We start from the raw sequence: 288,358 nt of genomic DNA on the forward strand, positions 1-288,358 counted from the left end.
CCCCCTCCCTCCAACCTTTCCTAGGCCGACTCCTACCCCGCCTTCCTTCCACTACAGACTGATACACTCTTGAAGTCATTCTGTTTCTCTCCATTCTCTCTACATGGCCGAACCACCTCAACAACCCCTCCTCAGCCCTCTGGACAACAGTTTTGGTAATTCCGTACCTCCTCCTAACTTCCAAACTACGAATCCTCTGCATTATATTCACACCACACATTGCCCTCAGACATGACGTCTCCACTGCCTCCAGCCTTCTCCTCGCTGCAACATTCATCACCCATGCTTCACACCCATATCAGAGCATTGGTAAAACTATACTCTCATACATTACCCTCTTTGTCTCCTAGGACAAAGTTCTTTGTCTCCTAGGACAAAGTTCTTTGTCTCCACAGACTCCTAAGTGCACCGCTCACCCTTTTCCCCTCATCAGTTCTATGATTCACCTCATCTTTCATAGATCCATCCGCTGACACGTCCACTCCCAAATATCTGAATACATTCACCTCCTCCATACTCTCTCCCTCCAATCTGATATCCAATATTTCATCACCTAATCTTTTTGTTATCCTCATAACCTTACTCTTTCCTATATTCACTTTTAATTTTCTTCTTTTGCATACCCTACCAAATTCATCCACCAACCTCTGCAACTTCTCTTCAGAATCTCCCAAGAGCACAGTGTCATCAGCAAAGAGCAACTGTGACAACTCCCACTTTGTGTGATTCTTTATCTTTTAACTCCACGCCTCTTGCCAAGACCCTCGCATTTACTTCTCTTACAACCCCATCTATAAACATATTAAACAACCACGGTGACATCACACATCCTTGTCTAAGGCCTACTTTTACTGGGAAATAATTTCCCTCTTTCCTACATACTCTAACTTGAGCCTCACTATCCTAGTAAAACTCTTCACTGCTTTCAGTAACCTACCTCCTACACCATACACTTGCAACATCTGCCACATTGCCCCCCTATCCACCCTGTCATACGCCTTTTCCATATCCATAAATGCCACAAAAACCTCTAGCCTTATCTAAATACTGTTCACTTATATGTTTCAGTGTAAACACCTGGTCCACACGCCCCCTACCTTTCCTAAAGCCTCCTTGTTCTTCTGCTATCCTATTCTCCGTCTTACTCTTAATTCTTTCAATAATAACTCTACCATACACTTTACCAGGTATACTCAACAGACTTATCCCCCTATAATTTTTGCACTCTCTTTTGTCCCCTTTGCCTTTATACAAAGGAACTATGCATGTTCTCTGCCAATCCCTAGGTACCTTACCCTCTTCCATACATTTATTAAATAATTGCACCAACCACTCCAAAACTATATCCCCACCTGCTTTTAACATTTCTATCTTTATCCCATTAATCCCGGCTGCCTTACCCCCTTTCATTTTACCTACTGCCTCACGAACTTCCCCCACACTCACAACTGGCTCTTCCTCACTCCTACAAGATGTTATTCCTCCTTGCCCTATACACGAAATCACAGCTTCCCTACACCACAAAATTGCTGTTTTACACCAAAATCACCATTGCAGTTTTTTTTCTCAAGCACTGCAAGCTGCAGGATATTTTTATACTGCACACACTGACCACTCAGACCCATTCTCTCATACTTAGGCCTACCAGCTTTTTCCTGCAAGATTGGAAGCTGCTAGAATTTTGGTGTAGTATTGTGGGACCAACACTAAGTTCAAAACCATAATATTACAGGACTGACTCCGATAGGGTTAACACATACACCACATGTAATACCTATTTTTTATTATCACACTGGCTGATTCCCACCAAGGCAGGGTGGCCCAAAAAAGAAAAACTTTCACCATCATTCACTCCATCACTGTCTTGCCAGAAGGGTGCTTTACACTACAGTTTTTAAACTGCAACATTAACACCCCTCCTTCAGAGTGCAGGCACTGTACTTCCCATCTCCAGGACTCAAGTCCGGCCTGCCGGTTTCCCTGAATCCCTTCATAAATGTTACTTTGCTCACACTCCAACAGCACGTCAAGTATTAAAAACCATTTGTCTCCATTCACTCCTATCAAACACGCTCACGCATGCCTGCTGGAAGTCCAAGCCCCTCGCACACAAAACCTCCTTTACCCCCTCCCTCCAACCTTTCCTAGGCCAACCCCTACCCCGCCTTCCTTCCACTACAGACTGATACACTGTTGAAGTCATTCTGTTTCGCTCCATTCTCTCTACATGTCCGAACCACCTCAACAACCCTTCCTCAGCCCTGTGGACTACAGTTTTGGTAATCCCGCACCTCCTCCTAACTTCCAAACTACGAATTCTCTGCATTATATTCACACCACACATTGCCCTCAGACATGACATCTCCACTGCCTCCAGCCTTCTCCTCGCTGCAACATTCATCACCCACGCTTCACACCCATAGATGACCTATAGATCACCTATAGATGACTTTAATAGGTCATTTTTTATAGAACAAGAGTGGAATTTTAACAATAGTTTTTTTTTCTGTTGGTTTACTTATCAGTCTAGCTTCTTCGATTTCATGACTGTCTTTGTTAATATGAAGGTTTTTCTTGGGTCAAATGAAGAGTGGTCAGAAAAAATGTCTTGATCTGTGGTGCCTAGGAAAAGTGGCTGTTAACTACAACATCTGATAGCTGCTGTTGATCAATTTGATCTTGACAGTGTTGAATGAAGTCAATAAATTGCACGTCCATGCGTGACTTTTCTTCCTTAATACTGTCATCGACCTTGGTATTAAGTAATGTTACTTTTTCTTTGAGGCTGATGACAGTTGCTTGTGCTTCTATGTGGATATTGTTGGCATGTTCTTGATTCCATACTTTGAGCTCTGGGTCAGTAATCTTGCTTAAGTGGAAGGCTTGCATGGTCTTAATCTCTGATGTTTGAAGCTATTACAAAACACTAATTTAACATAAAAACACTATTACCTCTACACAGGTAAAGTGTTATTTTTTCATTAGCCTGTTACTAGTGTTGTAACATGGTAGAGTTCGGGATTACAAAAATAAACGCTAAAATTTATAATCTTTACTTACAGAAATATTTTCCATTCAAATATAACAAGAAGTCTAACTCCTACTCTTATCTTTGGTATAGCTACTTTATACAAAGTCATATACAATATACAAAGTCATATAAACAATCAGTGTAAAAGTAAATTATCATAGCCCTAAGTGCCCCAGTGTCATATGTCACTGCCATCTTCAGGTGTCTTATGACACTACCAATCCCAGTGTTAAGACACTCCTCCATCGTGTCCTATGAAACCACCTTGTCTTCGTGTTATAACACCCTTCTCTTATGTGTCACATGACACCCTTCTCTCTGTGTCACATGACACCCTTTGCTCAGTGTTATAACACTCCTTCACTGTGGTACACCCACGACACTGCCTTGTCCCCATGTTTTAACACTCAGTCTCTTTACGTCCTTTTCACCGCGTCATTTGACACTAACTCACCGGATTACAACACTAACTTTTCTTCTAAGAATACTTGTGTGTCACCTGTCACCTGACACACTCACCAGGTTACCCAACCCTGACTTTTTGTGTCCGTGTCACCTCTCCAAGATACAATACTATGTGCCGCAAAATGCCCTTCTCACACTATACCATTCACTCATTTATCCATACCTCACCTATGCTATTTGTGCTTGGGGATCAACTGCAGCAACACACCTAAAGCCAATAATAACCCAACAAAAAGCCGCAGTAAGAATAATCACTAAATCCCATCCCTGCCCCCCCCCCACTCTTCATAGATCTAAACTTACTCCCTGTTCAGAACATCCACACTTACTACTGTGCAATCTACATCTACAGGACCTTCAAATTCCAATATTAACCTTGACCTAAAATGCTTTCTTGATAGTTGTGACAGGACCCACAGGCATAACACCAGACACAAACATCTCTATGACATTCCCTGTGTCCGACTAAATCTTTACAAAAATTCAATGTATGTCAAAGGCCCTAAAATCTGGAACACCCTACCTGAAAACTCTAGAACTGCAGACACATTCATCACCTTCAAAACTACCATTAGAAAACCTCTTATCTCCCTGATACACCCCATCAACTAACTACATAAAAACCACCTAGTGGTTCACACTTACTCACTCACTCACTCACCCATTTGACTATAAGCACAGAAATATGAATCTTAATCTTAAAATAATGATTCCTAACTAGCCATAAGTTTTCCTCTGATACTCCAATATAGAAACTGTATTGTGCCAAAACAAGAGCATTCACATTGCTAAACTCACAAACTAGTATTTAGTCAACTTACTCCATAATTTGTAATAATTTAGGGTTAAGAATTAATCTAAGTTTGCCTGAAATGCCTAGCCATGCTAGGTGTCCTAGTGGCCCCCTCTGTAATTAGTATTTTATTATATGTAAACCACACAATAACCAAAATCTGTAAACCCCGCATTGTAATCCTCATAGAGAATAAACTTTGATTGATTGATTGATTGACACGCAACACTCACTGGGTTACACACAGCCTGGCTTCCCACTTGTCCATGTCATGACACACAATGCTCACCGGGTTACAACGCCCTGGCTTCCCACATGTCCGTCCTCTGACACAGAGACCCACAGGTCCCTGAGGACTGCTATGGAAGCCTAAGTCAGCAGGTGTCCACTCCGTGAGGCAGTCTGGTGAACACTCTCAAAGGCCAGTCACCAGCAGGTGTATGCCGTGAGAGTCTGGTGAACACTGTCAAGGCCAATAGGTCACCATCAGGTGTACTTCGTGAGGCAGTCGAGTGAACACTGTCAATCAGGCTGGCTCAGCAGTCCCCACATTGGGTTTGATGACGTACCCAGTGGTACTGCAGGCTGGCAGGTTAACTACTTAACCACCAATTTGGTAGGAGGCCGCAACAGAAGCAATTGAAGGTCTTGGGCTTTGAAGAGTTTGGCGAGCTTTGGGTATTCTGTAAAGATTGCATCAAATCCAAGGAAGGGGGTGTTGTCATCATATGGGATAGCATCCATGTTTGTTGTTGTTTGGCAAGGTGTATGGAGGCAGCAGAAGGTGAGGGTTCTGTCCTCTTGGCTAGTAGTAAGATGTTGCAGTAATACTTCCCTCACCTGCATTATTCTAAGTCTTGAGTTAGTTTTTAAATCTTCTTTTATTGTCCTTATCCTTGGCCATTGACTGCTGCTTCAGGTGTTTTAGTTGAATATGAGTAATAAGAGGAAATTGGGAAGTATCTCTTCATCTAGCAGAGGGGCCATTGGTGGGATTGTAACAGGCAGTCCTTTTGCTTGGTAATAAAATGTATGTGTAGTTGATTTCTGCAGTTTATTTTTGTCATTATGGGTCTCCACATATGTTAGTGTCATTTGTGATTTTGCTAGGCCAGAACAGAGTGCCAGGATACCTCAGTTGACTGTAAAACAGAACAAAGGCTCTTGCTGCTGTGCTGTCTCATACCTGTATCAGTTGGTACCACTATACTTTGGTACACTTTTTTTTATACCTCTGTGAATAAAATTGGAATCTCAAGTTGTACACTTACTCATTACTACATTGTGGTAGATATCTACCTACATAGTGATGTATGTGTTGCTGTAGATATTTTTATATGAAAAATCCATTTTGAGAAATTTGTATTACCAAATTTGTACTGAAAAAAATGTCATGTATGGAGTACAGTAAAATATTAAGTACAGGGGCTTTTGGCATGTACACCCAACTACTATAATTCCCTGTACAACTGTGTATCATGTCCAAATAAAAATTATTATTATTATTATTAAATAACAAATACAAAAAGAGTCTTTATTAGGATCTCTCTCTCAGATGCTCATCCTTTTGCTCAATTTTCCTCATGCAAATTCAATGACCATCTCCCACCAAGGAAGGGTGGCCCAAAGAAGAAAAAACATTCACTGTCATTCATTTAGTTCCACTGCCCTTCCCACTTCCAGGACTTGAGTCCTGCTATACGATTTCCCTGAATCCCTTCATAGAAATACATTGCTCACATTCCAACAGCACTTCCATTAAAAGCCACTTGCCTACATTCACTCTTATCTAACAAAATCAAACAAGGCTGCTGGATGCTCAAACCCCTAAAACTCTACCCTAGATTTATACATTCTCTTCATCAACTTATCTCTCTCCATCTTTTCTTCATGCTCAAACCACTCAACAACCCTTCCTCATCCCTTTGAATTATACCCTTAGTGACTCGACAACACCTATTAATTTCTGTACTTCGAAATCTTTTCACAATATTCACACTACACATCACTCTCAAACGTAACATCTCTCCTGCCTCTAGCCTCTTACTAGCTACAACATTCACAACCCATGCCTCAAGCCTCCTTATTTATTTTTAACCTCTAAGGATAAGCTTCTTTCCATATTTATTTAACACATCACCCACCTTTTTTCATTGCATCTGTTTTGTGGTTTACCTTATTTTTTTATAGACCTATTTGCTATGTCTATTCCCAAATACATCCTAATCATCCATATTCCATCTCTTCAGTCTGATATTCAGTCTAACACTTCCTAGGCTTTTTGTTACCTTCACTTTGCTCTTTTCTATGTAAACTTTTAATTTTCCCCTTTTGCATTTACTCTTAAATTTGTCCCCAACCTTTTAACTTTTCTTCAGAATTCTCTAAGAGAACTGTCATCAGCAAAAAGATACGTACTAGGATAACTCAAACTGTATCAGATCCAACATCTTTTAATCCAACACCTCTTGCCAATACCTAGCATTTACTTCTTTTAAAATCCCATCCTTGTCAAAGTCATACTTCTGCTGGGATATGGTACACCTCCCTCCTACATACCCTTATCTGAGCCTCACTCAGCATAAAACTCTTACTGCTTCTAGTAACTAAACACCTATTACATACACTGGCAGCATCTGCACATGGCTTCACTATCCATCCTATCATATGTCATTTTTAATTCTATAAATGCAGCAAATAGCTCTTTACCCTTGTTTAAGTGCTGCAGACTATTATTATTATTATTATTTTTTTTTTCAACAAGTCGGCCGTCTCCCACCGAGGCAGGGTGACCCAAAAAAGAAAGAAAATCCCCAAAAAGAAAATACTTTCATCATCATTCAACACTTTCACCACACTCACACATTATCACTGTTTTTGCAGAGGTGCTCAGAATACAACAGTTTAGAAGCATACACATACGTATAAAGATACACAACATATCCCTCCAAACTGCCAATATCCCAAACCCCTCCTTTAAAGTGCAGGCACTGTACTTCCCATTTCCAGGACTCAAGTCCGACTATATGAAAATAACCAGTTTCCCTGAATCCCTTCACTAAATATTACCCTGCTCACACTCCAACAGATCGTCAGGTCCCAAGTACCATTCGTCTCCATTCACTAACATGCTCACGCACGCTTGCTGGAAGTCCAAGCCCCTTGCCCACAAAACCTCCTTCACCCCCTCTCTCCAACCCTTTCGAGGACGACCCCTACCCCGCCTTCCTTCCTCTATAGATTTATATACTTTCCATGTCATTCTACTTTGATCCATTCTCTCTAAATGACCAAACCACCTCAACAACCCCTCTTCTGCCCTCTGACTAATACTTTTATTAACTCCACACTTTTTCCTAATTTCCACACTCCGAATTTTCTGCATAATATTTACACCACACATTGCCCTTAAACAGGACATCTCCACTGCCTCCAACCGTCTCCTCGCTGCTGCATTTACCACCCAAGCTTCACACCCATATAAGAGTGTTGGTACTACTATACTTTCATACATTCCCTTCTTTGCCTCCATAGATAACGTTTTTTGACTCCACATATACCTCAACGCACCACTCACCTTTTTTCCCTCATCAATTCTATGATTAACCTCATCCTTCATAAATCCATCCACCGACACGTCAACTCCCAAGTATCTGAAAACATTCACTTCTTCCATACTCCTCCTCCCATTTTGAATTTGATTCCCCAAAATTTAATCCCACCCCTCTCCTGAACACCCTAGCATTTACTTCCTTTACAACCCCATGTATAAATATATTAAACAACCATGGTGACATTACACATCCCTGTCTAAGACCTACTTTTACCGGGAAGTAGTCTCCCTCTATTCTACACACCCTAACCTGAGCCTCACTATCCTCATAAAAACTCTTTACAGCATTTAATAACTTACCACCTATTCCATATACTTGCAACATCTGCCACATTGCTCCTCTATCCACTCTATCATATGCCTTTTCTAAATCCATAAATGCAATAAAAACTTCCCTACCTTTATCTAAATACTGTTCACATATATGCTTCAATGTAAACACTTGATCTACACATCCCCTACCCACTCTGAAACCTTGCTCATCCGCAATCCTACATTCTGTCTTACCTCTAATTCTTTCAATTATAACCCTACCATACACTTTTCCTGGTATACTCAGTAAACTATTTCCTCTATAATTTTTACAGTCTTTTGTCTCCTTTCCCTTTATATAAAGGGACTATACATGCTCTCTGCCAATCCCTAGGTACCTTCCCCTCTTTCATACATTTATTAAACAAAAATACCAACCACTCCAACACTATATCCCCCCCTGCTTTTAACATTTCTGTCATGATCCCATCAGTTCCAGCTGCTTTACCCCATTCTACGTAATGCCTCACGTACCTCCCTACACTTACATTCTGCTCTTCTTCAATCCTAAAAGATGGTATACCTCCCTGACCAGTGCATGAAATTACTGCCTCTCTTTCTTCCTAAACATTTAAAAGTTCCTCAAAATATTCTCGCCATCTACCTAATACCTCCATCTCCCCATCTACTAACTCCCCTACTCTGTTTTTAACTGACAAATCTATACTTTCCCTAGGCTTTCTTAACTTGTTTAACTCACTCCAAAATTTTTTCTTATTTTCATTAAAATTTCTTGACAGTGCCTCTCCCACTCTATCATCTGCTCTCCTTTTGCACTCTCTCACCACTGGAAAATCCTAGAGGGACTAGTACCGAACTTGCACACAAAAATCACTCGCTACGAAAGCAAAAGACTTGGCAGACGATGCAACATTCCCCCAATGAAAAGCAGGGGTGTCACTAGCACGTTAAGAGACCATACAATAAGTGTCAGGGGCCTGAGACTGTTCAACTGCCTCCCAGCATACATAAGGGGGATTACCAACAGACCCCTGGCAGTCTTGAAACTGGCACTGGACAAGCACCTAAAGTCGGTTCCTGACCAGCCGGGCTGTGGCTCGTACGTTGGTTTGCGTGCAGCCAGCAGTAACAGCCTGGTTGATCAGGCTCTGATCCACCAGGAGGCCTGGTCACAGACCGGGCCGCGGGGGCGTTGACCCCCGAAACTCTCTCCAGGTAAACTCCAGGTAATACTCTGCTCTTCTTATAACATTTCTGCTTTGTAAAAACCTCTCATAAGCTACCTTTTTCTCTTTTATCACACCCTTTACTTCATCATTCCACCCATCACTCCTCTTTCCTCCTGCCCCCACCCTCCTATAACCACAAACTTCTGCCCCACATTCTAATACTATTATTAATTATTATTAATTATTCAAATTACTTTTATGATTATTCTCAGAGCAGGTTTAAGATTTTTGTAGGTCACTGGGGTACAGGTACTGTGAGGCCCCCAGAAGAAAAAAAGTTCATGAAATATTAAATTTATTTTTACAAGGCTAACCACAATTAAAATTCAAACATTTTCTTCGTGTAAATTCTTGGAAACAAATTTCTCCAAAACATCAGTAAATTGTAAGTTGAGAAAATCTCTGGAGGCCCTCCAGCTGATGAATGCCCCTGGGCTACAGCCCATGCCCTGGCCCTGATTCTTATTACAAAATGCAGCAGTACTACAAGAATCAGTTGAAATATCATCATTTACTATATTATTATAATTATTATTAATTACAGTATAATTATAATAATCATTATTATTATAATACTCACAAAAAAGTGCTAAATCTATGTGAGCCTTACAGTAAATACTAGTGATGTCACCAACTGATCAGAGATCTCCAATATTTTCCAGTTTATGAGCAAGAACTAGCTTAATATAACCAAACCTAATAAGAACATAAGAATGTAGGAACACTGCAAAAGGCCTTCTGGCCCATACAAGGCAGGTCATTATCAAAACCCCTACCCAAAGCTACCCATGAATTTACTCCCATACCCAATGACACCAATCAAACCCAGCCCCTCCCACTCATATACAGCATAGGCTTCTCAGGGTTAGCTCCAAACCCTTCAAAATCTTTCTTAATTTCCATACTAATTCTCACCCTTTTTACCACAGGGTTGTTACTAGAAGCTTTCTTGGGGACCATGGTGACTTATTTTGCAGAAACAAGCACCAAAAACAGTGATAATATGGAATGTACCGAATGTATCCTTAGATGCGCGCACACTGGCTGGCTTGTAAACACTGGCACACACGGGGGCAGTTCAGGCCACATGTGGACACGTCTCGTTCAAATCGTATCACATACCGGGTTTTGTAACGGGAACCGAGGCAAATTTTTTGCGATATAATGCTTAGGATACCGGATTTATCGGATACCGATGACTTCGCGAACCGGGGGTCCACTGTATTTGTCCAATCTCCTTTTAAAGCTACCCAAGGTTCAAGCCTCTATCACCCTACTCGGAAGATTGTTCCACGCATCCACAACTCTGTTCGAAAACCAGTACAGTGGACCCTCGGGTAACGATGCCATCAGATAGTGATAAAATCGGATACCGATGCGTTTTTGCATAAAAATATTGGCTCGGCCAACGACGAAAAACTCAGTTAAGGACATTCATTCTGAACGTGTCCACATGGCCTGAGCCCATGTATAAGTTAGTGTGCCACTGTTTAGAAGCCAGGGAGGATGATTCCACGCATACATGCGATATATTTTGTATTCCATTTTTTTAGTGCTTGTAACTGCTAAATAAGCCACCATGGGCCCAAAGAAAGTTTCTAGTACCAGCCCTGTGATAAAGAAGGAAGGAAACACGATAAAATTAAAGAAAAAACTTGTAGCAAAGTACCAAAGTGGAGGAGGAAGAGAGGGGTGAATGCGCCTTCTTCAGTGATTCTACGATATGTACGATACTAAAGCAACAGGTATTGATCAAGGCTATAGTGCCAGTCAGTGATAAAGTGTAGAATTAACAGTGTAGCAAGTAAGTTAAGCAAGTAAGCGATACAAAAAAACATGAAAGTAACTCTCCAATGTCATTGTATGTGTATCGGGCCACTGAACATACTTTGGCCTGCTATGTATCTTCCACCACTCTAAACCTCTGCCAGCATCTCCTCCATCAAACTAATTAAACTAACATCTCCAAAGTAAGTGTAAATAAAAAAGTGTAAATATAAGTGTAAATATAAAAGAACCCCAATGGAAATATGTAAGTCACTCTGACTTTTTTTGGGTTATTCTAGGTACTTTACACATATGTTGCTATGTATGATAACCTATGTATGTAACTGTATTTGTGTATACCTGAATGAACTTATGTACTTATAAATTAAAATGTAAATTTTTTTTTTTCAACAAACTGGTCGTATCCCACCAAGGCAGGGTGGCCCAAAAAGAAAAACGAAAGTTTCTCTTTTTAAATTTAGTAATTTATACAGGAGAAGGGGTTACTAGGCCCTTGCTCACGGCATTTTAGTCGCCTCTTACAACACGCATGGCTTACGGAGGAAGAATTCTGTTCAACTTCCTCATGGAGATCAGAGGAAATAAGCAAGAACAAGAACTAGAAAGAAAATAGAAGAAAACACAGAGGGGTGTGTGTATATATATGCTTGTACATGTATGTGTAGTGTGACTTAAGTGTAAGAAGAAGTAACAAGATGTACCTGAAATCTTGCATGTTTAAGAGACAGAAAAAAGACACCAGCAATCCTACCATCATGTAAAACAATTACAGGATTCCGTTTTACACTCACTTGGCAAGACGGTAGTACCTCCCTGGGTGGTTGCTGTCTACCAACCTACTACCTACAAAATGTAAATATTTCTTATTTATAAATTACATTCATATATTGTTTGTGGATAATGGTGGTGGCAGAAGCCTGTATGGCTTCTCTCAGTGGCCATTGTAAAACCAACAACACTTCCATCACTTATCCTCACATGTATTATGACATATTTTATACATTCTAGAGTATATATCATGTTTCTATGTTATTAATATTGTTTATTATGTCATATTAGTTGAATTGTGATAGATAAATAAGCCGTAGAGATGATATTAGCGTCATAAGGCGTAATAAACTCACCTTCCTCTTGCCTCCTACGTGCCTGCTACACTCCCCGCATGTCTGCTACACTCCCTGCATGTCTGCTACACTCCCCGCATGTCTGCTACACTCCCTGCATGTCTGCTACACTCCCTGCATGTCTGCTACACTCCCTGCATGTCTGCTACACTCCCTGCATGTCTGCTACACTCCCTGCATGTCTGCTACACTCCCTGCATGTCTGCTACACTCCCTGCATGTCTGCTACACTCCCAGCATGTCTGCTACACTCCCTGCATGTCTGCTACACTCCCTGCATGTCTGCTACACTCCTTGCATGTCTGCTACACTCCCAGCATGTCTGCTACACTCCCTGCATGTCTGCTACACTCCCTGCATGTCTGCTACACTCCTTGCATGTTTGCTACACTCCCAGCATGTCTGCTACACTCCCTGCATGTCTGCTACACTCCCTGCATGCCTGCTACACTTCCTGCATGCCTGCTACACTCCCTGCATGTCTGCTACACTCCCTGCATGTCTGCTACACTCCCAGCATATCTGCTACACTCCATCAAACTAACTATGTAATTAAACTAACATCTCCTAGGTAAGTGCAAATATTTCTTATTTATAAATTAAAATGTAAATATTTCTTATTATAAATTATGTTCATATATTGTTTGTGGATAGTGGTGGTGGCAGAAGCCTGTACGACTTCTCTCAGTGGCCATTGTAAACCCAACAATAACACTTCCGTCACTTATCCTCACATACATTATGACATATTTTATTCATTCTAGAGTATATATCATGTTTCTATGTTATTAATATTGTTTATTATGTCATATTAGATGAATTGTGATAGATAAATAAGCCATAGAGTTGATAATAGCTTCATATTGAAGTACATACTGTTCTGTCAAGCCTCCTGACAGCAGGAACGGATTAATTGGATTTCCATTATTTCTTATGGGGAAAATTAATTCGGCTAACAATAAAATCGGTTAAGGACAAGCTCTCTGGAACGGATTAAAATCGTTACCGAGGGTCCACTGTACTTCCTTATGTTTTTTCTGAATCTGAATTTATCCAACTTAAATCCATTATTTCTGGTTCTGACCTGGTTCGACACTTTCAGTACTTTATTAATATCACCTTTGTTTATGCCCATCATCGACTTATACACTTCGATGATATCTTCCCTCATTCTACATCCTACATCATTCATACATTCTCCAGAGAGTGGAGATTCAAGGCTCTAAGTCTTATCTTCATACAGGAGATTCCTTACACAGTAAATCATTTTAGTCATTCTTCTCTGTATATTCTTTAATGAGTCTATATCCATCCTGTAGTAAGGAGACCAAAACTGAGCAGCATAATCTAAATGAGGCCTCACTAGTGATGTATAGAGTTGTAAAATAACTTTTGGACTTCTGTTACTTATACTTCTTGAAATAAATCCTAGTAATCTGTTAGCCATATTGCACACACATAGGCACTGCTGTCTTGGCTTTAGATTTCTGCTTACCATGACTCCCAAGTCTTTTTCACATTCTGTTTGATCAAGCTGTACTTCACGTAGTTTATAACTTCAAGGGTTATTTTCATTACCAAGGACTAGTACTTTACACTTGTCCGCATTGAACTTCATCTGCCACTTTTCAGACCAAGACATTAATTTGTCCAAATCCTCCTGGAGTTCATTGGTATCCTCCTCAGAATGAATCATGTGCCCTATTTTTGTATCATCAGCAAATTTGCTCATGTCACTTGTAATTCCTTCATCAAGGTCATTTATGTAAATTATGAACAAAAGAGGGCCTAAAACTGATCCTTGTGGAATGCCACTAGTGACTAATCCCCATTCAGATTCGACCCCATTAATGGAAACTCTGCTTTCTGTTGGTAAGCCATGCCTCTATCCATGATAGAACTTTATCTCCTATGCCATGAGCTGCCACTTTTCTTAAAAGTCTCTTGTGAGGTACTCTGTCGAAGGTTTTACTAAAATCCAAATAAACAGTATCATATTCTTTATCACTGTCTACTGCCTCAATTGTTCTATTGAAGAACGTCAGTAAATTTGTCAGGCTGGAACAACCTCTTGTGAACTCATGCTGAGATTCATTAATCAAATTATGCTCTTCAAGGTGACTTCTAATAATATCAGCTATAATTGATTCTAATAATTTGCCTGCTGTAGACCAACCGGGCTGTGGTTCGTACATCAGCTTGCGTGCGGCCAGCAGTAACAGCCTGGTTGATCAGACCCTGATCCACCATGAGGCCTGGTCTCAGACCGGGCCGCAGGGGCGTTGATCCCCGAAACCCTCTCCAGGCAAACAGGTAAACCCGTGACTTAACCTGATTCCTCCTTTTTCTTCTCCCTCTTCCCCTTTCCTCTTTCCTTTTTCTCCTTTGGGTTGTCTTTCTTCTGCCTTGTGTATTTGTTCCCTCTTTATTTTTTATTTATTTTTTTCCCCCCTCTATGTTCTTGCTCCTACCCTCTGTGGGCACCTAGCTCCCTTGAAGTGCTCCTCTTTCTTAGTATTTGACTGGCTCCTCCTCCTTAGTACCTCCCCCACTACTACTACGACCTTCTACCTCCACTACTACTACCACTACCACCTCCTGGCTAGTCTGGATGCAACGTCCCAACAATTCCAGAAACAGCTTTTGAAAATTGACCACTGTCTGGAAAATCTTCCAGCTCCTGCCCCCAACATCTTGCTCCTGGAGGATTTCAACCTAAGGCACCTAAATGGAGGAATATAGAAAATAATGTTGTAGAGATAACACCAAAGGCAGCTCAGATGAAAACTCACACACTCACGAGCTTTTAAATCTCTGCACCAAATTCACCTTAAACCAGCAAATAATAGAGCCTACAAGATTACTGAATACGTTGGACCTCATCTTCACTAACAATGATGATCTAATACGAAATGTCATCATATCAAAAATATACTCAGATCACAACATAATAGATGTCCAGACATGTATGCGGGGAGCCCCAGACCGACAAAATATGATCAGTCACGAAGGAGCCTTCACCAAATTCAACTACAATAACAAAAATATAAGGTGAGACAAAGTAAACCATTTCTTAAATGATATGAACTGGGAAAATAGACTAAGCAACACGGATCCTACCGTATGTTTCGAAGAAATTAACTCTGTGGCACCTGAGGTATGCTCAAGGCATATTCCCTTAAGGAAAAGGAGGAGAAGATGTAAACTAGGAGAAAGGCTCTCCCTATACAGGCGAAGGCAAAGAATAACAGAGCGGCTACAAGAGGCCAATATATCTGCAATACATAGGGAGACACTGGTCAGAGAAATAGCAAACATCGAACTAAGGCTAAAGGAATCTTACAGAAGTCAAGAAACGCGAGAAGAACTAAAAGCCATAAATGAAATTGAAAGAAACCCAAAGTATTTTTCTTATGCCAAATTAAAGTCGAGAACAACATCCAGTATTGGGCCCCTACTTAAACGAAATGAGTCCTACACAGATGACAGCAAGAAAATGAGTGAGCTACTCAAGTCCCAGTATGACTCGGTTTTTAGCGAGCCACTAACCAGACTGAGAGTCAAAGACCTAAATGAATTTTTTATGAGAAAGAGACAGAATTTGGTAGGCACACACCAATCTGATATTATCCTGATGCCAAATGACTTCGAAAAGGTGATAAATGACATGCCCATGTACTTTGCCCCAGGCCCAGACTCATGGAACTCCGTGTTCATCAAGAACTGCAAGAAGCCCCTATCACGTGCTTTTAACATCCTGTGGAGAGGGAGCATGGACACTGTAGTCGTGCCACAGTTACTAAAAACAACAGACATAGCCCCACTCCACAAAGGGGGCAGTAAAGCAATAGCAAAGAACTACAGACCGATAGCACTAATGTCCCGTATCATAAAAATCTTTGAAAGGGTTCTAAGAAGCAAGATCACCACCCATCTAGATACCCATCAGTTACACAACCCAGGGCAGAATGGGTTTAGAGCAAATCGCTCCTGTCTGTCCCAACTACTGGATCACTAGGACAAGTTCCTGGATGCTCTAGAAGACAAACAGAATGCAGATGTAATATGCACAGACTGTGTAAAAGCCTTTAACAAGAGTGACCACGGTGCAATAGCACACAAAATGCGTGATAAAGGAATAACATGAAAAGTTGGTAGATGGATCTATTATTTCCTAAGAAATAGAACATAAAGAGTAGTAGTCAATAGAGTAAAGTCTGAGGCGGCTTCGGTGAAAAGCTCTGTTTCACAAGGCACAGTACTCGCCCCCATCTTGTCCCTCATCCTCATATCAGACATAGACAGGGATATAAGCCACAGCACCGTGTCTTCCTTTGTAGATGACATCTGAATTTGCATGACAGTGTCCTCCATTGAAGACACTGCAAGACTCTAGGTGGACATCAACCAAATCTTTAAATGGCCTGCAGAAAACAATATAAATTGAATGATGAGAAATTCAATTACTCTGATATGGAAAACGTGAGAAAATTAAAATTTCATCTAAGTATAAAACAAATTCCAACCACACAGTTTAACATCTTTATTATGCGCCCCATACCCATCCTGTGGGCGGTAGTCAAAAGATTACAGAGGTACAAAATGGGTCCTGAGACTGGACCCCAAAGTTATGATAGCTGAACTAGTTACAAAGATAATGAACTCCAGGTAGGTCTGGTCACAATCATGGCAAGTTACAAAGATGATGAATCATCCTCACTCTTATACATGGTTACAATCATGAACAAATTACACAATAGAGCGAAAAACTAATGTCAGAAACCTGAGGGTGATCATGTCAGAGGATCTCACCTTCAAGGACCATAACATTGTATCAATCGCTTCTGCTAGAAAAATGACAGGATGGATAATAAGAACATTCAAAACCAGGGATGCCAAGCCCATAATGACACTCTTCAGGTCGCTTGTTCTATCCAGGCTGGAATATTGCTGCACACTAACAACACCTTTCAAGGCAGGTGAAATTGCTGACCTAGAAAATGTACAGAGAACCTTCACAGCACACATAACTGTGATAAACCACCTCACTTACTGGGAATGCTTCAAGTTCCTAAAACTGTACTCCCTAGAACACAGGAGGGAGAGATACATGATTATATACACCTGGAAAATCCTAGAGGGACTAGTACCAAATTTGCACATGAAAATCACTCCCTACGAAAGCAAGACTCGGCAGACGGTGCAACATCCCCCTAGTGAAAAGCAGGGGTGTCACTAGCACGTTAAGAGACAACACAATAAGTGTCAGGGGTCCAAGACTGTTCAACTGCCTCCCTGCATACATCTATGGGATTACCAATAGACCCCTGGCTGTCTTCAAGCAGGCACTGGACAAGCACCTAAAGTCAGTGCCTGACCAGCCGGGCTGTGGCTCGTACACCTCTTCAAAGGGGGCTTCTTCTTGTGGTGAAGAGGCTCTTGGTCTGAGGAATCAGACCTGTCGGTCTCCTTCCTCAGACCGAACCTAATTACCCCCCAATCCCCCCCTCCCTATCCCATCCTTCCCTTTTTCCTTTCCTCCTCCTCCTCTCCACCCCTCCCTTTTGCCCTTCCTCTTTTTGGCCTTTGGGATTTCTCCCACAGGCGCGCTAGTTCCTAGGTAGAGGAAAGGATACTGGGGTCCATCCCATTCCGTTGAGGTTCTTGGCAGTGGCGTAGTTTGCCGTGGAATCTGGATCGCCTGGGGATGTCCCGATCCCTCTCCGGTATCCCGGAATAGCTTTAGGTGTCTTTTGGGCGACGGGTGTATCTCTGGAAGCCACCTTTCGGATTCTGGGGGTGGTGGCCGAAGGAGGTATGCTTTGTGGCGGATATCCGGCCGCCCTCTCTTTTGTCCACCGAGGTAGCTCGGCAGATGTGAGGTTGCTATCCCGGATTACTGGTTTACTGGCATGAAGGGTAGGGTATGGCACGGGTTCCATGCTGCATCTGCGCTACTAGTGGTGCTGAGGTCCTCTTGGGCGCGGAGGGAGATTTCCGGCCCCTTCATTCCTCCTGGGAACTATTCCTCCCCGCTCCCCCCTTTTTTTATTCTTTTTTATTTTTATTTTCTTTTCTTCTTTCTTTTTTTTTCTTAAAAACAAAAAGCAAAGGAGTAACCTAACCATGGAGAACCCAATCCATGAACCCACTACCCCTGGGCCCCTTCTTGATACCGCACCCCATTCTGACCCTGCCTTGTTTTTAGACCACTCTTCGGATACTCCTGATGCCCCTGTACCTCTTGCTGGTGCTGTTTCCTCACCCACTTAAGGTACCGGGGCTTCGACTGACTCCTTCGATTTGTCTGACCTCCGCTGTCCTTTGACTATGCTTCCGGCCTCTCCCTCTACGGTACGACAATTTTCAAATCGCCAGCCCATTTCACGCCGGACCAACTCCGGTCCTACTCCTAAACGCCAACGTCAATCTCCTGTTGATGCTCCTTCGTTACCTTCCCATTCTACTCGGAAAAGACCAACACGTCATGCACTCCCTCTCCACGCTCAGTTTCGGACCACACAATGGACTAAATTCTTTACTTTAAGACCGACTTCTTCTGCCTATCTTTCTGACCATAGTATTGGCAAAGCGCTCCTGCGTCATGTTGGTAGAGATATTTCATTTCATGCTCTCAAGAGCGGTACGCTCGTCGTCACTGTCCAGAATCCTACCCAACCTCATGATCTTTCTCTCCTTTCGAATATCGATACTACTCCTATCACTATTGAAAAACATCATATCTCTCAATTCATGTAGTGGTACTGTCATTCTGCCCCATACCATAGTCCAACAGAATTTCCAGTCATGTGGCAATGACATTTTTGAACAGCTGGAACTCCAGGATCTCCCAATCCTCAAAGTAGACACTTATGTCCTTCCTGCCCGTGGGCGGAGACGTTACCCTTGCAATGTGGCTCATTTAACTTTTGACAGCTGAGAACTCCCGTCCTCTGTATATGTCGCGGGACATCGGTTACAAGTTCGAAAGGTGATACCTACACTGCAACAGTGTAGAAATTGCTGGCGTTTTGGTCACCCAGCGAAATATTGCAGATCTATAGCCGAATGCCCAGTCTGTAGTGCCGACGACCATTCTAATACATCTTGCAGTCAACCTCCATCTTGTCTTAATTGTAATGAAGCTCACCCTTCGTACTCCCGCCGTTGCCAGGTCTACTTAAATGAACGTGAAATCTGTTGCCTCAAAGAGGCAGAAGGTCTCCCTTATGCTATGGCAGTTACTCATCTCCGCCTCCAAGGGAGACTACCCCGTGTTTCTTATTCTCGTGTTTCAAAACATCCCTCCACTTCTGGGGTCCCATCTTCTGCAGCCTCCTCTGTTGTTACCCCTCCCATAGCCACTCTGGCATCTAATCCTTTTGCTGTCCTTGGCTCTGACGTTCCGACTACAACTCAGTCTGTTCTCACATCTTTGCATCCTTCCTCACAAGCCCCAGTATCAACAAGACCTCGTACGACACCTAATGCCAATCGCCCCTCTACTTCTCAGAAGTCCAAAAAATCCACATTGTTCAAATCTTCTTTGCCTCTTCCTTCCCTTCTTCCACCTCCACACTTTACCTTTCCAGTCTCTGTGCCTAGTTCTTCCCCTCTCTCTGGCTCTATTACAAGTGTGGAGATTCACCCTCCTCCTCGTACTATGCCTTCCACCCCCATCCCCTCCCAAGTTTCTCCCTCTTCTGCCACCTCCCAGGTTTCTGCCTCTTCTGTCCGCCCCCACACTTCATCTCCAGTCCCTTGCACTCTTCTGTCCCCCTCTACTTTGGTACAGTCCATTACTGTCCCAGTCTTTACTCACCCTCCCCCTTCTAACTCCATTATGGTCTCCTATACATCTTTGAATTCAGAAACACTTGAAGCCATTTCAGAATATATTGCAGAGACTAAAACTTCAATGGACACTGATTCACTTCCTGTTCCTTTTCTTCCCTCTCCTCCATCTTCACAACCCCATTCTTCGCAACGCTCCATTCCTTCGCTGCTTGAACGTCTTCCAATGCCACCACATGTTGACTTTTCTAACCCTTCTAGTCTGTAGGTGCCTTTCCCTACAGATTCCTGGTATTTTCTTCATCGCCAATCATGGCCTATTTACAGTGGAATATCCGCGGCCTCAGGGGTAATCGGGGTGAGTTTCAGATGTTGCTTTCTAGGTTTTCCCCTGTTGGTGCTTGCTTACAAGAACCAAAATTACACTCAGCTGTTTTCCAATCTATCTCAGGCTATAATTTATTGTATTCTTCGGATCCTTTCTCAGATGGGACCTTTAATGAAAGTGCCCTTCTTCTACCAATGATATTCCGTACTGTCAACTATTTGTCCATACCTCGCTGCATTACACTGCAGCCCGTATCCACTTGAATAAGTGGTTTACAATATGTTCTTTATATCTCTCTCCTTCTCGAGCATTTTCTATCCCAGACTTTGCCTTTCTTGTTTCATCCTTACCACCACCACTTCTGTTACTTGATGATTTTAACGCCCACCATTTCCTCTGGGGGGGTCTCACTGTGACTCACGTGGCATCCAGTTGGAGGCTTTTCTTGCCTCTCACCCCCTACATGTTTTAAATACGGGTACTCCCACCCATTTTGATCCTCGTACTCATACTCTCTCTTGCATCGATCTATCAGTCTGCTCTTCCTTCACTGCACTAGACTTCACCTGGTCTGTTCTACCGGACTTACATGACAGCGATCATTTTCCAATCATTCTTACTTCTTCATATTCACCACCTTTCCGTAGCCCTCGCTGGCAATTTGATCGGGCAAATTGGGACCTTTACTCGCAGCTCACTGCTTTTAGTGAGGTTCCTTCTTCATCTTCCATTGATGAGCTCCTACACCTCTTCTCGACGTCAGTTTATACCGCAGCTTCTCATTCTATACCCCAAACCTCAGGCAAGCATTCTCAGAAGTGCGTGCCTTGGTGGTCTCCTGCTTGTGCTCGTGCAGTACATTTGAAATGCACTGCATGGGGCAGGTACCGATACAATAGAACCAATGATAGACTTCTTGATTTTTAAGCAGAAGCGTGCGATTGCTCGCCGTGTCATCCGTGATGCTAAACGCACTTGCTGGCGAGACTATGTTTCCACCATCACCTCTGCTTCCTCTATGAGTGCAGTCTGGAAAAAAGTGAGGAAATTGAGTGGTAAATACTCTCCTGACCCGGCTCCTGTTCTACGGGTCGCCGGTATTGATGTAGCAAACCCTCTTGATGTTGCCATTGAAATTGGCACTCATCTGGTCCGTATTTCCCGGAGGCTCCATCTATGCCCCTCGTTTCTTTCCTCAAAGTCTGCCAGAGAGTTAGTACCCTTGGACTTTTCTTCTCTCAGAGAAGAACAGTATAATGTGCCTTTTAAACTTCAGGAACTGGAGGCAACGCTCTCAGCTTGCCGATCATCGGCAGCTGGACCTGACGACATTCATATTCGTATGTTACAACATTTACATCAGTCAGCCCTTGTCGTCCTCTCACACCTTTTCAATCTTATTTGGGCACAAGGAGTTCTTCCCCAGCTGTGGAAATCTGCCATTGTTCTCCCTTTCCGCAAGCCGGGTACTACAGGACATGATGCCTCCCACTATCGTCCCATCGCTCTTACTAGTGCAGTTTGCAAAGTGATGGAACGTCTGGTAAATCGCCGTTTAATGTGGTATTTAGAGACACACAACAGTCTCTCCGCTAGTCAATATGGCTTTCATAAGGGCCGTTCTACCATAGACCCCTTACTACGCTTGGATACGTATGTTCGTAATGCCTTTGCAAATAATCACTCAGTTATTGCCATATTTTTTGACCTTGAGAAGGCATATGACACAACTTGGAGGTATAATATTTTGGCCCAAGCCCACTCCTTAGGCCTCCGAGGCAATCTACCATCCTTCCTTAAGAAACCATACCCCCGGCCGGGATTGAACTCGCGGTCATAGTCTCAAAACTCCAGCCCGTCGCGTTAGCCACTACACCAGCTAACCACAATAAGATTCATCCAACTAGGTATATTTCTACACCTATGGTGTAGAAAACAATATGAAGTTCAACGATGAGAAATTTCAATTACTCAGATATGGTAAACACGAGGAAATTAAATCTTCATCAGAGTACAAAACAAATTCTGGCCACGAAATAGAGCGAAACACCAACGTCAAAGACCTGGGAGTGATTATGTCGGAGGATCTCACCTTCAAGGACCATAACATTGTATCAATCGCATCTGCTAGAAAAATGACAGGATGGATAATGAGAACCTTCAAAACTAGGGAGGCCAAGCCCATGATGACACTCTTCAGGTCACTTGTTCTATCTAGGCTGGAATATTGCTGCACACTAACAGCACCTTTCAAGGCAGGTGAAATTGCTGACCTAGAAAATGTACAGAGAACCTTCATGGCACGCATAATGGAGATAAAACACCTCAATTACTGGGATCGCTTGAGGTTCCTAAACCTGTATTCCCTGGAACACAGGCGGGAGAGATACATGATTATATACACCTGGAAAATCCTAGAGGGACTAGTACCGAACTTGCACACGAAAATCACTCACTACGAAAGCAAAAGACTTGGCAGACGATGCACCATCCCCCCAATAAAAAGCAGGGGTGTCACTAGCACGTTAAGAGACCATACAATAAGTGTCAGGGGCCCGAGACTGTTCAACTGCCTCCCAGCATACATAAGGGGGATTACCAACAGACCCCTGGCAGTCTTCAAGCTGGCACTGGACAAGCACCTAAAGTCGGTTCCTGACCAGCCGGGCTGTGGCTCGTACGTTGGTTTGCATGCAGCCAGCAGCAACAGCCTGGTTGATCAGGCTCTGATCCACCAGGAGGCCTGGTCACAGACCGGGCCGCGGGGGTGTTGACCCCCGGAACTCTCTCCAGGTAAATTCCAGGTAGTGGCTAATGCGACGGGCTGGAGTTTTGAGACTATGACCGCGGGTTCAGTCCCGGCCGGGGGTATGGTTTGTTTGCAATCGTGTCACTTCTTTAAGAACTTTTTAACTGACAGACACTTCCGTGTTCGAGTCAATAATGTGCTTTCCCCGGACTTTGTCCAAGCTGAAGGTGTCCCTCAGGGATGTGTTCTGAGCACAACACTTTTTCTCCTTGCTATAAATGATTTGGCCTCTGTTCTTCCACCCAATATTTGGTCATCACTCTATGTTGATGACTTCGCTATTGCTTGTGCAGGCGCTGACTGTCATCTCATTGCAGTTTCTCTCCAGCATGCGGTCGACCGTGTTTCCACTTGGGCCACCACGCATGGGTTTAAATTTTCCAGTACCAAAACTCACCAAATTACTTTCACTAGACGCTCTGTCATCTCCGATCATCCTTTGTATCTCTATGGCTCTCGTATCCCCGAACGTGATACAGTCAGGTTTCTAGGCCTTCTCTTTGACCGTAGGTTATCCTGGAAACCTCACATTACCTCTCTGAAGGCAACTTGTCACAGCCGGCTAAACCTTCTTAAAACCCTTGCTCATCTTTCCTGGGGAGCTGATCGTCAAACTCTGCTTCGCCTACATTCAGCCCTCATTTTATCGAAACTCGATTATGGTAACCAGATTTATTCAGCAGCCTCTCCTGCTACCCTCTCTAGCCTTAACCCCATCCATCACCAAGGATTACGTTTATGCCTTGGTGCTTTTCGCTCTTCCCCTGTTGAGAGCCTCTATGCAGGAGCGAATGTTCCATCCTTGTCTGATCGCCGTGATGCCCATTGCCTTCGCTACTATGTACGCTCTCACGATCTCCACAATCCTTCCATTTATAGAATGGTCACCGATATTAGTAGACATTCTTTATTTGTTCGCCGCCCCTGTTTGCTCCATCCCTTTTCTCTTCGCCTACATTTGCTCTTGTCTTCCCTTCAGTTACTACCTTTATATGCTCATGTAGCATCTCACTTTTCTCTACCCCCCTGGGAAGTTCCAGCTGTTCTGGTCTGTTCTTTCTCACTCCCTTGCTCGAAAGCCCAACTGCCTATGGTGGCTTCCCGCTCTCTTTTTGTTGATCACTTTCACTCTCATTCTCATGCCATCGCTGTGTACACAGATGGCTCTAAGTCTTCAGACGGTGTCGGATTCGCAGCAGTGTTTCCGGACAGCGTCGTGCGAGGGCATTTACTATCTTCGGCTAGCATTTTTACTGCCGAATTGTATGCCATTCTTGCAGCACTTACTCGTATCGCATCTATGCCTGTGTCATCATTTGTGGTAGTCTCAGACTCCCTTAGTGCTCTACAAGCTGTACGAAATTTGATACATCTCACCCCCTAGTTCTCCGTATCCAACTTTGGCTACGCCGTATCTCTACCAAGCATAAAGATATTGTTTTTTGTTGGGTCCCTGGTCATGTCGACGTACAGGGCAATGAACAGGCAGATACTGCTGCGCGGTCAGCAGTACATGACCTACCAATTTCCTATAGAGGTGTTCCATTTCTGGACTATTTTGCTGCAATAGCTACCCACCTTCACACCCGTTGACAACAACGTTGGTCAACTCTGCTCGGTAACAAACTTCATTCTATTAAACCGAGCATAGGTTACTGGCCGCCTTCTTGTCATCAGTGCCGAGGTTGGGAGACCACTCTCTCCTGCCTTCGCATTGGCCACACTCATCTTACTCTCGGGTATCTCATGGAGAGGCACCCTGTTCCTCTCTGTGAGCAGTGTCAAGTTCCAGTATCGATTCGCCACATTCTGTTAGACTGCCCTCTCTATCAACGAGCATGCAGAATTTACCTCCAACGTCGTCTTCGTTCTACTACTCTCTCTTTACCTTCCCTTCTTGCTGATGGACCCTCCTTTAATCCTGACTCTCTCATTGACTTCTTGACAACGACTGATTTACTCCACAAACTCTGATGATGATACCTTTCGCACTCCCCTCAGCCCGTTCTAGTTCAGTCTCTTGCTGCCCTTTACCTTTTCACCATCCACTGCCCCGCTGTTATCCGTAACCTATTACTCATCCATCTTCCTTTTGCCACCTGATGCCCTCGCTTCCTTCCTGCCCTGCAGCACTGTACAGCCCTTGTGGCTTAGCGCTTCTTTTTTATAATAATAATAATAATAATAATGTGGCTCGTACATTGGATTAAGTGCTGCCTGGAGTTTACCTGGAGAGAGTTTCGGGGGTCAACGCCCCTGCGGCCCGGTCTGTGACCAGGCCTCCTGGTGGATCAGCGCCTGATCAACCAGGCTGTTGCTGCTGGCTGCACACAAACCAACGTACGAGCCACAGCCCGGCTGATCAGGAACTGACTTTAGGTGCTTGTCCAGTGCCAGCTTGAAGACTGCCAGGGGTCTGTTGGTAATCCCCCTTATGTGTGCTGGGAGGCAGTTGAACAGTCTCGGGCCCCTGACACTTATTGTATGGTCTCTTAACGTGCTAGTGACACCCCTGCTTTTTATTGGGGGGATGGTGCATCGTCTGCCAAGTCTTTTGCTTTCGTAGTGAGTGATTTTCGTGTGCAAGTTCGGTACTAGTCCCTCTAGGATTTTCCAGGTGTATATAATCATGTATCTCTCCCTCCTGCGTTCCAGGGAATACAGGTTTAGAAACCTCAAGCGCTCCCAGTAATTGAGGTGTTTTATCTCCGTTATGCGCGCCGTGAAAGTTCTCTGTACATTTTCTAGGTCGGCAATTTCACCTGCCTTGAAAGGTGCTGTTAGAGTGCAGCAATATTCCAGCCTAGATAGAACAAGTGACCTGAAGAGTGTCATCATGGGCTTGGCCTCCCTAGTTTTGAAGGTTCTCATTATCCATCCTGTCATTTTTCTAGCAGATGCGATTGATACAATGTTATGGTCCTTGAAGTTGAGATCCTCCGACATAATCACTCCCAGGTCTTTGACGTTGGTGTTTCGCTCTATTTTGTGGCCAGAATTTGTTTTGTACTCTGATGAAGATTTAATTTCCTCATGTTTACCATATCTGAGTAATTGAAATTTCTCATCGTTGAACTTCATATTGTTTTCTGCAGCCCACTGAAAGATTTGGTTGATGTCCGCCTGGAGCCTTGCAGTGTCTGCAATGGAAGACACTGTCATGCAGATTCGGGTGTCATCTGCAAAGGAAGACACGGTGCTGTGGCTGACATCCTTGTCTATGTCGGATATGAGGATGAGGAACAAGATGGGAGCTAGTACTGTGCCTTGTGGAACAGAGCTTTTCACCGTAGCTGCCTCGGACTTTACTCTGTTGACGACTACTCTCTGTGTTCTGTTAGTGAGGAAATTATAGATCCATCGACCGACTTTTCCTGTTATTCCTTTAGCGCGCATTTTGTGCGCTATTACGCCATGGTCACACTTGTCGAAGGCTTTTGCAAAGTCTGTATATATTACATCTGCATTCTTTTTGTCTTCTAGTGCATTTAGGACCTTGTCGTAATGATCCAGTAGTTGAGACAGACAGGAGCGACCTGTTCTAAACCCATGTTGCCCTGGGTTGTGTAACTGATGGGTTTCTAGATGGGTGGTGATCTTGCTTCTTAGGACCCTTTCAAAGATTTTTATGATATGGGATGTAAGTGCTATTGGTCTGTAGTTCTTTGCTGTTGCTTTACTGCCCCCTTTGTGGAGTGGGGCTATGTCTGTTGTTTTTAGTAACTGAGGGACGACCCCCGTGTCCATGCTCCCTCTCCATAGGATGGAAAAGGCTCGTGATAGGGGCTTCTTGCAGTTCTTGATGAACACAGAGTTCCATGAGTCTGGCCCTGGGGCAGAGTGCATGGGCATGTCATTTATCGCCTGTTCGAAGTCATTTGGCGTCAGGATAACATCGGATAGGCTTGTGTTAATCAAATTTTGTGGCTCTCTCATAAAAAATTCATTTTGATCTTCGACTCTCAGTCTGGTTAGCGGCTTGCTAAAAACTGAGTCATATTGGGACTTGAGTAGCTCACTCATTTCCTTGCTGTCATCTGTGTAGGACCCATCTTGTTTAAGTAGGGGCCCAATACTGGACGTTGTTCTCGATTTTGATTTGGCATAGGAGAAGAAATACTTAGGGTTTCTTTCGATTTCATTTATGGCTTTTAGTTCTTCCCGCGATTCCTGACTCCTAAAGGATTCTTTTAGCTTAAGTTCGATGCTTGCTATTTCTCTGACCAGTGTCTCCCTGCGCATTTCAGATATATTGACCTCTTTTAGCCGCTCTGTTATTCTTTTCCGTCGCCTGTAAAGGGAGCGCCTGTCTCTTTCTATTTTACATCTACTCCTCCTTTTTCTTAGAGGAATAAGCCTTGTGCATACATCGAGTGCCACCGAGTTAATCTGTTCTAGGCATAAGTTTGGGTCTGTGTTGCTTAGTATATCTTCCCAGCTTATATCGGTTAGGACTTGGTTTACTTGGTCCCACTTTATGTTTTTGTTATTGAAGTTGAATTTGGTGAATGCTCCCTCGTGACTAGTCTCATTTTGTCGGTCTGGGGCTCCACGCATACATGTCTGAACCTCAATTATGTTGTGATCTGAGTATATTGTTTTTGATATGGTGACATTTCTTATCAGATCATCATTGTTAGTGAAGATGAGGTCTAGTGTATTCTCCAGTCTAGTAGGCTCTATTATTTGCTGGTTTAAATTGAATTTTGTGCAGAGATTTAAAAGCTCGTGTGAGTGTGAGTTTTCATCAGAGCTGCCTCCTGGTGTTATTACTGCAACAATATTATTTGCTATATTCCTCCATTTTAGGTGCCTTAAGTTGAAATCCCCCAGGAGCAAGATGTTGGGTGCAGGAGCTGGAAGACTTTCCAGACAGTGGTCAATTTTTAACAGCTGTTCCTGGAATTGCTGGGATGTTGCATCCGGAGGCTTGTAGACTACCACAATGACTAGGTTTTGGTTCTCGACCTTTACTGCTAAAACTTCCACTACGTCATTTGAGGCATTAAGCAGTTCTGTGCAAACAAGTGACTCTGCAATGTACAGGCCAACCCCCCCCCTTTTGCCTGTTCACTCTGTCACATCTGTATAGGTTGTAACCTGGGATCCATATTTCGTTGTCCAAGTGATCCTTTATGTGGGTCTCAGTGAAAGCCGCGAACATTGCCTTTGCCTCTGCAAGCAGTCCACGGATGAAAGGTATTTTGTTGTTTGTTGCTGGCTTTAGACCCTGTATATTTGCAAAGAAGAATGTTATCGGACTGGTGGTATTGTTGGTACTGGGGGGGATTTTTTTTCCGGCATTAGTATCTGTATCTGTTGGTTTGGAGTGGAGGCCATCGACTGTGGTTCCACTCCAGGAATGACTGGATTTGGTGTACGATTTCTGCCATTTCCTGCCAGTTTTTTTTCCTTCCTGGCACTAAAAAACCTCTCCCTATTGAGTGGCTGTGGCTACCCAGGTATTCCCATGGCCTGGATGTTTTGTATCTTTTTGTCCCGTTTAGATGGTATGCCTGGCAATTTAAGTTATAGCACAGTCTTTCCTGTACTGAAGAGGTACACAGTTCAGGGTGAAAAAGCTTACAGGAAGGGAGTTTGCATTTTCCTATTGTCATATGGGCATGGCATTTTCTAGGGTGGTCATAGCTGCACGTCCCATCTGTTTTTCCAGATTTCCCATGCCAGCAGATACCGAGTGCATAGTATGTGCACAGGCTTGGTTTCCGTTTGCCTTGGGTTTCTGTGACTGTATTCCCTGTTGGTGCATGTTTCCCTGTCTTACTTCTTTTTTTTTTTAGATTTTGCCACCGAAGTGGCTAGTTTATTGTGCACCCCATATCCATCCTGTGGACGGTAGCGCGAGAGCATATGGATACACAAAAGGCCTAGGAACTAGGCCCCAAAGGGTTAACAGGAATACATATGGATTTATATCTACATATCTATAGTTCACTTATCTGTTACAAGCAAATTTAGGAAATTTGCTTAGTATATCTGGTATCTTATTTTCATTAATAAGATATCTTGACATGTCACATAGGTTATTATACTGTCTGTCTCTGTATTCCTCAATAAGTGGACAATTAAGCACATAGTGTTCAAGAGAGTGACCATATGCCTGATCACATAATTTACATTTAGTTTGATCATCATCTTTGTGTCTCCCAAACTGCCAGAAGTACTTGTAACCAAGCCTAAGCCTGGCCACTACAACATCAGTCAGTCTGTTCACATTGCAAGTTGCTCCATAAACATACTTATCTACGTTCATGTTATCATAGTGGGTTATAGATCTACTCAGGCTTCTAACTGCATTCCTATAACAATCATTTTCATTATTTACTTCTCTCCTAATATTATTCCTAATGCTAGACACAGTTATACCAAAGTTATATTCTACATTCTCCTTCTCGATACTCTTCTTGGCTAACATATCAACTTTATCATGAAGGAGTAATCCAATGTGTGATGGGATCCAAAGCAATTGTACATTAATTCCTTTGTCCCTAATTTTTGAGTATCTATACCTGGCTTCCCCAATGAGCATGTTGTTGGAGTCATTATATGAGCCAAGAGCCTTCAATGATGACATAGAATCAGTAATGATGATAGAGTCAAGCTCAGTGTCATAGGTTAGCTTTAGCGCCATTAGGATTGCAAACAATTCAGTTTGCAGTGTAGACGCCCAGTTGTTAATTCTTATGCCTAACTCAACAAATTTATTATCGTTCTTAACTAGGGAGGTGGCAACAAGAGCAGATGCAGCCCTGCCAGAAGACTCCTGTTTAGATCCATCAGTGTATATAACTTGTGATAACTTGTTACTACCAGCTAGGTGAGAAATTTCTTCTTGAGCAGTTGCTCTAACAAGAGATTTAAGGAAGGGATTACTAGCAATGAGCTTCTTGGGAGGGACTTGTAGGTATGTGATATTAAATGAACACATCTTCCATGGAGGGGTGAAATGCTCTTGTTGCCTACAGTGATACAGTTCATGCAGGTTATAAAACTTAATGCAACTGCACGTTTTTACAATCCATTTAGATCTGTGTGTATTTACCTCTAGACACTTGGTAAGATTCACTGTGACAGTGTCTGGTTCGTTTCTCAATATTCTAATACCGAATACAGTGTTAATTTCAACAATCCTATCACTGATACTAGAAATACCAAGCTCCTTCCTCATGTTAAGAACTTTTGTAGATCTGGGACAGCCAAGAATAATCCTGAGAGCTTCATTTTGCATTAACTCCAAGGGTCGGAGAGAACTTTCTCTAGCTAATATCAACATGGGAGCAGGATAATCAATTAAGGACCTAACATAGGCTATGTACATCATTCTCACGATTCTCACATTTGCACCATAGTTGGGATTGTAGCCAGCAACAGCTTTGAGAGCATTTAGCCTAGCTTTACATTTCTTGTTTAGTTGTGGTATAGTGGATTTGTTAAAGGGTACATCTACACCAAGATATCTGTAAGTTTTAACGTAGCTAATGATTTCACCCTGCAAATAGATGGGTGGGGGATGTCGTTTGCTTGTTAATATCTTAGTTTTAGAGGAAGATATTATGAGGCCTAGTCGATTACAAATTGCTTGAACTTCATTAAGAATGGTATTCATCTTCTTATGCCCTGTTGTATGGATCATGATATCATCAGCATAGCTTATAGCTATATGTTTAGGTGAGGCAGGTAGAGCATTTAGGAGAGCATTAATCAGAATATTAAATAGCATGGGACTAAGAACTCCTCCCTGCGGTGTACCTAAAGACATTTCTTTAGAATCACTTCTGAAGCCTTGGTAAAGGACAGAGGATACTCTATTTGACAGGTATCCTATTATCCAGCAGAGTAAGCTACCACCAATATTCATTTTGGCTAGTTCATGTAGTATAACGGTTCTGTTCGCAATATCAAATGCAGATTTTAGATCAAGAAAAGTGGTAAAACTAGTAGAGGTGTGTGCAGTGAGAAAGGTGGAAATACAGTTCTGCACACTTTTACCTTTCATGAACCCATAGAGGTAGGGGGAAAGTTGATCTCTGATTCTGTAGTACAGTCTGTTAAGCATCATTCTTTCAAAAGTTTTACAAAGACAACTAGTTAAGGAGATCGGCCTAAATGTATCAGGCTGTTGGGGCTTAGGGATAGGCACAATGAGACTATTGGTCCAGGAAGTAGGAAGAACGCCCTCAATGTAACTGAGATTATACAGTGCCAACAAAGGGTTATCAGGCACGTGCCTTAGAGTTCTGAGAATATCATAGGTTATACCATCCTCTCCAGGAGCAGTTGATCGACCTTTGGTTAATGCATTATCTAATTCATACTCGGTAAAGAGGCAATCACTCTCATCAATATTTTGGCTCATAAAATTAATCAGTTTCAACATTTCTTCAGAAGTACTCTCTAAATTTTTTCTAATATGAGATGGAAGGCTTTCATGCCTGGATGTTTTGGACCAGTCATTTATGAGGTCATTTGCTTTTTCAAGAGGAAAGGGATGAGCAACATTGCCAGTCTTTTTCCTGGTTATTTTATTTATACCTTTCCAAGCCAAACTCAAAGGGGTGGACCTATTTAATCCACTAACAAACTGTTCCCATTCCTGTTGCCTAAGTTCTTCCTTTCTATTCCTTGCATTTGTTAGTGCAGCTTGGAACGTTCTGAGCAGGTCTGGGGTTCTGCATTCACGGTATGCTTTACCAATCCTCCTAGCTGCATGTGTTAGATTGCGCAGCTGTGGATCATTATAGTATTTACATTGGTTTTTATTGTTATTTATAGTGGAGGGTTTTTGTTTCCTATTCCTGCCCACTTGATCTGTGAGAACACTCTCAATAGTGGTAATTAAATCATCATTAAATTTTTGTGTGCCAATGGGCTCGTAATTCTTATACCATTGATCCAAGTGGTTAATAAAGTTGTCTCTGTGTTCTGGTTTGAGAATAAGTTTCCTCCTTCTGTATTTAGCTCCTTGATTGCTGGAGATGTGATCAAGATTGACAGTTGTTAGTCTTGGGAAGTGATCAGATAGAAGATCATCAACTATGACAGAGTCATGCATCGTATATGATGTATTAAATCCAAGACACAGATCTAGTATGCCACCATATATGTGAGTAGGCTCAGTAGTGCCCACAATTCGAACATTATCATGCTCATTTAGCAATCTCACTAGTTTAGTCTTACTTCTATCCTCCCTAGCACCAACAATGGAGCTCCCACCAGTTGTTTTTGGTAATATATCCTCACTATTGCTAGTGGAGTCCTCTTGTTTGCTATTTCCTGCGGTATTTCTAGTTTGCAATATTGGTTTTATCTTATCTTTGACTACACTTGTTTCCCTACTATGGCTCCTGTCCCCTATGAGGTCATTTATATGTATTCCTTCCTGCGTATAATTCCCGACTACCTGGACAAAATCTCCAGCTTCACCATTACTGTCTCCCAGGACAGCATCTCCAGCTTCCCCATTACTGTCTCCCAGGACAGCATCTCCAGCTTAACCATTACTGTCTCCCAGGACAGCACCTCCAGCTTCACCATTACTGTCTCCCAGGACAGCACCTCCAGCTTCACCATTACTGTCTCCCAGGACAGCACTATCAGCCCCCCATTTACTACCTGACAAGCCAAGATTGTAATCTACTCCCTCTTTGAAAGCATACAGCTTAGCCAATTTATCAGTTCTATCATGCATCTGAAGACCAATGTGAGATGGAATCCACAGCATGGGCACTCTGACTCCACTGTCCACAATCCTACCATACCTGTGTCTGGCTTCTGACACAAGCATGCCACAATTTATGCTTAATGAGTTGAGAGCATTTATGGATGACAGAGAATCAGTTACAATTAAACTGTCAATCTTTGATACATAGATGCATTTCAGTGCAAGGAGTATGGCAAACAGTTCTGTCTGAAGGGTAGAGGCCCAATTATTGATGCGTGTTCCAATTTCTTTAAGAGAGGCATTAACAAGCAAACGACATCCCCCACCCATCTATTTGCAGGGTGAAATCATTAGCTACGTTAAAACTTACAGATATCTTGGTGTAGATGTACCCTTTAACAAATCCACTATACCACAACTAAACAAGAAATGTAAAGCTAGGCTAAATGCTCTCAAAGCTGTTAGGTAAGACACATATGCAACAGTTAGGTATCTTTATTTTGAAACGTTTCGCCTACACAGTAGGCTTCTTCAGTCAAGTACAGAAAAGTTGATAGAAGCAGAAGATACTTGAAGACGATGTAATCAGTCCATCACCCTTAAAGTTTTGAGGTGGTCAGTCCCTCAGTCTGGAGAAGAGCATTGTTCCATAGTATGAAACAATATGGAGAAGTGACAGGATGGAGCTTTTATAGCGCCAAGAGGTGAGACGTAGGAGAGGTAAGAACTCAGATGTTGAGAGGTCCCTCTTAAATCCAGCCCCTCTCACTAGTGGAAGTTGTCGAAGTTGATTGCAGGTCTGTACCAAGATACCCTTGTGTTGCAGTGTCTGACAGATTGAACATTAAAATGGTATAAAATACCGACAGGTTGTTAGGTAAGACACATATGCAACAGTTAGGTATCTTTATTTTGAAACGTTTCGCCTACACAGTAGGCTTCTTCAGTCAAGTACAGAAAAGTTGATAGAAGCAGAAGATACTTGAAGACGATGTAATCAGTCCATCACCCTTAAAGTTTTGAGGTGGTCAGTCCCTCAGTCTGGAGAAGAGCATTGTTCCATAGTATGAAACAATATGGAGAAGAAGTGACAGGATGGAGCTTTTATAGCGCCAAGAGGTGAGACGTAGGAGAGGTAAGAACTCAGATGTTGAGAGGTCCCTCTCAAATCCAGCCCCTCTCACTAGTGGAAGTTGTCGAAGTTGATTGCAGGTCTGTACCAAGATACCCTTGTGTTGCAGTGTCTGACAGATTGAACATTAAAATGGTATAAAATACTGACAGGTTGTTAGGTAAGACACATATGCAACAGTTAGGTATCTTTATTATGAAACGTTTCGCCTACACAGTAGGCTTCTTCAGTCAAGTACAGAAAAGTTGATAGAAGCAGAAGATACTTGAAGATGATGTAATCAGTCCATCACCCTTAAAGTTTTGAGGTGGTCAGTCCCTCAGTCTGGAGAAGAGCATTGTTCCATAGTATGAAACAATATGGAGAAGTGACAGGATGGAGCTTTTATAGCGCCAAGAGGTGAGACGTAGGAGAGGTAAGAACTCAGATGTTGAGAGGTCCCTCTTAAACCCAGCCCCTCTCACTAGTGGAAGTTGTCGAAGTTGATTGCAGGTCTGTACCAAGATACCCTTGTGTTGCAGTGTCTGACAGATTGAACATTAAAATGGTATAAAATACCGACAGGTTGTTAGGTAAGACACATATGCAACAGTTAGGTATCTTTATTTTGAAACGTTTCGCCTACACAGTAGGCTTCTTCAGTCAAGTACAGAAAAGTTGATAGAAGCAGAAGATACTTGAAGACGATGTAATCAGTCCACCACCCTTAAAGTTTTGAGGTGGTCAGTCCCTCAGTCTGGAGAAGAGCATTGTTCCATAGTATGAAACAATATGGAGAAGAAGTGACAGGATGGAGCTTTTATAGCGCCAAGAGGTGAGACGTAGGAGAGGTAAGAACTCAGATGTTGAGAGGTCCCTCTCAAATACAGCCCCTCTCACTAGTGGAGAGGGACCTCTCAACATCTGAGTTCTTACCTCTCCTACGTCTCACCTCTTGGCGCTATAAAAGCTCCATCCTGTCACTTCTTCTCCATATTGTTTCATACTATGGAACAATGCTCTTCTCCAGACTGAGGGACTGACCACCTCAAAACTTTAAGGGTGATGGACTGATTACATCGTCTTCAAGTATCTTCTGCTTCTATCAACTTTTCTGTACTTGACTGAAGAAGCCTACTGTGTAGGCGAAACGTTTCAAAATAAAGATACCTAACTGTTGCATATGTGTCTTACCTAACAACCTGTCGGTATTTTATACCATTTTAATGTTCAATCTGTCAGACACTGCAACACAAGGGTATCTTGGTACAGACCTGCAATCAACTTCGACAACTTCCACTAGTGAGAGGGGCTGGATTTAAGAGGGACCTCTCAACATCTGAGTTCTTACCTCTCCTACGTCTCACCTCTTGGCGCTATAAAAGCTCCATCCTGTCACTTCTTCTCCATATTGTTTCATACTATGGAACAATGCTCTTCTCCAGACTGAGGGACTGACCACCTCAAAACTTTAAGGGTGATGGACTGATTACATCGTCTTCAAGTATCTTCTGCTTCTATCAACTTTTCTGTACTTGACTGAAGAAGCCTACTGTGTAGGCGAAACGTTTCAAAATAAAGATACCTAACTGTTGCATATGTGTCTTACCTAACAACCTGTCGGTATTTTATACCATTTTAATGTTCAATCTGTCAGACACTGCAACACAAGGGTATCTTGGTACAGACCTGCAATCAACTTCGACAACTTCCACTAGTGAGAGGGGCTGGATTTGAGAGGGACCTCTCAACATCTGAGTTCTTACCTCTCCTACGTCTCACCTCTTGGCGCTATAAAAGCTCCATCCTGTCACTTCTTCTCCATATTGTTTCATACTATGGAACAATGCTCTTCTCCAGACTGAGGGACTGACCACCTCAAAACTTTAAGGGTGATGGACTGATTACATCGTCTTCAAGTATCTTCTGCTTCTATCAACTTTTCTGTACTTGACTGAAGAAGCCTACTGTGTAGGCGAAACGTTTCAAAATAAAGATACCTAACTGTTGCATATGTGTCTTACCTAACAACCTGTCGGTATTTTATACCATTTTAATGTTCAATCTGTCAGACACTGCAACACAAGGGTATCTTGGTACAGACCTGCAATCAACTTCGACAACTTCCACTAGTGAGAGGGGCTGGATTTAAGAGGGACCTCTCAACATCTGAGTTCTTACCTCTCCTACGTCTCACCTCTTGGCGCTATAAAAGCTCCATCCTGTCACTTCTCCATATTGTTTCATACTATGGAACAATGCTCTTCTCCAGACTGAGGGACTGACCACCTCAAAACTTTAAGGGTGATGGACTGATTACATCGTCTTCAAGTATCTTCTGCTTCTATCAACTTTTCTGTACTTGACTGAAGAAGCCTACTGTGTAGGCGAAACGTTTCAAAATAAAGATACCTAACTGTTGCATATGTGTCTTACCTAACAACCTGTCGGTATTTTATACCATTTTAATGTTCAAGCTCTCAAAGCTGTTGCTGGCTACAATTCCAACTATGGTGCTAATGTGAGAATCGTGAGAATGATGTACATAGCCTATGTTAGGTCCTTAATTGATTATGCTGCTCCCATGTTGATATTAGCTAGAGAAAGTTCTCTCCGACCCTTGGAGTTAATGCAAAATGAAGCTCTCAGTATTATTCTTGGCTGTCCCAGATCTACAAAAGTTCTTAACATGAGGAAGGAGCTTGGTATTTCTAGTATCAGTGATAGGATTGTTGAAACTAACACTGTACTCGGTATTAGAATGTTGAGAAACGAACCAGACACTGTCACAGTGAATCTTACCAAGTGTCTAGAGGTAAATACACACAGATCTAAATGGATTGTGAAAACGTGCAATTGCATTAAGTTTTATAACCTGCATGAACTGTATCACTGTAGGCAACAAGAGCATTTCACCCCTCCTTGGAAGATGTGTTCATTTAATATCACATACCTACAAGTCCCTCCCAAGAAGCTCATTGCTAGTAATCCCTTCCTTAAATCTCTTGTTGGAGCAACTGCTCAAGAAGAAATTTCTCACCTAGCTGGTAGTAATAAGTTATCACAAGTTATATACACTGATGGATCTAAACAGGAGTCTTCTGGCAGGGCTGCATCTGCTCTTGTTGCCACCTCCCTAGTTAAGAACGATAATAAATTTGTTGAGTTAAGCATAAGAATTAACAACTGGGCGTCTACACTGCAAACTGAATTGTTTGCAATCCTAATGGCGCTAAAGCTAACCTATGACACTGAGCTTGACTCTGTCATCATTACTGATTCTATGTCATCATTGAAGGCTCTTGGCTCATATAATGACTCCAACAACATGCTCATTGGAGAAGCCAGGTATAGATACTCAAAAATTAGGGACAAAGGAATTAATGTACAATTGTTATGGATCCCATCACACATTGGATTACTCCTTCATGATAAAGTTGATATGTTAGCCAAGAAGAGTACCCAGAAGGAGAATGTAGAATATAACTTTGGTATAACTGTGTCTAGCATTAGGAATAATATTAGGAGAGAAGTAAATAATGAAAATGATTGTTATAGGAATGCAGTTAGAAGCCTGAGTAGATCTATAACCCACTATGATAACATGAACGTAGATAAGTATGTTTATGGAGCAACTTGCAATGTGAACAGACTGACTGATGTTGTAGTGGCCAGGCTTAGGCTTGGTTACAAGTACTTCTGGCAGTTTGGGAGACACAAAGATGATGATCAAACTAAATGTAAATTATGTGATCAGGCATATGGTCACTCTCTTGAACACTATGTGCTTAATTGTCCACTCATTGAGGAATACAGAGACAGACAGTATAATAACCTATGTGACATGTCAAGATATCTTATTAATGAAAATAAGATACCAGATATACTAAGCAAATTTCCTAAATTTGCTTGTAACAGATAAGTGAACTATAGATATGTAAATATAAATCCATATGTATTCCTGTTAACCCTTTGGGGCCTAGTTCCTAGGCCTTTTGTGTATCCATATGCTCTCGCGCTACCGTCCACAGGATGGATATGGGGTGCACAATAAACAAGCCACTTCGGTGGCAAAATCTAATCTAAATCTTTAAGAGAGCCATCACTCTGTACGACAACAGCAGCACTACCAGCTGCACCAGTGGATTGGTGAACAGAACCATCAGCGTAAATAATTTGCGAGAGTGTGTGCTGTGTGACTAAGTTATCAATACAGCTTAAGGCCTCATGTTTGGCTTCAAGGCGAAGTTTTGGTTGTGATTTAAGAAGTAGTTTGGGGGGAAATGGAGGAATGGTAGTTTGGAATGGGGTAATATTCCATGGAGCGGAGAAGTGCCGCTGTTGCCTTACTTGACATAGATCATGTATCTGATTCATGCGGAGGTCGGTTCCAGTTTTTTCGATCCATCTGGAGGAGTGTTCACCAGTGCTGAGGAAAGTTTGGAGGGCTTCTGTGCAGGGGTTTGAATGAGCTTGCCTGAGCATATTAACCCCAATTAGGATATTTCTTTCAGTAACACGATCTCTGATGCTTGGTATATCAAGTTCTTTTTGCATATTTAAAATTTTGGCAGTACGGGGGCATCCTAAAATGATCCTCATTGCTTCGTTCTGCAGTTTTTCCAGCCCTCCAAGCTTCCAGTCAGACACAAGAGCAAGTAGTGGCGCAGCATAATCAACCAATGATCTAATATAAGCAAGATACATCATTTTCACAATTTTAACATTAGCACCATACCTGGGGTGAAGCCCTGCCACAACTCTAAGTGCTCTTAGTCGTTCTTTGGATTGGCGACAAAGTCTTGTTACAACAGGTCCAAGTAGTGGAACCTCAAAACCTAGATACCTGTATCTGCTTACATATTCTAGAAGAGACCCATCATGCAATTGGATCTGACGAACTGTGCCTCTCTGTCGAGGAGGACGCCTATTGAGTATCTTTGTTTTATCAGTAGAGATTATCAACCCCAGGTCCTGACACGAGGCTAGTACATGATTAAGAATGTTTTGGGTGTTGGAGAATCCGGTGGTGTGAATCATTATATCATCAGCAAAACTAATCACATAATGATGGGGCTGACTAGGCATAGCATTAAGTAATGCATTGATTATTGTTAACCAAATTTTGTGGCTCTCTCATAAAAAATTCATTTTGATCTTCGACTCTCAGTCTGGTTAGCGGCTTGCTAAAAACTGAGTCATATTGGGACTTGAGTAGCTCACTCATTTCCTTGCTGTCATCTGTGTAGGACCCATCTTGTTTAAGTAGGGGCCCAATACTGGACGTTGTTCTCGACTTTGATTTGGCATAGGAGAAGAAATACTTTGGGTTTCTTTCGATTTCATTTATGGCTCTTAGTTCTTCCCGCGATTCCTGACTCCTATAAGATTCCTTTAGCTTGAGTTCGATGCTTGCTATTTCTCTGACCAGTGTCTCCCTACGCATTTCAGATATATTGACATCTTTTAGCCGCTCTGTTATTCTTTTCCGTCACCTGTAAAGGGAGCGCCTGTCTCTTTCTATTTTACATCTACTCCTCCTTTTTCTTAGAGGAATAAGCCTTGTGCATACATCGAGTGCCACCAAGTTAATCTGTTCTAGGCATAAGTTGGGGTCTGTGTTGCTTAGTATATCTTCCCAGCTTATATCGGTTAGGACTTGGTTTACTTGGTCCCACTTTATGTTTTTGTTATTGAAGTTGAATTTGGTGAATGCTCCCTCGTGACTAATCTCATTATGTCGGTCTGGGGCTCCGCGCATACATGACTGAACCTCAATTATGTTGTGATCTGAGTATATTGTTTTTGATGTGGTGACATTTCTTATCAGATCATCATTGTTAGTGAAGATGAGGTCTAGTGTATTCTCCAGTCTAGTAGGCTCTATTATTTGCTGGTTTAAATTGAATTTTGTGCAGAGATTTAAAAGCTCGTGTGAGTGTGAGTTTTCATCAGAGCTGCCTCCTGGTGTTATTACTGCAACAATATTATTTGCTATATTCCTCCATTTTAGGTGCCTTAAGTTGAAATCCCCAGGAGCAAGATGTTGGGTGCAGGAGCTGGAAGATTTTCCAGACAGTGGTCAATTTTTAACAGCTGTTCCTGGAATTGCTGGGATGTTGCATCCGGAGGCTTGTAGACTACCACAATGACTAGGTTTTGGTTCTCGACCTTTACTGCTAAAACTTCCACTACATCATTTGAGGCATTTAGCAGTTCTGTGCAAACAAGTGACTCTGCAATGTACAGGCCAACCCCCCCCCCTTTTGCCTGTTCACTCTGTCACATCTGTATAGGTTGTAACCTGGGATCCATATTTCGTTGTCCAAGTGATCCTTTATGTGGGTCTCAGTGAAAGCCGCGAACATTGCTTTTGCCTCTGCAAGCAGTCCACGGATGAAAGGTATTTTGTTGTTTGTTGCTGGCTTTAGACCCTGTATATTTGCAAAGAAGAATGTCATCGGACTGGTGGTATTGTTGGTACTAGGGGGGGGGATTTTTTTTCCGGCATTAGTATCTGTATCTGTTGGTTTGGAGTGGAGGCCATCGACTGTGGTTCCACTCCAGGAATGACTGGATTTGGTGTACGATTTCTGCCATTTCCTGCCAGTTTTTTTTTCCTTCCTGGCACTAAAAAACCTCTCCCTCTTGAGTGGCTGTGGCTACCCAGGTTTTCCCATGGCCTGGATGTTTTGAATTTTTTTGTCCCCTTTAGATGGTGTGCCTGGCAATTTAAGTTATAGCACAGTCTTTCCTGTACTGAAGAGGTACACATTTCAGGGTGAAAAAGCTTACAGGAAGGGAGTTTGTATTTCCCTGTTGTCATATGGGCATGGCATTTTCTAGGGTGGTCATAGTTGCACGTCCCGTCTGTTTTTCCAGATTTCCCATGTCTGCAGATACCAAGTGCATAGTATGTGCACAGGCTTGGTTTCCGTTTGCCTTGGGTTTCTGTGACTGTATTCCCTGTTGGTGCATGTTTCCCTGTCTTATTCCTATCCTCCCTAGCACCAACAATGGAGCTCCCACCAGTTGTTTTTGGTAATATATCCTCACTATTGCTAGTGGAGTCCTCTTGTTTGCTATTTCCTGTGGTATTTCTAGTTTGCAATATTGGTTTTATCTTATCTTTGACTACACTTGTTTCCCCACTACGGCTCCTGTCCCCTATGAGGTCATTTATATGTATTCCTTCCTGCGTATAATTCCCGACTACCTGGACAAAATCTCCAGCTTCACCATTACTGTCTCCCAGGACAGCACCTCCAGCTTCACCATTACTGTCCCCCAGGACAGCACCTCCAGCTTCACCATTACTGTCTCCCAGGACAGCACCTCCAGCTTCACCATTACTGTCTCCCAGGACAGCACCTCCAGCTTCACCATTACTGTCTCCCAGGACAGCACCTCCAGCTTCACCATTACTGTCTCCCAGGACAGCACCTCCAGCTTCACCATTACTGTCTCCCAGGACAGCACTATCAGCCCCACATTTACTGACTATCAGTATTGACTACCTGTATATTTGCAGAGAAGAATGTCATCGAATTGGTGGTACTTGTAGTACTGGGGGAGGACTTTTTTTTCCGGCACTAATATCTATATCTGTTGGTTTGGAGTGGAGACCATCGACTGTGATTCCACTCCTGAAATGACTGGACTTGGTGTACGATTTCTGCCATTTCCTGCCAGTTTTTTTTTTTCCTGGCACTAAAAACCTCTCCCTCTCGAGTGGCTGTGGCTACCCAGGTTTTCCCATGGTCTGGATGTTTTGTATCCTTTTGTCCCCTTCAGATGTTGTGCCTGGCAATTTAAGTTATAACACTGCCTTTCCTGTACCGAAGAGGGACACATTTCAGGGTGAAAAAGCTTACAGGAAGGGAGTTCGCATTTTCCTGTTGTCATATGGGCACGGCATTTCCTAGGGTGGTCAAAGTTGCACGTCCCATCTGTGTTTCCAGATATCTGAGTGCACTGAGAGACAACACAATAAGTGTCCAGGGCCCAAGACTGTTCAACTGCCTCTCAGCATACATAAAGGGGATTACCAATAGACCCCTGGCTGTCTTCAAGAAGGCACTGGACAGGGACATAAAGTCAGTGCCTGACCAACCGGGCTGTGGTTCGTATGTCACCTTGCGTGCGGCCAGCAGTAACAGCCTGGTTGATCAGACCCTGATCCACCATGAGGCCTGGTCTCAGACCAATCTGCAGGGGCACTGACCCCTGAAACCCTCTCTAGGTAACTCCTGGTAAACTACGTCACTTGCTAGGCTATTCCACTGCCTGACAACTTTATGACTGAAGAAATACTTCCTAACATCCCTTTGACTCATCTGACCTTCATTTCCCAATTATGACCCCTTGTTTCTATGTCCCATCTCTGGAACATCCTGTCTTTGTCCACCTTGTCAATTCCGTGCAGTATTTTATATGTCGTTATCATGTCTCCCCTGACCCTCCTGTCTTTCAGTGTCGTCAGGCCAGTTTCCCTTAACCTTTCTTCGTAGGACAATCCCCTTAGCTCTGGGACTAGTCTGTTGCATTATTATATTATTATTATAATCAAGGGGGAAGCGCTAAACCCGGAAGATTATACAGCGCCTGGGGGGGGGGATGTGGAAGGCATTCAGGCTTAATTCGGGGAACTGGAGCACAGATCCAATTCCCTAAATCAAGAGCCCCTCACCAACATCAAGGAACCTTCCTTGAGGGGGGGTAGTCTGTTGCAAACCTTTGCACTTTCTCTAATTTCTTGACGTGCTTTAACAGGTGTGGATTCCAAACTGGTGCTGCATACTCCAGTATGGACCTGACATAAATGGTGTACAGAGTCTTGAACGATTCCTTACTGAGGTATTGGAATGTTATCCTTAGGTTTGCCAGACGCCCATATGCTGCAGCAATTATCTGATTGATGTACTCCTCAGGAAAGGTGCTCGGCATTATACTCACCCCAAGATCTTTTTCCTTTCGTGAGGTTTGCAGTCTTTGGCCACCTAGACTATACAGTGTCTGCGGTCTTCTTTGCCCTTCCCAATCTTCATGACTTTGCATTTGGCAGGGTTAAATTCAAGGTCTCTTTGTAGTCCTGCCTGATCTTCGACCGATTTGATTCTCCTCATTAACTTCAAATCATCTGCAAACAAAGAAACTTCTGAGTCTATTCCTTCCAGTTTTGTCATTCACGTATACCAAAAACAGCACAGGTCCTAGGACTGACCCCTGTGGAACCCCGCTTGTCACAGGAGCCCACTCTGACGCCTCGTCATATACCATGACTTGTCTTAGGACTGACCCCTGTGGAACCCCGCTTGTCACAGGAGCCCACTCTGACGCCTCGTCATATACCATGACTTGTTGTTGCCTCCCTGTCAGGTGTTTTCTGATCCATTGCTGTGCCTTTCCTGTTATGTGTGCCTGATCCTCTAGCTTTTGCATTGACTGCTTGTGAGGAACTGTGTCGAAGGCATTCTGGCAGTCCAAGAAAATGCAGTCTATCCACACCTCTCTCTCTTGTCTTACTTCTGTCACCATGTAATAAAGCTCCAGTAGGTTTGTGACACAGGATTTTCCTTCCCTGAAACCATGCTAGTAAGTTTATTCAGGTGAACACAGATACAGTTACATAGATTATCATACATAGCAGCATATGTGTAAAGAACCTAGGATAACCCAAAAAAGTCGATTATACGCTTGTTTCTTTCCAGGTGCTCCACCACTCTCCTCCTGATAATCTCCATGACTTTGCATACTACTCACGTTAGTAACACAGGTCTGTAATTTAATGCCTCGTGTCTGTCTCCTTTTTTAAAATTTTGGACTACATTTGCCATCTTCTATACCTCAGGTAGTTGCCCAGTTTCAATGGATGTGTTGAAGATCTTTGTTAGTGGCACACACAGCATCTCTACTCACTCTCTAAGGACCCTCGGAGAGATGTGTTTGTGTTTGTGACCCAACAATTAATTGCACCAGTAACTCATAATTGTGACCGGGTGTGGACGTGTGAATTGCTCATTACTCTATAATTTGTTCATGACTGTACCCATGTATAAACGCAAATAAGTAAATTTACTTACATGAATCATTACCTTTGTAACTTGTGAGTTCATTACCTTTGTACCTTGTTCAGCTATCAGAACTTTGGGGCCTAGTCCCTGGACCCATTATATACCTCTGTAATCTTTTGACTACCTCCCACAGGAAGGGTATGGGGTGCATAATAAACCAATTAAACCAATTAAACTAAGAGGTGTACGCCATCCCTCTCCTACTGTGTGGCCGCAAAGCAGTGTTAATAATTACCATTTATCATCAGACTTGGTTGAACTGAGTAATTATAAAAATAGCTTAAAATACTTTACCTAATGAGAACATTTTTATAATGTGGATTGAATGACCAAAAAAATATTGTTAAGCCAGCAGCCGCTGAGACAAGTGACTACCACACTGCCGCTTTATATTTACTTTTTCAACTCCCCTGATTATTTTTCGATGTTCTGAATATCTAAGTAGAGTATTATGGATTTATTATGAGGTAAATACTCTATAGGGACTGTAATTGGAGACAGTGTGGGCAAGATAAGCTGTCGTTGTGTCTGTTAGGAGAAATGTTTTTTGTTAAGTTATGGAGCGGCGTCGAGGTCAGCAAAAAGTACCTCAGTGTTATTGTAGGAGAGTGAGAGTATTATCTGCTGGAGGCCAGCCAGCCTCCCAGCCTCACCTCGTACACTCATCTACTGTCATGGAGCCATAGTTAGTTTTAGCTGTAATATCCTGGGATAAGAGGAGTGAGGCAGTGCATCATCCTGGAGTGAGACCAACACACTAACATTAATACCATATCTATTATGTTATTTTATTTTGTTGGGTTATCTTAGGTTATATCTTCATATTATATTATTCTGCTTAGCTTTCTTGATGTTATTGTAGGTTAAATCTTCATAATTTACCGTATTAGTTTGCTTATAATTATGTGGTTTATGCAGCCTTTGTACATTATATATTTAACTCCTCATGCCAGTGAGGAGCTCTTGATCCAATGGATTTGATCTATTCTCCCTTACCTTGGATTAAACCTGGCAGCCTTCCACTCGCCAGGTGCTGTATGATCCCTTCAAGTTCAGCAGTTCCCTCATGAAAGTAATATTTATAAGGATAATTAAAACAGCCATCTGTAAAACGTCAGCTCATTGATTCTAAATAAAGATTATCTTAACGTTTGTGATTTAATTTTTGTTTTACAAAAATAAAATTTAAATCTCAACCCTTTGACCTCAGACAAGACTGAAGAGTCTAGCAGCCTGGCTGTACGACTCTTAATGATGGCGATAACTTTATTGACGATAACTTTATTTCAAGAGAAGATACTTTGAGAATTACAATAGTAGGTTAACTGTACAATGTATATCTTACAACGAAAAGCCCATAACTATGGTATGCCCTATGAGAATAAACCGCATAACAGTTACTCAAAATATGATGATTAGATTTATCATGTACACAAGTGTAAAGGAATATATAAATCAGGATGAAATGCAAAATTTGTGAATGCTATGAGTTGCAAATAGAGTAAAGCACAAAAAACATGGAATGAGGGAACTTGGCCATCTACTTAAACAAATTATTAATTTCCAAGGTTTGTGAAGATAAAGTACAATCTGTTTTATTGATATATATTTAACTGTGTTGCAGAGTTTTGTGAAAATAATTTAAATACAAAACTATTTTGATATTTGAGCTAGTTTTGGAGATATTTCTTTTTTCTAAATGCAGTCAGCTCTCTTATAAAGTTCCTCACTGTATTACAATTTTTCATAAATGTGATTGAAAAAGTACATCCAAAAATTGAATAGTGCATGGAAAGGCCTTCATAGTATAAGCTGTAAGTAAGTAAGCTTCAACAGAACGCAGGCATAACACGAGGCACAAAACACTTTTTGACATCTCTCGTGTCTGTCTTGCACTATGCAAAAATGCAGTGCACATAAAGGGCCTGAAGATCTGGAACTCTTTGCCTGAAACAGCATGAGGTCCCCTGCCCACAAAAGAAATTAGGACTATACTCAAAAATCATCTCATCTCTCAATAACAACCATATCCACATTTTGCTAAACTCTAACCAAATTTAAAGTAACTCTTCCAAATATTTTATTATCCCTTATATAGAGCAAAATATTGAATATTTGTATTTTACCACTCTTCACCTGTCTAGACTTAATTAGTCTTTAAGTATTAGGTTAAGTGACCCGAAATGCCTCGGCATGATAGTGGCTTTCTCTGTGCCAAACAAATTATGAAATGTAAACACACATTGTAACCTTAACAGAGAAATAAAATTTTTGATATTTTATTTAATTGAAATAGGTAAATTGGTGGTTTCTTGTACCCAGTTGGCAGAATAGAAGGAATACTAGAAAAATAGCTATGAGTTTGGTCAACTGGAGCATTGGCATTGGCCAAAGATAGGGTGTAAAGTGGGCAAAATCGCTGATGTGTAAATATCACGGGGATGGCGAACTTGACGAGAGCACAATTCCATAAGTTTTCCATCAAATTTCGTTCTTTTGGTTTCATTACCTTTGGAAAAAGATTCTCTATACCTGGAGTTTACCTGGAGAGAGTTCCGGGGGTCAACACCCCCGCGGCCCGGTCTGTGACCAGGCCTCCTGGTGGATCAGAGCCTGATCAACCAGGCTGTTACTGCTGGCTGCACGCAATCCAACTTACGAGCCACAGTCCGGCTGGTCAGGTACCGACTTTAGGTGGTTGTCCAGTGCCAGCTTGAAGACTGCCAGGGGTCTATTGGTAATCCCCCTTATGTATGCTGGGAGGCAGTTGAACAGTCTCGGGCCCCTGACACTTATTGCATTGTCTCTTAACGTGCTAGTGACACCCCTGCTTTTCATTGGGAGGATGTTGCATCATCTGCCAAGTCTTTTGCTTTCGTTGTGAGTGATTTTCGTGTGCAAATTCGGTACTAGTCCCTCTAGGATTTTCCAGGTGTATATAATCATGTATCTCTCCCGCCTGCATTCCAGGGAATACAGGTTCAGGAACTTCAAACGCTCCCAGTAATTGAGGTGTTTTATCTCCGTTATGCGCGCTGTCAAGGTTCTCTGTACATTTTGTAGGTCAGCAATTTCACCTGCCTTGAAAGGTGCTGTTAGTGTGCAGCAATATTCCAGCCTAGATAGAACAATCGACCTGAAGAGTGTCATCATGGGCTTGGCATCCCTAGTTTTGAAGGTTCTCATTATCCATCCTGTCATTTTTCTAGCAGCTGCAATTGATATAATGTTATGGTCCTTGAAGGTGAGATCCTCTGACATGATCACTCCCAGGTCTTTGATGTTTGTTTTTTGCTTTATTTTGTGGCTGGAATTTGTTTTGTACTCTGATGAAGTTTTGATTTCCTCGTGTCTACCATATTAGAGTAATTGAAATCTCTCATCATTGAACTTCATATTGTTTTCTGCAGCCCATTGAAAGATTTGGTTGATGTCCGCCTGGAGCCTTGCAGTGTCTGCAATGGAAGACACTGTCATGCAGATTTGGGTGTCATCTGCTAAGGAAGACACGGTGCTGTGGCTGACATCCTTGTCTATGTCGGATATGAGGATGAGGAACAAGATGGGAGCGAGTACTGTGCCTTGTGGAACAGAGCTTTTCACCGTAGCCGCCTCGGACTTTACTCTGTTGACTACTATTCTTTGTGTTCTGTTTGTGAGGAAATTATAGATCCATCTACCAACTTTTGCTGTTATTCCTTTAGCATGCATTTTGTGCGCTATTACGCCATGGTCACACTTGTCAAAGGCTTTTGCAAAGTCTGTATATATTACATCTGCATTCTTTTTGTCTTCTAGTGCTTCTAGGACCTTGTCATAGTGATCTAATAGTTGAGACAGACAGGAGCGACCTGCTCTAAACCCCTGTTGCCCTGGGTTGTGTAATTGATGGGTTTCTAGATGGGTGGCGATCTTGCTTCTTAGGACCCTTTCAAAGATTTTTATGATATGGGATGTTAGTGCTATCGGTCTGTAGTTCTTTGCTATTGCTTTACTGCCCATTTTGTGGAGTGGGGCTATGTCTGTTGTTTATAGTAGCTGTGGGACGACCCCCGTGTCCATGCTCCCTATGCATAGGATGGTAAAAGCTCGTGATAGGGGCTTCTTGCAGTTCTTGATGAGCACGTAGTTCCATGAGTCTGGCCCTGGGGCAGAGTGCATGGGCATGTCATTTATCGCCTGTTCGAAGTCATTTGGTGTCAGGATAACATCAGATGGGTTTGTGTTAACCAAATTCTGTGGCTCTCATAAAAAATTCATTTTGATCCTCGACTCCAGTCTGGTTAGCGGCTTGCTAAAAACTGAGTCATATTGGGACTTGAGTAGCTCACTCATTTCCTTGCTGTCATCTGTGTAGAACCCATCTTGTTTAACCCTTTGACTGTCGCGGCCATATATATACGTCTTACGAGGTACAGTGTTTGACGTATATATACTCATAAATTCTAGCGGCTTCAAATCAAGAAGGAGAAAGCTGGTAGGCCCACATGTGAGAGAATGGGTTTGTGTGGTCAGTGTGCACCACATAAAAAAATCCTGGAGCATGCAGTGCATAATGAGAAAAAAAACTCCGACCGTTTTTTTTAATTAAAATGCCGAATTTGTGGTCTATTTTCATATGGTATTTATGGTTGTATTCTCATTTTCTTGGTCTCGTTTGATAGAATGGAAAACATATTATAGAAAAAGAGATGATTTTGATTGATTTTACAATAAAAAGAACCTGGAAATGGAGCTCAAAGTAGGGGAAATGTTTAATTTTTGCCGATGTTCAAAAGTAAACAAATGACATCATTGTCCAATAAATGTCCAACTAGCCATTCTAATATGCAGTCATGAATGGGTTGATGTTATTTATACAATTATTACAGCATTGGAGTAGTCTGCATAATAGTAAATCTTCTATTTTTTGTTTGAATAAAAATTCAAAATAGACAGCAAGAGTAATATCAGAGGGGCCTGGAGACATGACTGATGAACAAAGAAAATGTTATTTTAGAGCCAGGAATGTCTGCATTGTTCATTCTGGACCTTATTTTGAAATTGTCATATTTGGTAATTTTCCTGAAATTGGCCAAAATGCAAATTTCTGACCACATTATTGGGTAGTTGAAATTTGTAAATGAGCAGTTTCTTGTACTCAGTCGATAGAAACAACGGAGTTCTAAAGAAATAGCTATGAGTTTGGTCGACTGGAACAATGGAATTAGCCGAAAATAGGGCTCAAAGTGAGAGAAATCGCCGATTTGTAAATATCGCCAAGGTCACTAAATTTGCGAGAGTGTAATTCCGTCAGTTTTCCATCAAATTTCGTTTTTTTTGGTGTCATTACAATCAGGAAAAGATTCTCTATCATCTCATAAGAAAAAATATATTTTCTTTTTTTTTTTGAAATTTTGCGACGCCAGGAGGGGGTTGGGGGTTGCGACAGTCAAGGGGTTAAGTAGGGGCCCAATACTGGATGTTGTTCTCGACTTTGATTTGGCATAAGAAAAGAAATACTTTGGGTTTCTTTCGATTTCATTTATGGCTTTTAGTTCTTCCCGCGATTCCTGACTCCTATAAGATTCCTTTAGCTTAAGTTCGATGTTTGCTATTTCTCTGACCAGTGACTCCCTACGCATTTCAGATATATTGGCCTCTTTTAGCCTCTCTGTTATTCTTTTTCATCGCCTGTAAAGGGAACGCCTGTCTCTTTCTATTCTACATCTACTCCTCCTTTTTCTTAAAGGAATAAGCCTTGAGCATACATCGAGTGCCACCAAGTTAATCTGTTCTAGGCATAAGTTGGGGTCTGTGTTGCTTAGTCTATCTTCTCAGCTTATACCGGTTAGGACTTGGTTTACTTGGTCCCATTTTATGTTCTTATTATTGAAGTTGAATTTGGTGAAGGCTCCCTCGTGACTAATCTCATTATTTCGGTCTGGAGCTCCATGCATACATGTCTGAACCTCGATTATGTTGTGATCTGAGTATATTGTTTTTGATATGGTGACATTTCGTATCAGATCATCATTGTTAGTGAAGATGAGGTCTAGTGTATTCTCCAGTCTAGTAGGCTGTATTATTTACTGGTTTAAGTTGAATTTTGTGCAGAGATTTAAAAGCTTGTGTGTGTGTGAATTCTCGTAAGAGCTGTCTCCTGGATTTATCACTGCAACAACATTATTCGCTACATTCCTCCATTTTAGGTGCCTTAAGTTGAAATCCCCCAGGAGCAAGATGTTGGGGGCAGGAGCTGGCAGATTTTCCAGACAGTGGTCAATTTTTAACAGCTGTTCCTGGAATTGCTGGGACATTGCATCCGGAGGCTTGTAGACTACCACAATGACTAGGTTTTGGTTCTCGATCTTTACTGCTAAAATTTCCACTACATCATTTGAGGCATTGAGCAGTTCTATGCAAACAAGTGACTCTGCGATATACAGGTCAACTCCCCCCTTTTGCCTGTTCACTCTGTCGCATCTGTATAGGTTGTAACCTGGGATCCATATTTCGCTGTCCAAGTGATCCTTCATGTGGGTCTCTGTGAAAGCCACGAACATTGTATTTGCTTCTGCAAGCAGTCCACGGATGAAAGGTATTTTGTTGTTCGTTGCTGGCTTTAGACCCTGTATATTTGCAAAGAAGAATGTCATCGGACTGGTGGTATTGGTGGTACTGGGGGGGACTTTTTTTTTCCGGCATTAGTATCTGTATCTGTTGGTTTGGAGCGGAGGCCATCGACTGTGGTTCCAATCCAGGAGTGACTGGATTTGGTGTATGATTTCTGCCATTTCCTGCCAGTTTTTTTTTCTTCCTGGCACTAAAAAACCTCTCCCTCTTGAGTGGCTGTGGTTACCCAGGTTTTCCCATGGTCTGGATGTTTTGTATCTTTTTGTCACCTTTAGATGGTGTGCCTGGCAATTTAAGTTATAGCACTGTCTTTCCTGTACGGAAGAGGGACACATTTTAGGGTGAAAAAGCTTACAGGAAGGGAGTCTGCATTTTCCTCTTGTCATATGGGCACGGCATTTTCTAGGGTGGTCAAAGTTGCAAGTCCCATCTGTTTGTCCAGATTTCCCATGCCTACAGATACCAAGTGCATAGTATGTGCACAGGCTTGGTTTCCGTTTGCCTTGGGTTTCTGTGACTGTATTCCCTGTTGGTGCATGTTTACCTGTGTCTTTCCTATCCTCACTAGCACTAACAATGGGGCTCTCACCAGTTGTTTTTGGTAATGTATCTTCACTGATGCTAGTGGAGTCCCCTTGTTCGCTATCTCCTGTGGTATTACTAGTTTGTAATATTGGTTTTATCTTGTCTTTGACTACACTTGTTTCCTCACTACAGCTCCTGTCTCCCTCGGGGTCATTTATATGCATTCCTTCCTGCGTACATTTACTGACTACCTGGACAGCCCCTCCATCCTCACCATTACTGTCTCCCAGGACAGCACCTCCAGCTTCACCATTACTGTCTACCAGGACATCATTATCAGCCCTACATTTACTGACTACCGGGGCAGCACCTCCAGCCTTACAGTTTCTGACTACATGGCCAGCACGAAGGGCGATACCATCCAGCCCAGACTTTTTATTTTCCCATCTGTTATAGAATGCTTCCAGGTTTTCTATGAAGGCTGCTTTGATGTTATCCTCTTTTAAAACCAGTGTGATTTTAGTCCACAGATTGATCTCATTTGGGCATACCCAAAAACACTTCCCTGATTTAGTGCTGCTTGTAGCTAGTTCTTGGATATCTGCAGAAGAGGCGTGACACCAATATCATAAGATAAAATAATTTTTTTTTTTAAATTTCTTTGACACTGGGAGCAAGTTTGTGAGTAGGGGTTGTGACAATGAAAGGGTTTACCAACTTGTACTGAGTTACACGGTACTTTAACCCTTTCAGGGTCTGTGCCATAGATCTACGGCTTTACGTTCAGGGTCCAAGCCGTAGATCTACGCCATGAGCTCAGCTCACTCTGATAAGCTGTGAGTGGTAAATTCGGGCCTAGATATGAGAGAATACATCTATGTGGTATGTGTTCACCACATAAAATAAATCCTGCAGCACACAGTGTTTAATGAGAGAAAAAAACTGAGACCATGATTTTCGATTAAAACAGCGACTTTACAGTGTTTTTTCGTATGTTTTTTATAGTTGTATTTGCGATTTCTTGGTCTCATTTGATAGAATGGAAGACATATACCGGAAATAGAGATGATTTTGATTGGTTTTAGCACTGGAAATGGCTTGAAACTGAGCTCAAAGTAGAGGAAATGTTAAATTTTTGCCAATGTTCAAGATTAAACAAACGACCTCACACGTCTAATACATGCCAGCTGGTGGGTCTAATATACATTCACAAATGTGCTGATGATATTTATACAATTATTACAATATTGCATAACAGTAAATCTTCTATTTCTTGGTTTGAATAAAAATTCATTATGTGAATAAAAAATCAAAATGGAATTCATTTGTAAAGCCTCAAAACATAACTAATGAACAGAGGAAATGTTAGTTTAGTGCCAAGAATACCTACATTGTTTATTCTGGACCCTATTTTGTAATTGGAATATTTTGAACTTTGTGTTAAATTGGCCAAATTATCAATTTCCGATCACTTTATTTTGTAGTTGAAACAGTTGACTTGGCAATTTCTTGTGCTCAATCGATAGAATAGAAGTAATACTAGTGAAATAGCTAAGAATTTCGTCGACTGGAATAATGTAATTGGCCTAAAATGGGAGTCAAAGTCAGCAAGATCGCCGATTTGTAAATATCGCTGACACATCAAAATTCACGACAGCATAATTTCGTTAATTTTCCATCAAATTTTGTACTTTTTGTTTTATTACCTTCAGAAAAAGATTCTCTACCATTTCATAAGAAAAAATAATTTTTTTTTTTTTAAATTCTTGGACCCTGGTGCACACTTTGAAATTTGGCCTCTGGATCCTGAAAGGGTTAAAGGTAGCATGAGGTGGTTAGCTGTTGGATTAAATATATTCTAACCTAACTACTCTGTAAACCAGCAAGATCACTAATCCGGCACCCTACAGGTCCCGATGATGCCTGATTAGTGATGGTCAACCTGTATACTATTGCATATTTTATTATTTATTATCACACTTGCCGATTCCCACCAAGGCAGGGTGGCCCGAAAAAGAAAAACTTTCACCATCATTCACTCCATCACTGTCTTGCCAGAGGGTTGCTTTACACTATAGTTTTTAAACTGCAACATTAACACCCCTCCTTCAGAGTGCAGGCACTGTACTTCCCATCTCCAGGACTCAAGTCCGGCCTGCCGGTTTCCCTGAACCCCTTCATAAATGTTACTTTGCTCACACTCCAACAGCACGTCAAGTATTAAAAACCATTTGTCTCCATTCACTCCTATCAAACACGCTCACGTATGCCTGCTGGAAGTCCAAGCCCCTCACACACAAAACCTCCTTTACCCCTTCCCTCCAACCTTTCCTAGGCCGACCCCTACCCCGCCTTCCTTCCACTACAGACTGATACACTCTTGAAGTCATTCTGTTTCGCTCCATTCTCTCTACATGTCTGAACCACCTCAACAACCCTTCCTCAGCCCTCTGGACAACAGTTTTGGTAATCCCGCACCTCCTCCTAATTTCCAAACTATGAATTCTCTGCATTATATTCACACCACACATTGCCCTCACACATGACATCTCCACTGCCTCCAGCCTTCTCCTCGCTGCAACATTCATCACCCATGCTTCACACCCATATAAGAGCATTGGTAAAACTATACTCTCATACATTCCCCTCTTTGCCTCCAAGGACAAAGTTCTTTGTCTCCACAAACTCCTAAGTGCACCACTCACCCTTTTCCCCTCATCAATTCTATGATTCACCTCATCTTTCATAGGCCCATCCGCTGACACGTCCACTCCCAAATATCTGAATACATTCACCTCCTCCATACTCTCTCCCTCCAATCTGATATCCAATCTTTCATCACCTAATCTTTTTGTTATCCTCATAACCTTACTCTTTCCTGTATTCACTTTTAATTTTCTTCTTTTGCATACCCTACCAAATTCATCCACCAATCTCTGCAACTTCTCTTCAAAATCTCCCAAGAGCACAGTGTCATCAGCAAAGAGCAACTGTGACAACTCCCACTTTGCCAAGACCCTCGCATTTACTTCTCTTACAACCCCATCTATAAATATATTAAACAACCACGATGACATCACACATCCTTGTCTAAGGCCTACTTTTACTGCAAAATAATTTCCCTCTTTCCTACATACTCTAACTTGAGCCTCACTATCCTCGTAAAAACTCTTCACTGCTTTCAGTAACCTACCTCCTACACCATACACCTGCAACATCTGCCACATTGCCCCCCTATCCACCCTGTGATATGCCTTTTCCAAATTCATAAATGCCACAAAGACCTCTTTAGCCTTATCTAAATACTGTTTTATGTTTCACTGTAAACACCTGGTCCACACACCCCCTACCTTTCCTAAAGCCTCCTTGTTCATCTGCTATCCTATTCTCCGTCTTACTCTTAATTCTTTCAATAATAACTCTACCATACACTTTACCAGGTATACTCAACAGACTTATCCCCCTATAATTTTTGCACTCTCTTTTGTCCCCTTTGCCTTTATACAAAGGAACTATGCATGCTCTCTGCCAATCCCTAGGTACCTTACCCTCTTCCATACATTTATTAAATAATTGCACCAACCACTCCAAAACTATATCCCCACCTGCTTTTAGCATTTCTATCTTTATCCCATCAATCCCGGCTGCCTTATCCCCTTTCATTTTACCTACTGCCTCACGAACTTCCCCCACACTCACAACTGGCTCTTCCTCACTCCTACAAGATGTTATTCCTCCTTGCCCTATACACGAAATCACAGGTTCCCTATCTTCATCAACATTTAACAATTCCTCAAAATATTCTCTCCATCTTCCCAATGCCTCTAACTCTCCATTTAATAACTCTCCTCTCCTATTTTTAACTGACAAATCCATTTGTTCTCTAGGCTTCCTTAACTTGTTAATCTCACTCCAAAACTTTTTCTTATTTTCAACAAAATTTGTTGATAACGTCTCACCCACTCTGATTTGCTCTCTTTTTACATTGCTTCACCACTCTCTTAACCTCTCTCTTTTTCTCCATATACTCTTCCCTCCTTGCATCACTTCTACTTTGTAAAAACTTCTCATATGCTAACTTTTTCTCCCTTACTACTCTCTTTACATCATCATTCCACCAATCGCTCCCCTTCCCTCCTGCACCCACTTTCCTGTAACCACAAACTTCTGCTGAACATTCTAACACGACATTTTTAAACCTACCCCATACCTCTTCGACCCCATTGCCTATGCTCTCATTAGCCCATCTATCCTCCAATAGCTGTTTATATCTTTCCCTAACTGCCTCCTCTTTTAGTTTATAAACCTTCACCTCTCTCTTCCCTGATGCTTCTATTCTCCTTGTATCCCATCTACCTTTTACTCTCAGTGTAGCTACAACTAGAAAGTAATCTGATATATCTGTGGCCCCTCTATAAACATGTACATCCTGAAGTCTACTCAACAGTCTTTTATCTACCAATACATAATCTAACAAATTACTGTCATTTTGCCCTACATCATATCTTGTATACTTATTTATCCTCTTTTTCTTAAAATATGTATTACCTATAACTAAACCCCTTTCTATACAAAGTTCAATCAAAGGGCTCCCATTATCATTTACACCTGGCACCCCAAATTACCTACCACACCCTCTCTAAAAGTTTCTCCTACTTTAGCATTCAGGTTCCCTACGACAATTACTCTCTCACTTGGTTCAAAGGTTCCTATACATTCACTTAACATCTCCCAAAATCTCTCTCTCTCTCCTCTACATTCCTCTCTTCTCCAGGTGCATACACGCTTATTATGACCCGCTTTTCGCATCCAACCTTTACTTTAATCCACATAATTCTTGAATTTACACATTCATATTCTCTTTTCTCCTTCCATAACTGATCCTTCAACATTACTGCTACCCCTTCCTTTGCTCTAACTCTCTCAGATACTCCAGATTTAATCCCATTTATTTCCCCCCACCGAAACTCCCCTACCCCCTTCAGCTTTGTTTCGCTTAGGGCCAGGACATCCAACTTCTTTTCATTCATAACATCAGCAATCATCTGTTTCTTGTCATCCGCACTACATCCACGCACATTCAAGCATCCCAGTTTTATAAAGTTTTTCTTCTTCTCTGTTTTATTAAATGTCTAATGAACAGAGAAAATGTTATTTTAGTGTCAGGAATGTCTGTCTTGTTTATTCTGGACCCTTCTTGGAAATTGGCATCTTTTGAAATTTGTGAAATTGGCAAAATTGCTAATTTCTGACCGCTTTATTGGATAGTTGAAATCGGTGAATGGGTGGTTTCTTGTAATCATTCTATCGAATGAGTACAAGAAACCACTCATTCTAATGAAATAGTTATGATTTTTGTCGACTAGTACACTGGAATTGGCCGAAAATAGGGCTCAAAGTGGATGAAACCGCTGATGCGTAAACATTGTCGAGACCGTTAACTTTGAGAGAGCATAATTCTGTAAGTTTTCCATCAAATTTCATACTTTTGGTGTCATTATGATTGGGAAAAGATTCTCTGTCTTTTCAAAAGAAAAAATAATATTTTTTGTCTGAAAAATTTTCGACCCTGAGAACAAGTTTAGGAGAGGGCCTCTCGACCCTGAAAGGGTTAATAAGTATGAAAGTAGAGTGCGTGCTTCTGAGCTGGCTAGGTTGTACAACAAACCCCAGTCATCTGTCACTACTATCCTGGCCAACAAAAAGGCAATCAAGGAAGCTGTTATTGCGAAAGGTGCAAGTATCTTTACGAAACGCAGATCGCAAGTGCTCGAAGATGTTGAGAGACTGTTATTGGTGTGGATAAACGAAAAACAGAAATCAGGAGATGGCATGATGATTTAATTAAAAAAATGCTTGCAACTAATGGTGATGTGAGTGAATTTAAGGCCAGCAAGGGTTGGTTTGAGAGATTTAAGAATTGTAGTGGCATACATAGTTTGATAAGGCATGGTGAGGCTGCCAGTTTGGACTAAAAAGTGGCTGAAAAATATGTACAGGAATTCATGGGGTACATAGAGGCTGAAGGATTGAAACCCCAACAAGTGTTTAATTGTGACGAAACAGGTCTGTTTTGGAAGAAAATGCCAAACAGGACCTACATTACACAGGAGGAAAAAGCACTCCCAGGACACAAGCCTATGAAAGACAGGCTAACCTTAATGTTGTGTAGTAATGCTAGTGGGGATTGCAGAGTGAAGCCTTTACTTGTGTATCACTCTGAAACTCCCAGTGTGTTCAGAAAAAACAATGTCATCAAGGCTAATTTGTGTGTGATGTGGAGGGCAAACAGTAAGGCATGGGTCACTAGGGACTTTTTCTACGTCTGGTTTTACCATGTGTTTGGCCCCACTGTGAAAAATTATCTGGAAAATAAATTGGAACTTAAGTGCCTCCTGGTATTAGACAATGCTCCTGGTCATCCTTCAGACTTGGCAGAGCAAATTTTGGGGGAGTGGAGCTTCATGAAAGTGAAGTTTTTGCCTTCTAATACCACTCCTTTCCTTCAGCCCATGGACCAGCAGGCCATTTCAAATTTCAAGAAACTGTACACCAAAGGAATGTTTCAAAAGTGCTTTGAATCAATCAGTCAATCAATCAGTCAATCAAGTTTATTCTCTATAAGGATTACAATGCAGGATTTACAGATTTTGGTTATTGTGTGGTTTACATGTAATAAAATACTAATTACAGAGGGGGCCACTAGGACACCTAGCATGGCTAGGCATTTCGGGCAAACTTAGATTAATTCTTAACCCTAAATTATTACAAATTATGGAGTAAGTTGACTAAATACTAGTTTGTGAGTTTAACATTGTGAATGCTTTTGTTTTGGCACAATACATAGTTTCTATATTGGAGTATCAGAGGCAAACTTATGACTAGTTAGGAATCATTATTTTAAGATTAAGATTCGTATTTCTGTGCCTGTAGTCAAATGGGTGAGTGAGTGAGTGTAAGTGTGAACCACCAGGTGGTTTTTATGTAGTTAGTTGACGGGGTGTATCAGGGAGATAAGATGTTTTCTAACAGTAGTTTTGAAGGTGATGAATGTGTCTGCAGTTCTAGAGTTTTTAGGTAGGGTGTTCCAGATTTTAGGGCCTTTGACATACATTGAATTTTTGTAAAGGTTTAGTCGGACACGGGGGATGTCATAGAGATGTTTGTGTCTGGTGTTATGCCTGTGGGTCCTGTCACAACTATCAAGAAAGCGTTTTAGGTCAAGGTTAATATTGGAATTTAACCCTTTCAGGGTCGACAGACCCTCTCAGAGACTTGTTCTCAGGGTTGGCCAAATTTCAAAAAAAAAAAAAAAAAAAAAAAAATTTTCTTATGAAAAAACTATGAAATTTGATGGAAAACTTACGGAATTATGCTCTCGCAAAGTTAGCGGTCTCTACGATATTTACGCATTGGTGATTTTCCCCAATTTGAGCCATATTTTTGGTCAGTTCAGTGTACTTGTCTACAAAAATCATAACTATTTCGCTAGAACTCCATTTTGTCTATCGAATGAGTACAAGAAACCACCCATTTACCAATACGGTGGTCAGAATTTAGCAATTTTGCCAATTTCACACACATTTCAAAAGATGCCAATTTCCGAATAGGGTCCAGAATAAACAAGAAAGATATTCCTGGCACTAAAATAACATTTCCTCTGTTCATTAGTCACGTCCCCATGCCCCTCTTACATTCTTTTGCTTTCCACTTTGAATTTTTATTCTCACAAAAAAATAAGATTTACTGTTATGTAGACTACTGCATTGGTGTAGAAATGGTATAAATAGTATCAGCGCACTTGATGTGTATTGGATGCATAGCATGATTTGTTTACTTTTGAACTTCGGTAAAAATCGAATATTTCTGCTATTTTGAGCTCAATTTCAAGGTACTTTTCTTTGTAAAACCAATCAAAATCATCCCAATTTCTGTAATATGTCTTCCATTCTATAAAATGAGACCAGGAAAACTAGAATACAACAATAAATACCACACAAAAATGCAGTGCAAAGTCGCTGTTTTAATCCAAAAACATGGTCAACTTTTTTTTTCCTCATTACGCACTGTGTGCTGCAGAATTTTTTTTATACCACGCACACTGACCACATGGACCCATTCTTTCATATGTAGGCCTACCATCTTTCTCTCACTAGATTTGAGGGCGCTAGAATTTAGGTGTACTAGTACGTCAAAAACCCTGGCTCGTAAGCTGTACTAGTACGGCCGAAACCCTGAAAGGGTTAAGGTCCTGTAGATGTAGATTGCACAGTAGTAAGTGTGGATGTTCTGAACAGGGAGTAAGTTTAGATCTATGAAGAGTGGGGGGATGTGTTGCCAGGGATGGGATTTAGTGATTATTCATACTACGACTTTTTGTTGGGTTATTTTTGGCTTTAGGTGTGTTGTTGCAGTTGATCCCCAAGCACAAATAGCATAGGTGAGGTATGGATAAATGAGTGAATGGTATAGTGTGAGAAGGGCATTTTGCGGCACGTAGTATCGTATCTTGGAGAGGATCCCAACTGTTTTGGATACTTTTTTTGTTATGTGTTGGATATGGGTGCCGAAATTCAGGTTGTTGTCGAGGTATAGGCCTAGGAATTTGCCCTCATTATGTCTGGCAATTAGAGTGTTGTCGATCTTAATGTTAAGTTGCGCAACACCTGCTCTGCTACCAAACATAATATAGTAGGTTTTGTCAGTGTTAAGCGTAAGTTTATTGGCTGTCATCCAAGTCGATATTTTGAGCAGCTCCTCTTTAACAATGGTGTTGAGGGTGGCAAGCTTAGGGTGAGAGATGACATAAGTCATGTCGTCAGCAAAGAGAATGGGTTTCAGGTGTTGGGATACGTTTGGAAGATCATTGATGTAAATGAGGAAGAGCAGGGGTCCAAGGACACTTCCCTGCGGAACTTCAGTATCAAGTGGCCGTGTTGATGATGCTGTGTCTTTAGTTGAGACATACTGATACCTATTAGTAAGGTAGGATTTGAAATATGCAAGTGCATGGCCTCTTATACCATAATGGTGAAGTTTGTGGAGTAGGATGCCGTGGTCTGCTGTGTCAAAAGCTTTTCTTAGGTCAATAAAAATTCCTAGTGGATATTCCTTATTTTCCAATGCTGTGTAAAGCAGATGTAGCATTTTTACAATTTCCTCATGAGTGCTTTTATTTTTCCTGAATCCAAATTGGCAGGGGTTGAGTATGTTTTGTGCCGTTATAAGTGAATATAGTCTCCTGTGTTTCTTGAAGATTTTGGATAGCAATGGTAAGTTTGATATTGGCCTATAGTTGTTTACATCTCTAGGGTCACCACCTTTATGTATTGGTGTAACCCTTGCTGTCTTGAGTAGTTTCGGGAAGGTGCTAGTTGTTCTTCTTCTGTTCGGGTTTCAGGGCCACTGACTGCATACGCCGTATCGAGCCCGGCCGTCCAGTGCTAGGAGAGGGAATATCGACCAAAGTGGAAGAATGCCTTGACTAATATCATATGTCTCTGAAATGTCCTGAAGCCAGCAGGAAGGAGCAGGTACAAGCTAATATCTCCTGACGGTCCAGAGGGCGAAACCCCTCCCCATTGAGGAGGACAGGTAGAGTGAAAGTGTGCACCCCAAGTGTGCGCAAGGTCGCACGGAGAGTAGTCTGTGCAGAGTGATAACGTGGGCACCACAGCAGGAAGTGTTCCACCGTCTCAGGCTGTGAAGGACACCACTGGCAGTATGGAGAGTCCGTCATCTGAAGGCGATATAGATGAGCCACTAGTCGCGAGTGCCCAACTCGATGGCGAGTCAGTACAACTTCCACCGAGCGGTTGGGATGGTGAGCCCAAGGGCAGGGGCCATTAAAAGTTCGGACAGAGCCCAACGCTGAAGAAGAGAGGGAGTGTGCAAGGCCCTCTTGCCACTGATGACGGATTCCCTTCCAGACAGCCCTTGTGAAATCACTGTGGCCCAGGGCAAGAGGGGTAACAGTAAGAAGTATGTGCACGAGGGAGGCCGCCCGATCTGCCACTTCATTGCCCCAGATTCCAACATGGGCGGGAACCCACTGAAGGGAGATGCTCCAACCTGGGCTCTGCAAGAAGCGCAGGAGGAGAGATTGTGTCTGACGAACGAGGACGCGCAGTGATCGTGGACGGGCAGAGCACAAAAGTGCCAGGGAAGATTGGGAATCAGAGAAGAGGACCAGTGGTTGTGGGGGAATGTGATCTAGGACAAAAGCCAGAGCCTGGTGAATGGTGAAGAGCTCCCCTGTCAGAACAGAATGAGCAGGGTCCAACTGCCACGTTTGACACAGGGAGAGATTAGCAAAGAAGGCCGCAGATGATGTAGAAGGGGGGGGGGAGGACCGTGCCGAGCCATCCATGTAGACAGAGAATGAAGAGCCATATGTAACAGAGCGAAACTCTTCAAACAGAAATGCAACTAACTGAGGGGGTTCCCTGTTCCTGTAGTGCCAATCCAGGTGGATGTATCGTGTCAGGTCCAGCCAGGGGGGTGCTGGAGAGTGGAGAGGGGAGGGAGTCACAAGTGCAGGAAGAGTAAGGCAGGTCAGGGAACGCTGGGCCCTGGCTACAAAGGAAGGCTGAACCAAATGGGGGGGGGGGGGACAGAGGCTGTCTCCCACATCTGTAGAGAGAGGCGACAAAGGTGAGTACAAGGCAGAGAGGCCATATGGTGGAGTTGTAAACAGTTCCTCGCTGTCCTCACCGACGAGAGAGGGACTATCCCCTACTCTGCTTCCAAGGCTGCAATAGGGGTGGAGGGTAATGCCCCCAGCATATTACGGATGGCTGAATTCTGGAGAATGTCTAAGTGATAAGAGAGGAGGAAGAAGCCGAGCCATACACCTCACTCGCATAAGTGAGCTTGTGTTTCTTCCATGTCAAGAATGGTGCATCTAAGGTGACTCCCAACCAACGATGAGAAGAGACCAAAGGGATTGGCATCTGATTCAATGAGACTGATGGAAGAGTGGGGAGTCGGCGTCTAGTAAAGCATAAGAGCTTGGACTTAGTGTCACTAACCTCCAAACCACAGGTGGTGGCCCATGATGTTATGCATTGCAGGGCACCCTGAAGTGTTTCCTGTGCTGTCAGTAAAGCTGGGGCATTGCACATAAGGGCCACATTATCCGCATGTACCAGGGTATGCACTCGCTGGATGGAAGGGAGATCCGACAATAAGACGGAGAAAAGGAGTGGGCTAAGAACAGATCCCTGGGGCACTCCCTGGTATACAGGACTGGGTGAGGACAAAGCACCACCCACTGCTACATGAAAGGTCCTCCCTTGCAAAAAGTTGCGCATCCAGCAGAGGGGAGCTCCTGTCAGCCCCATGAGGGCCAACATGAAAACAATCGCTGTGTGTGATGCAGAGTCAAATGCTCTGCGTTGGTCCAAAAATGCAGCTAAAAGGAACTCCCGACATTCAAATGAAATGTGCACAAGCTGTGTAAATTGAAGCAAAGGGTCGAGGGTGGATCGACCTTCTCGGAAGCCACTCTGGTTTTCAGGAAGGAGGCCATGTTCCTCAATCCACCAAGAGAGACGAGTAGCCACCAGTCGTTCCAGCACTACCCAAGCAGGGCAGTAGAGCAATGGGCCGGTAAGAGCTCGGTTGGGTATCATCCTTGCCCGGCTTTAGAATCGGAACCAGAAGAGAGTGTTTCCACATATCAGGGAAGACACCTGTACAGGGCCGGATTACCGCATAGGCAAACTAGGCATTTGCCTAGGGCCCCGCGCATTTGGGGGCCCCGCGGTCCAAGGGGTTCAGGGGCTCATCCAAGACTGCGCACATGGTGCAAGTGCAAAGGGGTCCCTACCTAAAAAGTTCAAGTGTTTGGAGAGTAAAATTGATTTTTAAAAATTAATCAAAACAAAAATAAATAATGAAATAAAATAAAATAAAAATAAATAAACCTAATCATAGATGGCAACACTTTACACGCCTTTGTTTACATCAGAACAGCTGTGTTTTCCCGCTAATGGGTGAGTATGGGAGATTCCTCTCCAATTTTCTGTGGTTTATATGATTTGATAGTCTTATGCATGATGCAATGATAACAATAATGGTCAGTGATTTATGAAGGGAATAATAGTGCTGTAGTGGTTATGCTGAATATAATAGGTACATGATGTCACTACTTTAATAGCCTAATCTAGTAATACTATGCTGTCTTGAGTTTATTCTCTTTAAAATGCATGATTTAACAAGATAGTTATAGGATAGTTATAGATAGGAGTGAATGGAGACAAATGGTTTTTAATACTTGACGTGCTGTTGGAGTGTGAGCAAAGTAACATTTATGAAGGGATTCAGGGAAACCGGCAGGCCGGACTTGAGTCCTGGAGATGGGAAGTACAGTGCCTGCACTCTGAAGGAGGGGTGTTAATGTTGCAGTTTAAAAACTGTAGTGTAAAGCACCCTTCTGGCAAGACAGTGATGGAGTGAATGATGGTGAAAGTTTTTCTTTTTCGGGCCACCCTGCCTTGGTGGGAATCGGCCAGTGTGATAATAAAAAAAAAAAAAAAATAGTTATAATGGCTGTTGGTAAATGGTTTTGGTTGTCTTGATGTACTTTCCCTATTAAATTTAATCTAAATAGCCAGAATGTATTTAATTAGACCTTAAACAGGCTCACACCGACCCCCCCCCCACCCCCAAGCTGGAAGGGGTCGCTTCGCTTACCCATAGCTCAAATAGCCTAGGGCCCGGAGACTTCTTAATCCCGCCCTGCACCTGTATACCAGCTGGTATTGAAAACCTCCAGCATAGCTTCTGTACAGGAGGGAGGTAGATGTAGTATAAATGAATAGGGTAAGTTGTCCTTCCCCGGAGAAGAGTGGGAAGAAAGTTGGGAAAGTGCCCGCTGCAGTTCATGGGAGCTAAAGGGAGATGCCAGCACCTGGCAGTGAACCTCGGGTATGGCAGGTGGCAAAGGGCCCCATTTGATCATCTTAGAGGGTAGAGGAGGAGGAGGAGGAGGAGGAGAAAACAAAGGACCAAAGAAATTTGCAAATGTCTCAGCCTTGTCCTGGGGTAAGAGTGGAGTCACTCCTTCCCCCAGCAGGGAACAAGTATTTACAGAACGTGATCCCAACATGGAGTGGAAGAAACCCCATGCCTGACTGGCAGAGGTACGAAAAGAAAGAGAAGAACAGAATAAAGCCCAGGTTGCACGTTTCGCCTGGAGGAGGGTTCGCCGACAAAGAGCGTCTGCCCTTCGGTAAGCCAACTGCTGAGTCCGAGAGGGTTGGCGCCGCCACTGTGCCCACACTGTCTGACCCGCCTTCACTGCTCGGAGGCACTCATCATTCCACCATGGAACCTGGGGCCGTGAACGGGAGAAGCTCCCAGAGAGACAGAATGAATGCGAGCCTGCCTCAAGCATGGCCCCTTGCAGAGACGCGACAGCCTCATTCAGCAAGGAGTCCTGAGGCAGGCTGTAATCAGCAAGTTCTCGATTATAGGTTGCCCAACCAGCCTGGGTGATTTTCCATCGTGAACGAACTGCCGTCACCGGCACTGCTAAGGCTTCATTTGTAGAAGTAAGTACCGGAAGATGGTCACTCCCCATGAAGGGGCCTACAGTAACAGTAGCTGTAGTAAAATATCCACATCCAAGAACGAGGTCTAGGGTAGAAACTCGCCTGGTATAAGGATCCACTCTAGTCTCCAAACCTGGTGGTGTGAGCAACGAAAGGTGAGATGGGTGGAGGGTTTGGAACAGGGCCCTACCTGTGGGATTCACCGATCCCAAAGAAATGGATGGCTCCCAGAACTGATGCCTTGCATTAAAGTCTCCCATCACAAGCGTAGAACCACGGAATTGTCCAAAGTAATAGGTAAATTCACTTTGTGTAACAGACCTGCCCGGATTATAGATCAGGAGTATGTTGCACCACTGAGTGCCCAAGGCAACTCTCACAGCCAGAGTATCCAACACTCCACTCTCATAGGCTTGGAGAGAGAGGGTTGTACTCTGGAGCCGGTTGCATACAAGAAGAACTAGGCCACCTCCGCTCCCTTCAAGGCGATCCCTACGGTAAACAGTGAAACCAGGCATCCGAAAAGAATGTCGAGGGCGTAACCATGTCTTAGAGAGACCCACCACCAGTGGCTGTACCTCAGCCAGATACCTCTGAAGGTGTGGAAGCTTTCCCAGTACAGAATGTGCATTCCAAAGAAGAAAAACAGAGGGGTGAGAAAGGTTCACGTGTGTGAACTAAGCAGCCCAATAAGGCGAGGGAGAACCGAGAGACATGCAGTCACAAAAGAGGTGCCCTGGAGGTAAGAATGTAGCACCTCTTCCACCAGGAGGAGGATAGGATGAAGGAATAAAGCCCAGGCAGGTGAGAGTGAGAAAGCGGGACCTTCAGACATGAAGGGTCCTGGAGTGGAAACAGGCCGAGGCTGGGGTTGAGGAGAATTGGGGAGGGGAGTCGGCTGCGAGACGGGAGGCTCCGGGTCAGGTAGGATGTCCATCTGAACTGGGTGGGGTTCTGAACAACGAGTTGATTTGGGAACTGTACCACCTCGACGGGAGGACGTGCGTTGTGGATGAGGGGGGGGGCATGTGCAATAATTTCCGCAATGGAAGCCGGGTCCAAGGACACCCTAAGTTGATGTTGCCCTGGGGGTGGGGAATCCTCTAAAGGTAAAGAGAGGTCTGCAAGAGCCCCAAACCAATTTGTAACAGGGATATTAGCCCTCACAGCTGCGGAGTACAGATGCCCTGGCCGTGTTGGTGTTGGGGAGACTCCCTTAGTGGGGGCACTGGAGGCGAAGGAGGCAGGGGCTGACGGACTATGACTGGCTTTATGGACCACAAGCAGGAGTTACATTCATCGAGCGTACAAGACCGGGCCCTGGCTGAGTTTGCCAGATCAAGAGCCTGGTGATATGCCGGGCAAGACTTGGAGGTAACCTTGTGGTTCCCCTTACAGAAGTAGCATGAAGCCAGGCGGGTACAGGTAATGCCGTCTTTAACTACTGGGTGAAACCCGCTGCAGCTCGCACATCTTACCTTACCACGGCAAGACAACTCCATGCCTGAAAAGGAAACATTTCCAACACCAGAGTAAAGGAAAAGTATAAGGAAGAACAGGAAATCTTAGAACATGAATGGCATTTAGTGGCAAATTTCTAGCCAGAAAAGACTTACAATGGAGCCGGAGCCTTAGGGCTGCACCCCTACCGAGTTGTTGGACGCCCCCATCTATGCAAGCCTTGCCGAAAGGAGATCCACTGATGGCGTTGGTGATGTCCCGTGGGTTGGTGAAGGGCATACCGCCATCCTTAGGATGCACAAGAACCACCATCACGTCTGGAGTAATATGAGGAGAAGGAGCATAGTCTGGACAAGTGGTGGGTTGGCGTTTTGGGCTAGACAGGGGTCTGGCACCGTCGTCAACCTCAAGGGCCCGTTTGTTTATCCCAGTAGGGGGCACACTAGCCATATCTTGGTCCGACGGTAGTGAGACAGTTGTCAACTGAGTAGAGACAGGAGGGGGGTCCCTCCCTATGAGGGCGAACGACATCTCAGTCGAACCCCCCATAAATGGGCCACACAACACCGCCTGAAGGAGAAGACAATGACAACACAAGCACACAAGAAAAGGAAGACGGTGAAGCAGAGCCTAAATAGGGCCTACACCACCAAGTAACAACTGAGGAACCTTCAGAAGACACGTCCACACTCCACCAATGCCGGCCGAGCTCTCAAGGTGCTAGTTTCTAGTGACTTGTTAAAAAGTAATGAAATAGCCTGCGAAAGGACATGGACCACTCGCTTGTACAATAATGGTGGGACATGAGACAGATTCCCTGAGTTATTTTTAACCCTTTGACTGTCGTGGTCATATATATACGTCTTACGAGGTACCGTGTTTGACGTATTACCTGGAGTTTACCTGGAGAGAGTTCCGGGGGTCAACGCCCCCACGGCCCGGTCTGTGACCAGGCCTCCTGGTGGATCAGAGCCTGATCAACCAGGCTGTTGCTGCTGGCTGCACGCAAACCAACGTATGAGCTACAGCCCGGCTGATCAGGAACTGACTTTAGGTGCTTGTCCAGTGCCAGCTTGAAGACTGCCAGGGGTCTGTTGGTAATCCCCCTTATGTGTGCTGGGAGGCAGTTGAACAGTCTCGGGCCCCTGACACTTATTGTATGGTCTCTTAACGTGCTAGTGACACCCCTGCTTTTCATTGGGGGGATGGTGCATCGTCTGCCAAGTCTTTTGCTTTCGTAGTGAGTGATTTTCGTGTGCAAGTTCGGTACTAGTCCCTCTAGGATTTTTCAGGTGTATATAATCATGTATCTCTCCCTCCTGCGTTCCAGGGAATACAGGTTTAGGAACCTCAAGCGCTCCCAGTAATTGAGGTGTTTTATCTCCGTTATGCGCGCCGTGAAAGTTCTCTGTACATTTTCTAGGTCGGCAATTTCACCTGCCTTGAAAGGTGCTGTTAGTGTGCAGCAATATTCCAGCCTAGATAGAACAAGTGACCTGAAGAGTGTCATATATACTCATGTATATATACTCATAAATTCTAGCGGCTTCAAATCAAGCAGGAGAAAGCTGGTAGGCCCACATGTGAGAGAATGGGTCTGTGTGGTCAGTGTGCACCATATAAAAAAAAATCCTGGAGCACGCAGTGCATAATGAGAAAAAAAAAAAACTGACCTTTTTTTAATTAAAATGCCGACTTTGTGGTCTATTTTCGTATAGTATTTATGATTGTATTCTCGTTTTCTTGGTCTCATTTGATAGAATGGAAAACATGTTATAGAAATAGAGGTGATTTTGATTGATTTTACTATAAAAAAAACCTGGAAATGGAGCTCAAAGTAGGGGAAATGTTTGATTTTTGCCGATTTTCAAAAGAAAACAGATGGTGTCATTGTCCAATAAATGTCCAACTAGCCATTCTAATATGCAGTCATGAATGGGTTGATGTTATTTATACAATTATTACAGTATTGCAGTAGTCTGCATAATAGTAAATCTTCTATTTTTTGTTTGAATAAAAATTCAAAATAGAAAGCAAGAGTAGTATCAGAGGGGCCTTGAGACATGACTGATGAACAAAGAAAATGTTATTTTAGAGCCAGGAATGTCTGCATTGTTCATTCTGGACCTTATTTTGAAATTGTCATATTTTGTAATTTTCGTGAAATTGGCCAAATTGCAAATTTCTGACCACATTATTGGGTAGTTGAAATCAGTAAATGGGCAGTTTCTTGTACTCAGTCGATAGAAAAAACAGAGTTCTAAAGAAATAACTATGAGTTTGGTCGACTGGAACAATGGAATTAGCCGAAAATAGGGCTCAAAGTGGGCGAAATCGCCGATTTGTAAATACCGCTGAGGTCACTAACTTCACGAGAGCGTAATTCCGTCAGTTTTCCATCAAATTTAGTTTTTTTTTGTGTCATTACAATCGGGAAAAGATTCTCTATCGTTTCATAAGAAAAAATAATTTTTTTTTCTTTGAAATTTTGCGACGCCAGGAGACACCTCAGGATTGGGGGTTGCGACAGTCAGTGGGTTAAGTGACCTTATAATCTCGGTGACTTTGGTGGGCTCAGTTGGTACAAGATAGAAGGAATTTGGGAAATTCCCATCTAGGTAGTCCCTGGCATGGGCGTTGGTACATGGGATTTTACTGGCAAGATTAGATCCTATAGTTGAGAAGAAGTCATTTATCTTGTTAGCTGTATCAGTGGGATGCAGTGGTGTTTCATTAGGTTTAGTTAAGACAATATTCTTGTTTTTTTCAGTTTGTGGGTGCCCAGAATCTGGAAGTGCTTTCCAGGTCTTTTTTATATCTCCTCTTGTGTCAGTGAATCTGCTGGAGTAGTCCAGTTGTTTGGCTTTATTTATTACTTTGGTGAGAACTGATGAATAGTGTTTAAGAATATTTTTGTGTATTAAGGCCTGTCTATATTGCTTTTCATATTGGTGTTTCTTAGCAATGGATTTCAGAATGCTGCTGGTTAGCCATGGGCAACTGAGCCGTTTATTCATGATCTGTTTCTTTTTTATAGGGCAATGTTTGCTGTATAGTCTAAGTAATTTGTTAAGAAAAATGTCTGCCCAATCGTCAGTACCATTGGCCTTGGAGAATTCTGTAGGCCAGTCAACAGTCTCTAGGTCTGCTGTGAACTTCCTTATTGAGGCCTCGTCATGGAGTCTAAATGAAACTTTTTTGTATTCCAGTGGTGGTTTACTAATGTTTGTTAAGAGGAAGGTAGGGTAGTGGTCTGTAGTGCTGTCTGTGATTATCTCTGATTTAAGGGGGGCTAGTATATTGGTCCATATGTGGTCTATTATGTTTGCACTTGTCTCAGTGAGCCTGGTTGGTTTAGTTATTGTTGGTATGAGAAGTGTGTTGTTCATATTGTTGATGAAATCAGTTACAGTGACCTCAGACACTCGATTGACCCTAAGAGAGTTTTGGAAAGATCGCTTTAGTATCCTCAGTTGCATAAACTTTATAGGTAAGACTTGGGAGGGAGTAACTAAGAGGACCTTGAACTCTGCTTGGAGGAAATTGTGGTCACAATGTGTAGAAGAGAGGGATTTTGAAGGGTTTGGGGCTAACCTTCAGGAACCTATGCCAGTTGTGGAATCTGTTGTGGCATTGGGGAAGTCCTTGGGGTTGGAGGTTAGTGGGGAGGATGGAGGATGACAGTGAAGAACTAACCACTGATGAGCTGCAAGAGCATCTGCGACAGCAAGAGGCCACAACTAAGGAAATTGCTTCAGAGGAGGGGAGAGAGAAATGGAGGAAGTTGCCTTCTTCAACGATTAAGGAAATGTGTTCAATGTGGTCAAAGGTGCAAACCTTTATGGAGGAAAATCACCCAGACTCGGCTATTGCAAGCCGTGCTGGTGACTTTTACAATGACAATATTGTGAACCACTTTAGGAAAATCTTAAAGGAACACGAGGTACAGAGCTCTATGGACAGATTTTTGGTGCGACAGAGGTCCAGTGACTCTCGAGTTGTTCCCAGTGGCATTAAAAGAAGGGGGGAAGTAACCCCAGAAAAGGACTTGCTACCTAAAGTCCTTACGGAAGGGGAGTCCCCTTCCAGAAATTAATACACTTCCATCTCCCCTCCTCCCATCTCATCATGTCAGCATAGTTGCTGACATCACTACAGCTTCAATAAAGGTAAGTGTCATTTATTCTTCATTTAGTACTTAGTATTCTTCATTTAGTATGTATCCTTTTTGTGTGTAGGAAAATGTATATTTCATGTGTTAAAATTTTTTTTTTCATACTTTTGGGTGTCGGGAACGGATTAATTGGATTTCCATTATTTCTTATGGGGAAAATTAATTCGACTTATGATAATCTCGTCTTATGATGAGCTCTCTGGAATGGATTAATATTGTAAGTTGGGGGTTCACTGTACTGTGCTTGTAGATATAATGCATAATAAGCATGACTGGCAAGTAATACTCATTTTCACTTGTTCAGGAATCAGACGTGACTACTCTGTCTCTCTGGATCATGTGTAATGCCTGTTGGTTCACAAGTCGCTCTCTCTGAGACAGAAAGAGAGACAAGCAGAGGGACAGAAAGACAGATAAGCAGAGACAGAGATAAACAGAAAGCTAGACAGACAGACAGATGGACAGACAGACATGTTTATGTGTAACAGACATGTTTATGTGTAACAGTAAAAACAAATAAAGCCAAGGCAGTGCACGATCATCAACTGTCATTCCACAGCTGCACTGTCAGCAGTGGAGTGGCACTCGTCTTACACTCGCGTGTCGAAAACATTACTGGGACCTATAAATTCTATGTATATATTTCTAGACAATAGTATGTGACTAAGGTAGGTGAAAATGTTCACCTGTCTCTGTGACTATTTGAGTACTATTTCAGTACCTAATATTAGTGTCAGAACAAAGATTGGCTATGAAATCACAAGAACTACTACAAATTGTAATTATCAGAACATAAAAATTATATAAATTAAAAAAAAAAATGAGAAGAAGAGTATATCGGCAACGCTTCTGCAAGCGGCAGCGCTTCATGTTGCCGTCAAGTGAGGAACAAGCGCCGACTTTGTGGCATTATATCTCCATAAGTACTGACTCTAAATTTTTTTTTTTACATTATGTAAAATTTTTTTTTTTTCCAAAATATTGGGAGGGCTGGGCGAGAGAATGTATATCTACATTTGGACAGTTAAGGGGTTAATTGAGTACGTACATGCTAAATATATTTTTTTTATAATTTTAGGTGTTCCTAGAGAAAATACCTTGTGAAGTGTGAAAATGGCAACTAAGGAAGTGACAGTTGAAAGTGAGGACACTGGTGTTGAGGTCCGGATAATTGGAGATCCAGTTGTGAGTACATTGTTAATTATTCCCCAACATGATTATTCAGGTTTTCCCATATAATTCATGCTTTGCTTCTTGCAGAATGCATTATCTTACATGCAGAATGCTGTTCTTGTTTGAATTTGTAAATGTGTACACTATTGCACTGCTATTAGAATCTGTAAAAAAATCTTATTTGCAAATAAACTTGTTTTTCATTTATTGTACTGTATACTGTACAAAATATCTCATAAATTCAGTATTACATGATCAGTCTTTTTAAATTATCCTGTAATATTAATACAGTGGTATCTTGACTTATGAGTTTAATCCATTCTGTGACCTAGCTCATAGCTCAATTTCCTCCTATATCAAATCAGTTTTCCTCATTGAAATTAATTGAAATGCCAATAATCTGTTACAACGGAATTCCTGGCTCTGGGGAGGCAAGAGAAAATACTTCAATATAATGCTAATATGAACTCTATGGCTTATTTATCTATCACAATTGATCTAATATGACATAATAAACAGTATAAATAACATAGAAACGTGATATATACTCTAGAATGAATAAAATATGTCATTATGTGACAAGTGGTGGCGGCCACTTCCGAGATAAAAATTATTATCGCTCTGACCATATCTTCCCATGCTTTCCCTTCTGAGGTTTTATTATAAGAGAAAACAGAGTGTTTGTGAGGCTAACTGCACTAAATCAATAGTTTCATAAGGAAAACACTGAAATAATCTTTTTATAAATAAGAAATATTGTATAAAAACATAAAACATATTAGAGAATGTAATAAATGAACTGGTTTTACAAAGTGTACGTATTTACCTTAGAGAACAGATGCTGGTGGAGGGTGGAAAAGATAGGTAGAGGAGATTGAAAGAGTTCGTATTGTTTTGTGCTTTTTCTAACACTTAATTGCTTAACTTACTTGCTACACTCTTAATGCTACACTTTATCACTGAACTTAATTGCTACAATTTTTTTTTTTCATTTCACTTTTCACTGTTTTTTTTTTTCATTTTTCTCCATGCTTTCCTCACTTTCATCTGCGGGGTGTTTCAATAAAAACCAGTCCAAGGAGGTTTGTTTCATCCTCCCTTTCAGAATGTTTTGGAAATGAGTTAGACAAGTGTCATTAAATAGTGCTGACGCATGGCCAGTTGCAACTTTCTCTGGGTGTTTCCTTTCAATAAACTCGGAAAGTCTCTCCCAGATTCCCAACATTTCCTTTATCTCACTGCCCGCACACCTCCCTCGTGTTTTTCCATGATTTCATGCTTTAATTCAATGAACATCATCCTCCTCTTCTCAGCACTGTCCTTTGCACTTACTTTCTGAGGACCCATGGTTAGAAAAAAGAAATTTGGCATAATAACTGTACAAAAAGCACAAAATACAGTACAAGCACAACACAAGAGAGATGCTTCCACGGCGAGGTAAACATGTGCTCTGCTGAGAGGATGTTGTGGCATTCGCTGCGCCAACTAGAGGCGGTGTATCTGAAGCTCGCTTGTAAATCAGATTTTGGCTTATAACTCAGAGCAAAAAATTGACTGAGTGACGGCTCGTAACTTGGAAAACTTGTACTTTGGGGCACTCGTAGGTCAAGGTACCACTGCAGGTGTAAAATGTACATGGTATAGATTATGAACTTTAGACAGTTGTATATGTATTATTTTGTCAAATAGTGAGTGAGGATGATTTTTATATTGATAAGATATGAATAAATTGATACTTACAGGGTAAAGGGCTGTTTGCTACTCGTGATTTTAAGTCTGGAGAAGTTATCTTTGAAGAGAGACCGCTGGTGTCCTGTCAATTTTTATGGAATGCAGCCTATGGATACCTTGCATGTGACTTTTGTATGAGGTAAGTTAAACTAAAGGCTTTCTCCTATGATATATCTGGAATATTGATTACAGCTAGCCTTCCACTTTCACAAGTTCCACTTTTGTGAGCTTTGAACATTGTCGAATGTCCAGCTGCCCGATCATATTTACCAAACAAATGTGGGAAAAAGTACAGGAAAACCACTTCCCGCCGCATCCTGGCTACCCTCCCTCTTACCCCCTCAACCAACAGCCTGCCAGTCCGCCACTCAGTCATTGTCCAGTTACTGTTCACGTCGGTCGTGTCCAGTTACTGTTGTCCTACCATGCATGTGTGTTTGTGTGGTGGTGCAAGTGTGGCCCCCAAGCAAGCAGCAACTGCTATTGATGAGCCAACCCTTAAGCGCTCAAAGAAAGTCATGAATCTGGAGAAGGTGAAATTGCTAGACAAGTGTAGGGCAGGTTATTTGAGCAATTCTGCCATTGGAAAATTGTTTAATGCAAACGAAAGCACAGTGTGCTCTATCAAGAAATATGAGGCAAAGATTAGGGTGGCACTAGCATCTGCTGCTCCTCCCTCAGCCAAGCAAGTGTTACAAGTAAGAAAGTGTGATGTCTAAGATGGAATCAGCAAAATTTGTGTGGATTTCAGATCAAAATAGAAAAGGAATTCCCATAGACAGCAGTGCTATTTGTGCAAAGGGAAAGATTTTGTATGATACGTTGGCTAGTCATGAGGCTAACACCAGTGCAGAACCAGGATGTCCTACCATCACCCATCCTGACTTCCTAACATGTAAAGGATGGTTTGATAAACTAGGGCAAGCGATGAGAAAGACAGCACAGCTCAAACAATTTTTTTACAACCCATCGATGTTGAGGGCTTTGAAGGTGATGAGCGACATTGATAGGAGCATAATTCCCTACAAAACTCTGTAGATATGAAGAGGAAACGGTCTCAGTTACCCATCACAATGTTCTTCACAAGGAAGCTTGCCACTACCCCTGCCGTTACCCCTACTGCCTCGCCTGAACCTCAACCCATGGCAGAATCTGACTCCATTGCTAACTCTGACTCTAGCGATGTCAGCGGTGACGCTGGCAGTGAAGAGTTGAAATCCACACACTAGACTCATCATGCTGTACAGTTACACTCCATATAATGACCTCTATTCAACTGTCATCAGTAACTGCATGGCTAACTATCATCACCACAAGTCGTCAGAGTTCATCTGCCTAACCATATGAGTGGTGATTGTTTTGTTTGTTCATTATTTGTTATTAAATCATAACATGTATATACAATATTTTATGATGTTTTCATGTGTTTTGTGATTGTTTGTGGTTCAATAAATTAAGGAAACAGTATTGTTAGGCTAAGCAAATGCTGTTATTATATTTCCCTACATCATATTTGTGCACCAAACATTCACGAATTTTCAAGATTCGCGAGGTTCATGATCCCCTTACCCTCGTAAATGTGGAGGGCCTCCTGTATTTTGTTTCTTTTCATGATACAGTGAACTCCTGGATATCTGCCTGTGCAAATATCGGTCAAATCGGATTTTGGCCGCTTTTTTTGGCTGAAATTCTATCCTGGATTTCAGCCGGCATCTTGGAAGTCGGCCATATTGGACACGTCCGCCTGCCATTCCGCCATGTTCATGAGTCAGTCTGGCTGTGTCTCTGGGTGAGTGAGCAACACTCTGTGCATTCATCTAAACATTTTGTTATAATCCATTGTTTTTTGTGGTTGTTTATTGAGTGTGACTGCAAAACAAGCCACCATAGGCCCAAAGAAAGTTCCTAGTGCCAGCCCTTTGGTAAAGAAAGTGAGAAATATGATAGAATTCAAGAAAGAAATTGTAGCAAAGTACGAAAGTGGTGTATGTGTGCTCCAGCTTGCCGGGATGTATGGGAAGTTGAAATCAACAATCACCTCCATCCTGGCAAAGAAAGTAGAAATCAAGGAAGCTAATGTTGCAAAAGGGGTAAATATGCTAATGAAACAAAGATTACCAATAATCGAAGATGTGGAGAGGTTATTGTTGGTATGGATCAACGATAAACAGTTAGCGGGAGATAGTGTTGTTTACTTGGAGTTTACCTGGAGAGAGTTCCAAGGGTCAACTCCCCCGTGGCCCGGTCAGTGACCAGGCCTCATGGTGGATCAAAGCCTGATCAACCAGGTTGTTACTGCTGGCTGCACACAATCCAACGTACGAGCCACAGCCCGGCTGGTCAGGTACCGACTTTAGGTGCTTGTCCAGTGCCTGCTTGAAGACAGCCAGGGGTCTGTTGGTAATTGTGTTGTCTCTTAACGTGCTAGTGACACCCCTGCTTTTCATTGGGGGGATGTTGCATCATCTGCCGAGTCTTTTGCTTTCGTAGTGAGTGATTTTCGTGTGCAAGTTCGGTACTAGCCCCTCTAGGATTTTCCAGGCGTATATATTCATGCATCTCTCCCACCTGCATTCCAGGGAGTACAGGTTCAGGAACTTCAAGCGCTACCAGTAATTGAGGTGTTTTATCTCCGTTATGCGCGCTGTGAAGGTTCTCTGTACATTTTGTAGGTCAGCAATTTCACCTGCCTTGAAAGGTGCTGTTAGTGTGCAGCAATATTCCAGCCTAGATAGAACAAGCGACCTGAAGAGTGTCATCATGGGCTTGGCATCCCTAGTTTTGAAGGTTCTCATTATCCATCCTGTCATTTTTCTAGCAGATGCGATTGATACAATGTTATGGTCCTTGAAGGTGTGATCCTCTGACATGATCACTCCCAGGTCTTTGATGTTGGTTTTTCACTCTGTTTTGTGGCTGGAATTTGTTTTGTACTCTGATGAAGTTTTAATTTCCTCATGTTTACCATATCAGAGTAATTGAAATTTCTCATCGTTGAACTTCATATTGTTTTCTGCTGCCCATTGAAAGATTTGGTTGATGTCCACCTGGAGCCTTGCAGTGTCTGCAATGGAAGACACTGTCATGCAGATTCGGGTGTCATCTGCAAAGGAAGACACGGTGCTGTGGCTGACATCCTTGTCTATGTCAGATATGAGGATGAGAAACAAGATGGGAGCGAGTACTGTGCCTTGCGGAACAGAGCTTTTCACCGTAGCCGCCTCAGACTTTACTCTGTTGACTGCTACTCTTTGTGTTCTGTTTGTGAGGAAATTATAGATCCATCTACCAACTTTTCCTGTTATTCCTTTAGCATGCATTTTGTGCTCTATTACGCCATGGTCACACTTGTCGAAGGCTTTTGCAAAGTCTGTATATATTACATCTGCATTCTTTTTGTCTTCTAGTGCATCTAGGACCTTGTCATAGTGATCCAGTAGTTGGGACAGACAGGAGCGACCTGCTCTAAACCCATGTTGCCCTGGGTTGTGTAATTAATGGGTATCTAGATGGGTGGTGATCTTGCTTCTTAGGATCCTTTCAAAGATTTTTATGATATGTGATGTTAGTGCTATCGGTCTGTAGTTCTTTGCTATTACTTTACTGCCCCCTTTGTGGAGTGGGGCTATGTCTGTTGTTTTTAGTAACTGTGGGACGACCCCCGTGTCCATGCTCCCTCCCCATAGGATGGTAAAAGCATGTGATAGGGGCTTCTTGCAGTTCTTGATGAACACGGAGTTCCATGAGTCTGGCCCTGGGGCAGAGTGCATGGACATGTCATTTATCGCCTGTTCGAAGTCATATGGTGTCAGGATAACATCAGATAGGCTTGTGTTTACCAAATTCTGTGGCTCTCTCATAAAAAATTCATTTAGATATTTGACTCTCAGTCTGGTTAGCAGCTTGCTAAAAACTGAGTCATATTGGGACTTGAGTAGCTCACTCATTTCCTTGCTGTCATTTGTGTAGGACCCATCTTGTTTAAGTAGGGGCCCAATACTAGATGTTGTTCTTGACTTTGATTTGGCAGGTGCCAGAAGTCGCCAGAAACTTACCACAGTGGTCAGCTGTTTTAATAATCTTCCTGGCTTGCTAGTGTACTCGCATATAATCTAGTGATACCAGTGAATAGCAGAATACAGTGTTGTAGTAGCAACTAACCAGTATTATAATGGTACTTAGTGGAGTGGAGTGACTTTCATTAGTTTCTTTTTCTTGAAATACCAGACGTATACTGTGAATTTCATATAACCTGTAGTTACCAGCGGTCGCAATATACACAATGAGAAGTAATTATTACTACAGAAAAGCGTCCTTCCTCCAAAATTTCCACCAGTCAACTATAGTGATAATATAGCATTTATTGTGGTGGAGACGAAAAAAAAAAACTAGAAAAGCTAGATACAGCGATTGATAAACAAGGGTTGAGGCTCGACCGTTCGTCATTGTAGGAGCTGCCAGAAATCACCGGCTCTTCAACACGCAAGTTATACTTTTGTATCAATCAAATCACATATTACTCGGGTAGATAATTTCAAGTAGATCCTTCATGTGTTAGCCCAAATCACCGACTAGTATGTTTTAAATAAGTGACCCACTGATCAGATCAGATTGACTGGTCCGAACCCTCAACTGGTCCGAACCCTTGATGGTCCGAACCCTCGACTGGTTTCAAACGGATTCGTTGGACAATAAAGCAGACTGTAAACGGATGGGGTTGTAGGCGCCCTTATCAAACACAAACAATAAATATAAATCAGGAACGTACACGGTAAGCTGTCCAATATACAAGTACAGTTAGAAATAGAAATACAAATAGCTAGAGCTTCACTTAAGGAGGTTATTAATAGAGTATTCAAGAGGTTGCTAGTAGAATTACAGTAAATCAAACATTCAAATCATTATGAAGCTCTGTATAGTCTGCAGTCAATCAAACAAACGGGCTTCCACATGGATAAATTGTCATTTTTGTGGAAATTGGTGTCGCGCCCCTTGTGCAGATATCCAAGAACTAGCTACAAGCAGTATTAAAACAGGGAAGTGTTTTTGGGTATGCCCAAATGAGGAAAATCTGTGGACTAAAATCACAAGGGTATTAAAAGAGGATAACATCAAAGCTGCTTTCATAGACAACCTGGAAGCTTTCTACAACAGGTGGGAACATAAAAAGTCTGGGCTGAATGGTGTTGCCCTTGATACTGGCCATGTAGTCAGAAACTGTAAGGCTGGAGGTGATGTCCTGGTAGTCAGTAAATGTGGGGCTGATAGTGCTGTCCTGGGAGATAGTAATGGTGAAGCTGGAGGTGCTGTCCTGGGAGACAGTAATGGTGAAGCTGGAGGTGCTGTCCTGGGAGACAGTAATGGTGAAGCTGGAGGTGCTGTCCTGGGAGACAGTAATGGTGAAGCTGGAGGTGCTGTCCTGGGAGACAGTAATGGTGAAGCTGGAGGTGCTGTCCTGGGAGACAGTAATGGTGAAGCTGGAGGTGCTGTCCTGGGAGACAGTAATGGTGAAGCTGGAGATTTTGTCCAGGTAGTCGGGAATTATATGGAGGAAGGAATACATATAAATGACCTCGTAGGGGACAGGAGCCGTAGTGGGGAAACAAGTGTAGTCAAAGATAAGATAAAACCAATATTGCAAACTAGAAATACCACAGGTAATAGCAAACAAGAGGACTCCACTAGCAATAGTGAGGATATATTACCAAAAACAACTGGTGGGAGCTCCATTGTTGGTGCTAGGGAGGATAGGAATAAGACAGGGAAACATGCACCAACAGGGAATACAGTCACAGAAACCCAAGGCAAACGGAAACCAAGCCTGTGCACATGCTATGCACTTGGTATCTGCAGACATGGGAAATCTGGAAAAACAGACGGGACGTGCAACTATGACCACCCTAGAAAATGCCATGCACATATGACAATAGGAAAATGCAAACTCCCTTCCTGTAAGCTTTTTCACCCTGAAATGTGTACCTCTTCAGTACAGGAAAGACTGTGCTATAACTTAAATTGCCAGGCACACCATCTAAAGGGTAAAAAAAGATACAAAACATCCAGGCCATGGGAAAACCTGGGTAGCCACAGCCACTCAAGAGGGAGAGATTTTTTAGTGCCAGGAAGGAAAAAAACTGGCAGGAAATGGCAGAAATCATACACCAAATCCAGTCATTCCTGGAGTGGAACCACAGTCGATGGCCTCCACTCCAAACCAGCAGATACAGATACTAATGCCGGAAAAAAAATCTCCCCCCAGTACCAACAATACCACCAGTCCGATGACATTCTTCTTTGCAAATATACAGGGTCTAAAGCCAGCAACAAACAACAAAATACCTTTCATCCGTGGACTGCTTGCAGAGGCAAAGGCAATGTTCGCGGCTTTCACTGAGACCCACATAAAGGATCACTTGGACAACGAAATATGGATCCCAGGTTACAACCTATGCAGATGTGACAGAGTGAACAGGCAAAAGGGGGGGGGGTTGGCTTGTACATTGCAGAGTCACTTGTTTGCACAGAACTGCTAAATGCCTCAAATGATGCTGTGGAAGTTTTAGCAGTAAAGGTCGAGAACCAAAACCTAGTCATTGTGGTAGTCTACAAGCCTCCGGATGCAACATCCCAGCAATTCCAGGAACAGCTGCTAAAAATTGACCACTGTCTGGAAAATCTTCCAGCTCCTGCACCCAACATCTTGCTCCTGGGGGATTTCAACTTAAGGCACCTAAAATGGAGGAATATAGCAAATAATATTGTTGCAGTAATAACACCAGGAGGCAGCTCTGATGAAAACTCACACTCACATGAGCTTTTAAATCTCTGCACAAAATTCAATGTAAACCAGCAAATAATAGAGCCTACTAGACTGGAGCATACACTAGACCTCATCTTCACTAACAATGATGATCTGATAAGAAATGTCACCATATTAAAAACAATATACTCAGATCACAACATAATTGAGGTTCAGACATGTATGCGTGGAGCCCCAGACCAACATAATGAGACTAGTCACGAGGGAGCATTCACCAAATTCAACTTCAATAACAAAAACATAAAGTGGGACCAAGTAAACCAAGTCCTAACTGATATAAGCTGGGAAGATATACTAAGCAACACAGACCCCAACTTATGCCTAGAACAGATTAACTTGGTGGCACTCAATGTATGCACAAGGCTTATTCCTCTAAGAAAAAGGAGGAGTAGATGTAAAATAGAAAGAGACAGGCGCTCCCTTTACAGGCGACGGAAAAGAATAACAGAGCGGCTAAAAGAGGTCAATATATCTGAAATGCGTAGGGAGACACTGGTCAGAGAAATAACAAGCATCGAACTTAAGCTAAAGGAATCTTATAGGAGTCAGGAATCGCGGAAAGAACTAAAAGCTATAAATGAAATCGAAAGAAACCCAAAGTATTTCTTCTCCTATGCCAAATCAAAGTCGAGAACAACGTCCAGTATTGGGCCCCTACTAAACAAGATGGGTCCTACACAGTTGACAGCAAGGAAATGAGTGAGCTACTCAAGTCCCAATATGACTCAGTTTTTAGCAAGCCGCTAACCAGACTGAGAGTCGAAGATCAAAATGAATTTTTCATGAGAGAGCCATAAAATTTGGTTAATAAAAGCCTATCCGATGTTATCCTGACGCCAAATGACTTCGAACAGGCGATGAATGACATGCCCATGCACTCTGCCCCAGGGCCAGACTCATGGAACTCCGTGTTCATCAAGAACTGCAAGAAGCCCCTATCACGAGCCTCTTCCATCCTATGGAGAGGGAGCATGGACATGGGGGTCGTCCCACAGTTACTAAAAACAACAGACATTGCCCCACTCCACAAAGGGGGCAGTAAAGCAACAGCAAAGAACTACAGACCGATAGCACTAACATCTCATATCATAAAAATCTTTGAAAGTGTCCTAAGAAGCAAGATCACCACCCATCTAGAAACCCATCAGTTACACAACCCAGGGCAACATGGGTTTAGAACAGGTCGCTCCTGCCTGTCTCAACTATTGGATCACTACGACAAGGTCCTAAATGCAATAGAAGATAAAAAGAATGCAGATGTAATATATACAGACTTTGCAAAAGCCTTCGACAAGTGTGACCATGGCGTAATAGCGCACAAAATGCGTGCTAAAGGAATAACAGGAAAAGTCGGTCGATGGATCTATAATTTCCTCACTAACAGAACACAGAGAGTAGTCGTCAACAGAGTAAAGTCCGAGGCAGCTATGGTGAAAAGCTCTGTTCCACACGGCACAGTACTCGCTCCCATCTTGTTCCTCATCCTCATATCCGATATAGACAAGGATGTCAGCCACAGCACCGTGTCTTCCATTGCAGATGACACCCAAATCTGCATGACAGTGTCTTCCATTGCAGACACTGCAAGGCTCCAGGCGGACATCAACCGAATCTTTCAGTGGGCTGCAGAAAGCAATATGAAGTTCAACGATGAGAAATTTCAATTACTCAGATATGGTAAACACGAGAAAATTAAATCTTCATCAGAGTACAAAACAAATTCTGGCCACAAAATAGAGCGAAACACCGTCAAAGACCTGGGAGTTTTCATGTCGGAGGATCTCACCTTCAAGGACCATAACATTGTATCAATCGCATCTGCTAGAAAAATGACTGGATGGATAATGAGAACCTTCAAAACTAGGGAGGCCAAGCCCATGATGACACTCTTCAGGTCACTTGTTCTATCTAGGCTGGAATGTTGCTGCACACTAACAGCACCTTTCAAGGCAGGTGAAATTGCTGACCTAGAAAATGTACAGAGAACCTTCACGGCGCGCATAACGGAGATAAAACACCTCAATTACTGGGAGCGCTTGTGGTTCCTAAAACTGTATTCCCTGGAACGCAGGCGGGAGAGATACATGATTATATACGCCTGGAAAATCCTAGAGGGACTAGTACCGAACTTGCACACGAAAATCACTCACTATGAAAGCAAAAGACTTGGCAGACGATGTAACATCCCCCAATGAAAAGCAGGGGTGTCACTAGCACGTTAAGAGACCATTCAATAAGTGTCAGGGGCCCGAGACTGTTCAACTGCCTCCCAGCATACATAAGGGGGATTACCAACAGACCCCTGGCAGTCTTCAAGCTGGCACTGGACAAGCACCTAAAGTTGGTTCCTGACCAGCCGGACTGTGGCTCGTACGTTGGTTTGCGTGCAGCCAGCAGCAACAGCCTGGTTGATCAGGTTCTGATCCACCTGGAGGCCTGGTCACAGACCGGGCCGCGGGGGCGTTGACCCCCGGAACTCTCTCCAGGTAAACTCCAGGCATAAGAAAAGAAATACAGTGGACCCCCGCATACCGATTTTAATCCGTGCAAGAGGGGTCATTGTTATGCGAAATAATCGGTATGCGAATGAATTTTCCCCATAAGAAATAATGGAAATCAAATTAATCCGTGCAAGAGACCCAAAAGTATGAAAAAAAAATTTTTTTACCACATGAAATGTTAATTTTAATACACACAAACTGAAAAAGGCATGCACACTTACATGACACTTACTTTTATTGAAGATCTGGTGATGATTGATGGGATGGGAGGAGGGGAGAGAGTGTGTTAGTGTTTAGAAGGAGAATCCCCTTCCATTAAGACTTGAGGTGTCAAGTCCTTTTCTGGGGTTACTTCCCTTCTTCTTTTAATGCCACTAGGACCAGCTTCAGAGTCACTGGACTTCTTTCGCACAACATATCTGTCCATAGTGGCCTGTACCTCTCGTTCCTTTATGACTTCCCTAAAGTGTTTCACAACATTGTCAGTGTAATAATCACCAGCACGGCTTGCAATAGCTGTGTGAGGATGATACTCATCCATAAAGGTTTGCACTTTCAGCCACATTCCACAGATTTCCTTAATCTTTGTAGTAGGCAACTTCTTCAATTTCTCTCTCCCCTCCTCTGAACCAGTTTTCTCAGGTCTGGCCTCTTGCTCTTGAAGTTGATCTATCAGCTCATCAGTGGTTAGTTCTTCATTGTCCTCCTCCACCTACTCTTCCACATCCTCCCCACTAACCTCCAACCCCAAGGACTTTCCCAATGCCACAATGGATTCCTCAACTGGCATAATCCTCTCAGGGTTAGCCTCAAACCCTTCAAAATCCCTTTTGTCTACACATTCTGGCCACAGTTTCTTCCAAGCAGAGTTCAAGGTCCTCTTAGTCACTCCCTCCCAAGCCTTACCTATAAGGTTTACACAATTGAGGATATTAAAGTGCTCTCTCCAAAACTCTCTTAGAGTCAATTGAGTTTCTGAGGTCACTACAAAGCACCTTTCAAACAGAGCTTTTGTGTACAGTTTCTTGAAGTTTGCAATAACCTGCTGGTCCATGGGCTGCAGGAGAGGAGTGGTATTAGGAGGCAAAAACTTCACCTTAATGAATTTCATGTCCCCATAAAGTCGCTCTGCCACGTCTGTAGGATGACCAGGGGCATTGTCTAACACCAGGAGGCACTTAAGTTCTAATTTCTTTTCAGTTAGGTAATCTTTCACATTGGGGGCAAATGCTTGGTGTAACCAGTCATAGAAAAAGTCCCTAGTGACCCATGCCTTACTGTTTGCCCTCCACAGCACACACAAATTCTCCTTGAGGACATTCTTTTGCCTGAACGGTCTGGGAGTTTCAGAGTGATACACTAATAAAGGCTTAACTTTGCAATCACCAGTAGCATTGGAACACATCAACAAAGTAAGCCTGTCTTTCATAGGCTTATGTCCTGGGAGTGCCTTTTCCTCCTGAGTAATGTAGGTCCTGCTTGGCATTTTCTTCCAAAACAGGCCTGTTTCATCACAATTAAACACTTGTTCAGGTTTCAGTCCTTCAGTCTCTATGTACTTCTTGAATTCCTGCACATATTTTTCAGCCGCTTTGTGGTCCGAACTGGCAGCCTCACCATGCCTTATCACACTATGTATGCCACTACGCTTCTTAAATCTCTCAAACCAACCTTTGCTGGCCTTAAATTCACTCACAACAGCACTAGTTGCAGGCATTTTTTTAATTAAATCCTGATGCAACTTCCTAGCCTTTTTGCTTATGATCGCTTGAGAGATGCTATCTCCTGCTAGCTGTTTTTCATTTATCCACACCAATAAGAGTCTCTCAACATCTTCCATCACTTGCGATCTTTGTTTCGAAAACACAGTTAAACCTTTGGCAAGAACAGCTTCCTTGATTTCCTTTCTGGTGCCCACAATAGTAGCGATGGTTGATTGGGGTTTCTTGTACAACCTGACCAGGTCGGCGATACGCACTCCACTTTCATACTTATCAATGATCTCTTTCTTCATTTCTATTGGAATTCTCACCCTTATTGGTGTAGGGTTGGCACTAGAAGCTTTCTTGGGGCCCATGGTCACTTATTTTCCAGAAACAGCACTGAAAACACTGTAATAATACGAAATATTCCGATTGTATGCTTGGATGTTACCGCGGAGGCTGGCTGGTAAAGAATGGCACGGGCGGCACATGTGAGGCTGGCTGAGGGCGCACATTGGACGCGTCTTGGACGAAAATCGGTGAGCGGGTTTTTAAGCGGTATGCGAGGCAAAATTTTTGCGATTAAAGCAAGCGGTATGCGGATTAATCGTTATGTGGTGCCATCGGTATGCGGGGGTCCACTGTACTTTGGGTTTCTTTCGATTTCATTTATGGCTTTTAGTTCTTCTCGTGATTCCTGACTCCTGTAAGATTCCTTTAGCTTTAGTTTGATGTTTGCTATTTCTCTGACCAGTGTCTCTCTATGCATTTCAGATATATTGGCCTCTTTTAGCCGCTCTGTTATTCTTTTCCGTCGCCTGCAAAGGGAGCGCCTGTCTCTTTCTATTTTACATCTACTCCTCCTTTTTCTTAGAGGAATAAGCCTTGAGCATACATCGAGTGCCACAGAGTTAATCTGTTCTGTTGTGGAGTTGATCTTTTGTGAAAAGGCAATGCAGTTGGATGCGGATCTCATGAATAAATGCCTGGATCGAGTGCTGCTGTTAGTGAATATAAGGCCAGCAAAGGCTGGTTTGACAGATTTAAGAAGCATAGTGGAATACACAGTGTTGCAAGGCATGGCGAGGCTGCAAGTTCAGACAAACGTGCGGCTGAAGAATTTGTGCACGAATTCAAGGAGTACATAGAGGCTGAAGGATTCGTCTCCCAACAAGTGTTCAGTTGTGACGAAACAAGCCTCTTTTGGAAGAAAATGCCAAAGGGGACCTACATCATGCAGGAGGAAAAGGCACTGCCAGGACACAAGCCTATGAAGGATAGGCTTTCTCTTTTGTTCTGTGGTAATGCTAGTGGGGATTTCCAAGTGAAGCCTTTACTGGTGTATCACTGAAAATCCCAGAGTGTTCAAGAAAAACAATGTCATCAAGAGTAAATTGTGTGTGTTGTAGAAAGCTAATAATAAGCCATGGGTCACAAGGCAAATTTTCATTGAGTGGGTCTATGAAGTGTTTGGCCTGAGTGTGAAAAATTTCTCCTGGAAAATAAATTGCCACTCAAGTGCCTCCTGGTACTGGACAATGCTCCTGCTCATCCTCCAAACTTAATAGACCAATTGCCTATGGAATTAAATTTTATAACAGTGAAGTTCTTGCCTCCTAACACCACTCCTGTCATCCAGCCCATGAACCAGAAGGTCATTTCTAACTTAAAAAAAAAAAAAAAAAAAAAAAAACTACACGTAAGCAATGTTTCAAGTGCTTGGAAGTGACCTCAGACACTGACTTGACCCTAAGAGAGTTCTGGTGGTGGTGGCGGAAGCCTCCACTGCCACCAACACAGCTTCTCTCAGTGGCAGCCCTTAAACCCAACAACACTTACACCATTTACTCCTCTCATACATTATGACATATTTTATTTATTCTAGAGTATGTATCATGTTTCTGTGTTATTAATATTGTTAATAATGTCATATTAGATAAATAAGCCGTAGAGATATTAGCGTCATATTGAAGCATAATAAATTGCCTTCCTCTTGCCTCCTACGTGCCCCATACACCATCAAGAGTCAATAAAGATAAGTGTGATGTTAAATGTTCATTTACCCATTTTATTAGTGCTTTATATTTATTTGTCATTGTTTTCTATATGTATATTTATATTTAATCTTTACAAAAATATTTTTTGTTAATACTTTTGGCTGTCTGACCCGGATTAATTGGATTTCCATTATTTCTTATGGGGAAAATTAATTCGACCAATGGCTAATTCGCCTAAAGGCTAGCTCTCTGGAACGGATTAAAGCCGTTGGTTGAGAGTCCACTGTACTTTATTTTTTCAGGTAACTTATGTGGCCTGTGAGACCAAAGTAAGGTGTAATGTACATATACATGTATACACTCGTTGTATACAACACAATAAGCGTACAAACATAATTATCAATATATTGTTTACAAAACTTGTTTACACAAACTAACAATACAAAAAATTGTTTATTACTATTGTTCTATAATATATATACATATATATATATATATATATATATACAGTGGACCCCCGCATAACGATGGCATCACATAGCGATTTTTCCGCATACCGATTACTTTTATCGCAAAATTTTTGCCGCGCATACCGATTAAAAACCCGCTTACCGATTTTCGTCCGAGACGCGTCCAATGTGCCCTCAGCCAGCCTCACATGTGCCGGCCGTCCCATTGTTTACCAGCCAGCCTCCGCGGTAACATCCAAGCATACACTCGGAATATTTCGTATTATTACAGTGTTTTCGGTGCTGTTTCTGGAAAATAAGTGACCATGGGCCCCAAGAAAGCTTCTAGTGCCAACCCTGTGGTAAAAAGGGTGAGAATTAGTATGGAAATTAAGAAAGATTTTGAAGGGTTTGGGGCTAACCCTGAGAAGCCTATGCCAGTTGTGGAATCCATTGTGCCTACTTCAAAGATTAAGGAAATGTGTGCACAGTGGGTTGAACTGCAAACCTTTATAGATGAAAATCACCCTGACACAGCTGTTGCAAGCCGTGCTGGTGACTATTTCAATGACAATGTTGTGGCCCATTTTAGACAAATCGTAAAGGAACGGGAGGTACAGAGCTCTATGGACAGATTTGTTGTGCGACAGAGGTCCAGTGACTCTCAAGCTGGTCCTAGTGGCATTAAAAGAAGAAGGGAAGTAACCCCGGAAAAGGACTTGCTACCTCAAGTCGTAATGGAAGGGGATTCCCCTTCTAAACAGTAAGAAGATAATGCTCTCCCCTCCTCCCATCCCATCAATCATCACCAGATCTTCAATAAAAGTAAGTGTCATTTAATTGTGCATGCCTTTTTCAGTTTGTGTGTATTAAAATTAACATTTCATGTGGTAAAAAAATTTTTTTTTCATACTTTTGGGCGTCTTGCACGGATTAATTTGATTTCCATTATTTCTTATGGGGAAAATTCATTCGCATAACGATTATTTCGCATAACGATGAGCCCTCTTGCACGGATTAAAATTGTTAACCGGGGGTCCACTGTACAGTGGACCCCCGGTTAACGATTTTAATCCGTGCAAGAGGGGTAATTGTTATGCGAAATAATCGTTATGTGAATGAATTTTCCCCATAAGAAATAATGGAAATAAAATTAATCCGTGCAAGACACCCAAAAGTATGAAAAAAATTTTTTTTTACCACATGAAATATTAATTTTAATACACACAAACTGAAAAAGGCATGCACACTTACATGACACTTACTTTTATTGAAGATCTGGTGATGATTGATGGGATGGGAGGAGGGGAGAGCATTATCTTCTTACTGTTTAGAAGGGGAATCCCCTTCCATTAGGACTTGAGGTAGCAAGTCCTTTTCTGGGGTTACTTCCCTTCTTCTTTTAATGCCACTAGGGCCAGCTTCAGAGTCACTGGACTTCTTTCTCACAAGATATCTGTCCATAGTGGCCTGTACCTCTCGTTCCTTTATCACTTCCCTAAAGTGTTTCACAGCATTGTCAGTGTACAGGTTGCCAACACGGCTTGCAATAGCTGTGTGAGGGTGATTTTCATCCATGAAGGTTTGCACTTCAAGCCACTTTGCACAGATTTCCTTTATCTTTGTAGTAGGCAACTTCTTTAATTTCTCTCTCCCCTCCTCTGAACCAGTTTCCCCAGGTCTGGCCTCTTGCTCTTGAAGTTGATCTATCAGCTCATCAGTGGTTAGTTCTTCATTGTCCTCCTCCACCAACTCTTCCACATCCTCCCCACTAACCTCCAACCCCAAGGACTTTCCCAGTGCCACAATGGATTCCTCAACTGGCATAATCCTCTCAGGGTTAGCCTCAAACCCTTCAAAATCCCTTTTGTCTACACATTCTGGCCACAGTTTCTTCCAAGCAGAGTTCAAGGTCCTCTTAGTCACTTCCTCCCAAGCCTTACCTATAAGGTTTACACAATTGAGGATATTAAAGTGATCTCTCCAAAACTCTCTTAGAGTCAGTTGAGTTTCTGAGGTCATTACAAAGCACCTTTCAAACAGAGCTTTTGTGTACAGTTTCTTGAAGTTGGAAATAACCTGCTGGTCCATGGGCTGCAGGAGAGGAGTGGTATTAGGAGGCAAAAACTTCACCTTAATGAAGCTCATGTCCCCATAAAGTCGCTCTGCCACGTCTGTAGGATGACCAGGGGCATTGTCTAGCACCAGGAGGCACTTAAGTTCTAATTTCTTTTCAGTTAGGTAATCTTTCACATTGGGGGCAAATGCATGGTGTAACCAGTTATAGAAAAATTCCCTAGTGACCCATGCCTTACTGTTTGCCCTCCACAGCACACACAAATTATCCTTGAGGACATTCTTTTGCCTGAATGCTCTGGGAGTTTCAGAGTGATACACTAATAAAGGCTTCACTTTGCAATCACCAGTAGCATTGGCACACATGAGAAGAGTAAGCCTGTCTTTCATAGGCTTATGTCCTGGGAGTGCCTTTTCCTCCTGAGTAATGTAGGTCCTGCTTGGCATTTTCTTCCAGAACAGGCCTGTTTCATCACAATTAAACACTTGTTCAGGTTTCAGTCCTTCAGTTTCTATGTACTCCTTGAATTCCTGCACATATTTTTCAGCCGCTTTGTGGTCCGAACTGGCAGCCTCACCATGCCTTATCACACTATGGATGCCACTACGCTTCTTAAATCTCTCAAACCAACCTTTGCTGGCCTTAAATTCACTCACATCATCACTAGTTGCAGGCATTTTTTTAATTAAATCCTCATGCAACTTCCTAGCCTTTTCACATATGATCGCTTGAGAGACGATATCTCCTGCTAGCTGTTTTTCATTTATCCACACCAATAAGAGTCTCTCAACATCTTCCATCACTTGCGATCTTTGTTTCGAAAACACAGTTAAACCTTTGGCAAGAACAGCTTCCTTGATTGTCTTTTTGGTGCCCACAATAGTAGCGATGGTTGATTGGGGTTTCTTGTACAACTTGACTAGGTCGGCGATACGCACTCCACTTTCATACTTATCAATGATCTCTTTCTTCATTTCAATGGGAATTCTTACCCTTATTGGTGTACGGTTGGCACTAGAAGCTTTCTTGGGGCCCATGGTCACTTATTTTCCAGAAACAGCACCGAAAACACTGTAATAATACGAAATATTCCGAGTGTATGCTTGGATGTTACCGCGGAGGCTGGCTGGTAAACAATGGCACGGGCGGCACATGTGAGGCTGGCTGAGGGCGCACATTGGACGCGTCTCGGACGAAAATCGGTGAGCGGGTTTTTAATCGGTATGCGCGGCAAAAATTTTGCGATTAAAGTAAGCGGTATGCGAAATAATCGCTATGTGATGCCATCGTTATGCGGGGGTCCACTGTATATAGTGAAAGTGTATAAACTAAGGGAGGAGGAAGTTCGGGCGAGATATAAGCGACTATTAGCAGAAAGGTGGGCTAGTGCAAAGATGAGCAGTGGGGGGGTTGAGGAGGGTTGGAATAGTTTTAAAAATGCAGTATTAGAATGTGGGGCAGAAGTTTGTGGTTATAGGAGGGTGGGTGCAGGAGGAAAGAGGAGTGATTGGTGGAATGATGAAGTAAAGGGTGTGATAAAAAAGAAAAAGGTAGCTTATGAGAGGTTTTTACAAAGCAGAAGTGTTATAAGAAGAGCAGAGTATATGGAGAGTAAAAGAAAGGTGAAGTGAGTGGTGAGAGAGTGCAAAAGGAGAGCAGATGATAGAGTGGGAGAGGCACAGTCAAGAAATTTTAATGAAAATAAGAAAAATTTTTGGAGTGAGTTAAACAAGTTAAGAAAGCCTAGGGAAAGTATGGATTTGTCAGTTAAAAACAGAGTAGGGGAGTTAGTAGATGGGGAGAGGGAGGTATTAGGTAGGTGGCGAGAATATTTTGAGGAACTTTTAAATGTTGAGGAAGAAAGGGAGGCGGTAATTTCATGCACTGGCCAGGGAGGTATACCATCTTTTAGGAGTGAAGAAGAGCAGAACGTAAGTGTGGTGGAGGTACGTGAGGCATTACGTAGAATGAAAGGGGGTAAAGCAGCTGGAACTGATGGGATCATGACAGAAATGTTAAAAGCAGGGGGGGATATAGTGTTGGAGTGGTTGGTACTTTTGTTTAATAAATGTATGAAAGAGGGGAAGGTACCTAGGGATTGGCGGAGAGCATGTATAGTCCCTTTATATAAAGGGAAAGGGGACAAAAGAGATTGTAAAAATTATAGAGGAATAAGTTTACTGAGTATACCAGGAAAAGTATACGGTAGGGTTATAATTGAAAGAATTAGAGGTAAGACAGAATGTAGGATTGCGGATGAGCAGGGAGGCTTCAGAGTGGGTAGGGGATGTGTAGATCAAGTGTTTACATTGAAGCATATATGTGAACAGTATTTAGATAAAGGTAGGGAAGTTTTTATTGCATTTATGGATTTAGAAAAGGCATATGATAGAGTGGATAGAGGAGCAATGTGGCAGATGTTGCAAGTATATGGAATAGGTGGTAAGTTACTAAATGCTGTAAAGAGCTTTTATGAGGATAATGAGGCTCAGGTTAGGGTGTGTAGAAGAGAGGGAGAATACTTCCCAGTTAAAGTAGGTCTTAGACAGGGATGTGCAATGTCACCATGGTTGTTTAATATATTTATAGATGGGGTTGTAAAAGAAGTAAATGCTAGGGTGTTTGGGAGAGGGGTGGGATTAAATTATGGGGAATCAAATTCAAAATGGGAATTGACACAGTTACTTTTTGCTGATGATACTGTGCTTATGGGAGATTCTAAAGAAAAATTGCAAAGGTTAGTGGACGAGTTTGGGAGTGTGTGTAAAGGTAGAAAGTTGAAAGTGAACATAGAAAAGAGTAAGGTGATGAGAGTATCAAATGATTTAGATAAAGAAAAATTGGATATCAAATTGGGGAGGAGGAGTATGGAAGAAGTGAATGTTTTCAGATATTTGGGAGTTGACGTGTCAGCGGATGGATTTTTGAAGGATGAGGTTAATCATAGAAATGTTGAGGGAAAAAAGGTGAGTGGTGCATTGAGGTATATGTGGAGTCAAAAAACGTTATCTATGGAGGCAAAGAAGGGAATGTATGAAAGTATAGTAGTATCAACACTCTTATATGGATGTGAAGCTTGGGTGGTAAATGCAGCAGCGAGGAGATGGTTGGAGGCAGTGGAGATGTCCTGTCTAAGGGCAATGTTTGGTGTAAATATTATGCAGAAAATTCGGAGTGTGGAAATTAGGAGAAGGTGTGGAGTTAATAAAAGCATTAGTCAGAGGGCAGAAGAGGGGTTGTTGAGGTGGTTTGGTCATTTAGAGAGAATGGATAAGTAAGTAAGTAAGTAAGTAAGTTTATTCAGGTATACACAAATACAGTTACATAGAATTATCATACATAGCAGCATGTGTGTAGAGAACCTAGGATAACCCAAAAAAGTCAGACAGAGTGACTTATTTCCATTGGGGTCCTTAGAATGACATGGAAAGCATATAAATCTATAGGGGAAGGAAGGAGGGGTAGGGGTCGTCCTCGAAAGGGTTGGAAAGAGGGGGTAAAGTAGGTTTTGTGGGCGAGGGGCTTGGACTTCCAGCAAGCGTGCATGAGCGTGTTAGATAGGAGTGAATGGAGACGAATGATACTTGGGACCTGACGATCTGTTGGAGTGTGAGCAGGGTAATATTTAGTGAAGGGATTCAGGGAAACCGGCTATTTTCATATAGTCGGACTTGAGTCCTGGAAATGGGAAGTACAATGCCTGCACTTTAAAGGAGGGGTTTGGGATATTGGCAGTTTGGAGGGATATGTTGTGTATCTTTATATGTATATGCTTCTAAACTGTTGTATTCTGAGCACCTCTGCAAAAGCAGTGATAATGTATGAGTGTGGTGAAAGTGTTGAGTGATGATGAAATTATTTTCTTTTTGGGGATTTTCTTTTTTGGGTCACCCTGCCTCGGTGGGAGACGGCCGACTTGTTGAAAAAAAAAAAAAAATATAGTCACTGGACACTTTCATATAACTGTTATTATCTTCAGCAAGCTCGTGTTGTGTTTGAGTGTGTGTCTCTCTGGCATCTGTCAAAATGACATTGTATCATTACTCACTCCCCCTACCACCTGTGAAAACAATGGAGTCGGATACTCGCTTCCCTCCATCCTCCTACCTAATTACTGTATCTTTCTCCTTCATTCTCCCTCATTCTCTCCCTCATTCTCTCCCTCATTCTCTCTCATTCTCTCATTCATTCTCTCTCTCATTCTCTCTCTCATTCTCTCTCTCATTCTCCTTCATTTTCATTCTCCTTCATTTTTCTCGTATCCTGGACAATGCTTTTGGTCACAAACTCCTCAAAATCATGAAATTGATCTTCACCGACACTTCCATCTGTGTTAGAGCATTACTTGGGAAGAAAAGAGTCCCAGATTTGCCGGGGAGTCAGATATTTCTTACCGCTAGGCATGATGAACAAGGACTACTGAAATGGCATTCCCACAATGCACCACTGGTTCTCCAATTTTTTTATATGGTGCACACTGACCACGGAGACCCATTCTCTTACATGTGGGCCTACCAGCTTTCTCCTGCTTGATTTGAAGATGCTAGAATTTTGGTTATGGCAAGCCCAAGCCAAGTACTGGAAATTAGTCACTTTGACTTTTTTGGGTTATCCTCAGTTCTCGATACATACACTTCTGTATATGATAATCGATGTAACTGTATTTGTGTATACCTGAATAAACTTACTTCTATTCTGTTGACTGAATACAAGAAACCGCCCATTCACCTATTTCAACTACCCAATAAAGTGGTCAGAAATTGGCAATTTGGCCAATTTCACACAAATTTCAACAGATGCCAGTTTCAAAATAGGTTCCAGAATAAACAATGCAGACATTCCTGGCACTAAAATAACATCTTCTCTGTTCATTAGTCATGGCTCCAGGCCCCTCTTATATTACTCTTGCTTACCATTTGGAATTTTTATTCACACAAAAAGTAGAAGATTTACTGTTAGGCAGACTACTGCATTATTGTAATAATTGTATAAATAATATCAACCCATTCATGACTGCGTATTGGAATTTGGACTGGCAGGCGAACGTTGCCAAAGAATCGAACATTTCCACTACTTTGAGCTCAATTTCAAGGTACTTTTTGTCTTGAAAGCAATCAAAATCATATCTATTTCTGTAATATATCTTCCATTCTATCAAATGAGACCAAAAAAACGAGAATACAACCACAAAAACCATATGAAAATATACCGCAAAGAGGCGTTTATGGCTGAGAAGTGAACTCCAGTATTTATGGTCCGATTTCTTTCATTTTTGGTGTATGGTAAGAAGCATCTTTCCATACATTGCCCAAGTTTCAGTAAGATAGCCCAAGAAACAACTGAGAGAAGAAAATAATAATAATAATAATAATAATAATAATAATAATAGTAATAATAATAATAATAATAATAATAATAATAATACGTAATTATAATAATAATAATTTTATTTACTGCAAGTACATGTACTTGGTATACAGTCCTAGCTGATATCAGTGACATACTGCTGTATAGAAATCCCCTTGTTATGCTAAGCATTTCAAGCAAATTTGGTCAATGTCCCAGGATAAGACCCACACCAGTCCACTAACACCTGGGTACCCATTTAGTGATGGGTGAACATAGACAAGAGGTGTAAAGAAACATGCCCAGTGTTTCTACCCTGGCTAGGAATTGAATATTTACCAAAAATCTTATATGGCAAGCCCAAGCCAGGTACTAGAAATAAGCCACTTTGACATTTTTGGGTTATCCTAGGTTCTCTGCACATATGCTGCTAAGTATGATACTCTGTGTAGAGAAAATAGCTTTTTTGTTTCAGTTTTATGGTGCATTATGAGTGTATATCACAGTTAGCCATGTGCTATACCCTGTTTTCTCTAATATAAGCCCCCAAGACAAGGATAGGAGAATGGTACTTGTATCCCATATCCTCTTCATACCCCTGTCAAACCGCTTGGTATTATGCTAAATATTATTAATTCTGGAGTATTTAGCATGTTTTTATGTTATTTATATTGTTTATTATGTCATATTAGATCAGTTGTGATAGGTAAATAAGCCATAGTGTTGATATTAGCATAATAATAAAGCATATTCCCCTGCATCATGAGACTGAGCTTATGGCAACCGACAGTGGCTTCAAAGCCACCTTATCTTTTATGGACAATGTACTGTATATGTGCTTTACACAACGAGAAGCATATTTATTAGTTGGAACCATGGCTAGGGCTAAAAGTAAGCTGGTTATAACAATGAATGGAGAAAAAGAAATTGGAATGACTTACACAACAAGTAGCGCCACCAAACAGTACCAGCAGGTTGGTGTGGTGACCTTGAAAATTTGAAATTATGCTAGCCAAAATTAGTGCCGAATAACTGATGGAACCGGGTAACTGATTGCCGGATTTGTGATGGCGGACCTGTACTGCAGAGGACGTACCATAAACTGAAGGTTGATAGAGTTCATAGCATCTTAGGCAACACAGCCTATACAGTAGTCCCTTGAGTTACAATATTAATCCATTCCAGAAGATGTATCCTATCTCAGAACTAGTGTAACTCAAACCCCCAATTACGTACAAGGTTTTATGGTAATTTGCTCCACGATGCCAAAACACACCCAACCTGCCCTTGGGTACTTTTTGTTGTTTAAACACTGGAGTTTTCTGAGTGATAAGCAAGCATAAGCTTCAGCTTAAAATATCCAGAGGCATTTTCACCCAACAGCAGAATAAGCCTATCTGTCTTAGGATTATATCCAGGCAAAGTGGCAGGATAGAGCAGGCAGGCTTGCAGGCAGGCAGAGATTGGTAAAGAATTATAGACTTGATATTTGCACTCTTCCACCCTTTTTCACTCCCCCCTTTCCCTCCCACACACTCGCCTTCAACACACCCTCCACCATCACTCCATTTAAGACCTTTGCATCACCCTGTCTTGTCTCTGGGCTGAGGCCCACTCACACGCATCAGCCATTGTATGCATATCATATCTCATATTTTCATGTCTACTCAAAGCTAAATTCCTTCATGAAGATAAATCGTAACTCAAAATTATCATAACTAAAGCCCATTGTAACTCGAGGTTCACTTAAAATTTACTCAGTTAATGCAAAATAAAAATTACAATAAGAAGATATAATTGTTAAGTTTAGGAGGGTGAGAGATACTAGTATAGTATACAGCCTCTCCTCACTTAATGATGGAGTTCCGTTTATGAGACCACATTGTTAAAGGAATTTGTCGCTAAATGAGGACATGCTATAATGGTAGTGAGTTTGTGTCAACCATCTTTGATATTGTTTTAATGTCACTTTGCACCATTTATAACATTTCTGGTGTATTTTTAAATGTTTATACAGTAGTGTACTATATATTGAAATAAACAGAATAGAGGAAATCAGCTCTAATATACATTATTTAGGTACGAATACTGGTCAGAGAGCCCGTCGTAAGTCCGAGGTGTTGGTAAAAGAGTATGTCGCTAAGCAAGGAGAGGCTGTACTAGTATCTAATAATATATGGTTATTGAAGGAAAATTGGAACAAAAATAACAGGGGCACAAATAAAGGTTTCAGGATTAGCTTGAAATGCTGTTAGGATCAGACATGCAGTTTGCAGTTAAGAAACCTTTGGAATCTTAAGGCAGAGTTCCAGATTTTAGGGCCTTTTATGCTCATTGAGGTTTTACACAGGTTGAGTCAAACAAAGGGGATATTGAAGAGATGTTTGTTGTTTGTGTTGTGCCTATGAGTTCTTTTGCAGCTGTCAAAGAAGATTTCCAGAGTAGGGTTTATATTAGAATTGATAGCATGCACAGAAGTGTGAGTGAATATTATGTATATTGAGTAAGTTTAAACTTTTGAGGAGTGGGGAAATGTGTTGTTTGGGACTGGATTGGCTAATCGTTCACACAACTCCTTTTTATTGAATTATTGTTGACTCTCACTGCTTTGCTATAGCAGATCCCCAGGCACAAATAGTTTAGGCAAGGTTAGATTAGAGAGTAGTACAAAATAATTAGTGCTGTTTGAGGTACATAGTAACATCTCTTAGAGAGGATGCCTGCTGATTTGAACACCTTCTTTGTTATTTTTTTGTTTTGTAGGTATTGAATTTCAAGTTGGTGTCAAGGTACAGACCTAAGAATTTTCCCTCAGTTTGTCTTGCAGTGGGAGAACTGTTAATCATTATGTTTAGTTGAACATATGCAGCTATATTAGGTAGTAGGTTGGTAGACAACAACCGCCCAGGAAGGTACTGCTATCCTGCCAAGTGAGTGTAAAACAGAAACCTGTAATTGTTTTACATAATGGTAGGATTGCTGGTGTCTTTTTTCTGTCTCATAAACACGCAAGATTTCAGGTATGTCTTGCCACTTCTACTTATACTTCAGTCACACTACACAGGGATAACAGGGAGGGCACTTCAGTGGATCAGGGAATACCTGTCAGGAAGGCAGCAGCGAGTCATGGTACGTGGCAAGGTGTCAGAATGGGCACCTGTTACAAGTCGGTTCCACAGGGGTCAGTCCTAGGACCAGTGCTGTTTCTGGTATTTGTGAACAACATGATGGAAGGAATAGACTCCGAAGTGTCCGTTTGCAGATGATGTGAAGTTGATGAGAAGAATTCAGTCGGACAAGGACCAGGAAGAACTACAAAGGAATCTGGACAGGCTGCAGGCCTGGTCCAGCAATTGGCTCCTGGAGTTCAACCCCCACAAAGTGCAAAGTCATGAAGATTGGGGAAGGGCAAAGAAGGCCACAGATGGAGTACAGTCTAGGGGGACAGAAACTACAAACCTCACTCAAGGCAAAAGATCTTGGGGTGAGTATAACACAAGGCACATCCCCTGAGGCACACATCAACCAAATAACTGCTTCAGAGTATGGGCGCCTAGCAAACCTAAGAACAGCATTCTGCCATCTTAATAAGGAATTGTTCAGGACCCTGTACACTGTGTATGTTAGGCCCATGTTGGAGTATGCAGCACCAGTTTGGAACCCACATCTAGTCAAGCACGTAAAAAAACTAGAGAAAGTGCAAAGGTTTTCAACAAGACTAGTCCCAGAGCTAAGGGGTATGTCCTGCAAGGAGAGGTCAAGGGAAATCGACCTGATGACACTGGAGGACAGGAGAGATAGGGGGGACACGATAATGACATATAAAATACTGAGAGGAATTGACAAAGTGGACAGAGACAGAATGTTCCAGAGATGGGACACAGCAACAAGGGGACACAGTTGGAAACTGAAGACACAGATGAATCACAGGGATGTTAGGGAGTATTTCTTCAGACAGAGTAGTCAGGAAGTGGAATAGTTTGGGAAGCGATGTAGTGGAGGCAGGATCCATTCATAGCTTTAAGCAGAAGTATGATAAAGCTCATGGTATGGGGAGAGTGACCCAGTAGAGGCAAGTGAAGAGGCGGGGTCAGGAGCTGTGACTCGACCCCTGCAACCACAACTTGGTGAGTACAACTAGGTGAGTATGTGCATGTACAAGCATATATATATACACACCCCTCTGGGTTTTCAATTATTTTAATACTACTGTAGTTTTTTTTTTTTTTTTTTAACAAGTCGGCCGTCTCCCACCAAGCCAGGGTAACCCAAAAAGAAAGAAAATCCTCAAAAAGAAAATACTTTCATCATCATTCAACACTTCCACCTCACTCTCACATAATCACTGTTCTTGCAGAGGTGTTCAGAATACAACAGTTTAGAAGCATATACGTATAAAGATACACGACATATCCCTCCAAACTGCCAATATCTCAAACCCCTTCTTTAAAGTGCAGGCATTGTACTTCACATTTCCAGGACTCAAGTCTGGCTATATAAAAATAACTGGTTTCCCTGAATCCCTTCATTAAATATTACCCTGCTCACACTCCAACAGCTCGTCAGGTCCCAAATACCATTCGTCTCCATTCACTCCTGTCTAACGCTCTCACACATGCTTGCTGGAAGTCCAAGCCCCTCTCCCACAAAACCTCCTTTACCAACTTCCTCCAGCCTTTTTGAGGATAACCCCTACCCCACCTTCCTACCCCTACAGATTTATACTCTCTCCATGTCATTCTACTTTGATCCATTCTCTCTAAATGACCAAACCACCTCAACAACCCCTCTTCAGCCCTCTGACTAATACTTTTATTAACTCCACACCTTCTCCTAATTTCAACACTCTGAAGTTTCTGCATAATATTTACACCACACATTGCCCTTAGACAGGACATCTCCACTGCCTCCAACCGCCTCCTCGCTGTCGCATTTACAATCCATAGAAGGGTGTTGGTACTACTATACTTTCATACATTCCCTTCTTTGCCTCCATAGATAACATTTTTTGTCTCCACATATACCTCAATGCACGACTTGCCTTTTTTCCCTCATCAATTCTATGATTAACCTCATCCTTCATAAACCCATCCGCTGACACGTCAACTCCCAAATATCTGAAAACAATCACTTCTTCCATACTCCTCCTCCCCAATTTGATATCCAATTTTTCTTTATCTAAATTATTTGATATCCTCATCACCTTACTCTTTTCTATGTTCACTTTCAACTTTCTACCTTTACACACACTCCCAAACTCGTCCACTAACCTTTGCAATTTTTCTTTAGAATCACCCATAAGCACAGTATCATCAGCAAAAAGTATCTGTGTCCATTTCCATTTTGTATTTGATTCCCCATAATTTAATCCCACCCCTCTCCCCAACACCCTAGCATTTACTTCTTTTACAACCCCATCTATAAATATATTAAACAACCATGGTGACATTACACGTCCCTGTCTAAGACCTACTTTTACCGGGAAGTAGTCTCCCTCTCTTCTACACACCCTAACCTGAGCCTCATTATCCTCATAAAAACTCTTTAGAACATTTAGTAACTTTCCACCTATTCCATATACTTGCAACATCTGCCACATTGCTCCCCTATCTACTCTATCATATGCCTTTTCTAAATCCATAAATGCAATAAAAACTTCCCTACCTTTATATAAGTACTGTTCACATACATGCTTCAATGTAAACACTTGATCTACACATTCCCTACTCACTCTAAAACCTCCTTGCTCATCCACAATCCTACATTCTGTCTTACCTCTAATTCTTTCAATTATAACCCTACCGTACACTTATCCTGGTATACTCAGTAAACTTATTCCTCTATAATTTTTACAATATCTTTTGTCCCCCTTCCCTTTATATAAAGGGTCTATACGTGCTCTCTGGCAATCCCTAGGTACCTTCCCCTCTTTCATACATTTATTAAACAAAAATACCAACCACTCCAACACTATGTCCCCCCTGCTTTTAACATTTTTGTCATGATCCCGTCAGTTCCAGCTGCTTTACCCCTTTCATTCTACGTAATGCCTCACGCGCCTCCCCCACACTCACATCCTGCTCTTCTTCACTCCTAAAAGCTGGTATACCTCCCTGGCCAGTGCATGAAATTCCTGCCTCCCTTTCTTCGTTGACATTTAAAAGTTCCTCAAAATATTCTCGCCATCTACCCAATACCTCCATCTCCCCATCTACTAACTCCCCTACTCTGTTTTTAACTGACAAATCCATTCATTTCCTAGGCTTCCTTAACTTGTTTAACTCCAAAATTTTTTCCTATTTTCATTAAAATTTCTTGACAGTGCCTCTCTCACTCTATCATCTGCTTTCCTTTTGCACTCTCTCACCACTCTCTTCTTATAACACTTCTGCTTTGTAAAATCCACTCATAAGCTACCTTTTTCTCTTTTATCACACCCTTTACTTCATCATTTCACCAATCACTCCTCTTTCCTCCTGCACCCACCCTCCTATAACCACAAACTTCTGCCCCACATTCTAATACTACTCATACTTGCACCAGCCCACCTTTCTGCCAATAGTTGCTTATATCTCACCCAAACTTTCTCCTCCCTTATGTTTATACACTTTCACCTCCCTCTTACTTGTTGTTGTCATTTTCCTCTTGTCCCATCTACCTCTTACTCTAACTGTAGCTACAACTAAATAATGATTAGATATATCAGTTGCCCCTCTACAAACATGCACATCCTGGAGCCTGCCCATCAACCTTTTATCCACCAATACATAATCTAATAAACTACTTTCATTACGTGCTATATCATACCTTGTATATTTATTTATCCTTTTTTTCATAAAATATGTATTACTTATTACCAAACCTCTTTCTACACATAGCTCAATTAAAGGCTCCCCATTTTCATTTACCCCTGGCACCCCAAATTTACCTACTACTCCCTCCACAACTTTTTCACCCACTTTAGCATTGAAATCCCCATCCACAAGTACTCTCACACTTGGTTCAGAACTCCCCACACATTCACTCAACATTTCCCAAAATCAATCAAAATATAAATATATATATATATATATATATATATATATATATATATATATATATAGATAGATAGATAGTTTGGGATATTGGCAGTTTGGAGGGATATGTTGTGTATCTTTATATGTGTATGCTTCTAGACTGTTGTATTCTGAGCACCTCTGCAAAAACAGTGATAATGTGCGAGTGTGGTGAAAGTGTTGAATGATGATGAAAGTATTTTCTTTTTGGGGATTTTCTTTCTTTTTTGGGTCACCCTGCCTCGGTGGGAGACGGCCGACTTGTTGGAAAAAAAAAAAAAAAAAAAAAAAAAAAAAAATATATATATATATATATATATATATATATATATATATATATATATATATATATATATATATATATATATATATATATATAAATATATTTATATATATATATATATATATTTATACAGTGGACCCCCGGTTAACGATTTTAATCCGTGCAAGAGGGATAATTGTTATGCGAAATAATCGTTATGCGAATGAATTTTCCCCATAAGAAATAATGGAAATCAAATTAATCCGTGCAAGACGCCCAAAAGTATGAAAAAAATTTTTTTTTACCACATGAAATGTTAATTTTAATACACACAAACTGAAAAAGGCATGCACAATTACATGACACTTACTTTTATTGAAGATCTGGTGATGATTGATGGGATGGGAGGAGGGGAGAGCATTATCTTCTTACTGTTTAGAAGGGGAATCCCCTTCCATTACGACTTGAGGTAGCAAGTCCTTTTCCGGGGTTACTTCCCTTCTTCTTTTAATGCCACTAGGACCAGCTTGAGAGTCACTGGACCTCTGTCGCACAACAAATCTGTCCATAGAGCTCTGTACCTCCCGTTCCTTTACGATTTGTCTAAAATGGGCCACAACATTGTCATTGAAATAGTCACCAGCACGGCTTGCAACAGCTGTGTCAGGGTGATTTTCATCTATAAAGGTTTGCAGTTCAACCCACTGTGCACACATTTCCTTAATCTTTGAAGTAGGCACAATGGATTCCACAACTGGCATAGGCTTCTCAGGGTTAGCCCCAAACCCTTCAAAATCTTTCTTAATTTCCATACTAATTCTCACCCTTTTTACCACAGGGTTGGCACTAGAAGCTTTCTTGGGGCCCATGGTCACTTATTTTCCAGAAACAGCACCGAAAACACTGTAATAATACGAAATATTCCGAGTGTATGCTTGGATGTTACCGCGGAGGCTGGCTGGTAAACAATGGGACGGGCGGCACATGTGAGGGCACATTGGACGCGTCTCGGACGAAAATCGGTGAGCGTGTTTTTAATCGGTATGCGCGGCAAAAATTTTGCGATAAAAGTAAGCGGTATGCGGAAAAATCGCTATGTGATGCCATCGTTATGCGGGGGTCCACTGTATATATATATATATATATATATATATATATATATATATATATATATATATATATATATATATATATATATATATATATATATAACAGTGGACCCCCGCATAACGATGGCATCACATAGCGATTATTTCGCATACCGCTTACTTTAATTGCAAAAATTTTGCCTCACATACCGCTTAAAAACCCGCTTACCGATTTTCGTCCAAGACGCGTCCAATGTGCGGCCTGAGCCACGCTCACATGTTCCGCCGGTGGCATTGTTTACCAGCCAGCCTCCGCGGTAACATCCAAGCATACAATCGGAATATTTCGTATTATTACAGTGTTTTCGGTGCTTTTTCTGGAAAATAAGTGACCATGGGCCCCAAGAAAGCTTCTAGTGCCAACCCTACAGCAATAAGGGTGAGAATTACAATAGAGATGAAGAAAAAGATCATTGATAAGTATGAAAGTGGAGTGCATGTCTCCGAGCTGGCCAGGTTGTATAATAAACCCCAATCAACCATCGCTACTATTGGTGGTACAGCTGCTGCTGCACTGTCAGCTGCTGCTGCACTGTCAGCTGCTGCTGCTGCTGCACTGTCAGCTGCTGCTGCTGCTGTAGCACCGTTGTTGGTGTGGCTTATTGAGAATACCAAGAAACAATTAACCCCAGAGGATTTGCCACCCAGGATAACCCAAAAAAGTCAGTGTCATCGAAGACTGTCTAACTTATTTCCATTGGGGTCCTTAATCTTGTCTCCCAGGATGCAACCCACACAAGTCGACTAACACCCAGGTGAACAGGGAAAAATGCCTGGAACTAGTGCTCATATTGGTGAATTTAAAGCCAGCAAAGGTTGGTTTGAGAGATTTAAGAATCGTAGTGGCATACACAGTGTGATAAGGCCTGTTCTGGAAGAAAATGCCAAACAGGACCTACAGTACTCAGGAGGAAAAGGCACTCCCAGGACACAGTGTCTCATCAGTCATTGCTGCATCTTCAATAAAGGTAAGTGTCATTTATTCTTCATTTAGTAGACTAGTACATGCACAATATATACTGTGCATGTACTACTCTACTATTGTGCATGTATCCTTCTCTTTGTGTGTGGGAAAATGTATATTTCATGTGGTAAAATTTTTTTTTTCATACTTTTGGGTGTCTTGCACAGATTAATTTGATTTCCATTATTTCTTATGGGGAAAATTCATTCACATAGCGATTATTTCGCATAACAATTACCCCTCTTGCACGGATTAAAATCGTTAACCTGGGGTCCACTGTATATATATATATATATATATATATATATATATATATATATATATATATATATATATATATATATATATATATATATATTTATATATTTATATATATTTATATATTTATATATATATATATATTTATATGTTTATATATATATATATATATATTTATATATTTATATATTTATATATTTATATATTTATATATATATATATATATATATATATATATATATATATATATATATATATATATATATATATATATATATATATATATATATATATATATATATATATATATATATATATATATATATATATATATATATATATATATATTTTTTTTTTTTTTTTTTTTTTTCAACAAGTCGGCAACAATATTTATATATATTTATATATATTTATATATATTTATGTATATATATATATATATATATATATATATATATATATATATATATATATATATATATATATATATATATATATATATATATATAATGTTGAAGGATAAGCTATGGCAGGAAAAGAGGGACTACAAATGTATAAATTCAAGGATTATGTGGAGTAAAATAAAGATTTGATGTGAAAAGTGGGTTATAGTAAGCGTGTATGCACCTGGAGAAGAGAGAAGTGTAGAGGAGAGAGAGAGATTCTGGGAAATGTTGAGTGAATGCGTGGGGAGTTTTGAATCAAGTGTGAGAGTAATGGTGGTTGGGGATTTCAATGCTAAAGTGGGTAAAAATGTTATGGAGGGAGTAGTAGGTAAATTTGGGGTGCCAGGGGTAAATGTAAATGGGGAGCCTTTAATTGAGCTATGTGTAGAAAGAAATTTGGTAATAAGTAATACATATTTTATGAAAAAGAGGATAAATAAATTTACAAGGTATGATGTAGCACGTAATGAAAGTAGTTTGTTAGATTATGTATTGGTGGATAAAAGGTTGATGGGTAGGCTCCAGGATGTACATGTTTATAGAGGGGCAACTGATATATCGGATCATTATTTAGTTGTAGCTACAGTTAGAGTAAGAGGTAGATGGGAAAAGAGGAAGGTGGCAACAACAAGTAAGAGGGAGGTGAAAGTGTATAAACTAAGGGAGGAGGAAGTTCGGGCGAGATATAAGCGACTATTGGCAGAAAGGTGGGCTAATGCAAAGATGAGTAGTGGGGGGGTTGAAGAGGGTTGGAATAGTTTTAAAAATGCAGTATTGGAATGTGGGGCAGAAGTTTGTGGTTATAGGAGGGTGGGGGCAGGAGGAAAGAGGAGTGATTGGTGGAATGATGAAGTAAAGGGTGTGATAAAAGAGAAAAAGGTAGCTTACGAGAGGTTTTTACAAAGCAGAAGTGTTATAAGAAGAGCAGAGTATATGGAGAGTAAAAGAAAGGTGAAGAGAGTGGTGAGAGAGTGCAAAAGGAGAGTGGGAGAGGCACTGTCAAGAAATTTTAATGAAAATAAGAAAAAATTTTGGAGTGAGTTAAACAAGTTAAGAAAGCCTAGGGAAAGTTTGGATTTGTCAGTTAAAAACAGAGTAGGGGAGTTAGTAGATGGGGAGAGGGAGGTATTAGGTAGATGGCGAGAATATTTTGAGGAACTTTTAAATGTTAAGGAAGAAAGGGAGGCGGTAATTTCATGCACTGGCCAGGGAGGTATACCATCTTTTAGGAGTGAAGAAGAGCAGAATGTAAGTGTGGTGGAGGTACGTGAGGCATTACGTAGAATGAAAGGGGGTAAAGCAGCTGGAACTGATGGGATCATGACAGAAATGTTAAAAGCAGGGAGGGATATAGTGTTGGAGTGGTTGGTACTTTTGTTTAATAAATGTATGAAAGAGGGGAAGGTACCTAGGGATTGGCGGGGAGCATGTATAGTCCCTTTATATAAAGGGAAAGGGGACAAAAGAGATTGTAAAAATTGTAGAGGAATAAGTTTACTGAGTATACCAGGAAAAGTATACGGTAGGGTTATAATTGAAAGAATTAGAGGTAAGACAGAATGTAGAATTGCGGACGAGCAAGGAGGCTTCAGAGTGGGTAGGGGATGTGTAGATCAAGTGTTTACATTGAAGCATATATGTGAACAGTATTTAGATGAAGGTAGGGAAGTTTTTATTGCATTTATGGATTTAGAAAAGGCATATGATAGAGTGGATAGAGGAGCAATGTGGCAGATGTTGCAAGTACAGTGGACCCCCGCATAGCGAACTTAATCCGTGCAAGAGGGCTGGTCGTTATGCGAAATGTTCGCTATGCGAATTAATTTTCCCCATAAGAAATAATGGAAATAAAATTAATCCGTGCAAGACACCCAAAAGTATGAAAAAAAAATTTTTTTACCACAAAAAAATGTTAATTTTAGTACACACAAACTGAAAAAGGCATGCACAATTACATGACACTTACTTTTATTGAAGATCTGGTGATGATTGATGGGATGGGAGGAGGGGAGAGAGAGTGTTAGTGTTTAGAAGGGGAATCCCCTTCCATTAGGACTTGAGGTAGCAAGTCCTTTTCTGGGGTTACTTCCCTTCTTCTTTTAATGCCACTAGGACCAGCTTCAGAGTCACTGGACTTCTTTCGCACAACATATCTGTCCATAGTGGCCTGTACCTCTCATTCCTTTATGATTTGTCTAAAGTGGTTCACAACAGTGTCATTGTAACAGTCACCAGCACGGCTTGCAATAGCTGTGTGAGGGTGATTTTCATCAAAAAAGGTTTGCACTTCAAGCCATTTTGCACACATTTCCTTAATCTTTGAAGTAGGCAATTCCTTCAATTTCTCTCTCCCCTCCTTTGAACCAGTTTCCCCAGGTCTGGCCTCTTGCTCTTGAAGTTGATCTATCAGCTCATCAGTGGTTAGTTCTTCATTGTCCTCCTCCACCAACTCTTCCACATCCTCCCCACTAACCTCCAACCCCAAGGACTTCCCCAATTCCACAATTGATTCCTCAACTGGTATACTACTCCTCTCAGGGTTAGCCTCAAACCCTTCAAAATCCCTTTTGTCTACACATTCTGGCCACAGTTTCTTCCAAGCAGAGTTCAAGGTTCTCTTAGTCACTCCCTCCCAAGCCTTACCTATAAGGTTTACACAATTGAGGATATTAAAGTGATCCTTCCAAAACTCTTTTAGAGTCAATCGAGTGTCTGTGGTCACTTCAAAGCACTTTTGAAACAGAGCTTTTGTGTACAGTTTCTTGAAGTTGGAAATGACCTGCTGGTCCATGGGCTGCAGGAGAGGAGTGGTATTAGGAGGCAAAAACTTCACCTTAATGAAGCTCATGTCCCCATAAAGTCGCTCTGCCACGTCTGTAGGATGACCAGGGGCATTGTCTAACACCAGGAGGCACTTAAGGTCTAATTTCTTTTCAGTTAGGTAATCTTTCACATTGGGGGCAAATGCATGGTGTAACCAGTTATAGAAAAATTCCCTAGTGACCCATGCCTTACTGTTTGCCCTCCACAGCACACACAAATTATCCTTGAGGACATTCTTTTGCCTGAAAGCTCTGGGAGTTTCAGAGTGATACACTAATAAAGGCTTAACTTTGCAATCACCACTAGCATTGGCACACATCAACAAAGTAAGCCTGTCTTTCATAGGCTTATGTCCTGGGAGTGCCTTTTCCTCCTGAGTAATGTAGGTCCTGCTTGGCATTTTCTTCCAGAACAGGCCTGTTTCATCACAATTAAACACTTGTTCAGGTTCCAGTCCTTCAGTTTCTATGTACTCCTTGAATTCATGCACATATTTTTCAGCCGCTTTGTGGTCCGAACTGGCAGCCTCACCATGCCGTATCACACTATGGATGCCACTACGCTTCTTAAATCTCTCAAACCAACCTTTGCTGGCCTTAAATTCACTCACATCATCACTAGTTGCAGGCATTTTTTTAATTAAATCGTCATGCAACTTCCTAGCCTTTTCACATATGATCGCTTGAGAGACGCTATCTCCTGCTAGCTGTTTTTCATTTATCCACACCAATAAGAGTCTCTCAACATCTTCCATCACTTGCGATCTTTGTTTCGAAAACACAGTTAAACCTTTGGCAACAACAGCTTCCTTGATTGCCGTTTTCTTGCCCACAATAGAAGCGATGGTTGATTTTGGTTTCTTGTACAACCTGACCAGGTCGGTGATACGTACTCCACTTTCATACTTATCAATGATCTCTTTCTTCATTTCAATGGGTATTCTTACCCTTTGAGGTGTAGGGTTGGCACTAGAAGCTTTCTTGGGGCCCATGGTCACTTATTTTCCACAAACAGCACCGAAAACACTGTAATAATACGAAATATTCCGAGTGTATGCTTGAATGTTACCGCGGAGGCTGGCTGGTAAACAATGGGACGGGCGGCACATGTGAGGCTGGCTGAGGGCGCACATTGGACGCGTCTCGGACGAAGGTCGCTGAGCGGGTTTTTGTCCACTATGCGGGGCAAAATTTTAGCGAACAAAGCGTTCGCTATGTGGATTGTTCGCTATGCAAGGCGTTCGCTATGCGGGGGTCCACTGTATATGGAATAGGTGGTAAGTTACTAAATGCTGTAAAGAGCTTTTATGAGGATAGTGAGGCTCAGGTTAGGGTGTGTAGAAGAGAGGGAGAATACTTCCCGGTAAAAGTAGGTCTTAGACAGGGATGTGTAATGTCACCATGGTTGTTTAATATATTTATAGATGGGGTTGTAAAAGAAGTAAATGCTAGGGTGTTCGGGAGAGGGGTGGGATTAAATTATGAGGAATCAAATTCAAAATGGGAATTGACACAGTTACTTTTTGCTGATGATACTGTGCTTATGGGAGATTCTAAAGAAAAATTGCAAAGGTTAGTGGATGAGTTTGAGAATGTGTGTAAAGGTAGAAAGTTGAAAGTGAACATAGAAAAGAGTAAGGTGATGAGGGTATCAAATGATTTAGATAAAGAAAAATTGGATATCAAATTGGGGAGGAGGAGTATGGAAGAAGTGAATGTTTTCAGATACTTGGGAGTTGACGTGTCGGCGGATGGATTTATGAAGGATGAGGTTAATCATAGAATTGATGAGGGAAAAAAGGTGAGTGGTGCGTTGAGGTATATGTGGAGTCAAAAAACGTTATCTATGGAGGCAAAGAAGGGAATGTATGAAAGTATAGTAGTACCAACACTCTTATATGGATGTGAAGCTTGGGTGGTAAATGCAGCAGCGAGGAGACGGTTGGAGGCAGTGGAGATGTCCTGTCTAAGGGCAATGTGTGGTGTAAATATTATGCAGAAAATTCGGAGTGTGGAAATTAGGAGAAGGTGTGGAGTTAATAAAAGCATTAGTCAGAGGGCAGAAGAGGGGTTGTTGAGGTGGTTTGGTCATTTAGAGAGAATGGATCAAAGTAGAATGACATGGAAAGCATATAAATCTATAGGGGAAGGAAAGAGGGGTAGGGGTCGTCCTCGAAAGGGTTGGAAAGAGGGGGTAAAGGAGGTTTTGTGGGTGAGGGGCTTGGACTTCCAGCAAGCGTGCATGAGCGTGTTAGATAGGAGTGAATGGAGACGAATGATACTTGGGACCTGACGATCTGTTGGAGTGTGAGCTGGGTAATATTTAGTGAAGGGATTCAGGGAAACCGGTTATTTTGATATAGTCGGACTTGAGTCCTGGAAATGGGAAGTACAATGCCTGCACTTTAAAGGAGGGGTTTGGGATATTGGCAGTTTGGAGGGATATGTTGTGTATCTCTATACGTATATGCTTCTAAACTGTTGTATTCTGAGCACCTCTGCAAAAGCAGTGATAATGTGTGAGTGTGGTGAAAGTGTTGAATGATGATGAAAGTATTTTCTTTTTGGGGATTTTCTTTCTTTTTTTTGGGTCACCCTGCCTCGGTGGGAGACGACCGACTTGTTGAAAAAAAAAAAAAAAAAAAAATCTATATCTATCTATATCTATATCTATCTATATCTATCTATATCTATCTATATCTATCTATATCTATCTATATCTATCTATCTATCTATCTATCTATCTATCTATATCTATATATCTATATCTATATCTTTATCTATATATCTATATCTATATATCTATATCTATATCTCTATATCTCTATATCTCTATATCTCTATCTCTCTCTCTCTCTCTCTCTCTCTCTTTTTTTTTTTTTTTTTTTAAACAGGGTTTGACAAGGTTAAGGATCCCTATCTTTATTGACAGCTATTTGCAGGTTAAGGATTCCTAACTTTATTGGCAAGCTAAGAGCTGTTACCTACATCAGCTCATTTGAAAGCATTTTTATTGTTATGAGACATACAAGTATGGAACAGGATGAAGTTGGAGCCATCTGTGGGCAAGCATTTTCATTTGATCAACTGACTTTATCTCGTTGACATCATTATGCTGTACGAATGTGTTCCATACTTGAGTAATCCTGGGTATGTATGATCTCAGATGGAGTGATGTTCTGGAGAAGGGTACAGCCAGAGTGAAGTTGCTGCTTTCTGCCCGTCTTGTGGCATAAAAGCTTGTTTCACGCTGTCCTCGAAGTGGATCCAAGTGTGGTATTTTGACAATACAGTGGACCCCCGCATAACGATTACCTCCGAATGCGACCAATTATGTAAGTGTATTTATGTAAGTGCGTTTGTACGTGTATGTTTGGGGGTCTGAAATGGACTAATCTACTTCACAATATTCCTTATGGGAACAAATTCGGTCAGTACTGGCACCTGAACATACTTCTGGAGTGAAAAAATATCGTTAACCGGGGGTCCACTGTATTGGCCTTGTACATAACAGTAACTCTCTCCTCTCTACACTTCTCTCTTCTCCAGGTGCATATTCGATTACTATAACCCAGTTTTCACATCCAACCTTCATTTTACATTTATAGTTCCTCTTTTCCTGCCATAGCTTATCCTTCAACATTATTGCTACTCCTTCATTAGCTCTAACTCTATTTGAAACCCCTGACCTAATCCCATTTATTCCTCTCTCTTGTTCTTATTTATTTCCTCTTATCTCCATGAGAAGTGGAACAGAATTCTTCCTTTGTAAGCCATGCATGTTGTAAGAGGCGACTAACATGACAGGAGCAAGGGGTTAGTAATCCCTTCTCCTGTATACATTACTCAAGTTTATAAGAGAAACTTTCATTTTTCTTTTTGGACCACCCTCCTTCGGTGGGATATGGTTGGTTTGTTGAAAGAAGATGTGCAGCTCTGTTCCCAAACTTCTTTTAGAAGATCTTTTCATTATTAACCCTTTCAGGGTCCCCAGGCCCTCTCATAGACTTGTTCTCAGGGTCCCCCAACTTTAAAAAAAAAAAATGTTTTTTCTTATGAAAAGATAGTTTTTTTTTTCTAAACATTATAGGTTAAACAAAAATTTTTTACCATGAATACTTACCGAGATATGGAGGCTTGAAGTTGACAGAAAATGCCCCATATATGGTAACATCGCCGACTGCCGTCACCCGGTATTATTTTTTTTTTGTTTTGTAGGTACTATTTTCTATTATTTTAAAAAATTTTTTTCCAAGTAACTTTTATGGCCTGTGAGACCAATATTAGCACTATTTTATAAGTTTTTTCTCTTTATTTACTACACAATAACTCCACAAACACTGTTGTCCTTATACAGTGGACCCTTGACCAACGATATTAATCAGTTCCTGAGAGCTCATCGTTAATCGAAATTATCATTAGTCGAGTTAATTATCCCCATAAGAAATAATGGAAATCAAATTAATCCGTGCAAGACACCCAAAAGTATTGAAAAAAATTTTTTACCACATGAAATATTAATTTTAATACACACAAACTGAAGAAGACATGTACAGTTACATGACACTTACCTTTATTGAAGATCTGGTGATGATTGATGGGATGGGAGGAGGGGAGAGTGTGGATGGTGCTAGTGTTTGGAAGGGGAATCCCCTTCCATTAGGACTTGAGGTGTCAAGTCCTTTTCCGGGGTTACTTCCCTTCTTCTTTTAATGCCACTAGGACCAGCTTGAGAGTCACTGGACCTCTGTCGCACAACATGTCTGTCCACAGAGGCCTGTACCTCCCATTCCTTTATGACATTCCTAAAGTGTTTCACAACATTGTCAGTGTCACAATTAAACACTTGTTCAGATTTCAATTCTTCACTGTCTATGTACTCCTTGAATTCCTGCACATATTTTTCAGCCGATTTTTGGTCCGAACTGGCAGCCTCATCATGCCTTATCACACTATGTATGCCACTACGATTCTTAAATCTCTCAAACCAACCTTTGCTGGCCTTAAATTCACTCACATCTGGAGTTTACCTGGAGTTTACCTGGAGAGAGTTCCGGGGGTCAACGCCCCCGCTGCCCGGTCTGTGACCAGGCCTCCTGGTGGATCAGAGCCTGATCAACCAGGCTGTTACTGCTGGCTGCACGCAAACCAACGTACGAGCCACAGCCCGGCTGGTCAGGAACCGACTTTAGGTGCTTGTCCAGTGCCAGCTTGAAGACTGCCAAGGGTCTGTTGGTAATCACCACTAGTTGCAGGCATTTTTCTAATTAAATCGTCCTGCAACTTCCTAGCCTTTTCACATATGATCGCTTGAGAGATGCTATCTCCTGCTATCTGTTTTTCGTTTATCCACACCAATAACAGTCTCTCAACATCTTCTATCACTTGCGATCTCAGTTTCGAAAACATAGTTGCACCTTTGGCAAGAACAGCTTCCTTGATTGCCGTTTTCTTGGCCACAATAGTAGCGATGGTTGATTGGGGTTTTGTGCACAACCTGGCCAGCTCGGAGACACGCACTCCACTTTCATACTTAGCAATAATCTCTTTCTTCATATCCATAGTAATTCTCACCCTTTTTGCGGTAGAGTTGGCACTAGAAGCTTTCTTGGGGCCCATGGTGACTTATTTTGCAGGTGCAATCACTAAAAATGCTGTGATAATATGAAATGTTCTGATTGTATGTTTGGATGGGACCGCGGTGGCTGACTGGCTTGTAAACACTGGCCGCAAGTGGACATGTCTCGAACGGAACGAATCGTGTTGGTTGAGTTTTTTAGCGCTAGTCGAGGCAAAATTTTTGCGTTAAAATGTATCACTAGTTGGATTTAACATTAGACGATGCCATCGTTGGTTAAGGGTCCACTGTATTGTTTATAATTGTTGCTTTCACACACAAACGATATAAAATGTTCTTTATTACTATTTTTCTATATTTTATATACACATTTGCAGTCACAGGGAATGTTTCTAGAAGTTCTGCAGCCTGTGGAAGTCTTTGAAACATGGTGTCATGCACAGTGGTGTTTTACACTCCTCACACATAAAATGAGTGTCTCTGCGTTGTTGTGGGCGTTTTTTTGTATGTGCATAGACATAACACCTCTTCCAAGCCTTTTTCTTGAAAGCAGTAGCAGGCAGTTTTACTAGGAAGTGATCACCATGCTTCAGACGAGAAGGTAGTTGTTGATAATTTAGTGGGCAGTCTATTGCAGGTGTTGTTCCTTGGTACTTGAATACTGTTTGTCTGATGACAGACAAACAGAATTCGCCATATGATGGTTTGTTTCTGGTCCTCATCTTATATATATTATAAGCATTGAGCATGGAAATGTCCAGAAGATGGAAAAAGTTTTATGTACCACTTATAACTCCTGTGAACACAATCAGCAAACCCAATCTGCATGTCACATTTGTCCACTGAGTGCATATTGAGGGTGTAATCAATTACAGCTACAGGTTTTAGAATGGGTTCATTGCTATCTCTATGCTGCCTGCCAGTGTTTGTCATTTCGTTAGGGTGAACTGATGACAACAGTGTGACATCTTGTTTGTCATGCCACCGAAATGCAATGATGTCATTGGCAGCAAACACCTGCACCTCACCTCTACGAGTGCCAGCGTCAAACCTGGGCATATGTTTACGATTTGCACGCACTGTGCCACACACATCTGTCATGTTCACTCGCAAAAAATCACTGAGTGAGGGGCTTGTGTACCAGTTATCAGTATATAATATATGCCCCTTACCAAGGTATGGTTCTATCATTGTTCTAACCACATCACCAGAGATGCCCAATAACTTCCTGGTATTTTGCAATGTATAACTTCCAGCATACACAATAATGTCCAATACCAGACCACTGTAACAATCACAAAGCACAAACAACTTTATACCAAAGCATTTCATCTTGCTTGGTATGTACTGCTTTAAAGAGAGTCTTCCTTTGAACAAAATCAAAGACTCGTCAATTACAAGCTTCCTGAAGGGATTAAAATACATATTGAATTTCTCTTTCAGATACACAAACACATTCCTATTCTTATATAACCTGTCGTTTCTGTCAGGTCTGGTTTTGTCTGAGAAGTGAAGCATACATAATAGTAGCACAAATCGATTCACTTCCATTATATCACTGAAACCTGGGGTTGCAATCAGGCGGTCTGTTGACCAGTATGATTTCACACTGTGCTTATACACATGTGGCATAAGCATTATTGTGGCAAAGAAAAGATACTTCTCAGCCACAGTTGTCTCCTTCCACCTGTGTAGCCGTGTTTCCTTGGTGTACTCGTAGTATCTGTTGCTTTCCCTGACAATAATTTCCATCAGGGGTTCGTCAAAAAATAACTCGAAACATTCCAGTTCAGTAGCATTGTTCCCCAGTGTACAACATGGCCATATCCCACTTTGGCTTTCATCAAACTGGTGGGGATTTGGAACAAAATTGACAGCTTCCTGCCAATCCCAGGTGCGATCTGCTGGTGGGTACTGGACAATGACAGGTGGTTGTGGTTGTGGTTGTGGAGGTTGTGGTTGTGGAGGCTGGTGTGGTGGGTGGGTGGGGGATATCTTTGAAGGTGCTACCTTCAAAGGTATCCCCCACCCACCCACCCAGCGGCGTGGGTGGCATCGTGGGGGGCAGCATGGCCCACTGCTGGTGCCTCACCGCTGGCACCACCACTACCACCACCATGCACATTTTCCATCCCAGTTGCAACACTATCATCGTCATTTTCACTGTCTGTTCCTGTTGTACAGCCACGGGATGTACTCCGAGATGCACTCCTTCCCCTTGGAATAGCATATGGCACACTACCAGAGTGCATATATCGTCATATATACTGACGCTTCACTGGAGAATATTGCACTTCACTATCACTACTGGAACTGGTTTCAAGAGCTTGTAGTTCATATTCACTATCACTATCATCTCCAATGCTCACATCTGAGTCTGGGATTTGGGAAAATAGGAGTTTCCTCTTTGATTCTTGTACAACTGAACGTGAACAAGACGGCCCAGCAGCAGAGGTGGAAGGCTGAGGGTCATCTGGGTTTTCCTCACTGTTACCGATATTATGGTCATTAGTTTCGGTCAAAACCTCACCAAAACCTTGAAACTCATCTTCACTGGCACTTCCATCTGTATTAGAACTGTCACTGGGGAACAAAAGTGTCCCAATTTGCCGAGGAGTGAGGAGCTTCTTACTGTGAGGCATGGTGAACAAGGTCTACTAAAATGGCGTTCCCACAATGTGCCACTGGGTCCCAGATTTTTTTCTGCCGCGCACACTGACCCCACACACCCATTCTCTCACATCTAGGCCTACCAGCCTTTCCCCGCGAGATTTGAAGGCACTAAAATTTATGCTTACTAGTACGTCAAGGACCCTGGTGCGTAAGCCGTACTAGTACGGCCGAAACCCTGAAAGGGTTAAGATTGAGTTTATTGGTGGTCATCCAGGTATATATCTTTATGAGTTCCTCATTGAGAGTATTATTGAGAAAATTTTGGATTTGAGTGGGAGATGGCAAAAGTTGCGTCATCTGCAATTGGAACAGGTTTAAATAATCAAGATGCACTGGGGAGATCATTGAAGTATATGAGGAAAAGCAGAGGGTCGAGAACACTACCCTGAGGCACTCCTATGTTCATAGGTTGAGTTGATGAGGTTATGCCCTTGACAGAGATGTATTGGTGTCTGCTGTTAAGGTAGGACTTTTGGTATGCAAGAGCACCTCTGATACAGGTCCGCCATCACAAATCCGGCAATCAGTTATTCAGTTCCTTCAGTTATTCGGCACTAATTTTGGCTAGCATAATTTCAAATTTCCAGGGTCGCCACACCAACCTGCTGGTACTGTTTGGTGGCGCTACTTGCTGCATAAGTCATTCCAATTTCTTTTTCTCCATTTATTGTTTTAACCTGCTTACTTTTAGCTCTAGCCATGGTTGCAATGAATAAAAGGAATGCTTCTCATTATGTAAAGTCAACAGTACATTAGCCATTAAAGATAAGGTGGCTTTGAAGACACTGTCGGTTGCCATGAGCTCAGTCTCGTGATGCAGGGGAATATGCTTTATTATTACGCTAATATCAACACTACAGCTTATTTGCCTATCACAATTGATCTAATATGACATAAGAAACAATATAAATAACATAAAACATGTTAAATACTCCAGAATGAATAATATTTGGCATAACACCAAGCAGTTCGACAGAGTTATGAAGAGAATATGGTAAACAAATACCATTCACCTATCCTTGTCTTGGGGGCTTATATTAGAGAAAACGGAGTATAGCACAGGGCTAACTATGATATACACTCGTACTCCACCATAAACATGAAACAAAAAAGTTATTTTCTCTCTATAGATTATCACACATAGCAGCATATGTGTAGAGAACATAGGATAACCCCAAAAAAGTCAACATGGCTTATTTTTAGTACCTGGCTTGGGTTAGCCATATATGATTTTTGGTAAATATTCGATTCCCAGCCAGGGTAGAAACATTAGGCGTGTTTCTTTACGCCTGTTGTCTATGTTTACCCATCAGTAAATGGGTACCTGGGTGTTAGTCAACTAGTGTGGGTGTTATCCTGAGACACTGACCTAATTTTCTTGAAATACTCAGCATAACAAGTGCCTTTCTATACAGTAGTATGTCACTGATGTCAGCTAGGCCTGTATATCTTGTACATGTGCGTGTAGTAAATAAAGATATTATTATTATTATTATTATTATTATTATTATTATTATTATTATTATTATTATTATTATTATTATTATTATTATATTATTATTATTATTATTTTCTCAGTTGTTTGTTGGGTTATCTTATTCAAACTTGGGCAATGTATGATGGAAAGATACTTCTTCACGTACACCAAAAATGAAAGAAATCGGACCATAAATAGCGGAGTTCACTTCTCAGCCATTAGCGGCCGCTTTGCGGTATATTTTTGTATGGTTGTTATGGTTATATTCTCATTTTTTCGGTCTCATTTGATAGAATGAAAGATATATTACAGAAATAGATATGATTTTGATTGCTTTCATGACGAAAAGTACCTTGAAATTGCGCTCACAGTAGTGAAAATGTTCTATTCTTTAGCGAAGCTCAAGAGTAAACAAATGACGTCACCGTCCAATACCTGTCCACCTACCAGTCTAAATTCCAGTACGGAGTCAAGAATGGATTGACATTATTTATACAATTATTACAATAATGCAGTCGTCTGCATAACAGTAAATCTTCTATTTTTTTTTGTGAATAAAAATTCCAAATGGTGAGCAAGAGTAATATAAGAGGGGCCTGTAGCCATGACTAATGAACATAGAATATGTTATTTTAGTGCCAGGAATGTCTGCATTGTTTATTCTGGACCCTATTTTGAAATTGGCATCTGTTGAAATTTGTGTGAAATCAGCCAAATTGCCAATTTCTGACCACTTTATTGGGTAGTTGAAATAAGTGAATGGGCAGTTTCTTGTACTCAGTTGGCAGACTAGAAGTAAATAAGTTTATTCAGGTATACACAAATACAGTTGCATAGATTTTCATACATAGCAGTGTATGTATAGAGAACGTAGGATAATCCAGAAAAGTCAGACAAAGTGACTAATTTCCAGTACCTGGCTTGGGCTTGCCATGTATGATTTTTGGTAAATATTTTTTTTTCTTGGTTTGTTGGGCTATCTCATTGAAACTTGGGCAATGTATGATGGAAAGATACTTCTTAACGTACAACAAAAATAAAAAAGACGGACGATAAATAAGGGAGTTCACTTCTCAGCCATTAGCCGCCTCTTTGCAGTATATTTTCGTATGGTTTTTATGGTTGTATTCTCATTTTTTGGACTCATTTGATAGAATGGAAGATATATTACAGAAAAAGACATGATTTTGATTGCTTTCATGACGAAAAGTACTTTGAAACTGAGCTCAAAGTAGAGGAAATGTTTGATTTTTGCCGATGTTCAATGAACTATGTAAGTCAAGATGGTTAATTTTATTAAGTGTATTCTAACCTAACCACTCTGTAATTCGGCAAACTCGGTAATCTGGCACACTACAGGTCCCAGTGATGCCGGATTTGTGATGGAGGACCTGTACCATAATGTTCTAGTGTAAGATGCAGGATGTTGTGGTCTACTGTCAACTGTAGAATTTGACAGCTTGTTTTTAACACATTCTCTCACCATTAATGGGTGTTGTTTCAGTTCAAAAGTTTTCTAGTATTCCTTAGCCACCTCCTCACAAGACTTTTTTTTGGCAGTCATTTTTTTAATTTGCTTATTTGTAATTTACATTTTTATAGGATTATGTAATGTAATCCAACTGAACCTAACTTAAATAAAGAAATAGTACTGCATATATAAGTTTGCAAAAGGTGTTTTGAAATTGGCATCGAGAATCTCTTAAGAAAATTAGTGAACAGTAGTAAATTGAAGATAGGTTGGTATTTTAGAATGAGCAAAGTAATATTATGAAGGGGCTGAGGGAAACCAAGTAGCTTAAGTTGAGGTTTCTTAGGGTAAATAATAATGCCAAGGCATAATAGAGGCTCTCTTTGCATTGCAACCCACTATTGTATATACACAATCTCACTGTACTGTTTGCAAAGACATTAAATAAATAAATAAATAAATAAATAAATAAATAAATAAATAAAATAAATTGATGTGCACTTTGAAAGTCATGAGAGGTTTCACCCTGCCATGATGGAAAATAGCTGATTAGTTTATTTTTTAACACACTGACTGTCTCCCACCAAGGTAAGGTGCCCTGACAGAGAAGAAACACTTTAACCATCACTCACTCCTTCACCATCTTGCTGGAGGCATGCTGATACTACAGCTGAGATGCCCTTCCAAACTGCAATATCTGTACCTCTCCTTCAGAGTGCAGGCACCGTACTTCGCACCTCCAGGACTCTGAGTCCGGATAACTGGCTTCCCTGAATGCCTTCATAAATGTCACCTTGCTCACACTCCAACACCTCATCAAATCACAAAAATCACTTGCCTCTACTCCTGTCTAACATGCTCGCATTTGCCTATTAGATGTCCAAGCCCCTCACATACAAAGCTTCCTTTAAAATTGCTCACATCCAGTGTCCAGAATATCTTGCTGCCAATTTTGTCAAGGCTGGGAACCAAAGCAATCATAGTGCTTGAGGGAGAGAACACAGTGCTTGGGGGAGAGAACACAGCTTTGTAGTACCCACAGTCAGTGGCCAGGTTTCAAACACCTTTTATTGTACAGCAATAAAGGATGGAACAGACTGCCTGCACATGTCAAAGCCAGTCATATCATGAACCAGTTCAAGAAGAGAGCCAAAAGGTGTCTGATGAATGTAGCTACAGAAAGGGAGGGGAATGATTTTTTATTTATTTTAGCTAACACATGTGTAATTTTACCTTATTCCTAATAATGACCCTCGTATTGTAGATAGTCTTTATAGTATGATAATAAAATGTTATCTCCTTTACAGAATAATAATGAGATATTATCACCTTTATATTATAATAATAAGGTAAAAGGACCCCAATGGAAATAAATCACTCTGTCTGACTTTTTTGGGTTATCCTATGTACTTTACACGTATGCTGCTATGTATGATAATCTATGTAACTGTATTTGTGTATACCTGAATAAACTTATTTACCTCTGTCCCTCCAACCTTTCCTATGACTACCCCTACCCTTCATTCCTTCCAAGTCATCCTATTTTGCTCCATCCTCTCTAAATGTTCAAACCACTTCATTAACCCATCCTCAGGCTTCCTGCATAATTTCTTAGCAACTCCACACCTAATCTCCAAACTACAAATTCTCTGCATAATATTCACACCACACATTGCCCTCAAACACGGCATCTCCACATCTTCCAGCCCCCTTACTGCAACATTCAAAACCCATACTTCACACCCTTATGAGAGTGTTGATACTACTATTTGCATGTATTACTCTTTTTGCTTCCATGGATAACATTCTTTTTTTCTACAGATGCCTCAGTACACTACCTACCATTTTTCCCTGTATGTACAATATACAGTACAGTGGACCCCCGGTTATCGGCCAGTTCAGTTATTGGCCAACTTGGTTATCGGCCGGTTTCTTGGCACCCGGTTATTGGCCATTAATTCAGTTATTGGCCATTTGGGAGGCACCCATCCGCCGGCTGGGGCCTCTTGCGAGTCAGTTTGGCTTTGTCTCTGGGCAAGTGAGGAAGCTTCTGCTCATTCATCCAAACATTTTGCTGTAATCCATTGTTTTTTGTGGTTATTGATCAAGTACAACTGCAAAATAAGCAACCATGGGCCCAAAGAAACACTTTACATAGTAATATATGAAAACATGCAATGTTTATATGCGATGTATACAGTGGACCCTCAACTAACGCTATTAATCCATTCCTTAGAGCTCATCGTTAGTCAAAATTATCGTTAGTCAAGTTAATTTTCCCCATAAGAAATAATGGAAATCAAATTAATCCGTGTAGGACACCCCAAAGTATGAAAAAAAAATTGTTTTTACCACATGAAATATTAATTTTAATACACACAAACTGAAGAAGATATGCACAGTTACATGACACTTACCTTTATTGAAGATCTGGTGATGATTGATGGGATGGGAGGAGTGTTGATGGTCTTAGTGTTTAGAAGGGGAATCCCCTTCCATTAGGACTTGAGGTGGCAAGTCCTTTTCTGGGGTTACTTCCCTTCCCTTTAAATCTCTCAAACCAACCTTTGCTGGCCTTAAATTCACTCACATCACCACTAGTTGCTGGCATTTTTTTAATTAAATCGTCATGCAACTTCCTAGCCTTTTCACATATGATCGCTTGAGAGATGCTATCTCCTGCTATCTGTTTTTCGTTTATCCACACCAATAACAGTCTCTCAACATCTTCTATCACTTGCGATCTCTGTTTTGAAAACATATTTGCACCTTTTGCAAGAACAGCTTCCTTTATTCCCGTTTTCTTGGCCACAATAGTAGCGATGGTTGGTTGGGGTTTTGTGTACAATCTGGCCAGCTCTGGGACACGCACTCCACTTTCATACTTAGCAATGATCTCTTTCTTCATATCTATAGTAATTCTCACCCTTTTTGCTGTAGGGTTGGCACTAGAAGGTTTCTTGGGGCCCATGGTGACTTATTTTGCAGGTGCAATCACTAAAAAGGCTGTAATAATATGAAATGTTCCGGTTGTATGCTTGGAAGCGACCACGGTGGCTGGCTGGCTTGTAAACACCGGCCAGAAGTGGACGCGTCTCAGATGGAACGAATAGTGTTGGTCGAGTTTTTTAGCGCTAGTCGAGGCAAAAATTTTGCGTTAAAATGTATCGCTAGTCAGATTTATCGTTAATCGATGCCATCGTTGGTCGAGGGTTCACTGTATTTAATAATAATCACTGGTACATCTATTATATCTTCTTCAAAATTATGTAAGAAACATGTTACATAGCATATAAACATGCAATGTTTATTATATGCGATGTATATTTAATAATCACTCTGCCACATTAAATGTCTTATTTTATGTTAATATAGACATTTTCATTAATCCATCTATGATATTTTCTTCAAAATTATGTAAGAAACACATTACATAGCATATAAACATGCAATGTTTATTATATGCGATGCATATTAATAATCACTCTTTGGCACATTAAATATCTTATTTTACGTTAATACAGACATTTTCATTAATCCATCTTTGATATTTTCTTCAAAATTATATAAGAAACACGTTACATATCATGTAGCATATAAACATGCAGTGTTTATATGTTATCGAGTGGAGAGTGGGATGGAGAGTAAACATTACGTTTTCTCTGATGCAGCGTTAGAGAAAATTGTGAATCTGGCGACTGGTGCAGTAACAGCCCTTCATATGCATTTGTTTACAATTCTTGGCATGAATTATTCATTACTTCTCCCTTTGTTTATGATGTCATCTAAAGGTAGTTGTTAGAAACAATTAAACTCAGTGAACATGGTAATAATATGGCTGTGTAGTGTAGCCCGGGGTAGCTACATAGATGTACTGTACCCACATCTACCGCTACCTACACTGACTTCCTACAAATAAATACTACTCACCTCTTGCCCTATATTAAGACTACAAATATTTTAAGGTTAGTAATGAATGTACTGTAGCAGTAAATGACAGATTAAAGAGGTGTGTGCAATGTGGACTAGGGTGCAAGCTTTTGTAGAGATATACCACCCTGACCAAGCTGAAACAAGTCATATCTGCAACATGTTCAGCTACAAAACCCTGTCCCACTTCAGGGAAATCTTAGAGAGATGCCAGAAACAGACCTCTATGGACAGATTTGTTGTGAGACAGGGGTCCAGTGACTCTCAAGCTGGTCCTAGTAGCATTAAAGGACAAAGAAGGGAAGTAACCCCAGAGAAGGCTTTGATACCTAAAGTCTTTATGGAGGGGGATTTCCCTTCCAAACACTAACTCCTCCCTCTTTCCTCTTCCCTATCTTCCAGAAGCTATCATTAGTCTTCAATAAAGGTATGTAAAACTTACATAATTGTTAAAAAAATTATTTTTTTGTGAATATTTTTGTCTGGAATGGATTAATTGTATTTCCATTAATTCTTATGGGAAATATTAATTCAGTTTTCGGCCATTTTGGTTATCGGCCGACCTTCTGGAATGGATTATGGCCGATAACCGAGGGTCCACTGTACAAGTATTTTCTTTTGTAATTTGCTATGCCCAAAATGTTGTTGTTCTTGTGCTACTCCATTAATTAACATAAAATATATTATATTAAGCCATCCATTAGCTGACTTACGAGTGGTAATAGTAGTAATATAAAATTCATTCTCCTTATTTCATTAAGTTTTATAGCCTCTTATGATCCAGGCCCCTCGAAACTGCAGAAGAAAATGCTTGCAGACTGACCCAGAATCCTCAGTTGACGCTGCCATATCCCGAGTGCTGTGATACCAAGAAGGATGCTGTAGTAGAGTGCCCTTATTGTGATGTAAGTTGTGTATAATATTTTGCTACAAAAATATTTGTTTTTATTATTTTTTAATTAACACATTGGCTGTTTCCCACCAAGGTAGGGTGGCCCGAAAAAGAAAAACTGTCATCATCATTCACTCCATCACTGTCTTGCCAGAGGTGCACTTACACTATAGTGTAAAACTGCAGCATTAACACCTCTCCTTCAGAGTGCAGACACTGTACTTCCCATCTCCAGGAGGCAAGTTCAGCCTGCCAGTATCCCTGAATCCTTTCATAAATGTTACCTTGCTCACACTCCAACAGCATGTAAAGTCTTAAAAACCATATGTCTCCATTTACTCCTATCTAACACGCTCACACGTGCTTGCTGGAAGTCCAAGCCCCTCTCACACAAAACCACCTTTACCCCCTCCCTCCAGCCTTTCTTAGGCCAACCTCTACCTTGCCTTCCCTCCACTACAGATTTATGCACTCTCGAAGTCATTCTATTTCGTTCCATTCTCTCTACATGTCTGAACCACCTCAACAACCCCTCCTCAGCTCTCTGGATAATAGTTTTTACTCTACACAAATTCATTCAGTCTATCATATACCTATCATTACTGCCATTACTTTAGTCACATATCATTATACCAGTCTTACACAGCTTCAGATTTCAGTTCATATTGTATTTGCTCTCTTGGTATATTCACTTGCCACTCATTAAAATTTTTAAAATATATTACCTAAAATATATTACATAATGGAAGCAAAGAGGGGAATGTATGAGAGTATAGTTATACCAATGCTATTATGTGGTTGTGAATCATGAGTGGTGAAAGTTGCTACAAGGAGAAGGCTGGAGTTAGTCTGAGGGCAATGTGCAGTGTGAATATAATGCAGAGAATCCGTGTTTGGAAATTAGGAGGAAGTGCGGGGCTACTAAAAGTATTACCCAGAGGGCTGAGGAGGAGTTGTAGAGGTGGTTTGTGCATTTTGAGAGGATGGAACAAAACAGAATGACTTGGAGAGCATATAAATCTGTAGAGGAGGGAAGACAGGGTGGAGGTTGGAGGGAGGAGGTAAAGAAGGTTTTGTGTATGAGGGGCTTGGGCTTTCAGCAGGTGTGCCTGTGTGTTAGATAGGAGTGATTAGAGACAAGTGGTTTTTATGACTTGACGTGCTGTTGGAGTGTGAGCAGGGTAACTTGAAGGGATTCACGGAAAACGGCAAGCTGGACTGGAGTCCTGGATGTAGGAAGTACAGTGCATTCTGAAGGAGGGGTGTTGATGATGTAGTTTTTTAACTGTAGTGTAGGCACACCTCTGCCAAGACAGTGATACCATGAAGGATGATGATGAAAGTGTTTCTTCTTCTTTAGGGTCACATTTCCTCTGTTTATTGGTTACATTTCCAGGCTTTACAGATGAATTCCATTTTGATTTTTATTCACATAAAGAATTTTTATTCACACCAAAAAATAGAAGATTTACTGTTATGCAATATTGTAATAATTGTATAAATAATATCAGCACATTCGTGAATGCACATTAGACCCACCAGCTGACTTATATTAGATGCATGACATCATTTGTTTACTCTTGAACATCAGCAAAAATCAAACATTTCTGCTACTTTGAGCTCACTTTCAAGTAATTTTCAGTACAAAAACCAATCAGTAATATTGAAGGATGTTGAAGGATCAGTTATGGAAGGAGAAGAGGGAATATAAATGCGTAAATTCAAGGATTATGTGGATTAAAATAAGGGTTGGATGCGAAAAATGGGTCATAATAAGAGTGTATGCACCTGGAGAAGAGAGGAGTGTAGAGGAGAGAGAGAGATTTTGGAAGATGTTAAGTGAATGTATAGGAACCTTTGAACCAAGTGAGAGAGTAACTGTGGTAAGGGACCTAAATGCTAAAGTAGGAGAAACATTTAGAGAGGGTGTGGTAGGTAAGTTTGGGGTGCCAGGTATAAATGATAATGGGAGCCCTTTGATTGAACTTTGTATAGAAAGGGGTTTAGTTATAGGTAATACATATTTTAAGAAAAAGAGGATAAACGAGTATACAAGATATGATGTAGGGCGTAATGACAGTAGTTTGTTGGACTATGTATTGGTAGATAAAAGACTGTTGAGTAGACTTCAGGATGTACATATTTATAGAGGGCCACAGATATAGCAGATCACTTTTTAGTTGTAGCTACAGTGAGAATAAAAGGTAGATGGGATACAAGAAAAAATGCAAGCATCAAGTAAGAGAGAGGTGAAGGTTTAAAAACTAAAAGAGGAGGCAGTTAGGGTAAGATATAAATTAAAAGATAGATGGGCTAGTGAGAGTATAGGCAATGGGGTGGGTCAAAGATGTATGGGGTAGGTTTAAAAATGTAGTGTTAGAGTGTTCAACAGAAGTTTGTGGTTACAGGAAATTGGGTGCGGGAGGGAAGAGGAGCAATTGGTGGAATGATGATGTAGTAAGGAAGAAAAAGTTAGCATATGAGAGATTTTTACAAAGTAGAAGTGATGCAAGGAGGGAAGAGTATATGGAGAGAAAAATAGAGGTTAAGAGAGTGGTGAAGCAATGTAAAAAGAAAGCAAATGAGAGAGTGGGTGAGATGTTATCAACAAATTTTGTTGAAAATAAGAAAAAATTTTGGAGTGAAATTAACAAGTTGAGGAAGCATAGGGAACAAATGGGTTTGTCAGTTAAAAGTAGGAGAGGAAAGTTATTAAATGGAGAGTTAGAGGTATCGGGAAGATGGAGGGAATATTTTGAAGAATTGTTAAATGTTGATGAAGATAGGGAAGCTGTGATTTCGTGTATAGGGCAAGGAGGAATAACATCTTGTAAGAGTGAGGAAGAACCAATTGTGAGTGTGGGGGAAGTTCATGAGGCAGTGGGTAGAATAAAAGGGGGTAAGGAAACTGGGATTGATGGGATAAAGATAAAAATGTTAAAAGAAGGTGGGGATGTAATTTTGTAGTGGTTGGTGCTGTTATTTAGTAAATGTATGGAAGAGGGTAAGGTACCTAGGGATTGGCAGAGAGCATGCATAGTTCCTTTGTATAAAGGCAAAAGGGACAAAAGAGAGTGCAAAAATTATAGGGGGATAAGTCTGTTGAGTATACCTGGTAAAGTGTATGGTAGAGTTATTATTGAAAGAATTAAGAGTATGACAGAGAGTAGGATAGCAGATGAACAAAGAGGCTATAGGAAAGGTTGGGGGAGTGTAGACCAAGTGTTTACAGTGAAACATGTAGGTGAATAGTATTTAGATAAGGCTAAAGAGGTTTTTGCGGCATTTATGGATTTGGAAAAGGCGTATGACAGGGTGGATAGGGGGGGGGGCAATGTGGCAGATGTTTCAGGTGTATGGTATAGGAGGTAGATTACAGAAAGCAGTGAAGAGTTTTTACAAGGATAGTGAGGCTCAGGTTAGAGTATGTAGGAAAGAGGGAGATCATTTCCCAGTAAAAGTGGGCCTTAGACAGGGATGTGTGATGTCACCGTGGTTGTTCAATATATTTATAGACGGGGTTGTAAGAGAAGTGAATGTGAGGGTCTTGGCAAAAGGTGTGGAGTTAAAAGATAAAGAATCAAACTTGCCCCATACATCTTTTACCCCATTGCCTATACTCTCACTAGCCCATCTGCCCTCCAACAGTTGTTTAATTCTTACCCTAACTGCCTCCTACTTTAGTTTATAAATATTTACTTCTCTCTTACCTGCTGTTTTCATTGTCCTTGTATCCCATCTACCTTTTACTCTCAGTGTAGCTACAACTAAAAGTGATGTGATATATCTGTGGCCCCTCTATAAACATGTACATCCTGAAGTCTACCCAACAGTCTTTTATCTACCGATACATAATCCAATAAATTACTGTCATTTCGCCCTATGTCATATCTTGTATACTTATTTATCCTCTTTTTCTTAAAATATGTGTTACCTGTAATCAAACCCCTTTCTATACAAAGTTCAATCAATCATTTACACCTGGCACCCCAAACTTACCTACCACACCCTCTCTAAATGCTTCTCCTACTTTAGCATTTAGGTCCCCTACCACAGTTACTCTCTCACTTGGCTCAAAGGTTCCTACACACTCGCTTAACATCTCCCAAAATCTCACTCTCTTTTCTACACTCCTCTCTTCTCCAGGTGAATATGCACTTATTATGATCTACTTTTCACATCCGACCCTTATTTTAATCAACATAATCCCTGAATTTATATATTTATATTCCCTCTTCTCACTCCATAACTGATCCTTCAGCATTATTGCTACCCATTCCTTAGCTGTAACTCTCTCAGATACTCCTGACTTAATCCCATTTATTTTTCCCCACTGAAACTCGCCTACCCCTTTCAGCTTTGTTTCGCTTAGGTCTAGGACATCCAACTTCTTTTCATTCATAACATTAGCAATCATCTTTTTCTTATCATCCACACTACATCCATGCACATTCAAACTTCCCAATTTTATAGTTTTTCTTTTCCTTGTTTTTAGTAATTTGTACAGGAGTAAGGGTTACTAGCCCATTGCTCCCGGCATTTAGTCACCTCTTACGACACCCATAGCTAAATATATATCTTCCGTTCTATTAAATGAGACCAAGAAACCGTGAACACTGTAAAAACCATACAAAAATACACTGCAAAGTCGCTGTTTTAATCCCAAAACAGTCACATTTTTTTTCTCGTTATGCACTGCGTGCTGCAGGATTTGTTTTATTTGGTGCACACTTACCACATAGATGCATTCTCTCATATCTAGGCCCAAATTTACTCACAGCTTATCTTAGTGAGCTGAGCTTATGACATAGTAATACGGTTTGGACCCTGACCTCAAAGTCGTAGAATTATGGGATGGAACCTCGAAGTGTTAATAAAATAATAAATGAAATACAGTATATTATACTTATTTTTACTGCAAAAACATCATAACCAGTAACACAGTGCTTATTTAATGTGTTTCAGATTAAAATTTTAGAAGTTCAATTTTTATGAGATAAATATGTAAGGTATTTGCAAATACTATAAACTATATATTTAGTATACAGACTTTAATGTTGCCTTGAAGCTATGCCTGTCATTTATTGTTTTTCTGTTAAGTGTTGGTGAATTTAAGTAAAACTGAATACTGTTCATGAGACATGCTAATTGTGTTTTGTTTTATTGCAGGCATCATACTGTAGCCGTGACTGTAGAGAGAGTGCCTGGAATCAGTATCACGAAACTTTATGCTTGCGATCCTTCATGCCAGATCCCTCTCACCCTCTTGTAATGCTACAAGAAGCTTGGAAGTATGCCACATGTATTGTGTTGCTAATTACAATAATCTGTTTGCTGTGGTCTTTAGTGTTTTAATTTTGCAAAATAAGTTTTCTAAGCTTGTTAATTTCCTTTAATATTTAGCTTTGAAGAGGGGAATATTTTTTAAAATTTAAAGCTTCACGAGCTCTCAAAGAGAGTAATTATATCTTGACTCATGAAATCTTGATAACACAATTGCAAACAAAGCACAGAACAAGTGGAGGGTTGAACCCATGGCATGGGAGTCCTAAAATTCCCAGGCTGCTGGACCATCTGACTGTAATAAGATTCATCCTACTAGGTATATTTCTATATCATAGGGAGTCTCACCTGTTCTGTGATTTGATTTGATTAAATTAATTATATTTTCTCGCTGAAGCTAAATTTTCTTAAATTTCAGAAGCATAAATTGGTAGCTTTTTCTTTTATTTTTCATGCATTATCTTCAGATATTTTCACTTGCATTCTCCATGGGAAAGTGGAACAGAATTCTTCCTCTGTGAGCCATGCATGTTGTAAGAGGCGACTAAATGCTGGGAGCAAGAGGCTAGTAACCCCTTCTCCTGTATATATTACTAAAGTTAAAAAGAGAAACTTTTGTTTTTCTCTTTTGGGCCACCCCGCTTTGGTGGGATACGGCCGATGCGTTGAAAGAAAGAAAGATTTCACTTGCATTGCTATTTTATCAAATACTGTCTGTGAAATCATCACTTGTTGGCTTATGCCATTATCTACCTAACTTGGGAGATCTTCATACATTCCAGCACAGGCTTACCCCAGTTAATAATGAAGTTGCATTCTTGAAAACCTCAGTGTTAGGGTAAGCAGTATTTAACAGGGCATACTAGCTCATCAAATTGAGATAAATTTGGGTAGAAGAGTAATTTACTCAGAAACTTGGCTTGTAGGTTCTGTCTTGCATAGTAAATAACTCGTTTGAAAAATAGTTCAGTAATGCTTGCTGAATGTAGGTCAACATCTTGCTTTACCCTGGACTGAAGTTAGTGGTATGTGGCACCACTTGGCTATGCAAGTGACTACCCTCCTTCCCACCAAATATAATGTTATATAACATCAATTTTTGTTTTTTTTCAATGAACCAGCCATATCCTACCAAGACAGGGTGTTTTAAAACGAAAAATGAAAGTTTTTCTTTTTAAATTTAGTAATTTATACAAGAGAAGGCATTACTAGCCCCCTTGCTCCTGGCATTTTAGTCGCCTCTTGTGATACGCATTGCTTACGGAGGAAGAATTCTTTTCCACTTCCCCATGGAGATAAGGGGAAATAAAGAAGAACAAGATGGTCAACTTGTTGGAAAAAAAAAAAAAAAAAACTGTTAAGAAAATAGAAGAAAACCCAGACAGGTGTGTAAATATATATGTGTGTACACATGCATGTGTAGTGTAACCAAGGAAAATGAAAATGTTTATTTCCTTGCAAAGCTTACAGTGTATGGTTTACATATTATAAAATATTAATTAATCATGGGTGGTGAATGTTGCAACAAAAGGAAGGCTGGAGGCAGTGGAGATATCATGTCTGAGAGCAGTGTGTGGTGTGAATATAGTGCAGAGAATTCATAGTTTGGAAATTAGGAGGAGGTGCGGGATTACCAAAACTATTATCCAGAGGGCTGAGGAGAGGTGGTTGAGGTAGTCTGGACATGTAGAGAGGATGGAAGGAAATAGAATGACTTCAAGAGTGTATAAATCTGTAGTGGAGGGAAGGCAGGGTATTGGTTGGCCTAGGAAAGGTTGGAGGGAGGGGGTGAAGGAGGTTTTGTCTGCGAGGGGCTTGGAATTCCAGCAGACATGCATGAGCGTGTTAGATAGGAGCGAATGGAGACAAATGGTTTTTAGAACTTGACGTGCTGTTGGAGTGTGAGCAAGGTAACATTTATGAAGGGATTTAGGGAAACCGGCAGGCTGGACTTGAGTCCTGGAGATGGGAAGTACAGTGTCTGCACTCTGAAGGAGGGGGTGGTAATGTTGCAGTTTTATAACTGTAGTGTAAGGATGCCTCTGGCACGACAGTGATGGAACGACTGATGAAAGTTTTTCTTTTGCAGGCCACCCTGCCTTGGTGGGAGGCGGCCAGTGTGTTAATACTAAAAAAATAATAAATAATATTAACCCTTTCAGGGTCGCCAGGCCCTCTCTGAGACTTGTTCTCAGGGTCACCAAATTTAAAAAAAAAAAAAAAAAAATTTTTTCTTATGAAAAGAGAGAGAATCTTTTCCTGATTATAATGACACCAAAAGTATGAAATTTTATGGAAAACTTACGGAATTATGCTCTCGCGAAGTTAGCGGTCTCGACGATGTTTATGCATCGGCGATTTTGCCCACTTTGAGCCCTATTTTCGGCCAATTCCAGTGTACTAGTCGACAAAAATCATAGCTATTTCGCTAGAACTCCATTTTTTCTATCGAAAGAGTACAAGAAACCACCCATTTACCGATTTCAACTATCCAATAAAGTGGTCAGAATTTAGCAATTTTGCCAATTTCACACAAATTTCAAAAGATGACAATTTCCAAATAGGGTCCAGAATAAACAAGAAAGACATTCCTGGCACTAAAATAACATTTCCTCTGTTCATTAGTCATGTCCCCACACCCCTTTTACATTCTTTTGCTTTCCACTTTGAATTTTTATTCTCACAAAAAATAGAAGATTTACTGTTATGCAGACTACTGCATTAGTGTAGAAATGGTATAAATAATATCAACGCACTTGTGAAAGAATATTAGACTCATCAGTTGACATGTATTGGACGCGTAGCATGATTTGTTTACTTTTGAACTTTGGCAAAAATCAAAGATTTCTGCTACTTTGAGCTCAATTTCAAGTTACTTTTCATTGTGATACCAATCAAAATCATCTCAATTTCCATAATATGTCTTCCATTCTATAAAATGAGACCAGGAAAACTAGAATACCATCATAAATACCATACGAAAATACAGTGCAAAGTTGCTGTTTTAAACCAAAAACACTGTCAAAGTTTTTTTTTTTCTCATTACGCACTGTGTGCTGCAGGATTTTTTTTATACTGCGCACACTGACCACATAGACCCATTCTTTCATATGTAGGCCTACCAGCTTTCTCTCACTAGATTTGAGGGCGCTAGAATTTAGGCGTACTAGTACGTCAAAAACCCTGGTGCGTAAGCCGTACTAGTGCGTCCGAAACCCTGAATGGGTTAATTACAAGGAGGGCCTCTAGCATGCCTAGGCATTTTGGGCAGACTATTCCTAATTCTTACTCTATATTGACACAGGTTATGGAGCAGTACATTTTAATATACCTTATTGCATACTAGATAACTCATATTCATATTCATATAGTTTATTTGGACATGATACATAGTTGTACAATGGATTATAGTAGTTGGGTGTATATGCCAAAAGCCCCTTATATGCAGAGCATTATGGACAGGCTTAAAATTTACTTAAGATTAACAAGCAATGAAAGGTTCAGTGTTAAAAATTACAGTAAACAATTTACAATATGAAGTACAATTGAGTACAGTGGACCCCCGGTTAACGAACTTTTTTCATTCCAGTAGTATGTTCAGGTGCCAGTACTGACCGAATTTTTTCCCATAAGGAATATTGTGAAGTAGATTAGTCCATTTCAGACCCCCAAACATACACGTACAAACGCACTTACATAAATACACTTACATAATTGGTCGCATTTGGAGGTGATCGTTAAGCGGGGGTCCACTGTATTTGAAACAATGAAATTTGAACATATCGATACTGAAGCATTATCATTGTACAAATTTGTCACATTACAATGTATAACAAAAGATGATCATTTTCCTATATGTTGTCTTGAAGTTTTAAGATTCAAGTAATTGGGAGAATTATTGGTAATGTTAAATACTAAGTGTTGATTATTTAGTCCTGGGCGAGTAAGTGGTTTTTTAGAAGAGTTTTAAATTGATTTTCAGGCCTGGTTTCTTTAGTATGTTCTGGTAATGAATTCCAGATTTTGGGGCCCTTTATGTGCATAGAGTTTTTACAGTGTGATGTGGACACGGGGTACATCAAAAAGAGGTCTGTGTCTTGTGTTATGGTTGTGTGTACTGTTAAGGTTGGTGAGGAGAAATTTAAGTGGAGGATTTATGTTTGCATGTATTGTTCTATGTATGTAGTAGGCACATGAATAAGTGTGGATGTTCGTTATGGTGAGCAAATTTAGACTTCTGAATAGAGGTGGAGTATGCTGTTGCGGGTGGGAATTTATCATTCTGATTGCAGCCTTTTGCTGGGTTATTAGTGGCCTTAGGTGATTTGATGTTGTTAACCCCCATGCACAAATTCCATATGTGAGATAAGGGTAGATGAGTGAATGATACAGTGCAAGGAGAGCTGATTGTGGAACATAGTACCATATCTGTGATAGTATGCCTACTGTCTTTGAGATTTTCTTGGAAATTTGTTGTATATGTGTCTGGAATTTGAGGCTACTGTCTAGGTGGATTCCTAGGAATTTTCCCTCTGTGAGTCTTGTGATGGGTGATCCAGTTAGTGTTATGTTAAGTGGAACATTTGCAGCTCTGGTTCCAAACCGAATGAAATAGGTTTTGCCAATATTTAGGGTAAGTTTATTCATCATCATCCAGGTATATATTTTCTGCAATTGAGCATTGACTGTGTTGGCGAGTATGGCCGGGTTTGGGTGTGAGAAGACGTATGTAGTGTCATCTGCAAATAATATGGGCTTGAGTAGCTGTGATGCATTTGGTAGGTCATTGATGTAGATGAGAAAGAGGAGTGATCCTAGCACACTTCCCTGTGGGACTCTTACTGTGATTGGTTGTGTGGAAGAGTTTGCACCATTTGCGTACACGTATTGGCTTCTGTTACTAAGGTATGACTTTAGGTAGTTGATGGAGTGGCCTCTTATACCATAGTGTGTTAATTTAGTGTGCAGCAATTCATGGTCTACTGTATCAAAAGCTTTACGTAAGTCAATGAAAATTCTCAGTGGGACTTCTTTCTTCTCGAGAGCGGTATATATTAGCTCCAGAATGTGTATAACAGCATCATTTTTGCTTTTATTATTCCTGAATCCAAACTGACAGGGGTTTAGTATGTTGTTTGAGATGAGGGAGGAGTAGATCCGTCTATGAATTAATTTTTCAAAGATTTTAGAGACTAGTGGTAAGTTAGAAATTGGTCTATAGTTATTCAAATCGGCTTGATCACCTCCTTTGTGGATTGGGATAACCCTTGTGTTGCAACCCCTGAATGGGTTGCAGTGATTATGTATATATATAATTATTACCTTTTCATATAATTTTATATTGCTTATATTTGCGATAATAGCTAAATCGTAAATGTATTGCTTTATAATGTTATTTAACTTAGCTTCCTTTGGTTAGGTAGGATGTAACATATTATGTGCTCAGTTCAAGTCTTGATTGTCTAACTACTGTAATTATTGCTCTTTGCTCGTTATTTTGCCGGCTTCTGTTGCTGGGCAGTACTGTCCACGGAGCTATCACGTGATCGAGGGGGGGGGTGTCCTCACCTCGCCTGAAGTATTCAGTCTGGTTTAGACTCGCTTGGTGGTTGGACGTATCCCTGGCAAGAGCCTAAATCTCCCTTATTGGCACTTGTTGGAGGATCGTCTCTGTAGCTTTGTTAGTTCTGTAGAACTCTGTTCACAGAACATTGTATAGACTTAAGTGATTTTCGACGTTGTACTGAGGTTGTGTGTCGCATAGACACTCTAAACAACTCAGGTCCTGAGCTGTAGCTTCTGACCTAACTTGTACTGGTATCTGTGTATTATCACAGTCTGGGATTTTCTTATGCTGAACTTAGTTTCAGTAGTATGGGAGTTTTGTGACTTTTGTGGAGGATCTGCAGATGGTCCCTACTTAGTGTCGTTATATTATCTCCTTGTTTCTGATTCTGTGTCGCAGTTGCTTGTTATATTGCTGTTCGGCTTATCAGTCGTTTTATTGTTCAAGCAGACTGTTCTGATTGCCAGTTGGTCAAGAACTTAGTTTATTTGAGGACTTTGTCAGTCACTTGTTTAAGTCTAGTCGGGTTGTGAGACATAGTGAACTACTTAGAGCACTTACACATACACACAAACTTACTTGTACATATTTGGAATATCTTATTAAATATTAATGTACCAGACGGTACTTAAGAATTATAAATGTGATATGTGCTTTCAGCACAATAATATTGTACACGAGAGAAGTGATATTATTTTAATTACTGTGATTAATTTAATTTAATTTGATATACGCCTAGACAACTTAATGACTAATAAATTTATTAAATTTTATTTTCTCTAGTTAGTAGCCTACCAGTTGTAATCCTGAAGCACTATTGAATTCTAATGGATAATTGGACAAGGATACTGACTACTTGTTACGAAAACCCAGTAACAGGCTGGATGCTAGAAGGGCAGTCCTTTCTAGTATTCACTGGAGATCTCTAAGCTTTTAGAATCACGTTTTTTGCTATTTTGAGAACTGCTGGGAAGGTGGAGGATTCACTGGATTTATCAAAGAGTGTTGCAGTAATTGGTGACAGTACTTGTGAAACGTTTTTGTACATAAAAGTAGGCAAGTTGTTTATGTCTCCTGCCTTGTTCTTAAGGTTGTTGATGATGAGCGAGACCTCTGTTGGGTTGGTTGGGTCTTGGAATAGTGTATGCGGGTAGGTGCCTGTGAGATAGTCTGATGGACGAGTGTTTGAGTTTGGGATTTTGCTTACTAGATTCTTTCCTATGGTGAAGAAGAAAACATTGAGTCTGTTTGCTGTTTTAGTTGGTGGGAGTAGGGGTTTGTCTGATTTTGTTAATTTGATTGTTTTGTTTTTGGATATCCTTTTAGTTCCTAGAATTTCAGATAGGGTTTTTCAGGTCTTTTTTATATCACCTTTGATGTTTTGTAATGTGTTTTCATAATACAATTTTTTAGACCTTCTTATCAGGCTGGTAAGGGCTGATAAGTAACGTTTAGACTGGTCTCTAGTTATTTGACCCATTCTGTACTGTTTTTCAGATTGGTGCTTCGTGTTAATGGATTTGAGGATGGTGGGTGTTAGCTAGGGACTATTTAGTCTCTGCTGTGAGCTGTTTAGTTTTTTTAGGGCAATGCTTATTATAGAGGTAGTGGGTTCTTTTTATAAAATTATTGATACATTCATTAGTGTCTGTATATGTTGTAAGCTCATTGTGCCAGTCAACATTATTCTTTGCTGCTATAAAGTTATTTTCAGCTGTTTCATTATGCAGTCTGAAGGTAACTTTAGTAGTGTCTTGGGGCAGTTTACCTAGGTTGGTTATGAGAAAGGTAGGGTAGTGGTCTGTGGTGTTGTCTGTGATTATGCCTGATTTTAAAGGGGATATGATGTTAGTCCAGATGTGGTCCAATAAAGAGATACTATCCTGGGAGATTCTTGTAGGTTTTGATATTGTTGATAGCAACAAGCAGTTGTTCATAGTGTTTGTGAATTCAGTTACTTGTGGGCCCTGGTCATGCAGTAGATTTATGTTGAAATTTCCTGTTAGTAGTAGGTGGTCTTCGTTCATATGTGCATCAGTTATCAAAATCCGTAATTTTTCACTAAAGTGGTAAATGTTTGACTGGTGTACTCTGTAGATGTTTATGACTGTGAGGGGTTTTGGCAGGTCTTTTGATTTAAATTTAGCTATAATATATTCACCATGCTCGTTCCTTGTGCAAGAATTATTGATACAGTCAAGTTGTTTTGAGTAGTATATAGCTGTTCCACCCCCTTGCTGGTCTGTCTTACAGTTGTGTATAGCTGTGTATCCAGGAATGGCATAGACACCTGTAATGTCAGGCTTTAACCAAGTTTCTGTGAGTGTGATGATTGACATACTGGAATTAAGGGAACTGAGTAATGCTGTGAGGTCATCGTAATGTTTGCTCAAGGATCTGACATTGTAATTAAAGACAGTTATGCTATTGTTAGCTCTGAGTAATGTCTTAGCTTGGTCTGCTGTATAATAATTACAGTTGCTGTTTGATCGTGTAAGTCATTTAATAAAAGGTTAAAATCTGGATCACTGTTTGTAAACATAAAAATGAGAGTGACTAACAACTAGGTTTTTGAATAAGCATTGTGTTGAACTTAATAATTAGGATACTTAACTAATTTATCTTGCCAGCTGATGGATTATTACACTAGTTTTTTGAAAAAACAAATACAGAATTACAGTTTCCTCTTTATAAGGAACAGGTATGATGAATTAATATTGAACTGTTATAATTTTAGGGTTTAACAAAGGTGTTGATTTTGAATAGATGTTTACTGAACACAGTAAAATGAAATAAGAGAAACAGAAGAGTATGATACTAAATTACATAAGTAATTATAAAATACAAGGATTCTAATTCTTATTATGGCACAAGTTTGACAATATAATATTACACTAGTTATCAGTTCTATAATCTTAGTTTACAGTAGTAAGCAAGTAATGGTATATGAAAATTAAAAAAAAAAATAAAATAAAAGAGCAAAATATAGAGGATATAGTGATCAGTGTACAAAAGTAAAACTGACTGGTAGTAAATATGGTGTTTAATAAAATTTTAGTAAGTAATAATGATTACAAAAAAAATATTTAGTAAAAAAAATAAAAAGAAAAAAATGTTTATTTCATGTATTAAATTTTTATGAACAGTTATTTGGATTCACTATTGCACTGGTAGATATACTAGAGCTTATTTGGCAGTACAAGGTATCTAAGAGTAAAGGACTACACTAAGATAATAAATGTGGTATTAAAACAGGTAATGGCAATTAAACAAGTAATGGTAATTAAAATAATATGTCAAAAATGTTGAAGTGATTAATTAAATTTATATTAATGAGGTAGTACAAAACATATAACAATATTACAATTAGTAAATTTAGTAATGGGAATGGTTAAGCCTTGGCATGATACACCGTTTCTGTTAACTCTTTGACTGTTTCGGCTGTTTATATACATCTTACGAGCCAGTGTTTCGGACGTATATATACTCAATAATTCTAGCAGCTTCAAATAAAGCAGGAGAAAGCTGGTAGCCCCACATGTGAAAGAATGGGTCTGTGTGGTCAGTGTGAACTGTATAAAAAAAAATCCTGCAGCACGCAGTGCATAATGAGAAAAAAAACTCTGACTGTGTTTTCGGATTAAAATGCCGACTTTGAGGTGTATTTTCATATAGTATTTATGGATGTATGTATTCTCGTTTTTTTGGTCTCATTTGATAGAATGGAAAACATATTACAGAAACAGATATGATTGTTATTAGTTTCATGATAAAAACGACCTTGAAACTGAGCTCAAAGTAGCGGAAATGTTCAATTTTTACCAATGTTCAAGAGTAAGCAAATCACACCACACGTCCAATACATGTCATCTGGGGAGTCTAATATTCTTTCACTAGTGCACTGATATTATTTATACCATTTTTAAAATAATGCAGTAGTCTGCATAAGAGTAAATCTTTTATTTTTTGTGTTTACCTGGAGAGTTTACCTGGAGAGAGTTCTGGGGGTCAACGCCCCCGCGGCCCAGTCTGCGACCAGGCCTCCTGGTGGATCAGAGCCTGATCAACCAGGCTTTTGCTGCTGGCTGCATGCAAACCAACGTACGAGCCACAGCCCGGCTGGTCAGGAACCGACTTTAGGTGCTTGTCCAGTGCCAGCTTGAAGACTGCCAGGGGTCTGTTGGTAATCCCCCTTACGTATGCTGGGAGGCAGTTGAACAGTCTCGGGCCCCTGACACTTATTGTATGGTCTCTTAACGTGCTAGTGACACCCCTGCTTTTCATTGGGGGGATGTTGCATCGTCTGCCAAGTCTTTTGCTTTCATAGTGAGTGATTTTCGTGTGCAAGTTCGGTACTAGTCCCTCTAGGATTTTCCAGGTGTATATAATCATGTATCTCTCCCTCCTGCGTTCCAGGGAATACAGGTTTAGGAACCTCAAGTGCTCCCAATAATTGAGGTGTTTTATCTCTGTTATGCGCGCCATGAAGGTTCTCTGTACATTTTCTAGGTCAGCAATTTCACCTGCCTTGAAAGGTGCTGTTAGTGTGCAGCAATATTCCAGCCTAGATAGAACAAGTGACCTGAAGAGTGTCATCATGGGCTTGGCCTCCCTAGTTTTGAAGGTTCTCATTATCCATCCTGTCATTTTTCTAGCAGATGCGATTGATACAATGTTATGGTCCTTGAAGGTGAGATCCTCCGACATGATCACTCCCAGGTCTTTGACGTTGGTGTTTCGCTCTATTTTGTGGCCAAAATCAAAATAGAAAGCAAGAGTAATATAAGAGGGGCCTGGAGACATGACTAATGAACAGAGGATATGTTATTTTAGTGCCAAGAATGTCTGCATTGTTTATTCTGGACCCTATTTTGAAATTGGCATCTTTTTTAATTTGTGTGAAATTGGCCAAATTGCCAATTTCTGACCACTATTGGGTAGTTGAAATCAGTAAATGGGCAGTTTCTTGTACTCACTTGATAGAAAAAATGGAGTTCTAAAGAAACAGCTGAGTTTGGTCGACTGGAACAATGCAATTGGCCAAAAATAGGGCTCAAAGTTGGTTAAATTGCCGGTGTATATACATGTATTACCAAGATCGCTCACTTCGTGGGAGCGTAATTCTGTAAGTTTTTGATCAAATTTCATACTTTTGGTGTCATTAGCATTGGGAAAAGATTCTCTATCATTTCATAAGAAAAAATAATTTTTTTTTCCAAAAATTTTGCAACATAGAATGACAGTTTCAGAAATGGGCTTGTGACAGTCAAAGGGTTAAAGCTTCTATATTGGGAGAGTGTCTTAGGCAAACTTATGGCTAACTTAAGATTTGTTAGGCAATAGCTATATTAGGAATTTTATGTTTACAGGTTTTTGGGTGAGTGTAAGTGTAAATTAGGGGGAATCACAGATATCGAGAGTAAATCTATTTTGTGTTGGATGTGTGCATGATACAAAAAAAAAGAGAATAGGTGGTTTTTGCATAGCTGATGATGGGGTGTGTTAGGGAGATAAGATGTTTTTTAACGGTAATTTTGAAAATGGTGGTTGAGTCTGCAGTTCTAGAGTTTTCAGGCAGGGAGTTCCAGATTTTAGGCCCTTTTATGTACATTAAATTTTTGTTGAGATTTAGCCGGACACAGGGAATGTCATTTAGATTTTTGTGTTTGGTATTGTGTCTGTGGATCCTGTTGCAACAATCAAGAAAGTGTTTTAGTTCAGGGTTGATGTTAGAATTTATGGTTCTGCAAATGTAGGTTGCACAGTATTAGGTGTGAATATTCTGTACAGTTTAGGTCTTTGAAGAGTAGGAGGGGCAGGGGGTGTTGTCTAGCATTGGATTGTGTGATAATTCTTTCTGTGGCTTTTTGTTGGGTTATTATTGGCTTTGGGTGGGTGGCTGCTCTTGATTCCCAGGCACAGATAGCACAGATAGGGATAGATGAGTGAATAATATAGTGTGAATAGGGCTGATTGTGGTACATAGTAATGTATCTTGGAGAGGATCCCAACTGTTTTGGAAACATTTTTTTTGTTATGTGTTGGATATGGGTATTGAATTTCAGGTTGCTGTTGCAGTGCAAGCCCAGGAATTTGCCCTCATTATGTTTAGCAGTAAGAGTGTTGCCAATCATAATGTTCAGCTGCTCTGTTCCTGAACATAATATAGAATGTTTTGTCAGTATTAAGTGTAAGTTTATTAGCAGTCATCCAGCTCTTCATTAACAATGGTGTTGAGTGAGACAAGATTTGGGTGAGAGATGACATAAGTTGTGTTGTCAGCAAAGAGAATAGGTTTCAGGTGTTGTGATACATTAGGAAGATTATTGATGTATAAGAGGAAGAGCAGGGGATCAAGGTCACTTCCCTGTGGCAGTCCAGTATCCAGTGGTCTTGTTGATGAGGTTGTGTCCTTAATAGAGATGTATTGATGCCTGTTAATAAGGTAGTATTTGAAATATGTTAAGTGTGTGGCCTCTTATACCATAATGATCAAGTTTGTGGAGTAGGATGCTGTGGTCTACTGTATCAAAAGCTCTCCTAAGGTTGATAAAGAGTCCTAATGGATATTCATTTTTTCCAGTGCTGTGTAAAGCAAGTCTAGCATTTTTACAATTGCGTCGTTTGTGCTTTTGCTTTTCCTGAAGCCAAATTGGCAGGGGTTGAGGATGCATTGCACTGCTATAAAGGAATATAATCTCTTGTGCAAAAATTTCTCAAAGATTTTGGATAGCAATGGTAAGTTTGATATTGGCCTGTAGTTGTTTACATCTGTGGGGTCACCACCTTTGTGTGTTGGTGTAACCCTTGCTATCTTGAGTAGTATCAGGAACATGCTAGTTTCTAGTCATTTGTTAGAGAGTAATGAAATAGCAGGTGAAAGGACATGAGCTGCTCGTTTGCACAATAATGGTGGGACTTGAGTCAGATTTCCTGATTTTTTTTTAAGTGACTTAATAATCGTGGTGACTTCAGTGGGTTTGGTTGGTGCAAGATGGAAGGAGATTGTGAAATTCTCATCTAAGTAATCACTTGCTCGGGTGTTTGTACCTGGGATTTTACTGGTGAGGTTTGATCCTATGATTGAGAAAAAGTCATTTATCTTGTTAACTGTATCAATAGGCTGTAGCTGTGTTTCATTCGGTTTAGTTGGGACAATATCCCTAGTTTTTTCAGTTCATGAGTGTCCAGAATCTGAGTGTGTGTCTTCCAGGTCTTTTTTATATCTCCTCTTGTTTCGGTGAATCTATTGGAAGTAGAAGTAAGAAGATAGGAAGTAGAAGTAAGAAGATACACCTGTTATCCTGTAAATAAATGTGTGTTATCCTGTGCGTTTATGAAACAAAAAAGAACCCAGGAATCGTACAATCATGTAAAATAATTACAGGTTTCTGTTCTATGCTTACTTGGCTGGATGGTACCACCTCCCTGGGTGATTGCTGTCTACCACCGTACTACCTAGGATCAAATTTTGTGTCTTAGATTATTATCTGCATCTTAGTATTTATGTAAATGCATTCCTTATCACTTGCTAGCCTCGAATGCCAGCTAATTTGATAATAGAGGCAGAAAATTGATAGTGATTGGTGCTGCTCAAGCACTGACTGGAGTCCTTGCCCTCCTCCCGCCAAGCATAATACTTCATAAAATTACCCAGTTAAATCCTATAAATGTCAAAATAGGATCAAACAGAAGCACATATGGATCAACATTTAATTAAAATTACAATTGTGCTATACATTTAATCCTATTTATACAGCAGAATTGTACGTCATGGCTTAATGTTGAAAGTTCATTAAGTTTGGGTGTTTGTGGGTGGTAGATAGTTGAGATCATCACCTATCTGCCTACTGTTCAGTTTGGATCACAGTTTGAAATCATCATTATGGCTGATTATGCATATTTGAAAGTCTGACATCTTCTGCAGAGTGAATTCACTCAGTGGCTGGTGTAATTCCATTAAGTGAATAATCACTGTCTTTTAACACTTTGCTGTATGTAGCCTTGATTTTTTTATTTCTGTTGTTTTTATTCATTATATAAAAGGGTGAGCCTATGTTCCAGCAGTGTTTCCTCTATATAACTTTCTCAGTGTCTTCAAGTCCAGCTTGTTTGGCAAACTGCATGATGTTCCTCTGTTTCATTGAAAACATTGTAAGTAGTTGTGTGTACTTTTAAGTGAAAGAGTTTTCCACATACTGTTCATTGTTATTGATGTGATTTTCTTCTACAAATGACTGATATTGTTAGTGGCATCCAACATAATGTAATTTTGACAAATTATTATCCTTGCCAACTTTTTGTTGGAGGAGTTGAGAATGTTGTATTGGCTGAATCATCAGCATCGAGTGCTTGGGAAAAACTATATCATAATTTGTTTGTTAAAGTCTCTCAGGTGAACTAGATGACAAATTTATCTAACAGAAGCATTGCTTTGTCCAGAAATGGATAGTAAATCATTCTTGAAACAAATTATTCATCATTCAATCTCGTCTGTTTGAACACCATACTACTGTACTAGGAACAGGTTGTTTGAACACCATACTACTGTACTAGGAACAGGTTGTTTGAACACCATACTACTGTACTAGGAACAGGTTGTTTGAACACCATACTACTGTACTAGGAAAAGGCTATGATAACCTCTAGATCAGCATGGCCCAGGGTCAGGCTCTAGGAGTAGGGAAATTATTGAAACTCAAAAAAGGTATAAGCATAAAAAAATCCTTCAAGATTGATGGTTGAGATGAAAGGAATGGTCTATCAGCATGTCACTGAAGGAGAAAGAATGAGAAGGGGATCATGAAATACAAAATACTCTAGACCCTAGAGTCTAGGGCACTGACAGGATGGATGAGGATAGGCTTTTAACCAGGGTTGTAACAAGAGCAGGAAAGCCAACATCAAAATTACACACTCAAGTGAGTCACAAGGATACCAGAAAACACTGCTTTTTCATGTTGGTTGAAAACTGCTACACTTTAGATAGGGTGCCTTGGTGCTGGTGAAGGGCTCTTGTTCCAAGGAACTGGAAATACCCTTTCCTTCCTTGGATCAAAGCTGAGAACCTCCCAGTCCCCAAGCACTACAGAATCCCTATGGTTGAAAGTAAAGAGGAGGAACCTGGAGCCAGGGCTCGCCTCCTCTTCCCCATCCACAAACTCAAATAGGTAATTACAGGGAGGGCACTTTTGTTGACACTCTTCATAGTCTGAGATTTCAGCTTTGTATATTAACATGACGTAAGCTTGAAGTCTTGAGTTGTTTTGCCACCCAAGAAGTATAAGATGGTTCTTGGCTGTGGCTGTCTTAAAACAGCCAAGCCTGGCTCCAAGTTGGGCTGCAAGAGAAGGAAGACTATTGAAATTGGTCATAGTTATATCACAGAGTCTGGAGGTAGTTGAGGGACTGTTTCCCTTGATGGCCTGTTACTACTCCAGTGGATATGGAGGGGCTTAAAGGATTACCATGGAATGAAGTAGGAGACATTATAGAAGCAATATTGCCAAGCTGACCTTTGACTGCCAGAGCTTCCAGCCTCAGTTTATAAAGTAAGACAGGGCTTACAAGTGTGGGAATTAATCCCAACACTTAACAATGCAGACATTGCTGGCAATTTGGCCATCCTACCAGGTATTGTAGATCACTGGCAGAATGCATAGTCTGCAGAGCTGTTGATCATAATATGCCATCATGCAGCCAACCACCCACTTACCTTAACTGTGGAGCTCACCCTGCATATTCCCACTATTGCCCAGTTTTCTTACCTGCTTACACAATTCTCGATCTCAGGAAAAAGGAAGGCCTATCGTAAGCTATGACAGAAACTCAATTGCGTCTCCAAAGAAGACTTTCTTGGCTCTGTTAATCCAGGGCTGCTTGGCACCCATGGGTCCCTGGTGCATCCTCTCCCATAGTCACCTGTGTCAACCCCTTATGAAGTCCTTACCTCTGACATTCTTATCTTTGCACCTCCTGTTCTTCCTACTTCATTCTCTTTCGTTTCTCATGCTTCTTTCCCTACACAGGCTTCCCCAACTGGGCTTTTAACTCAACCCAAAACTCCTTTAGTCACCAAAACTAACTCCTTACCAACCTGTTATTCCTTAACTTTTCCTACCTCTGTGTCTTATCATCTTACCTCTTCCAACTTGTATAATAGTAACAGAAATCCATGCACCTAACATATTGCCACTCCTCCATCCCCATCCAGGTTCCTTCATCTCTAGGCTCCACGATCCTCTCACTATCTCATTCCATTTTTATCAGATACCAATGTCTCTCCACTCTCTACTTCATCTACTTTTTCCAACTCTTGTGCTATGCCATCTACTATATCATTATCTATAGAATCACTTGCAGCCATCTTTCTTCTTTCAACAAACTGACCATATCCCACCAACGCAGGGTGGCCCAAAAAGAAAGAAAAAATAGTTTCTCTTTTTAACTTTAGAAGGGGTTACTAGCCCCTTGCTCCTGGCATCTTAGCTGCCTCTTATGACACACATGGCTTACAGAGGATAAGAGGAAATAAACCATAACAAGAACTAGTAAGAAAACAGAAGAAAACCCAGAGGGGTATGTATGTATATGCTTGTATATGCATGTGTAGTGTGACCTAAGTGTAAGTAGAAGTAGCAAGACATACCTGAAATCGTGCATGTTTATGAGACAGAAAAAAGACAACAGCAATCCTACCATCATGTAAAACAATTACAGGCTTCCATTTTACACTCACTTGGCAGGACAGCAGTACGTCCTTGGGCGGTTGCTGTCTACCAACCTACTACCTGTATGATGGAATTTTTTTTTTTTAAGAAGTTGGCTGTCTCCCACCTAGGCAGGGTGACCCAAAAAGAAAGAAAATCCCCAAAAAGAATATACTTAATCATCATTCAACACTTTCACCTCACTCATACATAATCACTGTTTTTGCAGAGGTGCCCAGAACACAACAGTTTAGAAGCATATACATATAAAAATACACAACATATCCCTCCAAACTGCCAATATCCCAAAACCCCTCTTTTAAAGTGCAGGCATTGTACTTCCCATTTCCAGTACTCAAGTCCGGCTGTATAAAAATAACTGGTTTCCCTGAATCCCTTCAATAATATTACCCTGCTCACACTCCAACAGCTCGTCAGGTCCCAAATACCATTCGTCTCCATTCACCCCTATCTAACACGCTCAAGCATGCTTTCTTGAAGTCCAAGCCCCTCGCCCACAAATCCTCCTTTACCCCCTCCCTCCAACCTTTTTGAGGACGACCCCTACCCCGCCTTCTTTCCCCTACAGATTTATACGCTCTCAATGTCATTCTTCTTTGATCCATTCTCTCTAAATGACCAGACCACCTCAACAAACCCTCTTCAGCCCTCTGACTAATACTTTTATTAACTCCACACTTTCTCCTAATTTCCACACTTCGAATTCTCTGCATAATATTTACACCACACTTTGCCCTTAGACAGGACATTTCCACCGCCTCCAATCGCCTCCTCGCTGCTGCATTTATAACCCCAGCTTCACACCCATATAAGAGTGTTGGTACCACTATACTTTCATACATTCCCTTCTTTGCCTGCATAGATAATGTTTTTTGTCTCCACATATGCCTCAATGCACCACTCACCTTTTTTCCTTCATCAATTCTATGATTAACCTCATCCTTCATAAATCCATCCACTGACATGTTAACTCCCAAATATCTGAAAACATTCACTTCTTCCATACTCCTCCTCTCCAATTTGATATCCAATTTTTCTTTATCTGAATCATTTGATACCCTCATCACCTTACTCTTTTCTATGTTCACTTTCAACTTTCTACCTTTACACACACTCCCAAACTCATACACTAACTTTTGCAACTTTTCTTTAGAATCTCCTATAAGTACAGTATCATCAGCAAAAAGTAACTGTGTCAATTCCCATTTTGTATTTGATTCCCCATAATTTAATCCCACCCCTCTCCCCAACATCCTAGCATTTACTTCTTTTACAACCCCATCTATAAATATATTAAACAACCATGGTGACATTACACATCCCTGTCTAAGACCCATCTTTACTGGGAAGTAGTCTCCCTCTCTTCTACACACCCTAACCTCACTATCCTCATAAAAACTCTTTACAGTATTTAGTATCTTTCTACTTATTCCACATACTTGCAGCATCTGCCACATTGCTCCCCTATCCACTCTATCATATGCCTTTTCTAAATCCATAGATGCAATGAAAACTTCCCTACCTTTATCTAAATACTGTTCACATATATGCTTCACTGTTAACACTTGATCTACACATCCCCTACCTACTCTAAAACCTCCTTACTCATCCGCAATCCTACATTCTGTCTTCCCGTACACTTTTTAACATTTCTGTCGTGATTCCATCAGTTCCGGCTGCTTTACCCCTTTCATTTTACATAAATGCCTCACGCACCTCCCCCACACTCACATCCTGCTCTTCTTCACTCTTAAAAGATGGTATACCTCCCTGGCCAGCGCATGAAATTACCGCCTCCCTTTCTTTGTTGACGTTTAAAAGTTCCTCAAAATATTGCCACCATCTACCCAATACCTCCATCTCCCCACCTACTAACTCCTCTACTCTGTTTTTAACTGACAAATCCATTCATTCGCTAGGCTTTCTTAACTTGTTTGTCTCACTCCAAATTTTTTTTCTTATTTTCATCAAAATTTCTTGACAGTGCCTCTCCCACTCTATCATCTGCTCTCCTTTTACACTCTCTCACCACTCTCTTCACCTTTCTTTTGCTCTCCATATACTCTGCTCTTCTTATAACACTTCTGCTTTTGTAAAAACCTCTCATAAGCTACCTTTTTCTCTTTTATCACACCCTTTACTTCATCATTCTGCCAATCACTCCTCCTTCCTCCTACATCTATCTTCCTATAGCCACAAACTTCTGCCCCACATTCTAATACTGCATTTTTAAAACTATTCCAACCCTCTTCAACCCCCCCCCCCCCAACTACTCATACTTGCACCAGTCCACCTTTCTGCCAATAGTTGCTTATATCTCACCCGAGCTTCTTCCTCCCTTAGTTTATACACTTTCACCTCTCTTTTACTTGTTGTTGCCATTTTCCCTTTGTCCCATCTACCTCTTACTCTAACTGGAGCTACAACTAAATAATGATGGAAATATATGTTTTAATTATTTATTTTCTTATAACAGATAAGATAGAAATTTGTAAATATTTTATACTCAAATATGCTGCTGCTAATATAACTCTTATAGGGCTTAGCTCCTAGGCCTTCTGTGTATCCATATGCTCTTGCTGTACCATCCGCAGTGTACATATTGGGTGCACGGCAAATTAGCCGCTTTGGCAGAAAAATCTAAATCTAATTTGCAGGACAAGTCTGTAATTTCACTAACATGTATATTTTTTTTTCATGTCAAAAGGTGGTGGGGTTTGCAGCCTGATACTTATCACTGCCAGGGGTCTGCCAGCCAAAAGAAAATAAGGACCAATGAAGTAGAGTATGGGTATTACTGAAATTTCTTGGTGTTCACAGCTGGTCGCTTCATATATGTTAGTCAAAGCTTATACAAACTTTGGTACAGGTGTATGGAAAAATTCTACTTGAGACAGCTACCAAGCACACCATGCTCCACTTCCAGTTAAATGTTTTCTTAGGAAACATTCCCCTGTCTAACAGTAATAAAAGTTTATATTGTAATCCCCTAAAAGCAAGATTTTAACAATTAACCAAGAAAACATAGCTTGAATAACAATTAAATGGTTAAATTATTGGTGAAAGGCTGCTAACTTGGTATAGTTTATTGTGATGCTTACTATAAAACACTGCTACTACTGCTATAACTAATTACGTACTGTATTGTATAGTGATGTATTGGTTGCAATGCCCATCACTAATGGTTGCAAACATGCTGATATATTTAGGTAGATAAATTCTTTACTAGTGTTTTAAAAACAAAGCTCATTTCAGCTTTGTTTTGACCATCTTATGTTTTAACTTGTCAAAAATTAATTCATGTCAAAAACTAATTCATAATGTAGTTTGTTTTCTAGCAAGATTATGTGTGTTAATTTCTGAGCGATCCAAGCAATAGACAGAATTAAATATTAGCTATTCTAGGTTGGGTTAGGCTATTTATTTTAATTTAAACTGAATTACTATTCAAAATTTATGTAGAGTTAACTGTCACCCCAAATTGAAGGAAAATGCCTGGTAGTATGGGACACCATAATTATTGTTTAATTCACTGGAAATAAACTGCTACTGTGCATTCTGTGTGTAGGATGGACAGTAGTATATTTAAACAAAGGCCATATGCTTTATAATGTATGTATTATGGGCTCTACTGTTTACCGAAGTTTTTTTTTTAGATGTATGTACTGTACCATGTATTAGACTCATTTGTTTTTCTTGAAAAGATTTTTGGTGTGGTTTAATATAATGGGCAAAATTATTTTTATCTATAAATAAAAAGCAAGAAATTATTATATACCTAACATAGGGTACTGAGTGCTATTGCATTTGTGGATATTATTAGTTTTCTCCCTTGCATGCTACTGTATAATTTTTTTTTTTTTGCTTTTTCATTGCAGACAGATGCATTACCCTCCAGAGACCGCTTGCATCATGCTCCTGGCACGAATCATTGCTACTGTTCGCCAGGCTGCTGATAAGGAGGGAGCAACAGCTCTGTTCATGCAGTTTTGCCATCGCACTGTGAACGAGGAAGAAGAGATTGCCCATAAATTACTTGGAGCAGAGTTCCATGACCAGTTAGAGGCTCTGCGAGTAATGATGGAAAAGGGATTAGGTGCACCAGAAGTTCAACATGTAAGTACAGGTGTTTTTTTTTTTTTTTTTTTTTTTTTTTTACACAGGGTTTGACAAGGTTAAGGATACCTAGCTTTATTGACAAGCTATTTACAGGTTAAGGATTCCTAACTTCATTGGCAAGCTAAGAGCTGTTACCTACATCAGCTCATTTGAAAGCATTTTTATTGTTATGAGACATACAAGGAGGGAACAGGATGAAATTGGAGCCATCTGTGGGCCAGCATTTTCATTTGATCAACTGACTTTATCTCACTGACATCATTATGCTGTACGAATGTGTTCCATACTCGAATCATCCTGGGTATATATGATCTCAGATGGAGTGATGTTCTGGAGAAGGGTACAGCCAGAGTGAAGCTGCTGCTTTCTGCCCGTCTTGTGGCATAAAAGCTTGTTTCACGCTGTCCTCGAAGTGGATCCAAGTGTGGTACTTTGACAATATTGGCCTTGTACATAACAGTAAGGCCACCCACATCCCTCCTATGTTGAAGGCTCTGCTGAAATGACAGATCTATCCAGGATGGGTCCAGGCAAAAGATGAGACATCTTGCTCTGTTCTCTACTCTGTCAAGTAGTCGCAGATGAGAGGGGGGGCAGGCAAACCAAGAAAGTGGAGCATACTCAAGGTGTGAGCGTACTTGTGCCTCGTACAGAATCTTGCAACCCCTACTGTCAAGTAGATGCGAGATATGGCGAAGTGCTGTAAGCTTCCTGGCTGCCTTGTTTGCAAGATATACAACATGGTTCTTCATGGTTAGTTTGGAGTCAAATTTCACCCCAATTCAATTCAATTCAATTAAAAGTTTATTCTCTATAAGGATTACAATGCTGAGTTTACAGAATTTGGGTATTGTGTGGTTTACATGTAGTAAAATAATAATTACAGAGTGTACCACTAGAACACCTAGCATGGGTAGGCAATTCGGGCAGACTTGTATTAAATCTTAAACTTAAAATATTACAAAGTATGAGGCAAGTTGGTATTATGGCTAAGTGACTAAATACTAGTTTGTGAGTTTAGCAATGTGAATGCTTTTGTTTTGGCACAATACATAGTTTCAGTATTGGAGTATCACAGGCCAACTTACGACTAGTTAGGATTCATTATTTTAAGATTAAGATTGATATTTCTATTTATGGTCAAATGGGTGAGTGAGTGTAAGTGTGAACCACCAGGTGGTATTCGTGTAATTAGTTGACAGGGTGTATCAGGGAGATAAGATGTTTTCTAATGGTAGTTTTGAAGGTGATGAATGTGTCTGCAGTTCTAGAGTTTTCAGGTAGGGTGTTCCAGATTTTAGGGCCTTTGACATACATTGAATTTTTGTAAAGGTTTAGTCGGACACGGGGAATGTCATAGAGATGTTTGTGTCTGGTGTTATGCCTATGGGTTCTGTCACAACTATCAAGAAAGCGTTTTAGGTCAAGGTTAATATTGGAATTTAAGGTCCTGTAGATGTAGATTGCACAGTAGTAAGTGTGGATGTACTAAACAGGGAGTAAGTTTAGATCTATGAAGAGTGGGGGGGTGTGTTGCCAGGGATGGAATTTAGTGACTATTCTTACTGCTGCTTTTTGTTGGGTTATTATTGGCTTTAGGTGTGTTGCTGCAGTTGATCCCCAAGCACAAATAGCATAGGTGAGGTATGGATAAATAAGTGAGTGGTATAGTGTGAGAAGGGCATTTTGCGGCACGTAGTATCATATCTTGGAGAGGATCCCAACCGTTTTGGATACTTTTTTGGTTATGTGTTGGATATAGGTGCTGAAATTCAGGTTGTTGTTGAGGTATAGGCCTAGGAATTTGCCCTCATTATGTCTGGCTATTAGAGTGTTGTCGATCTTAATGTTAATTTGCGCAACTCCTGCTCTGCTACCAAACATAATGTAGTAGGTTTTGTCAGTGTTAAGCGTAAGTTTATTGGCTGTCATCCAAGTCGATATTTTGATCAGCTCCTCGTTAAGGATGGTGTTGAGGGTGGCAAGATTAGGGTGAGAGATGACATAAGTCGTGTCGTCAGCAAAGAGAATGGGGTTCAGGTGTTGGGATACGTTTGGAAGATCATTGATGTGTATGAGGAATATGAGGAAAGGATATCAACTTCTTCTCCAGGTGCCAACACCCTCCCATTCATCCTTACTACTATTTTTTTTATAAATGCAGGTAAAAATGTATTTAATCTATATCACTGGAATTTTAATCAAGAAATGTCTTCACATCTGTTTAAGCCTTTAGCATTTCTCTACTCTAAAGAGGGGTACATTTTTAGGCCTACTTTGAGCCTTTGCAGAGCCTTATCACTGCACAGGCAACTGTTAACCCTTTAAGAGTTGACAGGCCCTCTCCAAACTTGTTCTCAGGGTCGAAAATTTTTCGAAAAAAAAAAAAAATTTCTTATGAAATGATAGAGCATATTTTTGTGAGTATTATAGGCAAAAAAAAAAAATTGTGATCAATACTTACCGAGATATGGAGGCATGAAGTTAACAGAAAGTGAGCTGCTTACGGCAACTTCTCCGAATGCCAGTCACGGTAATAGCTTATTTATTATTTTTTCTAGTTTTTCTTTTATTTTTTAACATTTTATTTTTTCAAGTAACTTTTAAGGCCTGTGAGACCAACATAAGCTATATTTTGGATATACAGTGGACCCTCACCTAACGCTATCAATCCGTTCCTGAGAGCTCAACGTTAGGCGAAATTGTCGTAAGCCGAATTAATTTTCCCCATAAGAAATAATGGAAATCAAATTAATCCGTTCCTGACACCCCAAAGTATGAACAAAAAAGGATTTTTACCACATGAAATATTAATTTTAATACACACAAACTGAAGAAGACATGCACAGTTACATGACACTTACCTTTATTGAAGATCTGGTGATGATTGATGGGATGGGAGGAGGGGAGACTGTGGATGGTGTTAATGTTTAGAAAGGGAATCACCTTCCATTAGGACTTGAGGTGGCAAGTCCTTTTCTGGGGTTACTTCCCTTCTTCTTTTAATGCCACTAGGACCAGCTTGAGAGCCACTGGACCTCTGTCGCACAACACATCTGTCCATAGAGGCCTGTACCTCCCGTTCCTTTATGACATTCCTAAAGTGTTTCACAACATTGTTAGTGTAATAGTCACCAGCACGGCTGTGTGAGGGTGATTTTCATCAAAAAAGGTTTGCACTTTAAGCCACATTGCACACATTTCCTTAATCTTTGAAGTAGACAACTTCTTCAATTTCTCTATCCCCTCCTCCGGAGCAGTTTCCTCAGGTCTGGTCTCTTGCTGTTGAAGATGATCCAGCAGCTCATCAGTGGTTAGTTCGTCATTGTCCTCCTCCACCAACTCTTCCACATCCTCCCCACTAACCTCCAACCCCAAGGACTTCCCCAATGCCACAATGGATTCCTCAACTGGCATAGGATTCCCAAGGTTAGCCTCAAACCCTTCAAAATACCTTTTGTCTACACATTCTGGCCACAGTTTCTTCCAAGCACAGCTCAAGGTCCTCTTAGTCACTTTCTCTCAAGCCTTACCTATAATGTTTACACAATTGAGGATGCTAAAATGATCTCTCCAAAACTCTCTTAGAGTCAATTGAGTTTCTGAGGTCACTACAAAGCACCTTTCAAACATAGCTTTTGTGTACAGTTTCTTGAAGTTGGAAATGACCTGCTGGTTCATGGGCTGCAGGAGAGGAGTGGTATTAGGAGGCAAAAACTTGACCTTAATGAATCTCATTTCCCGCAGAAAGTCGCTCTGCCACGTCTGAAGGATGACCAGGAGCACTGTCTAATACCAGGAGGCACTTAAGATCTAATTTCTTTTCAATTAGGTAATTTTTCACAGTGGGGGCAAATGCATGGTGCAACCAGTCATAGAAAAAGTCCCTAGTGACCCATGCCTTACTGTTTGCCCTCCACAGCACACACAAATTAGCCTTGAGGACATTGTTTTTCCTGAACACTCTGGGAGTTTCAGAGTGATACACCAATAAAGGCTTCACTTTGCAATCAAAACTAGCATTAGCACACATCAACAGAGTAAGCCTGTCTTTCATAGGCTTATGTCCTGGGAGTGCCTTTTCCTCCTGAGTAATGTAGGTCCTGCTTGCCATTTTCTTCCAAAACAGGCCTGTTTCGTCACAATTAAACACTTGTTCAGGTTTCAGTCCTTCACTGTCTGTGTACTCCTTGAATTCCTGCACATATTTTTCGGCTGCTTTGTGGTCCGAACTGGCAGCCTCACCATGCATGATCACACTATGTATGCCACTACGATTCTTAAATCTCTCAAACCAACCTTTGCTGGCCTTAAATTCACTCACATCACCACTAGTTGCAGGCATTTTTCTAATTAAATCCTCATGCAACTTCCTAGCCTTTTCACATATGATCGCTTGAGAGATGCTATCTCCTGCTATCTGTTTTTCGTTTATCCACACCAATAGCAGTCTCTCAACATCTTCTATCACTTGCGATCTCTGTTTCGAAAACAAAGTTGCACCTTTGGCAAGAACAGCTTCCTTGATTGCCGTTTTCTTGGCCACAATAGTAGCGATGGTTGATTGGGGTTTTGTGTACAACCTGGCCAGCTCGGAGACACGCACTCCACTTTCATACTTAGCAATGATCTCTTTCTTCATATCCATAGTAATTCTCACCCTTTTTCCTGCAGGGTTGGCACTAGAAGCTTTCTTGGGGCCCATGGTGACTTATTTTGCAGGTGCAATCACTAAAAAGGCTGTGATAATATGAAATGTTCCGATTGAATGCTTGGAAGCGACCACGGTGGCTGGCTTGTAAACACTGGCACCCACAGAACAAGTGAGGTGGGCTCAGGCTGCACGTGGACGCGTCTCGAACGAATCGCGTTAAGCGAGTTTTTTAGCGCTAGCCGAGGCAAAATTTTTGTGTTAAAATGTATCGCTAGGCGGATTTAACGTTATACGATGCGTTCGTTAGGCGAGGGTCCACTGTATACACTCTTTTTATGCTACACAGTAACTGTACAAACATAGACAGGTGAACATTTTCACCTATTTTAGTCACACACTATTGTCTAGAAATATATACATAGTATTTATAGGTCCCAGCAATGTTTTAGACACACTGGAGTATATACGAAACTCTTTGAAGCATGGTGTAATACAGTAGACCCTCGACCAATGTTGGCATCGTCTAACATTAAATCCGACTAGCGATACATTTTAACGCAAAAATTTTGCCTCGACTAGCGCTAAAAAACCCAACCAATGCTATTTGTTTCGTTCAAGACGCGTCCACTTTGGCCTGAGCGCGCCTCACTTGTCCCATGGGTGCCAATGTTTACAAGCCAGCCAGCCACCACGGTCCCATCCAAACATACAATCTGAACATTTCATATTATCACAGAGTTTGTAGTGATTGCACCTGCAAAATAAGTCACCATGGGCCCCAAGGAAGCTTCTAGTGCCAACCCTACAGCAAAAAGGGTGAGAATTACTATGGATATGAAGAAAGAGATTATTGCTAAGTATGAAAGTGGAGTGCGTGTCTCCGAGCTGGCCAGGTTGTACACAAAACCCCAATCAACCATCGCTGCTATTGTGGGCAAGAAAACGGCAATCAAGGAAGCTGTTCTTGCCAAAGGTGCAACTATGTTTTTGAAACTGAGATCGCAAGTACTCGAAGATGTTGAGAGACTGTTATTGGTGTGGATAAACGAAAAACAGATAGCAGGAGATAGCATCTCTCAAGTGATCGTATGTGAAAAGGCTAGGAAGTTGCATGACGATTTAATTAAAAAAATGCCAGCAACTAGTGGTGATGTGAGTGAATTTAAGGCCAGCAAAGGTTGGTTTGAGAGATTTAAGAATCGTAGTGGCATTCATAGTGTGATAAGGCATGGTGAGGCTGCCAGTTCGGACCACAAAGCGGCTGAAAAATATGTGCAGGAATTCAAGGAGTACATAGACATGACACAGCTTCTGCAAGCCGTGTTGGCAACCTGTACACTGACAATGTTGTGAAACACTTTAGAAATGTCATAAAGGAACGGGAGGTACAGGCCTCTATGGACAGATATGTTGTGCGACAGAGGTTCAGTGACTCTCAAGCTGGTCCTAGTGGCATTAAAAGAAGAAGGGAAGTAACCCTGGAAAAGGACTTGCCACCTCAAGTCCTAATGGAAGGGGATTCCCCTTCTAAACACTAGGACCATCAACACTCCCCTCCTCCCATCCCATCAATCATCACCAGATCTTCAATAAAGGTAAGTGCCATGCAACTGTACATGTCTTCTTCAGTTTGTGTGTATTAAAATTAATATTTCATGTGGTAAAAACAATTTTTTTTTCATACTTTTGGGTGTCCTGCACGGATTGATTTGATTTTCATTATTTCTTATGGGGAAAATTAACTTGACTAACGATAATTTTGACTAACGATGAGCTCTCAGGAACGGATTAATAGCGTTAGTCAAGGGTCGACTGTACAAGTATCACTCCACTGCTGACAGTGCAGTAGTGGAGTGACACTTGATGATCATGCACTGTCTTGGCTTTATTTGTTTTCAATGTTACACATAAACATGTCTGTCTGTCTGTCCATCTGTCTGTCTAGCTCTCTCTGTTTATCTGTCTCTGCTTATCTGTCTTTCTGTCTGCATGTCTCTCTTTCTGTCTTAGAGAGAGCCACTCATGAATGATGATGTAAGAAAGTAGTAAGACAGAAAAAGTTAGCATATGAGAGGTTTTTACAATGTAGAAGTGATGCAAGGAGGGAGGAGTATATGGGGAGAAAAAGAGAGGTTAAGAGAGTGGTGAAGCAATGTAATAAGAAGCAAATGAGAGAGTGGGTGAGATGTTATCAACAAATTTTGTTGAAAATAAGAAAAATTTTTGGGGTGAGATTAATAAGTTGAGGAAGCCTAGGGAACTAATGGATTTGAGTTAAAAATAGGAGAGGAGAGTTATATAATGGAGAGCTAGAGGTATCGGGAAGATGGAGGGAATGTTTTGAGGAATTGTTAACCCAATGACTATTGCAACCCCAAATCCTGAAGTGTCTCCTGGTGTTGAAAAATTTTTGAAAAAAAAAAAAAAAAAAAAAAAAAAAAAATCTTATGAAATGATAGAGAATCTTTTCCTGATGTTAATGATACCAAAAGAACGAAATTTGATGGAAAACTTACAGAATTACGCTCTCATGAAGTTAGCGACCTCGGCAATATTTACGAATCGGCAATTTCACCCACCCACATTGAGCCTTATTTTCGGCTAATTCCATTGTTCCAGTCAACCAAACTCATAGCTATTTCTTTAGAACTCCGTTTGTTCTCTCGATTGAGTACAAGAAACTGCCCATTTACTGATAACTACCCAATAACCCTACAGACTTAAACAACTATAGGCCAATATCAAACTTAGCATTGCTATCCAAAATCTTTGAGAAACTCGTGCACAGGAGACTATATTCATTTATAACAGCACAAAACATACTCAACCCCTGCCAATTTGGATAGGAAAAATAAAAGCACTAATGATGCAATCATAAAAATGCTAGATCTGCTTTACACAGCATTGGAAAATAAGGAATATCCACTAGGAATTTTTATTGACCTAAGAAAAGCTTTTGACACAGTAGACCACGACATCCTACTCTACAAACTTGACCATTACGGTATAAGAGGCCATGCGCTTGCTTATTTCAAATCTTACCTTACTAATAGGTATCAGTATGTTACCATTAAAGACACAGCATCAACAACATGGCCACTTGATACTGGAGTTCCACAGGGAAGTGTCCTTGGTCCCCTGCTCTTCCTCATATACATCAATGATCTTCCAAACGTATCCCAACACCTGAAACCCATTCTCTTTGCTGACGACACGACTTATGTCATCTCTCACCCTAATCTTGCCACCCTCAACACCATTGTTAACGAGGAGCTGATCAAAATATCGACTTGGATGACAGCCAATAAACTTACGCTTAACACTGACAAAACCTACTATATTATGTTTGGTAGCAGAGCAGTAGATGCACAAATTAACAATAAGATCGACAACACTCTAATTACCAGACATAATGAGGGCAAATTCCTAGGCCTATACCTTGACAACAACCTGAATTTCAGCACCCATATCCAACACATAACCAAAAAAGTATCCAAAACAGTTGGCATCCTCTCCAAGATACGATACTACGTGCCGCAAAATGCCCTTCTCACACTATACCACTCACTTATTTATCCATACCTCACCTATGCTATTTGTGCTTGGGGATCAACTGCAGCAACACACCTAAAGCCAATAATAACCCAACAAAAAGCTGCAGTAAGAATAATCACTAAATCCCATCCCTGGCAACACACCCCTCCACTCTTCATAGATCTAAACTTACTCTCTGTTCAGTACATCCACACTTACTACTGTGCAATCTACATCTACAGGACCTTAAACTCCAATATCAACCTTGACCTAAAACGCTTTCTTGATAGTTGTGACAGAACCCACAGGCATAACACCAGACACAAACATCTCTACGACATTCCCCATGTCCAACTAAACCTTTACAAAAATTCAATGTATGTCAAAGGCCCTAAAATCTGGAACACCCTACCTGAGAACTCTAGAACTGCAGACACATTCATCACCTTCAAAACTACCATTAGAAAACATCTTATCTCCCTGATAAACCCCATCAACTAACTACACGAATTCCACCTGGTGGTTCACACTTACACTCACTCACTCACCCATTTGACCATAAACAGAAATATTAATCTCAATCTTAAAATAATGAATCCTATGATACTCCAATACTGAAACTATGTACTGTGCCAAAACAAAAGTATTCACATTGCTAAACTCACAAACTAGTATTTAGTCACTTAGCCATAATACCAACTTACCTCATAATTTGTAATATTTTAAAATAAAGAATTAAACTAAGTCTGCCCGAAATGCCTAGCCATGCTAGGCGTTCTAGTGGTACACTCTGTAATCATTATTTAACTACATGTAAACCACACAACAACCTAATTCTGTAAATTCAACATTGTAATCTTTATAGAGAATAAACTTTATAGAGAATAAACATGGCCAGAAATTTGCAATTTGGCCAATTTCACGCAAATTAAAAAATATGCCAATTTCAAAATAGGGTCCAGAATGAACAATGCAGACATTCCTGGCTCTTTGTTCATCAGTCACATCTCCAGGCCCTTCTGATATTACTCTTGCTTTCTATTTTGAATTTTTATTCAAACAAAAAATATGAGATTTACCGTTATGCAGACTACTGCGATATTGTAATAATTGTATAAATAATGTCAACCCATTCATGACTGCATATTAGAATGGCTAGTTGGACATTTATTGAACAATGACATCATTTGTTGACTATTGAACATTGGGAAAAATCAAACATTTCCCCTACTTTGAGCTCCATTTCAAGGTTCTTTTCATAGTAAAACCAATCAAAATCACCTCTTTTTCTACAATATGTTTTCCATTCTATCAAATGAGACCAAGAAAATGAGAATACAACCATAAATACTATATGAAAATACACAACAAAGTCGGTGTTTTATTCCAAAAACACAGTCGGAGTTTTTTTTTCTCATTATGTACACTGTGCTGCAGGATCTTTTTTATATGGTGGGTAGAATAAAAGGGAGTAAAGCAGCTGGGATTGATGGGATAAAGATAGAAATGTTGAAAGCAGGAGGGGATATAGTTTTGAAGTGGTTTGTGTTTTTATTTCATAAATGTATGGAAGAGGGTAAGATACCTATGGATTGGCAGAGAGCATGTATAGTTCCTTTGTATGAAGGCAAAGGGGACAAAAGAAAGTGTAAAAATTATAGGGGAATAAGTCTGTTGAGTATACCTGGTAAAGTGTATGGTAGGGTTATTATTGAAAGAATTTTGAGTAAGATGGAGAGCAGGATATCAGATGAACAAGGAGGCTTTAGGAAAGGTAGGGGTGTGTAGACCAGGTGTTTGCAGTGAAACATATAGGTGAGCAGTATTTAGATAAAGGTAAAGAGGTTTTTGTGGTATTTATGGATTTGGAAAAGGCATATGATAGGGTGGATAGGGGAGCAATGTGGCAGGTGTTGTAAATATATGGAATAGGAGATAGGTTATTGAAAGCAGTGAAGAGTCTTTACAAGGCTAGTGAAGCTCAGGTTAGGGTATACAGTGGACCCCCGGTTAACGATTTTAATCCGTGCAAGAGGGCTCATCGTTATGCGAAATAATCGTTATGCGAATTAATTTTCCCCATAAGAAATAATGGAAATAAAATTAATCCGTGCAAGACGCCCAAAAGTATGAAAAAAATTTTTTTTTACCACATGAAATGTTAATTTTAATACACACAAACTGAAAAAGGCATGCACAATTACATGACACTTACTTTTATTGAAGATCTGGTGATGATTGATGGGATGGGAGGAGGGGAGAGCATTATCTTCTTACTGTTTAGAAGGGGAATCCCCTTCCATTAGGACTTGAGGTAGCAAGTCCTTTTCTGGGGTTACTTCCCTTCTTCTTTTAATGCCACTAGGACCAGCTTCAGAGTCACTGGACCTCTGTCGCACAACAAATCTGTCCATAGAGCTCTGTACCTCCCGTTTCTTCAAGACTTTCCTAAAATGGGCCATAACATTGTCATTGAAATAGTCACAAGCACGGCTTGCAACAGCTGTGTCAGGGTGATTTTCATCTATAAAGGTTTGCAGTTCAAACCACTCTGCACACATTTCCTTAATCTTTGAAGTAGGCACAATGGATTCCACAACTGGCATAGGCTTCTCAGGGTTAGCCCCAAACCCTTCAAAATCTTTCTTAATTTCCATACTAATTCTCACCCTTTTTACCACAGGGTTGGCACTAGAAGCTTTCTTGGGGCCCATGGTCACTTATTTTCCAGAAACACCACCGAAAACACTGTAATAATACGAAATATTCCGAGTGTATGCTTGGATGTTACCGCGGAGGCTGGCTGGTAAACAATGGGACGGCCGGCACATGTGAGGGCACATTGGACGCGTCTCGGACGAAAATCGGTATGCGGGTTTTTAATCGGTATGCGGGGCAAAAATTTTGCGATAAAAGTAATCGTTATGCGGAAAAATCGCTATGCGATGCCATCGTTATGCGGGGGTCCACTGTATAGGCGAGAGGTAGATTATTTCCCAGTAAAAGTAGGCCTTAGACAGGGATGTGTATTGTCACCATGGTTGTTCATTATATTTGTAGATGGAGTTGTAAGAGAAGTGAATGCTCGGGTGTTGGCAAGAGGTGTGGGGGTTAAAAGATAAAGAATCTAACACAAAGTGGAAGTTGTCGCAGTTGCTCTCTGCTGATGACACTGTGCTTTTGGGAGATTCTGAAGAGAAGTTGCAGAGTTTGGTTGATGAGTTTGGTAGGGCATGTAAAAGAAGGAAATTAAAAGTGAATATAGGAAAGAATAAGGTGATGAGGATAACCAAAAAATTAGGAAACAGATGATTGGATATCAGATTGTAGGGAGAGAGTATGGACGAAGTGAATGTATTCAGATATTTGGGAGTGGATGTGTCAGCAGATGGGTCTATGAAAGATGAGGTGAATCATAGAATTGATGAAGGGTAAAAGGTGAATGGTGCACTGAGGAGTCTGTGGAGACAAAGAACTTTATCCATGAAAACGAAGAAGAGAATGTATGAGAGTATAGTTGTACCAGTGCTCTTGTATGAGTGTGAGGCATGGGTGGTGAATGTTGCAATGAGGAGAAGGTTGGAGGCAGTGGAGATGTCATGTCTGAGGGCAATGTGTGGTGTGAATATAATGTAGAAGATCCGTAGTTTGGTGATTAGGAGGAGTTGTGGGATTACCAAAACTGTTATTCAGAGGGCTGAGGAGGGTCTATTGAGATGGTTTGGATATGTAGAGAGGATGGAACGAAATAGAATGACTTCGAGAGTGTTTAAATCTGTAGTGGAAGGTAGGTGGGGTAAGGGTTGGCCTAGGAAAGGTTGGAGGGAGGGGATAAAGGAGGTTTTGCGTGCGAGGGGCTTGGACTTCCAACAAGCGTGCGTGAGCGTGTTAGATACGAGTGAATGGAGACAAATGGTTTTTGGGGACTTGACGAGCTGTTGGAGTGTGAGCAGGGTAATATTTTGTGAAGGGATTCAGGGAAACTGGTTAGCTGGACTTGAGTCCTGGAGGTGGGAGGTGCAATGCCTGCACTTTAACCCTTAAACTGTCCAAATGTAGATCTACGTTCACCTGCGTGGCGCTCCGAACATTTTGAAAAATAAAAAAATCGTTTTTTGTTTTTAAATTAAAGAGAGGTATTTTCTGTGTGGTATGACCAAAAAAAAATTTTTTTTGGCCAAGTACTTACCGAGATATAAGACCGTGAAGTTGGCTCTGGATGCTCACCTTGCGGCAGCATCCAATCCTGCCGCTTGCAGAAGGGTTGCCGATATACCTTTCTTTCTTGTTTTTATTTTTATGTAATTTTTATATTCTGATAATTACAGTTTATAATAGTTCTTGTGATTTCATAGCCAATCTTTGGTCTGACACTAATATTATGTTCTGAAATAGTACTCAAATTGTAACAATCACATTGACAGGTGAACATTTTTACCTGCCTTGGCCATTTACTATTGTCTAGAAATATATACAAAGTATATATAGGTTCCAGCAGTGTTTTAGACACGCTGGAGTATGAAACTCCTTGAATGGTGTTATGACGAGGGCCACATAAGTGACATTTGATGAATGTGCTTTGCTGGAGGGAACCTTGCCTTTATATGTTTTTACTCTTGCACGCAAACATGTCTTTGTATGTCTGTTTGTCAGTCTATCTGTCTGTCTATCTGTACATCTATGTCTGTCTATCTGTCTGTCTGTCCAGTTCAGCTTATCTTTCTGTCTTCTGTGTGTGCCTGGAGTGTAATGTGAACTCCTTGAATAATGGTGTTATGGCAGTGTCAGATAACAGTGACATTTGATGAATGTGCACTGCTGGAGGAGGCAACCTAGCCTTTATATGTTTTTACTCTTGCACACAAACATGTCTCTGTATGTCTGTCTGTCAGTCTATGTGTACATCTGTCCATCTGTACATCTATCTGTCTGTCTGTCTGCCTAGCTCTGCTTATCTGTCTAGTTCTGCTTATCTGTCTTTCTGTCTGCCTTCATGTCTGTCTTTCCATCTGCTTGTCTCTATCTCAGGGAGCGGCTAGTAAACCTGTTGGTTTGTGGTGTATGGGCTGCTTCCTGATTGCTGAGCAAGTGACACTGCTATTACTTGTGTCATGTTTATGTCTTATATCTACAAACACTGTATAGCATTTGGCCTGGAATTTTGGGGTTATCCTAGGTAATTTACATTATGTATAATCGTATTTATGAGTACACGTGAGAGACAGAGATACAAATAGACAGTGATATAGACAGATAGAGATATAGATACACAGAGATATAGACAGATAGAGAGATAGAGATATAGACAGATAGAGAGATAGAGATATAGACAGACAGAGATATAGATAGTCAGATATATAGATAAACAGAGATATAGACAGATACAAACAGAGACAGCCAAAGCCAGCCAGCTAGCCAGCCGAATATATAAGAACATAAGAAAGAAGGAACACTGTGGCAGGCCTGCTGGCCCATGCAAAGCAGGTCCATGTCACCCCCTGGCTTAGACCAATGGCCCACCTAGTCAGGTCACATCCACTGAAAGAAGGAGCACGACATCTGACTTAGTAGCACAAGCTAGTCAGGTCCATCTCACACCCACCCACACCCACTCATGCATTTATCTAACCTATTTTTACTTTCCTCTTAAAATGTGAGTGTTAATATGACATGACATCAGTGAATCCTTGGTGTTTGCCACGATATTTGCTCTAGATTGTGCTCAGTTGAACTGGTGCTCCCACAAGGTACTAAGTGCTCCTAGATTTTTTTCATAATGCGCACACTGAGTGCACAGACCCATTCTTTCATGTCTAGGCGACTCAGGCCTATCACACCAAATTTGAAAGAATGTAAAATAAAACGTTGATCTATGTTCGGAGGCCACCGCACGTCAACGTATATCTACGTGTGGACCGTTTAAGGGCTAAAGGAGGGGTTTGGGATATTCTCTGTTTGGAGTGACATCTGAACTGTCATATCTTTGCATCTCTGCAAAGACAGTGATTATGTGCGAATGGTGGTGAAAGTGTTTTTTCTTTTTTGGGCCACCCTGCCTTAGTGGGAGATGTCCGGCACCTTCAAAATCTAGAACAGTACATTCAGTAACCTACCCCTCAACCTTTCATCTACTAACTCAGTCCTGCAGATTGATCTTGTTGCATACTTCATCATGCCTCATATGTTTATTTTCTTTGTCTTTTCAAAGCAAATTCCCTATAACTTAATGTCTTACTAGGAATACTTTAATAATTATTAAAGATTCTGCATTGTTATTTACACTTGGGGCTCCAAGTTTTTCCTCTACACTGTCTATATCATTGTCTCTCACTTCATCTTTAAAGTTTACAAAAATAATAATTTCCTCCATTGGTTCAAAATTCCTCAAATGTTCACTTTTACAGAGAGGAACTTCATTGAGATTTTTTTTTTATTTATTACAAGTACATGTACATGGTATACAGGCTTAGCTGACATCAATGACATACAGGAGGCCCTCCACATTCGCGAGGATTAGGGGATCAAGAACCTCGCGAATCTTGAAAATTCGCGAATGTTTGGTGCGCAAATATGGTGTAGGGAAATATAATAATACTGTACTGTAGCGTTCGCGAATGTTTTGATGCCCAAATATATTGAATGGAGACAAATGGTTTTTAATACTTGACATGCTGTTGCAGTGTGAGTACAGTAACACTTATGAAGGGATTAAGGGAAACCGGCAGGCCGGACTTGAGTTCTGGAGATGGGAAGTACAGTGTCTGCACTCTGAAGGAGGGGTGCTAATGTTGCAGTTTTATAACTGTAGTGTAAGCATGCCTCTGGCAAGACATTGATGGTGTAAATGATGAAAGTTTTTCTGTTTTGGGCCACCTGCCTTGGTGGGAATTGGCCGATGTGTTAATAAAAAAAAATATAACAATACTGCTTCCTTAACCTATTGAACCACAAACAGTCATAAAACACATGAAAAGATAACATAAAACACATGAAAACCGAGAGCTGGGCATTCGGGAATGTTTGAAGCTCGCGAAAGTGGAACTTATGAAAGTGGAAGACTAGCTGTAGTACCATATAGAAAGCCACTTGTTATGTAGAGCATTTTGGGCAAATTAGGTCAGATTTGTCCTAGGATGCGACCCACACCAGTCAATTAACTCCCAGGTACTCATTTCACTGATGAGTGAACATAGACAACCTGTGTAAAGAAACTCGCCCAATGTTTTTACCCTCGCTGGGAATCGAACCCAAACCCTCGCCGTGTGAAGTGAGAGCTTTAACTTCAGTTGAAGAAGCATGTTCCACAGGTGAAATGTCTCAGTCAGTTTCCTCTGCAATTGTGTATTTATCACCACTTGTTAGCTTTGTGCTGTTTGTGTCCAAACATTCACATAACACTTAACAGTTGAAAAAATTGCTTATACAAATGCAAAAGGTAGAGAAGATTAATGAGATTGAAAATGTATGAATGATGAAAGTGAGATGTTTCCTGCTAGAAATTCTCTGTTGTAATGTGTATGCCAAGCAATGAATACAATACCTGGAACAGACTGTATGGTTTGGCATCACTCTTGGTAAAAAGAGATGGTATGATTGATTGTATAAAGGGGTAATTTCATATTATTCAGGCAGAATTATTCTACTTGATCATTTATTTTGTACCCTGGTTTGCGGACTCTTCTTGTATGATTAACTTTTAGGATACAGAAGTCAGAAACTTATTTTATATTTTCTCTGCTTTTATCAGATATCAGTCATAAATTAGATAAGAAAAGATATATTCTGTAACAGATTGTGTAGTATATAATTCAAGAAATGTGTACATTAATTGTAGTGCTACATTTGATATGTCATAATATTACAAACTTTTGAACCTATTTTTTACTAATCTGTAATTGTACAATTTTTGTTCTAGTGGTTAACACCAGAAGGCTTCAGATCTCTTGTTGCATTAGTGGGTACAAATGGACAAGGTATTGGCACTAGTCCTTTGAGCCGATGGGTGCGTAATTGTGATGCTCTGGAAATTTCTGCTGCAGAGAGAGAGAAGTTAGACCAAATAGTTGATGACATGTATGTCCAATTGGAAAAAGGTGAGGCATTTATTGATTTTGCACTAAAGTGTTGTAACTAGGTAGATCAAACCGTAATGTTTTGTTTGAAGGTGTTAAATCCTGATAGATAGTACCATATTTTGAACACAAGTGTTATATAGTACTAATGATACGTGTATACATTCAAGAAATGCAGATGAAAGTATCCATTAATTACTTTCATACTATGGTATAAAATGTATTTTTATTGTAAACACATTTTTAAAATATGAATCTGTTGTAGAGTGAAGTCATGTTGATATATAAGAACATAAGAAAGAAGGAACACTGCAGGATGCCTACTGGTCCATGCGAAGCAGGTCCATTACCCCCTGCCCCCCAGATTAGCCCAATGACCCACCTAGTCAGGTCACTTCCACTTAAGGAAGGAGCACAGCATCAGACCTAGTAGCACAAGCTAGTCAGGTCCAACTCACACCCACCCACACCCACTCATGTATTTATCTAACCTATTTTTAAAATTACACAACGTTTTAGCCTCTATAACTGTACTCAGGAGTTTGTTCCACTTATCCACAAGTCTATTACCAAACCATTGCTTTCCTATATCCTTCCTGAATCTGAATTTTTCCAACTTGAAACCATTGCTGCAAGTCCTGTCTTGGCTGGAAATTTTCAGCACACTATTTACATCCCCTTTATTTATTCCTGTTTTCCATTTATACACCTTGATCATATCCCTCCTAATTCTATGCCTTTCGAGAGAGTGCAGATTCAGGGCCCTTAGTCTATCCTCATAGGGAAGATTTCTGATACATGGGATCAACTTTGTCATCCTCCTCTGTACGTTTTCCATTGCATTTATATCCATTCTGTAATACGGTGACCAGAACTGTGCAGCATAATCTAAATGAGGCCTAACCAATGATATATAGAGTTGAAGAACAGTCTGAGGACTTCTACTATTTATACTTCTAGATATGAAGCCAAGGATTCTGTTAGCTTTATTGCAAACATTATTGCACTGTTGTCCTGGTTTTAGATTACTGCTAACCAGAACTCCTAAATCCTTTTTGCAATCAGTAGTATTAAGATGTACATTATTTAGTTTATATGTGGTATGGTTATTTTCCTGTCCAACATTTAAAACTTTGCATTTGTCTATATTAAACTGCATCTGCCACTTCTCCAACCATTGCATCAGTCTATTCATATCATCCTAGAGTGCTCTAGTGTCCTCATTAGAATGAATTGGACGGCCTGTTTTGGTGTCATCAGCAAATTTGCTTATGTCGCTATTTATTCCCTCATCTATGTCGTTTATGTAAATTGTGAACAACAACAACGGGCCCAACACTGACCCTGTGGAACACCACTTGTGATGTGCTCCCATTCTGATTTCTCCCCATTTATGCAAACTCTCTGTTGTCTATTTGTCAGCCATGCCTCTACCCAGGAAAAAATTTCTCCTATTCTGTGTGCCTTAAGTTTCCTCAATAGCTTCCTTCAATAGCTTATTGAAAGCCTTACTGAAGTCCATATACACAATATCATATTCGTTACCATGATCTACCTCCTCAAACACCTTAGTAAAAAAAGGTAGTAAATTTGTAAGACACGAACGCCCCTTTGTAAAACCGTGTTGAGATTCATTAATCAGTTTATGCCTATCAAGATGGCTACGAACTGCTTCAGAAATTATTGATTCCATAAATTTTCCCACTATGGAGGTAAGGCTTATTGGTGTATAGTTTGAAGCTAAGGACCTGTCACCTGCCTTGTAAATAGGTATTACATTTGCCATTTTCCACTTATCAGGCACTATGCCAGTTTGTAGTGATACGTTGAAAAGATTAGCCAAAGGTATGCTAAGTTCCTCTTTACTTTCCTTTAACACCCTTGCAAACAGTTCATCAGGACCTGGGGATTTGTTGGGTTTTAATTTCTTTATTTGTCTGAGGACCATGTCACTAATTACCGCAATTGTGCATAGTTTATTATCGTCCTGTTGTACATAATCTATTATTTCAGGAATTTCGCTAGTATTTTCCTGGGTAAAAACTGAGAGGAAGTAGGTATTGAAAATTTCACACGCATCCTTATCACTGTCAGTGATCTGACCAGAGTTATTCTTAACTGGGCCTATCTTGTCCCTAATCTTACTTCCGTATACCTGAAAGAACCCTTTTGGGTTAGTCTTCGAATCCCTTGCGGCCTTAGCCTCATAATCCCTTTTTGCTTTTCTTATTCCTTTTTGTTTTATTTCTCTCTTTAATTGAATATATTGTTTTCGTAACTGCCCATCCCCTCTTTTGATTTGCCAAAATATGCCTCTCTTTTGACCATTGAGATGTTTTAATCTATTGTTCATCCATTTGGGATAATTTTTATTAGATCTAATTTCCCTACTCGGAACAAAAGTTGTCTGGGCAGCTAGAACTATGCTCTGAAAAATGTCATATTGGCAACCAGCACCACCTACCTGACCCATAGCCAGGTCATCCCAATTTAGCCCACCCAGGTAATTTCTCAGTCCCATGAAATTGGCCAAGCAAAAGTCTGGGACAGAGACTTAATTGCAGTTATCTGGGTAATTCCATAATATATTGAAACTAAGTGATTGCTTTCCCCAAGCTCATCATTAACCTCAAGATTATTAATTAGTGATTCTTTGTTGGCAAGAACCGAGTCAAGCAGATTGTTTCCTCTAGTTGGTTCTGTCACAAACTGTACTAAAAAGCAATCCTGAACTGCATCAAGAAAGTCACTAGACTCAAGATTTCCTGTCATATTGTTTCAATCAATTTGTCTAAAGTTAAAATCTCCCATTAACACAACATTTTCATATCTAGATGCCTTATGAATTTCGTCCCATAACAGCTTACTGCACTCCCTATCAAGGTTTGGAGGCCTAAAAATCACACCCAAAATTAATTTGTCATAACCTTCGAGAAACTGTAGCCAAACAGATTCTGTGTTCGATGTTTCTAATCTTATGTCTTAAGGCAACAATTTAAATTATCTCTGACATACATCGCCACTCCACCACCCTTCCTGTTGACTCTATCAGTGTGGAATAGTTTATAACCCTGTATGTTGCATTCAGAAGGCGTTTCTCTGTCTTTCAGGTTGAACCGGGTCTCTGTTATACCAATAATATCTATATTACCTGCACTGGCAAGTAATCTTAGCTTGTCTATCTTATTTCTTAGACTCCTACTATTTGTATAGTAAACCTTAAGGGAGCTAGTCACTTGTTGCCCTCTACTATCTCTCTTTGTTTGTTGATCAATTGATTTGCCTTTACTAGCAACTTTATTTTGAATATTGTCTTTTAAACATATCCCTGAGGTATCCCGGTAATATCTGCTGTTTTTAACCCTAATACTGCAGCCTGATTGTTTCCCACAAACACCATACCTCTATAATCTGTCATTTTAAATTCCTGGACAAGTCATCAGTTACCCTCTCAATTGAATTGACTAAAGCAACCACTCCAGCCCCCAGAGAGATGAAATCCATTCCTTGCATACATATCATGTTTGCCATAGAATATGTCCCAGTTATCAATGAATGGGATTGCAAGTTCCTTGCAGTACCTGTCTAGCCAGCAATTTATACCAGTTGCCCTAGACATCCATTCATTGCCCACTCCGTTTCTAGGCAAGATGCTACATATGACTGGGATCCCTCCCTTGGACCTGACTACTACTATGGCTGACCTGTACTTATCCAGCAGCTCCTGTCTCTTGCCCATCCCAATGTCATTACCCCCAGCACTAAGACAGATAATGGGTTTGTTCCCATTACCTGACATAATATTATCCAACCTGCTGACTATGTCACCAACACCAGCTCCTGGAAGGCACACCCTCTGTTTGACCTTTCTATCTCTGTTACAAGAAGCACAGTCCATATGTTTTACCTGAGAATCTCCTACAATTAAAATATTCTTACCTTGATTAGCAGGGGAATCAGTGGTACCTTCAACCTCACTAACAGAGAATCGATTTCCTACCTTCACATCTTCTCTGTTAACCCTCCTTATCTTCTTCCTGAACTGTGAACCACTTGCCACATAAAGCGGCTGCCACTCTTACTTGGTGACCATTTCCTCCTTATCAGCTAAATCCTTCTCACACTCACTCCCAACCTCATCTAGGCAAAGCTTCAGCCTCCTATTTTCCTCCTGAAGAAGTAGAACCTCCTCCTTCAACACCTGAACCTGAGATTCTAAAACACTACAAGCCATGGTGCTTGGTAACACCCCACGCTAACTCCCAGAGAGCTTAGGACAGATATGAACCCCCCCCATCCCCCCCCACACACACAAAGGCTAAACATTGCCTTGATAAAAGTTTTTTGAGTTATGTGTCCATTTACCTAACAGTATAGTATAGCTCTACTGTCTAGTGAGACATTACTATCTTTTTTTTTTTTTTTTAATACCAGAGGCTGGAGGGTTTCTGAACAATGAGGCATCAGGACTGTACCCACTGCAGAGCTCTTGTAACCACAGTTGTGATCCTAATGCCATGCCCACTTTTCCATACAATAACTTCCACTTAGTGATGACAGCAGTGAAAGACATCTCAGCTGGTGATGAAATCTGTGTCAGTTATCTAGATGAATGTAATCTGAGCAGGAGTCGACATTCTCGCATTACTATTCTCAGGTAGGAGTACAGGTTTACCACAGAGTTGATGTACTATAACAAGAAAATAGTAATGAGTGCCATTTATTAGATGTATTAATGTGATTGAAATTGCGTGGTGTATAATGTTCTACCATTGACATAGCTGAATTTAACAGTTTTTGTTTCTTAGTTTTGTCTTAGCATGTGGTTAATGCATCATATTAATACTATAATAGGTAGTAAGTTATTAAATGCTGTAAAGAGTTTTTATGAGGATAGTGAGGCTCAGGTTAGGGTGTGTAGAAAAGAGGGAGACTACTTCCCGGTAAAAGTAGGTCTTAGACAGGGATGTGTAATGTCACCATGGTTGTTTAATATACAGTGGACCCCTGCTTTACGATCACCTCCCAATGTGACCAATTATGTAAGTGTATTTATGTAAGTGCATTTGTACGTGTATGTTTGGGGGTCTGAAATGGACTAATCTAATTCACAATATTCCTTATGGGAACAAATTCGTTCAGTACTGGCACCTGAACATACTTCTGGTATGAAATAATATCGTAAACCAGGGGTCCACTGTATTTATAGATGGGATTGTAAAAGAAATGAATGCTAGGGTGTTGGGGAGAGGGGTGGGATTAAATTATGGGGAATCAAATACCAAATGAGAATTGACACAGTTACTTTTTGCTGATGATACTGTGCTTATGGGAGATGCTAAAGAAAAGTTGCAAAGGTTAGTGGACGAGTTTGGGAGAGTGTGCAAAGGTAGAAAGTTGAAAGTGATGAACATAGAAAAGAGTAAGGTGATGAGGGTATCAAATGATTTAGATAAAGAAAAATTCGATATCAAATTGGAGAAGAGGAGTATGGAAGAAGTGAATGTTTTCAGATATTTGGTAGTTGACATGTCAGCAGATGGATGTATGAAGGATGAGGTTAACCATAGAATTGATGAAGGAAAAAAGGTGAGTAGTGCATTGAGGTATATGTGGAGACAAAAAACATCTATGGAGGCAAAGAAGAGAATGTATGAAAGTACAGTGGTACCAACACTTATATGGGTGTGAAAGTTGGGTTGTAAATGCAGCGGCGAGGAGGCGGTTGGAGGTGGTGGAGATGTCCTCGACGGTTGGAGGCGGTGGAGATGTCCTCGATGGTTGGAGGCGGTGGGGATGTTCTGTCTAACAGCAATGTGTGGTGTAAATATTATGCAGAGAATTCGGAATGTGGAAATTAGGAGAAGGTGTGGAGTTAATAAAAGTATTAGAGGGCTGATGAGGGGTTGTTGAGGTGGTTTGGTCATTTAGAGAGAATGGATCAAAGTAGAATGACATGGAGAGCGTATAAATCTGTAGGGGAAGGAAGGCGGGGTAGGGGTCATCCTCGAAAAGGTTGGAGGGAGGGGGTGAAGGAGGTTTTGTGGGCGAGGGGCTTGGACTTCCAGCAAGCATGCATGTTAGATAGGATGCGTGTTAGATAGGAGTGAATGGAGACGAATGGTATTTGGGACCTGAAAAGCTGTTGGAGTGTGAGCAGGGTAATATTTATTGAAGGGATTCAGGGCAACCTGTTATTTTTATATAGCCAGACTTGAGTCCTGGAAATGGGAAGTACAATGCCTGCACTTTAACCCTTTGACTGTCGCAGGCCCCTTTCTGAAACTGTCATTCTATGTCGATAAATTTTTGAAAAAAAAAAAAAAATGATTTTTTCTTATGAAATGATAGAGAATCTTTTCCCGATGCCAATGACGCCAAAAGTTTGAAATTTGGTCGAAAACTCACGGAATTACGCTCCCGCGAAGTTAGCGGTCTCGGCGACATATGCGTATCTGCGATTTCGCCAACTTTGAGCCGTTTTCAGCCAATTCCATTGTTCCAGTTGACCAAACTCATAGCTATTTCTTTAGAACTCCATTTTATCTATCAGCTGAGTACAAGAAACTGCCCATTTACCAATTTGAACTACCCAATATGGTGGTCAGAAATTGGCAATTTGGCCAATTTCACGCAAACTAAAAAAGATGCCAATTTCAAAATAGGGTCCAGAATAAACAAGGTAGACATTCTTGGCACTAAAATAACATATCCTCTGTTCATTAGTCACATCTCTAGGCCCCTCTTATATTATTATTGCTTTCTATTTTGATTTTTTATTTATACAAAAAAATACAAAATTTACTGTTATGCAGACTACTGCATTATTGTAAAAATGGTATAAATAATATCAGTGCACTTGTGAAAGAATATTAGACTCCCCAGTTGAAGTGTATTGGATGTGTGGTGTGATTTGTTTACTCCTGAACATTGGTAAAAATCGAACATTTTCGCTACTTTGAGCTCAGTTTCAAGGTCGTTTTCATCGTCAAAGTAATGAAAATCATCTCTATTTCTGTAATAAGTTTTCCATTTTATCACCTAAGACCATGAAAATGCGAATACAACGATAAATACTATACGAAAATACACCTCAAAGTCGGCGTTTTAATCCAAAAAAACGATCAGTTTTTTTTTTCTCATTACGCACTGTGTGCTGTGTGCTGCAGGATTTTTTTTATGTGGTGCACACATAAGTAAGTTAGTTTCGTAATCTTACTTATCTTAGCTATGATGTTTGCATTGTGGTAGTTTCCTTTAGTCATGGTTTTGACATTTTTGTGCATGAATTCATGAATTTATGTGTAAAGGTGTAAATATTTTTTGTCCTTTTAAGACATTTTCAGTTTTACAGTTAAGCAGGGATATTAGTGTAAGAAAATCCACTAAAATTTTAAAATGGCTTAATTTTATAATTTAAAATTAGAGAGAATTGATGGAGGGAATTTAAAGTCCGGGAACTCTTTAATGTGCTTTTACTTTACCACACACTGGTATTTTTTTACTTGCCAAATGTTTTCCATTGAAATAGTGACCCTAAAAAGAGGAAACGCTCTCACCATCACTCATTCAATGACTGTATTCACCTATTTGGAATGATGATGATAATATTTTCTTTTTGGGGATTTTCTTTCTTTTTGTGCCACCCTGCCTCGGTGGGAGACGGCCGACTTGTTAAAAAAAAAAATATTTATTTATAATAAATATGTCCTAGTGTTTGCCTATGTCTTTTTCTAAACCACCATGTTGGTATTTATTACCAAGGTTTATACCATGTTACTATGTAAATAACACTCATGTGACATTGGAACATTTATTATTAAAGGAAACGTTTTGCTGGCAGAGTTTTATCAATCCAATACAGGGCTTGAGAAATTGACAGTAGCGCTTGAAGTTCCTGAACCTGTACTCCCTGGAACACAGGCGGGAGAGATACATGATTATGTACACCTGGAAAATCCTAGAGGAACTAGTACCGAAATTGCACACAAAAATCACTCACTAATATACACTTGGAAGGTCCTGGAGGGATTGGTACCAAACTTGCACATGAAAATCACTCCATATGAAAGCAAAAGACTCGGCAGGAGATGCAACATTCTCCGATGAAAAGCAGGGGTGCCACGAGTACACTGAGAGACAACACAATAAGTGTCCGGGGCCCAAGACTGTTCAATTGCCTCCCAGCATACATAAGGAGGCTTACCAATAGACCCCTGGCTGTCTTCAAGAAGGCACTGGACAGGCACCTAAAGTCAGTACCTGACCAACCGGGCTGTGGTTTGTACGTCAGCTTGCGTGCAGCCAGCAGTAACAGCCTGGTTGATCAGACCCTGATCCACCATGAGGCCTGGTCTCAGACCAGGCCACGGGGGTGTTGACCCCCGAAACCCTCTCCAGGTAAACTCCAGGTCCACTGACCACACAGACCCATTCTCTCACATGTGGGCCTACCAGCTTTCTCCCGCTTGATTTGAAGCCGCTAGAATTATTGAGTATATATACGTCAGAAACAGTGGCGCGTAAGATGTATTTATACGGCATAAACAGTCAAAGGGTTAAAGGAGGGGTTTGGGATATTGGCAGTTTGGAGGGATATGTTGTGTATCTTTATACGTATATGCTTCTAAACTGTTGTGTTCGGGGCACCTCTGCAAAAACAGTGATTATGTATGAGTGAGGTAAAAGTATTGAATGATGATGAAAGCGATTTCTTTTTGGGAATTTTCTTACTTTTTGGGTCACCCTGCCTCAGTGGGAGACAGCCAAATGTTAAAAAAAAAAATAGCTCAATAGTCAAATTATACAGTATTCATATGCAAATATTTTATAATGTGTGCTGCTGCATAGTACAGTACATTTCAAGGTGAAGAAATTGTCACTGGGTGAAATGAAATGGAATCTTCTATATATGGTTACCTTGAAAGTATTAAAATCATAGATTCTAGACAAACTTAAATTGTAAAATAGCATGCATATTAAAAAAAATAAAGAAATAATTCGAAGATAATAAATTCTTAAGTCAAAATACTGTGTTTAGTATGTATGGAATATTGTAATCCATTTCTTTCAGGGAAAACTACCTCTTCACCTGCCGTTGTACCAAATGTGAGGAACAAACTGGAGACCCAGATGTGACAAGTGAAGAAGAAATGGATGAAGATGAAGAGGAGGAAGATGAGTAAAGCTGGTTTGTATATATAAAAAAAGGCAACAAAGAATAATACAGTATATGGCAATAAATCAGTCAGTATTTTAAACATGTTATTGGGCAAAGCAAATAAAATGCATGTGATGATTATAATCATAAGGACATTTTATTAAAAATGAAACAAAAAGGTGAAACAAGGTAACACTCAGAATAAATGGTCGATAAATTATAATCTTAAAATTGGGAAAGAAAATAAGCATGAATATAGTGTGTGGTTAATTGCTCAATGCATTACTTGACAGTTGTGGTGATGCATTGAATTTTGAACATTGTTATGTTCTTTTCAGCCAAAAGTGATTACAACTCTGCATCACCACAGAATTTTAATTGTATGATTTACAAAATCATTGTAAACAAGTTGACCCTCTACCTCCAGATGTAAATATAACAGTAGTTTCTGCAAGCTGTGTGATGTATAAACATTAAGACACTTAAACATCCAGGTGGAATAAAGTGAAGGAATTAATTTTGTATTATTCTTAAGATTTTTAAATTAATTATTTGTGTGTAGGTGATAAAAGATTGTATGGCTGGAAATTGTAGTTTGGAATTACCGCTGGATATTTCCCTAGAAATATATACAAATTTATGTTAGTAGGATTGTTAGTCAAAATGGTGCTTTATAAAAATGCTTGTCATGTAATTACTACATAGAGAAACACTTATTCTTGACATCACATATAGTGCATCTTCAAAATTGATCACCATAAGGATGTTATTGTCAAGTATAGTGCTTCTGATAGATAATGATCAGCCAGTTACTGTCAAACTATCTTACTTTTGGGACAGATCTAGATTTAGAATGAATATAGGAAACACTGGTTTGGTAATAGAGTTATAGCATGGAACAAATTTCTAAGTATCATCATTGAAGCAAGAACTCTTTGTAGCTTTAAAAATATCATGTGCCAGTAGGCCTACTAAAGTGCTCCAATATTCTTGTTTTATGATGACATTTTGTTGATCAGCATGTTAAAGAGGTAACTTCATTGATAGAAAGGAACACAACACTAATACTAGAGCTAGTATTTACTTAAAGAGATGGAGAAATCTTCAGTTCAAATTAAATTATTACAATTTAAACAAAAAAAAAAAGGAAAGCTTTTTGATGTAAGATGGTACTCTCAAGAGAAACTAATCAGAGTAAATATTAGAAGGGAAAGATGATATTAGTAAATATAAGTGGTGCAGTATACATTAATGTGGCTCACTGGAATAACATGGATGTGAGGCCTTGGCCCTTCTCTTATTACTTAGAATTTGCTAATGAAGTGAATATAGGTACTGTAATATACAGCACCAAATAATTTGTAAACTCAAAACATATTTCTACAAGTCTATATAGAACAAATGTTGAGAGAGAACTTAAGTATACTGTATCGGTTAAGAGTAGATTGTGTCCTCTGATGATATAGGAAATATGCTAGAAGACCAAACTTAATGCCATGCATTCCTTGGAGTATTAGCTTTTACTATGAATACAATTACATTTCTAATACTGGAGTGAGTTTTTTACAACTAACATCAAATTGGAAAGAAAATTTTTGACTTATGGTCTGTCCTGGGTCATTATCAAGTCATGAGTGAGAGAGAGAAAAAGGAAGACAGTCATGTGTCAGATTAGTTGAGGTAGAAGCCAAGCAAGGCCTGAACAGGAGGGGATGAGACAATCAATGTAAGGGATCTGAAACATACCAAGCCAAATCAGGTAAAGGACATTGTTGAAAGATACTTAGCTTCAGTGGCTGCTCAGCGTCCCTCAGCTACCCCCGGGTTGTTCCTTTGAGGAGCCATCTGTACTCCATCCCTGAGGTGTGGGAATTCAAATGATGGGTAAATAATTGCCCCAAATGAACGTATATTTCAGCATCTTACACTTGAACGTAATGCTGAATGGAGTGATACTCACTTTTTTGGGCTCGATGGCCCACCCATTACAGGATCTATTGGTACATCTAGGCAAGGCTTGTCCCTAACTATCAGCTGCAGCCAACCTAACTAGGAGTAGGTATGTCTAGACTTACCTGGGTATTTGTATCAGACCTGAAAGTTTTCCCTGACTTATGGTAGGAAAACTGTGATCCCGATATGGGTGTCTTGCTTGGAGCTGGAGTTTCTCAAGGAATGCCACACTGCCTTCCACTGGGATTGTTCTGCTTACATTCTCATGATTACACTACAAAGTTTAGTCCAAGATTTGTCTTTAGTTTTGTGGCAATTTCTCAATAGGAAGATCACAATTCACTGTGTTCTACCATGAATTGTTGAGATTGTCAAAAAGGTCAAGAGCACACTGCATTATTGTTCCTTTGTTCAGGGGCTATGCCCACATGACACGTGTTTCCCCGTTTGTTTCTGAAGTCAATCTGAGCCCTCCAGTGCACTTCGGGCATCTCTACAAGGTATTTACTGAACTCAGGGTTATTTCCCTTCCTTGCTAAACACCATCACAGTATTCAATACAAGATAGCAGATTTCTTGTTATCTATTGACGACAGTTCATTATTGTCCCACATTGTAAGTAAAGTGATGCAGGGTTTTCTTGTAATTTTTTCACCAAGGTTTAGAGAGTCCTTTTCCTCATTTCACCATTAATCGTATTACACGAACACTATGGTGCAAGAAGGTGCAAGGAGAGGTGGCGTGACTGTGATCTTGTACACGCTGGTACTGCTTGTGGATTCAATTACTGATCATGCGGAAGCAAGAGAGTCTCTCAGCCCCTCTTCAGGGTTGAGTCCCTCAGGGAGCTGAAGGGTCTGAAAGGGCTGAAATCCCCTTTCTGGAGAAATTTTCTCCACACTGGGGGGCAGGTGAAAGTTTGCCGCAAGTGAGCTATTCATCTCTTAACATTAATTTGATTTTCTCACTTGCCACCACAGCTTTAATCTGTGGAGTTTCTGGAGAATCACTGTGTTTGTTTTCAGCACTGTGTAATTCTAACGGCACTAGTTTATCTATTGTCTACATATTCACTACACCTTTGCTCAAAACATCAACTGTCCTGATGGTTCCATTTGCTTCAGGATGTATGGTCACTATTTTTCCAAGAGGCCATTGAGTCCTTGGACCATCATTGTCAGTAATCACTATGTTACCAGGTCTTAATGACATATGATACTAGCAAACACAGTCAATGCTGAATTACAGAAAATATCTGCCTGGATGATGACTAACAAACTTACCATGAACACTGATAAAACCTATTTCATTCAGTTTGGAAACAAAGCTGCAAATGATCCAGTTAACATAACGCTAAATGGATCATCAGTCACAAGACTCTCAGAGGGAAAATTCCTAGGTATCCACCTTGATAGTAGCCTTAAGTTCCGGACACATACAACGAATCACCAAGAAAATCTCCAAGACTTTAGGCATACTATCAAAGAGATGGTACTAATCTCCACGGTCAGCTCTCCTGGCACTGTACCATTCACTCGTATACCTTTATCTTGCATACGGAATTTGTGCATGGGGATCATCAACATCCAATCATCTAAAACCACTAATAACCCAGCAAAAGGCAGCAGTAAGAATGATAACAAATTCCCACTCCCGCCAGCATACTCCACCAATTTTCAAAAGTCTGAATCTGCTCACCGTTAAGAACATCCATACTTATTCATGTGCCTACTACATACACAGAACAATACACAAAAATATAAACCCCCCATTCAAACTTCTCCTCACCAACCTAAACAGGAAACATGACCACAGCACAAGACACAGATCTCTTTTTGATATACCTCGTGTCCATATCACACTGTGTAAAAACTCTATGTACATAAAGGGCCCCAAAATATGGAATTCATTACCAGAATATATTAAAGTAACCCAGTCTGAAAATCAATTTAAGACTTCTCTAAAGCCACTTAATCACCCTAGACTAAATGCTAAATACTCAGTACACACTTACTCACCTATGTACAGTGGACCCCCGGTTAACGAACTTTTTTCATTCCAGTAGTATGTTCAGGTGCCAGTACTGACCGAATTTTTTCCCATAAGGAATATTGTGAAGTAGATTAGTCCATTTCAGACCCCCAAACATACACGTACAAACGCACTTACATAAATACACTTACATAATTGGTCGCATTTGGAGGTGATCGTTCAGCGGGGGTCCACTGTACTCCCACATCATAACTGAAACAATCACATTGAACCTTTTATCCATTGTTGACAGGAATATAATTGAATCATTGTTTTCACAAAAAGCATTTTTGAATATAAATACATCCTTGTATTATACAAATTTTGATTCATTTATAATTAATATTCTACTGTACAACTATGAAATAATTACTATACTACTGTACAACTATGATATACTCCTTAGTATTAAGTAGACTGTAAGACAGTAGTGTTAAGTTAGTCCATAATGCCTAGGCATAATAGAGGCTCTCTTTGCACTGCAACCCACTATTGTAAATACAAAATCTCAATGTACTGTTTGCAAAGACATAAAATAAATAAATAAATAAATAAAGGGTGCGATGAAAGAGAAAAAGGTTACTTGTGAGGGGCTTTTACAAAGCAGAAGTGATATAAGAAGGGCATAGTGTATGGAGAGTAAAAGAAAGGTGAAGAGAGTGGTGAGAGAGTGCAAAAGGAAAGCAAATGATAGAGTGGGTGAGGCACTGTCAAAGAATTTTGCTGAGAATAAGATAAAATTTTGGAGTGAGATAAACAGGTTAAGAAAGCCTAGGGAATGAATGGATTTGTCAGTTTAAAACAGAGTAGAGGAATTAGTAGATGGGGAGTTGGAGGTACTGAGTAGATGGTGGGGATATTTTGAGGAACTTTTAAATGTTGATGAAGAAAGGGAGGCAGCAATTCCATTCACTGGCCAGGGAGCTTTAGCATCTATTAGGAGTGAAAAAGAGCAGGTTTTGAGTGTGGGGAAGGTGCGTGAGGCATTACATAGAATGAAAGGGGATAAAGCAGTTGGAACTGCTGGGATCATGACAGAAATGTTAAAAGCAGGTGGGGGTATAGTGTTGGAGTGGTTAGTATTTCAATCAATCAATCAAGTTTATTCTCTATAAGGATTACAATGCAGGGTTTACAGATTTTGGTTATTGTGTGGTTTACATGTAATAAAATACTAATTACAGAGGGGGCCACTAGGACACCTAGCATGGCTAGGCATTTCGAGCAAACTTAGATTAATTCTTAACCCTAAATTATTACAAATTGTGGAGTAAGTTGACTAAATACTAAGTGACTAAATACTAGTTTGTGAGTTTAGCAGTGTGAATGCTTTTGTTTTGGCACAATACATAGTTTCTATATTGGAGTATCAGAGGCAAACTTATGACTAGTTAGGAATCATTATTTTAAGATTAAGATTCGTATTTCTGTGCTTATAGTCAAATGGGTGAGTGAGTGTAAGTGTGAACCACCAGGTGGTTTTTATGTTGTTAGTTGACGGGGTGTATCAGGGAGATAAGATGTTTTCTAACGGTAGTTTTGAAGGTGATGAATGTGTCTGCAGTTCTAGAGTTTTCAGGTAGGGTGTTCCAGATTTTAGGGCCTTTGACATATATTTAATTTTTGTAAAGGTTTAGTCGGACACGGGGAATGTTGTAGAGATGTTTGTGTCTGGCGTTATGCCTGTGGGTTCTGTCACAACTATCAAGAAAGCATTTTAGGTCAAGGTTAATATTAGAATTTGAGGTCCTGTAGATGTAAATTGCACAGTAGTAAGTGTGGATGTTCTGAACAGGGAGTAAGTATAGATCTATGAAGAGTGGGGGGGGGGGGTGTTGCCAGGGATGGGATTTAGTGATTATTTTTACTGTGGCTTTTTGTTGGGTTATTTTTGGCTTTAGGTGTGTTGCTGCAGTTGATCCCCAAGCACAAATAGCATAGGTGAGGTATGGATAAATGAGTGAATGGTATAGTGTGAGAAGGGCATTTTGCGGCACGTAGTATCGTATCTTGGAGAGGATGCCAACTGTTTTTGATGCTTTTTTTTGTTATGTATCGGATATGGGTCCTGAAATTCAGGTTGTTGTCGAGGTATAGGCCTAGGAATTTGCCCTCATTATGTCTGGCAATTAGAGTGTTGTCGATCTTAATGTTAAGTTGCGCAACACCTGCTCTGCTACCAAACATAATATACGTAGTAGGTTTTGTCAGTGTTAAGTGCAAGTTTATTGGCTGTCATCCAAGTTGATATTTTGAGCAGCTCCTTGTTAACAATGGTGTTGAGGGTGGCAAGATTAGGGTGAGAGATGACATAAGTCGTGTCGTCAGCAAAGAGAATGGGTTTCAGGTGTTGGGATACGTTGGGAAGATCATTGATGTAAATGAGGAAGAGCAGAGGTCCAAGGACACTTCCCTGTGGACCTCCAGTATCAAGTAGCTGTGTTGATGATGCTGTGTCTTTAATGGTGACATACTGATACCTATTAGTAAGGTAAGATTTGAAATATGCAAGCGCATGGCCTCTTGTACCATAATGGTCAAGTTTGTGGAGTAGGATGCCGTGGTCTACTGTGTCAAAAGCTTTTCTTAGGTCAATAAAAATTCCTAGCAGATATTCCTTATTTTCCAATGCTGTGTAAAACAGATCTAGCATATTTACAGTTGCATCATTAGTGCTTTTATTTTTCCTGAAACCAAATTGGCAGGGGTTGAGTATGTTTTGTGCCGTTATAAATGAATATAGTCTCCTGTGCACGAGTTTCTCGAAGATTTTGGATAGCAATGGTAAGTTTGATATTAGCCTATAGTTATTTACATCTGTAGGGTCACCACCTTTATGTATTGGTGTAACCCTTGCTGTCTTGAGTAGTTTCGGGAAGGTGCTGGTTTCTAGTGACTTGTTAAAAAGTAATGAAATAGCATGCGAATGTACACACGAAAGGACATGGGCCTCTCGCTTGTGTAATGATGGTGGGACATGAGACAGATTCCCTGAGTTGTTTTTAAGTGACTTTATAATCTCGGTGACTTCAGTGGGCTCAGTTGGTATAAGATAGAAGGAATTTGGGAAATTCCCATCTAGGTAGTCCCCGGCATGGGCGTTGGTACGTGGGATTTTACTGGCAAGATTAGATCCTATGGTTGAAAAGTAGTCGTTTATATTGTTAGCTGTATCAGTGGGATGCAGTGGTGTTTTATTAGGTTTAGTTAGGACAATATTCTTGTTTTTTTTTTCAGTTTGTGGGTGCCCAGAATCTGGGAGAGTGTTTTCCAGGTCTTTTTTATATCTCCTCTTGTGTCAGCGAATCTGCTGGAGTAGTACAGTTGTTTGGCTTTCTTTATTACTTTGGTGAGAACTGATGAATAGTGTTTAAGAATATCTTTGTGTATTAAGCCCTGTCTATATTACTTTTCATATTGGTGTTTCTTATCAATGGATTTCAGAATGCAGCTGGTTAGCCATGGGCAACCAAGCCGTTTATTCATGATCTGTTTCATTTTTATAGGACAATGTTTGTTGTATAGTCTAAGTAATTTGTTAAGAAAAATGTCTGTCCAGTTGTCAATACCATTGGCCTTGGAGAATTCTGTTGTATTCCAGTGGTGGTTTACTAATGTTTGTTAAGTGGAAAGTAGGGTAGTGGTCTGTTGTGCTGTCTTTGATTATCCCTGATTTAAAGGGGGCTAGTATATTGGTCCACATGTGGTCTATTATGGTTGCACTTGTCTCAGTGAGCCTGGTTGGTTTAGTTATTGTTGGTATGAGAAGTATTTTGTTCATATTGTTGATGAAATCAGTTGCAGGCTGATCATCTAGTAGGCCAAGGTTGATATTGAAGTCTCCAGCTAAGAGAAGGTGGTGCTTGTTCATTTGTCTGTTTGTTATTAGTGCCTTTAATATCTCACTGAAATTTGGGATGTTTGTGTGGGGTATCCGTAAAATGGCACCGATTGTTATAGGCATCTCAAGGTTTTTTACAGTAAAATTAGCAAAAATGTATTCCCCATATTCATCACTAAAGCAAGTGGTGCTAATACAAGATAGTTGGTTCGAGCAATAGATTGCAATACCACCCCCAACTTGGTTTGGTCTGCAGCTGTGGATTGCTGTGTGTCCTGGTAGAGGGTAGATATCTATTGTGTCCTGCTTAAGCCAGATCTCAGTAAGAATAATGCAGGAGAAGGGTGTCTTTAGCGACTCAAGGAGTGCCAGGAGGTCATCATAGTGTTTGCTTAACCCTTAAATGGTCCAAACGTATATATACGTTTTTTCAACATCTGAAAGTATGTAAAAAAAATGTAGATCTTCTTTTTTGTTTTACATTTGAAAACGTGTAAAAAAAACTTTTATCTACATTTTTTTGTTATATTTGAAAATATGTAAAAAAAAGTAGATCTACTTTTGTAGCACTTCGAATTTGAACGTCAATCTGTTTGGACCATTTAAGGGTTAAGGACCTGATGTTGTAGTTAAGAACTGATAGACTTTTAGCACTGTTTAGGATAGTGGTGGCTTGTGATGCTGTGTAATAAAGGCAGTTACTTTCCAGTAGGTTTTGATTGGGTGTTAGATTACGAAGGTTTAGATCAGGGTCAATGTGATCATTCATCTTCTAGGTTTAAATTGTGGTTATTTATATCCTGAATTGTGTGTTGAGTTCTAGTACTGATATCTGTAGTAATGGGAAGTTTGGACAAGTATATAGCTAAAGCACTTTGGTCATATAGAGTATAGTCACTAGTAAACATAATGAAGTTGATGTTGTCTATATGTTGTGCTAGAATGAGCTAAAATACAACTAGGTATAAACTTAAAATATAAAAATACAAATTAAAAATAGCACCAGACTCTCACTTGTAATTGCACCAAGGTCTAATATAATGAATTTGGTGTTGTCTATGTATTGAGCTAGAATGAGCTAAAGTACAACTAGGTTTAATCTAATAATATAAATAATACTAGTTTAAAATACCACAAGACTCTCACTTGTAATTGCACTAAGGTCTAATGTAAGTTTCTAACAAGAATTAGAGTATAACTAAATTTAAATTGACAAGATAAAATACACAAGTTAAGGTAGCAAAAGAAAAAAAAAAGAAAAATGGCAATGACTTGGTTATAATATGATAGTAAGATGGTACACAGGATAATATAAAAGTTGAAGTTGAATATACAAGCTTAAAAATTTGGTAAAAAAAGGCTAAGAAAAGTAAAATAAAGTTGGGTGATAAAGTCTTAAATAGAATAGGGCAATTATAACCTGTCTTTGTAAATAACAAAAAAAGGCACAATACCGTAACTGGAACGATACACAAATAACCCGCACATAAAAGAGAGAATCTTACGACGACGTTTCAGTCCGACTCGGACGATTGACAGAGTCACAGTGTGACTTTGTCAATGATCCAAGTCGGACTGAAACGTCGTCGTAAGCTTCTCTCTTTTATGTGCGGGTTATTTGTGTACTGTCTTTGTAATACTCATTTGTACTAAATTGTTATCTGTTTTACAATAAATTTTGTACCGCAGAATATATCATTGCTTAGTTAATTTAAGTTAATTTTAAGCCTGCCTGTAATGCTATGCATTACAGGCTTTGGCATGCTGCATTTAACTGTATTATTTTGTACTTCACTGTATTATGTTCAAATTAATAAATTAATAAATAAATAAATATAATAAAATTGGGTAATAAACTTTACAAATAAAAAAGGGCAATAATAAAAAGTTTAAAATAGATTGGGCAATAAAGTATTGGTAAAATTGGGCAAGTATAAGATTGGGTAATTAACTTAAGACTAGAATAGTGCAATAATAAGATGAAAAGTTTACAATAAAGTTGGGCACTAAAGTATAAAGTAAAAATGGGCAAAATAAAAAGTTTACAATAAGGTTGGTCAATATAGTTTAAAGTAAAATTGGGCAATAATAGAGATTTTAAAATAAATTAAAATTCAATTAAAATAAGATAGAACAATGAAGTGGTAAGATGTAAAGAAGGAGAGAGATTCTGTAAATATTAAACACAAATAAGACTATGAGGTAGAATGGTCATTGAATACAACAGTGACATTCAGAAGTAGTTGGGGTATTGGAAATTTTTGATAGTGGGTATTATCTGCACCTTACTCTGATTCTGTTAATCCAGCCTCACTTAGGAATGTTTTAAGGTCATGCTCTGTAGAGATGAAGTATCTCTTCCCAGTGAGCTGTTTCCTAACTGCGATTTTTCCGCCCCTCACAAAGCACTGGTGGATTTTTTTGGCCATAGCGTAATTTTCTTAGCCGATAAAGGAGGTTTTGTCTTGTTTTGGTAAGGCACTCATTGATGTAAACATCAGTTTTCATAGAAATGGATGTTTTAAGTAGGTTGTTTCTTTGTAGGCTAGTTTGGAATTTTAACAGCAGTGTTTTTTTACCCACTTGGTAGCCCATCAGTTTGCAATCCTTTAGGTCATCACTATGTATGTTAAGGTGAAGGTGGTCCTTGATAAGCTGTAGGGTGGTCTCCATGCAGGTCTCTTGGGTGACTGTGGGTGGGAGATGTTTGCTGTTAACTACAACAGCGTCAGATAGCTGTTGTTGGTCATTTTGGTCTTGGAAGTTGGTGATGACATTATCAAGTTGTTGGTCCACTCTTGATCTTTCCTCTGTAATGTTGGTAGTAAGTAGGGTGACTTGGTCCTTTAGAGTGTTGATGGTGTCTACGGACTGGGTGTGGGTGTTGCTTTGTTGTTCCAGAGTGTTACACTCCATGGGTTGTAACCACTCAGATAGTTTCCTTCTGGTTAGAGCATAACAACATTGGTCAGAGAGGTTGGGGTAATAATAGTAATCCTCTGGAAATCTTATTTTAATGAAGTGTATTTATAATACAAAATAAAGCCAATAATAATTCTATACGAATTATCGTATATAAGTTAAGAATGCTTGTTTGTTCTATATTGTCCGAAATATATATACATAAGGCTTTTACAATACATGATTAGGATGAGATCCTAGACATAACCTATATATATAGAGATTACTTTAGTGAATAGGGTCTTATTTCCCATTAAGAAGCAGTCAAAATACAACAGAATAAGTCCAGGCTGGATAATCAACCTTGGCCAGTTACCAGAGATGAACAGGAGTGTTCTCGTTGGCTGCTACTTCTTCACTCCTTGTCCTTCAACCTTGAGCATACAGGTCAGGTGGGTCACGTGACGTGACTCACCAACACTCAGTAGAGTAGTTGAACAAAAGGGGGGGGGGGGAAGGGGGAGTATAACCATCGAGCACCACAGCTAACCATACACCGGTACACACAGCATCAGGCATGTTGCTATACCTTCAATTTAACTTATCATGGCCATGTTACATAAATAATAATAATAATTGTTAATAAGAATAAGCCTTAATAATACAAGGACATTCATTTCCAATTTAGCTATTAAAGGAAATGACCGCAATGTAATATTAAAGAAAAGTTAACAGTAGGGGCATGACACCCCGGCCCACAAGCAAATATCTCGGTGTTTAAGATGCTGATGGTGTAGAAGGAACCATCCACCTGGTGTAAGAGATGACTCAAGGGGATGGAGATCTATCTCTTTCTGAGCTCAGTCACCCACTCCCTAGAACTGGACCAGAAACACTGCTAGACTGCAAAGAATTTCCGTAGTTAGGCAATATTAGGACCGAGAGAGAGCATCAGCTAAAACGTTACTCGAACCCTTTATGTGAAATATGGAGATCCGGTAAGGTTGGATCCTTAAAGCCCAGCATAATATTCTAACATTTTTTGATTTCATAGAATTTATGAAAGTTAGTGGATTATGGTCTGAGTAAATATTTATCACATGAGGAGTATAACCGAGATATACGTCAAGGACAAGACTAAAGCCAGGGCTTCTTTTTCTATGGTTGAATAAGATCTTTGATATTCCTTCAATTTATAGGAAAAATAACATATTGGATGCAGAATATTACTGTTTTGGAAAGATTGCAATAAGACAGCACCTATTGTGGCATCACTGGCGTCAACATGGAGGGTGAAAGGAACTTGGAAATTGGGTGCTCGCAATACTGGGGCGGAGGAAAGGAAACGTTTTAAATGTTTAAAAGCCTGCTCACAATTCTCGTCCCAGTTAAATTTATATTTAGGACTGGTCAATCTAGTGAGGGGGGAGCCAACTTGAGCAAAGTTTGGGCAAAAACGCCTGTAGTAAGTAGCCATCCCCAAAAACCGTTGGAGGGCTTTCCTGTCCTGAGGCGTTGGAAAATTTAAAATAGCTTGGATCTTTAATTGGTCGGGGGCTACTAGTCCCTTCCCTATTCTAAAACCAAGATATTTAATCTGGGCTTTACCAAAGTCACATTTTTGTAAATTTACAGTGAAATTGTATTTCTGCAACACTTTCAGTAGTTGCTCCAATCTTTCTAAATGAGACTGCCAATCATCACTAAAAACCACCAGGTTGTCCAAGTATGCCTCTACACCTTCTAAGGGTTGGACTAAAATGTTCATAATTCTCTGGAAAGTGGAGGCGGCGTTACACAAGCCGAAAGGCATAACCTTATATGTAAATAGTCCATTCTTAACTACGAACCCGGAAATCTCTTGGGCCCTAGGAGTTAACGGTACCTGGTAATATCCTCTCAAGTCTAATCTGGTCACAAAGTTGGCACCGGCCACAGTATCTATTAAATCATCAATTATGGGTAATGGAAACCCATCTGGCTTGGCGACTCAATTTACTTTACGATAATCCGTGCATAGGCGTATGGTACCATCGGGCTTTGGGACCAATAAACATGGAGAGGCCCAAGGTGTCCAACTGGGTTCTGTCACATGATATACCAGTAAAGTTGTTTATCTCTTGTTGAATTAATTCTTGCTTAGCAGGGGAGACCCGGTAAGGGGATTGCTTTATTGGACTATCTTCTAACAATTCAATATCGTGAAAACCCAAGGTACATGCAATAGGGATATCTTGGAGTTATATTTAATAATTAACTCTTTTATTTGAGATTTTTAGGGGGTAGGAAGAACTTCCAGGAAAAGGTCTAGTTGTTTCAAAACTTCTGAATTATGTGGTAGAAATTCTCTTACTTCTCTTACAGTATCGTTCTTAATTTCTGTGGATGTAGGTTGAATAGAGGTGATATTAGTAGGGAGAAAGTTAGACTCATACTTCTTTAAGTTATCTATGTGATACCTCTTAATTTTCTTGCGACGTCCTGGTTCATGAACCAGATAATTCACCTCATTTTCTTGGTCTATTATTTCATAAGGCCCCACATATCGAGGTTTTAACGAATGCCCTGGAATTAAGTTTTTAACTGACACTAATTCATTGGGAGAGAACGAATGTGATTTAGCTTTTTGGTCATACGATTTCTTCATTTTGGCTTCAACTTTGGTCAAGTTCACGGAAGCTAAGCTTTTCAATTTGGAGAGATGTTCTTTCCAAAGCAGAGGACTGGGATGAAGAGGTCCTCTCTTCCCTATCCAAGAATCTCGTAATATGGCTAGGGGTCCTCGTACCTGGTGTCCGAAAATCAAGTCGAATGGAGAGTATTTAGTACTTTCCTGTTCAGCTTCGCAGAGGGCAAAGAGAAGAAAGGGTAAACCTTCATCCCATTCACGAGAATATTGCTCACAGTAAGCACGTAAAGTAGATTTAAGGGTTTGGTGGAATCTCTCTAGCTCCTTGTGACTGGGGATGATATGCTGTAGGGAGGATCTGTCTTACTCCTAATCGTGACAGCCTCTTTAACCCTTTGAGGGTCGACAGGCCCTCTCCGAAACTCGTTCTCAGGGTCGGCCAAATTTAAAAAAAAAAAAAAATTATTTTCTCTTATGAAAAGATAGAGAATCTTTTCCCGATCATAACGACACCAAAAGTTTGAAATTTGATAGAAAACTTACGGAATTATGCTCTCGCAAAGTTAGCGGTCTCGGCGATGTTTACGGATCGGCGATTTTGCCCACTTTGAGCCCCATTTTCGGCCAATTTCACTGTACTAGTCGACAAAAAACATGAATATTTCGCTAGAACTCCATTTTTTCTATCGAATGGGTGCAAGAAACCACCCATTTATAAATTCAACTATCCAGTACAGTGGTCAGAATTTAGCAATTTTGCCAATTTCACACAAATTTCAAAAGATGCCAATTTCGGAATAGGGTCCAGAATAAACAAGAAAGACATTCCTGGCACTAAAATGACATTTCCTCTAGTCATTAGTCACGTCTCAAGGCCCCTCTTATATTCTTTTGCTTTCCACTTTGAATTTTTATTCTCACAAAAAATATAAGATTTACTGTTATGCAGACTACTGCATTAGTGTAAAAAATGGTATAAATATTATTGGTGCACTTGTGAAAGAATATTAGACTCACCAGTTGACGTGTATTGCACGCTTGGCACGATTTGTTTACTTTTGAAGTTTGGTAAAAATCGAACATTTCTGCTACTTTGAGCTCAATTTCAAGGCACCTTTCATTGTAAAACCAGTCAAAATCATCTCAATTTCAGTAATATGTCTTCCATTCTATAAAATGAGACCAAGAAAACTAGAATACAACAATAAATACCATACGAAAATACACTGCAAAGTCGCTGATTTATTAAAAAAAAATGGAAAAAGTTTTTTTTTTCTCATTATGCACCGTGTGCTGCAGGATTTTTTTTAGACTGTGCACACTGACCACATAGACCCATTCTTTCATATGAAGGCCTACCAGCTTTCTCCCACTAGATTTGAGGTCGCTAGAATTTATGAGTACTAGTACGTCAAAAACCCCTACGCGTAAGACGTACTAGTACGACGAAAACCCTCAAAGGGTTAAAAACCTTTGACGTAAAATTCGAACCTTGGTCCGATTGAATTTCACGTGGTATGCCTACTTGTGCAAAGAAGCGTATCAAAGCCCGTACTATATTTCTGGAATTAATTTTGGACATTGGAATAGTGTCAGGATACCGCGTTGCCATATCTATGATAGTGAAGATATACTGGTTACCCCTTTTTGTGCGGGGCAACGGTCCTACACAATCAATAACTAATCTTTTAAAAGGTTCTTCAGGGCTTTTTATTGGAAGTAAAGGGGCAAACGGGGGATTGTGTGCCATTTTGCCTATTGACAAACATGGCATTTCCGTAGTTTGTCAGCAATATAGGTCCTCATCTGAGGCCAATAAAGATAGTATTTCTGAATCTTCTTCTCGGTCTTACAGGATCCTAAATGATCTCCCAGTGGATTATCATGTGCTAGTTCAAATACCGTATTACGCAAGGACGATGGGACCACTAACAAGTTTCTCTTTGAAATAAAGTCATTATTATTTCTTCTCCAAAGAAAACCATCTTCATCTAAAAGGAAACCTTCCTCTTTATCCTTACTGGTTAAACTTTTATCGTCCTTTAGAGCTATAAGAAATCCTTCTTTATTACATTTTCTAGCTAGGTCCGCAGGGACTGGTAAAACATTCTTAGTGACACCTGTGCGTCTGGGCTGAATTGCTTCGCTAAACAGGAAGTTTAAACCTAATTCGTCGGATATTTCTAGTGGCTGTTGAATATCCACATTTTTAGAGTTTTTAGCCATGGCTCTGGTGATCACATTAAAGGGGAATAAATCTAGCCCTGCCTCAGAAGCTTCTAATGCATAATTTATACGCAGGGATTATCTAAAACCAGAGGCTCTTTGGGAATCTTTAATTGATCAATTTCATTCCCGATTAATAGATCTATGCCGGCAATGGGGAAAGGTTTATCTGAAAGTCCCACATTAATCCAGCCTTTATATCCAGGCAAGTCTACATAAATCCTTATAATTGGGACCTTTATTATTGTGCCTCCGTAAGCCTCTAATAATATGTCCAGCCGGGGTTCGTTACTACTAGGTAACTTTACCAGGTTTGATCTTAACAGAGAGAGATAGCTGCCAGTATCTCAAAAGGTCGTGATATTTACTAACCTCTCTTTACAGAGTTCGAACTTCCCTTTGGAAAAGTAGGGTTCCATAGCTGCTCGGACCTTTTCTTCTGAAGTACTATCGTGGTAAAGTCGTCTATTAGACGGTCTGCTAGATGAGGCCTGTAAAGGTAAAGATTCATCATCCAGAGTTTTATACTTCTGAGAGGAATTTATTACCTGAGTAGGATATCTCCCTATTGGTTGGGGTTTATCTTCCCGCTGTTTATGCCAACACTGGAACTGCCTTTGACCTAACTTATTACAAAAAAGGCACAGTGGTAATTGATCTTTAGGGTAATGCCTGGAAAAAGAGCTGTTTGCCACCTGTTTATTTTCCTGAAAACACCTTCAAAGGTTCAACAGCTGGAGCTTTCCTAGTAGTCAATCTTGAACTAAAACCTTGGGAGGCAGATTTCTTTTCTGGGGTCTTAGCCATTTCTACAGTTATAGCACGGGAAATTTCAAAATGATCTGTGTGGGCAGCAGTATCTAACAAGTTAGTAGTAGGAAATGTCAAAAGATATGTATGAACCCTCTCCAGGAAATATTTAAAAAGGACTTCATGTAATATCAGCTGGGAAAGTGACTCTACTGAGGCGGCTCCCGCAGCCCTGTGCCAACGCTCGAAAGCCGAGAGCTTTTCTCTAGCAAAGTCCACCCAAGATTGCCAAGTAAGTAAGTTTATTCAGGTATACACAAATACAGTTACATAGAATTATCATACATAGCAGCATATGTGTAGAGAACCTAGGATAGCCCAAAAAAGTCAGACAGAGTGACTTATTTCCATTGGGGTCCTTTTACCTTATTATTATAATATAAAGGTTATAATATTTTCTTATTATTCTATAATGAAGATAACATCTTATAATCATACTAAAAAGACTATCTACTACATGAGGGTCATTAAGACTACCTACAATACGAGGGTCATTACTAGGAATAAGGTAAAATTTACACGTATGTTAGCTAAAAAATAGAAAATCATTCCCCTCCCTTTCTGTAGCTACATTCATCAGACACCTTTTGGCATTCTTCTTGAACTGGTTCATGCTATGACTGGCTTTGACATGTGCGGGCAGTCTGTTCCATTCCTTTATTGCTGTACAATAAAAGGTGTTCGAAGCCTGGCCAATGACTATGGGTACTACAAAGTTGTGCTCTCTCCCCCTAGTACTATGATTGCTTTGGTTCCCAACCTTGACAAAATTGACAGCAAGATATTCTGGACACTGTGAGCAATTTTATAAACATGATTTAGCTTCAGTTGTTTTACTCTGTCTTCAACATTCAGCATATCCAACTTCTGTAATTCATTCTGGCCTACATACTCTCTTGGTCCTAGCCCCAGAATGAATCTTACGGTTTTGTTCTGGGTGATTTGCAGTCTATCTTTCAGTTTTTTTGTCAAGGCAGAGTACCATGAAGAGCAAGTGTAATCCATATGGCATTGTATAAGGGCTAGACATTGGGTCCTGCAAGCCTCAGTAGGTAGACACTGTGCTTGTCTATACAGGAACTTCAGTCTGGCATTCGCTTTCTATACTACACTGTTCCCTATCAATTCTCCTGACATGCATGGGTCAAAGGGGATTCCCAGATATTTTACTGATGAAACCAAAAGGATGGGCTCCCCATTACACTGGACATTAAAATTATTTACCCTTCTTAGTTTATGTTTTGTGCCAAAGAGAATGGCTTCAGTTTTCCCTAGGTGTAATGATAGCTTGTTATCTACTAACCATTTGCTGCAGGACTCCAGTTCCAGTGTTAAAACATTAGCTATATCTTGTGGGTGTTTACCTGACACTAACAGAGCACTGTCATCTGCATATAGTAGGAGTTTGCACTTGACACTGATAGGCATGTCAATGACATAACATAAGAATAATAAGGGACCCAGAATACTACCTTGGGGAACTCCACATGCTATCGGCAGGGGTTCTGATTCCGTTTTGTTGATTTTGACAATTTGTCTCCTGTTGCTAAGGTAGGACTTAAACCAGTCTACAGAACCTATACAGATAGCTTGAAGTTTCTTACGTAATACAGTGGATCCCCGGTTTACGATATTTCATTCCAGAAGTATGTTCAGGTGCCAGTACTGAACGAATTTGTTCCCACAAGGAATATTGTGAATTAGATTAGTCCATTTCAGACCCCCAAACACACACGTACAAACGCACTTACATAAATACAATTACATAATTGGTCGCATTGGGAGGTGATCGTAAACTGGGGGTCCACTGTATATTGTGGTTGACAGTATCGAAGGCCTTTTGCAGGTCTAAGGTTACCATACCTATGAGGTTCTCCTTTGACATTTCAGTTCTCAGGTAATCCATCAGATTAATTAGGGAGGTGTCGGTTGAGTAAGATCTAAAGCCCGATTGATAGCTATGGAGAATGTTGTTGTCATTAAGGTACTTAACTACTTGAGAGTACACCGCCCTCTCTAGAATTTTGGATATACTGAGTATACTAACAGGCCTATAGTTGCTTACATCAGACCTACTATTTTTCTTGAAGATAGGAGTAACTCTGGCCTCCTTGAACCCCTCTGGTACAGTATTAGTGGTGATTGATAGATTTGTTATGTGAGGAATAGGGATTGACAATTGAGAAGCACCATCTTTTAGAAACTTAGACGGGATGTTATCCAGGCCAGTGCTCTTAGTTGAGTTTAACCTGCTTAGTTCTTTTTGAATAAAGTCATGAGATACACTTACTAGTTGACAGCTGTTTGGGGTTACCCTTTTATTTATTTATTTATTTATTTAGTAATTTGAGCATACATACAGAGGTACAAAAAAAAATACAGGTAAGAGCAGCATGCCAAAGCCACTTATATGCATAGCATTACAGGCTGGCTTAAAATTTAAGCATACAAACAAACAGAGGTACAAAAAATACAGGTAAGAGCAGCATGCCAAAGCCACTTATATGCATAGCATTACGGGCTGGCTTAAAATTAACTTAAGATTAACTAAGCAATGATGAAATCAGTGATAAAACATTAATGTAAACAGATAACTATAAAGCACAAATGAGTATTACAAAAACAGGTCATATGGTTGCATGCATTGCTGTACATTCAGTCGAATGGAGTATTCTGTTAGGTAGTGTATTTAAAAAAATAATAAAGTTAGATTGGGTCCTAGGTTTAACTTTTGTGTGATATAATTGTGAGTAACATATAGGATATACAATTTATAAAGTTCAGTTATTCAGTATTTATTTGGTTTTGAGTGAGTAAGTGATCTTTGAGAAGAGACTTGAATTTATAAACAGGTAGTGTTTCTTTTATATTTACAGGTAATGAATTCCAGATTTTAGGGCCTTTTATGTGCATTGAGTTTTTGCATAGCGTGAGATGGACACGAGGAACATCAAAGAGTGATCTGTGCTTTGTGTTATGGTCATGTGTTCTGTTGAGGTTGGCAAGGAGATGTTTGAGGGGAGGGTTAATATCAGAGTTAAGTATTCTATGTATGTAATAGGTGCAATAATAAGTATGGATGTTTTGTATGGTGAGTAGGTTGAGTGTTTTGAATATTGGTGGAGTGTGTTGCCTGTAGTGAGAATTTGTTATCAAACTAACTGCAGCCTTTTGTTGGGTAATTAGTGGTCTGAGATGGTTAATTGTTGTTGAGCCCCATGCACAAATTCCATAGGTGAGATAGGGGTAAATAAGAGAGTGATAAAGGGCCAGGAGGGCTGACTGTGGAACATAGTACCGTATCTTCGATAGTATGCCTACAGTCTTGGAAATTTTCTTAGAAATTTGTTGTATATGTGTATGAAATTTGAGTCTATTATCGAGGTGGATTCCTAGGAATTTTCCCTCTGTTAGCTTTGTGATAGGTGATCCGTTTATTGTTATGTTAAGAGGTACATCTGTAGCTCTGTTACCAAACTGAATGAAGTAGGTTTTGTCAATGTTTAGTGTAAGTTTGTTAGTCCTCATCCAGGTAGATATTTTTTGTAATTCGGTGTTTACAGTATTGGCTAGCGTGACTGGGCTCGGGTGAGAGAAGACGTATGTAGTGTCATCTGCAAAAAGTGTGGGTTTGAGTAATTGCGAAGCATTTGGTAGGTCATTTATGTACAGGAGAAAGAGAAGAGGGCCAAGGACACTTCCCTGTGGGACACCAACTGTAATTGGTTGTGCGGAAGAGCTTGCCCCATTTGCGTACACATATTGGCTTCTGTTGCTGAGGTAAGACTTGAGGTAGTTAAGGGAGTGCCCTCTAATACCATAGTGTGACAATTTTACGTGGAGCAAGTCATGGTCAACTGTATCAAAAGCTTTACGTAAGTCAATGAAGATCCCCAGTGGGACTTCTTTTTTCTCTATTGCAGTGTATATATGTTCTAGCATGTGTATAATAGCATCATTAGTATTTTTATTAGGCCTGAATCCAAATTGGCAGGGGTTGAGAATGTTTTGGGAGATGAGGTAGGAGTAGATTCGTTTATGAATTAATTTTTCGAAGATTTTTGAGAGAGGGTGTAAATTGGATATTGGCCTATAGTTATTCAACTCTGTTTTGTCTCCTCCTTTATGGATCGGGGTGACCCTTGCTATTTTGAGAACTGTAGGGAAGGTGGAGGATTCAATGGATTTGTTAAAGAGTGTTGCAATGATTGGTGATAGTACTTGTGACGCTTTTTTGTATATAAAGGGTGGTAAGGTATTTAAATCTCCTGCCTTGTTTTTCAGTGCGTTGATAATAAGGGAGACTTCGTATGGGTTAGTCGGAGCTAGGAACAGTGTGTTCGGGTAGTTGCCAGTGAGGTAGTCATTTGGTGGGGTATCTGAGCTTGGGATTTTATTGGCAAGGTTTTGACCTATAGTGGAGAAGAAATCATTGAGTCTGTTTGCTGTTTCTGTTGGTGGGAGTTGGGGTTCATCTGATTTTGCTAATTTTATTTCGCTATGTCGTGATATCTTTTTTGTTCCCAGAATTTCTGATAGGGTCTTCCAGGTCTTTTTTATATCACCTCGTAAGTTGGATAATCTGTTCTCATAATACAATTTTTTTGCCCTTCTTATCAGGCTGGTTAGGATCGACGAGTAACGTTTTGTTTGGTCTCTGGTTATGTGACCCATTCTGTACTGTTTTTCCTATCGGTGTTTTGTATTTATGGATTTGAGAATGCTGGGTGTTAGCCAGGGACTGTTCAGTCTCTTAGCTGTCATCTGTTTAGTTTTTTTAGGGCAGTGCTTGTTATAAAGATATTGGGTCTTTTTTAGAAAATTAAGATTAACTAAGCAATGATGAAATCAGTGATAAAACATTATTGTAAACAGATAACTATAAAGCACAAATGAGTATTACAAAGACAGGTCATATGGTTGCATGCATTACTGTACATTCAGTTGAATGGAGTATTCTGTTAGGTAGTGTATTTAAAAAATAATAAAGTTAGATTGGGTTTTAGGTTTAACATTTATGTGATATAATTGTGAGAAACATTTAAGATATACAATTTATAAGGTTCAGTTATTCAGTATTTATTTGGTTTTGGGTGAATAAGTGATCTTTGAGAAAAGACTTGAATTTATAAACAGGTAGTGTTTCTTTTATGTTTACAGGTAATGAATTCCCGATTTTAGGGCCTTTTATGTGCATTGAGTTTTTGCATAGCGTGAGATGGACACGAGGAACATCAAAGAGTGATCTGTGCCTTGTGTTATGGTCATGTGTTCTGTTGAGGTTGGCAAGGAGATGTTTGAGGGGAGGGTTAATATCAGAGTTAAGTGTTCTATGTATGTAATAGGTGCAATAATAAGTATGGATGTTTTGTATGGTGAGTAGGTTGAGTGTTTTGAATATTGGTGGAGTGTGCTGCCTGTAGTGAGAATTTGTTATCAAACTAACTGCAGCCTTTTGTTGGGTAATTAGTGGTCTGAGATGGTTAATTGTTGTTGAGCCCCATGCACAAATTCCATAGGTGAGATAGGGGTAAATAAGAGAGTGATATAGGGCCAGGAGGGCTGACTGTGGAGCATAGTACCGTATCTTCGATAGTATGCCTACAGTCTTGGAAATTTTCTTAGAAATTTGTTGTATATTGGTATAGTATGTTTGAAACTTATCAGAGTCTGTGTTAAAGGTATTTGATGCAGCTGGTAGTTTACTTACTAGTGTTGATGCAACAGGTGTGTAGTAGGAATTAAAGCAATTTGCCACCTTAGATGTTTCGTGGCATACCTCGTTATCGATAATGAGTACTATGTTAGACCTATCTACTGGCTTATGGCTATACCCCAACTGTTTTAGTTGTTGCCAGAGCTTTCTGGGGTTATGCTTATACTCTTCAATTTTTGAGCAATAGTGCTTTGCCTTTGCTCCTTTTATAAGTCTCTGCACTCTGTTCCTCACCCTTTGAAATTCATTGAGTGCTGCAATATCCTGTCTGTTTGCTTTAAATCTTTTTAGCAGCTGGTCTCTGAATTTCATATTATCTAATATCTCAGTAGTCATCCAGGGTTCAGTTCTTCGTTTAATCCTAACCTCTTTAACTGGTGCAGTATTATCAAGGATGGTAGTGAACATTGTTTTGAATTTTTCCCAGGCATCGTTTATGTCCGTGCAACTTGTTATCACTGTCCAGTCACAGTTGTGTAGCCTATTTACCAGTGTTTCTTTACTGTAGTTTCTAGTTGACCTCATTTTTATTGTCCTGTGTAGGCCTATCCTATCCCTAGTGATTTTCCTAGTGCAGTAAATGATGAAATGATCACTAAGGCCTGTGGTAATGACGCTTGACTGACTAATGTTCTCAGAGCGGTTACAAAGTACGTATGTGGTCAATTAGGGTGGCTGAGAACTGTGTGATCTGGGTTGGTGTATTAATTAGTTGAGTGTAACTATTTAAACCTAGAATTCGCTTATACCTTTTGCATAGCCCGTTATTTTGCTGCTGAAAACAGATATTGAAGTCGCCCAGTATTATTGTCTCGCAATTGTTTTCAAGTCCAGACAATACTCTGGAAAAGTCTTCTAAGAACTGGTCCTGGGTAGGAGGGCAGTAACTAGTTCCTATTAAGATGGGTTTGATCTTAGGAAGCAGCACTTCAAACCATAGAATCTCCAGTTTATTGTTATTTAAATCAGGTCTTGGGTTGTAAGCTAAGTCATTTCTAATGTAGGCACATACTCCACCACCCTTTCTGTTCCTAAGTTTTTTATATTGTAACCTTCTATTTTGACCTCGTCGTCAGTCACCGTATCATCCAACCAGGATTCAGAGATGGTTATAACTGCCGCCCTAATTTTGTTAGCTAGAATCCTAATCTCTGCCAATTTAGGAAGAAGTGATCATGCACTGACATGAATAAAGTGAAGGCCTGTTTTCATAAAACAATAATAATCATCAGTATATGGCAGTGGGTCATATGTATTAAAATTAGGTAAATCAATGTTATCATTGCTAAAGGGTAATTGTGCCAAAGTGCATTTGTTACACACAAAGTGAATTCTGGCACCGTTACTATAATTGTACATACATCCATCATGCACCCACCCCTTACACATTTTACATAAGGTGCCTTTTCTGTTTTTCATGCGTACTTCAGAGTTCTAAACATCTTTAAGTAACTAAGAGGTAACGGGTCATAAGCTTTCAAAAGACAATCTTTTACCTGAGTATAATCAGAATATTGTTCAAAAGGTAAGTCTGCAGTTATGGTTTGGGCTTTTCATATTAACGATGAATGTATTAAAGCAGCCCAATACTTAGGAGGCCATTGCATCACTTTTGCCTGATTTTCGAATGCCTCAAAAAATGAATCTACATTATCTTCAGTAAATTTAGGCATTGAAGAGGCTGCTTTACTAAGGTCGAAAGAAGGGATTGTATGCATATTGCTCGATTCTCTTTCCTCTCTCAGTACCTCCTGTTCATAAAGAAAAGATTCGCATTCAAAATTCTCCCCTTTTAGTTTTCTCTGGGCTTCTACAAAGGAGGTTTGAAGCGATAAAATATTTTCCAGACGTTCGAAATTCTCCTTTGATTGAATAGTAGTCAGAAGAGCTAAAGAGATTTGTTGAAATAGAACCTGTTCATCATCCAATAGGACTTTCTCTTGTTCCATTTCTAAAACATCTGTAAAGGGTTTACCTGGAACTGTTTCTTTAGCCTGATGGACTTCTGTTCCCCATTTAGTCCGTGGAGAGGGAATTGGAGTTGTTGTAGCAGCATCGTCTTTCCGAGTATCTGAAACTTGATGTCAGTCGTCTCCTGTAGGGGTTGTTAGCATCGTAGTTCCGACCTCGGGTGTCTGTAGTAAAGAATTCAAAAGAGGAAGAATATCTACTTCTCCGTTCTCATTCTCTGTATCCTGCTCATCTGGAAAAAGGACATTCTGTATCATACATTTGACTGTTTGGGCAGTAAAATGTCGGTCGTATTTTATGCCCAGGCTTCGTGCTAATTGCCAACAAGACTGAAGTTTCAATTTCTGTAATCTCTCCTTTGTTATATCTTCAAACCTCTCTGCCATTTCTGCATTCATTTTAAATCACTTTCAATGTATGCTCCCGGACACAGGCCCCACTTGTTACACTCCATGGGTTGTAACCACTCAGATAGTTTCCTTCTGGTTAGAGCATAACAACATTGGTCGGAGAGGTTGGGGTGTCATGTAGGGGGGGTAATGATTAGGGGGATATGGGGGTAAGAGGAGGGAGTTAGTAGGTAGGGGACAGGCGAGGCAGTAGGAGGGATGAGTGCGGAGGTAGGTAGGTAGATGACAGGAGAGGTGAGTGGTAGGTAGGTAATGTGAGGTCACTGGTGACTACAACTTCACCTCTCATTACTCTACCCACCACTCCACACTACTCACCCTCTCACTACTTTAACTAAACATAAATGAATGGAAATAAGAATAAATAACAGGGACAGTCAATATTACTATTCTACTCAAACAGTTTATTATTAAGTCCTTGTACAATAATATATTTGGGAACAGGAGAACATTATTGTGGTTTAGATAAATGGGATGGTATGTATAAGCAGTGAGACAGGGAACACAATCAACTTGACGAGAATGAATATAACTTACAATATAGTACAGAGGACAGTTCACTACAGGAACTAAGCCACAGGTCCCAAGACCTACACAGCACGAGTACTGCGCCAAGCCAGTACTCTGCCCAATGCCTCCAACAGTCTCCTCCAGAGACTTCAGCAGCCTTCTCCCGAGCCCTGCTCCCCAGCAGCAGCTCTGCTCGAAGTCTCTGCTCAGGAGCTCTGCACCCCAGCAGCAGCTCCACTCGAATCTCTGCTCAGGAGCTCTGCACCCCAGCAGCAGCTCTGCTCAGGAGCTCTGCACCCCACAGCAGCTCCGCTCGAATCTCCTGATCATGCTCTTCCTCGGGCTTTTATGGTTGTCCAAGCACCCTCCACAACCACGTGTACGACCTGATGCCTAGGTCTGACGCTGTCAAGAACAAAAGACCTCAGACGTGGGCGTGGCTACAGACGTTTGCCAAGGCAAGGTGTGACCATATAATTGGTTAAATTAGGTCTCCCCAGAGACCTCACAAGCCCAGCTGAACTACATCACATCCCCCTTTCTCCCCCAATTTAAAATATCTGAGAACTAGGACAATTTGTCCTAGTTATTAGACTATTTTAATCCTAACCCCTTAAATCTATTACAATACAAAAACAAAATTATACATAATACAAAATTATTCAACTACATATGTTTCCCTCAACCTCCTCAACTCCCACAAGGCAGCGTAATCAGTACACCTCGCAGTTGGCCAGCATAATAGTTGCTCTCTGGTGCAAAGCCTCCTTACCCGTCATTTCTCCTTAAACCTAAATATCGGGCTCCAGTGCCTTCCGTACTTCTACTAGAAATGCACTAGCCAATGCTAGTCACCCTTGCACGTTAACCATTGGGCCAAACCTCTCTAGGCTTCTTTGGCATAGAAAACTGCTCCAACGGGTTGCATTCTTTCAAGTAACTGCAACTGGACCACTTCACGACCACCAAGGTCGCATTTTCGGCACACTTCACATGCACACTACAACATCTGAAAATCGAGACAGGGCAGGCATCGCAGCTAAGACCCTCCATTATCCTATGCCACTACTAGGATTCACTGGCCTCATAAAACAAGGCGGCCATAATCACTGGACCATATTCAAGGTCACCTTATTTCACACAGGTAACACTAACACTTCTGGCAAGTCAAAGTAGGCTGGGGACATCACACACTCTCAATTGTCTCTCATGGCTGGCAGGACATCCCCACATATCAGTCGTACAGGTCGACCAGCAAGGCAGGATACACCTCCGTACCGCCCTTGAAAACAGGCTGGTCCCAGCAGCTGGAGTCCATCTCCGCGGTTCACTTCCTTCCACATCTCCGATGATGGCAGCTCCTTCATAGTAGATTCTCCTGTCCTGGCACACCATCCAGGATCCCTCACACACCAGTGCAGCATCACCGCCATCTCCTGAGCTAGGCGGCATCGCAGCATCACAGCACGGCTACTGCATCACAGCACGGTCCCAACATCTCAGCATCCTGGCACGGTCCCAGCATAGCAGACAGCATCACAGCATGGCCACAGCATAGCAGACTGCATTACAGCACGGCCACAGCATAGCAGACAGCATCACAGCAGCCGACATCAGCAGTAGCAGGCAATGGTCAGTTGCTCGAGGTGAGGTGAGGTCACTTCAGGTCATCAACAGCAGGTGCGGTCACCCATCCCTGGCAACTGCGGGTAACTGGCGGTCCGCGGGTGATGGTCACAGAGGCTGGGTGACGCAGACAGACACCCACTACAATGGATGACAGACCAAGGCAACAATACATCTACTGGGGCACATCAGCTGGGTGACTTGGCACATCAGGTGGATAATAATCATAGGCATCTCTTCAGTGAGTGACAGTTGTGGGCTAGTCTTCCAAGGTGGGCTGGGTGACTTCTCATTCCTCTGTAAATATTCAATTTCGGCCAGTAATTGCTTCCCCCAAAAGTCTCACCCAAACACTGATATTCTCCACCATTTATCTCAAACCAACAACCAACTCCACCAAATATAATAATACAACCAAACAATTATTCAGACCCACTGTCAAGAAAAAGTCAGTTAAGGTCACTAGGATTATAATATTATAATAACACACAAAATCAAATGGTAGCAAATGGTAGCATAAGTATAACCGAGCAGTCAAAAATAAGGCAAATGGGACTGGTTCCTACTATAAAAATAATAAGAACCACTACTGCTTAGACACCATGTCATGTAGGGGGGTAATGATTAGGGGAATATGGGGGTAAGAGATTATGTAGGCAGGGGAGAGGCAGGCGAGGTGGTAGGAGAGATGATTAGCGGAGGTAGGTAGGTAGATGACAGGAGAGGTGAGCGGTAGGTAGGTAATGTGAGGTCACTGGTGACTACAACTTCACCTCTCATTACTCTACCCACCACTCCACACTACTCACCCTCTCTACTTTAACCCTTTGACTGTCGCGGTCGTATATGTACGTCATGGGAGATACCGTGTTTGACGTATCTATACGCATAAACTCTAGCGGCTTCAAATCGAGCGGGAGAGGGCTGGTAGGCCTACACGAGAGAGAATGGGTCTCAGTGGTCGGTGTGCACCCTGTGAAAAAAATCTGGGACTCAGCGGTGCATTGTGGGAACGCCATCTTGGTAGTCCATTTTCACCATGCCTCGCGGTAAGAAGTTCCTCACTCCTCGGCGGATTGGAGGTCTTTTGTTCCCAAGTGATAGCTCAAACAGTGATGATAGTGTCAGTGAAAGTGAATTCCATGGTTTTGAAGCGGGTGTGACCGAGAAAATTACCCAGGATAACATAATTAGTGATGAAAACCCAGATGACCCACAACCATCCACCTCTGGTGCTAGGCCGGCTCGTTCATATTCACCTGTACCAGGACGAAAGAGGAAACTATTTGCCCGTGTACAAGACTCAGATGTGAGCAGTGCAAGTGATAGTGATAGTGATTTCAAGGTTATTGAAAGCACTTCTAGTTGTGACAGTGAGGGTGAATATTCCCCAGTGAAACGGCAGTATGTACGACGTCGCATGCGGTCTGGTAGTGTGCCATATGCTCTTCCAAGAGGAAGGAGTACATCTCGGAGCACATCCCGTGGCCCTACACCACGTCCTGATAGTGAAGATGACGATATTGTTACGATGGGTATAAATGATGTGAGTGAGGCAGCAGGCAGTGGTGGTGATAGTGACGGTGCCATGAGTCATGTGACACCAGCAGCGGGCCACGCTAGTGCCCGCGCTGCTGACTCTGCACAACTACAACCTGCTTCGGCCGACCCCACACTCTCACAACCACAACCACAACCTGCACAACCACAACGACATTACAATATCCAGAACGCACCAGCTGACCGCATCTGGGATTGGCATCAAGATGACGAGTTTGTTCCCAATCCCCATGACTTTGATGAAGGACAAAGTGGAATACGGCCATCATGTACACTTGGGAACAATCCCACTGAACTGGAATGCTTTCAGTTGTTCTTCGATGAACCCCTGATGGACATTATTGTCAGGGAAAGCAATACATACTATGAGTACACCATGGCAAACACTATGCTTTCACCAAGATCACGCCTACACCAGTGGAAGGACACAACTGTGGCAGAGATGTATCTGTTCTTTGCCACAATAATGCTTATGCCACATGTGTATAAGCATAGTGTCAGCACATACTGGGCGACAGACCGCCTGATTTCAACCCCTGCTTTCAGTGACACTATACCAGTGAATAGATTTGTGTTACTGTTACGTATGTTACACTTTTCAGACAAAACCAGGCCTGACAGAAGCGACAGGTTATATAAGATCAGACGTGTGTTTATGTACCTGAAACAAAAGTGCTGTATGTATTTTTATCCCTTCAGGAAGCTTGTTATTGACGAGTCTTTGATTTTGTTCAAAGGAAGACTCTCATTCAAGCAGTATATACCAAGCAAGAGGAAACGCTTTGGTATAAAGTTATTTGTTCTGTGTGATTGCAAAACTGGTCTGGTTTTGGATATAATTGTGTACACTGGCGGTAAAACAATGGAAGATACCAGGAAGTTACTGGGTATCTCTGGTGATGTGGTTAGAACAATGATGGAGCCATATCTTGGTAAGGGGCATATTTTATATACTGACAACTGGTACACAAGCCCTATACTCAGTGATTTCTTGCGAGTGAACATGACAGATGTGTGTGGCACAGTGCGTAGAAGTCGTAAACATATGCCTAGGTTCGAAGCTGGCAGTCGTAGAGGTGAAGTGCAGGTGTTTGCTGCCAATGACATCATGGCATTTCGGTGGCATGACAAACGTGATGTCACACTGCTGACTCAGTTCACCGACACGAAATGGTAGAGACTGGCAAGCAGAATAGAGAGACCAAAGAACCTATTGTAAAACCTGCAGCTGTGATGGATTACAACCTCAATATGCGCTTAGTGGACAAATGTGACATGCAGATTGGGTTTGCTGACTGTGTTCGCAAGAGTTATAAGTGGTACATAAAACTGTTTTTCCATCTTCTTGACATTTCCATGCTGAATGCTTATAATATGTATAAGTTGAAGACCAAGAACAAACCCAAATATGGTGAATTTTGTTTGTCAGTCATCAGACAAATAATATTCAAGTACCAAGAAACAACACCTGCAATAGACCAGCACCCACGAAATTATCAACACATGTCCTCTCGTCTGAGGCCTGGTGATCACTACCCCATACCACTGCCTGCTACTACTGCCAAGAAAAATGCTCAGAAGAGGTGTTTTGTCTGTGGACATACCACAAAACGCCAACAAAAACGCAGAGACACACGTTTTATGTGTGAGGAGTGTAAGACACCATTGTGCTTATACCCATGTTTCAAAGAATTCCACAAGCTGCAGCACTTCTAATAAAGTGTCCAGTGATTGTACATATGTATATATATTATAAAGCAATCGTAATAAACATTTGTTTACATTGTTTGTTTGTGTAAACAAGTTTTAGCAACATTATAATGATACGAGTGTTTTTGCTATAATTGTGTTACATTCAACGAGTGTATATTTGAACATTGCACAATAATTTGGTCTCACAGGCCACAAAAGTTATGTGAAAAAATAAAATAGTGAAAAAAACAAGAAACCATCGAATACAAGTAAATAAAAGTTTACCGGGTGAGCGGCAGTCGCCGCTGTTGCCGCCAGCAGATCAATTTCAGCAAACTTCAGGACTCTATATCTCGGTAAGTACTGATGGGAAAAATTTTTTTTTGGGACTAAAACAATCAGAAAAATAATCTTAACATTTTCATAAGAAAAAATAATTTTTTTTTTTTTCGAATATTTTGCGACACCAGAAACAACTTCAGGATTTGGCCCTTCGACAGTCAAAGGGTTAACTGAAGATAAATAAATGGAAATAAGAATAAATAACGGGGACAGTGAATATTACTATTCTACTCAAACAGTTTATTATTAAGTCCTTGTACAATAATATATTTGGGAACAGGAGAACATTATTGTGGTTTAGATAAATGGGATGGTATGTATAAGCAGTGAGACAGGGAGCACAATCAACTTGACGAGAATGAATATAACTTACAATATAGTACAGAGGACAGTTCACTACAGGAACTAAGCCACAGGTCCCAAGACCTACACAGCACGAGTACTGTGCCAAGCCAGTACTCTGCCCAATGCCTCCAACAGTCTCCTCCAGAGACTTCAGCAGCCTTCTCCCGAGCCCTGCTCCCCAGTAGCAGCTCCGCTCGAAGTCTCTGCTCAGGAGCTCTGCACCCCAGCAGCAGCTCCACTCGAATCTCTGCTCAGGAGCTCTGCACCCCAGCAGCAGCTCCGCTCGAATCTCTGCTCAGGAGCTCTGCACCCCAGCAGCAGCTCCGCACGAATCTCCTGATCATGCTTTTCCTCAGGCTTTTATGGTGGTCCAACCACCCTCCACAACCACGTGTACGACCTGACGCCTAGGTCTGACGCCGTCAAGAACAAAAGACCTCAGACATGGGCGTGGCTACAGACGTTTGCCAAGGCAAGGTGTGACCATATAATTGGTTAAATTAGGTCTCCCCAGAGACCTCACAAGCCCAGCTGAACTACATCACAGGGAGTTAGTAGGTAGGGGACAGGCGAGGCAGTAGGAGGGATGAGTGCGGAGGTAGGTAGGTAGATGACAGGAGAGGTGAGCGGTAGGTAGGTAATGTGAGGTCACTGGTGACTACAACTTCACCTCTCATTACTCTACCCACCACTCCACACTACTCACCCTCTCACTACTTTAACTAAAGATAAATAAATGGAAATAAGAATAAATAATGGGGACAGTGAATATTACTATTCTACTCAAACACAGTTTATTATTAAGTCCTTGTACAATAATATATTTGGGAACAGGAGAACATTATTGTGGTTTAGACAAATGGGGTGGTACATATAAGCAGTGAGACAGGGAATACAATCAACTTGACCAAAATGAATGTAGCTTACAATATAGTTCAGAGGGCAGTTCATCACAGGAACTAAGCCACAGGTCCCAAGACCTACACAGCACGAGTACTGCGCCAAGCCAGTACTCTGCCCAATGCCTCCAACAGTCTCCTCCAGAGACTTCAGCAGCCTTCTCCCGAGCCCTGCACCCCAGCAGCAGCTCTGCTCGAAGTCTCTGCTCAGGAGCTCTGCACCCCAGCAGCAGCTCCGCTCGAATCTCTGCTCAGGAGCTCTGCACCCCAGCAACAGCTCCGCTCGAATCTCCTGATCATGCTCTTCCTCGGGCTTTTATGGTGGTCCAAGCACCCTCCACAACCACGTGTACGACCTGACGCCTAGGTCTGATGCCGTCAAGAACAAAAGACCTCAGACGTGGGCGTGGCTACAGACGTTTGCCAAGGCAAGGTGTGACCATATAATTGGTTAAATTAGGTCTCCCCAGAGACCTCACAAGCCCAGCTGAACTACATCACAGGGGTAATAATAGTAATCCTCTGGAAATCTTATTTTAATGAAGTGTATTTATAATACAACATAAAGCCAATAATAATACTATACGAATTATCGTATAAAAGTTAAGAATGCTTGTTTGTTCGAAATACACCTACCATCCGACTTACAACTGAGTTCGGTTCCGAGAAACCGGTCGCAAGTCGAAATGGTCATAAGTCTAACTTTACTACGGAATATCAAGAAAACATTTTTGTAATGACTTTATTTTATTGTTTTATTTTGGTATTTCATGTTTTACTTTACTTTTTATGTTGTTAGTACTGTATTTTATACTGTAAGGTTTAGGATAAATGCTGTGTACAACACAAATAGTTGTTTATTTCCCAGAAATTTGGCATAAAAAACACTGTCGTAAGTTGAGTGGTCGTAAGTCGAGTAGGTCGTAAGTTGGATGGTAGGTGTATATATATAAGGCTCTTATAACACATGATTTGGATGAGATCCTAGACATAAGGTCTTATTTCCCATTAGGAATAAGGTCTTATTTCCCATTAGGAATAAGGTCTTATTTCCCATTAGGAAGCAGTCAGAATACAACAGAATAAGTCCAGGCCGGATAATCAACCTTGGCCAGTTACCAGAGACGAACAGGAGTGTTCTCGTTGGCTGCTACTTCTTCACTCCTCGTCCCTCAACCTTGAGCATACAGGTCAGGTGGGTCACGTGACATGACTCACCAACACTCAGTAGAGTAGTTGAACAAAAGGGGGGGGGGAAAGAGGGAGTATAACCATCGAGCACCACAGCTAACCATGCACCGGTACACACAGCATCAGGCATGTTGCTATACCTTCAGTTTAACTTATCATGGCCATGTTACATAAATAATAATAATTGTTAATAAGAATAAGCCTTAATAATACAAGGACGTTCATTTCCAATTTAGCTATTAAAGGAAATGACCGCAGTGTAATATTGAAGAAAGGTTAACAATAGGGGCATGACACAGTGTCTAGTTTATGTTCTTGAGCAGTGATCCTGCTGAGGTACTGTGCATTGGAAGCTTTTAGTTCCTGCATTTCCTGAGTTAGTTTGGTGATTGTTTGGTTCTGAATCATAAGGAGTTTAGCTATTTCTGGGTCGGTAATCTTCCTAACATCAAATTCAAGGAAGGAGTTATCTTGGACTGTGGTAGCGGCCATGTTTGTTGTTGTCTGTCGTGTGTTGTGGTGATGCACGTGGGTGATGAGAGTCGTGTCCTGGCTGGCAGTACGAGAAGTTTTCCTCGTGATATTACTGGTCTCACCTTTGATGTTAGGGGTCCTTAGCTGGTTGCTGGATCTTCTTTTATTGCTCTGACCCTTGTCCATTGACTGCGGCTTTGAATGAATAGTAGGCGATGGGTGATGGGTGAATGTTGTGGGGTATCACTTCAGTGGTAGCGGGACAGGAGGTGGTAGTATGAGTGCTATTAGTTGGTAATTTGCATACTTTTGGGTGATTTCTGCAGTTGATTTATATCATTCTGGGAATCCACACATGTTAGTGTTATGTGGGTCTTGATTAGGCCATCACAGGGCTGCTGGGAACCTCAGGTAGAAGTAAAAATAGAGGACAAGGTTCCTGTTGCCGCTTGCCGCTGCTGCCAGACTCCATTTCAGTCATATATATACGTCTTACGAGCCACCGTGTTTGACATATATATACTCATCAATTCTAGCGGCTTCAAATCAAGCAGGAGAAAGCTGGTAGGCCCACATGTGAGAGAATGGGTATGTGTGGTCAGTGTGGACCATACAAAAAAATCCTGCAGAATGCGGTGCATAATGAGAAAAAAAAACTCCGACCGTTTTTTTTAATTAAAACACCGACTTTGTGGCCTATTTTTGTACAGTATTTATGAAAAGAACCTTGAAATGGCACTCAAAGTAGGGGAAATGTTTGATTTTTGCCAATGTTGAAAAGTAAACAAATGATGTCATTATCCAATAAATGTCCAACTAGCCATTCTAATATGCAGTCATGAATGGGTTGGCATTATTTTTACAATTATTATAGCATTGCTGTAGTCTGCATAACAGTAAATCTTCTATTTTTTGTTTGAATAAAAATTGAAAATAGAAAGCAAGAGTAATATCAGAGGGGCCTGGAGATGTGACTGATGAACAAAGAAAATGTTATTTTAGAGCCAGGAATGTCTGTATTGTTCATTCTGGACCCTATTTTGAAATTGGCATATTTTTAATTTGCGTGAAATTGGCTAAATTACCAATTTCTGACCACTTTATTGGGCAGTTGAAATCGGTAAATGGGCGATTTCTTGTACTCAATCAATAGAACAAATGGAGTTCTGAAGAAATAGTTATGAGTTTGGTCAACTGGAACAATGGAATTAACCGAAAATAGGGCTCAAAGTGGGGAAAAGCGCCGATTCGTTAAAATCACTGAGGTTACTAACTTTGCGAGAGTGTAATTCTGTAAGTTTTCCATCAAATTTTGTACTTTTGGTGTCATTACATCGGGAAAAGATTATCATTTCATAAGAATTTTTTTTTTTTTTTTTTAATTTTTGTGACACCAGGAGGCACCTCAGGATTTGGGGTTGTGACATTCAAGGGGTTAATAAATGTATGAAAGAGGGGAAGGTACCTAGGGATTGGCAGAGAGCATGTATAGTTCCTTTATTTAAAGGGAAGGGGAACAAAAGAGATTATAAAAATTATAGGGGAATAATTTTATTGAGTATACCAGGTGAAGTGTATGGTATGGTTATTATTGAAAGAATTAGAGGTAAGACAGAGAGCAGGATTGCTCTCTGTCTTACCTCTAATTGTAACAGTTGCATGAGTAATTCCTTATTATTGATAAAGTTGCAGACATTTTCATTGAAGAGTACTTTAACAAATTTAGAAGCACTGCTATGAAACAGGGCCTAGAGCAGCTGATGAGCCTTATTGTCAGTTGTATAAAGTACTGCAGGGTAAAAGAGATAAGAGACACATTCCAGATTCTTGTTACTCCAGTACAACCATTGACTTGATTGCCAGAGCTTCAACCATCCACCTCAGCAAACAATCCACAACCTTTCACCTCAGCCCAGTTGGGCCATATCATCCTTCTCCACTTTGTTTAGAACCATTAACATACACCAGCAACCACAATTTAAGGTAAGAAATATTTATGTAACATTCGGAGCCTTAAGTAATGCATAAAACATTATAAATCGCGACAACCAACTGCAGTTACATAAAAAATTATCCTTACAATTTGGAAACCTAAAAAAAAGTTCTGCCATGAAGGGGGGGGGGGGAACAATGAACACAACCCTTTTTTGCCATATATTCTTCAGTTTGTTTTAGACGATTTTTTTTAGACACTATTTTCAAGAGCATAATTGATGTCTTAACCCTTTCACTGTTGAGAACCCTGCTCACAAACTTGCTCTCCATGTTAAAAAAATTTTCAAAAAAAAAAAATTTTTTCTTATGAAATGATAGAGAATCTTTTCCTGATGGTAATGACACCAAAAGTATGAATTTGATGGAAAACTTACGGAATTACGCTCTCGCAAAGTTAGTGATCTTGGCGATATTTATGCATCGGTGATTTTGCCCACTTTGAGCTCTATTTTCGCCAATTCCATTGTTCCAGTCGACCAAATTTATAGCTATTTTGCTAGAACTCCATTTGTTCTATCGATTGAGTAAAAGAAATTGCTCATTTGCTGATTTCAACTACCCAATAAAGTGATCAGAAATTGGTAATTTGGCCAATTTCATACACAATTCAAGTAAGGCCAGTTTCAAAATAGGATCCAGAATAAACAATGCAGACATTGCTAGCACTAAAATGACATTTTCTCAGTTCATTAATCACATCTCCAGGCCCCTCTTATATTATGCTTGCTTTCCATTTTGAATTTTTATCCACCAGGAGGCCTGGTCACAGACCAGGCCGCGGGGGCGTTGATGCCCGGAACTCTCTCCAGGTAAACTCCAGGTAAACACAAAAAATAGATTTGCTGTTATACAGACTGCTGCATTATTGTAAAAATGGTATAAATAATATCAGTGCACTTGTGAAAGAGCATTAGACTCACCAGTTGACATGTATTGGACACGTGGCGTGATTTGTCTACTCTTGAACATCGGCAAAAATCGAACATTTCTGTTACTTTGAGCACAATTTCAAGGTTCTTTTTGTCCGAAAATCATTCAAAATCATCTGTATTTCTGTAATATATCTTCCATTCTATCAAATGAGACCAAGAAAATGAGAATATAGCCATAAATACCATACAAAAATACACCGCAAAGTCAGTTTTTTAACCCAAAAATACGGTTGGAGTTTTATATTTTCTCATTATGCACTGTGTGCTGCAGGATTTTTTTTATACTGTGCACACTGACCACTCAGACCCATTCTCTCATATGTAGGTCTACCAGCTTTCTCCCGCTATATTTGAAGCCACTAGAATTTTGGTGCAGTACTACGGCACCAACACTGGCTTGTAAGCCATAGTACTATGGCACCAACAGTGAAAGGGTTAATTGATGGTCTCCTGTCTTACAATATGTGGATGAGGTTTGAGCCTTTGGTACTCTTTCCATTTATGCAGTAAGGCTACTGTTTAATTCTGATCAGTGAAATTAAGATAGAGGAATTACAGTGGATCCTCAGTTACCGGCCATAATCCATTCCAGAAGGTCGGCCTAAAACCGAAATAATATTTCCCATAAGAATTAATGTAAATGCAATTAATCCCTTCCAGACACCCAAAAATATTAAAAAATACATTTTTTAAAGATTAATTGTACAGTGGACCCTCAACCAACGAAGGCATCATCTAACGATAAAATCTACTAATGAAGTGTTCTAGCGTAAAAATTTTGGCCCAACCAATGATGAAAAACTCGACTAGCATCATTCGTCCCAAACGCGTCCGTCACAGCTCAGCTAGTGTGCCATTGTTTACAAGCCAGGGCGGATGGTTGCATGCATACATTTGATAAATTTTGTATTATTCTATTGTTTTTAGTGCTTGTAACTGCTACATAAGCCACCATGGGCCCAAAGAAAGCTTCTAGTGCCAACCCTGTGGTAAAAAGGGTGAGAAATACTATTGAAATACTATTGTACCACGGTCAGCTGCTGCTGTACCATGGTCGGCTGCTGCTGTACCACGGTCAGCTGCTGCTGCACCACTGTCAGCTGTTGCTGCACTACCATCAGCTGCTGCTGCACCACAGTCAGCTGCTGCTGCACCACCATCAGCTGCTGCTGTACCACGGTCAGCTACTGCTGCACCACCGTCGGCTGCTGCTGCACCACCATCAGCTGTACTACTTGAAGATGTGGAGAAACTGTTGTTGGTGTGGATTAACGAGAAACAGTTACAGAGAAACAATTAACCCCAGAGGGTTAGCCACCCGGGATAACCCAAGAAAGTCAGTGCGTTATCAAGGACTGTAACTTATTTCCATTGGGGTCCTTAATCTTGTCCCCAGGATGCGACCCACACCAGTCGACTAACATCAAGATGAACAGGAAAAAAATGCCAAGAACTAGTCCTCATATTAGTGAATTTAAGGCCAGCAAAGGTTGGTTTGAGAGATTTAAGAATCATAGTGGCATACACAGTGTTATAAGGCATGGCGAAGCTGAAAAATTCCAACCCCAACAAGTGTTCAATTGTGACAAAACAGGCCTGTTTTGGAAGAAAATGTTAAACAGGACCTACATTACTCAGAAGGAAAAGGCACTCCCAGGACACAAGCCTATGAAAAACAGGCTAACTCTCATGTTTTGTTGTAATGCTAGTGGGGATTGCAAAGTGAAGCCTTTTTACTCATGTATTTATTTTTTATTTATTTATTTATTAACAATTTGAGCATACATACAGAGGTACAAAAAAATACAGATAAGAGCAGCATGCCAAAGCCACTTATACTATGCATAGCATTACGGGCTGGCTTAAAATTAACTAAGCAATGATGAAATCAGTGATAATACATTATTGTAAACAGATAACTATAAAGCACAAATGAGTATTACAAAGACAGGTCATATGGTTGCATGCATTGTTGTACATTCAGTCGTATGGAGTATTCGGTTAGGTAGTGTATTTAAAAAATAATAAAGTTAGATTGGGTTTTAGGTTTAACATTTATATGATATAATTGTGAGAAACATTTAAGATATACAATTTATAAGGTTCAGTTATTCAGTATTTATTTGGTTTTGGGTGAGTAAGTGATCTTTGAGAAGAGACTTGAATTTATAAACAGGTAGTGTTTCTTTTATATTTACAGGTAATGAATTCCAGATTTTAGGGCCTTTTATGTGCATTGAGTTTTTGCATAGTGTGAAATGGACACGAGGAACATCAAAGAGTGATCTGTGCCTTGTGTTATGGTCATGTGTTCTGTTGAGGTTGGCAAGGAGATGTTTGAGGGGAGGGTTAATATCAGAGTTAAGTGTTCTATGTATGTAATAGGTGCAGTAATAAGTATGGATGTTTTGTATGGTGAGTAGGTTTAGTGTATTGAATATTGGTGGAGTGTGCTGCCTGTAGTGAGAATTTGTTATCATTCTAACTGCAGCCTTTTGTTGGGTAATTAGTGGTCTGAGATGGTTAATTGTTGTTGAGCCCCATGCACAAATTCCATAGGTGAGATAGGGGTAAATAATAGAGTGATATAGGGCCAGGAGGGCTGACTGTGGAACATAGTACCGTACCTTCGATAGTATGCCTACAGTCTTGGAAATTTTCTTAGAAATTTGTTGTATATGTGTATGAAATTTGAGTCTATTATCAAGGTGGATTCCTAAGAATTTTCCCTCTGTTAGCTTTGTGATAGGTGATCCGTTTATCATTATGTTAAGAGGGACATCTGTAGCTCTGTTACCAAACTGAATGAAGTAGGTTTTGTCAATGTTTAGTGTAAGTTTGTTAGTCCTCATCCAGGTAGATATTTTCTGTAATTCGGTATTTACAGTATTGGCTATTCAAGAAAAACAGTGTCTCATCACTCATCACTACATCTTCAATAAAGGTAAGTGTCATTTATTCTTCATTTAGTACAGTATTTTTTGTGCATGTATCCTTTTTTCTGTGTAGGAAAATGTATATTTCATGTGAAATTTTTTTTTTCTTACTTTTGGGTGTCTCGAATGGATTAATTGGGTTTCGATTATTTCTTACGGGGGAAATTAATTCAGCTAACGATAAATTTTTCTAACGATAAACTCTCTGGAACGGATTAATATCGTTGGTTGAGGGTCCACTGTAGTTTTACATACATAAAACAGTGAGAACTAAATAAAATAAATAAATGAACATAAATCACTATTACATACCTTTACTGAAGACTCTTGTTGGCTTGTGGAAGACAGGGAGGAGGAGAGTGAGAGGATTGATTATTGCTTGGAAGGGGAATCCCCCTCCATAAGACTTCAGGTATCAAAGCCCTCTCTGGGGTTACTTCCCTCCCTACCTGCTGCACCCCCTGCATGCCTGCTACACTCCCTGCCCTCCTCCTGCCTCCCTACTACACTCACTGCCTCCCTACTACACTCCCTGCCTGCCTGCTATGCTCCCTGCCTCCCTGCTACACTCCCTTCCTTCATGCTACATTCCCTGCATGCCTGCTACACTCCCAGCTACACCCTGCTTCCCTACTACACTCCCTGCATGCTTGCTGCACTCCGTCCCTCCCTCCCAGCTACACTCCCTCCCTCCCTCCATGCTACACTTCCTGACTCCCTTCCACACTACCTGTTTCCCTGCTACACTCCCTGCTTCCCTTCCACACTCCCTGTTTCCCTGCTACACTCCCTGCCTGCCTACTGCACTCCTTGCCTCCCTTCCACACTCCCTGTTTCCCTGCTACATTCCCTGCCTTCCTCCTACATTCCCTGCTACACCCTGCCTCCCTACTACACTCCCTGCCTGCCTCCCTGCTACACTCCGTCCTTCCATGCTACATTCCCTGCCTGCCTGCTACACTCCCTCCCTCCATGCTACACTCCCTGCTACACCCTGCCTTCCTTCAACACTCCCTGCTACACCCTGCCTATGGGTAACACTCGCCACTCCAGAGGTGCTTGGCCCAGGGTCTTGTGTGGCCACACTGGCCACCCCAGAAGTGCTTGGCCTAGGGTCTGCTGTGGCCACACTGGCTACCCGAGAGGTGCTTGGCCCAGGGTCTGGTGTGGCCACCCCAAAGGCGAGAGACTGAGGGTCATCTGGCTTATCGTCGACATTTTCACTAATTCCTTGAATATTAGTGGCCCCATTGGTGTCAAATCCGCTAAACTCACGATCTATAACACTTTCCTCGAATAATAGTGTGTTAATACGACGAGGCGTGAGTGAATCACGAGGATGTGCCATGATGTTGACCCAAGATGGAGCTGAATATAACTGGACCTACTGTGCAGTACCCAGGCATCCCCAATTTTTTTTCATAAGGCACACACTGAGTGTGCACACCAATTCTCTCATGTCTAGGCGACTCAGGCCTATCGCGCCAATTATGAAGGAATGAAAAATGAAACGTATATTTACGTTTGGGGCACTAGCAGTAAGAACGTATATACAGTGCACCCTCGACTAACGCTATTAATCCGTTCCTGAGAGCTCATCGTTAGTCAAAATTATCGTTAGTCAAGTTAATTTTCCCCATAAGAAATAATGGAAATCAAATTAATCCGTGCAGGACACCCCAAAGTATGAAAAAAATTGTTTTTACCAAATGAAATATTAATTTTAATACACACAAACTGAAGAAGACATGCACAGTTACATGACACTTTCCTTTATTGAAGATCTGGTGATGATTGATGGGATGGGAGGAGGGGGAGTGTTGATGGTCTTAGTGTTTAGAAGGGGAATCCCCTTCCATTAGGACTTGAGGTGGCAAGTCCTTTTCCGGGGTTACTTCCCTTCTTCTTTTAATGCCACTAGGACCAGCTTGAGAGTCACTGGACCTCTGTCGCACAACATATCTGTCCATAGAGGCCTGTACCTCCCATTCCTTTATGACATTTCTAAAGTGTTTCACAACATTGTCAGTGTGCAGGTTGCCAACACGGCTTGCAGTAGCTGTGCCATGTCTATGTACTCCTTGAATTCCTGCACATATTTTTCAGCCGCTTTGTGGTCCAAACTGGCAGCTTCACCATGCCGTATCACACAATGAATGCCACTACGATTCTTAAATCTCTCAAACCAACCTTTGCTGGCCTTAAATTCACTCACATCACCACTAGTTGCTGGCATTTTTTTAATTAAATCATCATGCAACTTCCTAGCCTTTTCACATATGATCTCTTGAGAGATGCTATCTCCTGCTATCTGTTTTTCATTTATCCACACCAATAACAGTCTCTCAACATCTTCGAGTACTTGCGATCTCAGTTTCGAAAAGATAGTTGCACCTTTGGCAAGAACAGCTTCCTTGATTGCCGTTTTCTTGGCCACAATAGTAGCGATGGTTGATTGGGGTTTTGTGTACAACCTGGCCAGCTCGGAGACACGCACTCCACTTTCATACTTAGCAGTGATCTCTTTCTTCATATCCATTGTAATTCTCACCCTTTTTGCTGTAGGGTTGGCACTAGAAGCTTTCTTGGGGCCCATGGTGACTTATTTTGCAGGTGCAATCACTACAAACGCTGTGATAATATGAAATGTTCGGATTGTATGTTTGGATGGGACCATGGTGGCTGGCTGGCTTGTAAACACTGGCACCCAAGGGACAAGTGAGGTGCGCTCAGGCCAAAGTGGACGTGTCTCGAACGGAACGAATAGCGTTGGTTGGGTTTTTTAGCGCTTGTCGAGGCAAAATTTTTGCGTTAAAATGTATCGCTAGTCGGATTTAACGTTAGACGATGCCAACGTTGGTCGAGGGTCCACTGTACTATACATTTGGACCGTTTAGGGGTTAAATTTTGAGTAATTATATTGAATATGACTTTTTGATTGACAGCAGTAACCAAAAATTCTTGCAAAAGTGGAAATATTTCTGTATCTTTCTCTTGTATGCAGTTATCCCAAAACACCAGCTTCTGTTTTGAATGCATCAGTTTTATTTCTCAGTGTAAAAATATTTGTGCAAAACCCTTGAAGAGAAATATTAAGTTTGCTCAGGAGGCTAAATATATACAAGCTTAGCTATCCATTCCTCATCCAACAAATGTTCTACTAAGTTAGAGTTTTGCTCTTGCAGAAACTGCTTTACTTCTTCACTCAGTTCGGCAAGGCATGAAAGAACCTTTCCTCTCAGTAGCCACCTGACTTCTGCGTGGAGATGATGATGATGGTATGGCGAGTCCATACTCTCACACAGATTTGTGAACAGCCTGGAGTTCATAGCTCAACTATGGATTTCATTTATGATCTTCACCGTGTCATTCATCACAGTGTTTAGCTCAGTAGAAAGCTTCTTTGAACCTAAGTGCTCCCAGTGGATCATATAGTTAGTGGACAAAATTTCTGGATGAGCAACGTCCTTTATTTTTACTACACCTGAGTGCTGTCCCATCATGCTCGCAGCACCGTCCGTACACACTGACACATTTGCTCCAGTCTAAGCCCTGCACTTAAAAATACTCATCAAACTTGCAGTCCATCCAGGTAAGTCAAGGCAACGAAGTTCTTCCCCTAAGTCTTCATCTTCACTATACCTCACAAGGCAAAGTTGGATAGCATTGTTACTCATGTCAGTTGATTCATCAAGTTGAATCACAAAACATCTCAATTTCTTTATACCTTCTGCAACTTGCTCTTCAATATCTTCGGCTGTGCCAACAATTCTCTATGAATGGTGTTGTCTGAAAGTGGTATAGCCTCTAGTTTTTAAGCAGCTCGAGAACCCAAAATTTCCTGAGCAACATCTAAGATGCAAGCCTTTATGAACTCTTCACCGATAGTGAATGTTTTTTTCGCTTTAGAAACTCAAGAGCCACTAAATTAGATGCTTGAAGCAGTGACTTGTCACTAGTCGTCATCTTCATTTGAATTTTCTGACTTTTTATCTGGTTGTGTAATCTTTCAAAAAAAATCCAGTGGCTTATCTATAAGATTGCTATACTTAGAATGTAAAGGACAAGCCAGTTTAGAAGGTTTCATAGCATCATTTGATAGAATTTCGGAACATACTACACACAGTGGACAGGGCTAGTGGCTACAGTGAAACCAAGCTTTAACCCTTTCAGGGTTGGCAGGCCCTCTCCTAAACTTGTTCTCAGGGTCGGAAATTTTTTGAAAAAAAAAAAAAAAAAAAAAAATTTCTTATGAAATGATAGAGAATCTTTTCCCGATCATAATGACACCAAAAGTATGAAATTTGATGGAAAACTTAGGGAATTATGCTCTCACAAAGTTAGCAGTCTCGATAATGTTTACGCATTGGCGATTTTGCCCAATTTGAGCCCTATTATTGGTCAATTCCAATGTACCAGTCGACAAAAATCATACCTATTTTGCTAGAACTCCATTTTGTCTATTGAATGAGTACAAGAAACCACCCATTTACCGATTTCAACTAACCAATAAAGTGGTCAGAAATTGACAATTTTGCCAATTTCATACAAATTTCAAAAGATGCCAATTTCCAAATAGGGTCCAGAATAAACAAGACAGACATTCCTGGCACTAAAATAACATTTCCTCTGTTGATTACTCACGTCCCCAGGCCTCTGCTTCATTTCTTTTGCTTTCCACTTTGAATTTTTATTCTCACAAAGAATAGAAGATTTATGTTATGTAGATTACTGCATTCATGTAGAAATGGTGTAGAAATGGTATAAATAATATCAGTGCACTTGTGAAAAAATAGACTCACCAGCTGTCGTGTATTGGACGCGTGGCAAAAATCGAACATTTCTGCTACTTTGAGCTCAATTTCAAGATACTTTTGATTGTGAAACCAATCAAAATCATCTCAATTTCCATAATATGTCTTCCATTCTATAAAATGAGACCAGGAAAACTAGAATACAACCATAAATAGCATATGAAAATACACTGCAAAGTCACTGTTTTAAACCAAAAACATGGTCGGAGTTTTTTTTTTTTCTCATTATGCACTGTGTGCTGCAGGATTTTTTTTATACTGTACACACTGACCACATAGACCCATTCTTTCATATGTAGGCCTACCAGCTTTCTCTCATTAGATTTGAAGGTGCTAGAATTTATGCATACTAGTACGGCACCAACCCTGGCGTGCAAGCCGTACTAGTACGGCACCAACCCTGAAAGGGTTAAGCACTACTTATCGTAATGCCTAACAAAGTTTCCTTTTCTTTTCTTAGTTGCTGTTGCACATTCTCAAGTATCAACACATTTCATTTTCCTTGTCTTTTTTAAACTTCCAGCTCTCGTGCTTGTCTTACTTTCAGTGTTGTCACTACTTTTCTCCTGGCTATTTTTCTTGCTTTTAAAGGTTACAAGGTTTTGCTGTTTGCCTTTTTTTTGTCTCCATTTTATAGGGTTTCAAATTCTACAACACAATGACACAAGAAATAATTTGCTTTTCTAAATACAGTGAAGCTTTTCTATAGTGCACACAGGTGGAGGTGCAAAAAGTGTCTGTTATGAAGGCATTGGTACATATATAAAAAGCTGTTCAGATGTTCAGTGTATATAAATGTTTCATCTGAACAGTTTTTTATATACCATTACCTCCATAATGGACACTTATTGTATTTCCACCAGTGTCTGCTATAGAGAAATTTAACTGTACAGCCTCTCCTCACTTAGCAACGTGCTCATTTACCTATGACTCAGACTTACGACGAGCTCTCTGACCAGTATGCATACCTAAATAGTAATGTATATTAGAGCTGATTTCCTCTATTCTGTTTATTATAATATACGATACACTACTGTATAAACATTTAAAAATATACCAGAAATGTTATAAATGGTGCAAAGGTAACATTAAAACAATATCGAAGATGGTTGACACAAACCCACTACCATTATAGTATGCTCCTCACTTGGTGATGAATTTGTTTACCGATGTGGTCTTAGGAACGGAACTCCATTGTTAAGTGAGGAGAGGCTGTACTACAACACAATACACACTGGAAGTGACTAATAAGTGTTTTTGACACAAGACTGACTAAACACTAAACAAAGTGTATATCTGTACTCATCGTTGCAGGCTGCGCTGTCCCACTCAAGATTGAGGCACCTGCAATAACATTTTGCTGACTGGCAGAAAATTTCTGCAGACCAGCAGTTGAAAACGGCTGCTCTATACAGTACAGTATAAGAAGAAAGTTGTTTGAAGTAATTTTATTTTAGTATTATTACTAGTGTGAACTATACTGATTGATTTACTAATGAAAATTTCATTCATTACATACTTTTTTACAGTTGCTGTAAATGTTTATCATTAATAATTCATTATTAAGTGCAAAATTATATAACACTTCTTTGGTGACTATTTATTGTTGACTGATAGTACCTGATAAATTATTTTTTTTTTTCAGTCATATTAGGTTAGCTTGTAGATATTTGGTTGCTGGTAATTATTTTTAGATACTGTGCTTGCAAGGATCAGCAAAGGCATTACATTTTGGATAGTGTCATACTACTGTATTATAAAATTATGTTGCAATTTGTTGCAGAATAAAGTTCAAAACAATCTTTTCATGTAATGAATTTTTTTGCTAGTCTTAGAAGGCATATTTGATAGATTTATGAAGCAGTGTTTTGTATTTGTGTTTTCTGTGCTTTTAATAATGTATTAATAAGTTTAGACTAATGGTACCTAGATGTTCAAGATCTAGTCTTATTTATCTGTATTGTATTTAGGCCAATGATACATTTTTGATTAAAACTGAAATTGTTGTTTTATGTTATGGATTATTATCTCTTAATTTCAGTCCCCAGGAGTTTTGGTGCAAATAGCCATTGTGGTATAAAACAATTCATAACAACAGGAAATAAAGCTGAAACAGTTAAAATAAATGTAAAAACTCATTAAATTGTATTTATACTCAGGGTTCTTTGTATTGATATATGCTAACAACTTTTCTTCAATCATTGTATTTCCTTCTAAATGTAGCCAAGTCTTCTATTTCTCCACACAAAATATATTTTCATGAAATTTGTTTATTTAACATGTTTTACTACATGGTGCCATATAGTTGGATAAAATTTACACATCTTTTTAAATTTTTATTTCTTGAATGTAGTATTGAACTTGTAGGCGAGTGATAGAGTGTTCAGCTTATACTCTAAAACAACTTAGGTTTAATCCCTATGTGAAGTAAGAAGTATAGGTGCACAAGATTTTTTTTTTTGAGTTGGCTGAAATGTTTGTTTTACTTTGGAATTACCAACGTGTAACTTACAATGTGTATGTGATTTTATATTTTTTTCTGTTCTCATGTTTACTTAGAATATTTTAAATAATGAACCTTTTTAATGCTTAACACAGAGAAAAATGGTAAGTAGGCAATGCAGTGAGGTTTTTATTGATATAGTAGAGTCCCACTTATATAGCAGGTTAGGTTCCAGGATATCGCCGGAGAGCAGACATTGCCAGAAAGCAGAATGCCATTTTTTTCCACTTATAAATGCATATAAATGCCAGATAACAAGTTAACACTAACATATATTAAGGTAGCAATAGAACTAGGCATTAAAGGCAATTAAAAGTAAAATACACACACAGTACACCCATTACTTACCTTAAAATATTCATGGTCTTAACATGGGCTGCCCTGCCAGCCACGGCAGCCCACCCCACCCACATGTAATATACTATGACATTTAGAGTGCCCCAGAGCAATAAAATACATATACAGTACATTCATTAATTACCTTAAAATATTTGTAGTGTTAATGTAGGGTGAGAGGTGAGTAAATGAGATAAAACGAATAAATGAGAGAGAGAGAGTAAGTACAGGAGAGAGGACAGACGTGGAGTTATGTAAACAAACTAGATGAACACGTTTTGGTTCATATGTTTGTATTATAACATATTACAAACACTTTACATGTGTACAAGTTGTCTCCACATTGATACAGTAGAATAAATAAAGAGAAACACTCCCATTCTCATGTAACACCGTTTTTAGAAGAAATGACTGAGTGAAGGCATACAAAAGGAATAATTTTCTAGTTACCCCCCAGTAATATTATGGTGTACACATTTTCTCTGATGTTGGAGTAGAGAAAACGTTATTCTTGCCATCACTCCTACAAGTCGCCTGGCTACAACATCTCATATTTATGTTAATTTATTCTACTGTGGGGGGATTTATCATGTTTATATGTTATGTACCATGTTTATTATATAATTTTGAAAAAAATATCATAGATGGATTAATGGAAATGTCTATATTAACGTAATATACGACATTTAATGCACCCAAAAGATTATTATGGTGTCAAGAGAATAGAGACTCTTAGTGATTTTAATGTGCACCTGCATGCCAGCACATTAAAAGGTACAGGTACAGGTACACATAAGTATAATTGTCAGAGTACATATAAAATATGCAATAACTTTAACCTTTTGAGGGTCGGTCACGTACTTGTACGTCATTGCAGGGTCGGTCACATACCTGTACGCGTAAATTCCAGGGGCCTTCAAATTTGGTGGAAGAAAGCTGGCAGGCCTACATATGAAAGAATGGGTCTGTGTGGTCAGTGTGCACAACATAAAAAAATCCTGAAGCACGCAGTGCATAACAAGAAAAAAAAACTCCGACCGTGTTTTTGGTTTAAAACAGTGACTTTCGAGTGTATTTTCATATGGTATTTATGGTTGTATTCTTGATTTCTTGGTCTCATTTGATAGAATGGAAGATATATTACAGAAATAGAGATGATTTTGTTTGGTTTCACGATGACAAGTACCTTGAAAATGAGCTCAAAGTAGCAAAAATGTTCGATTTTTGCTGATGTTCAAGAGTAAACAAATCATGCCACAAGTCCAATACACATCAACTGGTGAGTCTAATATTCTTTCACAAGTGCGTTGATATTGTTTATACTGTTTTTGCAATGCTGCAGTAGTATACGTAACAGTAAATCTTCTATTTTTTGTGAGAATAAAAATGCAACATGGAAAGCAAAAGTAATGTAAGAGGGGCCTGGAGATGTGACTAATGAACAGATAATATGTTATTTTAGTGTCAGGAATGTCTGTTTTGTTTATTTTGGACCCTATTTTGAAATTTGTGTGAAATTGGCCAAATTGCCATTTTCTGACCACTTTATTGGGTAGTTGAAATAAGTAAATGGGAGGTTTCTGGTATTCAATCGATAAAACAAATGGAGTTCTAGTGAAATAGCTATGATTTTAGTTGACCGGAGCATTGGAATTGGCCAAAAATAGGACTAACAATGGGCAAAATTGCCATTGTGTAAATATCATTGATTGCTAACTTCCATAGGTTTTCCATCAAATTTCACACTTTTGGTGTCATTATGTTCAGAAAAAGATTATCATTTCGTAAGAATTTTTTTTTTTTTTTCGAAAATTTTTCAACCCTGAGAACAAGTTTGGGAGAGGGCCTCTTGACCCTCAAAGGGTTAAAACACTTGAAATTTTGGAAAGTTTCCTGACACAATAGAGATGTGCTCACGAAAAATGTAAACAAACCGGGTGGGGCGCACCATATTAGGAAGACGGGGAGTCGTATAGCAAGTCTTGATCATAATTTGAAATCGCCGTATTAGTGGAACGCCGTAAAGTGGGGCCCTACTCTACTGCAGCATTACGCCTTCATTCAGCATATGGTAGGGCTGTGACTTACAAGATTCTTTTTTTTTTGTCTTTTCACTAATGACATTGACATTTTGGACCCAATTAATTTCTTATGAACAAGTGACCTGACTTGTATTTTTTTTGAGAATACCTTGGAACCAAATGTTCATCATGACTGGAAACTACAAGAGTAGTGGTATTGCCATCGAAAAGAAAATTTCTGACTGAGGTGATGTGCAGTGGACCCTTGAGTTTCGGCGGCATCGGCTTTCGTGAAATCCGACTTTTGGCAAGTTTTTTTTGGCAAAATTTGGCCTCGCAGTTCGTGATTAGACTCGTGATTCGGCGACCGTCTGGTACCCGTCTGCCCATCACCGCACACACAAAGCCAGTCTCCCACGCCATTCACGCTCAGTGTGCCATTGTTTACCAACACGTGACCAACACCCCGCAGGTTCATACATAATAATCCATTGTTTTTTGTGATTGCAACTGCTAAATAAGTCACAATGGACCCAAGAAAAGCTAGTGCAAGCCCTTTGGTAAAGAAAGTGAGGAATCTATTGTGACATTGGGGATGTCCCTTGGGTTGGAGGTGAGTGGTGAGGATGTGGAAGAGTTGGTGGAGGACCACAGGGAAGAGCTAACCACTGAAGAGCTGCAAGAGCTTCATCTGCAACAGCAAGAGATCACAGCTCAGGAAACTGCTGCAGAGGAGGAGGAGGAAGAGAGATGGAGGAAGGTGCCTTCAAAGATTAAGGACATTTGTGCAAAGTGGACTGAAGTGCAAACATTTATGGATGAACTTCACCCTAACAAAGCTGTTGCAGGCCGTATTGGCAACATATACAATGACAGTGTCGTGTCCCACTTCAGACAAATCTTAAAGAAACGCCAGAAACAGAGCTCTCTGGACAGATATTTTGTGCGACAGGGCTCCAGTGACTCTCAAGTTGTTCCCAGTGCCAGTGTCTTTAAAAAACAAAGAAGGGAAGTAACCCCAGATAAGGACTTCATACCTGAAGTCCTAATGGAAGGAGATTCTCCTTCCAAACAATAGTGTACACCTTCCTTCTATCCCCTCCTCCCGTCTTCCATCCACCCAGAAGTCTTCAGTAAAGGTAAGTGTAATATTATTTTTTATATGCATGTACTTGATTTCTCATTGTTTTCAGTATGTAAATCTTTATTTAACTTGAAAAAAATATTTTATTTTAATATTTTTGGGTCTCTGAAACGGATTAATTTTATTTCCATTATTTCTTATGGGGAAAATGGTTTCGCCATTCCGCAATTTTGACTTTCGGCAGGCTCTCTGGAACGGATTAATCACGAAACTTGGGGGTCCACTGTATATGCAATTAACAGAAGCATGTTGAAGGTAAAAGATTTGGTAAAAATTCTTGTGAGAAAATTTAACGGAAATTAAATCCCGCCCGTGGTATGGTTTGTTTGCAATCGTGTCATTACAATTTCGTGAGTCATTAAATACTGAGAATTAGGACTTGGGAATAAATTAATCCATTTTAAATTATATCTCATGGGAAAATAGGTTCTAAGTACCAAACAACTGACCTACCATAAATTTCTGGAAATGCATTTACGTCAGCTGGGGCCCTACTTTACAGAGGATAGTAATATACCTAATGCAGAAAAAATATTACAACCAGTGCGGAAAAAAATGATCTTTTCAGTGTAGCAGATCATCTGAGATTCAAATGTTCTGCCTATATAAATAACAGTGGTAGATAACAAATTTTGTCAATCAAAAATTATGCTGTATTATAATAAATTTGTAATTTACCTATAGGTCATCTTGTTACGGTATTGGCACTGGTACATTTATGAGTATAGGTGTTCCTTACCATACCACATACGATTTCGTGAGTTAGGTGCTCCTTACTTGATGCAGTAAATGCACTCCATAGCAATCAGATCATCAGCACTTAATTCTGCATTATAAAAATCTTCAGTGTGTTTTGTGAATCATACTGCTTGCATATGGCAGTTGTATATCACATGGAATTACCAGTAGAAATAGGATAGCAAACATTAGTGCATTTACACAAAACAAAACTGCATGAAGGGAAGGAAATCTACATTGGCTTTGTTCTTGGTTGTTACCATATAATGCATCATGACATCTGAACTTTATGAAGATGACATATGTATGCTTAACCCTTTGAGGGTCCAGACTCCCAATCGGAAAATTCCCCACAGGGTCCAAGAATTTTCAAAAAAAAAAAATTATTTTTTCTTATGAAATGGTAGAGAATCTTTTTCTGAAAGTAATAAAACAAAAAGTATGAAATTTGATAACGAAAACTGATGAAATTACACTCTTGCAAATTTTGCTGTGTCAGTGATATTTACACATCTACAATTTTGCCCACTTTGAGTCCTGTTTTTGGCCAATTACATTGTTCCATTAGACCAAATTCTTAGTTATTTTGCTAGTATGTGGTTTTATCTATTGAGCACAAGAAATCACCCAATCAACTATTTCAACTACCCAGTAAAGTAATTGGAATTTGGCCAATTTCACACAAAGTTCAAAATATTCCAATTTCCAAATTGGGTTCAGAATAAACAATGCAGGCATTCCAGGTACTGAAATAACATTTCCTCTGTTTATTAGTTATGTTTCCAGGCTTTACACATGAATTTCATTTTGATTTTTTTCACAAAGAATTTATATTCACTCCAAAAAATAGGAGATTTACTGCTATGCAATATTGTAATAATTGTATAAATAATATCAGTGCATTCGTGAATGCACATTGGACCCATCAGCTGACTTGTATTGGGCACATGATGTGACTTGTTTACTCTTGAACATCGACAAAAATCGAACATTTCCACTACTTTGAGCTCAGTTTCAAGCTTTCTTCAGTACTAAAATCAATCAGAATTATCTCTATTTCTGTAACATATCCTCCATTCTATCAAATGAGACCAAGAAATCACGAATACAACTGTAAAAATCATTTGAAAATACACTGCAAAGTTGCTGTTTTATTCCAAAAACATGGTCGCAGTTTTTCATTATGTACTGTGTGCTGCAGGATTTGTTTTATATGGTGCACACTTATCACATAGATGCATTCTCTCATATTTAGGCCCAGATTTACTGCTCACAGCTTATGAGTGAGCTGCGCTCATGACGTAGTACTACGACTTGGGACCTGGCCTCAACGCCATAGAACTATGGGACGGACCCTGGAGGAGTTAATTACCAGTCAAGAAAATATGTATTATTAAACTAATTTGTTCATGCTTTCAAAAAAATCTTATAACTGCTTTACTGTAATATGTGTTTTGATATAAAATCATGCATTTAAGTTATACATTTAAAGTTAAATATCTGTTTTGAATTGTGATGTCTGTATACTTCAGGTAAAACAGCAAATCACTGAATAACAGTGAATGCATTTCATTTTTTTAGAGCTTCCCTCCCTTGATGGGTGATGACTGATGTTTAAAAAAGAATTATTTACATTTAATTGTGAAAGTTGTGATGTGTGGTTATTAGTTGCCATTGAGAGGAAGAGTAATGTGGAAGAGAATATCATGTTTTTTTTTATTACCGGTAAATTTGTACAATATAATGCAGCGTAGGAAAATAATGATTCTGTAAGTGAAGAATTTTAGACTTTGAGGTCAGTGCTGAATAACCCATAGGGGTCTAGTTTTTGTGAATACTGTATAATAATAATAATAATAATAATAATAATAATAATAATAATAATAATAACTTATGAATGAATACCATGTAGCTGTGTTAAGAAATGTAGTAATAATTTTGAAAGTTTGTAGTGATCAGTCATGTGTACTTCAATTTTTATTAATGAAATACTGTATGTAAGGTAGTTTAGTCTTGTGTGCTTTGATTCTAAGTACAATATATATAGGATTTTTTGTGTTGTGTGATTTGATTCTAAGTATAAAATACACATGATAGAGTAATATCATGTGCTTTGATAGTATGGTATTCTGTACTGTACATTAGCTTGTTTAGTCTTACAGTTGTCTGCCTCAGTTCTGAAGAAATGTGAAAGCACACTATCTGGTATGTATCAAATTCATTTCATTAATTTTTACACAATGAGATGGTTAAAAACATACCCTTTCAATTTAAAGTTAACAAGTTTGACTACTGTATCAGTTGTTAAAATGAAAAAGTAATTTCTTTTCTTTAAACTATTTCGGATAGTCATAACACATTATCAGAATGAGTGCAGTGAGAACATCATTCATAACTAAGTAACCTGTGCTAGGTTAGATCTTTACATGTTATCTTCATTACTTAACTGTCAGTGTATGACAATGATACCTCACTTGTTTGACATGCATCCTACCGTTGCTTGTAGTTGCAAAGTACATGTAGCTTTGCAATTGGTGCTGTAATTTCATACTAAATTAGATATTTTATACATTCGTGTTGTTGTTACTGTTAGAACTAATTTCATACTTTTGCTGAATAATTTTTTTTTTACTGTGTAGGTAGATAAAATCTTCAGCCACTTTTATTTGTACTGTATTGATTGATGATATTTCTGCTTGTGAAAAGGGAAGGAGGGTTGATGTAAATCATTGAAAGTTGTAAATAGTTTATATGCAAGTGATCTTCCAGTTAGGGTGTGTTGGAAAGAAAGTAATTGTTTTTCAGTAAAAGTTGACCTTAGACAGAAATGTGTAATTTTCCATTGTTCTTTAACGTGTTCATACAAGAAAAAAAGTTTTAATGCAATGGCTGGAACAATTCATTATTAACCTTCAATTGGAAAGATGATATTTTGGTTTGTATTGGACCATTATCTGGATGTGACTTAATGATCTAGGACAAACAGAAACTTCAAATTAAGTTTCTTTACTGTTGAATGGTGAAGTGATCACAAAAGAAATGCTCATGTCAGGGAAAGATGTGGTATTCCAAGGTAATGAATCCGATATAAAAGGGAAATGACACATTGCTGTTGTGAGATTTGGAAGAGAAACTGCAAAGATTGATATTGGAGCTTGAAAAGGATATGCAAAGAGAGAAATCTGAAAGTGAATTAAAAAAAAATAGTTGATGAAAAGAATATGAAAACCGAAGTAATATTTCCCATAAGAAATAATGTAAATACAATTAATCTGTTCCAGATACCCAAAAATATTAACTAAAAATGCATTTTTTAAAGAGCAACTATAGTTTTACATTCAGAAAACAATGAGAAATAAATATAAAGCACTAATAAAATGGATAAATGAACATTTAAATCACTGTTATATACCTTTATTGAAGACTCCTGTTGGTATATGGAAGAAGGCGAGGAGGAGAGAGAGAGAGGAGAGCTTATTGTTGGGAAAGGGATCCCCCCTCCATAAGGACTTCAGGTATCAAAGCCCTATCCGGGGTTATTTCCCTTCTTTGTCTTTTACTGGCACTGGACCCCTGTCGCACTAAAAATCTGTCCAGAGAGCTCTGTTTCTGGTGTCTCTAAGATTTGCCTAAAATGGGACAAGGTATTGTCACTGAACGTGTTGCAGATGTGCCTTGTATCAGCTTGATCAGGGTGATATCTTTCCACAAAAGTTTGCACCTCATTCCACTTTGCACAAATGTTCTCAATCACTGAAGAAGGCACCTTCTTCCCTCTCTCTTCCTCCTCCTTTGAAGCAATTTCCCCAACTGTAGTCTGTTGCTGTTCGAAAATGTTTCGGATGAACGCATGAAGTAATACTCAACCAGTGACAGAGCCAGACTGAGAGACATACGCATGAGTGGCAGTGTCCCAGGCAGGCAGACGGATGTGTCTGATACATACAATTTCTGGGTGGAGGTACGAAATCTGGACCAAAATTTCACCCAAACAAGTGGTCTAAATCCAGAATGTAGGATATTCGATGCTTATGAAATCTGGAGTTCCACTCTACATAGTCAGCCTTCTTATAAAACTCCTCTTTTAAGTTCAGATTTTTTGTAAATGCTGTTGAAAAAGGTCTATGTGTACAAAATTGAATAGTGCATGGAGAAACCTTCATACTATGTTACTCAATTTTAGATGCAGTTTTTCAGTTGCATTTACAAAAAAATCAAACTATATAAAAGAGCTTTGTAAGAGAGTTTGTGTATTGTTTAGATACTTAAAAGTCTATGAAGGATGAGGTAAATCACAGATGTCATAAGAAAGATGCAAAATTGTTAAAGAATCCAAGAAAAAAAAGTTTTTGATGAAAAACAATGGAAATCTATCAAATGTATCATGAGTGTGAAGCAGTACCTGACCAGTCAGGCTGTGGTTTGTACATCAGTTTGCATGCACTGAGCAGTAATAGCCTGGTTGATGAGGCCCTGATCCACTGCGAGGCCTGGTCATGGACTGGGCTGTGGGGGTGTTAACCCCTGAAACACTCTTCGGGTGTACTTCAGGAGGTGCCTGGAGGCAATGAAAATGTCATGAGAGTGGTGTTAATATTATGGAGTAATTGAAAAAATAGAGATAGGAAGATGGTGTTGTGGAATGAGAGGCATAATTCAGAGTATAGAAAAGGAGTTCTTGAGAAAGCTTGGTTAGGTAGAAAGAATGGAGACAGAATGATTAAGAGGGTGTATAAGGCATGGAGTTAAAAGATAAAGAATCACTCGTAAAGTGGGAGTTGTCAAAGTTGCTCTTTGCTGATGACACTGTGCTCTTGGGTGATTCTGAAGAGAAGTTGCAGAGGTTGGTGGATGAATTTGGTAGGGTGTGTAAAAGAAGAAAATTGAAAGTGAATACAGGAAAGAGTAAGGTTATGAGGATAACAAAAAGATTAGGTGATGAAAGATTGGATATCAGATTGGAGGGAGAGAATATGGAGGAGGTGAATGTATTCAGATATTTGGGAGTGGACGTGTCAGCGGATGGGTCTATGAAAGATGAGGTGAATCATAGAATTGATGAGGGGAAAAGGGTGAGCGGTGCACTTAGGAGTCTGTGGAGACAAAGAACTTTGTCCTTGGAAGCAAAGAGGGGAATGTATGAGAGTATAGTTTTACCAACGCTCCTGTATGGGTGTGAAGCATGGGTGATGAATGTTGCAGCGAGGAGAAGGCTGAAGGCAGTGGAGATGTCATGTCTGAGGGCAATGTGTGGTGTGAATATAATGCAGAGAATTCGTAGTTTGGAAGTTAGGAGGAGGTGCGGGATTGCCAAAACTGTTGTCCAGAGGGCTGAGGAAGGGGTGTTGAGGTGGTTCGGACATGTAGAGAGAATGGAGTGAAACAGAATGACTTCAAGAGTGTATCACTCTGTAGTGGAAGGAAGGCGGGGTAGGGGTCGGCCTAGGAAAGGTTGGAGGGAGGGGGTAAAGGAGGTTTTGTGTGCGAGGGGCTTGGACTTCCAGCGGGCATGCGTGAGCGTGTTTGATAGGAGCGAATGGAGACAAATGGTTTTTAATACTTGACGTGCTGTTGGAGTGTGAGCAAAGTAACATTTATGAAGGGATTCAGGGAAACCAGCAGGCCGAACTTGAGTCCTGGAGATGGGAAGTACAGTGCCTGCACTCTGAAGGAGGGGTGTTAATGTTGCAGTTTAAAAACTGTAGTGTAAAGCACCCTTCTGGCAAAACAGTGATGGAGTGAATGATGGTGAAAGTTTTTCTTTTTCGGGCCACCCTGTCTTGGTGGGAATCGGCCAGTGTGTTAATAAAATAAAAAAAATAAGTGGTTGATAAAAAGAAATGTAAGGGAACTCCAAGGAAAGGCTGGAAGGAAAGTCTGTAAAGAAATATAGCTGGAGTGGGAACTCCAGCTATGATAAATGAGACACTTATGCAACATTTGAGTATCAATTTTGGAAATGTTTCACCAACCAGTGACTTTTTCAGTCTGATGCAGACAAAGGTAGAAGATAAGGAGGAGTTTGAAGTAATCAGTCCATCAGCCTGTAGTCGATGTGTTCAATCCATCAATCTGATGAAAATGCAACACATTCACAGATATGGGGCTTATATACCTCTGACAGACGAGGTGGAGCAATGGTAAGCGGATTCACTAGTGGAAAAACCCACTAGTGGAAGTAGGCCGTGTCTGTAGGTTAGACAAGTTTTGAAAAAATCCTTGCATCAAGATACCAAGAATTTGAATAAATGATTTAGAAAACTGACAAGTTGATAAATGAGATGATTGTGCAACATTTGGGTATCTTTATTCTGGAAACATTTTGCCAACCAGTGACTTCACTTTTATCAAGATTGATGGACTGGACATATTTATTCCTCATCTTCCACCGTTGTCTACATTGGACTGAAGAAACCAATGATTGGCAAAAAGTTTCCAGAATAAAGATAGCCAAATGTTGCACAAGTGTGTCATTTATCAACTTGTTGATTTTCTAAACCATTTATTCAAACTCAGCTGTACCTTGCTGTCATTTACCTTTGGCAAGGCAGAGTTGAACTAAATAAGAAAATGCATCCATCATCACCTTCTAGCTGCCTTGGCAAGACAGACATATCAAGTTACCAAACTACAAGTCCATCTGAATCATAATTCACGCATTATTTCTCACCTCTAAAACTGGTGTTCCTAAACCCATTTCCAAATACGTGCTTGCACTCAAATATCACATCAAATTCCAGAGACTGTTTGCTCTCTCTATTGTTGATCTCTCTCATACACATGTTGGATGATGAAGCCCCAACTTTTCTTTGGATGATTTCCCCTACATTTCATTTTAACCACCATTTATTTATACACCATCTTAATCATCCTGTATCTCTCTCTGCCTCTCTACCATGCTATATCTTCCTATTTTGTAAAACGCAAGTAATTCTGAGTAAAAGTAAGAAAAAAAAATTGATATATTTTTATCCTTATGACTTCAAAATGCATTTTTGTAAGCTAACTTATTGTGTGGTCCCTTCAAGAGGGGAGTCCCTTACCCCCTGCTGTACATTCACCTGACCACGACCCACCCATGAACCCAGTACTGTTTTTGGGCAACACCTTGTTAGCAGAACAGGTGTTCAAGCTGACCCTATTGATACCTCTAACCTTTGCTCTATCTTGACCTTTGCTCTATCTTGTTGCATGTCATAGGGTGCAACTTATTTAGATGTGCAAACAAAAAAAAAAAAAAGCAATAAGTGGGATTTGGACTGTATGTCACAGAGTCACTCGTTTGCTCAGAATTACTAAACACTATTGTGATTGTATACAAGCCACCAGATGCAACTTCCTAACAATTCAAGGAACAGCTTTTGAAAACTGACTACTATTGAAAATCTAACAATCCCAGCCCCAGATGTCTTGTTGAAGGATGATTTCAATTTAAGACACCTAAAATGGAGGAATGTGGCAAATAATGTTTGACAAAGAAGATTAAAGCTTTTATTTCTTTGCAAAGGTTACAATGTGTAAAAACAATTTTGATTTGTTAAGTACAAAGAAAGCCACTACCATGCTGGGGAATTTCGGGCAAACTAATCCTAGTACACAATAACTACTTAAGTCTAGACAAGATGGGAATGGTTAACTTTGTAATAAATCTTTATTTTACCTTAATACTAATGTGAGGTAGTCAGGGTGGAGGTTTATAAGAATAATAACATAAGAAAGAAGGAACACTGCAACAGGCCTACTGACCCATGCAGAGCAGGTCCATGTCTCCCATCCCCCCGGATTAGCCCAATGACCCACCCAATCTGGTCACCTCCACTCAAGGAAGGAGCATGGCACCAAACCCAGCAGCACAAGCTAGTCAGGTCCAACTCACACCCACTCATGTATGTATCTAACCTATTTTTAAACTACACAAAGATTTAGCCTCAATAACTGTACTCGAGAGTTTGTTCTGCTCATCCACAACTCTATTACCAAACCAGTGCTTTCCTATATCCTTCCTGAATCTGAATTTTTCCAACTTGAAACCATTGCTGCGAGTCCTGTCTTGGCTGGAAATTTTCAGCACGCTATTTACATCCCCTTTATTTATTCCTGTTTTCCATTTATACACCTGAGTCATATCTCCCCTAATTCTATGCCTTTCTAAAGAGTGCAGATTCAGGGCCCTCAGGCTGACCATTTGCTGACGACGGTTCTTCAATTTCTGCTCACTCTACCTCCTCAAGGGGTGCTTCTTGGTGCGGTGAAGAGGCTCTTGGTCTGAGGAATTAGACCTTTTGGTCTCCTTTCTCAGACTGAATGTAATTACCCCCCCAATCCTCCCTTCCCTATCCCATCCTCCCCTTTTTCCCCTTCTTCCTCCTCCTCATCCCTCCCCTATTCCCTTCCTATTTTCAGCCTGTGGGATTCTTCCCACAGGCACTCTACTTCCTAGGTAGGGGGAAGGGTACTGGGGTCAATCCCATTCCATTGAGGTCCTTGGTGGTAGTGTAGTTTGCCATGAAATCTGGATCACCAGGAGGTGTCCCGATCCTTTAATGAAAGTGCACTTTTATACGCACCAGTATTCTGTACCGTCAGCTCTTTATTCATACTTCGCTGCATTACACTGCATCCCATATCCACTTGAACAAGTGGTATACAGTCTGTTCTTTGTATCTCCTTCTCGGGCATTATCTATTCCAGATATTGCATTTCTGGTTTCTTCCTTACCGCCATCACTTCTGTTACTTGGCGATTTTAATGCCTACCATATCCTCTGGGGATGATGTCTCACTGTGACTCCCGCAGCATTCAGGTTATTGCGACCCCTGAATGGGTCACAAGGTATATAATGTATATTACCTGTTCATGTAATTTTATGTTGCTTATATTTGCGATAATAGCTAAATCATCAATATATTGCTTTGTATTATTATTTGACTTAGTTATATTATTAGGTAGGATGTAACATTTATATATATTATTCAGTGCTCATAGTTCAAGTCTTGATTGTCTAACTACTGTAATTATCGCTCGTTGCTCGTTTCCCTGCCGGCTTCTCGGTAATGCTGGGCAGCAGCAGCAGCAGCAGCAGCACAGAGTCACGTGACCAGGGGGGGGTGATCACACCTCATGTGGAAATTTATTTGATCCCTAAAGTTCCACAGGACAGATACGACATACAAAGGGGTCCGATTATTATTATTATAATCAAAAAGAAGCGCTAAGCCACAAGGGCTAAAAGGGGTCCGAGCATAGCCGTAATGGGACGGCTGAGCTGGGTGGCCCTTATACCCCACCCAAAACAAAGCATTCTCTAGTTGGCGTGGATTGTTGTAAGCTTATTTAATTTATAGATTTACCCTTCAGGGAAGGAGTAGGTAGTTTTACTGGTAGTACACTTAATATTAGGATCATTGAGGCAACTGTAGATAATAATAATGTAGACCTAAGACCTTAACATAGGTAGTAATAGGCCGATAATGTAGGCAAACACTAGGATAAGTTAGCTAGGGAGAACTGGCAGCCCTAGTTTGAATGAAGAGACGAGGGCCTGGAAGAGAGACCAGCTCGTTCTTCTTAAGACAGACACCAACTGGACAAGACGTGCCGTGATCAGCAGATGGCGCCCCCCACGTGTCTTCACATCTGAGACCTAGGGAAATCTGGTAGAGGCACCTCGATGTACCGTAGATGACCTCCGTCAGGCCCATACAGTAAGACAAGACCTCCACTTTATCTCGTAGATTTCTGGCCAGTGTCTGGGGAGAATTGTGAGTGAGTTTGATCTGTGGGCTCGGTGTGCAACAGGCAGTGCATGCCCAGTAAGTACCAGTGTCTCAAGGCAGTCTGGAAGCTAGTGTCCGTGTCTGTATAGTTATACTAGGGGATTTTATTTTTATTTATTTTTATTTATTTATTTAAAAATTTGAGCACACATACAGAGGTACAACAAATACAGGTAAGAGCAGTATGCCAAAGCCACTTATACTATGCATAGCATTACGGGCTGGCTTAAAATTAACTTAAGATTAACTAAGCAATGATGAAATCAGTGATAAAACATTAATGTAAACAGGTTACTATAAAGCACAAGTGAGTATTACAAAGACAGGTCATATGGTTGTATGCATTGTTGTACATTCAGTAGAATGGAGTATTCTGTTAGGTAGTGTATTTAAAAAATAATAAAGTTAGATTGGGTTTTAGGTTTAACATTTATGTGATATAATTGTGAGAAACATTTAAGATATACAATTTATAAGGTTCAGTTTTTCAGTATTTATTTGGTTTTGGGTGAGTAAGTGATCTTTGAGAAGAGACTTGAATTTATAAACAGGTAGTGTTTCTTTTATATTTACAGGTAATGAATTCCAGATTTTAGGGCCTTTTATGTGCATTGAGTTTTTACATAGTGTGAGATGGACACAAGGAACATCAAAGAGTGATCTGTGCCTTGTGTTATGGTCATGTGTTCTGTTGAGGTTGGCAAGGAGATGTTTGAGGGGAGGGTTAATATCAGAGTTAAGTGTTCTATGTATGTAATAGGTGCAGTAGTAAGTATGGATGTTTTGTATGGTGAGGAGGTTTAGTGTATTGAATATTGGTGGAGTGTGCTGCCTATAGTGAGAATTTGTTATCATTCTAACTGCAGCCTTTTGTTGGGTAATTAGTGGTCTGAGATGGTTACTTGTTGTTGAGCCCCATGCACAAATTCCATAGGTGAGATAGGGGTAAATAAGAGAGTGATATAGGGCCAGGAGGGCTGACTGTGGAGCATAGTACCGTATCTTCGATAGTATGCCTACAGTCTTGGAAATTTTCTTAGAAATTTGTTGTATATGTGTATGAAATTTGAGTCTATTATCAAGGTGGATTCCTAAGAATTTTCCCTCTGTTAGCTTTGTGATAGGTGATCCGTTTATCATTATGTTAAGAGGGACATCTGTAGCTCTGTTACCAAACTGAATGAAGTAGGTTTTGTCAATGTTTAGTGTAAGTTTGTTAGTTCTCATCCAGGTAGATATTTTCTGTAATTCGGTATTTACAGTATTGGCTAGCGTGACTGGGCTCGGGTGGGAGAAGACGTATGTAGTGTCATCTGCAAATAGTGTGGGTTTGAGTAATTGCGAAGCATTTGGTAGGTCATTTATGTATAGGAGAAAGAGAAGAGGGCCAAGGACACTTCCCTGTGGGACACCAACTGTAATTGGTTGTGCAGAGGAGTTTGCCCCATTTGCATACACATATTGGCTTCTGTTGCTGAGGTTTGACTTGATACATACCCTCTTGGATATAGGAATTTCTGGGGTGCAGGCAGGACACTAATAACGATTGAATATTGCAGGAATTAAGGCTCCCGGTTGCACGTGGTTTCTGAGGGGAAGTCCAAAGGGGCTAAGGCTAAGCTTACGAAAGTTGAAGATCAGGATATATGCTGCAACACCAAGTAAGTTAGTCCTTTATACGTGCATGCAGGCGAGTTTCTTGCAACATTAATCATTTGTGAAAATCTGTCCTATAAGCCACTTGTGAGGCTGAGGTACCCAGCTCAGAGCTCGGTGTCAACAGAGTTTGCCAGGGTAGGCGACTCACTTGGAGGCAGTCCACACAAATTTTCATACCTCACCTGGGTGAGACTGTCTTGCTTTTACTCGCCCTCTCTGGTCTGTTGGACGTTCTCTGAACAAGACGTGCCTAGCTCTCTCTTGCTGGCCCTTGTTGGAAGATCGTCTGTGTCGCTTTCTTGTTGTTGGTTCAGTGGAACTCTGTTCACAGAACATTGCCTAGATTTAGTGATTTTCGACATTGTACTGTACTGAGGTTGCGTGTCGCATAGACACTCTGAGAAACTCAGGTCCTGAGCTGTAGCTTCTGACCTAACTTGTACTGGTATCTGTGCGCTGTCACAGTCGGGGATTTTCTAATGCTGAACTTAGATTCAGTAGTATGGGAGTTTTGTGACTTTTGTGGAGGATCTGCAGATGGTCCCTACTTAGTGTCGTTATATTATCTCCTTGTTCCTGATTTTGTGTCACTTTTGCTTGTTATATTGCTGTTCGGCTAATCAGTCGTTTTATTGTTCAAGCAAGCTGTTCTGATTGCCAGGTTGGTCAAGAAGTTAGTTTATGTGAGGACTTTGTCAGTCACTGGTTTAAGTCTAGTCGAGTCGTGAGACATAGCGAACTACTTAGAGCACTTACAGACATACACACAAACTTCTTTCTTTCTTTCAACATACCAGCCGTATCCCACCGAGGTGGGGTGGCCCAAAAGAAAAAAACTAAAGTTTCTCCTTTTAAATTTAGTAATATATACTGGAGAAGGGGTTACTAGCCCCTTGCTCCCGGCATTTTAGTCGCCTCTTACGACACGCATGGCTTACAGAGGAAGAATTCTGTTCCACTTCCCCATGGAGATAAGAGGAAATAAACAAGAACAAGAATTAGAAAGAAAGAAGAAAACCCAGAGTGGTGTGTATATATATGCTTGTACACGTATGTGTAGTGTGACCTAAGTGTAAGTATATATATGTATATATAAGTATATATATGTATTATTAAATGTTAATGTACCAGACAGTACTGAAGACGTATAATTGTGATGTGTGCCTTCAGCACAATATTACTATACACGAGGGAAGTGATTATTATTATTTTGATTACTTTGATTAATTTAATTTAATTTGATAATATACTCCTAGACATCTTTATTATTAATAAACTTAATAAATTTTAATTTCTTTAGTTAGTAACCTACCAGTTGCAATCCTGAAGCACTAATAATTATTGTTGAATTCTAATGGATAATTGGACCAGGATACTGACTACATATTACGAAAACCCAGTAACAGGCTGGATGCTAGAAGGGCAGTCCTTTCTAGTATTCATTGGAGGTCTCTATGTCTATGCTTATTAGAAATTGCGTTTTTTGTAACACAGGTGGAGGCTTTTCTCACTTCTCTACCCCTCCATATTTTAAATATGGGTACTCCCACCCATTTTGATCCTTGTACTCATTCTCTCTTGCATCGAACTCTCGGTTTGCTCTTCCTCAACTGTACTAGACTTCACCTGGCCTGTCCTCCTGGACTTACATGACATCGATCATTTTCCAGTCATCTTTACTTCAACTTCGTATTCATCACCTCCTCATAACCCACAGTGGCCGAGCAAGTTGGGACCTTTACTCGCATCTAACTGCTTTTAGTGAGGTTCCTTCATTGATGAGCTTTTACACCTCTTCTTGACCCCAGCTTTAACTGCAGCTTCACATTCTATACCCTAAACCTCTGGCAGGCATTCTCAGAAGTGTGTGCCTTGGTGGTTCTTGCTTGTGCTCGGGCAGTACATTTGAAATGCGCTGCATGGGGCTGGTACCGGTACAATAGAACCACAGAGAAACTCCTTGATTTTAAGCAGGAGTGAGTGGTGGCTCACCGTGTCATCCGTGACACTTGCTGGCAGGATTATGTTACTACTGTCACTTCTGCTTCCACTATGAGTATAATTATGGAAACTGAGTGGTAAATACTCTTCCAACCCGGCTCCTGTTCTTCGGGTTGCCGGTGTTGATATTGCAAACACTCTTGACATTGCCACCGAAATTGGTAATCTTCTTGTCTGTATCTCTCAGGGACTTCATCTATGCCCTTTGTTTCGTTCCTCAAAGTCTGCCAGGGAGATAGAGCCCTCAAACTTTTCTTCTATCAAAGAAAAAACTTATAATGTGCTTTTGATACTTCTGGGACTGGAAGCAACACTCTCAGCTTGCCGATCATCGGCAGTTGGGCCTGTCGGCATTCATATTCGTATGCTACAGCACTTACATCAGTCAGCCCTTGCAGCCCTCTTATGACTCTAATCTTATTTGGTCACAAGGAGTTCTTCCCCAGCTGTGGAAATCTGCCATTGCTCTCCCTTATTGCAAATCGAGTACTTTGGGACATGATACCTTGCACTATTGTCCCATCGCCTTCAAAGACCACAACAATGTACTACCTCATCCACTAAGAAAATGATAGGATGGATAATGAGAACCTTCAAAATTAGGGAAGCCAAGCCCATGATGATTCTCTTCAAATCGCTTTTGCTCTCTAGGCTGGAATACTGCTGTACACTAACCGCCCCCTTCAAGGCTGGCGACATTGCAGACCTGGAGAGTGTACAAAAAACTTTCACAGCACACACAGGTACAATAAGGCACCTAATCTACTGGGAACGGTTGAAGGTCCTTGATCTGTATTCCCTCGAATGCAGGCGAGAGATGCATGATAATATACACTTGGAAGGTCCTGTAGGGATTGGTACCAAACCTACACATGAAAAATCACTCCCAATGAAAGCAAAAGACTGCAGGAGATGCAACATTTCCTTGATGAGAAGCAGGGGTGCCATGAGTACACGGAGAGACAACACAATAAGTGTCCGGGGCCCAGGACTGTTGCCTCCCAGCATACACAAGGGGGATTACCAACAGACCCCTGGCTGTCTTCAAGAAGGCACTGGACAGGCACCTAAAGTCAGTATCTGACCAACTGGGCTGTGGTTCGTACGTCAGCTTGTGTGCGACCAGCAGTAACAGTCTGGTTGATCAGACCCTGATCCACCATAAGGCCTGGTCTCAGACCGAGCCATGGGGGTGTTGACCCCTGAAACCTCTCTCCAGGTAAACTCCAGGTAAACCAGTGCAGTTTGCAAAGTGATGGAACATCTGGTAAACAGACATTTGATGTGGTATTTAGAGACACACAACAGTCTCTCCACCAGTGAATATGGCTTTCATAAGGGCCGTTCTACCATTGACAATTTATTACGCTTAGATACGTATGTCGGTAATGCCATTGCCAATAACTACTCAGTTATTACCATCTTTTTTGACCTTGAGAAGGTATATAAGAAGACAAGTTTCTTGGCCATGTCTATAGGCTGTATGTGAGGTTCATCATATCTCCTTTTATTTCAATAAATCTTTTTTCATAATACGTACATTTGCTTTGATTTTTGTATTTTGTGAGTATTGACATGTATCGTTTTGTCAATTCTTTAGTAATCAGGCTTGATCTGAACAGTATTTCATGTTGGTGTTTTTTTTATCAATGGATTTGAGGATACTATTTGTTAGCAGAGACAGCCCCAGGAGGCAGCTCAGATAAAAATTCACACAATGACATGAAATCTCTGCAACAAAGTCACCTTAAGCCAGCAAGTAGTGGAAACAAAAAAAAAAATGGAAAAAAAACAGTTGACCTTATCTTCACTAACCCCTCAAGGGAGGTTCCTTGAATGCTGGTGAGGGGGCTCTTGATTTAGGGAATTGGATCTGTGCTCCAGTTCCCTGAAATGAGCCTGAATGCTTCCATCCCCTCCCCCCCACATGGGCACTGTATAATCCCTATGAGTTTAGTGCTCCCCATAATAATAATTATCTTCACTAGTAATGATCTGGTGCAAAATATCTGGTGGTTTAGCAATTACTTTTTATTCTAATAATGGTACGAAATATAACGATATCAAAGACAATATACTCAGATCACAATAGAAGTGCAGACATGTATGTGCATGGCTTCTGACCAGCAAAATGAGATAATTTATGAGATTACCTTGACCCTAGTAAGTTTAGTGCTTTGTTTTGTTTACAGCCTCTCCTCACTTAATGATGGAGTTCCATTCCTAAGACCACGTCGGTAAACGAATTTGTCGCTAAGCAAGGAGCATACTATAATGGTATTAGGTCTGTGTCAACCATCTTTGCTATTGTTTTAATGTCATCTTTGCACCATTTATAACATTTTTAGTATATTTTTAAATGTTTATACAGAAATGTACTGTATATTGTAAGAAACAGAATAGAGGAAATCAGTTCTAGTGTACATTATTTAGGTATGCATACTGGTCAGAGAGCCCATTGTAAGTTCGAGTTGTCGGTGAACGAGTATGTCGCTAAGTGAAGAGACGTTGTATAATAATAATGAGGGGGTGCCTTCACCCAATTGAACTTCATTAACAGAAACATACAGTGAGATCAAATTAACCATGTCCTAAACGAAACATGCTGGGAAGATATCCTAAACAACACAGATCCAAACCTTTGTCTAGAAAAAACTCTGTGGCACTTGAGGTATGCTCAAGGCACATTTCCCTAAGAAAAAAAAAGAGATGTTAACTAGAAAAAGAGAGATGCTCTCTCTACAGGTGAAGGTGAAGAATCACAGACCTGCTCAATGGGGCCAGTCCATCTGAATTATGGAAGGTGGCATTGGCCATAGAAATAGAAAATATCAAACTTGTGTTTAAGAAATAATAGAGGAGCCAAGAAACACAGGGAAAACTTAAAGCAATAAATGAAATTGAAAGAAACCCAAATCTAGGGCAAAAGCACATCTGGTATTGGGCTCTTGCTTAAATGAGATGAGACTTACACAGATGAAAGCAAAGAAATGAGTGAGATACTGAAGTCCCAATATGACTCAACATTTAGTGAGCCGTTAATCAGACCAAAGGTTAATGCTCAAAATTAAATTTTTATGACTGAGACTCAAAAAGTGGCTAATTCCAGAATTTCTGATATAACCCTAACACCACACAATAGTGAAAAAAAACAATGCACTCGGCTTCAGGCCCAGACTCATGGAACTGTATTCATCAAGAATTGTAGTTCTGCCTTTTCGTAAACCAGGTACTTCTGGACGTGATACCTCATACTATCGTCCCATCGCTCTTACGAGTGCAGTTTGCAAGGTGATGGAACGTCTAGTAAACAGACATTTGATGTGATATTTAGATGTACAGTAGTCTCTCCCTTCACCAATATGGCTTTCGTAAGGGCCGCTCTACTGTGGACCCCAAACTTCACTTAGTTATGTATGTTCATAATGCCTTTGCTAGTAACCTCTTCATTATAGCAGTCTTTTTTGACCTTGAAATGGCATATGAGACTACCATTAATTACACAACAAAAGGCTGCACTCAGAATGATAACAAATTCCCACTACAGGCAGCACACTCCACCAATATTCAAAACACTAAACCTACTCACCGTACAAAACATCCATACTTATTATTGTACCTTCTACATACATAGAACACTTAACTCGGATATAAACTCTCCCCTCAAACGTCTCCTTACCAACCTCAACAGAACACATGACCATAACACAAGGCACAGATCACTCTTTGATGTTCCTCATGTCCATCTCACACTATGCAAAAACTCAATGCACATAAAGGGCCCAAAAATCTGGAATTCATTACCTGTGAATATAAAAGAAACACTGTTTATAAATTCAAGTCTCTTCTTAAAAATCACTTACTCACCCACAACTAAACAAATACTGAATAACTGTATTTTGTGGGCGAGGGGCTTGGACTTCCAGCAGGCGTGCATGAGCGTGTTCGACAGGAGTGAATGGAGACGAATGGTATTTGGGACCTGACGATCTGTTGGAGTGTGAGCAGGGTAATATTTAGTGAAAGGATTCAGGGAAACCTGTTATTTTTATATAGCTGGACTTGAGTCCTGGAAATGGGAAGTACAATGCCTGCACTCTAAAGGAGGGGTTTCGGAATATTAGCAGTTTGGAGGGATATGTTGTGTATCTTTATACGTATATGCTTCTAAACTGTTGTGTTCTGAGCACCTCTGCAAAAACAGTGATTATGTGTGAGTGAGGTGAAAGTGTTGAATGATGATAAAAGTATTTTCTTTTTGGGGATTTTCTTTCTTTTTGGGTCACCCTGCCTCGGTGGGAGACGGCCGACTTGTTAAAAAAAAATAACTATCTCATAAATGTATAACCCATGACCCTATCAAACTTTGTTTTTTTTAAATTACATTACCTAATAGAATACTCCATTCTGTTGAATGCAAAGCAACTCAGCAAATGACCATATGGCCTGACTTTGAAATACTCATTTGTGCTTAATTGTTATTTGTTTACTATAATTTTTACCACTGAATATATCATTGCTTAGTTAATCTTAAGTTAATTTTAAGCCTGCCCATAATGCTCTGCATACAAGGGGCTTTTGGCATGTTACACTTAACCACTGTATTTCTTTGTACATTTATGTATCATGTCCAAATTAACAATAAATAAATAAAATAAACATCTGGGCCCAAGCCCACTCCATAGGCCTATGAGGCAATCTGCAATTTTTCCTTACAAATTTCTTATCTGAGAGACATTTCTGTGTCTGGGTGAATAATTTGCTTTCCCCAGACTTTGCTGAAGTTGAAGGTGTCCCTAAGGGTTGTTTCCTTAGCACCACGCTTTTTCTGCTTGCTATAAATGATCTGGCATCTGTTTTCCCATCTAATATTTGGTCATCACTATGTTGATGGCTTTGCTATAGTTTGTGCAGGAGCTGACTGTCGCCTAGTAGCAGCCTCACTCCAGAATGCTGTCAACTGTGTTTCCCATTGGGCCACTACTCATGGGTTTAAATTTTCTGGTGCTAAAGCAGACAAATTACTTTCAGTCGTCCCTGATATTCCATTATACCTGTATGGCTTGTGTATCAGGAACATGACACGGTTAGATTTTTTGGCCTGTTTGATAGCCAGTTGTCTTGGAAACCTCACATTACCTTCCTGAAAGCAACTTCCCATAGTCAGCTGAACCTCCTTAAAACCCTCGTTCATCTTTCATGGGGGCGGAGCATCAAACTCCTTCGACTGCATACAGCCCTAATTTTATCGAAGCTAGATTATGGTGACCAAATATATTCTATAGCCTCTCCTGCAACTCTTTCTAAACTTGATCCCATCCATCATCAGAGATTACGTTTATGTCTAGGTGCTTTTTGCTCCTCACCCAAGGCAAATGGAAACCAAGCCTGTGCACATACTATGCACTTGGTATCTGCAGACATGGGAAATCTGGAAAAACAGACGGGACATGGAACTATGACCACCCTAGAAAATGCCATGCCCATATGACAACAGGAAAATGCAAACTCCCTTCCTGTAAGCTTTTCACCCTGAAATGTGTACCTCTTCAGTACAGGAAAGACTGTGCTATAACTTAAATTGCCAGGCACACCATCTAAAGGGGACAAAAAGATACAAAACATCCAGGCCATGGGAAAACCTGGGTAGCCACAGCCACTCAAGAGGGAGAGGTTTTTTAGTGCCAGGAAGGAAAAAAAAACTGGCAGGAAATGGCAGAAATCGTACACCAAATCCAGTCATTCCTGGAGTGGAACCACAGTTGATGGCCTCCACTCCAAACCAACAGATACAGATACTAATGCCGGAAAAAAATCCCCCCCCCCCCAGTACCAACAATACCACCAGTCTGATGACATTCTTCTTTGCAAATATACAGGGTCTAAAGCCAGCAACAAACAAAATACCTTTCATCCGTGGACTGCTTGCAGAGGCAAAGGCAATGTTCGCGGCTTTCACCGAGACCCACATAAAGGATCCCTTGGACAACGAAATATGGATCCCAGGTTACAACCTATACAGATGTGACAGAGTGAACAGGCAAAAGGGGGGGGGGGTTGGCCTGTACATTGCAGAGTCACTTGTTTGCACAGAACTGCTTAATGCCTCAAATGATGTAGTGGAAGTTTTAGCAGTAAAGGTCGAGAACCAAAACCTAGTCATTGTGGTAGTCTACAAGCCTCCGGATGCAACATCCCAGCAATTCCAGGAACAGCTGTTAAAAATTGACCACTGTCTGGAAAATCTTCCAGCTCCTGCACCCAACATCTTGCTCCTGGGGGATTTCAACTTAAGGCACCTAAAATGGAGGAATATAGCAAATAATATTGTTGCAGTAATAACACCAGGAGGCAGCTCTGATGAAAACTCACACTCACACGAGCTTTTAAATCTCTGCACAAAATTCAATTTAAACCAGCAAATAATAGAGCCTATTTGACTGGAGAATACACTAGACCTCATCTTCACTAACAATGATGATCTGATAAGAAATGTCACCATATCAAAAACAATATACTCAGATCACAACATAATTGAGGTTCAGACATGTATGCTTGGAGCCCCAGACCGACATAATGAGACTAGTCACGAGGGAGCATTCACCAAATTCAACTTCAATAACAAAAACATAAAGTGGGACCAAGTAAACCAAGTCCTAACCGATATAAGCTGGGAAGATATACTAAGCAACACAGACCCCAACTTATGCCTAGAACAGATTAACTTGGTGGCACTCGATGTATGCACAAGGCTTATTCCTCTAAGAAAAAGGAGGAGTAGATGTAAAATAGAAAGAGACAGGCGCTCCCTTTACAGGCGACGGAAAAGAATAACAGAGCGGCTAAAAGAGGTCAATATATCTGAAATGCGTAGGGAGACACTGGTCAGAGAAATAGCAAGCATCGAACTTAAGCTAAAGGAATCTTATAGGAGTCAGGAATCGCGGGAAGAACTAAAAGCCATAAATGAAATCGAAAGAAACCCAAAGTATTTCTTCTCCTATGCCAAATCAAAGTCGAGAGCAACGTCCAGTATTGGGCCCCTACTTAAACAAGATGGGTCCTACACAGATGACAGCAAGGAAATGAGTGAGCTACTCAAGTCCCAATATGACTCAGTTTTTAGCAAGCCGCTAACCAGACTGAGAGTCGAAGATCAAAATGAATTTTTTATGAGAGAGCCACAAAATTTGGTTAACACAAGCCTATCCAATGTTATCCTGATGCCATATGACTTCAAACAGGCGATAAATGACATGCCCATGCACTCTGCCCCAGGGCCAGACTCATGGAACTCCGTGTTCATCAAGAACTGCAAGAAGCCCCTATCACGAGCCTTTTCCATCCTGTGGAGAGGGAGCATGGACTCGGGGGTCGTCCCACAGTTACTAAAAACAACAGACATAGCCCCACTCCACAAAGGGGGTAGTAAAGCAACAGCAAAGAACTACAGACCGATAGCACTAACATCCCATATCATAAAAATCTTTGAAAGGGTCCTAAGAAGCAAGATCACCACCCATCTAGAAACCCATCAGTTACACAACCCAGGGCAACATGGGTTTAGAACAGGTCGCTCCTGTCTGTCTCAACTACAGTGGACCCCCGCTTAACGATCACCTCCCAATGCGACCAATTATGTAAGTGTATTTATGTAAGTGTGCTTGTACATGTATGTTTGGGGGTCTGAAATGGAATAGTCTACTTCACAATATTCCTTATGGGAACAAATTCGGTCAGTACTGGCACCTGAACATACTTCTGGAATGAAAAAATATTGTTAACCGGGGGTCCACTGTATTGGATCACTAAGACAAGGTCCTAAATGCACTAGAAGACAAAAAGAATGCAGATGTAATATATACAGACTTTGCAAAAGCCTTTGCAGCGCTGTATAGCCCTTGTGGCTTAGCACTTCTTTTTGATTATAATAATAATAATGCAAAAGCCTTCGACAAGTGTGACCATGGCGTAATAGAGCACAAAATGCGTGCTAAAGGAATAACAGGAAAAGTCAGTCGATGGATCTATAATTTCCTCACTAACAGAACACAGAGAGTAGTCGTCAACAGAGTAAAGTCCGAGGCAGCTTCGGTGAAAAGCTCTGTTCCACAAGGCACAGTACTCGCTCCCATCTTGTTCCTCATCCTCATATCCGACATAGACAAGGATGTCAGCCACAGCACCGTGTCTTCCTTTGCAGATGACACCCGAATCTGCATGACAATGTCTTCCATTGCAGACACTGCAAGGCTTCAGGCGGACATCAACCAAATCTTTCAGTGGGCTGCAGAAAACAATATGAAGTTCAACGATGAGAAATTTCAATTACTCAGATATGGTAAACACGAGGAAATTAAATCTTCATCAGAGTACAAAACAAATTCTGGCCAGAAAATAGAGCGAAACACCAACGTCAAAGACCTGGGAGTGATCATGTCGGAGGATCTCACCTTCAAGGACCATAATATTGTATCAATCGCATCTGCTAGAAAAATGACAGGATGGATAATGAGAACCTTCAAAACTAGGGAGGCCAAGCCCATGATGACACTCTTCAGGTCACTTGTTCTATCTAGGCTGGAATATTGCTGCACACTAACAGCACCTTTCAAGGCAGGTGAAATTGCTGACCTAGAAAATGTACAGAGAACCTTCACAGCGCGCATAAAGGAGATAAAACTCCTCAATTACTGGGAGCGCTTGAGGTTCCTAAACCTGTATTCCCTGGAATGCAGGCAGGAGAGATACATGATTATATACACCTGGAAAGTCCTAGAGGGACTAGTACCGAACTTGCACACGAAAATCACTCACTACGAAAGCAAAAGACTTGGCAGACGATGCAACATCCCCCCAATGAAAAGCAGGGGTGTCACTAGCACGTTAAGAGACCATACAATAAGTGTCAGGGGCCCGAGACTGTTCAACTGCCTCCCAGCATACATAAGGGGGATTACCAACAGACCCCTGGCAGTCTTCAAGCTGGCACTGGACAAGCACCTAAAGTCGGTTCCTGACCAGCCGGGCTGTGGCTCGTACGTTGGTTTGCGTGCAGCCAGCAGCAACAGCCTGGTTGATCAGGCTCTGATCCACCAGGAGGCCTGGTCACAGACCAGGCCGCGGGGGTGTTGACCCTCGGAACTCTCTCCAGGTAAACTCCAGGTCACCTGTCTAGAACCTCTACGCAGAGACGAAGGTTCTATCCTTGAGCAGTCATCATGGTGCTCATTGCCTCTGCTATTTTGTTCGCTCTCATGACCATGATCGTTCTACATACAGGATAGTAATGGACGTTTGCAGAGGTCCATCATCTGTTTGCCGCCCCTGTTTACTCCTTCCCTTTTCTCTTTATCTTCTCTTCATTTGTCCCTTTGTGTTTATCTAGCTTCTAACTTTTCACGTCCGCCTTGGGAGGTTCCAATATTTCATGTCAGTTCTTCCCCACTGCCATTTATTTATTTATTTATTTATTTAATAATTTGAACATACAGAGGTACAAAAAATACAGGTAAGAGCAGCATGCCAAAGCCACTTGTATGCAGGCTTAAAATTAACTTAAGATTAACTAAGCAATGATGTAATCAGTGATAAAACATTATTGTTAACAGATAACAATAAAACACAAATGAGTATTACAAAGACAGGTCATATGGTTGCATGCATTGCTGTACATTCAGTAGAATGGAGTATTCTGTTAGGTAGTGTATTTAAAAAATAACAAAGAGTGGGTCTTATTATCAATGCACTAAAAAACAAGGCAGGAGATTTAAGTACCTTACCACCCTTTATATATAAAAAAGTGTCACAAGTGCTATCTCCAATCATTGCAACACTCTTTAACAAATCCATTGAATCCTCCACCTTCCCTACAGTACTCAAAATAGCAAGGGTCACCCCGATCCACAAAGGAGGAGACCAAACAGAGTTGAATAACTATAGGCCAATATCCAACTTACACCCTCTCTCAAAAATCTTTGAAAAACTAATTCATAAACGAATCTACTCCTACCTTATCTCCCAAAACATACTCAACCCCTGCCAATTTGGATTCAGGCCTAATAAAAATACTAATGATGCTATTATACACATGCTAGAACATATATACACTGCAATAGAGAAAAAAGAAGTCCCACTGGGGATCTTCATTGACTTACGTAAAGCTTTTGATACAGTTGACCATGACTTGCTCCACGTAAAATTGTCACACTATGGTATAAGAGGGCACTCCCTCAATTACCTCAAGTCATACCTCAGCAACAGAAGCCAATATGTGTACGCAAATGGGGCAAACTCTTCTGCGCAACCAATTACAGTTGGTGTCCCACAGGGAAGTGTCCTTGGCCCTCTTCTCTTTCTCCTATACATAAATGACCTTCCAAATGCTTCGCAATTACTCAAACCCACACTATTTGCAGATGACACTACATACGTCTTCTCTCACCCGAGCCCAGTCACACTAGCCAATACTGTAAATACCGAATTACAGAAAATATCTACCTGGATGAGGACTAACAAACTTACACTAAACATTGACAAAACCTACTTCATTCAGTTTGGTAACAGAGCTACAGATGTCCCTCTTAACATAATGATAAACGGATCACCTATCACAAAGCTAACAGAGGGAAAATTCTTAGGAATCCACCTTGATAATAGACTCAAATTTCATACACATATACAACAAATTTCTAAGAAAATTTCCAAGACTGTAGGCATACTATCGAAGATACGGTACTATGTTCCACAGTCAGCCCTCCTGGCCCTATATCACTCTCTTATTTACCCCTATCTCACCTATGGAATTTGTGCATGGGGCTCAACAACAGTTAACCATCTCAGACCACTAATTACCCAACAAAAGGCTGCAGTTAGAATGATAACAAATTCTCACTACAGGCAGCACACTCCACCAATATTCAATACACTAAACCTACTCACCATACAAAACATCCATACTTATTACTGCACCTATTACATACATAGAACACTTAACTCTGATATTAACCCTCCCCTCAAACATCTCCTTGCCAACCTCAACAGAACACATGACCATAACACAAGGCACAGATCACTCTTTGATGTTCCTCGTGTTCATCTCACACTATGCAAAAACTCAATGCACATAAAAGGCCCTAAAATCTGGAATTCATTACCTGTAAATATAAAAGAAACACTACCTGTTTATAAATTCAAGTCTCTACTCAAAGATCACTTACTCACCCAAAACCAAATAAATACTGAATAACTGAACCTTATAAATTGAATATCTTAAATGTTTCTCACAATTATATCACATAAATGTTAAACCTAAAACCCAATCTAACTTTATTATTTTTTAAATACACTACCTAACAGAATCCTTCATATGACCTGTCTTTGTAATACTCACTTGTGCTTTATAGTAATCTGTTTACATTAATGTTTTATCACTGACTTCATCATTGCTTAATTAATCTTAAGTTAATTTTAAGCCAGCCCGTAATGCTATGCATAGTATAAGTGGCTTTGGCATACTGCTCTTATCTGTATTTTTTTGTACCTCTGTATGTGTGCACAAATTTATAATAAAATAAAATAAAAAATAAAAAAAAAATTATGAGAAACATTTAAGATATACAATTTATAAGGTTCAGTTATTCAGTATTTATTTGGTTTTGGGTGAGTAAGTGATCTTTGAGAAGAGACTTGAATTTATAAACAGATAGTGTTTCTTTTATATTTACAGGTAATGAATTCCAGATTTTAGGACCTTTTATGTGCATTGAGATTTTGCATAGCGTGAGATGGACTCGAGGAACATCAAAGAGTAATCTGTGCCTTGTGTTATGGTCATGTGTTCTGTTGAGGTTGGCAAGGAGATGTTTGAGGGGAGGGTTAATATCAGAGTTAAGTGTTCTATGTATGTAACAGGTGCAGTAATAAGTATGGATGTTTTGTACGGTGAGTAGGTTTAGTGTTTTGAATATTGTTGGAGTGTGCTGCCTGTAGTGGGAATTTGTTATCATTCTGATTGCAGCCTTTTGTTGGGTAATTAGTGGTCTGAGATGGTTAATTGTTGTTGAGCCCCATGCACAAATTCCATAGGTGAGATAGGGGTAAATAAAAGAGTGATATAGGGCCAGGAGGGCTGACTGTGGAACATAGTACCGTATCTTCGGTAGTATGCCTACGGTCTTGGAAATTTTCTTAGAAATTTGTTGTATATCTGTATGAAATTTGAGTCTAATATCAAGGTGGATTCCTAAGAATTTTCCCTGTTAGCTTTGTGATAGGTGATCCGTTTATCATTATGTTAAGAGGGACATCTGTAGCTTTGTTACCAAACTGAATGAAGTAGGTTTTGTCAATGTTTAGTGTAAGTTTGTTAGTCCTCATCCAGGCAGATATTTTCTGTAATTCGGTATTTACAGTATTGGCTAGCATGACTGGGCTCGGGTGAGAGAAGACGTATGTAGTGTCATCTGCAAATAGTGTGGGTTTGAGTAATTGCGAAGCATTTGGTAGGTCATTTATGTATAGGAGAAAGAGAAGAGGGCCAAGGACACTTCCCTGTGGGACACCAACTGTAACTGGTTGTGCGGAAGAGTTTGCCCCATTTGTGTACACATATTGGCTTCTGTTGCTGAGGTAAGACTTGAGGTAGTTGAGGGAGTGCCCTCTTATACCATAGTGTGACAATTTTATGTTGAGCAAGTCATGGTCAACTGTATCAAAAGCTTTACGTAAGTCAATGAAGATCCCCAGTGGGACTTCTTTTTTCTCTATTGCAGTGTATATATGTTCTAGCATGTGTATAATAGCATCATTAGTATTTTTATTAGGCCTGAATCCAAATTGGCAGGGGTTGAGTATGTTTTGGGAGATGAGGTAGGAGTAGATTCGTTTATGAATTAATTTTTCGAAGATTTTTGAGAGAGGGTGTAAGTTGGATATTGGCCTATAGTTATTCAACTCTGTTTGGTCTCCTCCTTTATGGATCGGGGTGACCCTTGCTATTTTGAGAACTGTAGGGAAGGTAGAGGATTCAATGGATTTGTTAAAGAGTGTTGCAATGATTGGTGGTAGCACTTGTGACATTTTTTTGTATATAAAGGGTGGTAAGGTATTTAAATCTCCTGTCTTGTTTTTTAGTGTGTTGATAATAAGGGAGACTTCGTATGGGTTAGTTGGAGCTAGGAACAGTGTGTTCGGGTAGTTGCCAGTGAGGTAGTCATTTGGTGGGGTATCTGAGCTTGGGCTTTTATTGGCAAGGTTTTTTCCTATAGTGGAGAAGAAATCATTGAGTCTGTTTGCTGTTTCTGTTGGTGGGAGTTGGGGTTCATCTGATTTTGCTAATTTAATTTCGCTATTTCGTGATATCTTTTTTGTTCTTAGATGTGAAAATTTGTGTGGACTGCCTCCAAGTGAGTCACCTACCCTGGCAAACTCTGTTGACACCGAGCTCTGAGGTGGGTACCTCAGCCTCACAAGTGGCTTATAGGACAGATTTTCACAAATGATTGATGTTGCAAGAAACTCGCCTGCATGCATGTATGAAGGACTAACTTACTTGGTGTTGCAGCATATATCCTGATCTTCAACTTCCCTAAGCTTAGCCTTAGCCCCTTTGGACTTCCCCTCAGAAACCACGTGCAACCGGGAGCCTTAATTTCTGCAATATTCAATCATTATTAGTGTCCTGCCTGCACCTCAGAAATTCCTATATCCAAGAGGGTATGTATCCCCTAGTATAACTATGCAGACACGGACACTAGCTTCCAGACTGCCAAGAGACACTGGTACTTACTGGGCATGCTCTGCCTGTTGCACACCGGGCCCACAGATAAAACTCACTCACAATCTCCCCAGACACTGGCCAGAAATCTACGAGATATAGTGGAGGTCTTGTCTTACTGTATGGGCCTGACGGAGGAGGTCATCTATGGTACATCGAGGTGCCTCTACCAGATTTCCCCAGGTCTCAAATGTGAAGACACATGGGGGCGCCGTCTGCTGATCACGGCACGTCTTGTCCAGTTGGTGTCTGTCTTAAGAAGAATGAGCTGGTCTCTCTTCCAGACCCTCGTCTCTTCGTTCAAACTAGGGCTGCCAGTTCTCCCTAGCTAACTTATCCTAGTGTTTGCCTACATTATCGGCGTATTACTACCTATGTTAAGGTCTTAGGTCTACATTATTATTATCTACAGTTGCCTTAGTAAACCTAATATTAGTGTACTAACAGTAAAACTACCTACTCCTTCCCTGAAGGGTAAATCTATAAATTAAATAAATGCCTACCAACAATCCATGCCAAAATAGAGAGAATGCTGTTTGTTTGGGAGGGTTTAAGGGCCAGCCAGCTCAGCCGTCCCATTACGGCCATGCTGGATCTGTCCTGTGTAACTTTAGGGACCAAATAAATTTCCACATCCTCCCACCGGCGAAGGTAGGCACTAAGTCTAGATCAAGTCTGCCTCCTGCAGGCCCTCCCAGTGGGCCCTGGACTTGAGCGTCGTTCGACGGGTCGTCCGGCCGCTCAGCTCGGTCAGCCTCTGGTCTAATTTCTCATGTCCCAGTCCCACCGTGTGGACCTCAAGAGGTAAAAGCCTGTTGATGGGTCTTATAGTCTCGACACCATTCATTCTCACCTTCACCATTCTCAACCGCCCAGCCTCGTCTGGGTGGGTCGACACTACCAGGCCAAGAGGCCAGTATGCCCTGGGTGCCTCGGATTCTACTAGCACCAGGTCCCCTTCACTTAGCATCATCTTATTTGCCTCGGGGTCGGCACCATAGAAATGTTCCCGCAAGGTTGTCAAGTAATCCCTGCGCCACACCTGGTTCCATTTGTCCAGGATGTTCACCAGTCTGTTGTGACTCCTGTGCAGCTCTTCATTGATGGGGGGACCATCTGGCCCATAATAATCCAGCTCCTTGGAAGACTGACTCAGAATTGCGGGGAAGGGCTCAATCCTTCTTCCAAACAGCATGTGATTGGGGGTGAGAGCTTCCTGCTTGTCAATCCCATTTTGTATGTAGGTCAGAGGCCTGTTATTGACTCTTGCCTCTATCTCAACTAACACTGTCCTCAGTTCATCAAAGCTCACTCTCCTGCCATGCAAGACCTTCCGAATGCACCCTTTGACTGTGCCCACCATATGTTCATAGAATCCCCCTTGCCAAGGCGCCCTGGGAGCTATGAACCTCCACTCGCACTCTATTTTCTTCAGGTGTTCTCGTACTTCGTTGTCCCTAAGATTCCTGAAAACTTTATCGGCCGCCCTAAAGCTTGTGCCATTGTCCGAGATAATCAATCGCGGACACGAGAATCTGGCTGTAAACCTCCTGAACAACTTCACGAAAGTCTCTGTTGACGTATCTTCTGCCAACTCCAAATGCACAGCTCGAGTAGTGGCACAAGTAAACAGGCAGACACATACTTTCTGAGGGCCCACCCTATCGTCTCCTGGGTTCTTCAATGTGATAGCCCCAGTATAGTCTATTCCCACAGTCTCAAAGGGCGTGTCACTATGTACCTGCTCCTGAGGCAGCGGTGGTGGACCTGGGTATGGTAGGGTCCTCCCATCGTACCGCCGGCAGACCGTGCAACTCTTCAGCACCCTTTTGACGGCAGCTCAACCCTTCAGTACCCAGTAATTCTGACGTAGGCAGGTGAGGGTATCTCCAAACCCCCCATGTAAGGTCCTCTGATGGGCATCTTGTATCAGTAGCTCTGACGCCCATCCCTCCTTTCCCAGTAGCACAGGATGTTTGGCCCCATAGCTAAGCTCAGAGTTTTGTATTTGTCCCCTGCATCTTATTAGCCCCGCATGATCTAGGAACAATCCCAAAGAGTGAACCAATTTACTGTTCCCTGAGTCGTCGTTGGACACACGTCCCGACACCATAACCTGCTGCCTGGTCACCAGTACTTCCAGCACTCCTGGAAACCTCTCCCTTTGGTACTGCCTTATGCAATATTCTCTGGGACCCATGAGAGATAACTGTCGACCTTGGCATACCTCGTCATGCAGCTTCCTCACAAATCGAAATACCATTTCCGTGACTCCTATAAGTTTCTTCCAAGAGGAGTAGCGCCTGGGGTCAAATAGTTCAGTGTCGGGTTCCCCCGCAAAGTGTACTATGCTGCTGGTTGTCTCCCCGAATTTCTGCTCCGGCCAGAAATCCCTTGCCGGTAACCAGTCTGGGCCTTTGAACCAAATCTCGCTTTTACTCAGCTTTTTGTGTGTCACCCCTCAGCTTATCAGGTCCACTGGGTTTTGATCTGTAGGCACATACAGAATTGTTGACGTTGACTGTAGTTCCCGTATCTCCTTTACCCAATTCCTGACATAGGGGAGCTTAGACCTGTCGTTCTGGACCCACTGTAAGGCCACCTCCGAGTCTGTCCATACATAGGTGTGTGTCACCCTCAGATTACTCAACACCTCCTCTATGTACTTACCCAGTCTCGCTCCCAGCAACATCGCTGTGAGCTCTAGCTTTGGGATCAAGCAATCCTTCAGGGGTGTCACCCGCGCACGACTGGTGGCCAGACTGACCTGGTCCCCGGCCACCAAATATGCTACTGCCCCATAGGCCCTGGAGGAGGCATCACAGAAGACATGCAAGTCATAGTCCCGCCCGGTGCACCCGATGGACCTGGGAAATGTGAACTCATGCAATTCTGCTAGATCTTTGCTAACCAGATCCCACTCCTGGCAGACTGTTTCTGGCAGTGGGTCGTCCCAGCCTAGGTTCAGCTCCCAGGTCTGTTGCACTAGCATCCTCCCTCGAATGGTGATGGGTGTCAGCAAACCCAAAGGATCGAAGGCAGTCTGCACTTTGTTCAGCAAAGACCTCCTGGTCAGCTTCTTTTCCCCATCAGGTTTCCTCTTTAGCCGAAGTCTGTCTTCCTTGATTTCCCACTCCAATCCCAACACCGATGTTACCTCAGGTACTGAGTAGCCAGCATAGTCACGTTCCACCGTGCCCCGCAACGTTGGATTGTTTGTCACCCATTCTCTCAGTGGCATGTTAGCCGAGAGCATCTCCTGATTAGACTCTCGGTAAATGTCCATCAACAGCCTTTCATCTGAGGTAAGTAAGTAAGTAAGTTTATTCAGGTATACACAAATACAGTTACATAGAATTATCATACATAGCAGCATATGTGTAGAGAACCTAGGATAACCCAAAAAAGTCAGACAGAGTGACTTATTTCCATTGGGGTCCTTTTACCTTATTGTTATAATATAAAGGTTATAATATTTTCTTATTATTCTACGATGAGGGTAACATCTTATTATCATACTAAAAAGACTATCTACTACACCAAGGTCAATAAGACTATCTACAATACGAGGGTCATTACTAGGAATATGGTAAAATTTACACGTATGTTAGCTAAAAAATAGAAAATCATTCCCCTCCCTTTCTGTAGCTACATTCATCAGACACCTTTTGGCACTCTTCTTGAACTGGTTCATGCTATGACTGGCTTTGACATGTGCGGGCAGTCTGTTCCATTCCTTTATTGCTGTACAATAAAAGGTGTTTGAAGCCTGGCCACTGACTGTGGGTACTACAAAGTTGTGCTCTCTCCCCCTAGTACTATGATTGCTTTGGTTCCCAACCTTGACAAAAATGACAGCAAGATATTCTGGACATTGTTTGTGAGCAATTTTATAAACATGATTTAGCTTCAGTTGTTTTACTCTGTCTTCAACATTCAGCATATCCAACTGCTGTAATTCATCCTGGCCTACATGTTCTCTTGGTCCCAGCCCCAGGATGAATCTTACGATTTTGTTCTGGGTGATTTGCAGTCTATCTTTCAGTTTTTTTGTCAAAGCAGAGTACCAAGAAGAGCAAGCGTAATTCATATGGCATTGTATAAGGGCTAGACATAGGGTCCTGCGAGCCTCAGTAGGTAGACACTGTGCTTGTCTATACAGGAACTTCAGTCTGGTATTCGCTTTCTTTACTACACTGTTCCCTATCAATTCTCCTGACATGCATGGGTCAAAGGGGATTCCCAAATATTTTACTGATGAAACCAAAGTGATGGGCTCCCCATTACATTGAACATTAAAATTATTTACCCTTCTCAGTTTATGTTTCGTGCCAAAGAGAATGGCTTCAGTTTTCCCTAGGTGTAATGATAGTTTGTTGTCTACTAACCATTTGCTGCAGGACTCCAGTTCCAGTGTTAAAACATTAGCAATATCTTGTGGGTCTTTACCTGACACTAACAGAGCACTGTCATCTGCATACAGTAGGAGTTTGCACTTGACACTGATAGGCATATCATTGACATAACATAAGAATAATAAGGGACCCAGAATACTACCTTGGGATTCTGATTCTGTTTTGTTGATTTTGACTATTTGTCTCCTGTTGCTAAGGTAGGACTTAAACCAGTCTACAGAACGTATACCGATAGCTTGAAGTTTATTACGTAATATATTGTGGTTGACAGTATCGAAGGCCTTTTGCAAGTCTAAGGTTACCATACCTATGAGGTTCCCCTTTGACATTTCAGTTCTCAGGTAATCCATCAGATTAATAAGGGAGGTGTAGGTTGAGTAGGATCTTCTAAAGCCCGATTGATAGCTATGGAGAATGTTGTTGTCATTAAGGTACTTAACTACTTGAGAATACACCGCCCTCTTTAGAATTTTAGATATTATACTGAGTATACTAACAGGCCTATAGTTGCTTACATCAGACCTACTATTTTTCTTGAAGATAGGAGTAACTCTGGCCTTGAACCCCTCCGGTATGGTATTAGTGGTGATTGATAGATTTATTATGTGAGCAATAGGGATTGACAGTTCAGAAGCACCATCTTTTAGGAACTTAGACGGGATGTTATCAGGGCCTGTGCTCTTAGTTGGGTTTAACCTGCTTAGTTCTTTTTGAATAAAGTCATGAGATACACTTACTAGTTGACAACTGTTTGGGGTTACCCCTTTATTGGTATAGTATGTTCGAAACTTATCAGAGTCTGTGTTAAAGGTATTTGATGCAGCTGGTAGTTTACTTACTAGTGTTGATGCAACAGATGTGTAGTAGGAATTAAAGCAATTTGCCACCTTAGATATTTCGTGGCATACCTCATTATCGATAGTGAGTACTATGTTAGACCTATCTACTGGCTTATGGCTATACCCCAACTGTTTTAGTTGTTGCCAGAGCTTTCTGGGGTTATGCTTATACTCTTCAATTTTTGAGCAGTAGTGCTTTGCCTTTGCTCCTTTTATAAGTCTCTGTACTCTGTTCCTCACCCTTTGGAATTCATTTAGTGCTGCAATATCCTGTCTGTTTGCTTTAAATCTTTTTAGCAGCTGGTCTCTGAATTTCATATTATCTAATATCTCAGTATTCATCCAGTGTTCAGTTCTTCGTTTAATCCTAACCTCTTCAACTGGTGCAATATTATCAAGGATGGTAGTGAACATTGTTTTGAATTTTTCCCAGGCATCGTTTACGTCCGTGCAACTTGTTATCTCTGTCCAGTCACAATTGTGTAGCCTATTTACCAATGTTTCTTTACTGTAGTTTCTAGTTGACCTCATTTTTATTGTCCTGTGTAGGCCTATCCTATCCCTAGTGATTTTCCTGGTGCAGTAAATGATGAAATGATCACTAAGACCTGTGGTAATGACGCCTGACTGACTAATGTTCTCAGAGCGGTTACAAAGTATGTGGTCAATTAGGGTGGCTGAGAACTGTGTGATCCGGGTTGGAGTATTAATTAGTTGAGTGTAACTATTTAATCCTAGAATTTGCTTATACCTTTTGCATAGCCCGTTATTTTGCTGCTGAAAACAGATATTGAAGTCGCCCAGTATTATTGTCTCGCAATTGTTTTCAACTCCGGACAAGACTCTGGAAAAGTCTTCTAAGAACTGGTCCTGGGTAGGAGGGCGGTAAGAAGTTCCTACTAAGATGGGTTTGGTCTTAGGAAGCAGCACTTCAAACCATACAATCTCCAGTTTATTGTTATTTAAATCAGGTCTTGGGTTGTAAGCTAAGTCATTTCTAATGTAGGCACATACTCCACCACCCTTTCTGTTCCTATCTAAGCGTTTTATATTGTAACCATCTGTTTTGACCTCGTCATCAGTCACCGTATCATCCAACCAAGATTCAGAGATGGTTATAACTGCCGCCCTAATTTTGTTAGCTAGAATCCTAATCTCTGCCAATTTAGGAAGAAGTGATCTTGCATTGACATGAATAAAGTGAAGGCCTGTTTTCATAAAACAATCATAATCATCAATATATGGCAATGGGTCATTTGTATTAAAATTAGGTAAATCAATGTCATCACTGCTAAAGGGTAACTGTGCCAAAGTGCATTTGTTACACACAAAATGAATTCTGGCACCGTTGCTATAATTGTACATACAGTAGGGCCCCACTTATACGGCGGGTTAGGTTCCAGGCTACCGCCGTAAAGCGGAAATCGCCGTAAAGTGGAACACCCTTTTTTTCCACTTATAAATGCATACAAACACTAGATAACAAGTTTACACTAACATATATTAAGTTAGCAATAGAACCAGGCATCAAAAACCAATAAAAAGGTACAATACACACATAGTGCACTCATTACTTACCTTAAAATATTTATAGTCTTAATCTAGGGTGAGACAAGTAGTATTTATTGTAAGAAATCAAGTGTGGTATGTATTGTAATAGGCAGGCTATTTCACCAGGCCACCCCACCCACACATACTATTCTATGATATTTAAGCATCCCAGAGCGATAAAATGTATATACAGTTCACTCATTACTTACCTTAAAATATTTGTAGTCTTAATGTAGGGTCAGGAGTAAGTAAATGAGATAAAACGAATAAATGAGAGAGAGAAAGAATGAATACATGAGAGGTGACAGGCCAGGCACAGAGTAAACAAAACAATGAGACTCCGTGACTATTGTTATTATTACCACTTGTGGAAGTCTCTGCTACCACAGATCACATTTATGTTTATTTATTCTACTGTGGGGTGTATTTATCTTATTTATATGTTATGCATCGTGTTTATTATATAATTTTGAAAAAAATATCATGGATGGATTAATGAAAATGTGTATATTACCGTAATATACGACATTTAATGAGACTCCGTGACTATTGTTATTATGGCGTCACTTGTGGAAGTCGTCTGCTACCAGAGATCACATTTATGTTTATTTATTCTACTGTGGGGTGTATTTATCTTATTTATATGTTATGTATAGTGTTTATTATATAATTTTGAAAAAAATATCATGGCTGGATTAATGAAAATGTGTATATTACCGTAATATACGACATTTAATGAGACTCAGTATTGTTATTATCACCACTTGTGCAAGTCGTCTGCTACACAGCTCACATTTATGTTTATTTATTCTACTGTGGGGTGTATTTATCTTATTTATATGTTATGCATCGTGTTTATTATATAATTTTGAAAAAAATATCATGGATGGATTAATGAAAATGTGTATATTAACGTAATATACGACATTTAAATGACTTGATGTGTGTAAGTTTATTTAGGTACAGGTATACATAAGTATAATTATCAGAGTATATATAAAATATGAAATAACTTTTAAAAACATTTGAAATTTTGGAGTTTCCAGACAAAATGGAGAGACTTAGTGCTTACTGAGCTCATGGAGAATGTAAACAAACAGGGTGGGGCACGGTGACCGTATTAGAAAGTCAGGTGGGGGGAGCCGTATAGTGAGTTTTGGTCATAATTTGAAATGTCCGTATTAGCGGAACGCCGTAAAGCGGAACGCCGTAAAGCGGGGCCCTCCTGTACATCCATCATGCACCCACTCCTTACACATTTTACATAAGGTGCCTTTTCTGTTTTTCATGCGTACTTTAGTACAGTGTATGCACCTGTTTGGTAGTGTTTGAGATAATAATGGCTGTATTGTCTCACATTGACCTATGTATGCATTACATATGGAGTTAAGGTTATCATTCCTAGCTACTAGACCGTCATTATCACCGTCATTTATCTGTCTGTTTTGCCTCTGCACAATAGTTTGAGGTCCTGGATTAATTTGGATATCACTACTTAAGAGCGCTACAATAAGAGCTGTGTGCCACTGTTTTTGTTTGGGTATGCGGTGTTGCCATACCTTGCAGCGATAGTGACATTTACTTTTCTGGTAGGATGGCAACTGTTGGGCTTTTACTGTCCAGGGTGCTGTTACTCCATTCACCTTTTCCAGCCCCCATGACTGATTTCTTTCTTCATGGAATTGAAGAAGAAATATAAATATAATTATGGCAGCCTGTACCCCCCTAATGCCTGCCATTTTCACTCTTCGCTCTTTTACTCATATACAATACAGTGGACCCCCGCATAGCGAACTTAATCCGTGCAAGAGGGCTGGTCGTTATGCGAAATGTTCGCTATGCGAATTAATTTTCCCCATAAGAAATAATGGAAATAAAATTAATCCGTGCAAGACACCCAAAAGTATGAAAAAAAATTTTTTTTACCACAAAAAAATGTTAATTTTAGTACACACAAACTGAAAAAGGCATGCACAATTACATGACACTTACTTTTATTGAAGATCTGGTGATGATTGATGGGATGGGAGGAGGGGAGAGAGAGTGTTAGTGTTTAGAAGGGGAATCCCCTTCCATTAGGACTTGAGGTAGCAAGTCCTTTTCTGGGGTTACTTCCCTTCTTCTTTTAATGCCACTAGGACCAGCTTCAGAGTCACTGGACTTCTTTCGCACAACATATCTGTCCATAGTGGCCTGTACCTCTCGTTCCTTTATGATTTGTCTAAAGTGGTTCACAACAGTGTCATTGTAACAGTCACTAGCACGGCTTGCAATAGCTGTGTGAGGGTGATTTTCATCAAAAAAGGTTTGCACTTCAAGCCATTTTGTACACATTTCCTTAATCTTTGAAGTAGGCAATTCCTTCAATTTCTCTCTCCCCTCCTTTGAACCAGTTTCCCCAGGTCTGGCCTCTTGCTCTTGAAGTTGATCTATCAGCTCATCAGTGGTTAGTTCTTCATTGTCCTCCTCCACCAACTCTTCCACATCCTCCCCACTAACCTCCAACCCCAAGGACTTCCCCAATTCCACAATTGATTCCTCAACTGGTATACTACTCCTCTCAGGGTTAGCCTCAAACCCTTCAAAATCCCTTTTGTCTACACATTCTGGCCACAGTTTCTTCCAAGCAGAGTTCAAGGTTCTCTTAGTCACTCCCTCCCAAGCCTTACCTATAAGGTTTACACAATTGAGGATATTAAAGTGATCCTTCCAAAACTCTTTTAGAGTCAATCGAGTGTCTGTGGTCACTTCAAAGCACTTTTGAAACAGAGCTTTTGTGTACAGTTTCTTGAAGTTGGAAATGACCTGCTGGTCCATGGGCTGCAGGAGAGGAGTGGTATTAGGAGGCAAAAACTTCACCTTAATGAAGCTCATGTCCCCATAAAGTCGCTCTGCCACGTCTGTAGGATGACCAGGGGCATTGTCTAACACCAGGAGGCACTTAAGGTCTAATTTCTTTTCAGTTAGGTAATCTTTCACATTGGGGGCAAATGCATGGTGTAACCAGTTATAGAAAAATTCCCTAGTGACCCATGCCTTACTGTTTGCCCTCCACAGCACACACAAATTATCCTTGAGGACATTCTTTTGCCTGAACGCTCTGGGAGTTTCAGAGTGATACACTAATAAAGGCTTAACTTTGCAATCACCACTAGCATTGGCACACATCAACAAAGTAAGCCTGTCTTTCATAGGCTTATGTCCTGGGAGTGCCTTTTCCTCCTGAGTAATGTAGGTCCTGCTTGGCATTTTCTTCCAGAACAGGCCTGTTTCATCACAATTAAACACTTGTTCAGGTTCCAGTCCTTCAGTTTCTATGTACTCCTTGAATTCATGCACATATTTTTCAGCCGCTTTGTGGTCCGAACTGGCAGCCTCACCATGCCGTATCACACTATGGATGCCACTACGCTTCTTAAATCTCTCAAACCAACCTTTGCTGGCCTTAAATTCACTCGCATCATCACTAGTTGCAGGCATTTTTTTAATTAAATCGTCATGCAACTTCCTAGCCTTTTCACATATGATCGCTTGAGAGACGCTATCTCCTGCTAGCTGTTTTTCATTTATCCACACCAATAAGAGTCTCTCAACATCTTCCATCACTTGCGATCTTTGTTTCGAAAACACAGTTAAACCTTTGGCAACAACAGCTTCCTTGATTGCTGTTTTCTTGCCCACAATAGAAGCGATGGTTGATTTTGGTTTCTTGTACAACCTGACCAGGTCGGTGATACGTACTCCACTTTCATACTTATCAATGATCTCTTTCTTCATTTCAATGGGTATTCTTACCCTTTGAGGTGTAGGGTTGGCACTAGAAGCTTTCTTGGGGCCCATGGTCACTTATTTTCCACAAACAGCACCGAAAACACTGTAATAATACGAAATATTCCGAGTGTATGCTTGAATGTTACCGCGGAGGCTGGCTGGTAAACAATGGGACGGGCGGCACATGTGAGGCTGGCTGAGGGCGCAGATTGGACGCGTCTCGGACGAAGTTCGCTGAGCGGGTTTTTGTCCACTATGCGGGGCAAAATTTTAGCGAACAAAGCGTTCGCTATGCGGATTGTTCGCTATGCAAGGCGTTCGCTATGCGGGGGTCCACTGTAATATTTATTTCTCTTTTCCAGTCCCTAGTACACTTAATATCTGCTTTAGCAATCACCACTGAATTACTAGTAAAATTTCCTCTTCAAAACCCTCTTCACTGCTCACTTTTCCCTTAACTTCACAAAACCCTTACAGTTAACCCCTTATTACACACTCCCCTTCCCATCTCACTTCACAGTCTGGCTTCCCCAATTAACTTCTAACTCCTTTCCATTCTGGTAGATCAGAAAGGTTTAATCCATGGTTTTATCCTTCCAAATCCCCCTCAGTTCCATTTATCAGGGGTTGTGTGGTGTTGTTGACTGTCTGACCTGTTTTGCTGACTCAGCCATTTTTAAAACACTGAGGGGAGTAACGCCACCTACAACCTGACTTTCCTTGAGTTTATAATATATTTGGCGTTTTCTGCTATGATTCTCTCACTGTACACTGGTCAGCTGAATATAGGTCAGCTACTAAAACATTAACCTTGACTGTTTAACTATTCACTTCTTTCTCACGACTGGCACTGAGGGATATCCGACCTATAACCTTGGAGTTTTGTACTGTTGATTTGACGATGTCTCCTGTGTTTCCCTCTCGTTAGCACTGGTACAGGTGATATGATGGTGGTACAGATATGATGCTACTGTCAACAGATGAACGTCAGTAAAGATGAGAATTTCACTTCGCTAGTTGTACGTCTGGCAGTAGCGGCTGTTTGGATGCTGGTCAGCCATGTTTAAATGCTCAATTCTTTCCCTCGTTTGGCACTGAAGAAAAAAGTCCTACAGACCTGTCATTTCCTTGCATGTTGTCTACATAAAATAGGGTCTTCAGTAATTCTTTAAGCAGGCTGTTACAGTTCACAAGGTGGTAGTCTATGGTAGCCTGTAATAAGAATGGTGAACTAGTGGCACCAAACAACACTGCCCTGAATCTGTAGGTATCATACCCTTGCTTGGGCACCTCCCTGTCAGTCAACCACAAGAACCTTGTGTAGTCCCTGTCTTGTGGCTGCAACCCAATACGTAGGAAGGCTTTGCTAATGTCTGCCGCATAGGCGTACTGTTCTGTCCTGAATCTCAACAACACATCTGCTAATTTCTGCGTCAGGGAGGGCCCTGTGAGCAGACAGTCGTTCAACGATGGCTCTCGGGGACTCGCCTGCGAGCTGCAGTTGAAGATTACTCTGATGGGAGTGGTTACCGACTCCTTGGTGACTGCCATGTGTGGAAGATAATGGGTGTTTTCCCCAGGGCTGGCATTGGGCACTTTCTCAATGAACCCAAGGGCCAGCTGTTCCTTAATAATATCATCATATTTCCCCACCAGACCCTTCTTGGTCAGGCTGTTCACCAATGAATTCAACTGACCCCATGCCTTCTTGAAATTAGTGGGCAGCGTTGGGTGTCCCGGCTTCCATGGGAGTCGCACCCAGTACTGCCCGTCCCTGAACTGCACATGGTTCAAGTAATCTCGATACGTCTCTTCGTGTTCGGGGGGCGGCTGGCCACCCTTAATCCCTACTACATCCAGGTCCCATAGTTTATGGACCAGCTCACTGTCGGATGTGCCAACTTGCGTCTCTGACAGACCTTCATGCACACCAATCCGCATCACCAGTACAGCCTCAGTCGCTGTAATACCAGAGCCCTCCTTTCCCGGGGTCACAGGGAAGTGAGCTGGTACTCTGCCTCCTATGATGTACCCCGCTGGAGTCCTGTACAGGCCAACACCCTCCTTGATAACCCTTCTCATAGACACGAACTCGTCTATGTAATCTCCTCCTACCAAGATTCCCACATTACTAACGTCTGTAGCAATGTCTGGTTCTGCTAGCTTCACACCTAACTCCCTCAAATGTTTGACTGCTGCGGCCAGTCCCTTAGTGGTAATGATATTGGGCAGCTTCTTCACTATCAAGGCTGAAATTTCCCGTCGATGCCCGGCTAACCTGACCGTCACATTGACTACTGGATAAGACCTGCGTGGGACTTCCCCACCAAACCCTTCCACCTTCATGTCAACATTATCACCTGTCTTCAGCTTCAACCTAATTGCTAGACTCTTTTTTATGAAGGATCTCTGTGCCCCACTTTCGAAGAACAAATGGGTCGTTTCAGACTTCTTCCCATTCGTAACCACCGCCATTATGGTGGGCAAGGCCACCGAATCTTGAAACTGCTCCCCAGAACAAATTCCCAGTGCTGCACTCACTTCACTCATCACAGCTTCCGACTCGTCCTTGCTCTCCGCCCTTTCTTGCGGTTTGCTCTCCTTAGCTTGTGGTGATCCGGTGCCATTAGGACACAGTGCACTGTGGTGCCTACCTTTCCGGCACCCCCGACACTCATTGAGTTGGGCGCTACAGTCCCTGGCAAAATGTTCTCCACAACACTTGAAACAAAGTCTCAACTCCCTTAGTCGCTGAACCCTTTTGTTATAGGTGGTGAAGCTCGGACACCCTGAACTAGCGTGTTCTTCTTCACAAAACACGCACCGTCTCTTACTGGCTGCTTTAGTGGCTTCTCCCTTGGCCCTGTGGGTGGAGGACTCGCCCTGGGCATAATACGTGCCGACCCTAGTAGGAGGTGGTTTAGGTCTATCTCTCGAATGTCTGGGGAAGTTGACAGACTTCTCCTTGGTAGGTAATTTCTCCCCCTGACCTACACTCAGGTGAGATATGAGATCCCCTAACCCTTCAATAATTTGTTTTATCGTGAACCTATTCGTCCGATATTTTAAGTGCAACTCATGCACTGTAGTGCTAGCCAGTTTCCTCTGAATCACCTGGCTAAGGACCCATTCTGAATCATCCTCATCATGCAAATCTCTGAAACTATTTGTCAAGCTCATAACTTCAATACGGAACTTCTCTAGGCTTTGACGGTCATGTCGGCAAGCCTCTAGATCCAACAACCGATAAAGTATGGCTACCTTTATCTCCTCAGTGTTGCCAAACATGTCTTCTAATTGGTCTTTGGCATGTTGGTAATTAGTGTCAGTAATCTGGTAGTGCCGGACCAGGTCTAAGGCTTTACCCTTGAGCTGCGACCACAAATACTGCAATTTGACGGCATCTGACAAATCGTTCCTGTCATCTATCTGGGCTTTAAACTGATCCAAGAAAGCAATGTACTCAGTTAGGGTTCCGTCAAATGTCGGTAAATTCAACTGGGGCAACCTGGGCAACATATTGACAGGTGTGTGGCTGTTTGGGGTACCTGCGGTGTTAAACACTGCCCTTGGAATACTAGCCTTTAATGTACTTAACTTATCTTTGTACATATTCATCTCCTGATGACAATCTACATCATCCTTAGTGAATTCGTCCAGAGCCTGCTGAAGACTACCCTGGGATTCATTATCCTCAATAGCCTGTAGCTCATATGCTGAGAATGCTTGTTCATAGGCTTCCCATTTTTCCCCCAAACTCTTCAAGCAGTCTTGCAAATCATCGCAGTCTACGTTACTGCGTTGGCAAGTAGCCTTGCACCTGTTACGCGTTCTGTTCAGATGCCCTTTGTATGCCGCTACTGATCGTTTTAATTTTGTTTACACTGAACCAGACTCTCCTGAACCCCCATCTGCCATTGTCGAAGTTTAATGAGGAGTGTGACACTAATTGTACTTTACCCAGTCCACCCCACAGCACGTCACGGTGTTAGGTAAGAATGAACGAGTCTCAAGGCTTCTCAACAAGCTTAACAATTCCCTTTGTTATATCGACTCTACTCTGACTTAAAATGTACACTATTAGCTCTCATATCCCAATCAAAATGTGTATCGATGTGAAAGCTTAACCTAGCACTTTTCTGTACAATGCCAGCAAATAATTACAGGACTTAACCTAGTCTCAGGTACAATTCACAAATCCCACATTAACATGAATCAAAGACAATGAAAATCACGCAATAAAAAGTGCAGTATACAAATTAAAATCACTTGGTTAACACAAATAAATTCAACAAATCAACTTGTGAAACAGTAAATGAATAATGTATGTAAATAGCTTGGCCTAACTGCCCAGTTTACTCTGTCTAGCATGGATGGTTGGATAAGGTAAATCCTAACCTAACTAGTGTGCTATAACTTAAACCTGGCTTTATAACTCCCTGTAAATAATAACTAGGTTAAATCTGTCCTAGCTACTATAACTGTTGTAAATATTGCACAAGCCTAGCCTAACTGTGGCTACCTTGCAAATCCACTGTAAGTAATTAACCCACAAGTCTCCTACTCTGGATTATTTGTAATCACTGTAAATAATTAAATTCACAAGCTTCTCTAGCCTACCTGGCCTGCCTGTAAATTACTGCAAATAACAACTTCTGTGCATAGTCAGCTTGGCCTAGCTCTGTGTAACTCTGGGCCTAGGTGTGCTAACTTAACCTAACTCTGTTAATAATATTATCCCTTCAGAGGGCAAGGCAGTCTAAAGTGTGAATTTGAAATTGATTTCCTATGAGGGGATAGAGCCACTCAATGTAAGGTCACTGAGACCATCCAAACAGAGTTGTGAAAGTAACATCTCGCGCAATTGCAGATATTCGAAGACCGAGTGTATTCGGTCCTGCCCGTTTGGGGTATACCATTTTTGAATGTTGCAATGTTGCATTGGTTGTAAAAAAACGAAATAAGTATTTTTTAAATTTATTATACAAGTAGACAATATAAAAAACATAAATGGAACTTGTTTCTGAACAATTTGTAACCAGTAAAAAAATAGAAATAGGAACTACTTATCAACAATGACACATTGCAATGGGATGCAACTTACAAATGAAATATTCCTGAGTTCCCTGAGAAAGAACAATCATTTCACATCACTAATTTTGCAAATGAAAGTTCATGAAACAATTTTTATCCTTCTTTATGCACAGATTTACTTTACATATGGCACAGCAAAATGAGGATGTGACATGATTATTCTTTTTGCTGCAAAACTTGCATGAAAGCAGCTTACCTAGCACTGGCCAGTGACCTAGCTGTTTATCCAGCCTCACACTGTCATCTGGCCTTTCTGCACGTTGGTACTGAAATGCAGATGGGTATTCCACGTTTGACAAAGCGTCATTACTGCCAACCAAAGAAGTACTGGGTGAATCTCGACTTCGTCTCATGCTGGTGCGGTTGACCTTTTGTCCTTTGGATCTTGCAGTGACAGAGATGTCAAGCCTGAATAGCTTCAGTCTGTAAAATAATCATATGCACACCTAACTTCAACAGGCTTTTTATGTTCATATTTAGGCAAAGGGTCATTGTGGATGTCCTCATTCTTCCATTTGGTGTCTACTTGAGAAGCAAGATCATCTTGAAGCACTTCTTCATCAGGGTATTCCTCCATAGTAATACGTTTCTTCCTCTTGTTCAATTTTTTTTTTTTTGGTGGTGGCGCAGCTTCCTCCTCCCCATCTGTTGACACCTCTGCATCTGGTGGCAAGAATTCATCCTCACTATCCAGGAAATCCATGTCATCTGAGTCTTGATCTGAGTCAGTATCATCCCAAACACAGACAAATTTCGAGGTAGCCTTGGAGGACTCACCGTAGAACAATTTCTTATTGATCTGGAAGGACAATAAAAACATTCTGTACACACCCAGACCATTACTGAATTCATATATACACTACCAAATTTTATGGAAATATTTATATACCGAAACTTGAAAACTGCACCTAAAAGGGCAGGAACGGCCGTGCTTGGTCCTATTTTGTTGCACTTTTTTCATTTGCATGGTGCACTCGTAATATGCTTCACAACGCCTTCATATATATATCAAAATATGGCTAAACTATTCATTTACACACTAGACACACAAATCAGTACTTACCGACATTGTATTGGGTGAAATGCTTCAGTATATAAGGAGCACTATACCGAGAAACACGAGTTTTGGCGCCGGCAAGGTAGAAGTGTTTACATTCTGCTGTCTCGACCAATGGGAAGCGAGCAGCCGCCATCACCGCTCAGCCTGGGCGACTCAGGGAAGGTCTGTGATTGGTCAGAAATAGAGAATGGGAACCTAGATGCGCGGCGGGAGTTGTAGGACGTGCGCAAAAAACCACGCTATGAGGACCGACTACACTCGGGTCTGCCCGGTAAAGGTTCCTAACTGTGGCCTAGCTATGATAGCTTAACCTAGCTATTCCACATCATGGTTTTCGAAGGACCACTTTTGTGAAAATTTGTGTGGACTGCCTCCAAGTGAGTCACCTACCCTGGCAAACTCTGTTGACACCGAGCTCTGAGGTGGGTACCTCAGCCTCACAAGTGGCTTATAGGACAGATTTTCACAAATGATTGATGTTGCAAGAAACTCGCCTGCATGCACGTATAAAGGACTAACTTACTTGGTGTTGCAGCATATATCCTGATCTTCAACTTCCCTAAGCTTAGCCTTAGCCCCTTTGGACTTCCCCTCAGAAACCACGTGCAACCGGGAGCCTTAATTTCTGCAATATTCAATCGTTATTAGTGTCCTGCCTGCACCCCAGAAATTCCTATATCCAAGAGGGTATGTATCCCCTAGTATAACTATGCAGACATGGACACTAGCTTCCAGACTGCCAAGAGACACTGGTACTTACTGGGCATGCTCTGCCTGTTGCACACCGGGCCCACAGATAAAACTCACTCACAATCTCCCCAGACATTGGCCAGAAATCTATGAGATATAGTGGAGGTCTTGTCTTACTGTATGGGCCTGATGGAGGAGGTCATCTACGGTACATCGAGGTGCCTCTACCAGATTTCCCCAGGTCTCAAATGTGAAGACATGTGGGGGGCGCCGTCTGCTGATCACGGCACGTCTTGTCCAGTTGGTGTCTGTCTTAAGAAGAATGAGCTGGTCTCTCTTCCAGATCCTCGTCTCTTCGTTCAAACTAGGGCTGCCAGTTCTCCCTAGCTAACTTATCCTAGTGTTTGCCTACATTATCGGCCTATTACTACCTATGTTAAGGTCTTAGGTCTACATTATTATTATCTACAGTTGCTTTAGTAAACATAATATTAGTGTACTAACAGTAAAACTACCTACTCCTTCCCTGAAGGGTAAATCGATAAATTAAATAAATGCCTACCAACAATCCACGCCAAAATAGAGAGAATGCTGTTTGTTTGGGAGGGTTTAAGGGCCAGCCAGCTCAGCCGTCCCATTACGGCCATGCTGGATCTGTCCTGTGGAACTTTAGGGACCAAATAAATTTCCACACTAGAATTTCCGATAGGGTTTTCCAGGTCTTTTTTATATCACCTCGTAAGTTGGATAATCTGTTCCCATAAATACAATTTTGTATTTATGGATTTGAGAATGCTGGGTGTTAGCCAGGGACTGTTCAGTCTCTTAGCTGTCATCAGTTTAGCTTTTTTAGGGCAGTGCTTGTCATAGAGGTATTGGGTCTTTTTTAGAAAATTATTAATACATTCGTCAATATCTGTATAGATTTCTAGCTCAGTGTGCCAGTCAATGTTTGTTACTGCTGTTGTGAAGTTATTAATGGCTGCCTCATTGTGAAGTCTGAAGGTGACTTTAGTAGTGTCTTGGGGTAATTTACCAAGAGTTGTTATGAGGAAAGTAGGGTAGTGGTCATGCGCAAAAGCCCAAATCCCTACAATTGAACATAAGAACATAAGAACATAAGAACGAAGGAACACTGCAGAAGGCCTACTGGCCCATGCGAGGCAGGTCCAAGTCCCTACCGGCTTAAGCCAATGCACCCAACCTAGTCAGGTCAGGTCACATTGACTCAAGGGAGGAACACGGCAACCGACCCGTTAGCACAAGCTATCAGGTCTAACTCACACCCACCCACATCTACTCATGTATTTATCCAACCTATTTTTAAAGCTACACAACGTTCTGGCCTCTATAACGGTACTTGGGAGTTTGTTCCACTCATCCACAACTCTATTACCAAACCAGTACTTTCCTATATCCCTCCTGAATCTGAATTTTTCCAACTTAAAACCATTGCTGCGAGTCCTGTCTAGGCTAGATATTATCAGCACACTATTTACATCCCCTTTATTTATTCCTGTCTTCCACTTATAAACCTCAATCATATCCCCCCTAATTCTACGTCTTTCTAGAGAGTGCAGTTTCAGGGCCCTTAGTCTATCCTCATAGGGAAGGTTTCTGATACATGGGATCATCTTTGTCATCCTCCTTTGTACATTTTCCAGAGAATTTATATCCATTCTGTAATACGGTGACCAAAACTGTGCAGCATAATCTAAATGAGGCCTAACCAAGGATGTATAGAGTTGAAGAACAACCTGAGGACTCCTATTATTTATGCTTCTTGATATGAAGCCAAGGATTCTATTAGCTTTATTGCGAACACTTATGCACTGTTGTCTTGGTTTCAGATTACTGCTAACCAGAACTCCTAAATCTTTTTCGCAATCCGTAATATTAAGATCTACATTATTTAGTTTATATGTGGCATGGTTATTGTCCTGTCCAACATTTAGAACTTTGCATTAGTCTATATTAAACTGCATCTGCCACTTCTCCGACCACTGCATCAGTCTATTCAAATCTTCCTGGAGTGCTCGAATGTCCTCGTCAGAATGAATTCGACGGCCTATTTTGGTGTCATCGGCAAACTTGCCGATGTCGCTCTTTATGCCCTCATCTATGTCGTTTATGTAGATTGTGAACAGCAGGGGGCCCAACACTGACCCCTGTGGAACACCGCTCGTGACGCTTCCCCACTCTGATTTCTCCCCATTTATGCAAACTCTCTGCTGCCTATTTGTCAACCATGCCTCTATCCAGGAAAAAATTTCTCCTCCTATTCCATGTGCTTTAATTTTCCTCAATAGTCTCTGATGTGGGACCCTGTCAAAAGCCTTACTGAAGTCCATATACACAATATCATATTCGTTACCATGATCTACCTCCTCAAATACCTTAGTGAAAAAAGTTAATAAATTCGTAAGGCAGGAACGTCCCTTTGTAAAACCATGCTGAGATTCGTTGATTAATTTATGCTTTTCAAGGTGGCTACGAACTGCCTCGGCAATTATTGATTCCATAAATTTTCCCACTATGGAGGTTAGGCTTATTGGTCTATAGTTCGAAGCTAAGGACCTGTCACCTGTTTTGAAAATAGGTATCACATTTGCCATTTTCCACTTATCTGGCACCATGCCAGTTTGTAGTGATATGTTGAAAAGATTAGCCAAAGGTGTGCTAAGCTCCTCTTTACATTCCTTTAGAACCCTTGCATACAGTTCATCAGGGCCTGGGGATTTGTTAGGTTTTAATTTATCTATTTGCCTAAGGACCATGTCACTTGTGACCCTAATAGTGCACAGTTTATTATCGTCCTGTTCTACATAATTTATCATTACTGGAATATCACTGGTATCCTCCTGTGTAAAAACTGAGAGGAAGTATGTGTTAAAAATTCTACACATTTCCTTATCACTGTCAGTGAGCTGACCCGAGGAACTTTTGAGTGGGCCTATCTTGTCCCTGATCTTACTTCTGTATACCTGAAAGAATCCTTTTGGGTTAGTCTTCGATTCTCTTGCAACTTTAACCTCATAATCTCTTTTTGCTTTTCTAATTCCCTTTTTTATTTCTCTCTTTAACTGAATATATCGATTTCTTAATTGCCCCTCTCCTCTTTTGATTTGCCTATATATGCCTCTCTTTTGACCAATCAGATATTTTAATCTATTGTTCATCCATTTAGGATCATTTTTGTTTGATCTGATTTCCCTATTTGGAACATAATTTGACTGAGCAGCTAGGACTATGCCCTGGAAAGCATCATATCGGCAACCATCACCACCTACCTGACCCCTAGTCAGGTCATTCCAGTTCAGCCCACCTAAGTAATTTTTCAGTCCTATGAAATCAGCCAAGCGAAAGTCAGGGACGGAGACTTGATTGCCATTATTAGGGGAATTCCATGATATGTTAAAACTGAGTGATTTGTGATCACTCTCCCCAAGCTCATCATTAACCTCAAGATTATTAATTAGTGTTTCCCTACTGGCAAGAACCAAGTCAAGGAGGTTATTTCCCCTAGTTGGCTCTGTCACAAACTGTTTTAAAAAACAATCCTGGATCGTATCAAGAAAGTCACCCGACTCTAAATTTCCTGTCAAATTGCTCCAGTCAATCTGTCTATAGTTGAAATCTCCCATTAGCACAACATTTTCGTATGTAGATGCCTTACGAATTTCGTCCCATAGAAGTTTACTGCACTCCCTATCAAGATTTGGGGCCCTGTAAATCACACCCAAAATTAGTTTTTCTCGGCCCTCGAGAAGCTGTAACCAAACAGATTCAGTGGCTGACGCTTCTAATTTAATATCTTGTCTAACACAACAATTTAAATTGTCTCTGACATACATCGCTACTCCACCACCTTTCCTGTTGACCCTGTCAGTGTGGAATAATTTATAGCCTTGTATGTGACATTCAGATGGCATCTCTCTATCTTTCAGATTGAGCCAGGTCTCTGTTATAGCAATAATATCTATGTTTCCTGCACTTGCAATTAATCTTAGCTCATCTATCTTATTTCTAACACTCCTGCTATTAGTATAGTAAACCTTAAGGGAGCTAGTCCCTTGCTGCCCTCTGCTGTCCCCCTTTGTTTTCTGACCTGTTCTATTGTCTTTATTTATAACTTCATGCTGAATGCCTTTTATACATTTACTGTTTCCAACCCTAGTGTTGCAACCTGCTTGTTTCCCACACACACCCATACCTCTATCTTCCATCAGTTTAAAATCATAGGCATTTCACCAATGGCCTTCTCAATCGAGTCTGCAAGTGCTACCACCCCTGCCCCAGAGAGATGAACCCCATCCCTTGCATACATATCATGTTTGCCATAAAAGTTGTTCCAGTTGTCAATGAATGGGATTGCAAGTTCCTTGCAGTATCTGTCTAGCCAGCAATTTACACCAATTGCCCTAGACAACCACTCATTTCCTACTCCCCTTCTAGGCAAGATGCTACATATGATTGGGATCCCTCCCTTAGACTTAATGAAATCTATAGCTGACCTGTACTTATCTAGCAGCTCTTCTCTCCTACCCTTCCCAATATCATTTCCACCAGCACTGAGACAGATAATGGGCTTGTTCCCATTACCTGACATGATATTATCCAGTCTGTTGACAATGTCCCCAACACCAGCTCCAGGGAAGCACACTCTATCTCTCATCTTCTTATTCCTATTACAAAAAGCACGGTCAACATATCTTACCTGAGAGTCACCAACCACAAGAATGCGCTTACCTTCATTAGCAGGGGCAGTAGTACCCTTACCTTCACTGGCCACTGAAGTACATTCATCCTGGAGAACAGAGAAGCGATTTCCTACCTTCAGATCTTCACTCTTAACTTTCCTTACTCTGATGCGCCTCCCATTACTGTGAACAACTCGCCACTTGTAGCAGGTGCTGGGCTGCACCTCACTGCTGGTACCCGTTGCTACCTCCCCACCTACAGCCTCCTCACAGTGAGAGACAGACTGCACCTCACTGCTAGAAGCCTCATTCCCCACATCTCCAACCACCTCACACTCTCTCCCAGGCCCATTGAGGTGGACCTTCAGCCTCCTAATCTCCTCCTGGAGAAGCAAGACCTCCTCCTTCAACTCTCCAAACTCAGTTTTTAAAACACTGCAGAAGCAAGCCATGCTTTGTAACCGTCCACGCTAATCCCCAAAGCAGCTCAGGGTCTGTGACCTCACGTGACGACTGACCACTGAACACTGGTCTCATTCTCATGCAGTTGCAATGTACACTGATGGTTCTAAATCCTTTGATGGTGCCAGGTTTACAACACTGTTTCTGGACAGTGTAGTGTTATGTCATTTATTGAACTCGACTGGTATTTTTACAGCTGAATTGTATGCCATTCCCATTACAGTTATCCATATTGCATCTATGTCTACTTCAATGTCTGTAATCATCTCAGACTCCTTTATTGCTTTGCAAGCTGTTAAAAAATTTGATTCACCTCATCCCCTAGTTCTTCGTGTACAACTTTGGTTGCGCCACATTACTAGCAAAAGCAAAGAAATTGTTTTCTGTTGGGTCCCTGGTCATGTTGATGTTCAAGGCAACGAGCAGGCAGACTCTGCTGCGCAGTCTGCAGTACATAACCTCCCAGTTTCGTATAGAGACATTCCATTCTCGGACTATTTTGCTGTAATCTCTACTCACCTTCGTAACTGTTGGCAACTACGTTGGTCTGATATGACTCATAAATTACATTCTATCAAATCAAGTTTAGGCTTCTGTCCTTGTTACCACCGATGCCGAGGTTGAGAGACAACACTCTCCCGTCTTCGCATTGGGCGCACTCGCCTCACTCCTGGGTATCTCATGGAGCGGTGCCCTGTTCCACTCTGTGAGAATTGTCTGGTTCCAATTTCAATTTCCCATATTCTGTTGGACTGTCCTGTCTATCAACGAGCATGCAAAATTTTCCTCCGATGTCATCACTGCTCTAACGCCCTTACTTTATTTTCCCTCCTTGCTGATGACCCCACCTTTGACACAGACTCCCTCTTTGACTATTTGACAGCAAATGATTTATTTCACAAGCTTTAATAATCCTTCCTTTAGCACTCATCACAGCCCTTCCTGGCTCTCCTCTGTTCTCCTCTCCACCCTTGCTACTCTATGATCCTGCACTACCCCCTGCCCTGCTGTACTGTATGACCCTCATGGATTTAGCACTTCTCTTTGCTTATAATAATAAAAATAATAATCAAGAATTGCAAGAAGCCCCTTTCGTGTGCCTTAAATATTCTATGGAGAGGGAGCATAGACACAGTCATCCCACAGTCACTAAAAACAACTGATTTTATCCCACTCCGCAAAAGTGGCAGTAAAGCTACTGCAAAGAATAACAAACCAATAGCACTAATGTCCCACATCATTAAAGTCTATGAAAGGGTTCTAAGAAACAAGATCGCCAACCACCTGGACACCGTACATTTGCACAACCCAAGGCAGCATGGGTTTAGAGAAAGTTGCTCCTGTTTCACTATTACTGGACCACTATGACATGGTCTTGGATGCACTGAACGGCAAAATGCAGATGTTGTATACACCGAGATTATGATAGCCTTCGACAAGTGTAATCATGGTGTAATAGCACACAAAATGAGTGATAAAGGAATAACAGGAATAGTGGGTAGATGGATCTGTAACTTCTTAACAAATAGAACACAGAGTAATAATAAACAGTAAAGCCTGATGTGGCTACAGTGAAAAGCTCTGTTCCATTAAGTACAGTACTCCCATCCTTTTCCTCATCCTCATATCTGACACTAACAGGGATGTAAGCCACAGCACTGCGTCCTCCTTCGCTGATGATACCAGATTCTGCATGACAGTGTCATCCATTGAGGACACTGTAAATCTCTGAGAACACTAACCAAGTCTTTAAATGGCCTCAGAAAACAATATAATGTTCACTGCGGACTAATTTCAATTATTCCACTATGAAAAACTTAAGGAAATAAAAACTGGGTAGGAGTATAAAACAAATTCCAATCACACAATAGATCGAAAAATTAATGTAATTAACCTGGGAATAATAATGTCGGAGAATCTCACTTTCAAAGATTACAACAATGTCTCTACCACATCGGCAAGGAAAATGAAAGAATGGATAATGAGAACCTTCAAGGCAGGCGAAATTGCAGACTTGGAGAATATTGAGAACTTTCACTCCACTTATAAGTACAATAAAGTACCTCAAATACTTGGAATGGTTAAAGGCCCTTGACCTGTACTCCTTGGAATGCAGGCGAGAAAAATACACGATTATATATACACTTTGAAAATCCTCGACGGGGTAATCCCAAATCTGCACACGGAAATTACTTGTTATGAAAGTAAAAAGACTCGGCAGGTGGCGCAATATCCCCCCCCCTATGAAAAAACATGGGTGCCATGAGTATATTGACAACATAATAAGTGTCATGGGCTCAAGACTTAAGTTGCCTCCCAGCATATATAAGGGGGATTACCAATAGATCCCTGGATGTCTTCATGAGGGAGCTGGACAGGCACCTAAAGTCAGTATCTGACCAGCCAGGCTGTGGTTCGTACATTGGTTTGCGTATGACTGGCAGTAACAGCCTGGTTGATCAGGTCCTGATCCACCATGAGGCGTTGACTCCCAGAACACTCGTCAGGTATACTTCAGGTACACTCTCTTCTGGCTTTGTCGTACCTTTTAAAGTTATGTATTGATCCTGCCTCTTTTTAGTTTAATTTGTTTATTATGCACCCCATACCCAAGTGCTTAGAAGAGGAGCTGAAAAACCTAGAACAGAATAGAGAGACAACATTACAGGCATGACATTGGGAACTTCTAGACCAGTCACAGACGAGGGGGCTGTAGGGACTCAGGAAAAGATGAGTACAGGAAGACCAAATGAGAAGCCTGCAGTCAGTGCAGGAGACATGACTTATGCAGAGACTAACAGTCAACTACAGTGACAGGGAACAGCTGAGCAGGGAAGACAATCCCCTCCAGCATAGGGGCTGCAGTAAGGGCAGTGGTTGAAGGCAGGAACGTTTTGATGGAAGGAGCAAAAACAACTCAAAGGATGCAAAGAGAGACACAGTGGGAGGAGTAGAGGGAGAGGTCAATGTTTGTCAACGGGCTCCAAGAAGTTGAAGGGGAAACCTATGATGAAAGAAACCAGGGGGAGAAGAAAGCGATCGAAGGTATCTTGAAAGCAATAGGTGAGGGAGACATGACCCAGGTGGCAAATTTTTGGAGAATTGGGTGGTTTGTGGGCAGAAGGAGACGGCCTGTCAAAGTAATCTTCAAGGCAGAATCAGCTCGAACCAGGGTCCTGCAGGAGAAAGCACAGCTGAGGGACAATCCAGAGTACCAGAGAGTGTACCTCGATCGTGACAGAACACAGCAGGAAAGGACGATACTGAGAGAGAGGGTACAAAAACGAAAGGAGGAATGGGAAGCATCGGTGAAGACGAGCAGAACCCAGACTCAGGTGGAAGGACAAATACACCCTACAGAGACACCCGCAGAAGGACTCCAACCACAACAAACCCGAAGCAATAGAATAATCTCAACCAAAACCCGCACACTGTTCCCTCTGCCCCCATCCCCCCATTACAAACCCAGCCCCTACAGCAGCCCCCTTTGGGCACTCTGCCCCCATCCCCCACCATAAACTCCACCCACACTGTGACAACCTCAGCTCAGTTGAACAACCCCAATGTAGCTGAACACTCTCAACCAAAACCCACACACTGTTCTCTCTGCCCCCATCCCCCACACCACAAACCCTACTGCTACAGCAGCTCCCTATGGGCACTCTGCCCTCAACCCCCCGATCACAAACCCCACCCACACCACAAACCCCCCATAGGCCCCCCAGTGCTCCCACTCCTCCAACCCCAATATTCTCCCTGGTCCTCCATGATAGACAAGAAGCTGAAGGTGTGGTACAAAAACGCAGATGGAATAGCAAATAAATACGAGGAGTGGCATAAGAGAATCAACGAGAAGTCCCTGGACATCATAGCAGTCACAGAAACGAAACTCACTGAGACAATAACAGATGCATTCTTCCCACCAAGATATCAGATCCTGAGGAAAGATAGAAGGAGCAGAGGGGGAGGAGGGGTTGCACTGCTCATAAAAAAACGATGGAATTTTCAGGAAATGGAAGGCATGGACGAGATTGGAGAAAGGGACTACATAGTTGGTACAATTCAATCTGGGGAACATAAGATAGTCACTGCTGTGATGTATAACCCACCACAGAACTGCAGGAGGCCAAGAGAGGAATATGATGAGAACAACAGAACGATGGTGGACACACTGGCTGAGGTGGCACGAAGAGCTCAATCGTGCAGAGCAAAGTTACTGGTTATTGGCGATTTCAACCACAGGGAGATCGATTGGGAAAATCTGGAGCCTCACAGGGGCCCCGAAACATGGAGAGCCAAGATGATGGATGTGGTACTGGAAAACCTCATGCATCAACACATCAGGGACACTACCAGAGAGAGAGGGGAGGATGAACCAGTAAGACTGGACCCTGTGTTCACCCTGAGTAGCTCAGACATTGATGACATCACATATGAGAGGCCCCTCGGAGCTAGTGACCATGCAGTCCTGAGTTTTGATTACATAGTAGTTACAGGTGGAGAGGGTAACAGGAGTCGAACGGGAGAAGCCAAACTATAAAAGGGGGCACTACACAGGTATGAAGAACTTCCCGCAGGAGGTGCAGTGGGACAGAGAAATGGTAGGAAAGTCAGTAAATGAAATGATGGAATATGTAACAACAAAATGCAAGGAGGCAGAGGAAAGGTTTGTTCCCAAGGGCAACAGAAACAATGGAAAGAACAAATCGAGTCCTTGGTTTACTCAAAGGTGCAGGGAGGCAAAAACTAAGTGCATTAGAGAATGGAAGAGGTATAGAAGGCAAGGGACCCAGGAAAACAAGGAGATCAGTCGAAGAGCCAGAAACGAATATGCATAGATAAGGAGGGAGGCCCAGCGACAGTACGAAAATAACATAGCATCGAAAGCCAAGTCTGACCCGAAACTGCTGTTTAGCCACATTAGGAGAAAGATGTCAGCCAAAGACCAGGTGATCAGGCTGAGGAAAGAAGGTGGGGAACTCACAAACAACGATCAAGAGGTATGCGAGGAGCTCAATATGAAATTTAAGGAAGTATTCACAGTGGAAACAGGAAGGACTCTGGGAAGACAGGACAGAGGGGGATACCAAAAGGGAACAGACCAACAAGTGCTGGATGATATGCACACAACTAAGGAGGAGGTGAAGAAGCTGCTAAGTAACCTTGATACCTCAAAGGCAATGGGACCGGACAACATTTCCCCGTGGGTCCTAAGGGAGGGAGCAGATATACTGTGTGTGCCATTAACCACAATCTTCAACACATCCCTTGAAACTGGGCAACTACCTGAGATATGGAAGACAGCAAATGTAGTTCCCATTTTTAAAAAGGGAGACAGAAAAAAGGCACTAAATTACAGACCAGTGTCACTGACGTGTATAATATTCAAAGTCATGGAGAGGATTATCAGGAGGAGAGTGGTGGAGAACCAGCATGGATTCATGGAAGGCAAATCCTGTGTCACAAACCCGGAGTTTTATGACAAAATTACAGAAGTAAGAGACGAGAGAGAGGGGTGGGTTGATTGCATTTTCTTGGACAGCAAGAAGGCCTTCAACACAGTTCCTCATAAGCAAATAGCGCAGAAACTAGAGGATCAGACATGTATAACAGGAAAAGCACTGCAATGGATCAGAGTATACCTGACAGGGAGGCAACAAAGAGTCATCGTATGGGATGAGGTATCACAGTGGGCACCTGTGACGAGTGGGGTCACACAGGGGTCGGCCCTAGCACCAGTGCTATTTTTGGTATATGTGAATGACATGATGGAAAGGATAGACTCAGAGGTGTCACTGTTCACAGATGATGTGAAGTTAATGAAGAGAATTAAATCAGATGAGAATCAGGCAGGACTTGAAAGAGATTTGGATAGGCTGGACACGTAGTCCAGAAACTGGCTTCTCGAATTCAACCCTGCCAAATGCAAAGTCATGAAGACTGGGGAGGAGCAAAGAAGACCGCAGACAGAATATAGGCTAGGTGGACAAAGACTACAGACCTCACTCAGGGAGAAAGATCTTGGGGTGACCATAACACCGAGCACATCACCGGAGGCACACGTCAACCAAATAACTGCTACAGCATACGGGCGCCTGGCAAACCTGAGAATAGCGTTTCGACACCTTAATAATGAATCGTTCAAGACACCGTACACTGTGTATGTTAGGCCTATACTGGAGTATGCAGCACAAGTATGGAACCCACACCTGGTCAAGCACGTCAAGAAGTTAGAGAAAGTACAAAGGTTTGCAACAAGGCTAGTTCCAGAGCTCAGGGGAATGTCGTACGAGGAAAGGTTGAGGGAAATCAGACTGACGACACTGGAGGACAGAAGGGTCAGGGGAGACATGATAACGACATACAAGATTCTGTGGGGAATAGACAAGGTAGACAGAGACAGGATGTTCCAGAGAGGGGACACAGAAACAAGGGGTTACAATTGGAAGCTGAAGACTCAGACGAGTCACAGGGACGTTAGGAAGTATTTCTTCAGTCATAGAGTCGTCAGGAAGTGGAATAGCCTAGCAAGTGAAGTAGTGGAGGCAGGAACCATACATAGTTTTAAGAAGAGGTATGACAAGGCTCAGGAAGCAGACAGGGAGAGGACCTAATAGCGATCAGTGAAGAGGCGGGGCCAGGAGCTGAGTCTCGACCCCTGCAACCACAATTAGGTGAGTAGGTGAGTGCACACATGCACACACACACACACAAATATACACACACACACACACACACACACACACAAGCACACACACACACACACACACACACAAACACACACACAAGCACACACACACGGGGCCAGGAGCTGTGACTCGATCCCCGCAACCACAACCAGGTGAGCACAACTAGGTGAGTACACACACACACACACACACAAATGCAAAGTCATGAAGATTGGGAAAGGGTAAAGAGGACCGCAGACACAGTATAGTGTAGGTGGCCAAAGACTGCAAACCTCACTCAAGGAAAAAGATCTTGGGGTGAGTATAATACCGAGCACATCTCCTGAGGCGCACATCAGTAAGATAACTGCTGCAGCGTACGGGCGTATGGCAAACCTAAGGATAGCATTCCGATACCTCAGTAAGGAATCGTTCAAGACCCTGTATACCATATACATCAGGCCCATACTGGAGTATGCAGCACCAGTTTGGAATACACACCCGGTCAAGCACGTCAAGAAATTAGAGAAAGTGCAAAGGTTTGCAACAAGACTAGTCCCAGAGCTAAGGGGATTGTCCTACGAAGAAAGGTTAAGGGAAATTGGCCTGACGACACTGGAGGACAGGAGGGTCAGGGGAGACATGATAACGACATACAAAATACTGCACAGAATAGACAAGGTGGACAAAGACAGGATGTTCCAGAGATAGTACACAGAAACAAGGGGTCACAATTGGAAGCTGAAGACTCAAATGAGTCAACGGGATGTTAGGAAGTATTTCTTCAATCATAGAGTTGTCAGGTAGTGGAAAAGCCTAGAAAGTGATGTAGTGGAGGCAGGAACCATACATAGATTTAAGACAGGGTATGACATAGCTCAGGAAGCAGAGAGAGAACCTAGTAGCAATCAATGAAGAGGCGGGGTCAGGAGCTGAGTCTCGACCCCTGCAACCACAATTAGGTGAGTACAATTAGGTGCATACACACAAATAGGTGAGTACACACACACACACACACACACACACACACAAATAGGTGAGTACACGCACACACACACATACACACACACACAGCTATAGAATCCCACAGTATGCTACCAGGTCTCCCACCCTCACAGGCCCCCCAAACCACAGTGTTGGAGAGGAAACTGAAGGTATGGTACACAAACGCTGATGGAATAACAAATAAGTGGGAGGAGTGGCACGAAAGAGTCATAGAGGCATCACCGGACATCATATCTCTCACAGAAACCAAGCTTACGGGTATGATAACAGATGCCATCTTTCCAATGGGATACCAGATCCTGAGGAAAGACAGAGGGAACAGGGGGGAGGGTGGAGGAATGGCACTGCTGATCAAAAACTGATGGAATTTTGATGAGCTGGAGAGAGGAGACAGCGGAGAAGCAAGCGATTACATATCAGGAACGCTTCACTCTGGAGGTCCCAAAGTGGTAATTGCAGTGATGTATAACCCACCACAGAACAGCAGGAGGCCAAGGCAAGAGTATGACGAGAATAATAAAGAAATGGTTGACACACTGGCTGCAGTGGCCAGAAGAGTTCATGCATGCAGGGCAAAGCACCTGATCATTGTAGCTTTAACCACAAGGAAATCAACTGGGAGAACTTGGAGCCACATGGGGGCCAAGATACATGGAGAGCTGTAATGATGGAGGTGGTACTGGAAAACTTCATGCACCAACACGTAAGGGACACTACAAGAGAGAGAGGAGAGGATGAACCAGCAAGACTGGACCTAGTATTCATCTTGAGTAGTGCAGATATTGAGGACATCACATATGAAAGACCCCTTGGGGCCAGCGATCATGTGGTTTTAAGCTTCGAATACACAGTAGAGCTACAAGTGGAGGGGGAAGCAGGAAGGGCAGGGTGAATGAAAACAAACTACAAGAAAGGGGACTACACGGGAATGAGGAACTTCCTGAACAGGGTTTAGTGGGATAGAGAACTGGCAGGGAAGCCAGTTAATGAGATGATGGAATATGTAACAACCATGTGCAAGGAGGCTGAGGAGAGGTTTGTGCCCAAGGGTAACAGGAATAATGAAAAAGCCAGGATGAGCCCATGGTTCACCCAAAGGTGCAGGGAGGCAAAAACGAAGTGTGCTAGGGAATGGAAGAAATATAGAAGGCAAAGGACCCAGGAGAATAAGGAGAGCAGTCACAGAGCCAGAAATGAATATGCATAGATAAGAAGGGAGGCCCAACAACAACAATATGAAAACGACATAGCAGCGAAAGCCAAATCTGACCTGAAGCTATTATACAGCCACATCAGGAGGAAAACAACAGTCAAGGACCAGGTAATCAGGCTAAGGAAGGAAGGAGGAGAGACAAGACAACAAGAAATGACATTGAAGTATATGAGGAACTCAACAAGAGATTCAAGGAATTGTTCACAGAGGAGACAGAAGGGGCTCCAGAAAGACGGAGATGTGGGGTACACCACCAAGTGCTGGACACAGTACACACAACCGAGGAAGAAGTGAAGAGGCTTCTGAGTGAGCTAGATACCTCAAAGGCAATGGGGCCAGATAACATCTCTCCATGGGTCCTGAGAGAGAGGGAGCAGAGGCACTATGTGTACCCATAACAACAATATTCAATATATCTATCGAAACAGGGAGATTGCGTGAGGCATGGAAGACAGCAAATGTAGTCCCAATCTTTAAAAAAGGAGACAGACATGAAGCACTAAACTACAGACCAGTGTCACTGACATGTATAGTATGCAAAGTCATGGAGAAGATTATCAGGAGAAGAGTGGTGGAACACCTAGAAAGGAATGATCTCATCAACAGCAGCCAACATGGTTTCAGGGACGGGAAATCCTGTGCCATAAACCTACTGGAGTTCTACGACATGGTGACAGCAGTAAGGCAAGAGAGAGAGGGGTGGGTGGATTGCATTTTCTTGGACTGCAAGAAGGCGTCTGACACAGTTCCACACAAGAGATTAGTGCAAGAACTGGAGAACCAAGCAGGGATAACAGGGAAGGCACTACAATGGATCAGGGAATACTTGTCAGGAAGACAGCAGCGAGTCATGGTACGTGGCGAGGTGTCAGAGTGGTCACCTGTGACCAGCAGGGTCCCACAGGGGTCAGTGCTAGTACCAGTGCTGTTTCTGGTATTTGTGAACGACATGACGGAAGGAATAGACTCCGAAGTGTCCCTGTTTGCAGATGACGTGAAGCTGACGAGAAGAATTCATTCGACCGAAGACCAGGCAGAACAGCATTCCGACATCTTAATAAGGAATCGTTCAGGACCCTGTACACCGTGTACGTTAGGCCCATATTGGAGTATGCGGCACCAGTTTGGAACCCACACCTAGACAAACACGTAAAGAAACTAGAGAAAGTGCAAAGGTTTGCAACAAGACTAGTCCCAGAGCTAAGGGGTATGTCCTACGAGGAGAGGTTAAGGGAAATCAAAATCAACCTGACGACACTGGAGGACGGGAGGGATAGGGGGGACATGATAACGACATACAAAATACTGAGAGGAATTGACAAGGTGGACAAAGACAGGATGTTCCATAGATGGGACACAGCAACAGCAACAGTTGGAAGTTGAAGACAGATGAATCACAGGGATGTTAGGAAGTATTTCTTCAGTCACAGTGAAGTCAGGAAGTGGAAAAGTTTGGGAAGCGATGTAGTGGAGGCAGGATCCATACATAGCTTTAAGCAGAGGTATGATAAAGCTCACGGTTCAGGGAGAGTGACCTAGTAGCGACCAGTGAAGAGGCGGGGCCAGGAGCTAGGACTCGACCCCTGCAACCTCAACTAGGTGAATACACACAGACATACACACACACACACACACACACACACACACACACACACACACACACACACACACACTAGTATACACACCAGTATACGGGGCCAGGAGCTAGGACTCGACCCCTGTAACCTCAACTAGGCGAGTACGCACCAGTATACGCCTCTGCCACTTCATTCTCGATGTCGTTGCACTTCTTGAATACTTTAAGCCCAAAGAAATCCTTTCTAACATCCCCGTGACTCATCTGTGTTATCAGTTTCTTTGTCTTCGTGTTGTAGTTTCCCGTCTCTCAAATAATCTGCCGCTGTCGAATCGAATCGAATCGAGGACGACGAGAGCTGTCGTAAGATGGGAAGGAAGAAGGATAAGGAAGGATGGAAATAACTGGAAAAGGATGAGGAGGAGGGGAAGAGGAGGAATCAAGGCAAGTGGCCCAACCACTTTGGGACATGTGGTACAAAAGTACTGGAGACGTAGATAGAGAGGCTTGACTGATGTCATTGCTTGGCTCACTAGGAGAGGATGGCGAAGGCAGCGGTAGGAGCTGGGAGTGTCAGAAGGCAGCAAGCAGGATGAGTTGGTTATGGTCTTAAACCGTGTATCAGTGCGGTAAATTGTTTTCGAGAGAGTTGTATCACACTTATGGGAGAGCTGTAGTAGTATTCGTTGGTTTGGAGTTGGTGGAGTATCTGGTTGTAGGTAGGGAATGGTCTTTCTTCGCTTTGGTACGATACAGTGTTGTCTTGGAGATGTTGGATGAGTTCTAGGCGAGTCATGCTTGCAGGGTACAGCCTCGTGGTGTAGAATATGAGTCCTTTGTGTTTAACCCATGGTGTTCCAGGTAATCGACGTGAGCTAAGTAGAGAAGGCGGTGGTGGAGTAGAGGAAGGTGGTGTTGCTTCGTTTTCAACTTCAGTAGACGAATTAGAAGATGTTTCTGGTGGTAAGGCTTCTGATTGGTTGGATTCAGTGAGAGGTGGTGGCGGTGGAGGCTTCTCATTGGTCATTGTTGGATTGACGTCACTAGTTGATGGTGTTGATGGAACTTCTGCAGAAGAGTTGGCGATTAAGTTTTTGGTGAATTTGAGAATTTCTTCAGAAGGTGGAGATGCTGGAAATGTAAATGAAGGCATGTTATTTAATGCAAATAACTCGTTGATGGTAGAGTTAAATGATCCAGGTACAGCCATGTTTTGCATATGAGCGTATAGTAGACAGTAGTGAATCTTCGTTACGTCACATGTTGGAGGAGTGATGGTAGTGGTGGTGGTGGAGGCGGGCTGAGTAGATGCTTGAAGTAATTTTGTAGTGTCTGCTTGTATTTTTGCAATTGCTGCATAAGTTGGAGTGTTGCTAGTAGGTTTTTTCTTTGCTGCATCTTGTGTTTTCTTCATAATATCCTTTCTTGTAGGACATTTTGCTGCCAGTGTATGGTGATCATTACTCTAGCAGTTTAAGCACGCTGGTTGTGATGGAGCAGCAGCGGTGCAGGAACTGAAGGTGTGTCCCTCACTACCACATGTAGTGCAGAACTTCTTGTCTTTTACTGGACATTCTTTGGTGGTGTGATGGTATGAATAACAGTTCCAGCAATGTTGGATGTAGTGATATCTCTCTGCTTCAATGTAGGTAGGGCTGATGTAGTAGTAGTAGACAGCAAGACCTTCGTTCAGTGCAGTGGCAGCCATGTTCACGTCGGTGAAGGTGACCTTGATCATGGACGTTGCATTTGGGATTTTTGTAATGCTGTCAACAGTAGCCCAAGTATTTTGCGTCTCGATGGATGACTTGAGTTCAGCAGGTGTTTGAGACGTCAGAATCTTGTCCAGTTTTTTTAGGAATACTGATTTCCTTGCCCTGAGGGCAGGAGATGACGTAACAGTAAACCCTTGAGTAGTAAGAGTAGTGATGGCTTCTGTAGTGAGTAGCTTCTCTGCTTCAGCATCATCGTGACACACAACAATGAATGCTTCTTTCAGTGACAATATGGTGTTGAATTTTACTTCCAGTGCTCCCTGAACAACAGTTAAGATAAGATAAGATAAGATTTCGTTCGGATTTTTAACCCCGGAGGGTTAGCCACCCAGGATAACCCAAGAAAGTCAGTGCGTCATCGAGGACTGTCTAACTTATTTCCATTGGGGTCCTTAATCTTGTCCCCCAGGATGCGACCCACACCAGTCGACTAACACCCAGGTACCTATTTGCTGCTAGGTGAACAGGACAACAGGTGTAAGGAAACGTGTCGAAATGTTTCCACCCGCCGGGAATCGAACCCGGGCCCTCCGTGTGTGAAGCGGGAGCTTTAGCCACCAAGCCACCGGGCAATCTTCGTTGAATCATCAACGGTACCATTTCTTGGTTTGATCTTTACACGATTTGCGTAGCTCATCGTGTAAGTCAAGGCGAAGACGACGCTGGTAAAGGTTCCCCTCCCCAACGGGGATCGTAGGGAGACAGAGTAAGTAAGGAGAGCTGCTATGACCTGCCTGGGCGAGAGTCAAGAGCAGAATCTCTTTTCATTTGTGTCTGCCGCTGTCCACCCTATTAATTCCTCTGATTATTTTGTAGTAATCATATCACCTCTAGTCCTTTCCTGTAGTGTCATCAGGACAAGTGACCCTCATAGGACATACCCCCTTAGCTCTGCACTTTCTCCGATTTTGGTATGTGTGTGTCAGGCGCGCGGAGCATGTGCGTGTGCGAGTGCGCGCGCGTCTGCTTGTGCGTGTACTCACCTATTTGTGGTTGCTGGGTTCCATTCATAGCTCCTGGCCCCGCCTCCTCACTGGTCGCTACTAGGTCCTCTCTCTCCCTGCCCCATGACAATGACGATGACGATGATAATGTTTATTATTTCCTTGCAAAGCTTACAATGTGTGGTTTACATGGTATAAAATATTAATTACAAAGAAGGCCAATAGCATGCCTAGACATTTCCGGTAGACTAATACTAATTCTTACTTTATATTGACATAAGTTATGGAGCAGTACATTTTAACATACAATATTGCACAATATAAAAGGTAGGTAACTGAAGCGATTAATTAGATTTATAATCGTGAGGTAGTACAAAACATATAACAATATTACAATGAGTAAATTTAGTAGTGAGAATGGTTTTGTCTTGGCATGATACATTGTTTCTCTTAAAGTTCCAATATTGGAAGAGTATCTTAGGCAAACTTAAGATTAACTTA

At 40.8% G+C, this 288,358-nt stretch overlaps 1 protein-coding gene across 9 annotated transcripts; it reads left to right on the forward strand.

The window, feature by feature from the left end:
* The first annotated feature begins 44,444 nt into the window (after positions 1-44,444).
* On the forward strand, positions 44,445-226,708 carry Smyd5 (SET and MYND domain containing, class 5). Of its 9 annotated transcripts, XR_008407784.2 has the most exons (12): positions 44,652-44,798; positions 71,523-71,629; positions 73,360-73,487; positions 123,110-123,230; positions 128,387-128,508; positions 147,504-147,587; positions 148,675-148,912; positions 165,019-165,196; positions 169,610-169,832; positions 174,249-174,365; positions 216,511-216,917; positions 219,454-226,708. XR_008407784.2 is itself a non-coding variant. In XM_053783614.2 (11 exons), the coding sequence occupies exons 2-10, from the start codon at positions 71,558-71,560 to the stop codon at positions 174,358-174,360; spliced, it is 1,278 nt and encodes a 425-aa protein (XP_053639589.1). In that variant the 5' UTR covers positions 44,652-44,798; positions 71,523-71,557; the 3' UTR covers positions 174,361-174,365; positions 219,454-226,708. The 9 variants fall into 9 exon arrangements, 8 of the variants coding, with proteins under 8 accessions (XP_053639509.1, XP_053639589.1, XP_053639801.1 ...); XM_053783614.2 differs by lacking the exon at positions 216,511-216,917; XM_053783826.2 differs by lacking the exon at positions 219,454-226,708 and having other exon boundaries at positions 216,511-217,582.
* The last annotated feature ends 61,650 nt before the right edge of the window (positions 226,709-288,358 follow it).

Source organism: Cherax quadricarinatus, chromosome 2 (genome assembly GCF_038502225.1).
Source record: "Cherax quadricarinatus isolate ZL_2023a chromosome 2, ASM3850222v1, whole genome shotgun sequence".
NCBI classification, from domain to species: domain Eukaryota; kingdom Metazoa; phylum Arthropoda; class Malacostraca; order Decapoda; family Parastacidae; genus Cherax; species Cherax quadricarinatus.

Bases quoted from the DNA above. Each gene is read 5' to 3' on its own strand.
- Smyd5 (XM_053783534.2), top strand. From the start codon at position 71,558: ATGGCAACTAAGGAAGTGACAGTTGAAAGTGAGGACACTGGTGTTGAG. The intron at 123,231-128,386 runs GTAAGTTGTGTA...GTTTTATTGCAG, and splicing joins TAGAGTGCCCTTATTGTGAT to GCATCATACTGTAGCCGTGA. The intron at 147,588-148,674 runs GTATTACTGAAA...TTTTCATTGCAG, and splicing joins ACCAATGAAGTAGAGTATGG to ACAGATGCATTACCCTCCAG.